General features: G+C 39.9%; 6 protein-coding genes and 1 long non-coding RNA gene across 17 annotated transcripts in view; 3 read left to right on the forward strand and 4 right to left on the reverse strand.

The window, feature by feature from the left end:
• Positions 1-367: 367 nt before the first annotated feature.
• On the reverse strand, positions 368-60,753 carry YPEL2 (yippee like 2). The gene is made up of 5 exons (XM_030881760.2): positions 60,569-60,753; positions 39,783-40,096; positions 7,654-7,697; positions 6,516-6,624; positions 368-2,531 (listed from the first exon to the last, which is right to left on the reverse strand). The coding sequence occupies exons 2-5, from the start codon at positions 39,897-39,899 to the stop codon at positions 2,442-2,444; spliced, it is 360 nt and encodes a 119-aa protein (XP_030737620.1). The 5' UTR covers positions 39,900-40,096; positions 60,569-60,753; the 3' UTR covers positions 368-2,441.
• On the forward strand, positions 59,796-138,270 carry LOC115866350 (uncharacterized). 2 transcript variants are annotated; one of them, XR_011377088.1, is made up of 3 exons: positions 59,796-59,851; positions 94,610-94,762; positions 137,917-138,270. It is a non-coding gene; the product is annotated as an uncharacterized lncRNA (long non-coding RNA). The 2 variants fall into 2 exon arrangements; XR_009560492.1 differs by lacking the exon at positions 137,917-138,270 and adding an exon at positions 119,242-120,333.
• On the reverse strand, positions 106,959-151,731 carry GDPD1 (glycerophosphodiester phosphodiesterase domain containing 1). Of its 2 annotated transcripts, none has more exons than XM_060291173.1 (10): positions 151,254-151,731; positions 138,550-138,592; positions 126,722-126,857; positions 124,911-124,971; positions 117,847-117,965; positions 117,249-117,338; positions 113,374-113,507; positions 110,445-110,504; positions 108,665-108,716; positions 106,959-108,258 (listed from the first exon to the last, which is right to left on the reverse strand). In XM_060291173.1, the coding sequence occupies exons 1-10, from the start codon at positions 151,729-151,731 to the stop codon at positions 108,136-108,138; spliced, it is 1,296 nt and encodes a 431-aa protein (XP_060147156.1). In that variant the 3' UTR covers positions 106,959-108,135. The 2 variants fall into 2 exon arrangements, with proteins under 2 accessions (XP_060147156.1, XP_060147157.1); XM_060291174.1 differs by having other exon boundaries at positions 106,963-108,258; positions 124,911-124,956; positions 151,254-151,531.
• Positions 151,732-154,853: 3,122 nt separating this feature from the next.
• Positions 154,854-163,995, reverse strand: SMG8 (SMG8 nonsense mediated mRNA decay factor). The gene is made up of 4 exons (XM_030881751.3): positions 162,214-163,995; positions 161,513-161,658; positions 160,370-161,242; positions 154,854-159,964 (listed from the first exon to the last, which is right to left on the reverse strand). Exons 1-4 carry the CDS (start codon positions 163,970-163,972, stop codon positions 159,767-159,769), a joined length of 2,976 nt encoding a protein of 991 aa, XP_030737611.1. The 5' UTR covers positions 163,973-163,995; the 3' UTR covers positions 154,854-159,766.
• Positions 163,996-169,005: 5,010 nt separating this feature from the next.
• Positions 169,006-195,428, reverse strand: PRR11 (proline rich 11). The gene is made up of 10 exons (XM_030881753.2): positions 195,293-195,428; positions 182,872-183,004; positions 181,280-181,430; positions 180,534-180,656; positions 178,009-178,278; positions 176,573-176,671; positions 176,097-176,209; positions 175,138-175,197; positions 174,952-175,048; positions 169,006-171,613 (listed from the first exon to the last, which is right to left on the reverse strand). Exons 2-10 carry the CDS (start codon positions 182,997-182,999, stop codon positions 171,530-171,532), a joined length of 1,125 nt encoding a protein of 374 aa, XP_030737613.1. The 5' UTR covers positions 183,000-183,004; positions 195,293-195,428; the 3' UTR covers positions 169,006-171,529.
• Positions 195,429-195,910: 482 nt separating this feature from the next.
• Positions 195,911-226,888, forward strand: LOC115866346 (SKA complex subunit 2). Its single transcript, XM_060290774.1, has 3 exons — positions 195,911-195,965; positions 218,535-218,711; positions 223,753-226,888. The coding sequence occupies exons 1-3, from the start codon at positions 195,933-195,935 to the stop codon at positions 223,819-223,821; spliced, it is 279 nt and encodes a 92-aa protein (XP_060146757.1). The 5' UTR covers positions 195,911-195,932; the 3' UTR covers positions 223,822-226,888.
• An 831-nt stretch (positions 226,889-227,719) lies between these two features.
• The window catches only part of TRIM37 (tripartite motif containing 37), a 116,171-nt gene continuing 55,532 nt past the window's right edge, over positions 227,720-288,358 (forward strand). For 8 of the 9 annotated variants that reach the window (XM_060291098.1, XM_060291102.1, XM_060291099.1 and 5 more), the window contains exons 1-12: positions 227,720-228,180; positions 229,966-230,067; positions 240,576-240,616; positions 242,416-242,532; positions 244,468-244,555; positions 245,575-245,697; positions 247,378-247,501; positions 248,365-248,432; positions 259,341-259,465; positions 265,075-265,125; positions 266,185-266,266; positions 272,947-273,023. In XM_060291098.1, the coding sequence (XP_060147081.1) occupies positions 228,160-228,180; positions 229,966-230,067; positions 240,576-240,616; positions 242,416-242,532; positions 244,468-244,555; positions 245,575-245,697; positions 247,378-247,501; positions 248,365-248,432; positions 259,341-259,465; positions 265,075-265,125; positions 266,185-266,266; positions 272,947-273,023 (1,019 nt within the window). In that variant the 5' untranslated portion in view covers positions 227,720-228,159. Of the gene's footprint in view, positions 228,181-229,067; positions 229,089-229,965; positions 230,068-240,575; positions 240,617-242,415; positions 242,533-244,467; positions 244,556-245,574; positions 245,698-247,377; positions 247,502-248,364; positions 248,433-259,340; positions 259,466-265,074; positions 265,126-266,184; positions 266,267-272,946; positions 273,024-288,358 lie in introns of those variants that run through there. The other variant, XM_060291101.1, reaches the window with a different exon arrangement.

Here is a 288,358-nt window from a genome sequence, read left to right on the forward strand (position 1 = left end):
CAACGGATAGTAATTGAAAAAAATACCAGAACCGGGGTCTAACTGGAGCCTGCTCTGATCTGTGTAAGAGTCAGAGGCCCCATCCCCACAGACACAGTGGCACATCAGTCTCCTCTGCCCCTTGAAAATTCTAGGGGACCTCATGTCCAGTTTCTATATCGCCACGCTCCGTTCTTACACACCTACCCATGTCCTCCCCAACCCCCCATACCGTCTTCTTTTTATGGAAAGGATTATCAATAGCCAGGACGTTTCCTGAGTCAAGAGGCTACTAAAAATACAGAAATGATTTTGTTATCCCTTCAGCAGGGATGGGGAGGGGAATCTATGATTTCTATGCTGGCAAGCCAGCTTAGGAATGTGAAAGTTGAATTTTTTTTTTTTTTAATTGAGATCTGGGGCCTGGGAGCCAGAGGAACTATTTCTCTGGGATCGGAAATGAAAAGACTTCTTCTGAACCTCAGTCTGCTTTTTAGTAACGTGGAGAGAACAACTTAATCTCCCAGGCTACTAAAAGCACCAAAAGATGTGGGCAAGAAGCCTTCGGGAACAAAATTCGATTTTTAAGAATCTTCTTTGTCTTACAGAAGCTGTCTGCTGCTAAACGTGTGGCTGGGCAGGACCACACCCATCTCAGCCCCTCGTTCCACAATCAGCACACAGAGACTCAAAAAGGCATTTCCACAACAGACTCACCCCCTCTGGGAATTTGGCTCAATTCTGAAAATGTCCTGGGTTGGCCGCTTTAATCTTCTTTAAGAATTTTACAGGTTCTCATCTCCATGAACTCACTCTTTTGTGACTTTTAAGGTGAATTTTCCTATAGGATCAGCCTACTTGGGGAATGAGATGCTGAGAATTACCTAACATAACCTACACATATCTTAGCAATAATAATATTTTCAGTCTAAGCAATGAAATTAACTCAGTTAAATGAGTTTCGGTCATGCACCGTGTACTGGCTAAATTGCTGTAGAACAGACTTCACAGTGTTGATTAAACGTAACAAACTCCTCTCTCTCTCAAGAGCCTTACAGGGATTTGTTCTCCACTTCCCTAATATAATGAACTTTGGATGGGGAGGCGGGGAGTGGGGTGTAATACTGGAATTTATAACTTGCCGTTTGACATCAAATCTGAGACCTTCCCATCGCTGGATCACATTGACAGATTTGTCTCCACACAACACACGCAAGTAAAAGAGAACAGCTAGGGGCATGAGGAATCTACCGGCCAGGTTATCACTAAGCTCGAAGCCTTGGGACTTTGTTTTCCAGGATCTACAATGATAGAACTGGAGAAAAACACCCAAAACTCTGCGTACAAAGAATTGCTGATCTCAGTGAAGCCACTGCATACCAAAGAAAATGCACTTAACCTGTTATGGTTCAAACCTAAACTATTCCCGGCACTGCCCCGCCCCACCCTCCCCTCCTTGCCACAATGCTCTTCTCTTACTAAGGTTCAGAAAAAAAGGTCAGTCAGAACTGCTAACTGGTTCTACTTTTTATTTTCTCTGGCCCAGTATCAGAGCCATTTCTGCAGGAGCACCTAAACTGCATCCCCCTTTGTTCCCTGTTACCCTCAATCACTGATTTTACTCGGTTGCTGGTCAAAGCCTTTGGGACGTTTGGATCTTGCACCCATTGCAAATGGCAGTCCCCTCTCCTGTCACCTACAGTGGCTGAAGAGGCAAAGATGATTACCCAGAGGAGCAGTGAGGCATCAGAGTCATCAAAACCATGTGGGCTTTTCCCGAGTCCCTCATTGCTGCCAGGACACCCCCCAGCTCGGCCCAGGGGAACCAGGCCGGCCCCTGCCCCGCCAGCTAGAATAAGGGCCACTTCTTGTGCTCATTTGCTAACCTGGCACATTTGGTGTCAGGAACAGAAGCTTCTGATCAGAGAGAATGCAGTCATGAGGTATTTTTTTTTCTCTTTGTCCTTTTAGACAAGTCGATTATTTCAAGCCTAAGTTCCCAGGTCTCCAGGAGCAGCACAAGTTTGTTCCTACCTCTACCCTCCCGTCCCCTACCCACCCGGGACCCTCCTGGTTCCCCTCTTCCTCACACCCCTGTGCTGTGCCACTGTTCTCCTGACAAGAGGCCATCAGGCAGCTCTTCAAGGGCCCTGGGCCCTTTATCAAAGTGGGCTGCCGCCATGCGGGCAGGCATCTGTTCCTTTTGTTGTTTTGCTTTCAGCCAACACTAGAACAGAGAGAGAAGCCAGGATCAACTCACAAACAGATACAAAGCAAAGAGACAGAGAGACAGCAATTTAGAGGCTGGTCACCAGAAAGATGGTGGCAGGGTGGGAGAATGCCCCAGATGGCAAGGCCCCTAAATGGATGGAACCAAGTGTTCAGTCACTCTCTCACGCTTGGGTAGAATGTTCGGTTGGATGGCATTCACGTGGACACTGGGTTGGGTAGATGCTCTCCAATCAGTCCCAGCCATTGTCCTTGATCATGTGTGCTAGCTCAATGATGTATTTGCCTTCTTTATATTTCTGGCTGCTTTCAAAGGCATGTTCCTAGGAAACACAAAGGAAGAGAAAAGACACTGAGTGACCAAAGACAAGCAGATGACTTTTGGGAGCATAGGAACCAAGGCGGGGCCAACGACAGGTATCAGGACCACTGAAGTCCGGCTCCGGCGTCACCCAGACTCACTGAGAATTCCTACCACTCAGCACACTATGTCCCCGTGGCTTAACTGCAGCACTGAGGCATCAGCAGGGCTTTCTCTATATTTACAATAGAATTTAAATATTTTTAAATTTAAATGTTCTGAATTTAAACATTCTAAATATTTTCTCAGTATTTGCAATAGCGTTTCTTCAGGATCTTTGCTCATTCAAGTCTCTGGCCAAACGTCACCATCTCAGTAAGGTCTTTACCAAAAATCACAACTTCCCAGGCAGCAATCCCTCCCCACCCCCCTCTTTTCCTGCTTTATTTTTCTCCACAGCACTTACCACATTCAAACATGCAGTATAACTTGCATATCTATTTTGTGTTTTGTCTGTCTCCCACTACCGCAAGATAAACTTCATGTTTTGTTCATTGATAGATCCATCTGTATGTGTGTGTGTGTGTGTGTGCGCGTGTGAGTGTGCGTGTGTGTGTGTGTATAAAATCTTAGGGGCACTTGGTTTCTGATGTTTACCAGAAATCTGCCCTATGGAGGTATCCATAAAGTTTCTGTGTCATTATTTTATTTTATTATTATTTTTTGGCCGGTCTGTGTGGCTTCTGGGATCTTAGTTCCCCGACCAGAGATTAAACTCGAGCCCTCGGCAGTGAAAGCCCGGAGTCCTAAACACTGGACTGCCAGGGAATTCCCACTGTGTCATTATTTTAAACTGTGCTTGTTAGGCTTAGAGAAAAGACATTCAGGGACAGAAACAAAATAGATTGTGAGGCCAAACAGGTCTCTCTTTTATTTCTTATCTTGCTATTTCCATGTCAGATGTGTTAAGTTTGTTTTTCCATCATTGCTTTTCTCCAGGGAAAAAGGAGCTGTATGAACTCCAGGCTGAACGACCTGGCAGCCCTTGAGCCCTACCCAGCTGCCAGGCCTCCAGAGAAGGGCAAACCCAATGCAAACCAGCTGGGAGGTTACCAGCTGAAACTTACAGCACTGCAGGCTCTCCCAGCTAATAAGCCCCACAGAAATAAGTCCTGCATAGGTGTAGGGTCAAGGTGACATTCTATTTGCAGACACAGATACAAAAAACCATCTTGGTATATCATCTGAAAAACACTGGGTATCAGGGTCATCAGATGGCAAAGCTCATTGTGCAGAGCAGTGGACATCAGCTCTCCCTCCCGAGTCCCTAAATTAGGAAGGAGTTAAATAAATCCTACTGTCAATAGATTCCGGGCAGCATTTGTATGGACTGTATCTTCTGTTCTAGAGCTCAGGGGCTCCGGGTCTCAGAACAAGAGTTCAGCCTCTTGTTGAGAGAGGAATCATTCCACATAGCGGAGAGGGGAGGGGCACCGAGAGAAAGTGCAAACACACCACACACATACAAGAGCTGTGGGCTCAGCAGTAATTTCCCTGACACCTCATTATTCCCCAGCTCCGTTTGTGTGTGTGTGTGTGTGTGTGTGTGTGTGATGTGTACACAACCAGAGGAATGTGGTTTGGGAATAGGACCTATTGTTCCACAGTAGTGTATTCAGGATAGAGAGGAGGAAAAAACAAAACTAGCAAAGTGACAGTGTGTCCCTATTAAACAAAAAAAAAAGAAAGAAAAAAGTCAACACCCCCCAAGCCACAGGGCACTTACAAAATGTCACAACTGGATTCCAGTAGACAGCACTAGATCTGGAATTGAAACAAACATCCCCCCTAAACCCCACGTCTACTGCTTCCTAGCATCAGAAGCATCATTTAAGCATCTGACTTCCTTTTACAATTTACAAAATTATAAACTTTCTGTTTACAAAATTGGGATAATTACAAGTACTTCACAGGGTCATTATAAGGGTCGGAAGGAATAATCGAATGAAAGGTTGGAGCACTGGGCCTGGCATGTGAGAGGTGATCAATGAATGTCTGGGGAGATGGATGTTCCTCTGCTGTCCTGTCCAGCTGTTGTAATTTCACCTGTGGTTTTCCCCCTTGGTATCATGACTATAAACACCCTGAGGGCAAGAACTAGATCTCATTCACTTTTGTATCCAGCACAAAGGTTCTTAATAAAGCTTTGTCAAAGGACTGAATCATTTTACCTGAAGAAAGGAGCAAAACCAACCAAGTCAGATTTATCTTCTGTATATAAATCCAGCACATGTTCAAGGAATAAGACAGCCAAGAAGCTGGGAAACAAAGAAGCAGCAGAACACTTTTGGATAATCAAAACCAGACCTGTGGCCCCCAGATCACTCAGAGGGGACCAGTGGCCATACAGGGGGAGAAGGGCCAAGGCCAGTTTCTCCCGTAGGAAGCTGTGGTTAAACCTTCTTGGCATCATGAAACACAGTGTCCAGGTTTTTTCATTCTCATTCTGAACGTTTCAAGGAAGACATGAAAAGATGGAATCTAAAGGCCATGCTGCTGCACTGCAGACTCCACCTGCAGCAGTTTTTTAGGTCTGCACTTTTTTTTTTTTTTTTGGCCAAGCCACGGAGCTTGTGGGATCTCAGTTCCCCACCCAGGGACTGAACCCGGGCCACAGCAGTGAAAGCCCGGAATCCTAACCACTAGGCCACCAGGTAACTCCCCAAGATCTGCACATTTTTGAACTTTATTTAAATGGAATCATACTTTCATGTCTGGCTTCTTTGGCTCAACATCTTTTTTCGCATACACTCATATTTTTAGAGCAGTTTTAGGTTCATCACAAAAAGGAGCACGAGGCACAGAGATTTCCCCTATGCTCCCTGCTCCCACGTGTGCACGAGCTCCCCCACTATCAAAGTCCTGCAGAGTGGGGCATTTACTGCAGTCAACAAACCTACACTGATGCAACCTCAACACGCTGTGGGCGGTTCTGACTACTCCTTCAGGCTCCTTCCCAAGCTAGCTAACGGCAGGTCCTATGAGCCAGCCCCACACTGATGCTCTGCAACGGACAGGACAGGGGATTTGAGGCATTTTACATGGAATAAATTGCCCTCCCAGAAACAGGAAGACTCATTTTTCAATATTCCCACAATGAGAGAGAGGGCAGAGAAAAGCACTGTGAAAAGATCTGCCAATAATAATAATAACAATAATACAGGTTGACTTTCACTGAACACATATACCTCCTCTCACCCTGGCAAGGGACTGCCTACTCTCCTAGGTACCAAGGAGATGTTAAAAATATCTATTGAGTTAAACAGTGCAGGAATAAATGTCCAGTTGGGCAAGTCCAGCCATGACTATATCTGACAGTGGACATTAATTAACACAATATTTGATGATGCCTAGCACAGGGTCTGGGACCTAAGAGATGTTTTGGGGACATTTACTGGAGCATCAAAGAACATGGGCTCTGCAGTCGGACCACCACCTGGACTCCTATCCTCGTTTGGCCATGTAATGGCTAGACAACACTGGACATACTATTAACCTCCCTAAGCCTCAGTTTCATCACCCATAAACTAGGGATTAAAATGGGTAAATCCTTATATTCTAAGGATTCTGTGAAGAGTAAATAAAATAATGTACGTCTGGAACACAGTAAGTTGTCAGGAAATGTTATGTGCCATTGTTATTATTACTATTATTATTAATTAGAGAGGGTGTGTGTGTGTGTGTGTGTGTGCGCGCGCGCGCGTGCACGTGTATCAGGAGCAGGTGAAGAAAGGAGTAGGAGGGGTGGACTGTCAGTGAAAAGGGGATGAGTGTGGCAAACAGAAGTGTGCCAGGAACTGCTCTTTGAGCTCAGTTTCCCATCCTGGTCAAAGATAATCCCACAAGGCCACGGGAGGCAGGTAGAAGAAAACATTCTTCTAATGTGCGGCTCTCAGCTAGTTCCTTCATGGCCCTCTCTCCACCAGTCAGACTCTTTGGTACTTACATATTTCCAGCCCAGAGTGGTTTTGCAGTTTTCACAGTAAATGTCTGCGACGGCGTGCAGTCCTGTTAGCAACACGCGCTCTTCTGCCGGCCCGCAGCCCACGTTAACTCTGTGCCAAGGGACAGAGAGAGAGAGTGGGGCGTCAGGCACGTGCTCACCATCAGTTGTTCAAGCTGGACTCCCAGCAAAAAATTAACTGAGTACAGCTGCCTGAAGGGAAGCCAACACTGAGAAGAGCATCGTCTCTAACTGAAACCAGGAATAACCTCCGAAAAGGTAGCCACATGCAAACGTCTCCGTTGAGATGCATTTCAGATCTGCAAGTTCTGATTCAATGAGTCTACTAAAAGAAGTCTTTATGGTTGAGACTTTGCTCAGGATTTTTCTAACAAATGCTTTTAGCCTTGTGATTTAAGGGGACAAACTGACAACCACACTGAAGTCCACAGCCATGAGCACAGGTCCTCAGAGCTTCCTGAGGACTGACTGCAGCCAGAGATGTCAATCATGACGGCACAGTCCTGTCCTGATCACAAGGATGGGTGAGCCCCATCTATCAAATACATAGACTCCTTCACAGAGCACCTATTATTTTAGACTGAACACGCTAGATCTCCATTTTCACAGTTCATCAGGCTTGCTTTCCTAGAGAAAGCTGTAAGCAATGCTGAGGGCTGTGGCAGACTGTGCATCTGTAGGAGGGGATGAAGGCTCTTCACTAACTCCACTTTATGAAGGCTCCTCCAACCTTAGTCCTCCAGCAGACCCTGGGTCCTCTGTTCACCCTCCTTCTCTTCCCCAGAGACACATCTCAGGTCTAGTTATGAGACCTCCCATGTTGAAGCTCTCAGAAGCACTTCAGCTTCTTCCCTAGGAGACTACAGCCCTCTGTACTTACTGGGGGTAGTGACTATATTACTTTTAGCCAAAGATGATGCCCCCCCCCCCCCCGCAAAGTCCCCAAGGATGACTGGCTACAGCTTGTGGTAAATAATGCTCCATGGGTGTGTGTGTGTGTGTGTGTGTGTGTGTGTGTCAGAGAGGACAGGTTCCATTGTTTAATTATCATTGAGCCTTGCTTTTCCCCACCCCTCAAAATTTGCACCGAACAATGGATGTACCATTCAGAGACACTCACACTGAGTTAAAGAGGTATGCTCGTCCTTGACTTCCTTGGAACGACTGAAATGCAAGAAGACAAATCGATAGTTAGAGATCCGTTTCACCCACCCATTCGGGAAACCAGCCCCAAAGCACAACAGTCATGACCTTGCAGGGCTGACACGGCTAACAGGGAGCAGTGAGCCAGTTAACCCTCCAGCTAGCAGATGGCATGGTGGGAGGAGGAGAAGGCAGAATAAACAGAGCTACAGAGCCCGGGACAGCCCACGCTCGGACTGTTTTCACCAGCCCAGGTAAGAAAATATCATGAATCCACACTGGCCTTTCCTGGACCCACTGGATTTCAGCCACCTGTACTGCCCACAGCTCTCAAGGTCGGCTAGGGCATGGAAACCAGCACAAGCACCTCTGCTTGCCCTCTTGGTTCGACCCTGCAGACAGCAAAGAATCCCCAAGGTAAGAATAAACCACCAAACCCACACTTCTCACTGGTCTTGCTTTCTTGGAGATCTTAACTGCTAGATGAGTTACCATCCTCCCAAACGGCAGCACGAAAGCTCTCCTTCTGAGGTGTAAGCAACGTCAGCTCTAGATCACAGGAATGCTCATTAAACAGTAATCCCACTTTCACTTCCAGCTTAAAGAGGAGCTTCTTTCTTCTGGCTGGAGGATGGCAGGGAACAGGAGAAACAGGAGCCAGAGCTTGCCGTGCGACTTGGCATCTACTTCCATTAACACAGGCCCTATCCGTGTTTTCCTCCTCTGGTTACACTGAAACGTCTGGCTGACATGAGCCGTCCATGTACTGCATTTCTGCCTGCATTTTTAATGTGGCCTGACAACTGTACCCTGAATTAAACATCCTGGTCTGCTCTAAGACCACTCTTAAAATAAATAAACAAACAAACAAATAAAGGACTCTCCCATGACCTCTGCTATTCAGTGGCTGGAGAAGTCTATGGGTGACTGGTTAACAGATGACCAAAGGGTAGGAGAGAACCAGACGGGACACAGATCACTGCCCATGAGACAGCTGTTGTCAGAAGCACAGGACTTTAGGGATCAGTGCTGCCAGCCGGAGAGAAAGGTAAAATTCTTGACTTGTGGAAAAACTGCCTTTGGGGAAGCTAGATTGTTGGTTGCCTCCAACATACAAATGTACCAGAAGCCTTGGCTCCCAGGTGCAGCTCTGAGGAGCAAGCAGATGTTCCCCAGCTGCTGCTCAGGCTGAAACCAGCTCTCTTTCCTTTGGGTCTTGAAACATCCCCGGGGAACATAAGAGCTCCAGGCTAGCACTGAGCATGAATAGGAGTGTCACAGCCTCGAAACCTGGAACCCGGAAGTCCATGCCAAGTGTTTGGATGAGACAATGTCCCAGCAACACAGACCCTATATTTGGCCAACCTGTTAGTTCAACTTTGGAGCACAAGACATCCAAGCAGCGCCAGGATAGCAAAAGCTTCACGATCTGGTCCCACCAACCTCTGCAGTCTCTTCTCTTGCTACTTCCCCACTGTGTCCTTTGCTCTAGTCAGGCCGAACCACGTGCAATTCCTGGAACTTGCATTTCACCAACTCTGACCACCATCTTCCCTGAGATGGGGAGTCTCCTCCACTTGACCAATCCTAAGCCTGAGCTCAGCTTCCTCTCTTTCGTAAGGCTTTCTCTGACCTCCCCAGGAAGAGGTACCCATTGGTACCCATGTACTGGATTCCTCTTGTTCCCTGCCTGTTCCTTTTTCTTAGCTCTTAGCATACTGGATTTAAATTGTCTCTCTGTCTAACTCACTTACTAGATTGTGAGCTCCCTGAAGGCATGAACCATGTCTTCAATCTCTCTCTGAACTCACAACACATAGCATGAATCTGGCCATCATTTATAAAATATTTATTGCATGAGTCAATTGCCTCTAATTTCCTTTTTTTTGTTCTTTAAATGGCTTTATTGGTATATATCTGACATACAATAATAAAGTGTGTATATTTAAAGTGTACTATTTGATGAGTTTTGATACCTGCATATACCTGTGAAATCATCACCACAACCAATATTATGGACTATCTGTCACACCCAAAAGTTTCCTCATGTCCCTCAATCCGGCCATCTCTTCTCTCCTCACTCTCTTCCCACTCATCCTCAGGCAGACACTGTCTACTGTCACTATAGCTTGTATTTTCCATAATTTTTAATAAATGAAATCATACAGCATGTAGTGTTTCTTGCCTGGCTTCTTTCACACAGCATAATTCTTTTAAGATTCATCTATGTTGCTGTATATATCAATAGTTCATTCTCTTTTCATTGCTGAGTCATATTCCAGTCTGTGAATTTACCAGAGTTAATTTATTTTTGGTTTGATTTTAATAAGGGATTTGGACTAGTTGACCTCCAAGTCTCCTTCCAGCTCCAAAATTATATTCTCATATAATTCTGTGGTCCTACATTATGGATAATTGGGAGTGCCACCCTCGAGGAAACTTTTATCAAGATCTTCAAGCTAGAGCTTAGAAGAACGTGGTTATGGGAAAACAAATTCTAGAAGAAAGCAGACTGGAAAACGACAACATGAAGTAACACAGCTTCACCATTTATGGCAGGAAAAGACATTCACTTCTCAAAGACTCACAGATCACCTGCTACCTGCTGGGCACAATGGGAATGCAGGGAGAGAGGCAGCACTGCAAAGCTTTTCAGGGCAGCAGTCTCCCCAGAAGGTACACCAGAAAATCCTTCAGGGTAGGGGGAAAATACTAGAAATTTTATCTATTTAAGTTTATCTTTAAAAAAAAAAGTTTCACTAAACAGTATTTAGCAATGCTTTCATTTTATATGATCTTTGGAGTTCAGAATTGATATGCCTGTACAAAAATTAAAATGGAGGATATTCAAAAGAAAATGCAGGAGAAAATCTTTGTGAGCTTGCGTTAGAAAACATTTCTTAGATACTACACCAGGAACACAATTTATAAAAGAAAAAACTGCTAAATTTCATCAAAATTTTAAACTTTTGCTCTGAAAAACACTTTTAAGAGAATGAAAAGATAAGTCATAGACTGGGAGAAAATATCTACAAATCACTTGTCTAACAAAGGACTTGTATCTAAAATATACAAAGAACTCTCAAAATTCAATAATAAAACAAGAAACCCAATTTTAAAATGGGCAGAGATTTGAACAGACTTCACCACATATAAACAGATGGGAAACAGGCCCATGCAAAGATGCTCAACATCACTAGTCATTAGGGGAATGCGAACTGAAAAACATAATTGAGATATCACTATACACACATTAAAATGGTCCAAAAATTTTTTTTAAACTGACAAAACTAAGTGCACTCAAGAATGTGTAGCAACTGAAATTCAGACATTGCAAAATGGCACAGCCATTTGGATAAGAGTTTGGCAGTTTCGATTACTCAAACGAAATGAAAACCTATGTTAATACACATAACATGGATGAATCTGAAATGCTTTAGCTAAGAAGATCATTGGTTGCCAAAGGTTATAGGTAAGGGGAAAGTGTGACTACACAGCGGTAACACAGGAGTTGGAATTTTCTTACCTTGATTTCAGTGGTGCATAAGTCTATGCATTTGTCAAAACTCATTGGATTTTTTAATTTTTAAATTTACATACAGTAAAATTCACTCTTGTTGGTGAAATCCAATAAAAATTTTAAAATAAGCCATCTCTAAACTCTCCTATATCTGAACACCGTACTCCTATATTTGTACAATTAGGAATTGTAAAAAATTTCCTGATCTATTTAAAAGTATTCCAAACAAAGAGCTTCAGAGGAGTTTGAAGTCTCGTTAAAAGGTACTTTTCTAAACTACCAAGTTCAGCAAAAACCTTTGTATAACTGGTGGGTGGGTTGGAAAATGGGGATCATGATTTTTGTAAGCTCAAGGATGCAAATGTTCCATTTGAATCTACCTTTGTAAGGAAGTTTTCATTACGGGCAACTGTTAAAATGAAGTATAGAAGTATACTTTCCTAGGGACACACCTCTGAATCACTGAATCACAAAGTGATAAACCAAGATTTTTTTTTTCCTAAAAAGAGGGCATATTCAATCATATATACCTTCAATAAAATAAGATTAAAAGCAAATTTACAATTGTTTTATTTTTTCTTCCATCCTTTTAAATTACAGAAATTATTAAAGTTTTCTAATATTTGTTTATAATGTAGGTATTACATAGTAACCCATGTATACCATTTATAAGTAAGTAGACATATTAGGAATACATGCTCAAACACTTTACTGGTAGGGGTATGTGATTTTAAAGGTTTGGAGGTCACTGTTCTGGGGGTTCCAATCTGTTTCAGGCAGGGCCTGAGAGTCACTTTCTCTGGCCTGACACAGATTCGAATTCCTAGAGAGTAGGGTGGGGGAGGGCACATGGCAGGGAAGAGAGTTGCCAGCCAGGCCCAGAGGCGCCTCACAAGGCCACCACGGTTCCTCCAGGCCTATTCTTCGAGAGAGAGTGCTGGCAGAGGTCCACACTCTGCAAAGGGTGCCGAACCCAATCAGGGCCGTCTCGGTGGCAATACCTACAGAGGTACCTCCCCAGCGACAGTATCTATGAGCCTGTCTCCTCAGCCTGGCACTCAGGACCAGCTGAATCTCTGGGGCAGGATTCTGGAAGCTTTTCCACCGTGGCTTCCACCCTGGGCCCCTGCCAAGCCAACATTTATGATGAGAAAAACATTCACAGAGAACAACAGGCATCTTGCAAAGAGACAGAGACAAGAATAGCCCGGCTGGGTCACTGTCTCCTGTGGGCCCCAGCCCAGCCTGGCACAAAGAGGCACGGTCTGGCGCTCCCTTGAGTGAGGGTGGTACCCAAGGTGGGGAGACTGAAAGGAAGTGAAGGAAGCAATTAGAATGAAGCAAACAGAATTTCAGACCAGGAGATCCCAAACAGACTGTCGGACACATTTGTTTGCTGTCATTACTGCCAGGCAACAAGGCAGCTCTCTTCCATGTTGTGTATCAATGAAGGCTGGTATTCAGGACTCCAGAAAAGGTTTTCTTGTTTTTGTTTTTTAAATTATACAAAACTTTTCTTCTGTCCTTTGAAGGAAGGTAATAGTTCCAGGCCCAGCCCTTCCAGCCAGCTCAAAGGAACGGAAAGGGCTTTGAGTTTCCTGTTTAGTAGCCCAAACCACTGATTTCTGGCCCCTTTGAAAGTCTGGAAGGCAGCAATTCCTTTTAAAAAGTAGGAGGACCATTGAAAAAAAATGAATACTTGTGGGGGGAAGGTGGCAACAGAGCAAACATGTGGGCTCCTCCTTCACTTGAACAGGCTCAGGCATGAAGTCCTCCTAGCATGAAGCAGAGCCTCTCAATCGCCTCTCTCTGGGAACGTCAACCATCATCAACCGAGTATGTGCCCCAGGAAGTGCCCAGAGATGAGGGAAGCAGATAGCCACCTGACTACTCAGCTGTAACATCTGGAAGCTAGACCAGCCCGTGCATATCTTCGTATGATAAGAGGATCTCACCTTGGCTCAGAAATTCAGGATAAAACCCTGGTTTTACAACTTCAACTTAATAGCTACTTGACCTTGGGAGAATTATTTAGCCTCTCTCGGCTGCCACATCTTTTACATCTGCAGATGGAAACCATGCCTATTTTCCAAGTTGTTGAGAACAAGAAGTAAAACAAGGTAAACAGAAGTGCAGAGTAGGGCTTCCCTGGTGGCGCAGTGGTTGAGAGTCCGCCTGCCGATGCAGGGGACGCGGGTTCGTGCCCCAGTCCGGGAAGATCCCACGTGCCGCGGAGCGGCTGGGCCCATGAGCCATGGCCGCTGAGCCTGCGCGTCCGGAGACTGTGCTCCGCAACAGGAGAGGCCACAACAGTGAGAGGCCCGCGTACCGCAAAAAAAAAAAAAAAAAAAGTGCAGAGTAAAAAGATCAGTTCCCTACCTTCCCTTTTTGGCCTTTTCAGGAGCCTGGAGAAGAGAGAAGAAAAGGTTGACTCTCATCTATTTGGTTCTTCAAAATTCTTTTCTTCAGTGACTTTGGTGTCCCCCTTTCTCTATATTATGGCATAAGGCCACTCTTCCACTCTTTGTAACTCAATATCCATAAAAATGTAGGGATGGAACTGAAGCTCCCCATGATCCTTTCCACTTGTAATAATATGAGTATTTTAAAGCACCTGGTGCTTACTTCTCCAACCTACCATCCATAGGTACAGCATTCATTACATGGGCTTTGAAGAGGCAGGACTGCCAGAGTTTGAGCCCCGCTTGGCCATATACTCACTGTGTTACTAACTTGATCAAGCCAATTAATTTCTCTGAGACTCAATTTTCTAATCTGTAAAATGGGCACAATAATATAGTATTCACACTCACACCAGATCTGTATAAGAAATAAATGAGATACTATATATGAAAGAGGTACTCCATAAACTTCAAGGTATGATAGGTAGATAGACAGATAGAACCTTACCATAAAAGTTACCTTTTTAAAAAAATAATTAATTTATTTATTTTGGCTGTGCTGGGTCTTCACTGCAGCACGCAGACTTCTCTAGTTGCGGCACGCGGGCTCTAGAGCACACAGGCTCAGTAGCTGTGGAGCGCAGGCTTAGTTGCGGTATGTGGGATCTTAGTTCCCTGACCAGGGATAAAACCCGGGCCCTCTGCATTGGGAGCTCAGAGTCTTAACCACTGGACCACCAGAGAAGTCCCAAAAGTCACCCTTAATGTATACAATTCAGGGGCTCTTGGTGTATTCACAAGATTGTGCAACCACACCACTATCTAATTGCAGAGCATTTTCACACCCCCAAAAGAAATCTTGCATCATTACCAGTCACCTTGCATTTCCCCTGTCCCTGGCAACCACAAACTTACTTTCTGTCTCTATGGATCTGCTCAAGGTACTATATGCTATACTATGTACCATCTCAGTGAGAAGGTAACAGAGGTATTAGATAGAGATACAATGGAGGATTTGTAAAACTCCTGCCTTGGGGTGTTGGCTAAATGTCGCACCTCAACATTTTGCTGGGGAAGGTCAGGGCAGTCCCTTTTCCTTTCTCATTCCTTTCTGCATCCATGGTAAAGCCTGGTAGAGTTTGCTATTCAGGGTCAAAGTAAACCACAGGTTCCATTCCAAAGAGCTGAAACCCAAGCAAAATAATACTGGATCTTGTTTGGATTTCACCCTTGAGGAAGCATATGGAGAAAGTGGGAAGGGTGGTAATAAAGAACAATGAAAATGATGAAAACTTCCACAATTAGAACCTGGTGCAGTTTAAAGAAAACTGAACAGTTAGCTAAGAGGAAAGAAGATTAAAGGGGATTTCTTCCATCTTCTCTGCAATAAGAACAAGAGGAAATAGAAGGAAATAAGAGAGACTTGGGTTAATTATAAGGGAAGAATTTCCTGACTCTGTATGACTTCCACACTAGGACACAGGTCACCAGGAAAGACTAGGAAAGAACAAAGCCATTTGTATGTGTTCATGGCTTACAAAAAGTTTTCACACATCTGTCTAGAAACTTCAAGATGGGGTAAAAAGCCATGTGTGTTGCCTAGGGGCAGAAGCATGGCTGCTTCCAGCCCTCTTTGGCTGGCTTCGAGCTTTGGTAGATCTCAACTGCTCTCCCATTCCTGAAACAGATGGAGGGAGGGGCAGGGAAGGGACTGGCTCTAAAGGAGGAAATATCTGCTGTGTGGAGTCATAAAATTCCAAGGGCATGGGAGCATACACGATGCAAACTATGCAAGGAACTGAATGGCAAAAACAAAAGGTGGTGTAGGGCCTGAGGCCTGGGGGCCACATTTAATTGCTGAAATGTGGAGATTTCGGGATCTAAGTCACTTAAATCATTTAACGATCAGACCTTTCAATTCAGCAGATGCCGTCAGCTCTCAACCTGCACTCCCTCCTGTTCTCCATAGAGAAGGCCTGGAAAACATGCATTCTCCACAGGGTTAAAGAGCAGGGGATTCGTATGATCAGACAAGCCCCATCTTCTACAGAAGAAAGGCTGACATGTCTGTTCCGGGAGACTGGCTTCCGAGTTAGAGAGTGAACAGGTGGAATCAGGATGTAATGGCAGCCAGTTGTTAATAGCTGGGTCCTTTGCAGTTCAAATATAAAACTAAAACTTTTAGGGGCTGAAATAATGGAGCGCAAATTTCTCTCAAAACCATCAGGCCGGGCTTCCCTGGTGGCGCAGTGGTTAAGAATCCGCCTGCCAATGCAGGGGACACGGGTTCGAGCCCTGGTCCAGGAAGATCCCACATGCCGCGGAGCGACTAAGCCCGTGCCCCACCACTACTGAGCCTTCACTCTACAGCCTGCGAGTCCCAACTACTGAAGCCCGTGTGCCACAACTACTGAAGCCCACGCGCCTAGAGCCTGTGCTCTGCAACAAGAGAAGCCACCGCAGTGAGAAGCCCGCGCACCACAACAAAGAGTAGTCCCCCCCTCAGCAACTAGAGAAAACCCACATGCAAGCGAAGACACAATGCAGCCAAAAAACAAAAAATTAAATTAAATGAATAAATAAATTTATTTTAAAAAAAAAAAAACACCAGGCCCTTCCACTTCCACCATCAGGTATATATTTGAAAAAACCAAAACACTAATTTGAAAAGATACCTGCACCCCAATGTTCACAGCAGCATTATCTGCAGTAGCCAAGGTATGGAAGCAACCTAAGTGTCCATCAACAGATGAATGGATAAAGAAGACGTGGGGGCTTCCCTGGTGGCGCAGTGGTTGAGAGTCCGTCTACTGATGCAGGGGACACGGGTTCGAGCCCTGGTCCGGGAGGATCCCACATGCCGCGGAGCGGCTAGGCCCGTGAGCCATGGCCGCTGAGCCTGTGCGTCCGGAGCCTGTGCTCCGCAACGGGAGGGGCCACAACAGTGAGAGGCCCGCGTACCGCAAAAAAAAAGCAAAAACAAACAAACAAAAAGAAGATGTGGTATACATATGGAATCTAAAAAAAGAAAAAAATGGTTCTGAAGAACCTAGGGGCAGGACAGGAATAAAGACACAGACATAGAGAATACACTTGAGGACATGGGGAGGGGGAAGGGTAAGCTGTGACAAAGTGAGAGATTGGCATGGACATATATACACTACCAAATGTAAAATACATAGCTATGGGAAGCAGCCGCATAGCACAGGGAGATCAGCTAGGTGGTTTGTGACCACCTAGAGGGGTGCGATAGGGAGGGTGAGAGGGAGACCCAAGAGGGAGGAGATATGGGGATATATGTATATGTATAGCTGATTCCCTTTGTTATAAAGCAGAAACTAACACACCATTGTAAAGTAATTATACTCCAATAAAGATGTTAAAAAAAAAAAAGAAGATGTGATATAGATACACAACGGAATACTAGTCAGATGTAAAAAAAGTGAAATTTTGCCATTTGCAGCAACATGGATGGACTTGGAGTGTATTATTCTAAGTGAAGGAAGTCAGACAGAAAAAGACAAATACTGTATTTCACTTATATGTGGAATCTTAAAAACACAACAAACTAGCAAATAAAACAAAAAAGAAGCAGACTCACAGATATAGAGAACACACTAGTGGTTACCAGTGGGGAGAGGAAGGGAGGAGGGGCAACATAGGGGTAGGATTTTTTTTAAAAGGGTTATTATGGGATTATATGAAATCATGTGTGTGAAACTTTTGAAAATCATCAGGCCTTTGAAAACAATTCACTATGAGCTGCTGAAGTTAAGAAGACAATGCAAGTTAATACACCTAGGAAGAACACAGTCAATTTCCTGGATTTATGTTTCAATCTACACCTCTGCTCCCAAAACCACCTGGGCATTGGCGAATGGAAATGTCCTGACACTACAGAGGATTGCTGGAAAGTCAGTGGGCAAAACCTACAGACTCTCAAGGCAAGTCTTCCCCTGTAACCAATCCAGGCAGAAAGGCCGGAAGAGGTTTTCCTCCAAGACTAAAGCCACATGCCGCGGAGGGGGTTGCTTTTTAAACGTTTTCTAACAAGCAATCACTACGGTGAAACTGGAGGCAGTTTACAGATGAGACTGAGGTGGCTCATTAAAATAAATTGGAAATGGTGAAATAACAACAGTCACAGCTCACAGTTATACAGTGCTTACTATATGCCAGACAGATTCAAACTGTTTTACATAAGCCAAGTAATTTAATCCTCTCAACAATCTGATGAGGGAGGTACTTTTATCGTTCCCATTTGACAGATGAGGAAAGCAAGGCAGAGGTTAAGACGTATGCCCAGCATCAAATACCAATACGTGACAGAGACCCAGGCAGTGTGGCTCCAAAATCTAGGGGAAAATGAAGATGGCATGACAAGGGTGTTGTCCAAGTGACTTCCTAAAAGAAAGGAGCTCAACAGAATTAGACTAATACTGACACGCTTACAGGACCTCAGAACGTACAAAGCACTTTCACATACATTAACTGATTAACCTTCAAACCAACAGAGGAGGAATCTGAGGTCCAGAGCTGTTGAGTGACTTACCCAGTTTCACAAAGCTTGTAAGTCAAGGTCAGAACTTAAACCAACAGCTTCTGACTCCAGGTCCCAAGATTTTTCTAGAATGTGTTCACTTGGAAAATCTGTCTCTTTGAAGAAGAAGGATGGATTAAGCTGTCAGAATTGATGAAAGTCTCTTAGGTTATTCACCTTCCTCTGCCCTGACTCCATATTTACTTAGCAACTGCCTAAATTTAATTCTCTCACTCAGTGGGTTTACCTTCAAGGAAGATAACACACAGTCCAAGCTTTCGGGATTATTTGCTCCACTGTAAATTAATTAGAATTCTGGTCTATCAGTTAGCTTCCTACGAGTTGTGTTAGGGTGAATCACTTCACCAGAGCTTGGTCACTCTTGGGTGAATGGATAAAATTTAATTTGTAAACTTACAATGCTTAAGGCTGACAGGACCACCAAGAGAATGTTCTCTGCAACCTAACCTGAAAACAGCCTTCCCAGCTAACTACTGAATGAATGATTCTCGTTTCAAAACTCGTGGGAAAAAATAATTAAGGTAAAGAAGCCCTTTAAAGTACCCCCCCCCGCTTTTTTTTTTTTTGGCACCTGGACTTCATGGCAAAGAATGAGCAGAGAACCCAGAAGAATGCTTTGGGGGGTTTTCAAAAAGAGAAATACTTAACTAATTGCAGTCTGCAGGAATCCCATGCAGTGGATTGTAGGTTGGGTAGAGTGGAGGATCTCAAAACAAAACAAAATATACTTATGACTTTATCCAGTTTTAATTTCATAGGTCACTGGAATTTGAGGAGCCCCAAAGTCAATTACACACCTGATGCAAAGCTCTTGTCCACATTTCTACCAAACCTCTGCTTAAATACTTCCAGGGATAGGGAATGCCTCCTCAGAAAGCCCATTCCACTGCCAGCAGTTCTGACAGTACCAGAACTCCTTCTACGAGCTCAACTCCTGAGAGCTCCCTGAATACTCCATCTTTACATCCTTTGGTGCCAAATAACTTTACAGCTTTGCCCATACCAAGGTCTCCTTCTGTGGGCTAAGCCTCTCCCAGTTCAGTAGATGAACTAGATTCAAATCCCAGTTCTGGCACTTTCTCTATTGTATGCTCTTAGGTACATTCACCTCTCTGTTCTCAAGTTCCTCACCTGTCAAATGGGCTAATAACACCCACCTCACAGACAGTAAAGTGCCTGGCATACGCCAGGCCCTCGAGAAGCGGTAGCATCCTTCCTTCTACCAGCTCCTTCAAATTTCCTGTACACAGCACGGTTTCACCCTCATTGAGTCTACCACTGTGTTTTTTGTTGTTGTTGTTTTGTTTTGTTTTATTTATTTATTTGGCTGCATTGGGTCTTAGTTGCAGCACGTGTTATCTTCGCTGCGGCATGTGGGATCCTCAGTTGCAGCATGGGAACTCTTAGTTGCAGCATGCGGGATCTAGTTCCCTGACCAGGGATCGAACCCGGGCCCCTTTCACTGGGGGAGTAAAAAACCACCGTGTTTTTAACCTGATTTTTCATTTCATACTAGGTATTCCCTAAACACTTTCAACACTCTCCTCTCCTGGAAATGCTAATCAAAACACAAGGCCTTACTTATACAGTCAGGCTTCAGGTTGTACATACAAACTGAAGTAGGCCAAGTACTGTGTTCTCCCCCACCCCTCATGGCAGATGTCCAGCACTAGACTTTCCACCTGTGGCGTATTAGCATATATCTACATTTAACCTCTGTATTCATATACCCCCAGGGACGGGGCTGAGTTAGGAGTAGAGAGTTATATGAAATAGTTACCAACGAAGAGACAATGTTATTTAAAAGGGCTTGAAGAAACCACAGCCAGAGAGCTCTTATGAAAGAGACTTGAGCATACAAATGTTAGAAAGATGTGAGCATAAAGGGCTTGCCAACGTGCAAAAGTTGGGCACTGGTGGTTCTCAGTATTCCTTCTAGAAACAGAACACGACTGGGTCAGAACAACGAGCTGACCCCCTCCCACCCCTGCCAGGCAAGGCTAGATCATCTGCCTCCGACCAGCATGACTTCCTTAGGCAGACCCCTGATCCTCTGAACTGGGAGTTGCATCATCTGTGAAATGAGGGGGTTGAGTGAGGTTCCTTACGAGGGCGAATATTCCATGAGGCCATATTCTCAAGAGAGCAGACGCCTTGCACATTAAATGAACATTTCTGAGTCAGAGTTAGACCTCTTTTCTTGTGTTTTTAAACTTCCTGTTTATCTGCATAAAAGGGCTTTTCTGCTCATCAGCTGGTCTATCTTATCTAAGTCCTGGCTAAGACTCATCCTCAAGACACAGAGACTTAAATCCCTTTCACCTATTCTGGTGCTCAACATTTTCCCCTGGCCAACAAAAAAGCCTGAGGTACATTGTGAAATATCAGGCACTAGAAAATCATCTCCCAGGCAAAAAGGTTTTGTCACACTAAAGCAGTCTATGATAGTTTTTAAATGGCGGGGGGCGGGGGGAAGGGGGGAGATCTAAATCAACAAATATTTAATGTCCCAGACCTTGCTCAGCCCCAGAGTGTGTAGTGAGCAGCTCTGCCCAGAAGATGCTTCAATTCCAGCAGAGGGCTCTCCTGGGAGACAAAGTAGGGTGAAGAAGATGGCGAGGACCTAGTATAGCCTCAGCACAGCCTGTCTATATGCCCATCTCTTTCCCAGGGGAGGATAATAACTCCATGAGAAGTCAGCAGTGGTCCCTAGATATTTGCTACATAATAAGAAAAACAGTGATATCTTTTATCTCCCATAGTTGGATACCAAGTCAGGGCATTGCCTCAGGTATTATCCCTGTTTTATAAGGCAGCTGATGGGGACAGAGTCACACCTGGAAGTTCAATCTCAAAAAGGCCCTGTCTCTCTTCTGGGCAGCTACTTCGTCTGGAAGTGTGTGTGAGCACTGTCCATTGTGTACACATCACTCCCCTCTCCACTGATCTTTCCTGTGGATGGGAGCGGACAGGGCGTGGGATCCTTAATAGCACTAGACAGCAAATTTGAAAGCAGACCTTGTTAGTTTTAAAACAAGGATCAGCCAGTTGGACCACAGAGTGGGTGTTCCCATGCAAATCCCAGCACTTTCAAGTTGCTCCCTGAACTGAGCCCAGCCAGGACAGCAAGCCGTGTTTTTTTGCAACCAGCACTTTGATTAGGTCTAGAGAGGGACTCAATTAGCATCATGGAAACACAGAGCAGATTTCAGAAAGGAAAGGTCAGCTGCAAGCCCCAGCATTTGCTATCAGCCATCTGCCAAGCAGGAAGTGCTACTCAGATCTATTTTTAATCGTCTTCCCTAGGCAAGGGTTCCTGGGAGAATTCAGAGGCCAGGCTTACTCCAAGAGAAACATTTAATTGCTACCTTTCTGTACACGTTTTTAAAATAGTCTCTGGATACTCTGGATATCATTTTAAATATATTCTGGACACCAACTTGTACACAGAGGCCCAGTTCTGTAATGGAGTGAGTGTACTAACTCCAGGGTTCATCTCCCAAACCAGTGAGACTGGCAAAGCTAACTGTGCAAGCTTCCTGGTCACTCTCATTTTTATTTTAAGTGCATCTATCACTTCAGAAAGGTAAACTAATACCAGTTCATCTGGCAGTAACTCATTTGTGACTCAAGATATGGACTGGCTAAAGAAAGGAGAAAGGCTTCATCTCTCCTCCCAGGGACCCAGCCTGTGCTGTGCTGGTCCACCCAGGCGCAGGAACGTTTTGTCCACTGGCTTCTTCCCCCTCCCAACTCGCAGCAGCACTCGTGTCTCAGTTCCATCCAGCCCGAGGAATGAAACATCTCTGCGAGGTCTGGACAGGGAGTCTGGCACGGCCATTGCAGATTATACAGAAACAGAGCCTGGCTCAGGAACCCCTGCATTCTCCCAGCCCACACACTGAACACCGAGTTTCCTTGTCTCTTGACACTTGCAAACGTTCAGCCTCCAACTTCTAGCCTAAGGTAAAGCTTAGCGTATGTACAAGTATGCCTTAGCCAAGTCAAGCTCCATTTGCCAGTAAAGGACAGGGGCCAGGCAGCTGGCCACCACCCAGGGCTTGCCCCGCCAAACACAAAGCTGGGGAGCTACAGGACCCGCTGCACCCCATGACAAAGGGACAAAGGGGTATGCCCCAGGTTTTACCCACCTCTCCACCCTCCCTCTTCCCTTCTCTTAGAAGCTTATCTGTCAGTGAGCAGCCGATGGGAAAGCTAAGCTGAAAGGGCACCTTGGCTGTGGGATCTTTGCCTGAGGATGTGAAATAAGAGACTGGGTATTTGGGGCAACTTAACACCAGTAGGAGCCCAGCCAGAGGGCCAGGGAGGAAGGGACTGAATAGGTAGACATGCGCCTCACAGGAGATCTAACCCCTCTGGGCTGGGGGGCTGGGAGTGTGGGGGAAGGGAGCAGGGCTGGAATCCCTCCCCTCAGTGGCATGGAACTCTGCTCTAGTGAGCTGTGGCATACAGGTCCCTGGGGGGGAGAAAAAAAAGGCCACTGCACAGGGTCACTCCCCCTGACCCAGTTGGACCACAAATCAATTGGGGCTTCTGAGCTCTGCTGAGTCTTGAGTTCCTCTTCTTTCTGGTTTCAGGAGCAAAGGGAGTTAATCAGTAAACAGCTTAAGAAAGAATAACTCTTCTTCTGCCCCTGCCAAAGATCACCTGTGCCCTTCCTCTGCCCCTTCCCCAGTTTGCCATGGCTGTACATGTCAGGAAACCCATTAACACAAACAAAAGGACACCCAAAGGAGAGCTGGGGTGTCATGTTTGGTCCAAGTGCTAAACCCCAGGTATAGGAAGTTACCTGGAGATTTCAGAGCCAGGCAGACTGCCTGGGAAGGACCAAGAGAGGGGGCTGGGCTAAGTTCCTTTGCTAATTCAGAGCAAGAAATAGGCCCTGTGGTAGAGCACTTAGGGGAGTGGCCTGGTGGGTCACACCTGAGTTCCAACTCTGGTTCTACCATTTCCTAGCGGAGTCCCCTTGATCAACTCAATTTGCCTAAGCCTCACTTTCTTCATCTGAAAATGGGAACAACAGGAGAAAAGGGAACCCTTCTATACTGTTGGTGGGAATGTAAATTGGTGCAGCCACTATGGAAAACAGTATGGAGGTTCCTCAAAAAACTAAAAATAGAGTTGCCAGAAGATCCAGCAATCCCACTCCTGGGCACATATATGGAGAAAATTCTAATGCAAAAAGATACATGCACCCCAATGTTCATAGCGACACTATTTACAATAGCCAAGACATGGAAGCAACCTAAATGTCCATGACAAATGAATGGATAAAGAAGATGTGGTACATATATACAACGGAATACTACTCAACAATAAAGAAATAATGAAATAACGCCATTTGCAGCAACATGGACGAACCTGGAGGCATTATGCTAAGTGAAGCAAGTCAGAGAAAGACAAATACCATATGATATCATTTACATGTGGAATCTAAAAACATGATACAAATGAACTTATTTACAAAACAGAAATAGACTCAGACAAAGAAAACAAACTTATGGTTACTTAAGGGGATGGGGGGTGGGGAGTGAGATGTTAGGAATTTGGGATTAACAGATACATACTACTACATATAAAACAGGTAAACAACAAGGACCTATTGTATAGCACAGGGAACTATACTCAATATCCTGTAATGACATATAATGGAGTGAGTGCCTCCTTAAATCTGGTGTCCTAGGTGACTTGTTTCTTTCCCCCATTAGGGGCTCTGATTCCCAGTCACATTCAGACCTACAGAATAGGAATTTCTGGAGGTGGGACCTTTGGATAAAAACCAGCCTTTTTATCCCAGCTTATTCTGATGTACTGTCAGATTCGGGAATCGCTGCCTAAGAATCCCCACTTTCCAATGCCGGTTTCAACTATTCTTAGGCCCTGAAAGCCATGCCTATTGCAGAAGCCACTTATTTTCCGCCTTCACTTTTCCCTGTCCTAAACTTCAAAACGACACCAAAGGCACCTGAATTCTGCAACTCAGTTCTCCCTTTAAAGTAACAGAAAAACTCAGACATGTGGGGTTGCAACGGCCAGCTTATGATGACTCAGTGAGTGAGCCTCAAGAAGCCAGGAGGGTCACATGAGAGGGAGTATCTTACCCAGAAAAGCAGGGAATCCAGGTCCTGGAGCACTCTGAAGGGCCCTCTTCTCAGTTATGGGTGCCTGGTGTTTGCCAATGATTTATCTGGTTGCTGTTTAGCTGAAGGCATCACCAGGAAGGGACTGACCCTGGTTATTAATTACAGCCACTGGCTTAATTATCGGTGCTTATTAACTTTATACAATATCAACATTCCTCTTCACACAAAGCTCACGGATATACAGTCTGTAGAAGTTAGAGAGAAGTCGAGTGCAGTATGAACCACATGCTATTACTCCCTTGCTTAAAAACTTTCCGTGGCTCCCCAGAGCATGCAGCATACACAATTGAGTCTAAACACCTTAGCTGGGCCTTCTGGGCGCTATGTGACCCATCCCTGCTGACCTCCTGCTTCCCTCTACATGCCCTCTCCATCTCTTACCTGTGGTCCCCAAGGCTGGATCTCCTCTAGAATGTTTCTATGCCTCTGCTCAGAATGGACTCCCCTTTCTTCTTCACTTAATAAACACTCATCTTGCTCTTTGCCCCCACAGCAGCCTGAATAATCACCTACTCAAAGCCTGTGTTTCACTACCTCATATAATAGTTCACCTATTTGTCTTCCCCACTAGATCATGAGCTACTTAAGGGCAAGAATTTTGTTGTGTCCATTTCTGTATCCCCAGTGCCTCATACAGTAGTACTCAGTATGTGCTAAATGGTCAGAGAGCGGTCATTATCCAATGCCACCCTCCACAGTTAGTGGCGGGATTTCCCTGGTGGTCCAGTGGTTAAGAATCCACCTTCCAATGAAGGGGACGTGACTTCGATCCCTGGTCAGGGAACTAAGATCCCACATGCCACGGGACAACTAAGCCCATGCGCCACAACTACTGAGCCCGTGCGCCGCAACTAGAGAGAAGTTCCCACGCGCCACAATGAAGAGCCCACGTGCCACAGTGAAAGACCCTGCACGCCACAACGAAGATCCCACGTGCCGCAACTAAGACCCGACGCAGCCAAATAAATAAATAAAAAAGTCAGTGGCAGAGCCAGGCCCTAGAGCAGAGGTGGCCTGACCCTTTATTCAGGGCTTTTAAGGTGGTGCCAATGACTTGCCATCCACAGGGCCCCATATTGTTTTCCCACATAAGTGATGAGATTGTATGAAATTGTGTGCTCTGTCTGGCTTGGTTACCCTGTAACCTTTGGTGGGAACCAGCGTGCTAGATGGCTGAGGTTGAAGTTTGGCCTGTGCAGTAGAATTCTCTGGTGTCAATCAGACCTTGCCATTGAGCATAGTGCATCAAGTCCTATACTATCCCTACCAAGTGAAGCCACTGTGTTGATTTGGGATGCCTCCTGAAATCACATAAACTCATTTCTCCAACACCCATTTCACAACTGTCATTCCAATCTTCTATTCAGGGGTCAGCAAACAATGCACTAGGGCCAAATGGGGCCTCTCACCTGTTTTGTAAGTAAAGTGTTACTAGAACAGAGTCAGGCTCATTTGTTTATGTATCCACTATGGCTGCAGAGTTGAAACCCTATGGCCATCAAAGCCTGAAATACTATTATCTGGCCTTTACAGGTAAAGTTTTGCTGACCCCTGATCGAGCTGAAGGGAATGAAGACTCCAAACAGCCCTTCCCTTCTACCAAGAGTCTGGCTGCTCCCACTCTGGAAGTTAGTGGACCAACTGGCTTTTGCATGATGTCATTTCTTTTTTTAGCACTGGTTACAGGCCTGGGATCCAGGAGGAGATTTTGCCTACCAGAGGCACACAGGAGCCTGGAACACCTAAGCACAGGACCTGGCATTTAATGGTGATCAAGAAATGTGTATTAAATAAACAAACAAACAAAGGCCTGGGAAGTCAGCTAGTCTGTGCCCTGAACAAAGTCCATCCTCCCTCCTGTCCGTTTCAAGGTGACTAGTCACACAGGTGCCTGGAGCAGCCTGGTGACCTAGATTTGTCAGACCTTATCTTATCAGCTTTCCTTCCTGGTGTACTTACCCAGCACCTGGCCCCATAGTGCCCAGGGCAGACTGGCCTGTTGTTCTTCTAGAGAAGGAGACAGACTGGGAGGAACTCTCCTCCCCCACCGATACACTTTGCTGTTTTTCTTTCTCCTGCTAAGGGGAGGATCAAGATATACGGCGACTTGGAGCTTAAAGGAGCTCCAAGAAGTCTATTTTTTCTCACTTCCTCTCTCCTTAGGTTTCCTGGGTGAATGTGTCTAGGATGAACCTTAAAGGTTCCTCAGAGCCTTACCTGTCATTTGGAACATTCAGCATGTAAAGGGGAGGGACCGGCTGTGGGTAAAGTAAGCAAACCAGCAAAGAGGCCTGGTCCTAAGAACAGACATTCCTCCAAAGACATATCAGAGGACAGCAGGTCTGATTCGCTGGCCACCTCAAGCTGCAAGAGCCCGGCTGGCAGCTTTACAGCTCGGGCTGACACTGCAGGGGAAGCAGGGGTAATCAGGGGGAAAGCTGTACATATTTGGGCATCTCATGAAAATCAGGCAAATTGGGTAGAAAACAACATGGAACGACATGCCGGCCTCTCAGCTGCTCCAGACAACCCTGGGTACCAGGCTCACGATGGATCTCCCCACTTGTACTGCTGCCAGGTGCTTCTTCAGACTGGAGTCTGGGTACAAGTTGGGTGAGGGCAAGTTATACATCTGTTTGCCACTGTATCTCTCGTATCTAACAGGTCAGAGGAGCTCACTGAAAGCAGAACTGGTTGGGCTTAGTGCAGTAGGCTTCACACCAGGATCTTTTGTTTCGGCAAGGGAATGCTCTTCCAGGCCCCTCATTTACCTGTTAGAGTTGAAGTTACAGGGAATGCTCTTGGTGGGACCAGTCCTGAAAGGGAAGAGAAGGAATTTCCTGCCACCCCTCCCCCCGCAAAGAGAGATAATTTTCCTTTTGACAACCATAAATTGTCCCTTCAAAGATCCAAAGGCATTAGGGGATAGGGGGAGGGGAGAGTCCATGCCACCTGCTCTGCCTCTTGACATCACTGTGCTCTGGAGGGGAGGGAGTTTATGGACTGATTAGATGTTGTTGTTTTTAGCAGCAGCTGGTGGAGCTGTCTCCTCCTCTCTTCCTCTCCTCCCTCCTCCTCTCCTGAGTCACTGTCCAGCCACCAGCAACAGGCAGGGAGGGGATGGAAGCAGAGAGCTAAGGTTCTCCTTGGCTAAGCAGCCCTGACCCCAGAGACGATACTCTGGGTCACCAGGTCAAACCCTCCCCTCAGGAGTTGGCTGAGTGCTTTGGAAACAAAGGCATCAGAGATTCTTTTTTGGGTTTGTTTTCAAAGATAAGAAAAATGGCAGGGACGTCCCTGGTGGTGCAGTGGTTAAGTATCCACCTGCCAATGCAGTGGACACGGGTTCAAGACCTGGTCCGGGAAGATCCCACATCCCGCGGAGCAACTAAGCCCGTGTGCCACAACTACTGAGCCTGCGCTCTAGAGCCTGCGAGCCACAACGAATGAGCCCAAGAACTACAACTTTTAAAGCCCGCGTACCTAGAGCCCGTGCTCCGCGACAAGAGAAGCCACTGCAAAGAGAAGCCTGGGCGCCTCAACAAAGAGTAGCTCCCGCTCACCTCAACCAGAGAAAAGCCTGCATGCAGCAACGAAGACCCAACACAGCCTAAATAAATAAATAATGAAAACCATCTTTCTGTAACAAAAAAAAAAAGGAAAGAAAGAAAAATGGCTTCATTCAAAAGAAACTCGCCCCAGCCCCCCACCGTGGAACGTCACAGGGTGAACCAAACTGAGAAGCAATTCTCAGCTACTGCTGCAACACTCAGGCCCAGAATTCTCTTCCAGCTGCCCGGGCTGCTGTTGTCATGGTAGTTTGAGGTTTCTGTAACTGGCTGATGTGTGGTTCACGGGCAAAATAACCACCTGGCAGACAGGAAGGGAAGGGGGGTAGGGGGCAGATTTTTCCATTTAAATTCTAGAGAGGCCTCCCAGCTACTTGCAGGTAAGGCCCCCCAAAAGCAGAATGGAAGCTGCTGCTGCTGCCATTCAATTACCTCCAGAAACGTGTTGGTCCCTTTGGAATTACTATAAAGAACCAGAGACTTATACGGGTCTCAGAAGACTACTGACAACACCGTATAGCTAAAGGGCAATACCTGAGACTCAAAAAATGGAAGGAGTGAATATGCCAGAACTGTTATGGGTGTCAGGACCTGATTATGTTTGAGTGCCACTTTCTGTTTTTTGCTTAACGATATTCATAGATAGAACATTTACTGAGCATTTACTATATGTCAGGCACTGTGAGAAGTACTTTATATTGATTGCCTCACTTAATTGCCACAAAAATCTTATAGGTATCTAACATTAATATGATTCCCCTTTTCCCAATGAGGGCACCAAGACACAGAGAGGTTACTTAACTTGCATAACTAATAGGCAAAGAAGCCAAGGTTTGAACCCAGGTAGCCTGACTCAGACGTTACACTGTTAACCACTAAGTTACGTTGCCTTGTATCATCTGCTGCTGCTATATTAGAATCAGAGGATGGGGGAGGTGGAAGGAACCTTTAATGACAGTCTAATCTAATGCCTCATTTGGATTGGGTGGATGAAGAAAAGGGAGAGCCTGAGAGAACAATCTTGCCCAAGACCTCACAGCTTGATACTTTCATTATCCCAGCTGCCAGCCCTCTCCTCCAGGGCTGCCTCTAGCATTTTCAAGCACCCCTTATGTGTAAGGCAGTAGGTGGCGTGTGTGGCAGGGAGGAGGTGGCAAAGTACAAAGTTAAGAGGCACTCGGTTTCCTAATCTGTAAAATGAGGAGTTGAACTAGAAAAACCCAGGGCCAAGGGCATTCGGAAAGTCTGTGACTCCAGGTTATTTAGAATCTTATTAGGAAACAAGACAATTACACATAAAAGTGCATGTAACCACAAAAACACAGACCGTATTATTACAAGAGTCATTACTAATTGCCAAATGAACAACCAGACAGTGAGTACTACAGATGTCCAGTGGAGGGAGAGAATCCTATAGTCCAGGAAGACATCCTAGAAAAAAATACTTAAGCTGGTCTTCAAGAATGGGTAGAAATTGAATAGAGAAAAAGAAGCATTCTCCAGGCAAGAGAAATGATAGGAGGGGAGAAGGGGTAGGATTTACCACCAATAGTACTGAGACCCAGAAAATAGTCAATGCCAAAAGGAGCTACCTAGGTCAAGCTATGAAAGAGGGTACAGACCTAGCTAGACCTGTATCCCATATGTTTTTGCTACCCCATGGCTTTAGGCAAGTCACTTAATCCCCACCTTGAAGGGATGTTGTAAAGTAAGGAGTCCCTAACACACAGTAGATCTTCAATAAATAATAGTTAATAGCAGCAATGTAGATTTTTCATCCTGTGTTTTTCATCCTGGCACCAGTACAACCTCATCTGTACCATTCTTCTGCCCTCCGTAGTGAGGCTTACATTCCCATGTACCCCAAAGATCACAGGCTCTCTGAGTGTAGGAATCCTGTTGGCTTCTCTCTATCCCTAGCACCCAGCCTAGGCCTGGCATGTTGTTTGAAACACAAAAAATATTATTGAACTCTATACAGCATCGCCACCAACAACCAAAAGCTGTAGCTACACATAACAAGATGAATAAATCTTTAAAATGTAATATTGAGCAAAGGAAGGAAGACATGAAAGATTTATACAGAGAAATTTTATTTATGTACATTTCAGAAACAGGCAAATCTAAATGTTCAAGTACTGAATATACACCTTGGTGGTTAAAATATGAAGAGAAAGGAGGAAATTCCTACACAAATCAGGATAATGGTAACATTCAAGGGGAAGGTTGAGAATAACTGTTGGCTTTTAGAGTTCTGTCAATGATCTACATTCACTTACTTGAACTGGGTAGTGGTTAGATAAGCAATTCTTTAAGCCATACATTTGTGTTCTATGCATCTTTTTCTGTATATTTCATAATAAAAATTTAATGTATATCCTTAAAATACTATATATATATATATATATATATATATATATATATATATATATATATATAATTGAACTGAACAATTAGTGTATAATGGTAGATTCCAGTCAGACCCCAAAATACAAACAGCCAAAGAAGCAATGGTGCAGCTTTACCATTCCAGAGACCTAGGGAGTGCTGGTGCTCAAATAAAAACACAGGGGCAGAGGTTCTGCATCTACTTCTTGCTTCCCAGGGAGAACACCCTGCTGAAAAGAGTCCAGGTTTTCACGAGAAACACAGGCTTGCAATCACCAGCGTCCTTGCTGAATGCTGAGGCACGAACATACAAACCAATCTTAGGACTGGAATCTTACAGGCATTTGCAAACCACAGAATTAATTTTCAGGGTATGCCTCATAGCTCAAGTCAACATTTCCTTTTGGTATTTAAAGCAACCACATAGAAAGGACCACATTTGAGCAGATTTGTGCTCCAGCTGCCTGCAGTCCACAGCAAAAAACACAGATGATTCACTTGACTTGGTCCCTAGCAGTTCCTTTGGTAATAAATTGGTGAACAATTCTACTTATGCCCACCCAGATCATCAATTTTCACAGACTGTAGGACAGGTCTGCCTCCCAACCAAAGAGTGTGACTTCCTGAACTCAATTCCTCTTGTTCATGGCTATAAATGATAGAGAGAATTTTTCTAAGCCCTAGAATGCTTGTAGTTCTTTCCCAAGTGGTGATCAACAAGTATGTACTGAATGACCACCATGTGCCTGGACCACCTGCAGACCACTGAGGTGCATATACACTCGTTTCCCCAATTCTAGTCTCTTCTTCAGCAGTTCACCTAGGATACCACGACACCTGCCATCTAAAAGCAAAGCTCTGGTCATGTCATTACTTGCTCAAAAGTCTTCAGTGATGGGACTTCCCTGATGGTGCAATGGTTAAGACTCCGCACTCCCAATGCAGGGGGCCCAGGTTCAATCCCTGGTCAGGGAATTAGATCCCAGATGCATGCCACAACTAAGAGTTTGCATGTCACAACTAAGGAGCTGGTGAGCCACAACTAAGGAGCCCGCCTGCTGCAACTAAGACACAGCGCAACCTAATTAAAAAAAAAAGAAGTCTTCAGTGGCGCCCAACTGCCAGCAAAATAAGGTCCGAACTTCTATTCTCCCAACAACCTGGCGTCAGCCTACTCTTTCAATCCGTTTTCGCACAGCTCTCCATGTTGCCCAAAAGAATGGCTCCTCCCCACACACTCCTGGCCTCTACTTCTTTGTTCGCGATGCTCCTTTTACCAGTCCCTCCCCATCCATTTCCACACGTCTAGGTTCTTGCCTCAAGGTACATCTCAGTGTCACTTCTACCAAGTCTTCCCAGAACTTCTGTTTCTAGACAGATGGATCTTAAGGGGGTTTTTTTGATCAACAATCCTTTGAGAACCTAATGAAAGCTATGGAACCCTCCCTAGAAAAATATACATACACATAGAATTAAACATACTTTACAGAAATCCCTTGAAGCCAGCCCATGGACCCCAGATTAAGAGCCCCTTATTCTGTCTCTATCTTAGAGAACTAACAGTTATTTGCTCAGATATTCACTGAAAATTTACCAGTCTTTAGGAGCTGTGCTGGGTGCTAGAGACACAAAGATGACATCACAATTATCTCCACAAGTAGTTCACAGACTAATGGGAGACATTCATCGTTATACTTTGATAAATGGTTTAAGATAAATATAAGGTGGGGAATTTCCTGGCCATCCAGTGGTTAGGACTCAGTGCTTTCATTGCCAGGGCCCGGGTTCAATCCCTGGTTGGGGACCTAAGATCCCACAAGCCGTGCAGTGTGGCAAAAAAAAAAAGAGACCACATAAAAAAACCATAAGGTGAAGGACAGTCATCCCACTGTGTCCACAGGGGACTGGTCCCAGAACCCACCTCAGATACTGAAATTCAAGGATGCTCAAGTCCCTTATATAAAATGACATGGTATTTGCATATAAACTACTATACTTTAAATCACCTCTAGGTTATTTATAACACCTAATACAATGTAAACGCTACGTAAATAGTTGCCAGCATGCATGTAGCAAATTCAAGTTTTGCTTTTTGGAACTTTCTGGAATTTTTTCCTGAATTTTTTTTTTTTTTTTTTTTGGTACTTGGGCCTCTCACTGTCGTGGCCTCTCCCGCTGCGGAGCACAGGCTCCGGACGCGCAGGCTCAGTGGCCATGGCTCACAGGCCCAGCCGCTCCACGGCATGTGGGATCTTCCTGGACGGGGGCACAAACCCACGTCCCCTGCATCGGCAGGCGGACTCTCAACCACTGCGCCACCAGGGAAGCCCCTGAATTATTTTTGATCCACTGTTGGTTGAATCCCCAGATGTGGAACTGTGGATACAGAGGGTTGACCATACAAACTTCAAGAAGGGACAACTTATGGGGGAGGGGCCAAGACAGTGGGGTAGGAAGACCCTGAGCTCACCTCCTCCCATGGGCACACCTAAATTACAACTATTTATAGAGCAGCTATAATGACCTGGGGAACGACCTGAAGACTAGCAGAAAGGATCTTCTACAACTAAACGTATAAAGAAGGAACCACAACCAGATGGGACTTGGAGAGCGCCCAGAAAACACCTTTACGGGTCCTTTATCAGAGGCCCTTAGCTGTGAGAACTCACACCATTCACTCTATGGAGACATGCTATGTGGATGGGCATCGTTTTTGCCTCTATCTAAAGATTCAAGTTGGAACCTACAATAAAGAGTTTGTACACGGAGGCTTTGGAAGAACCAGGCCGAACACTGACTCTGATTAATGTGACTGCAGACATTCCTGAGCTGGATGTTGTGTCTATAGAGGCTGACTGGCCCCCTGCTCTGGAGGACTAGCTTTCAAATTTGGAAACAAAGAGTAGGGTTTTGTGGCATGATGTGGACATCCATTCAGTATACACTATAAAATGGTTGTTGGGAGCTTCCCTGGTGGCGCAGTGGTTGAGAGTCCGCCTGCCAATGCAGGGGACACGGGTTCATGCCCCGGTCCGGGAAGATTCCACATGCCGCGGAGCGGCTGGGCCCGTGAGCCATGGCCGCTGAGCCTGCGTGTCCAGAGCCTGTGCTCCGCAACGGGAGAGGCCACAACAGTGAGAGGCCCACGTACTGAATAAAAAAAAAAAAAAAAAAAAAAATGGTTGTTGAACCACCATAATGGTGTCTTGGAAACGATTTGGATCATGTTGATCTACATATTTTAAATTTGTTGTAACATCTCAGGAGCTATACATGTGTATATTTTGTGTTAAATTGTTCTAAGGGAAAAAAAAGGGATGACTTATGAACCTTTTATCTCCCCAGACTAGAGTGAAAGTTCTTGAGGGTAAAATCCTCGAGGGTAGTATCATATCTAGTACAGTGCACCCCACCGCATTACATATTTTGTATTCGTGCAATAATAGAACAGAGCCAATGAGACAAAAGAGCAAGTTATAGGCACAGTCCCCACTGCCATCACCCACATGTACCAGAGGCCTCTGAGATCCAGTTAAGGTGGGCCCAACTTTGAACACTTATGCTGTACAAATTGTACCAGCCTAATTTATGATTTATCTCACCCTGACTTGATTCAATCTCTGCGCCCATGAGGAGAAGATATCATAAGATTTTCTATCTTACAAACTCTAAATAGTTTCTTTTCACCAAGAAACACTGTAATCTAACCACATTCCTTTGGAGATTTGCTGTAGACGGGGTTCACCTGTCACCCTTCCTGGGTGGTCGACAGATAGCTTATCTGTACCCCTCCAGAACTAACACTTCATTAGTAGGAGATTAGGGCTTTCAAAGATCAAATAGCTGAGGGAAAAAAGTAAGTAGTTTTAGGTTGGATACGTGATTTTCTTTACAAAAGCTAAATTGATTGAATGTGTTTTTAAACTGGGCTTATTGGTGTATGTTGGAACTCTTCCATAATTTATTAATTCTGCCTTTACTGCACCTCAGAAATGCTCTTTAGGAAACTGACAAACACATAACAGTGTCTTGCAAACATTGCAAAAGAAGCAAAGGTGCCTGCTATATGGTATGGGTCCTGCAACGGTGATTGTTCTCAACCTTTTGTTTCTTAAAACCTAACAATCACTCTGGCCCTGGGTTTCCACTACTTTGGAAACAAAAAAATGGGCACTTATAATGAGACAGACATTTATAGGTTTACATGCAATCTGGCTTTTTTCCCTCTCCTGCTAGAATAGAAAAACTAATTTTAATGAATTATGGTTTTTGTAAAAATAATTGTCATCCACTGGATACCAAAACCTCTCAATTAATAAAACTACAATATGACATATATTTTGCAAGATAGATAAGCTCACAGAATTATCTTCAAAAGCCGTATCTTATTGTATACGTTCTTTAGGAATTATGCCTTTTAATGGGACACAGAGGTCACTAACACAACTAATACAATCTGATGCTCACTGTAACATTTTCCAGGGCACCTAGAGGAAAAGAAATGAATAGATTTTTAGAAGTTCTGTTCCTGTATTTATTTTTTACATGAAGTTTTTTCAGGACACAAATAACTGCATTAATATTTTGGAAAGTTAGTTTTATTGCACATTAAAGACAAGCTGGTGGGTAGTGGGGATTAAGAGAAACAAATACCTGAAACGTAGAGTTGACAGGATGGGACGGTACTCCCTCTTTGCCCACAACCTCTAAGTCACTGTGTTGGGGTACAAGACTTTTTGAGAGTCACTGGTGTAGAACGCTAGTGCTCAGAAGCAGAGGTGGGAGGCCGAGGGCAGAGTGGGCCTCTCAGCAGCCACCAGATCAATACAAGTCTTCAGGCTTCACAGCATCTTCCTCCCTGACACTTTTCTCAAAGCTATGCTGCGGCTTATGTCTAGGCAGGAAGGAAAAACCAAAATGTCACCACTGTGAGCCCAATGGAACCCCACAGGGAACAAAAAGAACCTGCCTCCTAATTAGACTGCAGCCTCAGAAGGAGGCCCAGCTCCTCACACAGACAGCAGCTGAGGGGTGTGAGGCAGAGAAGCCCGGCCCTGAGGCTGTGTAACCCCAGGCTGTCACTGAGTTGCCCACTCCACAGCCTCCAACACCTTCCCTCTAAGGACCCAGGGCACTTAGTGCAACCTGTGTCTTGGAATGAAGCCACCGTCCCCAAAGTGGGTTCATGATAGATTAATCCAATTCACCATTCTTAAATGGCCTACTTGCAACACCACTGAAGGGCTAGCAGGAGGGAGGCAAGGGAAGGACTGACTACAGATAATTTTTATGCAAAGTCTTGCAAAGATCCAGGTTTCCATAATAGATAGTATCCACTGAAATGAGCATTAGATTGTTTTCACTGGGGGCAACTAACTGTTCCAATTGAAACTATTATTATTTTATAACCAAAGTATATTTTTATACTGTGACTTGCACCATTAAGTGAGAAACAACAGCGTGAGCAATTCCTCGTGCCAACTCAAAATACCTCTGCGTGCAAACACTTCAGCATTTAGACCACAGCACCCCCGAAGAAAGAAATTGTAGGAGGCCTCAGCACATTCCCTAGATAGTTCTGTCATCGATTCAAAAAGCACCCCCAACGCCCCGCACCCCCCAGCGTCCTACAGAGCAAATGCTCTTACCTTTCTGCCAACACACACAACTTGGCTGTCCTTCTCTTCCATTGCCTTATTCTCTCAAATCCAACTCCTGTGCTCCAGGTTCTAAAGTGAAACTATCTTGGCTAAAGTAAAGTTGCTTAGGCAGTAACAATCCCTCCACCCCACCTCCTTGCTTTGTTTTTGTTTTTGTTTTTTTTTGGACATCAAGGCCAAGTGAAGCAAAGGGACTACTTTACATTTGCATAGAGCTTTGTGATTTGCAAGCCACCCACACATCGATGATCTCATCCAGCCTCCTAACAACCCAATGAGGTAAGCCTACTCCCCCCACTCTCAAATAAGGTAGGGCTACCTCCTAGGACTGTTCCGGCCGTGGCACACAGTAAGCACACGAGTGCTAACTGCTAGCCATTAGACACAGCAAATATTATTTAACTCATTTTACTAGTGAGAAGCTGAGACTCAGAGGTTGGACAGCTGATTCCAGGCCTCTAGGAATCTGAAGCAAGCTGGGAAGACAGAAGGGCCTAGTGCGGGAGTCTTCCCACCACATCAGTGCAGACCCTAACTGTTTAAAACTTGACAACTACACACTTCCACGGCGGCTTAGCCGTGCTGATAAGACGGGAGCCCGAAGTCCTGATTCTGTTCCCAGCTCTCTGCTAGCCACGTGCTCTGAGCTTTAGTTCTCTGGACCTTTGTGTTGGCTTCTCCATAATGAAGGCAGACTCACTTCTTTTTAAAAAAAAAAACAACAAACAATGGAATGTCAAGCTTCCAGATGAAAGGCTCTGTTACAAGTACAAAGTATCATTTAATTACACTGCTGCTCCAGTTAGCTGCTTCCCAGCTCCTAACTCCCACTGGGTGGATTCTGAAACCGCATAGGAGATTATGTCAAGAGGGGAGAACAGGAGAAACATTCTCTCCCTGAACTTTCTTAAATGGAAGAGAGGAACAAAATGAAAGGCCCATTTTCCAAGGAGGGGGCTGGGGCAGTGATCTTTCCATTAAGTGGACCTGCATAAGAATCTATAGATTATTTAACGCCGGGGGTGGCTGTGGAATGAAATAAAGGAATCTTTGTGCAATGCCAGCCACAGTTCCCTCACTCTCTCCCCACCGTCAGGCATTTAACACAACTCTTTAATCATCAAGCTCTAATGCACCCCATCTGTACACGGGTTGTAGCCAATGAAACTGCAGCCTGTGCTGACTTTGGCCTGGACTTGTGAAGGAGCCTTTCTGCCCCAAAAGGGGTAGAAAGGAGGACATGAGGCCAACAGTCTTCTTTGCTCATCACTCATCTTCTCCCAAGGCTCAAGAGCCATCCATCTGTTTATCTGACCATTTATTGAGCTCTTGCTATGGGTCAGATTCTGACCCAGAGATACAAAGCTAATAGGACATGGCCCCAGGAGGAAAAGGATGTGTAAGAGCTCCTGTGAGAGAGGAAGGAGGTAACGAAAAACGGATGCTTTTGGCTGAAGCACAGAGGCCCGAAACACCCCTATCTTCATATCCAGAGAAATGTTGCTCAGTTCCAAGTGGTTGGAACATAAATCAAGGAAGCAGCAGGGACCCTAACTCAAAAGCTAGGCTCTGCCACATCATCCAAGGCCCTGTGTACCAGCCAAAGAGGTAAGACATCAACTCTGAAGGCCACTGTCATCCCCGCATACTCCCTTCTGACCATTTCACAAGGCCCAGCTCAAATACCACCTCTTCCAGAAATTTTTCTTGAACACGCTCAAAGTAATTGCTCTCTCTTCTTTGAGAACTCAAGACCTGAGTTCTTAGACAACTTGTATGAGTCTCAGCTTCTCCATCCATATAATATATGACTAACATCACCTACCTTAAAGGCTTCTTATGAGGGTTAAGTGAGATAATATTTATAAAGTGTTAAGTAGCAGTTTTTAGCACACAGAAGGTGCTTAAATACAGTTTACGGTTACCTCCACTTCTTACGATACACAGTACTTCTTTTTTTTTCTTTTAATAAATTTAGTTATTTATTTTTAGCTGCATTGGGTCTTCGTTGCTGTGTGCGGGCTTTCTCTCTAGTTGCGGCGAGCGGGGGCTACTCTTCATTGCAGTGCACGGGCTTCTCATTGTGGTGGCTTCTCTTGTTGTGCAGCATGGGCTCTAGATGCATGGGCTTCAGTAGTTGTGGCTCGTGGGCTCAGTAGCTGTGGCTCGTGGGCTCTAGAGTGCAGGCTCAGTAGTTGTGGCTCAAGGGCTTAGTTGCTCCGTGGCATGTGGGATCTTCCCGGACCAGGGCTCGAACCCGTGTCCCCTGCATTGGCAGGCAGATTCTTAACCACTGCACCACCAGGGAAGTCCCCACAGTACTTCTGGATATTAAAAAGATGTCTTGGCTTCTACTCCTCTGGAGATTTCCAGAAGTAGGACAACTCATATTTTCCCTCCAAGCTTCCAAAGTGAAGAGGACTGACTCCCCTCTCCTCTCACTGACATAGCCTCCCCACATCCAAACTTCCAGGCTCCAGGGGTTCCCCAAAGGTCCAAGAGGAATCTGAGACAAGATGAGTTAGCTGACAGAGAAGGAAGCTATAGGCTGGCTGGAACACAAATAGCATAGAGGAGAGTAATTAGCAGAAACCTAGAGAAGGGAAAGTGGGCCAGAGACCAGGACTCTGAGGGCTGCAGGGTTCAAGCCTTTTGGTAACCCTAGACCCTAGAAGAGGCCTAGAAGGAGGAGTTCTTCCATCTGCAGTCCTGATTTGAGAATCCCCACTAACAGACGTGGTTGTTCAAGCAGCTTCTCCACTTCCTGTCAGATCAGCCAGCTGGACAGGGCTGTTCTGTAACTGCTGATCCTTCCTCCGGCTCTGCCCGGGGCTACCGAGCCAGAGGCAGGGAAAGTGATGCCACCTTTTCTAGCAGTTCTTGTAAACAGATCAAGAACACTAAATTTTTTTGTTTTTAAACTTTGTCTGAGTCCGCATAAATGTTTTTTGTTTTGTTTTGTTTTACTTTAATGGCATGAAGTCCAGGTTCTGAAGAAGGATGCTTTTTAAAGCGAAAAGTCCCCCATGAGCTCTTTCTCCTTTTCCTGCAGCCTACTAAAGCTGTTTCTCCTCCCTTGGCAAGAAGCTTGGGGCCAGGAGGGAGCAGCTCCCCTCTGAATGCTGCCTGAAGGAGCCAGTGTCTGGACTGCTCAACGGGACATTAGGTTTACTTATTTGTTAATAATCCCCCCACCCCAACTTCAGGAAGCAGGTGCCAAGGCTCCTCAGGGAAAATGGGGTTCCACTCTTTCTTCTGATTGTGACCAAACGTCATGCCATTTCACCTCACGTAGAAGCCCGAAAGGTCCCGACAAGCCAGTGGGTCAGCTCTTCACCAAGCCACTTTTGGTCCTCCAAAGGCCACCCATTTTAGTAACTAAATCATCTGGTAACCTTCCCTAGGGGCTTAAAAAGCAACATTCCCCTCTCTCATTTCAGCCATTAACCTCTCCTACAAGAGACCACCTTTCTCAGAATTCCTTTCTAGGCAGGCAGCACCCTACACCGCATGCACCTGCCAATACAGCCCAGGCAGGCAGAGCGCAAGGCTCCAATCCCTTTAGCCCCTCTCCCCTCCGGCTCACGAGCCCCCGGCCCCCACAGACTCAACAGGGATGACATTTACTTTCCAAAGTTACAGATTAAACGAGTACACTCTCCCCCTAACTCCGAGTTATTTCTCAGCTGAGTGAGACAGCCATTTGGGTCAGCCCTCCCTGGACAAAAGAAGGAATACAAATGTTCCGGGCCCTTTGGCAGAGCTCATAAACGTCTGCAAACCTAGGAGCCAGAAGTGCCCTCCCCCAAGGTAGGCAAGGAAGGCCTGCAGGGAACATGTACCTTGGAAATAAGTTCATCATGATTGGCCAAGTGGGCTCTGCAGTGAATGCAGCTGTAGGTCCGGTGGCAAGAGGGCAGATATGCCTGGAAAGTCTTGGATCTTGTCATCTTCACCATTGGCGCTGCTGAGTGTGGGGTGAACTCTGGGGCGGCCCACGAGGCACTCCCACAGGATGGGTCGCACGGGAAACACCGGAAGACACAGGTAAAGGCCGTGGTTTGGCAGGGGGTGGGTGTGGGGCGGGCTCCACACACTGGTGATGTCTTCAGAGGAAGGACCCTCAAGCAGAGGTCTAGGGCTGGTTCTCAGCAGCCTGCAGTGCCAAGATAAGGAATATCATTAGCTGATGGGGCTGGGCTTCCTGCAAAGCCAGTACAGTAGAGTCCAACTGCCACCCAAGAGAGGGCAACATTTACAGGATAAAATGACCCCCCTCCTCTGTTCTTACACTGTGCCAAGATGCCCCATGAATAAGAAAGAAACCAATGGAGATCCCAACATTGCTGCAATTCTAGAGTCGGAGGTTCAGTATCAACTCAGGGCTCTCAGGAGTTACCCTACCAACATCTAGCAAACCGGCATGATCACCATTCCTAGGGAGCCCTAGAAAAGGCCAGGCTTAAAGATATGCTACCTCCAACCCCAGGGAGAGGACTCCTAAGGATCTCCTGATCCAACCAAGATAAATGGCTTGAAAAGTTTAGTCTCTAGAGATTTGCTACATCAACAGTCACAAGTGGATTTCTCACCCATTTCCAGATGCCAGGAGTCCTCCAGCACTTGCAACCACCATCTGAAGAGGCAACATCTTTTGCTTATGAGCCAACATCTTTTGCTTATGAACCAAGCATGGGATACAAAGGATCAAGTTCCCAGCCAGCAGGATCCCTCGCAGCTAGCCAGTACTTCTAGGAGAAGTGATTCTGTTTGTAATACCTTGCCCAAAAGTAGATGCTCAGCACATTTTTTTAAAGCAAGTAAATTAATGAAACTAACGGCATAATCGGGATCCTGCATCTGAAATTCACAACGACAGTGAATCTGACCAGAATTTCTCTTCAACTCTCAAATTTTCCATTACTCATCCCACAGTACCCAGCATTTTTCCTTCCACAGCCTCAGCTTTTTTATTCTAATGGGAAAGAAGGAAACTGAGAAAGAGGGGTGGCTCCTAGGGCCGCCTAGGGTACGTCCCAGTAAAGGTCTGAGGGCAAAACCCCGAGGTCTGAGATCCGCTCCGTTTCTCTGTGGCTCACGTACCTGAGGCTCCTGGACCTACCTATTCCCTGGGCTTCACTGACGGGGGTGGTGTTCTCACTTGCCTACCTCCCAGGAGAGCCAGAGTGTTAATGAACGCCTGCGTCATGCTTTGAAGATAAAATTATTTAGAGAGACAGGGGAGGAAGACAAACAGAATCAGATCTTCCTTGCTGGACTATGGCTGGGGCCCATCTGGATGTTTGGAGAAAGCCCACAGATCATAGTCCTTTTTTTCCTCTGAACCTCACTGGAACCGAATCTTCAGCAGGGAAGCTGCCCTCTTCCCCGACATCCTTCCCACCATAATGTCACCAAAGGCCACTATACCCCTGGGCCTCCACAGAGCTTCCTGAGTGGCCAACACCACCGGCCAGCACTAGGCTGCAGGACAGCAGGGGTCACTATCCTTTACCCTGCATGTCCCTTGAGGAGCTGAGCCAAGCAAGCTCCACACCCAGGGTGACCAATTACACAAGATGTCCAACTGTTGAAGGGATTCAGACCTACAGGAGCCCAGGCATAATGTCTCCCCTGCTCGGTCTCCCACCGCTAATTTTAAAGATGAGTAATCAGATTAAACTGAACATCACAGAAATACTTCAAGAATATGGGGGTGAGAATTAACCTCCCCAGCTTTGCCTCGGAGGTAGGCCTGGCCATAACAAGAGATAACACGACCCCTTGGATCAGAACCCCTGCGTCTCACCCAGGCATAGTGGAAGTGGAAGTGGAAGTGGAAGGTGAGTGGTCAAAACGAAAGCCCATGGTAGACCAATGTTGTTGGGTGTTGAAGTGGAAGAGGTGGTAGAAAGAGCTAAATACCCCACTTGGGGTTTCCTGAAATATCCTTGAACCTTCCAATACTCCTGTTCCACTCTCAGGAAGGATAGTATTTCCAGGAAAGTAAGGGGTGATAGGTCAGGGGGTAAGGAACAGGAAAGACGGAGGCAGGGGAAGCAAGCGGGAGGCTTGCCCCAGGCCAGCCGCTTCTGAAGTCCACAGCCTCAGCTGCCCGGTGGGGAGCTGGAGAGGCGCTGGCCCCATTCGCCTTATACAAACGCTGAAGGAAGGAAAGGAAACAATGAGCCCTGGCTGCCAGTCTGGGTTTACAGAGCAGCCACAGAGTCTGTTTTCTTACACATGCTGACGGCTTCTAAATTATGCCTTTCCCCAGAGTAGAATTATTTCTTTTCTCACTTCTCTTCTGTAGGAAACCCAAAAAAAGTTCACCGGCAGGGGTTTCTGCCGGTTTATGCTCAGCTTCAAATGTGAATCTCAAAACTTATTCATGGCTACCTTTGGAGAAATCAGCATTCACAGTCTGCATTAAATGTGAGTATGTCACATACAAACACATTCATTGCACACCACAGCTCAGAACTTAAAAAGAGACCATGCAAGCAACATCCCAGGCTGCCTGGTGCTGGAAAAGCCCCAGAGAGCCTAGGCTGCAGGCCTTGGACTTTGCCCTATGGTCATTCTGGTCCTCTCACTCTTTGCTGGGGATTGACAGGCACCCACAAAAGTGACTCCTTACCCAAGAAGGAAGAAAAGAAAAAGTGGCTTGCTGAAATATGAATCTTGGCCCACTGGTACAGGGAAATCAAGAAGGAATGAGAGGGCTTCCCTGGTGGCGCAGTGGTTGAGAGTCCGCCTGCCGATGCAGGGGACAGGGGTTCGTGCCCCGGTCCGGGAAGATCCCACATGCCGCGGAGCGGCTGGGCCTGTGAGCCATGGCCGCTGAGCCTGCGCGTCCGGAGCCTGTGCTCCGCAACAGGAGGGGCCACAACAGTGAGAGGCCTGCGTACCGCAAAAAAAAAAAAAAAAAAAAAAGAAGAAGGAATGAGAGAAGGAAAGTGGAAAGCAAAGTGAAGGAGAATCAAGAGGGGGTCCTCGTGCCTGAGAATAAAGGAAAGAACGGGATGAGTGAGAAAAAACGTGAGAGCTAGGGGCCAAAAAATAATCACCTATTACTGTCTTCTTCCCTCTTAAGGGAAAATATTAAAAGCTGCTTTAAAAAGAAGTCTGTTTTTAAAAAGGAAGTAAAAAAGAAGTCAGTTTTTAGGAAGGAAGATGAAACAGATGTTTGTTTGGGTTTTTTTTATGGAAGAAATTAAGGGTATGGGGCTGTAGAACTCACCACATTTTAATTTTTGTACTCTGGTACCTGTTAATGGGGCCACAGGCTCCATGGGGCTTCATGAGTCCAACCCGCTGAACATACTGTGGAGTCTAAACTGATTTCCAACAATAATCAAATGAGTTCGCTTTTTTAAAGCCTCAGGGCACGTGTACAAATTAAACACCATTTTAAATGAAGTAATAATCCATCACAGTGGAAATTAAAGGAAGATTTGCTACCACCTCCAGCTGGCTCCCACTGGGCAGCACGGAAAGCAAAGATGTGAACTATTATGATTAAAAACAAAGACCTTAGGTACACCACTCTGAGAGCCAAACGCATAGGGAGCGCACAGCAAACCTGGCCGTCCCACCTCACGGGCTGGCCTTTTCCACAAGGAGCCACAATTGCAGGTGGAACTCAAAACAGAACCTTCTGAGTGTCCCCAGGATGGAGGGGTAGGAGGTACGAATTCCTCAGATAAGTCGGGAAGGAACTGGAAAAATGATGTGGGAACAAGATTGTACCGCCACACACAGAGCCACAGAAACCGAGAAGGCAGAACTTGCCAGGGGAAGTGACACCTCCAGCCACAGGACAGGACCACCCCTAGATGTGCCTCAGCGTTGCTGTTTTTGTGGGGTGTACTGGAGGAGGGTAGGTAAAGACTGTCTGGAAAAGAAGTGGGCTCTGGAATCAGAAGCCAGCTCTACTCCGTTCTAAATGAGTGACTTTGGCAAGTTATTCAACCACTCTGACCCTCAGCTTCCCCAATTCTCAGAAGACCAACATACACAGGGTTATGAGGATTAAATGAGACTGATGTAAGTACATACACAGTGCTGGCACACAAAACACACCAAAATTGTAGCTATTATTATTTTTAGTGGTTAATGAATTTTTAAAAATATATGTTGCTACTTAAAAAGAGAAGAAAAAGGAGGCCAAAGAGTTCAGAGACATACATAGTTTTCCTGCCACTTCCATGAGGACTCTCTAGCTTGTCTTCAATGAGCAAGGTAGATGGTACTACTGGGATGACGTTTCTCTAAACCTAGAATTCTCTTCTCAAGGTAAGACAAGGTGATGATGACCCTGGAGGAACCATAGGAGTATCTCCCTAAGAGGCGGTTTCCCCAGTGGCCATGCTCCCAAAGGCCCTAAAAGCACTGCCAGGAACACAGCATCTCTGATTCACACAGCCCTGGCAGGCCCCTGAGCCTCCTTTCCCCCTTAAATCCACCCTCTGCATTTCAGCCGGTGTTATGCATTTAAAAAGCAGATCTCACAAACAATAAATGCTGGAGAGGGTGTGGAGAAAAGGGAAGCCTCATACACTGTTGGTGGAATGTAAATTGATACAGCCACTATGGAGAACAGTATGGAGGTTCCTTAAAAAACTAAAAATAGAATTACCATATGACCCAGTAATCCCACTACTGGGAATATACCCTAAGAAAACCATAATTCAAAAAGAGTCATGTACCACAATGTTCATTGCAGCTCTATTTACAATAGCCAGGACATGGAAGCAACCTAAATGCCCATCAACAGATGAATGGATAAAGAAGATGTGGCACATATATACAATGGATTATTACTCAGCCATAAAAAGAAATGAAATTGAGTTATTTGTAGTGAGGTGGATGCCCTAGAGTCTGTCATACAGAGTGAAGTAAGTCAGAAAGAGAAAAACAAATACTGTATGCTAACACATATATATGGAATCTAAAAAAAAAAGGAAAAAAAAATGGTTGTGAAGAACCTTGGGGCAGGACAGAATAAAGACGCAGACTGCATAGCACAGGGAGATCAGCTTGGTGTTTTGTGACCACCTAGAGGGGTGGGATAGGGAGGGTGGGAGGGAGATGCAAGAGGGAGGAGTTAGGGGGATATATGTATATGTATGGCTGATTCACTTTGTTATAAAGCAGAAACTAACACACCATTGTAAAGCAATTATACTCCAATAAAAACGTTAAAAAGAAAGAAAGAAAGAACTAGAGGAGGAGGAAAAGGAAAAAAAAAAGCAGATCTCACCATGTCATCACTTTCATGTCCTTCAGAAAGGCAATACGGGACAGTGGGTAAGCAGATGGGTTCTGGATATTTAACTAAAGAAAACAAAAACACTAATTCAAAAAGATCTATGCACCTCTATGTTCATTGCAACACTATTTACAATAGCCAAGACATGGAAGCAATGTAAGTGTCCATCGATAGATGAATAGGAATGCGGTGTATGTGTGTGTATATATATATATAAAATGGAATATTACTCAGCCATAGAAACAAATGAAATCTTGCCATCTGCAGCTACACGGTTGGACCTGGAGGGTATTGTGCAAGGTAAAATAAGTCAGAGAAAAACAAATACCATATGATTTCACTTACATGTCTAAAATACAAAGCAAATAAACCAACATAATTAAAACAGAGTCGTAGATACAGAGAACAAACTGGTGGTTGCCAGAGAGGAGAGGAGTGGGGGGGGGACAAATGAAATAGGTGAGGTACAAACTTCCAGCTATAAAATAAATGTCATGAGGATGAAATGTACACATAGGGAATATACTCAACAATACCGTAATTACTTTGTATGGTGACGGATGATGACGGCTGGTAACAGGTCTTATTGTGGTGATCATTTCATAATGTATAAACATATTGAATCACTATGTTGTACCCAGAAAATGAATATTATATTGTACGTTAATTATAACTCAATTTTTTTTAAAAGACAGGTTCTGAAATCAGACTCCGAGGGTTTCAAATCTCAGTTCTATAATTTTCTAGCCGTGTGACCTTGAACAACTTACTTAACCTCTCTGGACCTTGCTCTTCTCATCAAAACCTAGGAACACTAATATTGACCTCATAAGGCTCTTGTGAGAATTAACTAAGCTAATACACATACAGTACTCAGCATATGCACCTGGCATGTAGTAAGCACCCAGTAAATTCCAAGTGTGTATTATTGCTGACAACCATTGACATCCATGAATGGCGTCCATGAGAGACTCACCTCTCATACTCTGTATACTCCATCTTTTGAACTGATATTTAAGGGTCTATTGTGTGTCAGGAACAGTCTCCTAAGTGTTCAGATTTGCCAGCCAAACTCTCTGTAGTTCCCCCGAATACACCACACCTGCATTTCACCCTTCCGTGGTTTTGCTGATGCCATTCCCTCCATCTGACATATCCTTCCCACCTCCTCACCAGGCCCTTACTTGTCCATTAAGACTCAGCTCAAATATCCCCTCAGCATTGGACTTCTTGACCCATCCTCTGTGCTCACCTCCATCTTAACACTTACCCTGTTGAAACTGAAATTATTCTCTTCTGCCTCTGTATCCTCTGCTAGAGGTAAGTGCCAAGAGTAGGGACCACATTTTAGTTGTTTCTGTACCCCCTGAACTCGGCAGCACAGAGCACACAGTAGCGGCCACTGTTGGACTGAACTACCCCTGCTTCTCCTTGGGCTGCTGACTAGACCAGTCTACTCATCCATGTGGGTAGCACAAATGATTGAGGCTCCTCCCTTCCCCCTGCCAGTAATGAAGCAGGACGCAGAATGACTCTGGCCCCATGGAACCCTATTCTCCCCGATAGCCCCCCCTCAGATCCTGTGCTGAGATGCCCGTAACTACAGTTCTTCTAGGCAACAGAAGGTTTTTAAAGTCCTGGATGTTAATCAAAGGCCTGTCATTGGCATCCATGCCCATTTTTCACACTCACAGGGTCTAGGTTAAAATATACTATAGTAAATATTTATATATATAGATACACATACATACACATATATATATATATCTGTTGAGGTAACAGCTTAACCATTTCCCAGCTTTCTCCATCTCTTACTTATTGTAGGAACTCTTAGAAAGCCTGAAGAGGCTTTAAGGACAGGAGGGTAGGAGCATGACTGAGTAGTCTGTTCCAGGAGCAAAGAGAGAAGCCCTGATTGGAGGCAATAAATAGGTGACAGTGGAAGGGGGATAGGTAAGCCATTTCTGGGACTGGAGACAGAAAAAAACAAAGAGACAGAATGGCTGTGGAAAGCCCCTATCCCAAGAGGGTAGTCCTCCTTCCCCATTCCTAATCTCATCAGAATCCTGGACTCAGACCAGGGAGCATAGAGACCCAGTTTCCCTGGGCTGCCACAAAGAGAAGTGGGTGGTGGTGTCGTCCACTGGTGAGGAGGACAGCATTAGAGACAGATGGACTTGGATTCTGTTTTGGTTCTTCTCACTAGCTGCATCACCACTGGGCAAGTTGCCTGAAAGGGAATAACAGTGCCTACTTCATGGAGGAGACAAAAGCGTCAAATGACATAAGGCAAGTGAAGCATTCAGCATAGCACCTGGCACATCATTAGTACTCAATAACCTTGATTAGCTGTGATCATCCTTACCAGGAAGGGAGAAAAAGCGTGGGAACTGTTCCTGTTCACAAGACCCAAATGAGCAGTGCTCCTGTCTGCCCGGTTGACTCATGGTGGCTAGAGGGTTAGGCCTAAATTAATCCACTTAAAGGTATACTGTGGTTTTAGTAGGTTTTGGTGGCTTAGCTGGGAATCTGACATTATTGCAATATCATTCCAAACAATAGACCATTCCATCACCTACTTAGTGAAGTGGAAGTTACCTCTGCAGTCTGCACTGACTCTACTAATCCCAGGATGAGGCCACTACTGACAACTTTACTGAAACTCCGCTATCAAAACCGCCACGATCTGATGTGCAAGACGTACTGGGAAAGCAATGCTATCACTTCATAGTTAACAACTTTATAGCTCTGGACCCAGGTGGTACTTCAAATCCATCCAGCTGATAATAAAAACCAGTTTGGATAGTCAAGAAACCACTCTTGGGCTTCCCTGGTGACACAGTGGTTAAGAATCTGCCTGCCAGTGCAGGAGACATGGGTTTGAGCCGTGGTCCAGGAAGATCCCACATACCGCGAAGCGACTAAGCCTGTGCGCCACAACTACTGAGCCTGCACTCTAGAGCCCGGGAAGCCACCGCAATGAGAAGCCCGCGCACCGCAACAAAGAGTAGCCCCCGCTGCCGCACCTAGCAGCAACAAAGACCCAACACAGCCAAAAATAAATAAAATCAAATTTTTTTTTTTTAAAAAAAGAGAAGCCCGCACACCACAACGAAGAGTAGCCCCAGCTCGCCACAACTAGAGAAAGCCCGCGTGCAGCAACGAAGACCCAACGCAGCCAAAAATCAACAAATAAAAATAAATTAATTAATTAAAAAAAAAGAGAAACCACTCTCTTTCATAAACAAAACAAACCATTCATCTCTATGCTGGATACAGGGCCTAGTCTTGATTTCAGGAGCATTATCTGTCAGATGATAATCCTACATGATCTCTAGGGTTCCTTCACCTCCTGAAGTCCTGATTTCATGTTGTAATGATGTCTCTGCCAGCTGAACCCTGCCCCAGAACTGAGTACCCATCCACCCACCTTTATTCTGTCAAGACCTTGATTTCAGCGAGGTCACAGGACCTGCCAGTCTCGCAGAGTCCACTTGGATATGGCTGGACGGTGCTTTGCAACATCTGTTAGCAAAGCAATATATTTATCACATGGTCCTTAGTTCAGCACTCTGCCTGCGAGGCCCCCATGTGAGGCTTACATCTGTTAGAACATGGCACAGAGAAGAGGCACTTCCCCTTGAACATTCTGAAACCTGCATGTAATTTACTAGTTATTACATAGAAGTAGCTGTTGCTAGCTGGCTATGAAGAGATCAGATATCACTTTGGGTTGTTTCTACAATTTCAACCAAAAATGATGTGTCCGAAGATTTATTACCAAGGACGCTTGGCTAAAGTTCATCAATGGCTTTCTTCTTTTTCTTATACAACTCCAAGGTCCAAAAAGGATTTAAGGTGGCTTACAAAAACATAAACAATACTATACTATTAAAATAGATTAAGAAATTACGATAGGAGGAATAAAAGAACAAAAGGAGGGTTAGGACACAGAAATACATACTATTAAATTGCTTAATATTTACTGAATTTCAACTGCAAATTTGGCTTTGAGCTCCCCAGTAACCAAGGCAGGAAAGAAAATACCAGCAGTTATAAGGTTTATATTTCCTATGAAATAAAAGCATCTTGGTTGTTCAGGATACAGATTTTCTGAGAGACATTTATTTCTCCTGTGGGTGGTCACAGGAGACAATGAACAACCCAGCGCACAGAGCCCCAGCGCACATCAGCCCTCCCCACCATGGAACCCTCTTGCAAGACTTTCTTAGAGGCCCCTCCATGAACACGGCCAGCGTAATGAACACCAAAGAGCAATTCAGTAAAAGGGATTCTACATGGGGTCAAATCAGGGCAGCCCAAGGACGTGGCAGCCCAAGGACCCAGATCCTGATGGTCTGGCTGGATCCAGTGATATCAGCTCTCCAGAGGAATGGAAGAGCTACAGAGCCTTCTGGCAATGCTCCATGAATATCATTTATCACAACCAGGCTTTTGAGTAACAAAAATATGGGCAGCCTCCAACATGCCAAGTCCAAACACTAATACTTTTGAATGCTAACGCTATTTGGCCCTGGTGCTGCATTCAGCTCTCTCATGGGCTGTTTTTTCTCTGAAACTCTCCCTTATGGGCCTCATCTTGTCTCTCTGGGTTCTTCTGTGTCTCTGACTGAGCCTCAAACTCCCTGGCTGCTCTTCCACCATATGCCGAGGTGCTTCCCGCCCCAGCTTTCTCACCCATACCCAAGTCTTCTAAACACCTCTGTCCCCTGCTCCTGAACCCTGGATTCCTTTCTAAAGGGGGCCTCTTTCTGGCTCCTAGGAAGGCACTTCAAACTCCCAAAGCCAGCACCGTCTTTTCCCTTCCCCCTGATCCTATCCCCTTCACCCCCCTTCTGTCCCTTCCTCCTGAAGGTCCAGCTGCCCAAGCAGGAAACACCCTTTATTCTCTCTCTCTTCTATGTCACACTCCTTCTGTCCCCTAGACAGTGGGTTGTGCCTCTCAATCCCCCCTCCCGTTGCCATCCCCAGTCACAGCCAGCACATTGTGTGAGCCCCGTCCCCTCTCATCCTGAACCTCCTAAACTGGTCTCCCTGACTCAGCTCTTACCTCTCCAGCCCATTCTAGAATTCTATGTATACAGCACAATCTGATCACATCTCTCTCATGTTTCAAAGCCTCCAGTGGTTTCCTAGCAGCCTACAGGACAAGGTCCAACCCCTTAGGTGGCACGGAGAACCTGGGCCCAATTCTCCTTATCTTCTCATCACCTTCCCACCCCACTCCAAACCTGCTTCCCCAGCTGACCAAGCTCGTTCACCACCTTTTCTCAAGTTATTTCAGCCTCCTGCAAAGCCTTAACCTGTCTTCTCTGCCCGGGAAATGCCTGCTCATCCCTTAATATCCAGCTCAAATAAGACCCTAAGCAGAGCTGGGGACCCCCTTCTTCCAGCATGAAAAAAACTGTTCTCTGGAATGGCACTTTAACACACCACCGTTGTGTGTCTCCCAGACTGGAAAATTCCTGCAGTCAGAAGTCCAGTCTCTACCCGCCTTGGTTCCCCAGGACTCCTAGTATCCAGCACATTGGAGATCTTGATAAATGTTAACTAACTGAGTAAACTGAATGACCATCACTGGCACTGTGCTGCCCTGTAAAGCTGATATTTTTTAGTCTCCTTACTTGCCACTATCCAGTACAATTTAAAATACTGAATTCTGAGCATTACATGGGACTCACACGCCATTAATGCTCCACAAAGTTTGAAAACTAGCAAACTCTTATGATGTAAACTTACTTGGGCTGCAAGTCCTGAGACCTGAGTCTGCAACTCAGGACTGTGGAGCCATATCTCCGATGGGCCACACCACAAGAACCTCTGATGGTTTTACCCAGCTGCTGTCTGGCTGCAGAAATATTTCCCATGCTGTCTCACCTGGCCCTTCCCACCATTTCTGTGTGTCACCTAGGGCAGCTTCCCGAGGGACCCTCCCCAGGCTGGCAGCGGCTTCTGGACCCCTAGAGAAACCCTTCCAGGTTGATCCCCACAAACCCCCCACGGCAGTCTGAGCTGCTGTTCTAGGCAAGACTGAGACAGGGAAAACGCAGTGGTAGACTTGGTGCAGGCTAAGAGGGAAGGGGTCCCTCCGTCCTGCTCCACATTTCAGAGAAACCAGATCCACCCTTTTCTGCAGCTCCCAGAGACTGCCGCCCTCGGCGTCAGTCCTGCATTTTGTATTTGGCCATGGTCAGAGATGATAATCCTGGTCAAAACAAAGCGAATACTTTCTTCCCATGATCTGGGACCCAAAGAGAGATTGGGTCCACTCCTCTGTCCCCAGACAAGGCTACACTTGAACTGTAATGTAAAAACAGACATTTAGAAGATCTATCAAGAAAACAACGTCTTGAAAAGCAGAGTAAGAGATGGCCAGTCTTCAGGCTACTTCACCAGGGAACCCTCCCTTTAGCCTCCTCCAACACCCACTAAGTCAGGCCCCCGATTCCAGAGGCATAGCACTTTTCACAGTTGTAGTTTTATTGAGATGATTATTTGATTGTCATCTGTGTCCCACACACTCAAATATCCAATATTATTTACTGACTAAATGAATGTCTTTCGGAATATGGGCACTGTGTGACCTTGATTTCTCTTTAACTGCTGCTCCCCGAGGGCACAGCTGGGGCCTCAATTAATTACAAACCATCCATCCCAAATCTGCCAATACAATTCTATTGTTCAGCTGTCAGCATGCCTTTGGCTTTCTCACTTTAATCTCCCATTTCAAATAAATCCAAAACTCTAGACTCTCACATCTGTGGCTGGGCTCCCTGCCTTTCCACGACTGGAATTTGGAAATTGAACTTAAAACTCAAGAGAAAAAAAGGGCAGAGGCACTTTCAAAAGGATGCCTGTTGTATGTCCAAAGTCCCAGCCATCACCAACCCAAAGATGGATGCATTTTGTTCTAAGAATTAAACTGTCATCTAGCGTTGCCATTTATTGAAGCAGCGGAAAAGGAATAGGGTGGGGAAGACAGACTGATTCTAGAGCAAATTTCTGGATTTCTCCTATTATGGGAATGGGAGATAGATTTTAATAAGAAAGACAGCTTCCTTTCCTTTCAGGCCTGGCACACTAAGGGGAGCCATGCACATTGCCAGTGCAGCTTTTTCATATAATTTAGAAACCTCCACAAAGCTAGTAGTTTATGGGTCAATCTTCCCACTAGGCTGTGTGCTGTTCCTGACCACATCCAGAGACCATGTCTGGTTAATCACCCATCATAGCTAGCCCAAAGCCCCACTGGCACCAAGAGCTCAGAAAGTGTTGGTTGAAGGAGGGTGGGAAAGGAGGGGAGGAGATAGGGAGAGTCATCTGAGGCCCTTCAGCAACTGTCAGTAAGCCTCCAGGACTCTACAATTTATTAATTTCGTACTATGGGCCCATAAGGGGCCAAGTACTTGATATGCATTATCTCAGTCCTCACAACAACCCAGAGAGGCAGGCATTATGATGATTACTCCTATTTGAAAGATGAGGAAAAAGCTCAAGAGAAGTTAAGCAATTTGCCCAAGGTCACTCTACTAGAAAGTACCGTAACTGGGATCCTGGGAACAGCCCCCTCAACCTCCACCCCCCAGGGGATCCTTCAACCGAGACATGACAGAGGGGAGTCTGAAGATGTGCATCCTTGGTACTTGAGCCCTCTAAAACAAGCAGACTATCTCCCAGAGGGAGAGTCTAAGTCAATTAATCACAATGCAAAACAAAGATGTCAAGTTCTCTTAAAACATCTTCAGGCTGTCAGGGTTGGCTCAATGCATCAACTTTTAATTGCAGAAACCTGAGAAAACAAATAAGGGAAGGGAATAACCTGAACCAGAAGGTGGGACAACAGATTAGGCACAAGAAAAAGCTAGTTTTCAGTTCTTATCATCTCTTCATGCTAATGGGATATTTAGCTTTAAGGCTGCAGGCATGTGCGGGATACTTCTTCCCTCCAATCCTAAATAAAACAAATTAAGAATCATGTAAGCAAAACTAACCAAAAGCCCTATCTAATTTATATTTACATAATACACATGTTTATACCATTAGCACAGCAAATGCTGAAAGAGAATTCATTTCTACTTTATGGTCCATTTGGTGGTGGGTCACCTTAGGTAGGGACCCCCAACAGACAAAGACCAAAATGGTGATAAAAGAAGAGATAAAGGGAAAACAAACATAATGGATGACACACAGGAACATACAAACAAAAGAAGAAAAGGAAGAGGCAAAAATAGAAACTAAGGGAAAGGAGGCCAAAGGTTAAGGATGTTTAGTAGTTGGTATCTGCCAGGGAGAGCAACTACCTTAGTGATTTCCAGACCTCAGACGTGTGTGGGGTGGTCTGCATTAGGAAAACCTGGGAAATTGGGGTGGGGGAAGTGTAGGTATTAAATTCTGATTTTATAGCCTTTTGGCTGGGCCAGGAATTCTTAAGGCAACCAGGTTTGAGAATCCCTAGGGATAGTCTCACTTTTTTTTTTTTTGCGGTACGCAGGCCTCTCACTGCTGTGGCCTCTCCCGTTGCAGAGCACAGGCTCCGGACGCGCAGGCTCAGCAGCCATGGCTCATGCGCCCAGCTGCTCCGCGGCATGTGGGATCCTCCCGGACCGGGGCATGAACCCACGTCCCCTGCATCGGCAGGCGGACTCTCAACCACTGCGCCACCAGGGAAGCCCTAGTCTCACTTTTGAGGATGCCTATTATCTATATCAGCTAGCCTTCATCCTCCAGAGTTCTACTGCAAATGTAAGTCACGGTCCACATCTATGGAGCTCCTCTAAACTGTAGCAATGGTAGCCCAAGCAATATCTCCTTCCTGCATCTCATATGCCTCCTGAGCATTCCTCATACATTACCTGTCATGTCATTACCTCGGTGCCTTTGCACACACTGTTTCCCCTGGCGTGTTTCTGCATGTTTAAATCCTCTTCATTCTTCCCAGCCACATCTCCAAAATGCCTACCCTTCTTTCTGTATCTCTGTAATGAACTTAAACTCTTTCTACCTTGTACTCTGGTTATTGACATAGATGTCTTAATCACTCCTATTTGAGGATATGCTCTTAGGGGCAGGGGCCATATTATGACTTACCTTTTTCTCCCAAAGGTCTAATTATCTGTTGAATGATGAATACCCAGGAAAATAAAACAAAAATAAAACAAAATAAAAGATTGAGTTTCAGCCCCAGGCCAGAGGTTCCTCTTCTCTATCTCAAAATAGGAATCAAAATTTTCCTCAGGCAGGATATGTTCCAAGCCTATGCTCTCTTGCCCCAGGTACTCCCACCCAGAACACCATGGGAAAACAAAACAAATCATTAGGCAGGTCAATATTTCCTATAACTAAATTTCATATCAGATAGAATAAAACCACTTTCTTCTGCCCAACCAAACTCAACCACTGTTCACACCCAGCAGATCCTGTTTGAGCCTCAGTGGCATCCATATGCCATCTGGATATCAAGCCTTCCTTTCATGGCAAGAAATAGCCGAGGGAACTCCAGACACTAGAGGCTAATTTCATTCCGAGCAGGCAAGCTAATTTCACATAAAACCCACTAAGTCTGGACATACTACATTCTCAAGACCATGGGGGAGGGCTGACTGCCCTGCAACTCAGGAGACAGGAGAGCTCAGTGCTGCTGACCCAGCCAGGAAACAGGAATCAGAGTGGCAGTGCCACACCTCATTGGCAGATGTTGCTTTGTCCCATCACAGAGGGAAGGAAGGCTTTGCCTAGTATTGAGAATTATGGGTAATTTAGAGTTTAAGTCAGAAGTTTGTACTTTTCCAGAATGTACAGGAGTAGTAAGAGCCTTGGACCTGAGAAATAAAAGATATGATTTACAGTCTGTACTTTGCCCAAATTAGTTCTGTCCTAAGCAAGTCCTTTTTGCCTGTTTGGGCCTCAATGTCTATATCTCTAAAATGTAACACCTAAAGTGGATTTTAATACCCAATCCAGCATATATCTAATCAATAGAGTTATAAACCATTAACTTGAAAGCAAAGAAAATAAAATTATAGGGTTAACACTGGAAAAAATTGGGATGCAGGGCCCGACAGTTACTAAAGTCAAGCCACAAATTTGTTTCTCTGCTTCCTGGCAGCCAAAGCAAAAAAGAGAAACATGATCAGTTATATCCAATTGTCCACAAAGAAAAATCATGCCAGTTCCTTGGGAGAGGCAAAGCTTTTCCTAGCACTGGGTTCTGAAAGCAATTTCTCTGATTAACTTAACAGAGACATTAAGTGCAGTTGTAGCTTAAGTCTTCAACAATATAAATTCTTATAAGAAATGTAGTAGCAAGTTATATAAAGCTATTTTGGGCAGCGTCCCTCCATAAAGCAAAGGGCAGGACACCCAAGTTCATCTCAGTGAAAACAATTCTGGAGAGGCTGAGGTAACATGGCCCAAGTATGCAGCTTTCAGTTGGCCCGGCTTAATTCAAGGATAAAACTAAGACCAGGTAGACAACATATTCTTCCAAACACTTCTATAAATATTACTTCTTCCACATGGATGTTTATTAAGAGTTGGGTAGCAGTGTGCAATTAGATGACTTCTAAATTCCATTCCAGTTCTGATAAATCTAAGTGACATTTTTGGTCTTCATTTACTTACACTAATTTAAAATTTGGGAGTTTTCCCCCTCTTACTGCCCACTCCCAAATCAATGGATAGGGAATTCCTGCCAGTGAGAGAGGGAATCTAACTATTAATATTAGTCTTGTTATTAATAGCTAATACCAAGAGCTTATGTGCCAGGCTCCGTGTCTGGGTTCCCGTGCATTCTCTCATTGAATCTTCCCATCAATCCTGTATGATAGTAACTATTATTAGTCCCATTTTACAAATAAGGAACAGAGATGTAGAGAATTTTAGCAAATTGTCCTAGGTCACAGAGCTAATTATTCAGATCTTTCTGGTTCCAAAGCCAAGGCTCTTAGCTCTACTTATAGTGCCTAGTATTAATGAAATGTGATTACTGATAGAAATGCTTGTTTGTCAGGAGAACAGTGAAGCCTAGAATAAGGCTTGTAGGGGAGGCAAGAGTTATTAACAACAACAAAATAACAATGGAGCTTTTAGAGACTTTGGCAACCCATAAAAAAAATAAAAGGATGAAAAATATTGTGAAAAGCAGAAATCTCAAAAGAAAGTAATTCCAAGGAATTCCGAGGAAAAGAGAGAAAACTTCTTTTCCTCCTCTTCTCTTGATAATAAGTATTATTTCTTACTCTTAAAGACTCTAAACCTTGGCTCTCTTGGTCATTCATTCATTCCACCAACAATTAGATATTTATCCTGTGCTACTCCCTGCTAGGCACTGTCAGCAGTGAGCAAGACAGAGGGGCTTCCAATCCAGCCATCAAGTAGACAGTGCATTTCCAGATGGTATTAAAGTGCTTTGGGAAAAAAAAAAAATTAAGGGGATTAAGAAGGGCTGAGGGGCAGGGATGGAGGACTGTTCTAGATAACAGGTCAGGGAGGGGCTCTCTGAGACCCAAGTGTAGGAAGCCAATCATGCAAAAATTTGGAGACCAGTGACTACCAGTAGAAAGGCCCAAGGACAAAAACAAACTTTACTTGTTTTAGAAATCTCAGGAAGGCTAGTGCAGTTGGAGCTGGACTGAAGCAGAATGGACCAGGTGAGGGCTGGTAGGAGCTGGGGGGGCGGGGGGGGGGGAGAAGTTGGGATGGGATGGGGGAGAGGTCTGCAATGCCTACAGGGAAAGGGGGTGGATTATTTCTGAAGGGCAATGTGAAAGTTGTAAACATGGGAGTGGCATAATCCTATTTACTTTATAAACCTCCAGTGCTGTATTTACAGCTCCCAGGGAAATTCAGGCAGGTGCAGTATCACCTTTTGTTAGGGATAATATCACTAAACTCTTAACAGAATCCCTTTAGCCTGTAGGCCCTGGCTTTCCATCATTGGATGCTAAAATTCAAAAGGACACTTCCTTTTCCAGAGCTTTATACCCCCTCATCATGCTAAGGGAATGCAACTGTCAGAGCAACTAGTGGTTTGGTTGACAGACCCTAGGGAAATGCCAAGATAATTTACAAAGAAAATTGATCCAGACCTCAATTTGAATCCCACCTGCTTTTCCTATCCTAGGATATGCCATCCTTTTGTTGTTTCCTTTTTGTCCATAGGCTCAAAACTAAACGTTAATGTGAGCTGCTTGACCAAACTGAACATTATTAAAGTTAATTTCAACAATCCTACAGTTAGTGTTCCCATATAAGGCATACCCTTGGCAGGAAGGACCACAGTTGAATTTGAATTTGGATAATTTAGAGTTCTCTTTGAAGCTAAATTGTAGCTTTGATAAATTCAAGGAAATTTCTTTTACCAACATGTTTGGACACAATAAGAGGGAAACATACAACATGTGGAAGCATCAGGTGTGTGTATGTTTATGCTTGAAAGTAGAGACAGAGGTAACAGCATCAGAAACCAGAATACTAACAAGATCCACCTGCACACAAGAGCTGAGCTGTTACACAGGAAAGAACCAGGGCTGAGGCAGGCAAGGGGTTGGGGAAACTTGCACCTCTTCTTATTAACTGTTGACAGACAAGCCCCTGGCTCCCCTCCCCATGCCTAACAAAAATAAAATCACCAGTCTGCCCTTCTCCTAGATTACACAGCCTGGAATACACAGATATTAAAATCAACCTTTTCTGCTGCCCAAACTGTTCATGTCCCAGGCGCAATGACTGTGTCATTGACTCAAAACCATTAAAGTCATTAAAATAGTGAAAATTCACATAAATCTGTGAATAATACAGCAGGCTCAACAGCACTACTCATGACCCCAACCCCACACACCTAGAAACATCCAGTGGTACAGAACCATGAACAGCAGCCCTCAAGTGGGCTGGAGTGCAGGGATGTGGGGAGGGAAGGGGGGCTATCTCTTAGGGCCAATGCCTCATGACAGCTGAAATCAAACAACACTATACCCTTAGACTAGCCTGGGCTAGTGTGACAGATGAGGGATCCTGGGTTTGCATAGAGTATGGCTCACATATCTGACTAAGGCTTTGCATTCTTCTTATCTAAGTTAATGCCTTTCATTGTACATTGCCCCCAATTCCCACTAGTTCAGGGTTTCTTATCAACCACCTGTCTCACAACCTCATGGCCCATTTATTAAAAATGTGCCCCACTGAGAATAAACATCTCCGGACTGGACTTACATACTGCATTTTTAAACACTACCTGGGTCATCTTTATGCAGATTTAAGTTTGAGGACCTCTGCTCTACAGCAATGTTTCTTAAACTGTGGGCCGTGACCCGTTTGGTCAAGAAACCAAATAAATGAGTCATGACCAGCAGTTGATTTTTTTTTTTTAAGTAAGTAGGAAAAAATTATAAATAGAACACACTGCAGGTAGTCAGGGCAATTATTGTTTCTGGGAACTTATGCACTTGTGGACCTCTGTGCAGGGATGTAAAATGTATTCCTCACTGTGGATCCCACTCAGAGTTTGAAAACCACTATCCTAGAGGGAAAAAGGAAAACAATATTCTTGCACATGCGTTTATTTTCATTTTCCACCCCTAATTCCAAGCTTCTGGAGTTTAGTTCAAGCACAAGATATCAAGACAGAAAGGCTGTTATCAAATCCTAAACTGATAAGGCAAAGCCAAACTAAGGAGGGGGATGAGCCCAAGGCCCACACTCTGCTCCTGCCTGAGACCCTTATCATGGAGCTGGGGATAAGGAAAGGTGCCAAAGAGAAATTTGCACAACTCTCCTCAGGCTGGACCTGTTCCTTGGTAAAGAACCTGTAGCCACTCACTGTCACAGTTTAGAGGAATTAAAATGTTCCCCATGGGGGGGAATGGGGGGTCAGAGGAGGCTCAGTCTCAGTATAAGGGATAGACAGAAGTCAGGTTCAACCCATCTTTGCAGTCCTGTGGCAGTGACGAGGTCAAAGGAAAGTCAGGAAAGGGTGAATGGTCAAGTCTCACCCCAGCACCAGCGACATGAGTTGCCTTGGACAAGTCGCATAACCTCTCAGTCCCCTAGGTTCCATGCATGGCTAATGTTCTGGGAGCAAGTGGGGCACACGCAATCAGACAGCTTCCCTTCTTGCCCAATGCTCTAGGACAGGGAGTCCCATCTTGCACATCTTGCCTGACCAGAAGAGAGGAACATGGGATGAAGGGCAAGGGGGAAAAGATGGTAGCTAGCTGTGTTGTTAGCTTTCAGACTCACCAGAAGCAAGGACTTACTGAAAAGAGCCTCAAGACGCCAGGAGAGCAAACTGACAAGGAGGCCAGAGAGCAAAAAACCCAGCGAAGCCCAGGAGCATTTTCCCGTGCCATTCACAGCCGCGGGACTGCGGGAGGGTCAGCTACATAACAGAAATAAACGGAGGACACTCACTCACTTGGCTTTGTAAGCTCTCGTAAGCTGAGAGTGAAGTCAGAGGTGGCAGTCTCCTGGGCTGGGTCCAAAAGAACAGGTGGTTCCCCCCACCCGCCAACTAGAGAAAAGCCACCACTTGGGTAAAGACATCCAGAGGAAGTCAGCGGCCGAGGGTGAACTGGAAGCAGTGAGAGATCGGCGCTGCCCCTCAGCGCAAGTTCCCGAAAGGTACTCGCTGGAGAGGCCCCTTAATTCTGTCGGGCAGGAGTGAACTCGCGCCCACCCCTTTGGCAAGGGCACTGGGGAGGCGCCGGGAAGCGGCCAGGCAGGAACTCGGCTGCGGTTACCTCGGCCCAGGGCCGGCCAAGCGCTCCTCGGAGTCTTGAGGGCAGCCAGTCCCCCAAAGGCGGGGGCACCGAGGGCGGCGCCCCCGGACCCAGTGTCTCCAGCGGACACCCAGCGACACCGGGGACCGAAAACGCCCGAAGCTCCCACCCTGCCCCCCACAGACTCCGAACCCGCGGGAACTATGCTCAGGAAGAAGCAGCGACCAGGTCTCCAGGTCACCCCCCTACCGCCCCGCCAAACCGCGCGCGCCCTACTAGCCCCGCTCCTCGCACAGGTCCCGGGCCCCCGACCTGGGAACCCATGCCTTCTCGGCTCCTACCGCGGGCCGCCGCCAAGGCCCCGGCAGTGTTTGTAAACAAACCGGTCACGTGGCCCCGGCGGCCCGCTCCCCGCCCCCTGTGCCCGCGGCCCCCAGGGTGACCCCCCCACCGGACCCCGCCTCGGCCGCGCTGGGCAGAGGGTGCCGCGCGCTCCGGGGGAGCCGGGCCGCAGGGACCACGGGACCTGCGCCCAGTGATGGGGGGGTCGGGCGCCCGCGCTGACAGCGCGCCCCACGCCCACGCACGCCCGGCTCGCGCAGTGCTCGCGTCTGCTTACCGGGCAGCAGGCAGCCCGGTCCGGCCAGCTCTGAGCTTGGCTCCGCGGGGGTGCGCAGCAGCAAAGGACCGCCCGGCCGGATCCCGGGCTCTGGGCGCGCTCTTAAAGCCACAGTCTCCGCCACTGCCGCCGCCGCCACTCCGCATCCCTCCGGGTCGGGGCCGGGGGCTGCCTGGTGACGGACGCGCCCCCGCGCCTATCCCCTCGGCTCAGCACATAGCAACACGCCGCGGGTTGGCTGGGCCCGGCCGCAGCCCATCCGTCTTGAGCCAATCAGCGAAGGACGGAACTCCGCCCCCTGCTTCCCCTACCTCCCACCCCCCCACCTCTCGGCCCTGGCAGGGCTTGGGTGAGGGGAGTGTGGCGAGTGCCCGGCCAGGCCCTATGAGGCTCAGCCAGCGGAGCCTGGCCAAGCAGGGCAACTGGCCGGAGGAAGAGGGAGAAAGGGTGATGAGGATGGGTAGGCTCTCGGCGCTCGGGAGGAGGCCGTCTATTTGGGTTTGGAGTTTGTCCCCGCTTCAAGGCTGGAATTTCCAGAACCCGGGGTAGGGAGAGGGGAAGCTTTATAGTGCTTCTTCTACTCTCTAACTCCCTCCTCCCACCGTAGGTATCCCTAACTCAGAGGCTAAGTTACCTGAGGAAGCTCTTGGGAACCGGGGCAGTTGAATTAAATAAGACAGTGCCAGCCCGACGGGGCCCAGCCAGGACCTACTCAGAAGCAAGGCATTTCCCCTTTTCTCTCTGCTCTCTCAAATTTGGCGAATTAAAAGTAGGAACGAGGCATTACAGGAATTGGAAGGTACCTAGCCCCCAACTGCTGCTGATTTTCCAAGGCTTTTAAAGAGAAATGGTACGCCCCGGAGAGTAGGATGGTCAGTGATCATAGGGGAGGCGCCCACGTTCTGGATCAGTGGAGTGGTGCTTTTCAAGGAAGAGAAGGTTAAAAAAATAAGCCCAGGGCAGTCAGGAAATCTAGGGAGGCACCAGGTGGGTGGAGTGGGGCAGTCTCCCAGCAAGAAAAAGGTCAGTTTGAGAAAGAATGCTGCCAGGGATCAGGGGCAGAGAGCAACCCAGCCTTTTCAGTTGGCCACTGTTAGTTCTGCAGTTCCTCAGAGAGCAGTAGGAAATGCGATGTTTTATTGAGCTGCTGTCAGAATGCGAGATGCTTCTGGGGGTGCTGCTGACTTCAGCCCTCTTCCCCACTGGTTTGCACATAAATGGAGAATGGTACGGGGTAGATCCCCAGGTGGCTCAAACTTCACCGCAACGCCACCTGGCAGTCTTTAAAATATATTTGATTCAGGGACTTCCCAGACGGTCCAGGGGTTAAGACTGCGCTCCTAGTGCAGGGGGCATGGGTTTGATCCCTAGTCAGAGATAGATAAATAGATAGATATTTGATTCAGTTAATATATTTTGCATTCAAATTGTATTCAGTTAATATACCTTGCATGGTTGGATGTGAATCCAGTCCTAATGTTAATAAAACGATAGTAAAAGCAACAAAAAATACCTCAAAAAATCGGTATCATACACATGTATCAGTCTCAGTGTAAGCAGTTTCAGTGTAAGCAAGAACACCTTGTCACTGTTCACAGTTGACAAAGTTGGAAAGTTTAAAACAGATTTTTTTAAAATGCTTTTCAGGTGAGAAAGAATCATGAACAAGAAACGTTTAATACTTAATCTATGAAGAGGTGGTGGATTCTTTAGAGTTTGATTTCTGCGCTCATCTGCCTCTTGGGCAAATTTCTTTGTCTCTCTAGGCCTTGGTTTCCACAGTTTAAAACAAAGAAAATTGAAATAGGATGATCTCTAAAGTCCCTTACCTCTCCAAAATCTAATCAGGGCCAGAAAGTCAAACTCGTTACAATGTTTCAGCAATATTCTCCTAGTGAATATTCATGTTGCCAGATCACCACTCCCCAACAGTAAATGTTGCATTAGTTTAACACCCTAGGATATTGGTATGTTATGTAACAAGATTGGTGGCTACCGTTTTCTGTTTAAATAAAAGATAATGTGAGCTAAGGAGGACAAGCCTGGTGGGGTGGTTCAAGAGGGAGATGTGAGGACCCCTGCAGGCCTGCCGTGTGTATGCAGGGAACTGGAAGAGGCAGCGGGACTTGCAAGACCTGGAGACAATAGAACCAGCCGGCAACCAACCAAAAAAAGGGTGTACTAAGGCTGATGGTGCCTCCTCCCAGGCAGAAGAGCCAAGCACTGTGAGTTGTTAGGCCAGAAGGTAGAAGTGAAACAAAGTAGGAAAAGCAACTTCTCTTCCTCTCTGAAAGCACCTCGAATGGCCCCTCAGTACACATTTACTCAGTGCCTATTCTGTGCAGAACTTCCTGCTTGGCTTGGATGGTAGTTTTCTGAAGAATCTACCAAGAGGAGAGACCCTGAGGCCTAGGGAGAGTGTGTGAGAACTGACAGATATTTATCCCGTAGGGCAAAAATGAGGTGGAAAAAATATAGGGAGAGAAGAGAGTAAATTTGTTCAAATGTAGCCAGAGGGCTTTTTTTTTCCCCCTAGCAGTAAAAGTTTGAGAAGTTCCTAGCCTCGCAGACAGGATATCAGCTTGGCTTTGTCAGTGGCCCAGGACCCTTGTCTCCTCTGTGTGTGGCCAAATTCATTCATTGCCAAAGCCTTCCCAGCAATTATTTTCCAGCATCCCCTTTCTCCAATCCCACATTCCTACTGTTGCCACATTGACATCACTACTACCGTGAAAAGGTCACTTTTATGTGCTCATCTTAACTTCTCATAGCATTTGACATGATTCCATCCTCCTTTCCCTCAACCCCCACCACCAGTGCATCAGCAGGTCCTGTCAGCTCTACTTCAGAAATACATATTTGCTCTGAACACGTCTGTCTCTGCTGCTACCACCCTGGTCAGAGCCACCAACACCTCTTGCCTAGATGTTGCAACAGCCTGCCAACTCACCTCCCTGCTTCCAGTCTCTACACAGCAGCCAGATGGTAGTTCCTCAAAACAAACTCCTTACGATGGCCACAGGGCCCTACTAAGCCAACCTCTCTGGTCTTTCCCTGTTGCTCCTTTGCTCATGCTGCTCCAGTCAAGCTGGCCACCTTTCTGTTCCTCAAATACGCTGGGCCTGGTCTTGTTATAGTGTTTGTATTTGCTGTCCCATCCACCTAGAACACTGTCTCCAGAAGGCTGCCTCCTCACCGCTTGGTTTTCAGGTCAAACATTTCCTCCATAGAGGCCCCCCCGATACTTACATGCCCCCCAGGGTACCCTCTATTCTACCTACTCCCAACTTTTCTTTCTTTTTTCTTTTTAAATTTTATTTATTTATTTTTGGCTGCGTTGGGTCTTCGTTGCTGCGTGCGGGCTTTCTCTAGTTGTGGTGAGCTGGCTTCTCACTGCCATGGCTTCTCTTGTTGCGGAGCATGGGCTCTGGGGCGCCGGATTCAGTAGTTGTGGCTTGCAGTCTCAGTAGTTGTGGCGCACGGGCTTAGTTTGTCCGCGGCATGTGGGATCCTCCCAGACCAGGGCTCGAACCTGTGTCCCCTGCACTGGCAGACGGATTCTTAACCACTGCACTGCCAGGGAAGTCCCGCAACTTTGCATAACACATATCTCTCCCTGAAATTACTTTCTTCGTGTTTTTATTTGTTTTCTGTCTCACCCACCTCTGAAGTGTAAACTCCATGAGAGCGTCCGGGACTTTGTCTGTCTTGCTTCCTGTTGTATCCCCAGTGCCAGCAACAGTTTCTGGCACTCAACCAATACTTGTTGAATAAATAACTGAACAAATGAATGAATATGCGCATCACCTCCTACACCATCTCCTGCAGTTTCTTTCACTTTCCTATATCTCCTTTCCGTCTTTGCTCTTTCCTCATTCCATCTCAAAGCCTTTTGCTTGATGACTCAATCCAAAGATCAGATCAAGTGTCACTTTTCTGGAAGAGTTTCCCCTAACCTCTCTAGAAAAACTAATCTTTCTCTTCTCAATACCTTCCATAGCACTGTATTCACAACTCTATTACATCACTCAGCACTCTACACTCCTTAGTAAGAGTTCTCAGTTATCCATTCTCTCTGCCAGTTCCTCCTGGGCTGCAACCTTATCAGATCGTCTTTGTATGTTTAGCACCTGGCACATGGCAGGCCCTCCCTCCAGGTTTATATTTGATTTGAATCCAGTAGGGATCCAAGCAGGAATGGATAGGTTCTGTCCTCAGAGTCTACTGATTAACAGATAACAGTCTTACTTCATAGTATGAAAAGATTAACCTGAAACTTTAGGATATTCTATAATGAAAGGAGCTGCCTACATTTTAAAATGTTGTGGACAGAGCAGTTTCTATTCTATCTTGTTATATTTAATCCTCAAAGCAACCTGCAAGATAGGTATTTTCCCCCATTTTTTAAAGAAGCTGATCCTATGGAATTTGAACCCTAATCTATCTGGCTTCAAATCCCATTCATTCTCTTTCTTCTACACCATCAAAGAGGACAAATGCTTCTCTCCTCTCCTCTTCAAATATCCCAATCCCTTTTACAAGGAAACTCATCTGAACATCAGACTACCCAACAAAGCAAAATTCAAAGTGCCCAGAAACAAGAGGTGTAAGGGCTTAGCACTTCCATCCTGAAAACAACAATGGAAACTATAATATTTACGTGGTGTTTCCTGTGTTCTGGGAGCTGGTACAGACACTTTACATGCATTGCTTAATTTAATCCAACCTTCACAACAACCTTATGAGGAAGATACCAGTGGGTCTACATACCTTAACCACAGTTCCAAAATCCAAAAAGCTCTAAAAATTAAAAGTAAGCTTGACACAGCTCATATGGAACAATAACAAGTCAATAGTATTCAATAACTAAAATCTGGGGACTTCCCTGGTGGCGCAGTGGTTAAGAATCCGCCTGCCAATGCAGGGGACACGGGTTTGAGCCCTGGTCTCGGAAGATCCCACATGCCGCGAAACAACTAAGCCCGTGTGCCACAACTACTGAGCCTGAGTGATACAGTACTGAAGCCGGTGCGCCCATGCTCTGCAACAAGAGAAGCCACACAGTGAGAAGCCCCCGCACCGCAATGAAGACCCAACACAGCCAAAAATAAATAATAAATAATTTTATAAAAAATAAAATAGCTAAAATCTGTAGGGTAAAAAATATTTGGGAGGATACAGGAATTGTATTTTCCTTCTTTATTTTCACAAGCTACTAATAGTACTCTCATTGAGTATCTTTTAATTTCCAGTCCTTCCCATGTGGGCTAGTCTCAGTATTTGTCTAATCAATATGTTATATGTCATAATCAGTTACAGTACCATTGAGGATGTCTCTCTTCTGCACAATTAAAAAAAATTTTTTTTTATTTTTATTTTTGGCTGCATTGGGTCTTCGTTGCTGCGTGTGGGCTTTCTGTAGTCGTGGCGAGCGGGGGCTACTCTTCATTCCGGTGCGCGGGCTTCGCATTGCGGTGGCTTCTCTTGTTGCGGAGCACAGGCTCTAGGTGCGCAGGCTTCAGTAATTGTGGCGCTCGGGCTCAGTAGTTGTGGCTCACGGGCTCTAGAGCACAGGCTCAGTAGTTGTGGCACAGGGGCTTAGTTGCTTCCTGGCATGGGGGATCTTCCCGGGCCAGGGATCAAACCCGTGTCCCCTGCATTGGCAGGCGGATTCTTAACCACTCTGCCACCGGGGAAGTTCCCTGCACAATTTTTAAATTGATGTAATAAACCATAGAAGATTTTCTTATGCTCCACTTTCAAAAAACAAAAAATTTGACATAGCTCATTTGATGGCAAACTTCAGCTGACATGAGGTCATCCATAGGCTTTATTAATCTCATCTAGTATGTTCATATGTTTCTTAGAGGAATATTAATGTTCGGAAGAGCTCATACTCCCTAGTGTTTTATGTAATATGCAGTATATGCACTGAAAGTTTCTAGAATCTAAAACACATCTATGCCAGCGTTTCAAATATGGGATTGAGGACTACATTATTATCCCTACTTTACAGATAAGTAACTTAGGTTCAGAGAGGTTAAGTAACTTGCCCAAAGTGACACAGCTAGTAAATAGTAGTACTACAATTAGAAATATGTCTGAATCTGTGAAAAAAAATATTTGGAACACATGTGACAGACTAAGGGCTAATTCTTCTGAAGGCAAAAATAGGAAGTGACAATTCACAGTAGAGGAAAAAGAAATAACTTGTAAAGATGTGAAAAAATATTCAGCTATAGTTATAACAAGAAAAAAAGTAAATTAAAATTACAATGAGGTACTATTTTTATCTTATCAGATTGGAAAGTAGTAAAAAGCTCAATAACACTGTGTTGGAGAAGATGTGACAGAACAGCCACTCATATGTTGTTTGCAGTAAATGTAAATTGGGACAGTTTCTATGAAGGGCAATTTGACAACCTCTCTCAAAATATACTCAGAAATTTCACTTGTAGGAATTTGTCTTTAAGATAGACTCACGCATGTGCACAAAGATGATATTAAAAGATACTGTAATATTGTTAGTATTAGCAAAAACTCTGACTCTCTGGGAAATGTAACTTTGCAGTTGATTAAAGCCCAGAAATTTTTTTTTTTTTTTTTTTTTTTTTTGCAGTACACGGGCCTCTCACTGTTGTGGCCTCTCCCGTTGCGGAGCATAGGCTCCCGACGCGCAGGCTCAGCGGCCATGGCTCACGGGCCCAGCCGCTCCGCGGCATGTGGGATCTTTCCAGACCGGGGCACGAACCCGCGTCCCCTCCATCGGCAGGTGGACTCTCAACCACTGCGCCACCAGGGAAGCCCTAAAGCCCAGAAATTTTACAACGCTCTAAAACTGATAATGGGGGATGATTATTTTTTTCTGTTCAATAGAAGAGAACCTCAAATGTTATTATTTTCACCCTATAGGACATTAGCCAGTTATCTACCAAAATTAGCAAAGTTATTTCAGAATTTCTTTTTATCCACTGACTTTACGATTTTCAACTTGCATATTATGTTTTGAACTCACTTGTCATCCTGGTGGTTTCTTCATTAATGAGTTAAATAAAACTTTAATATACAGTTTCTGTGCATTTATATTGGAAGTATGATTTTCATCTTTTAAAACTAATGCTTTGAAATAACCTAAATCCATCCATAAAGGACTGGTTGAATACATTACAATGCCTCTGCATGAAGGAATACTCTGCAGCCTTTAAAAAGAGGCAGGTTTATACATAGCTACTCCATGGGGGCAAGTATCTTTGTTTGGTTCCCCAATGAACCTAAGCACCTAGAATAGTACCTGGGCACATAGGGTTCTCAGTTTGCTTCTGGCTGTGATAACAAACAATTCCAAAATATCAGTGGTTAACCCACACATACACACAAAACACATTTATTTTTTTCTCATGGATATGTCAGGTAGCTATGGTGGCACTGCTCCAGGCTGAGGGTCACAGGCTGGGTTGAGGTTGTCTTCTAGTGTCTTCTTGTTTAGGGACCACGGATGTATAAGTACATGGTAACATACAATGCCTCTTAAAGCCTCTACTTTGAGTGACACATTGTCACTTAGGCCTGCAATCCACTGGTCAAAGAAAATCATGTGGGCAAGGGCTTCCCTGGTGGCGCAGTGGTTGAGAGTCCGCCTGCCGGGTTCGTGCCCCGGTCCGGGAGGATCCCACATGCCACGGAGCGGCTGGGCCTGTGAGCCATGGCCGCTGAGCCTGCGCATCCGGAGGCTGTGCTCTGCAACGGGAGAGGCCACAACAGTGAGAGGCCCATGTACCGCAAAAAAAAAAGAAAATCATATGGCCAAGTCCAAAGTCAAGAGAGAAGAGAAGTATACTTCACCTTCTTTACAGAAAGAGCCTCAAAAGTCACACGGCAGAGAGCAGGATGTATAACCCTCTTATGAGGAGTGGAGAACAATATTTCAATCTAGCATAATGCTTAATAAATACGTTAAATAGATGAATTGAATGAACAAACTCCAAGAATTCAGGGGGAGAAAAAGGCATGGGGCAGAACTATGGTACAAAGTATGCCACCATTTATTTTTTTTAATATAAATATATAGAGAATGTATAGAAGTATGCTTGAATATGCCTTTACTATCTCTAGGAGAAAGCTCAAGAAGCTGGTACCTGTGGCTGCTGCTGGGAGAAGGACTGGGAGCCTGGGGGTGAGGAATGGGAGGGAGGCTTACCATTTAGTATCATGTGTATGTATTACCTATTAAAAAATAAAGTTAACTTCTCTACGGAGGACATAAAAAGAACAATCCAACGCAGTCTGACTGTAGAGTCCAAACACTAAAACCCTACGCTATGATAGCTTTGGGAGAAAGCCATGGATCAGAAGACTTCCTTTTGTTCTTAATTCATCGCAGACAAACCGTGCATGGCATCTCCTTTGTTTCAAGTTCCTGCAGACTCGCCTATAGCACCACACCAATTACAACAAAATTCCATCTCAGCCAATTTTTAAATGTTCCAGAACCATGATTTTCAAACCCAGTGGAAAGCTTCAGGAATGGAAGTCTCTGAAGAGAGAGGGGTGAAGCTAGTTCATCCTGATCCTTTCAACCAAATTAGTTCTGCTTTTAACTGTTTTGCTTCTGAGTTTAAATAAAACCCTTCTCCTAATAGTAAAATGAGATGATGACTATAGCTCTCTCATACTCACTTTGTGGTTCTGTGTGGAGCAGTACAGTCCTTAGGCGCCCTCAGAGCTTCAGGTAAAGTTCCCCTCCAGCAGTAACAATAAGGAGAATCAAAATGTGATGGAAGAGGGCTTCCCTGGTGGCGCAGTGGTTGAGAGTCCGCCTGCCGATGCAGGGGACGTGGGTTCGTGCCCCGGTCCGGGAGGATCCCACATGCCGCGGAGCGGCTGGGCCCGTGAGCCATGGCCGCTGAGCCTGCGCGTCCGGAGCCTGTGCTCAGCAACAGGAGAGGCCGCAACAGTGAGAGGCCCACGTACCGCAAAAAAAAAAAAAAAAAAAAAATGTGATGGAAGAGATTGGACATCTACACAAAAGACTCCCTTCGTCAGTAAATGAGTAGATAGAGATTTAGGAGTGTCCATATTCAATTAGGGATTAGGGCATAATTTCTAAGTAAGAACGATTGTATACGTATTGCTATTGTACCCAAAGCTGTAAAATATTCTAGTCTCTGAGTGAGTGCATTGTGTTATATATTGTCTGAAGAATAGCCTCCTTCATTACTGAGATATCCCAGCAAAGAATGGGAATTCCACGACTGGAGGGTTGACAGTGTCACCTCATTCAATGGTTTCCTCTCAGCAGAGCCTGGGGAAACTTGCAGTTTAATGTGCCCTGTTTAATGGATTTACAGATTGTATTATACTACGGTGTTCAGTTTTCACTAAGTTAACCCTCATAAAATGGACAAGAGCGTCCCGAGTTTCCTGCAAAGAAACAGCAAATTAAAGATAATGCTAATAATTAAAGCCCAAGCCAGCAAGAAAGTGGTGGGGTTGACATTTCTCTTACCCTTAATATAAGCTGTCAGCCACATTACTCAGTAAAAAGCAATAACCTTCTTGTCGGATCTGACAAGAAGATACCAAAAAAATTCAAAATTATCCACAGATGATTTGAAAAAATGGATTTATTTTTGTTGTTGTTGTTGCTGTTAGGAACGTATAACCAGAAATGTTTGGAGACCCCTGGTTTGAAAAAATGACCCCTGAAGAGCAAGAATTCGTCAGTGACTCTCCAATGTGATTCAGACAGAAGGTGCCCAGCCAGAATCTGGGATATTTTATTCTGCTAATGGGTCACCCCTACAGAGAGGCTGAATGAATCCAGCTACTGTAGCTTGATGATACCGTCTTGTAAGATCACCTAACTCATTTCTCAATTATATTCTTTTTATTTTTTTATTTTTTGGCCACACCAAGCGTCATGTGGGGTCTTAGTTCCCTGACCAGGGATCAAACCCACTCCCCCTGCATTGGAAGTGCGGAGTCTTAACCACCGAACCGCCAGGGAAGTCCCCTTAATTATATGCTTGATTTTCAAGTATAATTTATGGTTCTGATGTGGCTCCACATGTTGTCTTTCTTACAGATGTTTGAGAACGTACCATACAGTGTCAATGCCTGGTCATTGCGTTATTCCAATATTGGACTCTTGTGAGCTTGGTTAATGTGGGTCCAACCCCGAGAGGCTGCTCACCTCTAAGTGTTATGACAAAATGAATTCCTGGATTGGTCAGAGTGATGCCCAGACCCTAGAAGACAGGGACCCTCAGTTTCCCCAGATGACTTCATCTCAGTACTCTCTCCTGGCAATGCTATAACCTAAATTCTTTTACCGAAGACCCTGAAAAGTGATACACATAGGAACCTGGGCCTTGTTTCTAAAAGAAGGGAGTTTCTAGCTCTGAATTGTATTCATTCTGTAGCACATCTAATGCTCTTCTTGCCCAACAGCTTTTTCTTCTGTGCTCTCAGTTTTTGAACAGTGTTAATTCACTAACTTGAAAGCTGATTGTTGCTTTGGTCTGCCAGGCACCAAGGCCCAGGCTCCCAACAAAGGCTCTTCAGACAACACAATAGCCAAGATAAACTGACCCGCAGAGCTGAGTTTACATAGGCTCCAAACTGCCTCTCTGCTCTCCTGGCCTGCTGCTGCAGCAGACTGCTAGATGATTGCACAGCCGGCCTCCGAAGCATTCTCCCTCCCGGACTCTTCCTTCTTTGAATAAAACTGACATAGATCCATTTCCTTTACTCAAATGACAATATCATCAGCTGTCTCAGCAGCTTGGCTGACCAGACTTTTATTTTTGCCTCACTGCCTGATGGCAATATTCCAACTCCAGCAATTTCTAGGAGTGAAGAGCAGCCTATGCAGGAAAGGTAGGGTGGGCCCCATGGAACTGGGCTGACTTTAGATCAATTAGGACTGCCTGCGTTCTCAGCCTTGGTTGCATATTAGAGTCACCTGGAGAGCTTTTCAAACATAGCAATGCCTGTGCTGAACTCCTAGCAATTGTGATTTAATTAGTCTGGGGTGGAACCTGGGCATGGATGCCTTTAAAAGCCCCCAGGTGATAAGTGCAGTCAGTGGTGAAGACCACAGACTTGGGATCTTATCCTCCAAGGGAGGATTTGAGGCTGATACAATTCTTTTCTAAGCTAAAGCTAGAAAAAAAGCTTCTAGTCTAAAGCTCCCTCCATCATCTCCACAAATTCCATTCTGCAATTAGCTCACAGAGATATTTGCAAAAAGCTGCACAAGTAAACCTGTGTTAATGATACAATGCCACACTTCACAGGTTCCAAGACATTTTCTCATATATTCTTTCCTTTGACTCAAAATAACCCAGTGAGGTAAACAGGACAGGTATTATTATCCACAATTTTCTGGTAAGGAAATTGGTATCCTGAGCCAACTGAGGACACAGACTTCTGGTTTTTGTTCAGCCCTTTTTTTTTTATTTTTTTTGGCTGCATTGGGTCTTCGTTGCTGCACTCAGGCTTTCTCTAGTTGTGGCGAGCGGGGACTATTCGTCATTGCGGTGCGCGGCCTTCTAATTGTGGTGGCTTCTTTGTTGCAGAGCACGGGCTCTAGGCACACAGGCTTCAGTAGTTGTGGCACGCAGACTCAGTAGCTGTGGCGCATGGGCTTAGTTGCTCTGCAGCGTGTGGGATCTTCCCAGACCAGGGCTTAGAACCGTGTCCCCTGCATTGGCAGGCGGATTCTTAACCACTGCGCCACCAGGGAAGCCCCTGTTTAGCACTTTTTAAATTACGTAATATATACTCTACAGTGACATGCATAACCTCAGCTGTCACATATAGGGAGGAAATATTGCACAGGAGTTAAAAGCAAAGTTGTAAAATCAGATGTAAAAATTTGAGTTTTAGTTTTCTCACATATTAGTTTTATGATATTGGGCAGATATATAATCTCTCTGAGACTCAATTTTCCTCTACTGGATATTGTCCTGGAATACCACCTTCAAAGGGGGTATCAGTGAGATATAATTGTTGATATTCTCATTATATGATCATGACACATTTACCTACTTGTGCGGATAGAAATAATTTCCAAGAATTATTTAAAGTCGGGACTTCCCTGGTGGCGCAGTGGTTAAGAATCCTCCTGCCAATGCAGGGGACACGGGTTCAATCCCTGGTCCGGGAAGATCCCACATGCCATGGAGCAACTAAGCCCGTGAGCCACAACTACTGAGCCTGCACTCTAGAGCCCGTGAGCCACAACTACTGAGCCCACATGCCACAACTACTGAAGCCCACGTGCCTAGAGCCCATGCTCCACAGCAAGAGAAGCCACCGCAATGAGAAGTCCACACACCGCAGCAAAGAATAGCCCCTGCTTGCTGCAACTCTGAGAGCCCATGCGTGGCAACAAAGACCCAACGCAGCCAAAAATAAATAAATAAATAATTTTTTAAAAAAAGAATTATTTAAAGTAGTTGACCTCCTTTATTCAAAGTTCTCTGCAGTATCAATCTTTGGCTTTCTTACCTGATACTCTGCAGAAAATGAGGGGCTTGATTGGTACTTGATAGTGGTATTTCTCACTACAGTCATCAAATGATTCCTTTTAAATCGGAAATCAGAATTCTAGCAAATCCACCATTTAAAATTTTTCTTCGTTTATTTTACCAAGGCAGGGCTTGATCAGGTGCTTTTTAAAAAAATTTTTTTGGCCATACCACATGGCATGTGGGATCTTAATTCCCTGACCAGGGATTGAACCCGTGCCCCCTACAGTGGAAGCGCAGAGCCTTAACCACTGGACCCACTGGATCGCCAGGGGAGTCCCCAGGTGCTTTTAAAAAAATTTATAGACCTAATTTTTAGAGCAGTTTTAGATTTACAGAAAAATGAAGCAGAGGACAGAGTTCCCATATGATCCTTCCCCTGCACACAGTTTCCCCTATTATTAAAAATTTTTATTAGTATGGTACATTTGTTATAATTAATGAACCCATGTTGACACTTTATTATTAATTAAAGTTTGTAGTTATTCCGGTTTCCTTAATTTTTACCTAGTGCCCTTTTTCTGTTCCAGAATCTCATTCAGGTACCACCTTATCTTTAGTTGTCATGTCTCCGAGCTCCTCTTGGCTACAACAGTTTCTCAGACTTCCCTTATTTTTAATGACCTTGACAGTTTTGGGCAGTCCTGGTCAGGTATTTGTAGGATGCCCCTCTATTGGAATTTGTCTGATGTTTTTCTCATGATTAGACTGGGGTCATGAGGTTTGGGGAGGAGGATCACAGGGGTAAAGAGCCATTTTCATCACCCATGTCAAAGGTACATACTATCATTATGATTCATTGTTGTTGACCTCTGTCACCTGGCTGAGGTCGTGTTTGTCAGGTTTCTCCACTGCAGTTACTCCACACTCCCCTTTCTTTGGCAGCAAATTAGCATGTACAAACTACACTATGGGAATTAAGCTCCCCTCCTTTAGAGTGGCATATCTACGTGGTTTATTTGGAATTCTTCCGCACAGAAGATTGATCAAATGCTTTTGTTCATAAACCTCTTGCTGTCGTCACCCACCAAGTCATGACAATTAACCTACTTGGTAGTGGCCATAGCCCTGTGTGTTCCAGAATAGAACCATAATGGGGTCTAGGGAGACCTCTTGTGGCTAAATAAGGGCATAACCAGTCAGCTACAGGTTCTCACTATGCCACCAACATCCCTCCAGTTGTCCGGTGGTTCTCAATCAAGAGTGATTTTGGCCCCCAGCCCCAGGGAACATTTGGCAATATCTGGAGATGTCTTTGGTTGTCACACTTTTGGGGGGTGATGCTACTGACATCTAGTATGAAGAGGGCAGGGATTCTGCTAAGCATCCTACAATGCACAGGACACATACAACAAAGAATTATCTGAGCTGACATATCAATAATGCTGAGGTTGAGAAGCCCTGTGGCCAACAGCTGTATACAGGTGTATAAAGGTGACAGCTATGCTCAAAGGAATATTGTTATAACAGGGACGGGGGGAAGACCCTTTTTTGTGGGAAAAGTAAAGGAACAAATTCTTCAATAAAATATGCAGCTCAACACTACTGATCACAACAGAGATAGAAGAAATGGTGAAGTGACTTCTAGACATGTGCAGTTTCTTTTTTTTTCTTTTCTTTTCTTTTTTTTTGGAAATGTGCAGTTTCTTTTTGGGCCAATCTTGTGCACATGGACCTGAGTGGCAAGAGCTCGTGCTACAGAGCTCTACAGAAGCAAATGGAAACAGGGAGCTGTTCTGAGCAGAAGAGGTACAGGTAAGAAAGAAATTAGACTGGGGCCAGTGTTTTGAGAAGGGGATTATGTGATAAAATTGTTCATTTCAGATAATTGTTTTAAAACTAAGAACAGTCTTGAGGGAAAAAATTTTAGCCAGTCCAATTGAACAACCACAATCCACAAATACTTTCAACTGTATTTCCTATACATACATATTTTTATGCTGTGGCAACTGATGAATATGACCATGCATATTCTGCTTTTTTCACTGAGTATTTTATCTGAAAATTTTTTCATATTCCTAGAGTCTCTATTATCTTTTTTAATGTCTCTATGATATTCCATAACATAGTTGCAACATACTACAGCCATTCTTCTATTGTTAGACAATAACATTGTGTCAATTTTTCCCTTTTCTAACACTGCAACATAGTGTTTTTCTACAGTTAAGTGTTTCCTTAGGTTTCCTTTCTAGGAGTCAGATTCTAGGGTCAAAAAGTATGAACAGTATGGCAACGTAGCAGAGTGGATAGGAACACAGAATTTGAAATTACACAACCTGGGTACAAAATTCACTCCTGCCCATTACCACCTACATGACTTGAATGATTTGCTTAAAGCTCCCAGATCCTCTGGGGACTGATATGATCCTGTATCTTTTTCCATCCCCTCACTTTCAGTCTGTATGTGTCCCTAGGTCTGAAGTGGGTCTCTTGTAGACAGCATATATATGGGTCTTGTTTTTGTATCTATTCAGCGAGGCTGTGTCTTTTGGTTGGAGCGTTTAATCCATTCACATTTAAGGTAATTATCAATATGTATGTTCCTATTACCATTTTCTCTAATTGTTATGGGTTTGTTTTTGTAGGTCCTTTTCTTCTCTTGTGTTTCTCACTTAGAGAAGTTCCTTTAGCATTTGTTGTAGAGCTGGTTTGGTGGTCCTGAATTCTCTTAGCTTTTGCTTGTCTGTAAAGCTTTTGATTTCTCTGTGGAATCTGAATGAGATCCTTGCTGGGTAGAGTAATCATGCTTGTAGGTTCTTCCCTTTCATCACTTTAAATATATCATGCCACTCCCTTCTGGCTTGTAGAGTTTCTACTGAGAAATCAGCTGTTAACCTTATGGCAGTTCCCTTGTATGTTATTTGTTGTTTTTCCCTTGTTGCTTTCAATCATTTTTCTTTGTCTTTAATTTTTGTCAATTTGATTACTATGTGTCTCGGCATGTTTCTCATTGGGTTTATCCTGCCTGGAACTCTCTGTGATTCCTGGACTTGGGTGGCTATTTCCTTTCCCATGTTAGGGAAGTTTTCGACTATTATCTCTTCAAATATTTTCTCGGGTCCTTTCTCTCTCTCTCTCCTTCTGGGACCCCTATAATGTGAATGTTTTTGTGTTTAATGTTGTCCCAGAGGTCTCTTAGGCTGTCTTCATTTCTTTTCATTCTTGTTTCTTTTTCTGTTCCATGGCAGTGAATTCCATCATTCTGTCTTCCAGTTCACTTATGCGTTCTTCTGCCTCAGTTATTCTGCTATTGATTCCTTCTAGTGTATTTTTCATTTCAGTTATTTTATTGTTCATCTCTGTTTGTTCTTTAATTCTTCTAGATCTTTGTTAAACATTTCTTGCATCTTCTCAATCTTTGCCTCCATTCTTTTTCCGAGGTCCTGGATCATCTTCACTATCATTATTCTGAATTCTTTTTCTGGAAGGTTGCCTATCTCCATTTAGTTGTTTTTCTGGGGTTTTATCATGTTCCTTCATCTGGTACGTAGCCCTCTGCCTTTTCATCTTGTCTTTCTGTGAATGTGGTTTTTGGTCCACAGGCTGCAGGATTGTAGTTCTTCTTGCTTCTGCTGTCTGCCCTCTGATGGATGAGGCTATCTAAGAGGCTTGTGCAAGTTTCATGATGGGAGGGACTGGTGGTGGGTAGAGCTGGCTGTTGCTCTGGTGGGTAGAGCTCAGTAAAACTTTAACCTACTTGTCTGCTGATGGGTGGGGCTGGGTTCCCTCCCTGTTGGTTATTTGGCCTGAGGTGACCCAGCACTGGAGCCTACCCGGCTCTTTGGTGGGGTTAATGACGGACTCTGAGAGGGCTCACGCCAAGGAGTACTTCCCAGAACTTCTGCTGCCAGTGTCCTTGTCCCCATGGTGAGCCACAGCCACCCCCCACCTGTGCAGGAGACCCTCCAACACTAGCAGATAGGTCTAGTACAGTCTCCTATGGGGTCACTGCTCCTTCCCGTGGTTCCTGATGCACACACTACTTTTTGTGTGCCCTCCAAGAGTGAAGTCTCTGTTTCCCCCAGTCCTGTCAAAGTCCTGCAATCAAATCCTGCTAGCCTTCAAAGTCTGATTCTCTAGGAATTCTTCCTCCCATTGCCGGACCCCTAGGTTGGGAAGCCTGACGTGGGGCTCAGAACCTTCACTTCAGTGGGTGGACTTCTGTGGTATACGTGTTCTCCAGTTTGTGAGTCACTCGCCCAGCAGTTATGGGGTTTGATTTTTATTGTGATTGTGCCCCTCCTACCATCTCACTGCAGCTTCTCCTTTGTCTTTACATGTGGGGTATCTTTTTTGTGAGTTCCAGTGTCTTCCTGTCGATGATTGTTCAGCAGTTGTGATTCCAGTGCTCTTGTAAGAGGGAGTGATCACACCTCCATCTACTCTGCCATCTTGAACCAATCTCCTCTTTGCTTGGTTGGTAGTTCTATTTTTTATTTATTTTTATTTTTTTATTTTTGGCCTCAATGCATGGCTTGCGGGATCTTAGTTCCCTGACCAGAGATTGAACCCAGGCCCCAGCAGTGAAAGCACCAAGCCCCAACCCATGGACCACCAGGGAATTCCCATATTTTTAATTTTTTGAGGAATCTCCATACTGTTTTCCATAGTGGATGCATAAATTTTCATTCCCACCAACAGTGCGTGAGGGTCCTCTTTTCTTCACATCTGTTGCCAACACTTATTATTTGTTGTCTTTTTGATAATAGCCATTCTGACAGGTATGAGGTCATGTCTCATTGTGGTTTTGATTTGCATTTCCCTGACGATTAGTGACGTTGAGCAAAGAAGCTCATGCATCTGTTGGCTGTCTGTATGTCTTCTTTAGAAAAATAACTCTTCAGATCCTCTGCCCTTTTTTTTTTTTTTTGCGGTATGAGGGCCTCTCACTGTTGTGGCCTCTCCCGTTGCAGAGCACAGGCTCCGGACGCGCAGGCTCGGCAGCCATGGCTCACGGGCCCAGCCGCTCCGCGGCATGTGGGATCTTGCCGGACCGGGGCACGAACCCGTGTCCCCTGAATTGGCAGGCGGACCCTCAACCACTGCGCCACCAGGGAAGCCCTCTCTGCCCATTTTTTAATCAGGTTGTTTATTTTTTTGATATTGAGTTGTGTGAGTTCTTTGTATATTTTGGATCTTAACCCCTTATATAATTTGCAAATATCTTCTCACATTCAGTAGGTAGCATTTTTGTTTTGTTGATAGTTTCCTTTGCTGTGCAAAAGCTTTTTAGTTTGATGTCATCCCATTTGATTATTGTTGCTTTTGTTTCCCTTGCTTAAGGAGGCATATCCAAAATTTTTTTCCTAAGACTGATGTCAAAGAGCATACTGCCTATCTTTTCTTCTAGAAGTTTTATGGTTTCGGGTCTTGCATTTAAGGATTTAATCCTTTTCAAATTTATTTTTATACATGATGTGAGAGAAAGTTCAGTTTGATTCTTTTGCAGGTAGCTGTCATGTTTTCCCAACAACATTTATTGAAGAGGCTGTCTTTTCCCCATCTTTTCCCAATTCTTGCCTCCTTTGTCATATATTAATTGTCCGTTTAAGTGTGGGTTTATTTCTGAGCTCTCTATTCTGTTTCATTGATCTATGTGTCTGTTTTTGTGCCGATACCATACTGTTTTAATTACCGTAGCTTTGTAATATAGTTTGTAATCAGGGCATGTGATACTCCAGCTTTGTTCTTTCTCAAGATTGTTTTGGTTATTTGGGATCTTTTGTGTTTCCATAAAAATTTTAGAATTATTTGTTCTGGTTCTGTGAAAATGTCATTGGTATTTTGATAAGAATTTCACTGAATCTGTAGATTGTCTTGGGTAGTATGGTCATTTTAACAATATTAATTCTTCCAATCCATGAGCAGCGTATAACTTTTCATTTTTGTGTATGTGTTTTCTTCAATTTCTTTCATCAGTGTCTTACAGTTTTTTGAGTACAAGTCTTTTACCTCCTTAGTTAGATTTATTCCTAGGTATTTTATTCTTTTTGATGCAATTGTCAATGGGATTGTTTTAATTTCTCTTTCTGATAGCTTGTTGTTAGTGTATAGGAACACAACAGATTTGTCTATATTAATTTTGTATTCTGAGCTTTACCAATTGATGAGTTCTAGTAGTTGTTTGGTGACATCTTTAGGATTTTCTATGTATAGTATTACATCATCTGCAAACAGTGACAGTGTTACTTTGTCCTTTGAAATTTGGATTTCTTTTATTTCTTTTTCTTGTCTGATTGCTGTGGCTAGGACTGCCAATAGCATGTTAAATAAAAGTGGACATACTTATCTTATTCCTGATCTTAGAGAGAATGTTTTTTCAGCTTTTCACCACTGAGTATGATATTAGCTGTGGGCTTGTCACATATGGCCTTTATTATGTTGATGTATGTTAACTCTATACCCACATTTGTGGAGAGTTTTTATCATAAATGGAAGTTGAACTTTGTCAAAAGCTTGTTTCTGCATCTATTGACATGATCTTTTATTCTTCAGTTGTTAATGTTGTGTATTACATTGATTGATTTTCACATATTGAATCATCCTTGCATCCCGGGAATAAATCTCATTTGATCATGGTGTGGGATCCTTTTAATGTACTGTTGAATTTGTCTTGCTAATATTTTGTTGAGGATTTTTGCATCTTTGTTCATCAGTGATACTGGCCTGTAATTTTTGTGTGTGTGTGTGATATCTTTGTCTAGTTTGGGTAACAGGGTGATGCCGGCCTCATAGAATGTGGCAGTCTGATAGGTGTGGCTGCCCCCAGTCCAGTTGCTTGCCAGGCCCTGCCTTGTGCAGAGGCTGCCAGCTGCTGGTGGGTGGGGCCAGATCCCAGGGTCTTTGGCTGCAGAGCCCTGGAGGTCCTAGAGCTAGTATTGACCTGCTGGTAGGCAGGGCCAATTCTTGACATGGCTGGATGTGGGGTATGGGGTGTCCTGAAGCAGTATCTGCCTGCTGGTGGGTTGGGCTGGATTCCAGGGTCACTGGCTGAGGGGCCCAAAATGTCCCAGAGCTGGCATTGGCCAACTGGTAGGTGTGGTCAGGGCCCAGGGGGTCCTAGGGCTGATGCTGGCTTGCTGGTGGCCTGGGTTCTGACATGGCAGGCTGTGGGGCTGAGGTGGTCCTGGGGCTGTTGTCCATCTGCTGGTGGGCAGGGCTGGGGCCCAGGTGTTCCCAGAGCTATTGCTGGCCGCTGGAGGGCAAAGCCAGCTCCTGGCGTCTCTGGTGGATCAGGCTGGGTCCCGGGGCAGCAGGACACTCAAGGAGTCCTAAGGCAGTCGGCCCGCTGGTGGGTGTGGCTATGTCCCCACCTGGCTAGATGCTTGGCCTGAGGTGTCCCAGTTATGGTGCCAACAGGCTGGTGGGTGGGGCCAGGTCACAGCACTAATAAGCTAGAGGAAGACTCCAAAATGGGGCTTGTCAGCACCGTGGTAGAATGAGCTCCCAAAATGGTTGCCACCAGCATCTATGTCCCCAGGTTGAGCTCCAGTTGCTTCCTGCCCCTATAGGAGGCTCCAAGATCAGCAGGTGGGCCTGAATTGGGCTTCTTTCAAGTTACTGTTTCTGCCCTGGGTCTCAGAGCTTGTGAGACTTTGTGAGTGAGTTTTTGTTTGTTTGCTTGCGGTGCGCGGGCCTCTCACTGCTGTGGCCTCTCCCGTCGCGGAGCACAGGCTCCGGACGCGCAGGCTCAGCGGCCATGGCTCACGGGTCCCCCCGCTCCGCGGCACGTGGGATCCTCCCGGACCGGGGCACAAACCCGCGTCTCCCGCATCGGCAGGCGGACTCTCAACCACTGTACCACCAGGGAAGCCCCTGACTTAAGTTTTTAACTGGACCGCTTTGGCTGCTCTGTTGAGAAAAGACTGAAGAAGAGCAATGGAAGAAGCAGAGCAGGGAAGAAGCAGGGAAAGCTTTTGCAGTAATCCAGGAGAGGGATGGTTTGGCTTGGCTCAGAGTTGCGGCAATACAGGAAAAAGTCAGAAGGGATCTGATTTTGCATACATTTTGAAAGTAGATTTGACAGGGTTCTTTCATGGGATTGGGGTAGAAGAAAAAGAGAGTATCAAGCATGGTTCCAGATTTTTTGCACAAACTTTCTGGTATAATTGATCACACAGAGAACCCGGCAGGAGTCAATCCTTCAAACCTCAAAATAGTAACGTAAAGTTTAGGAACTATTCCATGTGAAAACTTTTCTGTAATCGCCTTGAACCTACTTACACCTGTAATCAAAAAAATCATTTCTACTGGAGGAATTTAAGCCAGTTTACAATTATAACTGACAAAGAGTGGCTTTGTTTACGTCTCCTCCAAGGGCTCTAAATGCTTCACAAATCCCCCATGGCCAGTTGCTTCACCTCAACTACAAAGCCATTTCAAAAACAGAGAATTAAGAGGTGTGAAAGAGGCATGAGAATCTAGGTCAGGAAAGCTAACGCTGTCTCGTAAGAAAATAGGGCAAAGCTATCTGCAATGCTTAGTTAAGGCAAATAGAACTCTGAGTCTTACAAAACTGTTCAAAAATGACCGAAACAAGAAACAGCAGTACTCCTCTTATTTCCTACTGCAAGAGCAAAATTAAGGGAATTGCTTAGGGCATTCACAGAATGAAATGATCCTGGTCAATAAAAAGTTCAAGATTAGTATTAAATATGCACAACACAGCTGTTGGGCTTTCTCAGAAAATTATCCAAAATGCTTATGAGCCAGTTTTCCTACATGACAACAGCAAACCCCCATGGATTTCTGTCTTTATTGCCTTAATAAGGGGGTAAGATAAGTGCACACTACAATTTGTGTCACCTACTCTGAAAAAGGGGAATTCAAAAACTTTCAAGTGACAGGAAAAGTGTGAATAATCATCAGCAAGGCACACTAGACATGAAAGCATGAGGAAATGGCATCTTTTGCTGGCTTGTCCCGGTGCCCACATCTTCAAGTCAGCAGCCAGAACTGAGGGTGGAATTTGAGATTGCTACAGGTTCACCAGTGCAAAGCTGGTTTGCTCATTCACATGAGGATTAAATCCACAGACTTGGCCTCATCATCAGGTCCTAATTAACTGAACTAACTAGTCCTTTATGTCAGGGATTAGCAAAGTATGACTCATAGGCTAAATATTGCTTGGGTTTTCTGGGGGTTTTCTTGGGTTTTTTTTTTTTTTTTTTTTTTGGCTAGCCCACAAGCTAAGAATGGTTTCTACATTTTTAGATGGTTGAAAAAATCAAAAGGAGAAGAATATTTTGTGAAATGGGAAAATTACATAAAATGCAAATTTCAGTGTTCATAAATAAATTTAAATTGGAACACAATCCTACTTATCCATCTAGGTAGGCTCTCTGGTTGCTTTTGCATTGTAACAGCAGAGCTGAGTAGTCATGACAGAGACCCTATAGCCTGCAAAGCCTAAAATATTTACTGACTAGTTCTTTACAGAACGTTTGCCAACTACCTACTCGATATCACACCGGTATATACAATGTAGAAATCACAGTTGAAGGAATTTATATTTCCAAAATGCAATTGAGGACACATCGTAGAAATGGAAAAGCACAGAAACAAAACTCTTTAATGTTGCATGTATATAGCTTTTACTTGCAGCACTTGGTGTTCATTCTTTCCAGGCAGTAGAAAGGAGAGTGATCACTTTTCCAAGTAAGGAAAGGGATACTAATCCATTTAATCAGCTAGAATCAGATACTATTCATGTTTTCTGCTCTCAGATTGTTCTTTTCCATGGTGAGTTAGTAAAAGACAAAAGGGTGCTTAGAGACAGAAATTAGACAATGATGATTCAGTCAACATGCACACAGGTGGATTAAAATTTTAGAATGGATTTTCAGAATAGAGACCTTGCCTGTCTTTTTTCACTATGGTACACTAGAACCTTTACATGTGAGCACTCCAATATTTGTCAAATACTGCACTCAAATATCTGCACATACTTAATGAAGAAAGTTGGCTACTGTATCTCATACTTTCTTCAAGCAACAAATGAGCCATTTGGTTCTTGGCCTCTGATGTTTTGGGGAAACTGAACCAGCAACACTTGAGACCTCTGCTCGGTTTCAGGATTAGAGTCCTCAGGAACCTAGTGGCCCCTTGTCTCCCTCTCTGTGCTCATGTCAAAGGGCAAGTATAGTTATTACTGAGTGAAGTCTCCACAGGAAGATTTATTTCTGGTTCCAACTTACTGGATTGGCCAACATCAGACAAGCCTTGGGCCAGTATAAACAGAGTCATGTTGACGACACTGCTCAACCTCTATACCTCCTCTTCCTGCAGTCAAAGCCCTTTCCTTCTTGAAGAGTTTTTCAAAGACCAAAACAAAACAAAACCCAAACCAGAATGCTCTTATTAACACACAGGAAGCCATTTTATCTTCAATAAATACGGAAAGAAATTCATAGATCCCTTACCTAATTTTTTTAATTGCAAATATGGGATTAGCTAAACTATCTGAAATATTAACCCTGAAGTATGTTGTTGTTGTTGTTGTCTACCCAAAATGAGAGTTTCCATAGTTCAGTTTCTCTTTCCTAACTCTCTTCAACTTGACGTTTTAACGAAGATCTATCATGTACCTCCTATGCGTTTTGCCGAGTTGGGAAAGAGGTAAATAGCAGAGGTGAATGAGATGAGTTTCCTGCATTCCAGAAGCTCAAGGCAATAAAAGCTGTTTCTTGTGTGTGGCTGTAACCCCAAGGGAAAGTGAAATATATGCCTTCGCCACACGTTGCAGACAAAAAGAAAAATGTAAGAAATCTCTACTCCACGGGACAGAATTTACTTTAGTTTTATGACGCCAACAAAAATTCCAACGAGAGCACTTTGGAGCGTTTATGCTATCATTGAAGACCTTTCAAAGATCGTTGTCTAAAGAGGTAAACAGCCAGAACACTGCTGGTTCTCCAAAATATTAAATACAAATGCACTACCAGCTAAGAATAAAAATTTTCCTTTCACCTACCATAACAAGACAGGAAATACAGAGAACGAAGTCAGATCTCCAGATTCTCTCCAAATTCAGATACTAAATCCTTCTTGTATATATCATGAGCTTTGCCTTTGAAAACCTCTGTGTGAATACTCTGTGATTTATTTCATCATCGACCTTGGGCAATTCTTGGCACTCTCTGAGCCTCTGTCTCTTCATGATTACCTCACAGGACTTCTGTGAGAATCAAGGAAGACAACGTATATAAAAATGCCTTATAAATTATAATTCCTCTCCAATTCCTTGAGAGTAAGAACTGCACCTTATTCCTTATCAAATCCCCAATGTCTAGGACAGTGCCTGGTATGTAGAAGACACTTAATTTTGACTGAAGGAATACTCTACTCTATAAGTATCAGTTATTATGTAGCAATTTTTACTATAGTTTGTGGATTAATAACAGGGTAGTAACCGAATATAAGATGCCAAGTTAGAAACTGTCCTTGGACCTTTAAGCTCTTCTTCTGAGTCTTTCTCTCTAAAAGATGATTTTCCTTAAACAACAAGGTCCTACTGTATAGCACAGGGAACTATATCTAATATCCTGGGATGAACCATAATGGAAAAGAATATAAAAAAGAATGTATATATGTGTATAACTGAGTCACTTTGCTATACAGCAGAAATTAGCACAACTTTGTAAATCAACTACACTTCAATTAAAAAATATTAAAGATACAGAAACCTAAATAAATAAATAAATAAAATATGATTTTCCTGAGGGTAGGGTCAGACACTCCACATATGTGTCACATTAGACACTCCACATATGTGTATTAAATTAAGGAAATTGAGGGAATTCCCTGGTGGTCCAGTGGTTAAGACTCCGTGTTTTCACTGCCGAAGGCTGAGAACTAAGATCCTGCAAGCTGCGTGCAGCGGGGGTGGGGGTGGGGGTGGGGGGGTGGGGGGGTGGGGTGGGGTGGTAATGTACTTCTCAACTCCTCCGTGAAGCACTTTTTAAAAAATTACTTCAGATTACAATGGTTCTTATTACAGTCAAGCGTCAATGCAGGGGCTACAGGTTCGATCCCTGGCTGGGGAAATAAGATCCTGCAAGCTGTGTGATGCAGCCAAAAAAAAAAAAATTAAATAAATAAATAAAGGAAATTGAATGTGCGCTTTTAAGGAAAAATGTCACTCCAAGGCTGATAGTACTGATGCCTATTATTTTGAAGATAATTTTATAACAATATCTGTTGGATATTGTGCTTAGAGCTTTCTCAGCAGTTTGCAGCGACCCAGACACATTTCTCTCAGATTTTCTGAGAATAATGGCACACACTTGTGATGCAGCTTGTCAGAGTTCAGTGATATGAAACAGTTCTTCTCCTCAAGAAGTGGCACATTCTGATGGGGCTCAAAGTCACACTGGCATCTCATTAACTCAGGTTCCAATTAATTAAACTAACCAGAGAGTAAAATGGCAGAGATATCAGGCAATTAAAAGATCAAGTAGGATTGGAGGCTCTGGGGATGAAAAGCACCATGGATAAATTCTAAAGATCAAATACCTTCAAAACTTTTTGTTTAAAACAAAAAATTTACTTTCAAAGTTTTTTGATTTTCTCTAACTTGTCTATTTATATCATTTGCTGCTATTTCTTTTGGATTTTTTTTTTCACCATTTGTATGAGCTCTGTGTACACTAAAGAACTTAATCCTTTAACTACCATATGTGCTGCAAATATTTTTCACAGTTTGACTTGAGGGTATTTTTGGACACAAAGGAAATTTAAATTTTTAATACTTCATTGGGATATAATTCATGTATCATACAATTCCAGAAGGTTTGATTTTTATATAGTCAAAAGTATCAATGTTCTTCTTTGCTTTTTGATTTTATTTATTTTCTTCCAGTTTTATTGAAGTATAATTTACATACAGCACTATATATGTTTAAGGTATACAGCAATGATTTGACTTATATACATCATGAAATGATTATCACAGTAAGTTTGGTGAACATTCATCATCTCACATAGATACAAATTTTTAAAAATAGAAGAAAAAATTTCCCTGTGATGAGAACTCTTAGGATTTACACTCTTAACAACTTTTATAGATAACATATAGCAGTGTTAGTTGTGTTTATCATGTGGTACATTACATCCCTAGTACTTATTTATCTTATAACTGGAAGTTTGTACCCCCGAACCCTCGCCATCTCAGGTAACCACAAATCTGATCTCCATTTTTTTCTTATTTATTTATTTTATTTTTGGCTGTATTGGGTCTTTGTTGCTGCGCGTGGGGTTTTCTCTAGTTGCGGTGAGCGGAAGCTACTCTTTGTTGCGGTGGCTTCTCTTGGTGCGGAGCGTGGGCTCTAGGTGCATGGGCTTCAGTAGTTGTGGCACGCAGGCTCAGTAGTTGTGGTGCACGGGCTTAGTTGCTCCATGGCATGTGGAATCTTCCCGGACCAGGGCTGGAACACCCGTGTCCCCTGCATTGACAGGCGGATTGTTAACCACTGCGCCACCAGTGAAGCCCTGATCTCCTTTTATATGAGTTTGTTTGTTTTTGAAGTATAATTGACCTACAACACTATGTTAGTTCCTGTTACACATGGTGATTTCATGTTTCTATATATTTCACAATTATTACCACAATAAGTCTAGTTACAATCTGTCACCATACAAAGATATTACATAGTTATAAACTATATTCTCAACACTGTACATTTCATACCCATGACTCATTTATTTTGCAACTAGAAATTTGTACCTTTAATCTTCCTCACATATTTCTTTCCTCCCCTCCCCTGCCACTGGCAACCACCTGTTTATTCTATGTATCTATGACTCTATTTCTGTTTTATGTTTGTTCATTTGTTTTACTTTTTAGATTTCACATATAAGTGAACTCATATAGTATTTGTCTGACTTATTTCTCTTAGCATAACACCCTCTAGGTCCATTCATGTTGTCACAAATGGCAAGACTTCATTCTTTTTTCATGGCTGAATAATATTCCATTGTATATATGTGCTATACACCTTTATCCATTCATCTATTGATGGGTACTTAGGTTGCTTCCACAACATGGCTATCGTAAATAATGCACAGTGAACATAGGGGCGCATATATCTGTTCTAATTAGTGTTTTCATTTTCTTCACATAAATATCCAGGAGTGAAATTATTGGATTATATGGTAGTTCTATTTTTAATTTTTTGAGGAATCTCCATACTGTTTCCCATAGTGGATGCACAAATTTTCATTCCCACCCAACAGTGCATGAGTGTTCTCTTTTCTTCACATCTGTTGCCAACATTTGTTATTTGTTGCCTTTTTGATAACAGCCTTCTGACAGTTATGAGGTGATATCTCATTGTGGTTTTGCATTTCCCTGATGATTAGTGATGTTGAGCAAGGATGCTCATGCATCTGTTGGCCATCTGTATGTCTTCTTTGGAAAAATATCTCTTCAGATCATCTGCCTATTTTTTAATCAGGTTGTTTATTTTTTTGATGTGAGTTTTATGAGTTCTGTGTATATTTTGGATATTAACTTCTTAGATATATTATCTGCAGATATCTTCTCCCATTAAAAAGTGGCCTTTTTGTTTTGTTGTAGTTTGCTGTGCAAAAGCTTTTTAGTTTGATGTCACCCCATTTGATTATTTTTGCTTTTGTTTCCCTTGCTTGAGGAGACATATCCAAAAAAAAAAAAAAATCACTAAGACCAATGTCAAAGAGCCTACTGCCTATGTTTTCTTCTAGAACTTTTATTGTTTCACATCTTACATTTAAGTCTTTAATCCATTTAAAATCTATTTTTGTGTACAGTGTGAGAAAATAGTTTAGTTTTATTCTTTTGCATGTAGCTGTCCAATTTTCCCAACACCATTCATTGAAGAGGTTTTCTTGTCCCCCCTGTATATTCTTGCCTCCTTTGTCATAGATTAATTGCTCATTCAAGTGGGCTCTCTACTCTGTTCCGTTTACCTATGTGTCTGTTTTTGTGCCAATACCAAACTGTTTTCATTACTGTAGCTTTGTAGTATAGTTCATAATCAGGGAGTGTGATACCTCCAGCTTTGTTCTTTCTCAAGATTGTTTTGGCTATTTGGGATCTTTTGTGTTTCCATACAAATTTTAGAATTATTTGTTCTGGTTTTGTGAGAAATGTCATTAGTATTTTGATAGGGATTGCATTGAATCTGTAGATTGCCTTGGGTAGTATGGTCATTTTAAAAATATTAATTCTTCCAATTCATAAGCAGGGTATATCTTTACATTTTTTGTGTGTCTTCTTCAATTCTTTCATCACTGTCACAGTTATTTGAGTATAGGTCTTTTACCTCCTTAGTTAGATTTAGTTCTAGGAATTTTATTCCTTTTTTTTTCTTTATTTTTGGCAGCATTTGGTCTTCGTTGCTGCATGCAGGCTTTCTCTAGTTGTGGTGAACGTGGGCTACTATTTGTTGTGGTGCACGAGCTTCTCATTGTGGTGGCTTCTCTTGTTGCGGAGCACAGGCTCTAGGTGTGCGGGCTTCAGTAGCTGTGGCACGCAGCCTCAGTAGCTGTGGCTCACGGGCTCTAGAGCACAGGCTCAGTAGTTGTGGTGCATGGGCTTAGTTGCTCCGCAGCATGTGGGATCTTCCCGGACCAGGGCTCGAACCCATGTCCCCTACATTGGTGGGCAGATTCTTAACCACTGAGTCACCAGGGAAGCCTGGAATTTTATCCTCTTTGATGCAATTGTCAATGGGATTGTTTTCCTAATTTCTCTTTCTGATAGTTAGTTATAAATGTATAGAGATACAACACATTTCTGTATATTAATTTTGTACCCTGCAACTTTACCGAATTTATTGAGGAGTTCTATAGTTTTTTGGTGGCATCTTTAGAATTTTCTATGTGTAGTGTCATGTCATCTGCAAATAGTGACAGGGTCCTATGGCAGCCAGCCTGCTGGTGGGTGTGGCTATGTCCCCACCTGGCTAGATGCCTGAGGTGTCCCAGTTATGGTGCCAACAGGCTGTTAGGTGGGGCCAGGTCACAGCACTAATAAGCTAGAGGAAGATCCCAGAATGGGGCTTGTCAGCACCAGTGATAGAGTGAGCTCCCAGAATGGCTGCCACCAGCATCTATGTCCCCAGGGTGAGCTCCAGTTGCCTCCTGCGTCTATAGGCGTCTCTCCAAGATCAGCAGGTGGATCTGACTTGGGCTTCTTTCAAGTTACTGCTTCTGTCCTGGGTTTCAGAGCATGTGAGACTTTGAGTGAGTTCTTTAAGAAGGGAATTTCTATTTCCTACAGCCCTCTGGTTCTCCCAAAAGTAAGCCGTACTGGCCTTCAAAGCCAAATGTTCTGGGGCTCATCTTCCCAGTGCAGGACCCCTGGGCTGGGGAGCCTGATGTGTGGCTCGGACCTCTCACTCCTTGCAGAGAACCTCTGCAACTGTAATTATCCTCCCATTTGTGGGTCATCACCCTACGGGTATGGGTCTTGACTATACAAATCTCTGCTCCTCTACCCACCTTGTTGTAGTGCCTTCTTTATATCTTTAGTTGTCGAAGATGTTTTCTGCCAATCTTGAGGTCTTTCTCACCAGTAGTTGCTCTGTAAATACTTATAACTTTGAAGTGCCCAAGGGAGGAGGTGAGCTCAGGGTCTTTCTACTCCACCTTCTTGGCCCAAGCCTCTGGATTTTATTTTTATTTTATTTATTTGTTTGTTTGTCTGTTTATTTATTTTGGCTGTGCTGGGTCTTAGTTGCGGCACACGGGATCCTCGCCAGGCATGAGGACTCTTAGTTGCAGCATGCGAACTCTTAGTTGCGGCATGCCTGCAGGATCTAGTTCCCCAACCAGGAATCAAACCTGGGTCCCCTGCATTGGAAGCGTGGAATCTTACCCACTGGACCACCAGGGACGTCCCCTGGATTTTATTTTTTTAAAAGACTTTTAAAATATGAGGTAGCATATAAATTTAGCCTATTTTTTTAAAAAAAGAATTCTTATGGTTTCATTTTATGACATTTAAAATAAATTTAGAATTTATTTTGTAATAAGATACGTGACAGGGATTCTTCTTTATTTTTTATTTCCCATGTAATTAGCAGATGTCACAATACCATAAATATAATATTCCACATTTTCTCACTGGTTTGAAATATTATCTTTATAATGAACTTAATTCACATTTATATTTTTTCTAGAACCTATAGTTATTTTATTTTTTAATAAAAAATAAGGTTTTACTATACAAAATCAGTTTATGAGCATTGTAGAAAATATAAAAACGTTATACTAACACAACCAAAGATTACCTTAGTGTATATTCTTTTTTTTTCTTTTGGCTGCACCATACAAACATGCAGAACTTCCCTGACCAGAGATTGAACCCACGGCCCCTGCAGTGGAAGCGTGGAGTCTTAACCACTGGACAACCAGGGAAGTCCTGTACATCCCATTGAGATATTTGTCTATGGAAAGATATATAGATATATGCATTTTTACCAAATGGGATTATATACATGTTGCTTTATGACCTTCAATTTATTAACCTCTACCTATTAATTTCAATAATTCTTCACCTCATTTAATACCCATATACAAATTTTACCAACCTCAAAATGGCCTTTACAGCTGGTTTATCAAAACCAGGATTTAGGGACTTCCCTGGTGGCACAGTGGTTGGGAATCCACCTGCTAATGCAGGGGACATGGGTTCAATCCCCGGTCTGGGAGGATCCCACATGCCGTGGAGCAACTAAGCCCATGAGCCACAACTATTGAGCCCGCAAGCCACAACTACTGAAGCCCACACGCCTAGAGCCCGTGCTCCGCAACAAGAGAAGCCACTGCAATGAGAAGCCTGTGCGCTGCAACAAAGAGTGGCCCCCACTCACCACAACTAGAGAAAGCCCTTGAGCAGCAACGAAGACCCAATACAGCCAATAAATAAATAAATAAATACCTACATACATTTATGTAAAAAACAAAAACAAACAAAAAACAGGATTTAATCCAGAACCACACATCTGGGTGTTATATCCCATAAGGGTCTTAAACTTGATGAAGTGGAAACACAGTGCAGATCTTTACTGGGGATCCTCCCCCAGTCCTTGAGAGTTTGTTCCAGGAGTACATAATGATGTTTCCACCTACAATTTGAATCATTATATGTCAGGAGTGTCACAGATGTTTCTACCAAGCCTGGCAGAATCTCTGACTTGACCCTAAAATAAATACCAGTTGCATACGAATGTAGACGTTAAGGAGCAAAATATGACCATTTCAAAGAGAATGTAGAGGAAGAACATGGAGCAAAGAAGTGATCCCTACCTGATCCCTCAGGAAGAAGCAATTAATATCCTCAGAAGAAAATAGGGTACTAGTGAGGCTACAGGATTTCTCTGTTGGTCAGGGATTTTTCAAGAATTGGTGCTAATAGTTTCAAGAACTCAGAAGAGGGACTTCCCCAGTGGCTTGGTGGTTAAGAATTCGGCTTCTAATGCAGGGGTCTTGGGTTCGATCCCTGGTCGGGGAACTAAGATCCCACATGTCACGGGACAACTAAGCCCACATACAGCAAATACTGAGCCTGTGTGCTCTAGAGCCTGAGCGCCACAGCTAGAGAGAAACCATGCGCCAGAACGAAGATCCTGCATGCTGCAACTAAGACCCAAGGCAGCCAAATAAATAAATAAATATGTTTTTAAAAAACAACTCAAAAGAAAGACACCAGAAATTCAGAATACAGTAAAACACATTAACTTTGATGGTTTCCTATAGGAGCTCTTCAAAAGCAATTTGACAGATTTTAAATTTGTTTTACCAGAGCTCAGGTTAGATATTATTCAAATCAGTTTTGTTTTGTGAGAAAATTTTCACATTTAAATAAAGAAGAGGTAAGACAGAGCAGTATCATGAAAATCCTTCCCAATGCATTGTTGTAGCCCACACTATGCTTTCACTAATGCCTCAAAATATCCCATGAATAGAATACGTTTGGATAATTAACACAGACTAGATTGCAAAATGAGAAAAGTAAGCCATAGAACAATATGAATAGTGTGATATGTGTGATAAAAATGGAATGATTTGTTTATACTTGAAAATATTCCAAACACATGACAAACAATTGTCATTTTTGGGATGTGGAGCTAGATAAAGAATGAGAGACCCATTTTTTTACTCTACGTGTGTCTGTAATTGTTGGATTTAAAAAACATAACATTTTTACCCTATTATGTTTCCTGAAGACCAAAACACATATGCTAAAATGTTATGTAAGTTAGAACACAGACCCTGAAAGCACATTCATTAATAAAGTGTAGTCATTTAGCTTTGTGATCCTTCCAAAGATGAGGATGAGTGGCTTCTGAGGCCATCTCCCACTCACCTCCCCATCTCCCCTAGGAGACTGTCATGAGACAGATTCTTTAAAAAAATAAAAATAAAATAAAGTGTAGTCATTTAAATGGTGGTATCAGGATAGAACAGACTCTAGTGCAACAAAATGATTTTCTTGTAGATTAGAGGTGGACAAAGCAGCAAAGCATAAGAAATTTGAGTTGCAAACCAAAGCGGACATCAAGGAGCTGAAATGGGTTGCTTCCCATAGTTATGAAAGCTCTCAATCACTGGAAGAACATGACTGGAGAGTAAATACTCTTCTATCAGGGATAGAAGTATTTCTGTTCGGGTAAGTTTAGAATAGATGATCAGTAAATGCTAATGTTCTAAAAGTATTAAAAATCTAAAATATTTCCATTTATTCCAATTTTGTTTAAGGACAGATGCAATGGGAATTTGCTGGTGATCCAGTGGTTAGGACTTGGTGCTTTCACTGCTGAGGGCCTGGGTTCAATCCCTGGCTGGGGAACTGAGATCCCGCAAGACATGTCCCCCCCATCCCCCCCCCAAAAAAAGACAGATGAAATAAACTTTTCTCTTCCCAAATTGTCAAGGTCTTATTAGGCCTACTAAATAACTTTAAAAATGGTTTTTAATTTTTAATTGTGATGAAATACACATGATATAAAATATGCTATCTTAATTTTTGTTTGTTTTGGATGGAGTTTTAATAAAATGTCAGTTGGCCAGTTACACACACATAAACTTTCACAGTTTGTTTTCAAATGATTGAGGTAGTATACGTTAGCAGAAATTACAGGCTCCCTTGTAACCTCTGGAGATGACTCTGTAGATGGAAAACCCTATTTATCCACCACCCAAAATTTACCAAATCTATTTTGAACTTATTTTCTAAAACCATGTTTTTATTTAATCCATCTTAACTATTTTTAAGTGTACAGTTCAGTGGCATTAAATCTATTCACATTGTTGTACACCCATCACTACCACCTATTTCCAGAACTTCTTTCATCTTACAAAACTGAAACTCTATCCATTAAACAAAAGCTCCTCATTCCTTTCTGCCCCAGTCCCTGGCAACCATCATTCTACTTTCTGTCTCCATGAATTTGATTACTCTAGGTACTTCACATTAAGTGGACTCATACAATATTTGTCTTTTTGTGACTGGCATATTTCACTTAACATAATGTCCTCAAGGTTCATCCATGTTGTAGCATATTGCAGAATTTCCTTCCTTTTTAAGGCTGAGTAATATTCCATTGTATGTACATACCACATTTTGTTTATCCATTCATCTCTTGATGGTCACTTGGGTTGCTTCCACCCCTTGACTAATGTGAATAATGCTCCTGTGAACATGGGTGTACAAATATCTTGACAAGTCCCTGCTTTCAATTCTTTTGTATATTTAGCCAGAAATGGAATTGTTGATCATAGGTAACACTAGTTATAATTTTTTGAGGAATTGCCCTATTCTTTTTCTATAGCAGTCACACTATTTTGTATTCCCAACAGGGCATGAGGGTTCCAATTTCTCCACAGCCTCTTCTCTACTTGTTATTTTCTTGATTTTCTTAAATAGTAGTCATTCTAATGATTATGAGGTGGTCCTGATAACTTTTTTAAAAAATAACTTTATTTATTTGTTTATTTATTTATGGCTGTGTTGGGTCTTCATTGCTGCATGCAGGCTTTCTCTAGCTGTGGCGAGGGGGGGCTACTCTCGGTTGCAGTGCGTGGGCTTCTCATTGTGGTGGCTTCTCTTGTTGCAGTGCACGGGCTCTAGAGCACAGGCTCAGTAGTTGTGGCACACGGGCTCAGTAGTTGTGGCGCATGGGCTTAGTTGCTCCATGGCATGTGGGATCTTCCCAGACCAGGGCTCGAACCCGTGTCTCCTGCATTGGCAGGCGGACTCTTATGATAACTTTTTAAAACAAATTGTTTGGGTGAAGTTATTTCAAAAACTGGTGAATTTGGAAAACAACAATTTTTTCTTGAGAAAAAATTTGCCATAGTTCTTCTCAACATTTCCCAATTGAGCCAAGAGGTATTTTTCTTCCAAGATGATATCATTTATCTAAGTTTTTGATAGATCACATTTGGATCGCTGTTAATGGTTAATAGGACAAAGTGTATCCTGTTACATTTTGTAAAACAGCCTAAATGTTTCTTATTTCAGAATCACGTGACCTAAAAGTGATGACTGCAGGAATATAACCAAGAAAAGGGGAAATAAATCAGCTACAGAGAAGGCACTGGGCAAAATTTGTAAAGAGTTATACAGCTCATCTGAACTTTTACTAAAGTACACAGAACTGTAGTTTCTTCATTGGTAAGTTTTAATATTTGACCTCAAAGATTTCAGAAAAGAGAAATGGTGAAATTCCTGAATTTTTTAAAACTCAAATTTCTTTATTTCATAATATGGTGAAAACGGTTAGAATGAGGAAATGAAAAAAAATCTCCTGTGTAACACCATACAACAGTTGGAAGAGGACCAGCACTGATGTATATCAAACATGAATTTGTTTAATCAAAAGTCTTGTTTGGAAAAGAAAGGAAAACAATTACATAAGAGCTAATTTAATTCTTTTTACCACACTCTTTCCATGGTCATATTTAAGAAATTAAGTGACCAAATTTATGAGGAAAGAACCCACCTTTTAACAGCAGTGTTGTGTGGTGAAACAGCTTTGAACCTGGTCTCTGAAGAAATAGGCTTGCATATCAATTTACCACCTCACTAGCTGTGCAATCTTTTATGAGTCACTTAACCCATCTGGGCTTCTGTTTCCTCATCTGTAAACCGGAGATAACATCACAGGACTATGATAAAGATTAAATAAGATGATAGGTATGATGGCACCTGGCATACAAAACATATTGGATAAATGTTAACTTCATTCCTTTTTCCACAGTAGGGTCGGAGTTGTCTAGTTATTTTGTAGAGCTTTAAGCATGCGTACTCGGGCTGTGGATAGTGTTTCTCAAAGAATGACTTGAATCAGAATTTTTCATATTCCCTCCAGAAATATGTTTCTTTCCAATCTCAGTAAAGGACTCCACCATTCAATGATTCACTTGTAGAAGTCAAATCTATCAGTCAGCCTAGAGTTTTTCCCATTTCTTCCTCCACCAAGTCCACTGGTTCTACCTCCAAAATACATCTCAAATCCAGCCAGTTCTCTCCATCTTCACTCTCACTGCCATATCTCTATTTCCATCTTTTTTTTTCTTTTTTGTTATATTCACTAGTTTAGTTTTTAGATTCTACATATAAATGATAACATTCAGTATCTTTCTCTGACTTATTTCACTAAACATAATGCCCTCCAAGTCCATCCATGTTGTTGTAAATGGCAAAATTTCCTTCTTTTTTTTATGGCTGAGAAGTATTTCATTGTATATATATATATATATATATATATATATATATATATATATATATATATATATATGCCACATCTTCTTTATCCATTCATCTGTTGATGGACACTTAGGTTGCTTCTATATCTTGGCTATTGTAAATAGTGCTGCTGTGAACATTGGGATGCATGTATCTTACCAAATTAGTGTTTTTGTTTGGATATATACCAAGGAGTGGAATTGCTGGATCATACTCTATTTTTATTTATTTATTTATTCAATATTTATTTATTTGGTTGCACCGACACCTTAGTCGTGGCAGGCGGGCTCCTTAGTTGTGGCTCATGGGCTCCTTGGTTGTGGCATGTGAACTCTTAGTTGTGACATGCATGTGTGATTTAGTTCCCTGACCAGGGATCGAACCCAGGCCCCCTGCATTGGGAGCACAGAGTCTTATCCACTACGCCCCCAGGGAAGTCCCAATCAGACTCTGTTTTTAGTTTTTTGAGGAACCTCCATACTAATTTCCACAGTGGCTGCACCAATTTACATTCCCACCAACCATGTAATACAAGGCTTCCTTTTTCTCCACAACCTCATCATCATTTGTTATTTGTGGTTCTACTTCCATCTTGTCCTTTTCCAATCGATTCCTACTCAGCAGCAAGAATAATCTTTAAACATATACAACCCTCCTCTGCTTAAAATACTTAATGGTTCCTCATTGCCCTTGGAACAAAATGCAAATTCTTTACCATGGCCTGCCCAGGAGGCCCTACACCATCTGATTCCTGCCTAGCTCTCCAGCCTTATGGTGCAGTTTACTTTGCTCCAAGCACACTGGTTTCCTTTCTACTCTTTGAAAACGCCAAGCACTCTCCCACCTTTTACACTTGTGGTTTCTTCTGCCTCAAATGCCCTTCCCTCAGGTTTTATCTCATGTTTCAGGCTGAAATGCCACCTCCACAGAGAGGCCTTCCCTGGTCACTGAATCTAAAGTTACCACCTGCTCCCTTAATCCTCTATCACATAATCATTAGCCATGATTAAGTTGCTTCCTTGTTGTGTGTCTCTTCTCTCAAAGGCAGGAACTGTGTCTCGTTACCTTTGTACCCATAACATCTTACCTGGTGCCAGGCACATGGGGCACTTAAAGAGCTGTTGAATGAATGAATAACTAAATGAATTAATGAAAAGAAAGGGGGCAAAGGCTTGAAAATCTGCATTTTGGCTAGCTTCCCCAGTGAATTGGTCAAGGAATAAATAGGAAGCAGATGCATACTCAAATTAGACTAGTTTGAGTATTATTTAATAAGACATAATCTACAACGGTATGGGAAAACCACAAGGATAATAAAATGTCCAAGGACTAGTAATAGTGCTCTTACCACCCATAGAATGGAGAAAGTTTGGGAGCTGTTACTGGAACCTGGAAGGAGAGTGTCCTGGAGACAGAGCCACCTTGAAATAATCTTGCCCTTCAGTTAAAGGACTCAGTCAGCCCAAACTGATTTTATAGAAAGGAACCTGGGAAAAGCAATACCATTCTCTCTCTCTTCTCTCTGTCTCAACTCGTACTAGGGCTCCCCACTGGACAAACCAGAAGGAGATTCTGACTGGGGTTAGGGATCAGATAGCATTTTACCTGTAAGGTTTTATTTCTTCTGTTAGAAAAAACTAAAGCCTATAAAATAAGATATAATGTCAATTCTGGGTGTTAGTTTCACAAATGTTTAATATTAGTTTTTGTTTTTATCTGAGATTTCTGAATTTCTCAGAAAAGTGGTGGTAGTTTTCCATTTACTTCCATGTTTAATGGTTTTGGTTAGTGATGGAATATCAACCATTGATTCCCATCTCCACAGTGCTGTCAACATTGTTTAAGTAACACTACCATATATATAAAAGATAACTAATAAGGATCTACTGTATAGCACAGGGAACTCTTCTCAATACTCTGTAATGACCTATATGGGAAAAGAATCTAAAAAAGAGTACATATATGTATATGTATAACTGATTCACTTTGTTGTACAGCAGAAACTAACACAACATTTTAAATCAACTATACTCCAATTTAAAAAAATTGTCATGTCAGAGAACAGAACATACATTTGACATGTGGGAATTTTCTCTTCTGTAGCTTTTATTTGGAAATTTTACTTTTCATAGGATCACATTATGACCTCCCCTTCTACCTGGTTTTCGATATTTCTCTCAGCACTGAATAGTGAATTGAAGACAAGTTAGAAAAATCAGAGTGAGTGTAAAAGTTAAGAAGACCCAAAATCACACCAATTCTAGCCTGGTGACCTTATAAATTCCCCCAATTTTAGTTTCATCTAAAAAACGGGGATGTGATAATATCAACTGCTCTACCAGGTTTTTGTGAGAAACACGTGAGAATGTATGTAAAAGTGAATAAAATCGAAATAGCTATATAAATGTAACATATTACCATTATTCAGCAATACCAAAACTTTTGAACCCACTGACACTTGAAGCTTAATTTGAATTTAAACGTTTGAAAAGGCGTTTGAGTTTTTTTTTTTCTCCTTCTCTAACAACCTATGGGCTTGTTTGGTATCATCTATCTACGTAAATCTCCAAGTAGGTATCCTAGGAAACTAAGAAATACACAGCAGCTCCTCTCCGACAACTCCAGGCCACACTAGATTTCCTATTTTAGCCCCTCCATGGTCAGCTACAAGTGCTTCCTGCTCCAGCTCTCTCAGATTTCCTCAATTTACCCATCCTATCTCCACCTCCCCCCACAGGTAACCAATCTCCAGCTCTTCCACTTTGACCCCCCCATCCCCCCCGTTATGGACTGAATTGTGTCCCCCCTCCAAGTTCCTATGTTGAGGCTCTAAACCTCAGTGTGGCTGCATTTGGAATTAGGGCCTTTAAGGAAGTAATTAAGATTAAATGAGGTCATAAGACTAGGGCCCTAATCTGATAGGACTGTTGCCTTATAGGAGAAAGAGACACCAGAGACCTCCCTGTGTGCATATAGAGAAAAGGCCATGTGGGGATATAGCAAGAAGGAGCCATCTGCAAGTCAGGAAGAAAGGTCTCACCAGACACCACCCCTCCTGGTACCGCGATCTTGGACTTCTAGCCTCCAGAACTGAGAAAATTAATTTCTGTCATTTAAGCCTCCCAATCTGTGGTATTTTGCTATGGCAGCCCGAGCAGACTAATACACTACCTTTAGTTCTTCTATTTTCTTTCAAGTGCAAAAACATGCCAGTGTTGTACACTCCCAGTCTACCCTGGAGTATAAGAAAGAAAGATACCTCTTCCTCCTCTTCTCTCAGCTCTCGATTACCTACTAACTAAGCCATACATACCAAGGAGGGCAAGAATTTTTCTGTATGGCTTACATACATCTGTAACCCAAGTACCTGGCTTGGCAGGCATTCATAAATATTTGTTGGATAAATTACAACCTATTCAGTCTTGAAAGGGATCTTTGCCCACGTTCTTCTCTCTCCAATATTTCCAGTCTCTCTCCACTAGCTCCTTCACCTTTTCACACATTCATAAGCCTCCCCATTTAGGACACAACTCACTTGATACTGCTGCCTTTTCAAACGTCTTTGTTCTCCAGTTTCTTAGAATAAGTGGCTGATTTTTACTAGCCTCACTTAATACCATTCAGTCCTCTTCCCCCTTGCAGTCTGGTATCAATTCCATCAACCATAGGGATAAATAAACCCCAGTTAAGGAGGCCTCCTTTTTTTTTTTTTTTTTACATCTTTATTAGAGTATAATTGCTTTACAATGGTGTGTTAGTTTCTGCTTTATAACAAAGTGAATCAGTTATACATATACATATGTTCCCATATCTCCTCCCTCTTGCGTCTCCCTCCCTCCCATCCTCCCTATCCCACCCCTCCAGGCGGTCACAAAGCACTGAGCTGATCTCCCTGTGCTATGCGGCTGCTTCCCACTAGCTATCTACCTTACGTTTGGTAGTGTATATATGTCCATGCCTCTCTCTCGCTTTGTCCCAGCTTACCCTTCCCCCTCCCCATATCCTCAAGTCCATTCTCTAGTAGGTCTGTGTCTTTATTCCTGTCTTACCCTTAGGTTCTTCATGACATTTTTTTCCCTTAAATTCCATATATATGTGTTAGCGTACGGTATTTGTCTTTCTCTTTCTGACTTACTTCACTCCGTATGACAGACTCTAGGTCTATCCACCTCATTACAAATAGCTCAATTTCGTTTCTTTTTATGGCTGAGTAATATTCCATTGTATATATGTGCCACATCTTCTTTATCCATTCATCCATTGATGGGCACTTAGGTTGTTTCCATCTCCAGGCTATTGTAAATAGAGCTGCAATCCTTTTAAACCAGATGCAGCCATCCTTTCCAGGCCTTGCCTTCCTTGACCTCAATGTCCTATTAGGGACACTGCTGATAACCACTTTCTTAAATTCTCTTCTTTCATGCGGTTGAGGACACTCTACTTCCCTACTTCTCAGGCCACACATTCTCTGTTTCCTTTGAGCATATTCTAAGGCTTAACTCTCTGCTCAGTCGTTTCCCCCACTCACTTTTTTCAAGAATTTTTTTACTCTCCTAATTCAAATTATCAACAGGTTTGACTCTTGATAAATCACAGCTGAATTCATTTCATTTTAAATGCAGAATCTCAAGCCTCCAATTAGCACTCAGAACATCCCAAGAATCCCACTATGTTTCTCTAACAGGAACACATTCCCATTTCCCAAGGTGACTATGACAGAAAGGCTCCTGTTTCCTCAAAACTTTTACACCCCTTTCTCCATTCCCAGTTTTAGCAAAGACCTTGTCTCACCTGTCATCGAGAAATTAGAAACCATTGGATGAAAACTCTAATCTTCCCACCAACAAAGAACAAAGCCCTGCTTTCATTTGTACCTTGATATTTTTCATTTACAATGGAGTAAGTGTCCTTCTTCCCATGAATAGCTAAGCTCTTCACTATGTCACATCCCACTCTTTTTTTTTAATTTTTATTTTTTGGCCGCCCCTGGCGGCATGTGGGATCCTAGTCCCCCAACCAGGGATCGAACCTGTACCCCCTGATTTGGAAGTGCCGAGTCTTAACCACTGGACCACCAGGAAAGCCCTGCCTCTTCTTTTTATTCTTAGTATCCACCAAGCTCTTTCCTGCCTCCGGCCCTTTGCATAAGCTCTTCCATCTGCTTAGAGTGCTCTTCCTCCTATTCTTTGGTTGGTTCATTCCTCTTGCTTTAGATCTCAGTATAAATGCCACCTCCTCAAAGAGACCTAACTTGACCATTTTACCTAGAATACGCTTGACTTTGTTCTTCCTTAGCTCAGTCCCTTGTTTATGTCCATAATATTTGCTTCAACTTGAAATTAACATTTGTTCACTTTTTTTGTTTGTATTCTCAAACTGAATATAAGATCCATGAGTCTATATACGATGTCTATCTGGCTTACCATTATACCTCCAGGTCTAATAAGTGACTGACCTACAGGAGGTGCTCAATAAATACCCACTGCATAAATATGTGATCATACTGATTTCCTACTTCCTCCAGAGAGGGAATTCAGTGATTGGAGGGTAGGAATGGGAAAGAGAAATTTCACCGTATATCCTTTTGTACTCTATGAACCAGTGAGTATATTACCTATTCAAAATAAATTACATTAAATTTAGAAAAAAGAAGGCAGTTGTATTGTTCCAGTCTATAGATGATGGTAGCTTGTACTAGGATGGTGGCAGTGGGGTTGAAAAGAAATATCAATAAATAGATTTGATATCTAGGATTTCATGACGGAGTATAAGGGGGTGAGGTATACATAAGAATGTTCATCACAGCATTATTTATAATAATGAATAATTGGAAACAAATTTCTAATGAAGGGAAATAGTTCAGTAAATCATGGCACATCTACTCGGTTAAATAGCATTCTACCTTTTTAAAAGAATTTATAACATGGGAAACTGTTCATGTAATATTAAGTGGAAAAAAACCCAAAATGTAAAAGTACATATAACAGTGTAATCATTACCATGTAGAAACCCCAAAAACTATGCACTGTAAAAAGATAGAAGAAAATAGAGCAAAAAATTAATAAAAAGTAAATGTCTTTGAGTTGTGGAGTTATGAATTTTTAAAAATTATTTTATTTATTTATTTTTGGTTGCATTGGGTCTTTGTTGCTGCATGCGGGCTTTCTCTAGTTGCGGCGAGCGGGAGCTACTCCAGATGTGGTGTGCAGGCTTCTTGTTGCAGTAGCTTCTCTTGTTGCAGAGCACGGGCTCTAGGCGCGCAGGCTTCAGTAGTTGTGGCATGCAAGCTCAGTAGTTGTGGCTCGCGGGCTCTAGAGTGCAGGCTCAGTAGTTGTGGCGCACGGGCTTAGTTGCTCCATGGCAGGTGGGATCTTCCTGGACCAGGGCTCAAACCCGTGTCCCCTGCATTGGCAGGTGGATTCTTAACCACTGCACCACCAGGGAAGTCACTGGAATTATGAACTTTTAAAAAATGTCCAGATAATTTCTGGATCATATCCAAAGCAAAGCCATAATCCCTCTTTCCTGATTTGTTGGAAAGAAGTGGTTACGCAGAAAAGCTGGATTCTTTGGTCAACTCCAAGTTGGCAGTTAAAGGTTTCTCTTCTCAAGAATTTGGAAAAAAGTCACCTGCTAAGGCCCTGGACACCTAACAAATCTGTGGTAGCTAGAAAGGATTTTATTTTTAAATTCTTTTAAAAATAATTGATCTCTATTAATTGTAGAAAAATTAGAAAACATAGACAAGTAAAAATAAGTCACTCATAATTCCATCATCACAAAAACCACAACTAACACTTTGGTAGCTATCATTCGCTTTTTAAATGAATATGTATAAATATTTTTTGATTATAGAGTATATGGTCTTATGGTTTAGTCTTTTTACTTAATAATATCTCACATCAGTACACACAGAACATTAATATTTTAATAATATCATTATTTGGATTTATCATAATTTATGTAACCAGTTCCTTCATGTTGCATACTTAGATTGTTTCTAACTTTTCACTATGCATATGTACCTTTGGGTACTTGTCTTGCTATTTTCTTAGGATATTATTCCTAGCACTGGAACTTCGGAGTGAAAGGATATATTTAAAAATACTGTCAAATTAATCCTCAAAGTGTTCTGCCAATTTATATTCCCACCAACAGTTCATGAGTGCCTGTGTCCCCATGCCTCTCACCAATGCTTTCACTCTTGCCCTTCTAAGTTAGAAATTGGTATCTCACTCAACGTTGTTTGAATTTATAGGTCTTTACTAGTGAGGTGAAACATTTTTTGATTGTTGACTTTTTATATTTGTGGATTACCTGTTCATATCTCCAACTCATTGTTCTTGAAAAGTTTTTGACCAGAAAGGACCATAAACCCTTGAGGAACTGACTGAATGAAAAAGGCTTAGAGTGAGTTAGGAAGGAAGGAAGAAAGAGCGGTTCTACTCGAGGCTGAAGGGGGAAAAGGTCTTAGATCAAAGATTACAGAAGCAAAGAAAAAATTTTTTTGCAGAAAACTCCTTTTCTAAGTCAAACTTTATGTGGAACTCACATATGAAACAGAAAAAAGTGAAGCAGCGCTTGTCGACTGGGAAGGGGTAACACCCAGCTATACCTGCTCAGCCCCCTCTTAGCATAACCATCCCAACTCACCCAGCAGAAGCTGCCTAGGCCCCGTCTTGGGGCTTCAAGGAACTAAAATTTACAACTAGTGGGCAATGGGGCTTCCCTGGTGGCGCAGTGGTTGGGAGTCCGCCTGCCGATGCAGGGGACACGGGTTCGTGCCCCGGTCCGGGAAGATCCCACATGCCTGGGCTCGTGAGCCATGGCCGCTGGGCCTGCGCGTCTGGAGCCTGTGTCCGCAACGCGAGAGGCCACAACAATGAGAGGCCTGCGTACTGCAAAAAAAAACCAAAAAACAAAAACTAGTGGGCAAACAAGACCAATGTATTTGTATTATTTTCATAAGCAATGAGTTAAAATTATGCCTTTTTATTATAGACTTCTCTACTTTTGAAAGAAGAGGGCATAAATGAGTGGGGAAAAATGTTATCATTCAGTCTCACTGTGGTATGAAGCATGCTATTCACAACGTAGGCATCTGGTGGCATAGCAACCTATTCAAATTGCAAGTAGAATACTGAGAAGGAACTAATATCACCTTTAAAGTGCTAGCTTTGGAACTTCCCTGGTGGCTCAGTGGTTAAGAATCCGCCTGCCAATGCAGCGGACATGGGTTTGATCCCTGGTCCGGGAAGATCCCACATGCCACAGAGTATCTAAGACCCTGTGCCACAACTACTGAGCCTGAGCTCTAGAGCCCGTGCTCCGCAACGGGAGAAGCCACCGCAATGAAAAGTCTGCTCACCACAACAAAGAGTAGCCCCCGCTCAACACAACTAGAGAAAGCCCACACGCAGCAACGAAGACCCAACACAACCAAAAATAAAATAAATACATAAAAAATAAATTAAAAACATAAACATTAAAAAGTAAATAAAAATAAAAACAGCTGAAATTTATGCTAAAAAATAAAGTGCTAGCTTCACAATACCTATAAAGTACACAAAATTCCTAAATCTATTCTTCCAGATCTATCCTTTCATCCTAGGGCTAATATACCTAAACTCGAACACCTTTCTGTCATTTCAAAGAGTACCCATATACATTATTTTTACCACCAAACTGGACCCCTCTCCAAGTTCCCCATTTCCTGCAGCTTTGGAGTTAGTAGTGAACTTTCTCTTCTCCTTTTAAGCTCATCTAGTCACTTATTAATTTTTCCGTTACAGAGACGCTTAGATTCATTGTTTCCCTACTTATATTGCCCCTGCTTTCATCTGGACACGTATTACTTCATTCCTGGATTGCTGCAAGAGTTTCCATCTTGTAGACTATTGCCAAATTAATTTTTATGCAATCTAATGTTAATTGGAACTGTATAGCCTTCTGACCTGGTTTCTGGACTATTCTCTGGTCTAGGCTTATATCCTTATTTCAGCTTATAGGATGATCCAACTTTCCAAACAATAGTTTGTCAGTGTTATACAAAAAAGGCAGAAAAAGATAAACATCACTAGTGGCTTTATGAATTATGTCGGTATGCTCCCAGCATTCTGATCTCTTTGACTCTTTGATCTGACCACTTTGGTCCTGATCTCGTTTTGGTGCCTGGTCTCTGACTGCTATTTACATCTTCCCTTTGGTACTGAAATGATTATGATATATTATTGTCTGGCAGTTTCAGTTCTTGTTTTTAACATCTCAAGTTTAGCCACCTACTTGACACATGACTTTTGATTCAGAACAAACTCTTCAACCTGGCATTCATGGCTTTCCTTAATTGGAAAGGAAACTTTTTTTTTTATCTATGGCAGATTCTCTCTTGATATATATTTTTTAAACCTTTTCAGGCCCACCATGTTGCACAACTCTAAGCAGAATCGTTCACATTGTATTTTGTGTCAATGATTTCCCATACTAGGACATACGATGATTTATGCTTTACGTTCTCTTTTCCTACCCCACTGCAGCCATTCTTTCTCCACAGTTGGGCTACTAGATGCCCACCTGTAGCCAGGGCCACACCCCAATTTCTAGAACAAGTCCTGGCCAGAAATGAGCGGTTGAACAGCTCTGGGACTCAGTGTCAACTTACTACTGTAATTAGTCCAGTGTTATCACTCTGTTTTTCGGTTCTATTAAATGAGCTTCTTTCCAAGATCTGGGTCCTAGTTCTTGTAACTTGTGTCTTGGTTTGCCTTGGTAACATGCCTCGGACCCTAGTCCTATAGAGAAACTCTTACTACTTCAAGTTAAAATTCACAAATTCCGGCAGGACTTCCCGGGTGGTCCAGTGGTTATGACTCCATGCTCCCAATGCAGGGGACACAGTTTCAATCCTGGGGAAGATCCCGCATGCCACGCAACGCGACCAGAAAAAAAAAAAAAGAAGATAGTAAGAAAATAAAATTCCCGGGCTTCCCTGGTGGCGCAGTGGTTGAGAGTTCACCTGCCGATGCAGGGAATACGGGTTCGTGCCCCGGTCCGGGAAGATTCCACATGCCGCGGAGCGGCTGGGCCCGTGAGCCATGGCCGCTGAGCCTGAGCGTCTGGAGACTGTGCTCCACAACGGGAGAGGCCACAGCAGTGAGAGGCCTGCGTACCACAAAAAAATAAAAAAAAAAAAGAAAAGAAAATTCCCTCATGCCAATTTCCTACTGAAATACCTACCTGTAACTGCTGTCCACTGCCATGTATTTGGGATTCTACTGGCATGCTGGACTATAGGTCTGTCAAATCTTTTTTTTTTTTTTAGGCCACACCTCATGGCTTGTGGGGATCTTAGTTCCCCACCCAGGGACTGAAGCCGTGACCCCTGCATTTTAGGAGTGCAGAGTCTTAACAACTGGACCACCAGGGAAGTCCCTGGGTCTGTCAAATCTAGTGCCAGCTTCATCCCAGGCAAAGGGTCTAATCCCATCTTTTGACCACTTCTCTAGCCTTCCCTACCACGCAATGCCTAGCAATATCTCTCAGAATGAAAGGGTATCTAACCTCTTTTAAAATGTGATGCCCCAATCAGAAAAGCAATATTCAGATGTTATCTGATAACTCTCCTGTTATAGATACTATACTTTTATTAAATGAATTGAAGTCACCTTGACTATAAAATCATCAAACTTTTAAAACATGACTTTCTAAACATCTTTACCATGCTGGGTACTTTATCTTCTACTGATTGACACAAAAGATATGCTTGCCCTATAATATGAACTGCATCATAACTGAATCATAACAAAGCAAAAGCTGGAAAGGGTAAATTGCAAAAAGAATTATATCAAAGATGATCAAAAAGATCTCTAGCAACTATAATCATAAATTACTATAAGCGAAAGTGAAAATGATGGATTTAATGGATTACCTGCCCAAGTTATTTACTCAAATACCAAGCGGCAATTTCTTTACCATAAAAGTGTTTCTATATTTTATTTTCCTTACACTAGAGAGAAGTCTCAGGTGTATTTAGTTACACTATCAATTTACCATCTCATTAAATTCTGAAAAATAGTTATAAAGCATATTTGGAATTATGACTGCAAAACAAAAACACCACCAATGAAGAACCCTTACTTTGTTTCTGAAAATTTTATTTCAGTTTAAACAAAAAAACCAAATGTCATTTATGTCATCCAGGTGGGAGAGTATGATCATCCTTTGTAGCTGTTAGCTGGCAAACTTCAAATGTTCCAGATTATACTTACCTCCCAGAGAGATAACGAAAGTAAGTCAAAAAGATTAGAAACAGATTTACATGAAGTCACGTCAGAAAATCTGAGAAAGTGATGCCTAATGCTTTGAGAAATTCTCTTTCCACTAATACTCAGAAGAATAGATTCTTAAAGATCAGGAGGAGGTGGCTTATACTATAAGTTTTAGACACAGTGATACGCACTTTCATTAGTTTCATATGATTGTTAGGATTCAAGATGTTATTTAAAATCTAGATGTAGGTCCAGACAGTTAGTCATTGCCAACAATGGAAAATGTACATTTCTTTAGAGGAGACAAAAATGTGATTATTTGCATCTTGCCTTAATTTACAATTAAGTCCAATTTTAATGTTTACAAAAAAAAAAAGACACAGTAGCTTTGTTACATACCTGAAAAAGATTCCAAATAGAATGTCCCTATTGACAACAGCAACCAAGAAATTCGAATTTAGTCTACAGATTTTATTTCTGATCATGTAATAAACTTTCAGTTATTTCTTTGAGTCTGCTTTCTGCTAACAATGTTCAACTTGTCAGATAATTACATCACTGATTTCCGAGCTCTCCTTTCACTGTATTTTTCCCCTTTAACTAAGATGTACCTAGAAATAAGAAGACAACTCGGATAGCTGTAATGGCCTTCAATAATTCTGTCTTACTAATTAGTTGATCTTATTCCAGTGAAGACTAATGTCAAATTTATCCAATAGTCTTTGATTTCAGAATTACTTATAATAGTAGAATACTGCATCATATACAGAAATCTTGATCGATAATCTTCTACTTACATCTCATAACCAGTTTTCTTTCTAAACAAACTATTTACAAATGTAAAATATGCAATATTGTTTAAAATAGATATACAATATATAGTTTCTACATTCTCAGACAGGCTTAAAAATGAGGTAATAAACACTTAACTGATTAAACCTTTTACCATTCCAGAAATGGCTTAGGGAAATAATAACAATTTTTTTTCTTAAGTCTTTTCATGTTTTCTTTGAATGCTTCTGAGTACCTCCTTTTCTATTCTGAAAAATTATGTAAAAAGTCCTTAAGTTTTGTTGGATAGTCTGTCATCACCCCAGTTGCTCCCAAATCAAAAGCTCTTTTGTATTCCTGCTCTTCATTTAATACCCAAATGTACACCTGAAAATTAGAAACATGAGAAATATGAGAAGAAATGTTAAAATAGAAAATTATTTTTATGGTAGCATTTATCCACTACAATCTCAGCACACTTAAAAATAACCTTTTAATAACCTGCAATTTTAAGAAATCGTTGAGCCCTTTAAACAAAGTCCACTTTGCTCATTAAATATGACCGTCCCACCTCTCGGCTTCAACTATTCTCACCAATACACAGGTGAATTCTGAAATGCCAATACTTTCTTGTTAACTGTAAGGCAGAGCTTAAGGTCTTCATATGAGAACCAGTAAAGCAGCAGAAGCAGAGTCAGGACCATAGTAAGTCAGTTAAAAGTTCCTGCCCCTTAAACTTGTGTTAAACTGCTAAACTACGCTGTTTCTAAAATGCATCATTCCAAAAGCTTACCTGAATGCCTCGGGCAGTGAGGTGGTCGAACAAAGCTTTTCTCATTAGTAGACTAGAAAAGAAAAGCACAACAGATTTAGGTACTCCTTAGCCCTAAAGGAGCACTAAAATTAGTCCTCAGTCCTAACTCAGTCAATTTAAAGTTTCTAATTCCTAGCTGAACTTAATCCCAACGTTTTGGCAATATAACCAACGGCCTCAAGCAATAATAGCTACTGTGGGTGCATTTGTATCTTAACTGCTGAAACTCCTTTCTACTCCTTGCTGCCACTAGATCCCCAGGAGATGTATTCTTATTGAAGCAGCTCAGTGCAGAAGGGGCTTCCTCACTTTCCTTGCTGGCATCATAATGAGAGTGAGAAATAACTGGGAAGTCGGTGTTCCTAACTTTCCAAGTTAAAATAAAGCAGTGAACTTGGGTCAAATTCTATAACATCACAGTCCATTTACAAAATGAATTAGTCTTTTGTGAGCTATCTTAGAAACTTAATGTCCAGGACTTCCCTGGTGGCGCAGTGGTTAAGAATCCGCCTGCCAATGCAGGGGACACGGGTTTGAGCCCTGGTCTGGGAAGATCCCACATGTCGCGGAGCAACTAAGCCCATGGGTCACAACTACTGAGCCTGCGTGCCACAACTACTGGAGCCTGCGTTCCTAGAGCCCGTGCTCCGCAACAAGAGAAGCCACCACAATGAGAAGCCCACCCACCACAACTAAGAGTAGCCCCCGCTCACCACAACTACAGAAAGCCCCCGTGCAGCAACAAAGACACAACACAGCCAAAATAAATAAATAAATAAATGTATATCAAAAAAAAGAAACCTGATGTCCATTAATTACACTATCCTTTATATAGGGAAAAAAAGCATTTTTTTTCAGTTCCAAATAACTAACTTAAAAATGAACTTTTAGAATACAAATCACTTGAGGAAGATGGGAACTTACTGTACTGAAAAGCTACACATACTGTTTCTATTCTGTTTATGTCCATTAGAATGATTAAGTAACAGAAACTAAAAATCATATGCATTTAACACCAATTAAAAATGCATCCTTAAAAACTAGAAATTAAATCAGGAATACAGCAGAAAAGAAGAAACCCTGTGGCACAGAGAAAAGATACAACTAGTTTTCCAACTCTATGAAAGAGGAGCTAGTGATAAAAGGTTGTGATTTATGACTATTACTTAAGCATTCAAGGTTCCACTTTAAAGCAAAGTATAGCACAATAACTTTGTGGGGTTTACCTAACATTAAACTCAACACGTCTTAGAATTTAACGCATTTTATCTAAAGTAGATGCCCACCATATAGACAGGGCTTCCTTTTTGCTGTTAAGTCTCGCTGCAGATTTTCCTGAGAGATGTGCCATTAGTCAATATATACTCTTACATATATTGCATTGCTATACACACTTCGTTTCACTGTATTTTTGACTGCAGGCTCGTGGAAACAGTGACTAAGTAGAGGGGATGGGTATATATCCCGGCTCTGCTACTAACCAGCTACATAACGCCAAGTACTGTAAATCATCTAACTTCGGGTAGGTGGGTGCTCAGTTTTCTCCTGAGTTTGATGAGATTATCTCTCAATTCTTCTTAAGGTTTTGTGACTAGCAATTAAGCTAGTTCTAAATGATTCATACATCATCCGTTTGTATAGTAGATGTTCAACACATCCCTGTTACAAATTACATGTAGAAAGCCTGCTCTAAACTATAAGCATCGTATTTAATAGAGTTAAAACAATAATTTGTATATCAAGAAACTAAAATTCTTACATATCAGAAAGCCAGATGAGAAACTTTTGACTTCTGGACATGGTGTGTGGTTCTTTTAGCCTGAGGCAAAATAAAATTTAAATCATAAATTAGAAACACAGGAATATATCAGTGTGATAAAATAAAACAAGTACAAAAATAAAAAGAGTGCCTTGTCTGCACTTAGTATATGTTTAAAAAATATTTGGAAAAGGGCAAAAATAAGTTCAAACAAAGCCCATTTGGGGTTTCTATTTTCATTGATTTCAAGCTAATTTTTTGCTACAATTCAAAGGTTAAAATTAATAAGTTATCTTTCCAGAGACCTTGGGTGCCCAGAACTCATGTCTCTTCTCTTTTCTGGTGAAGCCTCTTTCTTTTGCTTTGTCTGCTGTAATTTTGTTATGTAGTAGATTTAAACACACAACCAAACTTTACTATGGATTAAAAGATATTTGGGGTAAAAATGAGACTAAAAAAACCCTAAAGGCATTTTTTTTCTTTCACTTTCAATGTTTTAAGACCTAGGCCCTGTCCTTTTAAAATATCTCTCCTACTGAAAGAGTATACATGACTTTTAGACCTAAGCTGAGCTCCTTCTTCAGCCTCTTTGATGCCTAGAGCAGCACCTGTGTCATTAACTCTGGGTTGTGTCCAGAGACATCTCTGATTAGTCAGTCTCTCTACTATGAAGATTCCTCAGCTTCTTTCTAAGTTAAACAGCACAGAGTGATTTTTATTCTCCCCAGATCTTCATTTCTTATTTCCTTTCTAACTCCTCCTATCTACACTAAATTCATTTTTTAAAAAATAAATTTATTTATTTTTATTTTTGGCTGGGTTGGGTCTTCGTTGCTGCTCGCAGGCTTTCTCTAGTTGCGGCGAGCAGGGGCTACTCCTCGTTGCGGTGCGCGGCCTCTCGTTGTCATGGCTTCTCTTGTTGCAGAGCACAGGCTCTAGGCGCGCAGGCTTCAGTAGTTGTGGCACGTGGGCTTAATAGTTGTGGCTCACGGGCTCTAGAGCACAGGCTCAGCGGCTGTGGTGCACAGGCCTAGTTGCTCCGTGACATGTGGGATCTTCCTGGGCCAGGGATCGAACCCATGTCCCTTGCATTGGCAGGCAGACTCTCAACCACTGTGCCACCAGGGAAGTCCACTAAATTCATTTTTTGTCTTTTTCTCTGAATTCAGTTTTTATTTGAAGCTCTCTAAATAAACTCTTCTTTTCCCACTAACTCTAGCCCAGGTAGAAAGTCCTGATTGCAATTTCAGGAATCCCAAGAATTTAATAACTCAAAATACTAGTTATTGACAACAAATGATTATGTTGTCTTAGGAAGTACCGTCTTTCATTAAAAAAAATAATAAGGACTTCCCTGGTGGCGCAGTGGTTAAGAATCTGCCTGCCAATGCAGGGAACACGGGCTCTATCCCTGGTCCAGGAAGATCCCACATGCTGCAGAGCAACTAAGCCCGTGAACCACAACTACTGAGCCTGTGCTCTAGAGCCGCGAGCCACAACTACCGAGACCCCAAGCCACAACTACTGAAGCCCACGCACTCTAGGACTTGTGCTCCGCAACAAGAGAAGCCACTGCAATGAGAAGCCCGCACACTGCAACGAAGAGTAGCCCCCGCTTGCCGAAACTAGAGAAAGCCTGTGCGCAGCAACGAAGACCCAATGCAGCCAAAAATAAATTAAAAAAAAAATAATAAAATATACAAACACATAATATCCTACCAGTGTCTTAATCCATAATCATTTTTTAGAGAAAAAAATTAATTCTATGAAGTTTGTTCATATGTCTATTTTTTAATAATATTTGCTTCTAAAAGGAACACATGGAGATGATCTAGAGAGCACAACAGTACACTCTTGACCAGAGGAAAGCTAAGTACTTTAGGAATAAATGGTTAGGAATTATTTTAATCTAACAAACAAAAATGGTTTGTTTGTAGACAAGAATGATTTCTGCTGTTTCGTTTCAGAAACAGCTACAAACACTGCTAGTAAATGTAATTGGGAATAGATAAAATAAACATACTCATAACTAACAAACTCAAACTGGAAGACAAGCATGAAACATAGATGCTGAGTACAGGGGTACTGATCAACTTGTTTCTCTTAATGATATTTCCTAATGACTTATGCACTAATGTTCAGCTTGATTTTTTTTGAAGTTCTGTGGGGATGAAAAGAGTTTTCATGCAGGTGAAGTCACATTTAAATGATCTCCTCAGAAGCTCTGAATTCCTTTGTCATGGCTCGGTTATTATTAGAAATGTATAGCTAGGAATGACATTATAAGGGTAGGGGATTGTGAGATGAAGCTCTCTAATAATAATGATAAAGATAATTTAACAATAAAAGTTATCATTTATTGACTGCTTATTATTTGCCAGGCAATGCTAAGTGTTTTATATATTTTTATCTTTGTAGTAAATTAGTGTGTGAAAAGCAAGGCTTTATACCCAGCAGAGAAATTACATAAATATGGAATTACATAAATATGTTAGTTTTATAAAAACTAACTCTATCCTTTTCTTCCTCCCATCTCCAGAGGTTTTTCTGCATTGTTGTGGTGGTGGTGGTGGTGGTGATTTAATACTAGTGGTGAATTTGGAGCTTAATGGAATTTCAGCTGGGTATAGTTGTCAATCAAGCAGAAGGAAGTAAGGGAAGGTGGAGGGCAATTGCTATTAGATGTTTCAATGATTAAGCTCAATTCTTTTTACCTGACTTCTGAGTACACAGGCACTGAAAGTCATTGTTACCTGAAATGGGTCAGGTAAATACTTTAAAACCTTTATTATTCATTTTAGAGAATGAATCTTAATTATATCAAATATGGAAATAACTAGAGCAATCTATTCTTTATCACTGATATCAACAAGTCTTCATCTTAGGTTTCCTGTAATTGAGAATTGATGAAAACAGGGTAACCACTTACTTCAGTATGATAGAAGGCATTGGGATTTCAAAAAACTGTTCTCGAATGGGCACAAAGGGCAAGAGGCCAGTGAAGAACAGGCCAAGAATGAGCAGAACACGTTGTAAACTGAAGAGTATAGGAATTTCTGAATTCTAAAAGACACAAACAATATTGTTCAAATATTGTTCAAATAAAGGGGTTTATTTCACAACCTTCAAAATTTCCCAAGACTGTGTCTTGACATCTGTTAAAAGTACTCCCTGAATTATCAACATCCATTTCTAACACACCACACTTAGAAATGACTAGTCCTTGACAAATGGCTCAGGATCTATCTTGGAGGCCTATAGTATTAATTGATACTCAAGTTTCTCTATTCCCTACTCTCTGCTTTTGCAATACCATTTCTGTCTGTTACTGCTTGTCCTTATCAGTAGAGATTAAACATACCAAATTTAATTGGAACAAGATAAAGAAATAAAATATTCAGTAACCTTCTACATATTCAATAACCATATATATAATAAATTTTTAAACAGTATATGATACAGATATGAATATAGATATATATTAATGGTGTTGAAAATATGTCACCTTTCAGCTACATATACATATTTTCAAATGTAAATAGGACTTTGTAAACTAGTCTAAGAATCTAACCACCCTTCTAAGTTTCTATTACAAAATGTGTTCAAGATCCCCAAACCCTTCAACTGCAAGCTTCATATATATGTGAACTCTTTTCATCTTGCAAAACTGAAACTCTGTACCCAGTAAAGAGCTCCCCATACCCGCCTCCTCCAGCTCCTCCTATGTCTGTCTTTAAAACAAATAAACATTATAATAAATTTGAATATTTCTGAATAAAAGTAATATATTGAAAAAAATCATGCAAAAACATAATTTATTTTCAATATTAGCTCTAAATTACCTACTTCTTTATTTTTTAAAAATGGAGTAAATAAGTTTGAGGACTTCTTTTGCTCCTAAGTTCACATGCTGCTTTGTAATATTTTCAGTTTATTTATATACAGGTGTTCCAGCTGCAACACAGTATACAAGTCCCTGAAAAAACTTTGATTTATGCAAATTCATACACTAAGAATAACAGAGCTCATAGGAGGAAATAGGGCTAGGGGCTGACCCTCACAACTTATGCAACTTTGGAACCAGAGAACTAAAAACAGTAACTGGTACGTCTGGAGAGCCATGCAAGGTCACTGGTAGGAGAGGGCTAGGAGCGGTATGCTGGCATACTGCTGGCATAATAACTGGTTGTCCCTGTATTCAGTTAGAATATCTGGAATGGCACCCAGGCATTAGTATTTTTTGAAACAATTCCGGTAATTCCAATACACAGCCAAGGATAAAAACAACTGCATTAAGTATGAGCGAATAAAATGTCATTAGATGAGAATAAGTGCCACATATTTTTCCCAGCACCACTGTGTCCCCCACTTTCTTTTATTTTTATATTTTTAGTTTCTAGCATCTGGGAATTAAAGAGCTAATATGAAATTCTCATAAATCATACTTTAAGAATTGTAAAAGATACATGACTTAATTATATAGCATGTTCATAATACAAATGACAATTATTGTTGAGACATTCTTACTGCGGTGTTTGAAAATTGCTGCTGAAAATTTTGGAGTTTTTAAATTCTAAAATGACAGAAAGCCAGAGGCTTCTAGAAAAATATGTGAATCAAGGGAAAAGTTCTGTGATTCTGGACCAAAAGTGAACTTACTTTTAATTTTGAAATAATTATAGAGTCACAGGAAGTTATAAAAATACAGTAGAGGGCTTCCCTGGTGGCGCAGTGGTTGAGAGTCCGCCTGCCGATGCAGGGAACACGGGTTCGTGCCCCAGTCTGGGAGGATCCCACATGCCGCGGAGCGGCTGGGCCCCGTGAGCCATGGCCGCTGAGCCTGCGCATCCGGAGCCTGTGCTCCGCAACGGGAGAGGCCACAACAGTGAGAGGCCCGCATACCGCAAAAAAAAAAAAAAAATACAGTAGAGTCTTGTATATCCTTAACCCAGCTTCCCCAAATGGTAAAATTTGATGTAGCCAGTTGTATCAAAACCAGGAATTGACATTGATATATTACTGTTAGTTAGACTGTAGACCTTATTCGGTTTTCACCATTTTTAAAACCTGTGCTCATTTGTGCATGTGTATAGTTCGATGCAATTTTAACCCATGTATAGATTTGTGTAACCTCCACCACAATCAAGGTGCAGAACTGTTCCATCACCACACAGAAACTCCCTCCTGCTACTTCTTTGTATTTGCACCCACACCCAGTCCCTGTCCTCTGGGAGCCACGAATCTGCTCTTCATGTCTGTAGTCTTGAGAATGTTATATAAATGTAATCATATAACCATTTGAGGTTAATTTTTCTCACTAAGCAAAATGCCTTCTAGGACCATCCAGGTTGTTGCATGTGCCAGTAATTCATTCCCCGTTACTGCTGAATAGTATCACATTGTATGGATGTGTTAGTTTGTTCAGCCACGTACTCACTGAAGGGCATTTGGCTCATTTCTAGGATTTTGGTATTGTGAATAAATCTGCTATAAACATTCATGTATAGGTTTTTGTGTGCATAGTTTTCATTTTTCTGAGATAAATGCCCAAGAGTAAGATTGCTGGTTAATATGATAAGTGTATGCTTAGTTTTGTAAGTAACTACCCAACTAATTAAGAGAGTGGCTGTTCTATTTTACATTCCCACCAGCAACGCAGGTGAGATCCAGTTTGTCCTCTTCTTCTCTAGCATTTGCTATTATCACTATTTTTTAATTTGAAAAAATTTTTTGAATGATGTAAAAAGATCAGCCGGTCATGAAGCCTCCAGTATACTATCTCCCTTTTAATGACATGTGAAAATACTATCAGACAATGATTAGCTATGGAAGTCTCAGTCCTAAATTGTTGGAGACCTGAAGCTACTCAGCCCATTGATTATTCTGTTCTCTCCTTTTGTACACAGATACCTTGGGATCTCACAGAGCCTGCTGCACATAAATAAAACGTACTTGCCTTAATGAGAGCCTCATTACTTTTAATTGTACTTTTAATTGTAATGGTTCTTGAATCTATGCTTTTGCCTTCTTTGCTAGGAAGGAACACCTTCTCAAAAGAATTCTTTGTATTTTAGAATTACTACTTGTGTCATGGTATTCCCTCTGCACTATCACTTGTATTCTGAAAGAGAATCTTCAGTGTTTAAGGTTTTTTAACACTTTGAATTTCAAATCCTCTTAGCTGATTATACAGCTAAATTTGCTTATAGAGGCTTAGTGTACCATTTCAAACTATATCAACTTAATTTTTTATAGATATATTTTCTTCAAACAGAAAAATTTCAGTTGGTGGATGGCCCTACTTTTATATACTACCTGATAATCATGATCCTGGCTTAATTTGATTAATTCTATTTGGGAGGTATGGTAAAGAAAGCTTGAGCTATAGAGTTGAAGGATTAAATACTTTCCTTAATTCAAAATTACACAAAAAATTTTGATTAACTAACAAAAACTAGACACTAAAAAATAGAAATCATATTTTGTTTTATAATATACATAATAAAATTAATAAAATGTTGGCAAACAACTAATATTACCATGTGAAAATAATAATTCTGTGAGCCAGTCCAATTATATTGAACTTAAATTGCAAGGTCCACTATCTCTACTAAATCCATTATCTATAAATTCATCATCTTTATTCATAAATTTCTGGTTAGTTGCTTCCATCCAGTACCGTCTGCCTTTGCATCAAGGCTATGAAATAAAGATATTAAAAAAAATTATTACTGTATTTACTTAACATTAAAGATACACAACAGCAACAAAAATAGATCATTCTGTACCATTTATGAAGCTTACCTCTTTGTAGCACTTTTCTACAATTTCATAACTGGCATTACCCCACACTGTTATGTGTTCTCGTCTGTACTGCTTCACCAACTCTGAAACCTACATGTGAAAATTCAAAATTTTATGCATGTGCCTATTTGTAAATCCACTTACATGATTTCACTTAAACAATGGATTACAACTGACTATCTGCCAGTGCATACTATAAAATTTTGGAAGAACTGATACACAAATTCAGATTATTTTATAAAGTACAAGAAATTACATTTTACCATTATATGATTTATTTAATAGAAGACAACTGTTTAGTAATTTGCTATAAACTAAGTACAAGTGAAACTAGAAGAAGTTAATTAGGTAAATGCCAGAGCGATGTGTTCACAGAAGCTCACTTTTATCCATGCCTGCGACATGACAAGTCACTCTGAAACAGGCTTTCCTACAGTACAGTGATGTCTTCTACCAGGGCAGTATTTGAAACAATACTGATCCCTAGAGTATCACATTTCCTTGAACATTATCAATCTATGCAGGCACCTACTCTAGCCTTATTTAGTTTGGATGAAATCGGATGCAACACACTCAGAGGACACAATGCCTTAAGTACCTTCTTAATCAGCAAATTGTTGTTGACTTTGATATCGATGTTAATAGGAGTGTTAGGAAAGGCCTCAAAAACTTCCTTCAGTAATGGAATTCGGTTATCTTTTCCTTCACATTGGCATGCTGAGAAAGCAAGATTTTTAAATATATTTTTAAAAGATAACTTACAGTTTTTTGATGATTAGAAAAGTTATAGTATGTAGTCATAGTAGGACACTTACAAAATGATGAAAAATATAAAGAAGAAAAGAAAAATCATCTAAAAATCCAACAACTTAGATAAAACCACTGTGATCATTTGGTGTATTTTCTCTCCTCTTTTCTTCCTATGCATAATCTAATTAGTTATAATATAGGGTCCCTTCAGATTTTAAGCTGATTTTTTCACATAAGTAAAAATAAGTATTGCATGTTAATATGCTGTATTTATGATTATGATTAAAATTTTTTTCCATTAAATTTTTTGAGATAACTGTAGATTCACATGCAGTTGTAAGAAATAATACAGAGATCTGTGCAGGCTTTACCCAGATTCCCCAATGGTAACCTCTTGCAAAACTACAGTACAATATCATAACCATGATATTGACATTGATATAATCCACTGATCCTATTCTGTAATTATTATTTTAAAAGGTTTTAAAATACTCCACTGAGTAGCTATACAACAATTTAATTTTTAAAATTTAACCATTCCCTGGGGCTTCCCTGGTGGCGCAGTGGTTGAGAGTCCGCCTGCCGATGCAGGGGACACGGGTTCGTGCCCCGGTCTGGGAAGATCCCACATGCCGCGGAGCGGCTGGGCCCGTGAGCCATGGCCGCTGAGCCTGCGCGTCCGGAGCCTGGGCTCCACAACGGGAGAGGCCACAACAGTGAGAGGCCCGCGTACCGCAAAAAAAAAAAAAAAAATTTAACCATTCCCCTTGAAGGGGAACATAGTTTGCCCCTGCAAAATATGCCATTTTGGCATAAGGATTATTTTGAAGTGAATGCAATTGAGAGGCAGCAGATACAAGAAAAGCTCTCTGCCCTTCCCCTATCTGCCTAAAAATAAGACTTAAATTATACAAAAATTAATCAACAGCAACACTTGACCCTTGTCAGCACCAAAGGACTCTACATAACAAACTACTGACTAGCCTTTATCTTCCATTAATCCCCTATATATTTACCTTTCCACAATTTGCCACCCTGGACACTCAAAGTCCTTTTCCTTTGTCTTGTTACTTCTCTGAAAATTTATTGGTTTTTTTTGTTTGTTTTGTATATTTGTTTAAGATGCTATATAAACTCAAGTTCTAGCCATGCCTTTGAAAAACTTATCCCTGAGTTTCTCCTATGACACATACATATTAATAAACTTCTGTTTTTCTCTTGTTAATCTCTTTTTTTGTTACAGAGTCCAGCTGAGAACCTGAAAGGATAGAAGAAAAAAAATTTTTTTCATCCCCTTGACCCTACTAGTGGATACTGAGATTGTTTCTAAAGTTTTGCTGTGACATAATCATTGAATTTTTCAGAGATTGAGAATATGTTTAGGCAAGGGAAATACATGCTAATCAGTAATGGGTTGAAGAATTATATCAATGCAGTTATTCAAAGAAAACTGAGTCATGAAAAAATCAGAAGAGGATTTTAAACATTCTTTTTATTTCCTGAGGGTCATTTTCTTTATTCTTTCCCTAGTTCCTTTTGCCTCTAATCACTTATATAATATACTATACATATTATATAACGATTATAAAATTTCCCCTTCCACCTGAAACGTCAATTCCACTAATCTGTGAATAACAAAATGGTGAAAGATCCTTTATTTCATCTTCATTGTACGACAAATCAAAACAAAGAAGCATATCAAAAAAAAGTAAATTAAATCCATGTCAGAAAACTTTTTTTTAATAAAGACTCATGTGAAAAGCAGGATGTGAATGGGGGAAAAAAAAAGAAAAAATCTGTTACTGTTTTGTCTGTTCTGTATTCTATTCTTATTGCCTTTTTACTACCCCTTGTAATTCAGATAGGGCTCTGGGTCATTCTGATGGGACTGTCAATCATTTGGCTTTGCCTCCCTGGCCACAGAGAAAGCACATGACCTTTTAAGCATAACAATATGGACCACAGGTGATGTTGTCTGAAATCCTCAGCTGAACGGATCATGTACTTTTGATGTTATCAGAGGTCCATCTTTATGTGGAGAAGGTGTGCCTGAGAACAAAGCTAACATACATGAAAGTAGACCCAAGAAATGGAGATAAGAGAGACAAATTATTGCTTGAGCAACTGGAATCAGTTATGTTTGAAGGCATATAACCTCTACACTCTTTAGTTATGAGAAGAAATAAATTCTTTTTAATAAACTTTTCTTAAACTATCTTGAGGGCTTCCCTGGTGGAGCAGTGGTTAAGAATCCTCCTGCTAATGCAGGGTTACATGGTTCGATCCCTGGTCTGGGAAGATCTCACATGCAGCAGAACAACTAAGCCCATGCGCCACAACTACTGAGCCTGCGCTCTAGAGCCCACGAGCCACAACTACTGAGACCACATGCCACAACGACTGAAGCCCACACACCTAGAGCCCGTGCTCCACAACAAGAGAAGCCACCGCAATGAGGAGCCCACGTACCACAACTAGAGAAAGCCCACGAGCAGCAACGAAGGCCCAATGCAGCTAAAAATAAATAAATTTTTTTTAAAAATCCAGATTAGAATAATACAGCAAACTATCCTGAGATGGATTTCAAGTACTTAAAACTCAAAGAGTTTGGACTTAAACTACAGAATTGAACTATAAAAGTTAATTTAAAATTATTTATTTATTTATTTATTTATGTCTGCATTGGGTCTTCGTTGCTGCTCACAGGGTTTCTCTAGTTGCTGTGAGCGGGGCTACTCTTCGTTGCGGTGTGTGGGCTTCTCATTGCAGTGGCTTCTCTTGTTGTGAGGCATGGGTTCTAGGCGCACAGGCTTCAGTAGTTGTGGCATACGGGCTCAGTAGTTGTGGCTTGCAGGCTCTAGAGCACAGGCTCAGTAGTTGTAGCACAGGGCTTTAGCTGCTCCACGGCATATGGGATCTTCCCGGAGCAGGGATCGAAGCCGTGTCACCCTGCATAGGCAGGCGGATTCTTAACCACTGCGCCACCAGGGAAATCCCTGAACTATAAAAGTTAATTATTGTTAATATATAAAAATTTAGCTATTGGGACCTCCCTGGTGGTGCAGTGGTTAAGAATCCACCTGCGTTCAAACCCTGGTCTGGGAAGATCCCACATGCCGTGGAGCAACTAAGCCGTTGTGCCACAACTACTCAGGCTGCGCTCTAGATCCACGAGCCACAACTACTGAGCCCAAGTCCCACAACTACTGAAGCCAGCGCACCTAGAGCCTGTGATCCACAACAAGAGAAGCCACCACAATGAGAAGCCTGCACACTGCAATGAAGAGTAGCCCCCTCTCACCGAAACTTGAGAAAGCCCACGCACAGCAACGAAGACCCACGCAGCCAAAAGTAAATAAATAAATAAATGTATATATTAAAAAAAAATTAGCTATTGTTTTTACCTACGTAGCATCCTTCCTTCCCTTGGAAAACCTCCTTCATTCCAAATTGTTCTGGTTGGGCTGTCAAAAACATGACCCACTCCCCACTTACTCTCACAGTAGGCATATGACCTAGGTCTGGCCAATCATAATAGCCTATCTCTTTGTCCACAGTGAATAGTTCAAGATGGACACATGATCCAAGTTGGGCCAATCAGTGTCTTTCTCTAGAACTTTTCCTTTCCCTGGGGTCACAGTACAGGCAGGATGTGAATTTACAGTTATCAGTGATCATGTTCCTGCCACATGGCCCAAATCCATAAGACCCAAGAGAACCAGAACAATGGAATAAAGCCAGAAGAGTCCTTTTTTGTACCCAAAGATCCAAAAATGTTTCATATCAGATCCACCACATCTTAGAGAGTTAATGATAAAATAAATATCTTTTTTCCCCTTAAGCTAGTGTAAACTGGTTTCTGTTACTTATAACCTAAAAAGTCTGAACATGATGTTCTATCTGCACAGTCCAATAGGGTAGCCACTAGCCACATAGGGCTATTTAAATTAAAATGAAATAAAATTTAAAATTCAGTTACTCAGGTGCACTAGCCACATTTCAAGTGCTCAGCAGTCACGTGTGGCTATTGACTTTTGTATCAGACAGTGCAAGTGTAGAACATTTCTATCACTATAGAGAGCTCTATTCAGACGATGCGATTCTAGTTAAATAAAAATTTTGTTAGCTTATTAAGTGTGGAAAAATTAAATTTGCAGTCAAAAGAATTACCATGGGCAATAGCTATTCACACCCAAGTAAGATGTATGCAAGGATCAATTTAGAAAGAGATCAAACAGACAAAACTAACTTTGGAACAGCAAAATGACACATCACACAATAAGAATAATATTGCATCAAACAGTGGGGGAAACAAGGAAATAAAAAAGTGCTAAGAGAAAAATGTGTGCTAAAGTGATGTAAAGGTATTTAAATTAGATGATTTGGCCAGCAGAGAGTATAGAGAAAGAGTTGGAGGAAGAAGTTGTCCCAGTATTGTTTTGGGCAGAGAATAACCAGCTGGGAAATACTACCAAAAGGGAAAGAGGAAAATAACAGGAAAACAAGAGCTTTAGACTAGGAGTATGCCATAGGATGTGTTGGGTGATGGAACAAGTGAAGTAGCTCTGGAGCATGCTAGAACTTTAAAACTTATCACCATAGTCAACTCTGATTATCCAAATTATGTACTTTCCATGAAAAAGAGGTTGCTTTCAAGTAAGCAGGATAGATAATAATAAACCCTTTGGTTAACACATTTTTATGTTCCTTCTTTAAGTTTCCTTTTTAATGTAGCCTGTGGCACATCGAAGCATCTCCTCTCACTACCGCGGCCTCTCCCGCTGCGGAGCACAGGCTCCGGACGCGCACGCCCAGCGGCCATGGCTCACGGGCCCAGCCGCTACGCGGCACGTGGGATCCTCCCGGACCGGGGCACAAACCCGCGCCCCCGCCGCCGCATCGGCAGACCCGACCACTGCGCTACCAGGGAAGTCCCGAAGCATCTTTTAAACGAAAAAACTTAATTCTTCTCCAGTTAAGTTGTGAAGCACAAAGAAAGCAAGAGGCCTGAAATTTGTATTCCTCTGAGAGTTGACACACACACACACACACACACACACACACACACACACACACTCTCTCTCTCTCTCTCTCTCTCTCTCTCTTTCTCGCTCTCTCGCTCTCTCGCTCTCTCGCTCTCTCGCTCTCTCTCTGGCTCTCTCTTGCTCTCTCTCTCTTCTCCTCCTCCTCTCTCCAGTATTTAAAGAAAACAAGAGTTCCGAGCAGGGGAATAGAAGAGTAAAATAATGAACGACTTTCTGCCTAATCTGAGTCAAGTTTTTACAGTACTATATATTAGTCTGTTTCAGATGCAGTAAACTTCACATTGGAGGCATAGTCTTTAAGTTAATTATGATATGAGTTGAATACAATATGAACAAAAGTTAATTATTAAATTTGAGAGTATGTGGCACTGCCACTAATATGGGATTTGAAGAGATTCTGCAGATAGAAAGGCAGTATCGATAGCTGAACACTGGCCTGGTAAGAAGACCTAGTTTCAAATCCCAGCTCTGTCATTTATTTGTTTTACAACCTTAATCAAGTTCATTTACATCTTTAGGACTCTGTTTCCTTCCTGTAACAGGAGGAGACAGGATTAGATGGTTTCAAAGGTCTCTTCAAGTTCAAAACTTTTATGACTTTATGTGGTAGGTATAAAACCAGGAAAAAAATTAAAATATATTTTTTTCTCAAAGCATCTCATAATCTTTGTGAGGCTTTGGCTCTGCTCTCTACAAAGGGAAAACTAGGAAAAACTTCACTTATGAAATTTTCTTAACCTTCCCAAGTCCACAACTGACACCAATATTGAATAGCTTTGCAAGTATAATCCTACTAATTATAAGAATAAAAGGTCACACAATTGTAAAGCAATTATACCCCAATAAAGATGTTAAAAAAAAAAGAATAAAAGGTGTTTCCTCAAATCAATAAAAGCTTAATGATACTTATCTAGAAGGCAAAGTCCAACAAACATCAGATCTAAACGTCCCGTAGAGATAACTGATGCAAACGGTTTTCTGATTTTTATTTGGCTTTCTAAGGTTTCTCAATCAAGGAGAAATTATACCAGCCAATTTTAAATTTAGCTCACAGAGCAGTTACAGTTCTTTTGAAAATTAATATCAATATATCCTTGGCCTAACCAAGGTTTCAACTATATGCAAGCCATACCAAGGACCATAACATGAGCATTTTGCACTTTTCCTGAGTTACATGTAAATCATTCAAAACATGAGGCTGAATTGTGAAGGTGAGGTAGCTCAGCACCTGTATCTCGAGGTTGTGTATTTTCCATCCTAACATGTTCCATCCTAACATAACTAACACATTGGGCCAAGGGACATATCTCTTTGTGCGAAATGTTCCCTCAAAAGAAAAAAAAAAACTGCTATGCTGGTGATTAAAAAGTGAAGATGACTAAGAAATGGATGGTTTATTTGAGTAATGGAATACTCTTAATAATTTAAAATATGGAGTAGCTAAATAACACAGAATGAAAAAATTATAGAATCAGTAAGGATCTGAAAGGGGTCGCTTCAATTTCTTTTCATTTATTCTTCTTATTTATGTTGGATTATTTACTACAAGTTATAGTAATATTCTAGAATTTGAAGCTTTAGAAGTATACAAGCTTTAGAAGTATGGGTTTCTCGTAATTAATATTCAGGCTTAAATGAACTGTATATAAATTTAGATAGAATGAGTCAGTTAAATCTTTGGGCATCATAATCTCAGAGTCAGATGACCATCAAGATTTCAGATTTGTAGGCCTGAGCAAACAAGCTTTGAGGGTAATACTTTTAGTTGGAACTTCTTATCACAAGATAATGCAAATGTATTTCTAATTCTCAGCATAAATGAGTACACTTTAGTGTAAATGTTTAATCTGCAAATGTAAATTATTACCTTTTTGAAATGAGACATCCAGTTTTCCAAGGTAAGGTGGGAGTTCCTTTAAAAGATATGACTGAAAAAAGTTAGCTCTCAAAAAATAAAAGTATTTTAGTGTCTTACATTAAGACATAAAGATTTGCTTCTTGAAAAACACAAAAATGAAACACTACAAATGTTTATATAGAAAACTCATTAGTAGAACATCCCCAACAGCAAACTGACCATATAATTACTTACTTTCATGACCTACAAGAAATCTGTACTGTCTAATATGGACCATTTGTCAATAATAAATACACAAAGATCTCAGTAGACAAATGTCAGGAATAGACAATTCAAAGGGGAAAAAAATCATAAAGAAGAATCTTTAAACTCACTAATAAGCAAATGCTAATTAAAATTTAATCTAGCAAATTAGGAAATTCTTGGTATAATTATAATGTCCCTAAATGGTAAGGGTGTGGCAAACTTGGAATTCTTTTAATATCAGATATAAAAAATCTTTTAAACATTTTAAAAGAGCAAGCTGGCAATAGCAACTTTCAATATATATCAAGAAACTAAAATGTTCCTAATCTTTTACCCAATAATTTCCTTGCTGAGAGTTAATATAGGGAAATAATTTTAAACATAGAGAAAACTTTATTTTTACACGTATAGATGTTCAGTGCAGTGTTATTTATAATGGTGAAAACTGAGAACTAATTCAAATGCCCAACAAAAGAGGAATGGTTAAAGACAACTATATATCCACTCAATGGAATAACTTCAGTCATCTGAAATGTTTTTGAAAAATAAGCATAGAATCTGAAAAGGCTAAATACTGTGTGATTCCAACTATATGACATTTTGGAAAAAGCAAAACTATGGAGACAGTAAAAAGATTAGTGATTGTCAGGGGTTGGGGGCAGGAAGGATGAATAGGCAGAGTACAGAGGATTTTTAGGGCAGTGAAACTATGTTGTATGACATTATATTAGTGGATTCATGTCATTTTCATGAATGTCATGTCAAAACCCATAGAATGTACAACACCGAAAATAAATCCTAATGTAAGCTATGAATTTTGGGTGATGATGCTGTATCAGTGTACATTCACCAATTGTAACAAATGTACCACTCTGGTGCAGGATGTTGATAGTGGGGGGAGGCTGTACCTATGTGAGGTCAGAAAGTATGTGGGAAATCTCTATATTTTCTGATCAATTTTGTTGTGAATCTATAACTGTTCTAAAAAATAAAAGTCTATTAAAAAAAGAAAAAATGTATATCATGCCATGATGTTAGAGTGTTTAAAAATACAATATAAATAATATACAATGAGAACATAACTATGTAAAAAACGTTCAGGGTATACATACAGACAGTATCCTGTTAACATACTTTTTTTTAGGTAGTAAAATTAGGCATTATTTTTCCCTCCATTTATTAGTATTTACTATAATGAGCATGTAACTACTAAAATCAGATTTTTAAAGGGTTCTTTCCTATACCTGAAGACTAAAACTAATTCATATATTTAATCTGAATCAAATAAATTGTAGAATATGTCAAATAAGTTGAACTCCAGTAGATTTACATTTGAGGACTTTGGTAATTTTGTTGAAATAGTTATCAAAATAAGTCTCCACAGATGTACGCAATAAATACAAATCCTCACTGTAAGTCAGAATAGTTTTTTAACTTTCCTTTGACATCCATTATTTAAACACTATCTTTTTTTATTATTACTTATTGACGTGCTATCTGGCACTCACTGTTTATAAAAATCCTACAGGCCCTAATATCTACTAGTTATTAGTTTATCATGCATTTTCACTTACACAGTACTTGAGATCAGAGATGTTTACATTGACTCCAGTTGATCTCTTTAGGTTCTCATCATGTGACACTACAACTTCTTCATCTTTTGTGATATGGCAGTCCAATTCCAACATATCAGTTCCAACTGTAACTGCACTGAAGAAATACAAAGAAGAATAATGACATTCTGAAACATAAGTAAACATTTAGGTTACATACATTAGATGAAAAAGTTCAGAGTTACAAATCAAAATAGTAGAAAATCCCATAATACTAAAATTTCTCCTCAAGACTATTATCTATTATGAATAATTGATATAAAAATATTCTAACTGAACTTAGAATAAGAGACTCATGTTGCCTCTTTTCCATAACTAGTAATCCTTAATTCTGGCAACCCAGTATAAAGGAAAGAACACTGGACCAGAAGTTGAGATTTGGGCACCAGTTCCTGCTTTGCTATGAACTTGCTAGGTAACTTTGGGTGAGTAACTGCTCCTCTCTGAAGCCACATTTCCACATCTGTAAAATGAAAGCATAAAGAACAAGAAAAGGATGCCCACTTTTGCCACTTAAATTCTGCATAGGATTATAAGTTCTAGAAGGGCAAATGAATAAGAAAAAAAAAAAGCATCCAAGTTGGAAAAGAAGAAGTAAAATTATCTCTATTTGCAGATGACATAATCTTATATGTAGAAATAAAGGTTCCATATACACCACTGTCAGAACTAATAAACAAACTCAGTAAAGTTCTGGAATACAAAACAAACATACAAAAATCAGTTTTATTTCTATACAATAATAATGAAAATCTAAAAAGGAAATCATGAAGTAATTCCATTTACAATTGCATCAAAAAGAATACAAACTTAGGAATTAACTAAAGAGGTGAAAGACTTGTACAATGAAAACTACAAAACATTGTTGAAAGAAATTAAAGATATAAATAAATGGAAAGACACCCCATGTTCATGGATTGGAACACTTAATATTGTTAATATGTAAATACTACATTGATGTACAGGTTTAATGCAACTTGTATCAAAATCCCAATGATGTTTTTTACAGAAATAGAAAATCCATCCTAAAATTCATATGGAATCTCAAGGAACCTTGAATAGCTGAAATAATCCTGAAAAAGAGTAAGAAAGTTGGAAGACTCACACTTCCTAATTTCAAACTTACTACAAAGCTACAGTAATCAAAACAATGTGGTACTGGCCTAAAGACAACATATAGACCAATAGAAGAGAGAGTCCAGAAGTAAACCTTCACACATATGGCCAAATGATTTTTGACAAGGATGCAAAGACCATTCACTAGAGAAAGGGCAGTCCTTTCAACAAATGGTATTGGGAAAACTGGATATTCACATGTCAAAGAATGAATTTGAATTCTTACCTAAAACTATATCCAAAAATAAACTCAAAATGGATCAAAGATCTAACTGTAAGAACTCAAATGAAAAAATCTCAGAAGAAAACATACAGAAAAAGCTTCATGACATTGGATTTGGCAATGATTTCTTGGATATGACAGCAAAAGCACAGACTAAAAAGGCAACCCATAGAATGGGAAAATGTATTTGCAAATCACCTATCTGATAAAGAATTAACATCCACAATACCTAAAGAATTCCTAAAATGCAACGACAACAAGACAATCAGACTAAAAAATGAATAGACATTTTGCAAAGAAGATGTGCAGCACACATGAAAAGATGCTCAACATCATTAATCATTAGAGAAATGTAATCAAAACCACAACGAGGGGCTTCCCTGGTGGCTCAGTGGTTGACAGTCCGCCTGCTGATGCACGGGTTCGTGCCCCGGTCCAGGAGGATCCCACATGCCGCGGAGCGGCTAGGCCTGTGAGCCATGGCCACTGAGCCTGCGCGTCCGGAGCCTGTGCTCCACGGTGGGAGAGGCCACAGCAGTGAGAGGCCCACGTACCACAAAAAAAAAAAAAAAAAAACCCACAATGAGATACTTCACTCTCATTCAAATGGCTATTAGAAAAAAGAAAGAAAGAAAAGAGGGAAGGGAGGAAAAGAAAAACAAAAAAACAAGTATTGGGATTTCCCTGGTGTTCCAGTGGTTAAAAATCCGCCTTCCAATGCAGGGGACGCGGGTTCGATCCCTGGTCGGGGAACTAAGATCCCACATGCTGCAGGGCATCTAAGCCCACGTACTGCAACTACTGAGCGCACGAGCTCTGGAGCCCACGCGCCACAACTACTGAGCCCGTGTGCCACAACTACAGAGAAGCTCACGTGCCACAAGGAAGAGACCATGCACCGCAACGAAAGATCCCATCTGCCACAACTAAGACCCAATGCAGCCAAAAATAAATAAATAAATAAATATTAAAAAAACAAAAACAAGTATTGGCCAAGATGTGAGGAAACTGGAACCCTTACACATTGTTGGTGGGAATGTAAAATGGTGCTGCCACTATGGAAACCAGTATGGCAGTTCCTAAAAAAACTGAACATAGGTTAACCATATGATACAGTAATTCCACTCTGGTTATATATAGAAAAGAATTGAAAGCAGGAACTTGAAGAGATATTGTTATACCCATGTTCATAGAAGCGTTATTCATAATAGCCAAAAGTAGAAACAACCCAATGTCCATCAACTGATGAATGGATACACAAAATGTGGCATATACATACAATGAAATAGTATTCAGTCTTTAAAAAGAAAGGAAATTCTGATATATACGACAATATGAATGAACCTTGTAGACATTATGGTAGGTGAAAACAAAAACAAAAATACCAGTATTTATGATTCTACTTATACAAGGTACCTAGAACAGTTTAATTAACAGAGACAAAGTATAATGGTGGTTACCAGGGCTGTGGGACAGGGAGCTTGGGTAGTTATTATTTAATGGGTACAGAGTTTTAGTATGAGATGACTAAAAAGTTCTGGAGATGAAAGGTACAAACTTCTAGTTATAAGATAAATAAGTGCTAAGGATGTAATGTACAACATGATGACTATAGCTAACTATTGTTATGATACATAGGAAAATTGTTAAGAGAATAAATCCTAAGAGTTCTTTTCACAGGAGAATTTTTTTCCTTTATTTTTTTTTATTGTATCCTTATGAGGGGATGGATGTTAGCTGAACCTACTGTGGTAGTCATTTCACAATATATGTAAATTAAACCATCATGCTGTATGCCTTACTCTTATACAGTGATGTATGTCAATTATTTCTCAATAAAACTGAAAAAAATAAAAGGTGAAAAAAAAGTTGTAGAGATGTATAGTAGTGATGGCTGCATAACAATGTGATATACATAATGCCACTGTACTGCACACTTACAAATGGTTAAAATGTCAAATTTTATGTTATGCAAACTTTACCATGATAAAACTAAAATTTTAAACTTAACAATTTAAAAATTGTTTAAAAAAAAGAAAAACATTGGAAAGATAATCTCTAAGGTTCCTTTCACCGCTAAGATCTTTCGACTTTTAGAGAGGGTATACCACAGTGGTTAAGAGCACAAACACTGAAAAAAAAAGGTAAATATGTGAGGTGAGGGATGTGTATTCACAATGTATACACACATTATCATTTTCACATTGTACACTTTAAATACATTATAATGTTGTCAATTATACCTCAATAAAGCTGAAAAAAAAAGCAGCACAGACATTGGAGCCTGCATTCAAATCCTGGCTCTGCCACTTACTTGGGCAAGTTCTTTACGTTTGTTTTCTTATTTGCAAAACAGTGATGATAATATTACTTCTCTTCACCTCCTCCCCACCTTGCACCTACACTCCAAGCAGCCCCATGCTCTCTAAATACTTCCTCTGTCTGAAATGTCTTTCACAGAAAAACAATATAATTGTTTTCTCACTTCACAAATGAGAATTTCCAAGTGTTGAATAAACGTATGAACAGAAATTCAACATCAAAATTCAACAGGGAGGAAGGACTTCCTTGGTGGTGCAGTGGTTAAGAATCCACCTGCCAATGCAGTGGGCATGGGTTCGAGCCCTGGTCCAGGAAGATCCCATATGCCTCGGAGCAACTAAGCCCGTGTGCCACAACTACTGAGCCTGTGCTCTAGAGCCTATGAGCCACAACTTCTGAAGCCCAGACGCCCTAGAGCCCATGCTCTGCAACAAGAGAAGCCACCACAATGAGAAACCCACACACCGCAACGAAGAGTAGCCCCCACTCATCCTAACTAGAGAAAGCCCGCGCGCAGCAACGAAGACACAACGCAGCCAAAAAAAAAAAAAAAAAAAAAAATTCAACAGGGAAATGGATATTAAAACTACGAGACAGCACTATACACCATCAGAATGCCTAAAATTAAAAGGACTGACAGTAAGTTAGCAAGACAGTGGAGCAAATGGAACTCATATATTGCTGGTGGAGTGTAAGTTGGTACAATCCTTTGAAAAGTATAAATATCCACCTACCCTATGACATAGCAATTCAACTTCTGCTAAGTATATACCTGAGAGAGATGAATGCATTTGACCATTAAAAAACATGTACGAGATTATTTCACACATCATGGATGAATTTACAGATATAAATTGAAAGAAAGAAAAGCCAGAGACAAAAGTGTAAATACGGTATGATGATATTTATGTTATCAGGAACAGAAAAAATCAATCTACTGTTATAGAAACTAAAATAATGGTTACCTAGGGGAAAGGAGTACAGGTTGGGAAAGGTCACAAGGGTGCCTTCAGGTGTGCTAGAAATGTTCTATAATTTTATCTGGGTGGTGGTCACAAAGGTGTATACACATATTAAAATTTTTTGGGCTGTGCACTTAAGATTTGTGCATATTACTGAATGTATATTATACATACTACAACAGCAGTTTTTTAAAAAGTCTTTCTTCTTCCCCTTATCTGCTAACTCTTATTCATCTTTCAGGTGTAAGCTTAAAAACTACCACTTCAGGATACCTTCCCTAATCCCCTGACCCCAGACTGGATTTTGTAGCCTATCTACCAGTTATCTGTCAAATTGCCAGGACTTCCTGTAGCACCTGCGTTTACTGTGTCAGAGTACTTACCACACTGTTTTGAATACATCTATTTATCTTCCCCTACTTGCCCAATTAGACAGGTGCTCTCTGACGAAAGGGTTTGTGAACTATGGCTTGTTTACTATTGTAAACAAGTGCCTACGCATGGGGATGGGCACAGCAGGTACTCCATACGTATTTTTTTTTTACTTTTTAAAATATTTTTTTAATTATTATTTTTAGCTGTGTCAGGTCTTCGCTGAGGCATGTGGGATCTTTTTTTTTTTTTTTTTTTTTTTTTGCAGTGCACGGGCTCTTCATTGCAGCACGTGGGCTTCTCTCTAGTTGTGGCATGCGGGTTTTCTCTCTGGTTGTCGTGCACGGGCTCCAGAGCACGTGGGCTCTGTAGTTTGTGGCATGTGGGCTCTCTAGTTGAGGCACTCAGGCTCAGTAGTTGTGGCGCGAGGGCTTACTTGCCCCGCGGCATGTGGGATCTTAGTTCCCCAACCAGGGATCAAACTCACGTCCCCTGCATTGGGAGGTGGATTTCTTAACCACTGTTCCACCAGGGAAGTCTCATGTATTTGTTAAATATTGAATTAATGAATGAAAAGAGATAGCTCTCTGTATATATAAAATGCCTACACAGCACTTTATGTTTGTTTTTTTGTTGTTGTTTTTGTTTTTTGGCTGCGCAGCATGCAGGATCTTAGTTCCCTGACCAGGGATCAAACCCGTGACCCCTGCAGTGGAAGAGCAGAGTCTTAACCATTGGACCTCCAGGGAAGTCCCTTGTTTGTTTGTTTTTGTAAGCACTTTATGTATCAATTACCACCAGTGACATTTCAAGATGAAAAAAAAAAAGTAAACATGGGTGCAGCAGGGAGAGAGTTTTAGAAAGAAACTTTTACTTTTTTAAAATTCAGGAATGGAAAGAATAAGGGCTGGGGTGAGCAGAGTGAGAAAGCAGGAATGAGAAAACGTAAAAGTAGATAAATTACAGTTTATGTAATATATTCCTATACATTCAAATTGTTTTTTATAAGATGGAAACAATTTGAAATGGAAATGACTTCATATAAGGTCATGTCTCTACAACTAGATACTAAATTCCTAGTGAGGAAGGTATCTGTCTGTTCCGTACTTTCCAACGTTCACGATGTTGGGCATATTGCAGGTATTCACACATTTCTAAATGAGCAGAGGGACTTCCCTGGTGGCGCAGTGGTTAAGAATCCGCCTGCCAGTGCAGGGGACACGGGTTCGAGCCCTGGTCCAGGAACTAAGATCCCACATGCCGCGGAGCAACTAAGCCCGTGCGCCACAACTACTGAGCCTGCGCTCTAGAGCCCACAAGCCACGACTACTGAAGCCTGTGCACCTAGAGCCCGTGCTCCGCAACAAGAGAAGCCACTGCAGTGAGAAGCCCTCACACCACAACGAAGAGTAGCCCCTGCTCGCCGCAACTAGAGAAAGCCCGCATGCAGCAAAGAAGACCCAATGCAGCCAAAATTAAATTAATTAATTAAAAAAAAATAAAAATAAATGAGCAGAATGAATATTTTGGTTATCAATGGTTATCAAAGCCATATCAAAGCCATATCAAAGCCATATTTTGGTTATCAAAATGTCTATGAACATTTTAAATTTTAATTAATTATCATCCAGCTAGCACCTAAATGTTCATCAATGATAAGCCATAGCCATAGTAAGTACCACACTTCAAAGAATCAAGTATTCACTTTATTCAATGAAGTTTTTATTCCAACAATGGAATGTCATTGTTGAATCTAAATGAAAAAAAAAAGTAGGTATGGTATGATCCCATTGATAAAGTGTGTGTGTGTGTGTGTGTGTGTGTGTGTGTGTATATATATATATATATATATATATATATCTGACAAAATTTACCTTTGGAGCCAACCACTTCGGAATTTTCTCATACTTGGTCTCTTCTGATGATCCAAGCCCATCAGAATCCCACTCCAGAAGACCCAATGACCACTTGCTGCTTTGTGCCAAAGTCTCATACCGCTCCTCTACTTCTCCTTAAATAATCTTCCCTTTCATTGTTCTGATTATCACCAGTTGTTAGAGGAAAACAAACAAACTTGGCTCCTTAATGTAATTCTTACTAAGATGTAAATAATTGTTAATTGTACATGTCCTCTTCTAAAGGACATCCACCTTTAAAAGAGATTATTTGCCAGTTGTGTGTTTGCTAGAACCACAAATGTGTAAAAATAAAATCGAAAAGTAGGCAAATAAGGACTTCCCTGGTGGCCCAGTGGGTAAGACTCCGTGCTCCCAATGCAAGGGGCCCGGGTTCGGGCTTCCCTGGTGGCACAGTGGTTGAGAGTCCGCCTGCTGATGCAGGGGACACGGGTTCGTGCCCCGGTCCAGGAAGATCCCACAGGCTGCGGAGCGGCTAGGCCCGTGAGCCATGGCCGCTGAGCCTGTGCTCTGCAACGGGAGAGGCCACAACAGTGAGAGGCCCGCGTGCCACAAAAAAAAAAAAAAAAAAAAAAAGGGGGCCCGGCTTCGATCCCTGGTCAGGGAATTAGATCCCACGTCAGGGAATTAGATCCCACATGCCTGCCGCAACTAAGAGTCTGCATGCCGCAACTAAGACCCAGCACAGCCAAAATAAATAATAAATAAATATTAAATGTTAAAAAAACCACACAAATAGGCAAATAAAAACAGGTTTTAGGTTGATAGAATTATTTTTCTGTATTTTAAAATTTCCTTGAATATTGTTAAACTATGTTTAGTTTTTTTAAAAAAAGAATAAAAAATGTAGACACTGTAAGTGACATATAGAGCCAGCAAACAGGTTTAAAATAAAATTCCAAGATTCTTTATATAGCTAAAAAAAAAAAATTGGTACTGTTGGTACTGCTGATTTTTGGTCACATACATGTCTTTCTTTTATTTTTGTTTTGGTTTTGTATGAGTGTGTAAAGGAGGGTAAGAGCAGGGGTTATCTATATTTTCCTGTATTTAAAAAATATTATACATATTACCTAAAATCTTTCTAAGTATGAAGTTTGCCTTTAGCTGAAATGTTGGATATTTTTAGAAATGTTTAGGAATTATAAAAAAATTTTTCTATTTATTGTATGTTTATCTCTTATTAACAGCTAATAAGTAAAAATTTAGAACAATAGTAAGTGTATCTAGGGCAATTTGTAAATTATTCTAATAAAATTATCTCAAATTTGATACACAAACAGCTAGAACAGAGCAAGAAAACTTTTTTTTTAATCACTTTGGCTTTCAAATTTTTCCATAAATAACAATATGCATCTACTTCAATTGAAACACCAAACATTGTATAGTTGCATTTCTGATAAGCTGATGACAAACACAGAAAAAAGCTAGGGAAGCCAAGGCTTCAACATTTCCAGAAAAAGAAATAAAAACTCTAGCTCTAAAAGAAGTGAAATTACTTCAAACTTCACAAAAACAATGCATCATAACTTAAAACTGACTCTATGTTAAAGAATTTATTTGAATCTCATTTATTCCTCAAAACATTGAGGTTGTATTATTATTCCCATTTCAGAGATGAGATAATTAGTATTGTATTAATTAGACATTCTAAAGAATTTTATCATGAGAATCAGGTCACTGATTAATTACTCTGTCTGCCAACTTATCCTTGCAGCTATTGCCAATACAATTTGTTTCTTTCTCTAAGCGTTCGTGGTAATATCACAGGGATCGAATTGTCCTATGGGTATTTACAAAAGCAGCCTGGTTTAATAACCTAGTTTTATTAGCTCTTAAGAACCAGATTTTACATACTCAGGGGCTTAGTGACTCTGTGTGTGTGTGTATCTTTGTAGTACAATTCCTTAGTTTTTGGTTACATATTTATTATGAATGGGATTCTGTCTCTGTCTTCTGTTAAAATTCTGCTTTTTTTTTTATTGGAGTTTACTTGCTTCACAATATTGTGTTAGTTTATACTGTAAAGCAGAGTGAATCAGCTATACGTATACATATGGCCCCTCTTTTTTGGATTTGCTTCTCATTTAGGTCACCACAGAGCATTGAGTAGAGTTCCCTGTGCTATACAGTAGGTTCTCATTAGTTATCTATTTTATACATAGTATCAATAGTGTATATATGTCAATCCCAATCTTCCAATTTATCCTACCACCCAATATTCTCCTTTGTTCTTGAGTGCCGCATTCCATGTATCATTCAGTAAGTGATTAGTGAGAACCTATTAGCACCAGAGCTAAATGTTAGGGATTGAGAAATCAATAAGGATTCTGGCTCCCAAGGAATCCCAGAAGAACCACATTCATAACTTAAGGTGTCTGTTAAATTATTTTATAAAGCACATTAAAGAACTTTTATAAATTGTGAGATGTAACTATTTCTCTGTGTCAGTACTAATTAGTTCTTTAGCCCTACTATAATGTAATGAACATATAATGAATTAATTTTCCATGCATTCTTAAGGTCCTTTCAATTTTCTAGATGTATCTTGTCCACATACCATCACATCTTAACCTCAAACATTTCACATTTTTAAAATAGCTTCTTCCTCTCCACCAAATGATAGCTCTCCTAATCCTGGTATCTTTTCAATTTTCTGGTTAATCTTAACTAGGCTTCCCACACCAACTATTTATATTTTCTCTAATATCATCTTCACCTCCATGTCATAATATACATGCTTTGTGAAGTATATGTCTAACCGTATATATAAATAAGATCTAAGTTTTAGCTGCTCATTGTATTTTTTACTATCTCTCCTTCAACTATATATCCTTTCAAGCATATACCATAATTAAGCACAGTGTCTGTCTTTCGTCAATTATGTATTATAACTCTTTATCTTTTTAGTATATAGTATCTTAAAAATAGTACGCTTAAACAATTTTTTTCTTGTTGTTCATGAAGTAGGCATATTAAAAAAAAAACTTTCTAAGTGTCCTAGCAGTTAAATAGAATATTTATAAATGAAAACAAAGTACAATTTAAAAAACTACTTATTGAAAGTAAGAGCACTGATGCATAAGACAAAACAAAACAAAAAACAAAATCATCACCACCAACAACAACAAAAATTAAGTTTAAAATTAAAGCCTATTTGATTTAGGTTTTCTATAAATTTCAAAGTCAATTAGCAAACAGCCTTACAAATAAATATATCTAATAAACACTAATAATAACATACGGAAGAGTTGCTTTCTTCTTTTAAAGTACCAGAAAAACCTCCAAAAAACTAAAGTTATAGAAAGCTACCACATGATAGACTGTAGTACTCTTCAATAGTTACTGCTTGAACAAAACAATATAAAAACAAACCGCTTGAAGACTGGAAATGAAATTTTGTATCTAGCAAGTAAAAACCATCTAAATTATTCTTTGAATATCAAAAAATTTTTCAGAGGATCAAAGTCTTCAAAGATAAAAAACATTTAGATACCATCCTTAGAAATAATGTATTATACAAATGTACCATCCTTAGAAATAGTTTAATTTCATAAATAAGGGTGTTGCGTAAAGATTTAGCAAAAAAAAATATGGAGAAAAACTTACAAAATAATATACTTTTACATAAAGGAATGCTAAAAACCACTCAAAGTTATGAGCAGTTTTTCCCCAGGTAATATATATTACTACAACACAGGCAACAAATATTGGATAAATGATAGTGAATGAGGGTGTGCGTGGGTATGCATATGTGTGTGTATATCACAGTGAAAATTGTTCACATAAAATTAAATATATTTTGCTATAGGAGCTAGCTACATAATCTCAGTAGAGAAGATAACAAAGTAATTTAAATTAAATTATTCTGTTTCACAGTCAGTGACAGGAGGAAAGATTTTGCATTTTAGAGCTGTAAGAGACTTGAGATTACAGTCAAAAGCATCACATTATAGAACAAAAAGAGTAAGCAATGACAAATACAGGAGGATAGGATTTAGACGAAACTAGACTATGGAAAAGCAGTACCTTGGGACCTGGTAACAGGAAAAGTAATCTCTAAAGTGTCTTTGAATGATGAGAAGCAGAACAAAAACTTAAGCCAAATTATCCTGATTTATTGGCCCCAATTATACACATAAAAATGGCTCAAAAATTACATAAGAAAATATTTTTCTTACTAAATATGGATAGTAATGTTTTTCATGGGAGTTAACTTATCACATTCCCCATCTTATTTTTCAGGGGACAGAAAACTGTTCGCACCATTACCACAGACTGATGATAATCATTCACTCTAAGACAAAGAACAAGGTATCAATCAGCTTTCATTCCTGTGTCTCCGGCTGCTTCTCTGTGAGGTGCTCTAAAAGACATCTATATGAAATATGAATAATCTAAAAATTGAAAAAAAATTTACCTGATTTTAAAAAATAAGATCAACACTCCTAAGCCTTCAAAGAAGAAAGACCAGATGACAGCTTGACCTGACCTGTGGAAGAATTACTGAGTAGACACATAATCCTACTCATAAATAACAGCCAATGTAACAGTGTTTTCATTTTCTCCTTTTCTCTTTCTCTCTGAGGCTAATTAGCATTACACACAGTATGTGCCTTGTTACAAATGTCTTCTTTCAGCTTTGGAACTATAGTATCTTTTGATTACCCAAAACTCTGATCTAGTTTTTCAGTTATGCAGAAGCCAAACACTCTTTGTAACACTTCAGACTAACTAAAAAAAAAAAAAAAAGCCATTTTAATAAAATAGAAACAACTACCACAAGTGGATGCTACACGTGTACTATCCTCACTTGGTGAATCATCATCACTTTAAAGATAAACTGTAAAAGAAAAGAATACCTTTTTATATACTTACTGCTGAAAGGCTGCCATTGTATTCTCCAAATTTTCTCCAGCACCTGTGAAAACATTAAATTGAAGCTAATTTGAACATTTTATTTTGCCAGAAATTCACCTAAAAAAGATACATCAAATGAATCATGATGTTTGTATATTATGTAGACATTACAAGTGTTTTAAAGAATGTAGGGGTATTTTGAATTGCTTTTAGCTGCACCAAGAAGAATCAAAGATCAAAGCACAGCCACAGCAACGCAGGAGGGTTACAAGAACCTAAACATGCATTTAAAGCTATAATAGAAAAGACAGAGGAGGACTTGCACATATACACCTCCTCAGAGTTAAAGTGTCTCTCCTCTGGGTCCCCAAGGTCTCTCACGCATCTTTCTACTAAGGCATTTATCATATTTATAGCATAAAGTGTTTACCCATCTCTTTTCTCCCTTTCCCATTAATTACTTAAGAGAAGTGACTGTTTTAATCATCTTGGCTGAGGGTAATATAGTGTAGTAGTTGAGGGTGGGGCTCTGGAGTTAGGATCTCTGCTCTCAAGTCTGTTTGATACTTGTGTGACCTTGGGAAAATTACCTCACCTTTCTATGGCTGAGCTTCCCTATCTATAAGGATGAGAAGGGACTTCCCTGGTGGTCCAGTGGCTAAGACTCCATACTCTCAATGCAGGGGGCCTGGGTTCAATCCCTGGTCAGGGAAGTAGATCCCACATGCATGTCACAACTAAGAGCTAACATGATGCAACTAAGACCTGGAGCAGCCTAAATAAATATTTTTTAAAAAAACAACAGAGAAGAAAAACCCAAACGAACTTTTTAGCCACCCAATAATTAATGGAATGCACAGGAAAAATACTTTGGAAATACTTTTCTAAATACTTGGAAAAACAATTTCTTTTTTTTTTTAAATAAATTTATGTATTCATTTATTTATTTATTTTTGGCAGTGTTGGGTCTTCGTTTCTGTACCCAGGCTTTCTCCAGTTGCGGTGAGCGGGGGCTACTTTTCATCGCGGTGCACGGGCTTCTCATTGTCATGGCTTCTCTTGTTATGGAGCACAGGCTCTAGATGCGCAGGCTCAGTAGTTGTGGCTCACGGGCTTAGTTGCTCCATGGCATGTGGGATCCTCCCAGACCAGGGCTCGAACCCGTGTCCCCTGCATTGGCAGGCAGACTCTCAGCCACTGCACCACCAGGGAAGCCCGACAATTTCTTCTTAACAAAAGAGACAATTCAAGTTTAAGGTGCTGTTCAAATAATAGAATTAAAATGTCTTACATACAATAACATCTGAACATATTTGTGAGAGTATTAGAGTTTTCTTCTTTTATATTGTTAGATTGTATTTTTATGGCAACCTAATTAATAATCAATAGAAACACAAGGTATGAAGAAATGAATATATTAACCTAATGTTCTAAAAGTTCCATCAGTTTAGCAGAGAGAATGGGGTACCTATGTGAAACAAGCTACTTTGGGGACTTCCCTGGTGGTCCAGTGGGTAAAACTCCACACTCCCAATGCAGAGGGCCCAGGTTTGATCCCTGGTCAGGGAACTAGATCTCACATGCATGCTACAACTAAGAGTCCACATGCTGCAACTATGAAGTCCGTGTGCCACAACTAAGAAGTTTGTATGCTGCAACTAAAGATCCCATGTGCCGCAACTAAGAGCCGGTGGAGCCAAAATAAATAAATATATATATATATATATATATTTTTTTTTAAAAGCTACTACTTTGACTTTAGGTTCACTTTAATTACTAGAGTTAAAGCACAATAGAAAACAGATGAAGCAAATATGGAGATTAAAGTTTTTTCAAAAGTAAGTGCTCTTTTGACATTAAATGACTTTTAAAAGTCCAGTCAGTGCTTGTTTTAGTCAAAAACTAAGGAAATATGTTATAAACAGATCATCAATATTCAAGAACAAAGCACTCTAGAATGCTACCTAAAAGAAAAGAGTGCTAAAATGGTTACTTGAAGATTAGGTTAAACTGCTGCCTGTTGTACCAAAAAGCAAGGAAGTTAACAGGACACAGAAGCCAGTTTGAAGAAGCTCTCACTGGCCAAACCTGAGACAATGTTAGCATCAAAATAATGATAGTAACAAACTTTAAACCATTAAACAAAATAGGATATTCTGAATCCACTTTAATAACTGGACCAAAAGTTTGATAAGGAATGGAGTGTTTATGTGGTTTCAAAGTACTTTCCTACAAAAATACTTACTAACTACAAAGAGAAAAAGTAACTTCACAATGGAAAAGTCTGGCAGACACCACTTTCACCAAGTAATCAAAGTCAACATCATTAGCTCCTTCAAGCTGACTTCTGTGTCCTTTTAATTTCCTTGCTTTTTGGTACAATAAACAATCCGTTTGGGAATTCCCTGGCAGTCCAGTGGTTAAGACTCCGTGTTTTCACTGCTGAGGGCACGGAACTAAGATCGTGCAAGCCGCGTGGAGTGGGGGGGAAATATTCACTTCTCAACTCCTCTGTGAAGCACTTTATAAAAAAATTACTTCAGATTACAATGATTCTTATTACAGTCAAGAGTTAATGCCTTAAACTAGCAGGTCCTAACCATTTTGGTCTCAGGACCAAAATGAGCTTTTTTTTTAAGCATTTTTTAAAAATTAATTAACTAATTTATTTATTTTTGGCTGCGTTGGGTCTTCGTTGCTGCACAAGGGCTTTCTCTAGATGTGGCGAGCAGGGGCTACTCTTCGTTGCGATGTGCAGGCTTCTCATTGCGGTGGCTTGTCTTGTGGCGGAGCATGGGCTCTAGGCGCATGGGCTTCGGTAGTTGTGGCATGCAGGCTCAGTAGTTGTGGCGCAGGGACTTAGTTGCTCTGCGGCATGTGGGATCTTCCCGGGCCAGGGCTCAAACCCGTGTCCCCAGCACTGGCAGGAGGATTCTTAACCACTGCGCCACCAGGGAAGTCCCTCAAAGAGCTTTTGATTATGTGGGTTATATCCATTAATAATTACATATTAGAAATTGACTTCTAAATTTTAAAACTTTGAAAATAACAATAATAAATCCATTACATGTTAACATAACATTTTATGAAAAATAACGATCTGACAAAAATATTTAACACTAAGAGTGGCATTTGTTTACACTTTTGCAAATCTCTTTAATGTCTGGCTTAATAGAAGGCAGCCAGATTCTCGTATCTGCTTCATACGTACATATCAACCTTCACACAGATAGTGGGAAAAGAAAGATTCTTCTGTGATACTGCAGCAAAATTCAACAAATGGCAGATTCTTAAAAGTTAGTTGTAATGTGGAATCTGAACCGTATTAATGACCTCTTCATACTCTATTACATGAAAATCGATTAGCCCATCTTGAACTTTGAATGGATCTTTCACCCATGCATGGTTTTTTGGAAAATACTGATTCACTGAATTATGCTGATCTTCTAAATACTGACACATTTCATTACACAATATTTTTTAAAAATCACATTTGTTAATACCTGATACCATCAGGAAAATCTTTAAAAATTGGAAAGCTACCAAGCTCACAGTGGATGATATAAGTTTTTCAGAAGTCTAATTTTTGCTTGAAAGCTCAAATTTAATCATTGGCATTGCTTTAATAGAAGGCAGCTAGATTATTTTTATTCTAATGACAGACTCACTTTATTAATTTTCAAGAACATATCTGCTGAATACTCAAGGCTGAATAACCAGTTCATCAGTCAGTTTTTAAAGTGAAAATGGGGTTCTGTGACCCTCTTGCACTGTTGGTGGGAATGTAAATTGATACAGCCACTGTGGAGAACAGTGTGGAGGTTCCTTAAAAAAACTACAAATAGAACTACCATATGACCCAGCAATCCCACTACTGGGCATATACCCTGAGAAAACCATAATTCAAAAAGAGTCATGGAGCTTCCCTGGTGGCGCAGTGGTTGAGAGTCCGCCTGCCGATGCAGGGGACACGGGTTCGTGCCCCAGTCTGGGAAGATCCCACATGCCGCAGAGCGGCTAGGCCCATGAGCCATGGCCGCTGAGCCTGCGCGTCCGGAGCCTGTGCTCCGCAATGGGAGAGGCCACAACAGTGAGAGGCCGGTGTGCTGCAAAAAAAAAAAAAGAGTCATGTACCAAAATGTTCATTGCAGCTCTATTTACAATAGCCCGGAAATGGAAACAACATAAGTGTCCATCATCAGATGAATGGATAAAGAAGATGTGGCACATATATACAATGGAATATTACTCAGCCATAAAAGAAATGAAATTGAGCTATTTGTAATGAGGTGGATAGACCTAGAGTCTGTCATACAGAGTGAAGTAAGTCAGAAAGAGGAAGACAAATACAGTATGCTAACACATATATATGGAATTTAAGGGAAAAAAAATGTCATGAAGAACCTAGGGGTAAGACAGGAATAAAGACACAGACCTACTAGAGAATGGACTTGAGGATATGGGGAGGGGGAATGGTAAGCTGTGACAAAGAGAGAGAGAGGCATGGACATATATACACTACCAAACGTAAGGTAGATAGCTAGTGGGAAGCAGCCGCATAGCACAGGAGATCAGCTTGGTGCTTTGTGACCGCCTGGAGGGGTGGGATAGGGAGGGTGGGAGGGAGGGAGACGTAAGAGGGAAGAGGTATGGGAACATGTGTATATGTATAACTGATTCACTTTGTTATAAAGCAGAAACTAACACACCATTGTAAAGCAATTATACTCCAATAAAGATGTAAAAAAAAAAAATGATGTTCTGTGGAAAACAATAAAGGCTAATTCAGCTCAGAATTCAAGCAATTGCACAAGTACTTTTCCTCAAGACAATCATCTTCCTACTTTGGTATGCAGCAAAAGTGATTTTTGTGTACTTCCAATTTTGTCACACAGAATATTAAAACTTATGTGTACTCAAGGATTGAAATTTAATAAAATTAATAATTTTTCTAATACATCAAAGATATTCTTAAATGAAACTGCCTTTTTAAAAAAAAATGTGAGTGCATGATGGTGAGGAATACAATGGCTACTAGTACATTTGGTACCAGTATTTTCATTTGTGCTAAAGCAACAGCAGTTTTACCGACTACTGCTTTTGCACCATCAGTACAAATGTCAACAAGGTGAAAAAGGTAAGTAATGTCTTATGAAAATAATTTTGACCTTGTAGACCCATGAAAGGTCTTGGGGACTCCCAGGAGTCCACAGACCACACTTTGAAAACCACTGTCTTAAATAATCAAGGATCAGGGCTTCCCTGGTGGTGCAGTGGTTAACAATCCACCTGCCAATGCAGGGGACATGGGTTCGAGCCCTGGTCCGGGAAGATCCCACATGCTGCGGAGCAACTGAGCCCGTGTACCACAACTACTGAGCTTGTGCTCTAGAGCCTTCGGGCCGCAACTACTGAAGCCCGTGCGCCTAGAGCCCGTGCTCCGCAACAAGAGAAGCCACTGCAATGAGAAGCCCGGGCACCACAAGGAAGAGTAGCCCCCACTCACCGCAACTAGAGAAAGCCTGCGCACAGCAACCAAGACCCAACGCAGCCAAAAATAAAATAAATTTTTTAAAAATTCAATGATCAGAAAAGTCAGAGGAGTGGTCACCTCTGGGGATGGAGAAGGATAGACTGGGAAGGGAACCAAGGGAATCTTATGGGATTCTAGAAATGTTCTATATCTTGATCTGAGTAAATGGCTACCTGGATGTACACATATATTAAAAAAGATATTAAGCTGTACACTTAAGGTTAGTGCTACCACATGTATGCTATGCCTAAATGTTTGTTCAAAAAGCCTTTATTTCTAAGTCCTATGTTTTTTATATTCTGGTACACCACTTAAACCCTGAGGCGGCTTTTTTTTTTTTTTTTTTTTTGCGGTACGCGGGCCTCTCACTGTTGTGGCTTCTCCCGTTGCGGAGCACAGGCTCCGGACGCGCAGGCTCAGCGGTCATGGCTCACGGGCCCAGCCGCTCCGCGGCATGTGGGATCTTCCCGGACTGGGGCACGAACCCGTGTCCCCTGCATCGGCAGGCGGACTCTCAACCACTGCGCCACCAGGGAAGCCCTAGAAGGCTTTTTGAAGGCAAGTATTGAGAGGAACATCTATCCCCAGCTACCTGTTCCCACCTAGTGAAGGAAAATTCCACTCTAGTCCGCAAGGAGGGAAAAGAATGGAAGGAACACTTTTAACCCTTCTTTATTCCCTCATATACTCCTCCCCATGGGAGCAGAAGCCACGTAGGAGAAAGAGCTGTCCGTCCATCTGTGACTCAGCCCTTCATAGTCCCCTTAATTTGGAGTGGCCCACCCTCAGAAGGAACAAAATTTCTGCTCAGCGCAGCATGCAGGATCTTAGTTCCCTGAGTCCCTTGCAGTGGAAGCACAGAGTCTTAACCACTGGACTGCCAGGGAAGTCCCATACCTCTATCTTTCTGTTGCATGCATTTTATTTCTAAGTTGATTCCAAAGTTGGGATGGGAAAGTAAGCCTTCTCAAATTTCAATAGCAAGGGCTTTGTAATACACATGTGTAAGAATATTCCGCAAAACAGTGTTCAACAAATATTTATTAAGTTTGAAACGATATGATATTTGTTTCAAAATAGTACAGGTGAGAAGAATGGGCAGGGATACAGATGAAACAACATTGGGCATGAGTTGATAATTAGTTGTATCTGAGTGATAGAGTCTTACTACTTTTGTATATGATCAAAATGTTCCATAATAAAAAGTTCAAAAGATACTTATAGTTGGCTCTTTTTGTTTTGAGGAAAAGGAGTTAGGAAAAATATAAAATAGAGATTCAGAAATCTGAAATAAATTTCCCCACAGTTAATATAATTTTTACTACTAATATTTACATTCAAAGTCTACCTGTTTGTCTTTTATGTCTCCTTTCCATATTAATTTATTTGTAATTCATTTAAACCTAAGAGCTTAAGCATGCAAGCATTATTAAGATCTTTGATCTACTTTATAAAATTAATAGCCAGTACTAAATAAAATAAAATATTGAAAAGGTGGTCAAGATATTAATAATTAATAGAAGCTAGATACTGTGCTTAGCACTCTATATATTATTTCATTAAAATGCCCACAACCATGGCAAGATTTCTGGCATCTCCGGAAATAAAATTGGTAAGATCACATAGCCAACAAGGGGAACTGAATTTCGAGCATAAGCAGTATGACTTCAGATCCCACCCTTTTTACCACTAACTATGCTGCAGTTTCTATGCTTCCATTCATATTTCTCCTTATTTCAGTTTTACAGATAAGTTACTCGTATTGGTCCTTATTTCCATATTCTTACACTTGTTTGTAAAGCTTGAAGATAAATCCTACAATGATAATACCCACAAATTACTTGTTAAGATTCATATGGTGAAAGCCCCGAGAGTAACTAAGGGACTAATTTAAAAGTAGACTAATTTAAAAGTATGCCATTCCTCTCCAAAGAATTATTTGGTGATAGCTCTTCTCTCACGAAATGGTTTGAATTCCTTCTCCTTTCAATTATCATCATATCATTCATAGAGCACACCTGCCGTTAATTTTTCTTTTTCCTCAATAAGCAGCTTAATGCCTGGCTTTGCAAATAACCAGTCAACATGTAAACAAAAGTTTGTTAATTAGTTATGAAGTTAATTATGAAATGTGGATGAGGATGAGTATCATAGATTTGACATGCTGTCCTACTATAATTTGTTCATAATTTCTCTGCTTATGTCCCCCTGCCTCCCTCTCCGCCAGTTCTCATTTTTCACTTCTTTGAGAAAGCTTCACTTCCTAATACTATACAAAGCTATATTTCCCAATTTTTCATTCTATGTTAACTTTCCTCTCTTAATAGTACCTCATAATTACTTTGTGACTGGTTAATTTCTGTTAGGATAGGAAAAGTAAAGGAAACATTCTCTTTTGTATCTTTAATTAGATTTAAATGCTGTAAAGGAAAGAAATGTCTGGTCAGTTTCCTTTTTACCTCCCAAATGTTTTACATACCAATAAACATTCAACAAACATTGTACATTTGTTTTACAGTTATCCTCCAATGACCACTATCATTAACATCTTTTGTATGCATGCTATATGTGTGTGTGTGTGTGATGTTTATAAAACTAATGACAAATATGACAATATGCACCAGCCACAAAAGAACAACTTCCAAATTAAAATTTTTCTGATATTGGAAAAGATAGCTTAGTGCAAATAAAACATATTTTAATGTTTGAAGACATAACCTTATATCAACTTAAAATGGAGTTGTTATTCAGTAAATCAAGCAACAAAGTAAGTTCCTTCTCCACTTCTAAATTCACTTGTTCATTCAACATTTATAGTGCACTTTGGAAACTATATATATTTCCATAAGAGCATGAAGAGCTTGTAAGGACTACAGATGGTATATACAAAAGAGCATTTCTCAATATGCGATCCCTGGAACACTGCGGAATTGTTTCTATATTTCAAGGGGAAAATATTAGTGAAATATATATTTGCAGATATAAGAAAAAAATTAAACACATCAATAGCATAGAAGGATGATATTCAAAGTGTATATCGATACAGCGGCAGCATTTACCAACTAACCACCATATGTGTGCTCTTTTCAATAAGTGGTTTTTGCTATCTTGTCATACGTTCAACTTTTTCTATAACGATATTTAATTTTTCTAAGTTTGTAATATGTATAATTTTTTTAATACAGGGAAATATAGATAACACCTGCTTTTACCCTCCCTTTACACACTCATACAAAACCAAAACCAAAATACTTCCAGTGACACTTTGAGACTCAAACTGATGCCTCACTTTCCTCCTTGAGCAAACAAAGTTTAGGACTCAGAAGCAGCCAGTGTCCATGAGCAATATTTACCCTCAAACTTATCACCTCTGAAATCAATCTGGCAAAATGCCCAGATTGTGGCAGTACTTTGCCTTGCAACCAAGGGTGAAAGATTAAAAGGTAAGGTGAGGAATTTATCAGTTGATTTTTTTTTTAATTCTTTGGCCACCGAACCCTAATAAATGAATCTCTTTTTTAAAAGCCTGTTGCTTAATTCAATTGGCCCATAGAGATAGCTTAGGGAGTATGAAAAAGTTATTTCCCTGCTATCCTAACTCTAGTTAACTCAGTGGGCATTTGAAATATATGTATATATGGTATGATTCCAAATGTAGTAAAATACGTACTTAAAGGATACACTTCAGGGGACTGCCCTAGTGGTCCAGTAGCTAAGACTCCACGCTCCCAGTGCAGTGCGCCCAGGTTCAGTCCCTGGTCAGGGAACTAGATCCCCCATGCCACAACTAAGAGTTCGCATGCCACATCTAAAAGATCCCACACACGGCAACGAAGATCCCACGTACGGCAGCTAAGACCTGACAGCCAAATAAATAAATAAAAATAAATATTAAAAAAAAAAGACATACTTCAAAATGTTAACAGAGATTATGTCTGGATGGTGAGTTTTAGGAACTATTTTTTCTTTTTTAATTTCTATATTTCCCAAGTTTTCTACAGTGAATATGAGTTACTTATGCAATTGTAAAAATATTAATAAAATTCATAATTTCATAGAGAAATTATAAAAATAGACTTTGAGAGTATGACTTGCTCTCGATTTAACCCAAAGGGTACATCTTTGGTCCTATTGGTATTTCATCAATACACCGTAGTTACAAAAAGTGTTCTTTGGTCAAATAGATAAGGAAAGACATGGAAAGTATCTAGCACACAATAGATAATTAGCAGACAGCAAGCTATTATTTTAAGTGTATGTTAGGATCTGTACTAGAGGCTAGAGACCCAAGCATTAGTAAAATCTAAAATCTGCCCTTGAGGAACTCATAGTCTAATAAGGGAAGCAGGTATTACAATATAATGTAATACAATGTATGCTTTAATGAGGTAAGAACAAAGCAGGCCTACACCACTTAATTTTTAAAACATTAGAGTATTTTCTACTTTCAAGGACAATCAATCAGTAAAAGGCAAAAGTGTTCATTAAAACTAAGACATTAAGTATAGGGTGATCTCATTTTCTCTCACTCAACTCAAAGTCCTATTGCAAAATACAAATGTGACCCCTTGTATCCATGCTTATATTTCTAAACAATTTTACTGTGTTTAAAGTGCTTTCTGTACACCTAATCCTCATAACAACCCAAAGAGAAGCAAGGTTATATTGCTTCTATAATAACCAAGGCTTATTCCCAAGGTTAACTAGTGATAGGTCCAGAATCTGACTCAGGTGATAGTGCTTTCATAGCAGACATAATATAGTACACATTAAGAGTTTTAAGTTAAAGCAATTCAGATGTATATACTTTATACATATATAATGATCAATGTTTCAATCTTGGAATGATCATACATCTGGTTTTCATGAAATATCAGGTATTTGCAGTTAGGGCAATAGAGAATTAGCCCAAATGTTCGTGACATGCATGGAAAAGTTTGCACAGATAACACTGATTGCTGTTATCAGTGTCCAAGACAAAAATAAAAAGCAAGCAGAAGCTGACTGCTTCCTAGTCTATTATTTTCCAGAAACTTAGTATCTTGAGTTACAAAGTGTTTTTTAGTAAATATATCCGCTATCACCCTGGATTCAACTGTATTATTTGACATACATACTCAACAAAAGCATATTAAGCACTAACACACAGGAATTTACTACAGTGATTTAGGACTGTAAACGTATTTCAAGCCTACAGAGTTAAGATTATTTCTTCTAAAATAAAATCTAGATCACCCATAACGACCGTTTAGATAGCTTTTTAGAGGACCTAGTTTTGTTTTGGGTTTTTAGTAAGCACACTTTTCTTTTTTTTAAATCAGTAAACACAACTGGCAGAAGGTACTGACTATCTCCCGAGTAGGACTACTACCATCGAAAATACTTCTATGGCAACAACTCAAACACTAAAAGTTGTTTTTTTGGCTGTAGTGGTTGAAGGCACGTTAGTAGTCATATGTCATCCTACAATTTAACTTTGTATCCATTAAAATACAGGTAAACCAAATAAGAAATAACTTGGCATTTAGCTGGTGATAGATCCCTTAAAACCTTTCACACTTTTCATGAGTAGGAGACTAGCATAACCACTGAAGTCACTCTTTAGTACTATGTGTAACTGATTAAATTATACAGATTTTACAGGAGCATGCTAATGTACTTCTGTGATATTTAAAAACTTATTCCTGGGACTTCCCTGGTGGCGCAGTGGTTAAGAATCCGTCTGCTAATGAAGGGGATACGGGTTCGAGCCCTGGTCCGGGAAGATCCCACATGCTGCGGAGCAACTAAGCCTGTGTGCCACAACTACTGAGCCTGCGCTCTAGAGCTCGTGTGCCACAACTACTGAGCCCACATGCCACAACTACTGAAGCCCGCGCACCTAGAGCCCGTGGTCCACAACAAGAGAAGCCACTGCAATGAGAAGGCTGCGCACCGCGATGAAGCGTAGCTCCCCGCTTGCCGCAACTAGAGAAAGCCCACGGGCAGCAACAAAGACCCAATGCAGCCAATAAATAAATTCATTAAATTAAAAAAACCCCAAAACACAAAAAACCCCTTATTCCTGGCCAATTCTTGTTAGCAAAGGAGTCATGGTACTAAATCAAATTTTAGACTGTAAACTAGAATTTTACCATTTCAAGTATTAGACTGTAAATTCCAAGCAATTTTAACCTAGTTTAACATTCATCTCTAAAGAACAAGCTAAAATTGATTGAAATAATCCAATCTCACAACATTTTATACATCATGCCTGAAATGAAATAAAGACATTATTGCACAATAATGAAGAGGCAAAGATTTGGCCTGCTGTCTGGGAAATGAGAGGGTTCATCTACATTCCTTTTGGCAAGACGCTGTTCCAAAAGAAACTTCTTTGTTTTCGTCAAACAATACAGTCCTGTCATTAACTAAATCATCTTTTTGTCTTTGGAAATCCACCGGTCACTGCTGGGGTGCAAGGTGGGGTTGGAAAAAAAAAAAAAACAGGTGCGAGGTTTGCAGCTTTGGGAACCAGGACGCTCCAGTTTCTGTCCCAGTCCAGCCCAAGCTATAACCGTGACCTTGGGACGTGTCCCCGGCTCAGGGACTCGGTTTCCCCCTCTTCTCAATTATCATGCTTAGAATGGGGGGATGGAGGGGTGAATTGGGACCGGCCCCCAGGGACTGCAGATGCCCAGGCTGCACCACGCTCCAGGTTCACGCAGTTCCTCAGCCCTGGAAGCAGTTCGCCCCATCTTCCCACAAGCTCAGCCACTGGCTGTCTCGGAACAAGTCTGTTCCCGGTTCCCCACTGCGGGGTACCCCCGGCTCGGCCCGGTGCTCCCCACTTGTGCCTCACTGCTAGGAAGGTAGCTTGCCATCATCCTTCCCTCCTCCGAGAAACCTCCATCTACCTTTCATTCTCACCCTGGTCCTTCCTCCTTCTGAGAACCCCTGACATCGCCGCACTCGAGAGGTCCCCACCTTGGCTCTGTCTCAAGACCCCTTTCCTTCCTTCAGGCGACCTCCCCTCCACACTGCCTTCACCTCCGGGGGAGCCCTCTATCCACACACGCCCATCCTTCCTCAAACTCTCACGTATTTCCACCCGCCTGCCTTTTGCGGAGGACCCTCAGCTCTAGTCGTGCTGGGGCAAGGTGGGGGGCCTCCCCCACCTCCGCCACCTGGTTCTGGGGACCCCTCTCACCTCCGCGGTGAGAGATGTGTTTACTGAGGAATCGTTGCTTCTTTCTCTGGTGCAGCAAGGTCGGGTATTTGAGCAACAAGAAGGAAGTCACCAAGTACCCTCCCAGGGTGGAGAGAAGGTAAAAAGCCGCGGTGGACGACATCTCAGCCACCCTGTGGGAAGTCTCCCACCGCCTGGCCCTCTGAACTCCGCTGAGACGGTCGCAACGGCTGCAGCGGCGGCGGCAGCTGCTGAAGAGGTCTGTTCGCCCCCAGCCGGTGCCAGCGGTGCAGCGCACTTGCCGGCGCCGGCCCAACACGCAGGCGCAGCCGGACTCTGGCAGCCAAGCAACAAAGGGGCTCCGACACGCAGGCGCGCTCAGGCTGCAGGGTATGAGCCGGCGAAGGTCCCAGAGCCCGCTTTTGTCACCTAGCTTTGTGGTCCGACTCGCAGCGCAAGTTGAGTCGAATGCTTGGAAACCCGCCAGTGCCTTCGCCATCACTCGGACCGAAAAGGCTATTCAAGGATAGCCTTCAGGAAGGCCTGACATAATGAGAAAGTTCACATCAAAAAGGGATGATTCCAGGGCGCGTCTTTAGCCCTAGTCGAAGAAGTGCAAAGAACTCTTACCGATGGAGGAGTTAAAGCTTACTGAAAACAAATAATAAACACACTCATTTGTCCAGCCAAGGGAGAATTTTCCCTTTTGTCACACATACCATCAAAGGTACTAGTTTATCAGTCAAGTATTTGAGGGATGGTTCCTCTCCTCTCGCATTTTACTGTTAAAATGCAAACCTCATGCCTTGTACGCGATAGGCAGTCAAATGTTTGTTGACTTACAAGTCCGTTTAAAATAAGGAAACGTTGACAAGGTTATAGGTTATAACTTAAAAGTCTTGGGAAGACTGGAAACTAAATTTCCTTTCATCCCACACAAACTACTAATTCTAAAAGCCACATTTAAGTGCAAAAGAATTAACCCAGGGCTGAGGGAGAAATTTTGGCCAGAAAAACAGGTCTCTCACAGAAGTAGAATGCAGAGTGATTATTTAAAATCATGTGATTCTTGACTCTGGCCTTAAGCAAATTTCTTTCTTCTGTTTTCTTATCTGTAAAATGAGGAATTTTTTTACTAAATGATAACTTCCAACTCACACATTCTGTTAATAATGACTTCCCAAAGATTTTACCTTCCTTTAAGAAGAGTAAATAAAATTTGGAGGATTCTTGAAAACAAGGGCCTTCATTAGATTTTAAAAAGTTGCAGAGAAAGACTTTTGCATCCGTTTACCAACACAGTAGTCTTATTTCTTGGTCTAACACCAATATACGCAAAGAAATGATAAAGCCTTTGTAGAAGAGAACTAAGTATAAAAATTTCCACATACAACCAAACTTAAAATTAACAACATTTAAAGGGAACTCACAAGTTGAAAAATACTGCCTTGTTAGGAATTAAGGAAAGTATCTGTTTAGGGCTGTCAAATTATATCCTATAGAGTAGCTGTGCTCATGGTTCTGTTTCCCTTTTCCAAAATCTCTCTTGACAGCAACTTTAAATTTGATGACTACTTTACGATTAGTATAGATATATGTATATGATAAATATTACCAGGAAAAAAAATGTAACTAAGAATATTTAACCTTCAACTATAGAGGCACCAGTGGCGTAGCAGACAGAGCTCTAAATGTAGAACCCATAGATTGATTTATTTATTTACTTTTTGGCCACACTGCACAGCATGTGGGATCTTTGTTCCCCAAACAGGGATGGAACCCACACCTCCCGCACTGAAAGCACGGAGTCTTAAGCACTGGGCTGCCAGGGAAGTCCCTAGAACCCATAGATATAGCTATGCTATTTATAAACTGAGTGACTCTGGGCATATCACTTAGTTTAAGCCTCAGTTTCACATCTGTAAAATGGGGGATAATAATATCTAACCTCAGAGCAGTATTTTGAGGATCTAAGGAAGTAAAATGAAAGCACTGAAAGTATCCTAGGGAATTCCCTGGTGGCCTAGTGGTTAGGATTCAGCAACAAAGTTGGGGAAAGTATACAGAATTATTCAAAATAAGTAACCAAGCAGGAGCACACATGCCTTAGTGCAGGCCCAAGAAAATTAACACCAATGAAAGAACAAGTGAAAGTATAATAGTAGAAAAGCATCTTTTAAAAAATTGCACTTATATGATGAGAGATATCTTCCAAGATGAAGGCCATATTTTGCGGGAAATTTATGAGACTCCAAAGTTAATAAGACATTATTTAAGCCAAGAAAGGCAATTAGCACAGGCAATCAATTATCATAGGGGGAAAATGTTGGAAAAGAAAGAGTATCAGAAATCACTGGCCTGGGACTTCCCTGATAGTCCAGGGGTTAAGACTCTGGGCTTCCACTGCATGGGGCATGGGTTCCATCCCTGGTCAGGAAACTAAGATCCTGCATGCTGTGCAGCATGGCCAAAAAAATGTTAAAAATAAGGAAAAATAAAAACTTAAAAAAAAAAGAAATCGGGCTTCCCTGGTGGCACAGTGGTTGAGAGTCCGCCTGCCAATGCAGGGGATACGGGTTCGTGCCCCAGTCGGGGAAGATCCCACATGCCGCAGAGCGGCTGGGCCCGTGAGCCATGGCCGCTGAGCCTGCGTGTCCAGAGCCTGTGCTCCGCAACGGGAGAAGCCACAACAGTGAGAGGCCCGCGTACCGCAAAAAAAAAAAAAAGAAAAAAAAAAAAAAGAAATCACTGGCCTGTTTCATTGAGAAGAGAAAACTGATATCTGGAGAGGTTAAGTAGTTTGCCCAAGACTATACAGCTAGTGGCTGATATAACAACAAGGTCATCAATCTTAACTCAGTTCAAGGGGTTGGAGAAGATAGTACTGATCTTACGAAAAATAAAAGATTTGAAAAATAATCTTGCTCTTCATAGAAGATAGCATTAAGGAAATTCCCACTTAAAAAGTGTCCTTGGAAGCATATCAGAGGTAGCAGATCCAGGATGCGGTATAGTGAAAAGAACATTCATGCTAGTCAAATGTTTCCTTAACCTGTCATTTCAACCCCATCTACAACTGTATTGCCCAAATTATTAGGGTTCTAGATAGCAGATGCAATTGACTAGGAACATAGATCATTGGAACCAGAAGGCATTTACCCAAGAGTTCTAAAGGAACCCATAAATTACAGTGTGATACTATGCTAAATAAGAAAACTGCTGCAATAAACAGCTAGTGTGCAGACAGACTGGCAGACTGCCATTAGGATTCTCAACTCTAACAGTGGGAATCTGATACTAGGTTAGAGCATGGTTCAACTTTCTTCAGGGCAATTTAGCAAAATATATCAAAACGTAAAATGTGTATATCCCTTGACCCATCAATCCCAGGCCTAACAGTTTATTCTGCAAAGAAAATTTCACAAGTATTAATAAAAGATGTATGCACCCTGGTATTCCATCGTTCATAGAAGCCCTAAATTTAAAAGAACCTAAATATCAAACAATAAAGGACAGATTATATAATTCATGATAAGGGAAAACAATGCAGCTATTAATAATACATTCATTTATTGACAGGAAAAATGTCTACCATATACTGTAGAGTGAAAAAAAGCAGATTACAGAACAAGACGTATTCTATGATTGCAGTTATGTAAAATTGAATACATATCCACATGTGACTGTCTGCATGAGATGTTTAGAAGGATATTCACTAAAATGTTGCCACTGGTTAGCAGAGAGCATTTAGCAAAGCAGTGGAACTTCAGGTAACTTATTCTTATCTTTGTTTAAAAAAAACCTATGAAACAATAACAGATACAATGACTACATATTCATTTTACAAAAACAACAAAGGTATGTTCAAAACCAAAAATTGTTTTACATGGGATTGTAAACTAAGGAGTCTTGCTTTTATATTGAGAAAATAGCCAGGATAATATAAAGGATAAAAGTCACTCAATACTCGAGACTTCCCTGGTGGTCGAGTGGCTAAGACTCCACGCTCCCAATGCAGGGGGCCCGGGTTCGATCCCTGGTCAGGGAACTAGATCCCACATGCAGCAACTAAGAGTTTGCATGCCTCAACAAAGATCCCACGTGCCGCAACTAAGACCCGGCAGCCAAATAAATAAGTCACTTGATCCTCAAGTACATGTAACTTTGTAGGAGAAAGGAAGTAATAAGCAACTGTGGTCATATAGTCCTCTAAGAGTGTCTACCATATCTCATTTTTCTGACATTAAAAACTCACCCAGGGAACTTCCCTGGTGGTCCAGTGGTAAAGAATCTGCCTTACAATGCAGGGGACGTGGGTTTGATCCCTGGTCAGGGAACTAAGATCCCACGCGGGGCAGCTAAGCCCACGTGCCACAACTACTGAGTTCATGTGCCTCAACTAGAGCCCACGTACCGCAAACTACAGAGCCCATGGGCTCTGGAACGCACGCACCACAACTACAGAGAGAGAAAAAACCCACACGCCGCAACAAAAGATCCCACATGCCTCAACGAAGATCCCGCATGCCACAACTAAGATCCAACACAGCCAAAAAAAATAATAAAGTAAACAAATAATAAATCTTAAAAAAAAAACCCAAAACTCACCTATTCACAAGTCTTAAGACCAGAATCAAAATATTCAGCTGGAGAAACTGACACGCAGGTTTTATTTTTATATTTTCTAAGAAGGCAGAACATAGGAAGAGTACAGCTTTGAAGTCAGAGTCCTCAATTTAAATTCTGACTTTGTTACTTCCTAGCTATGTGACCTGGGACAAATTATTTAATCACCTCAAGCTTTAATTTCCTGATAAAATGGATGATATCTATCTTGCAGTGCTCTGAGAATTAGAGGCAATGTATACAAAATGCTTACTAAATTACCTAACAAGAGGATATTCAAGAAATAGCTATTATTATTGTGTGCCATTCAGTACACAGTAGCTATTGTTATTTTTATAAATCAGGCTTCTCTAGTTCCATTTTTCTAATTTTTTTCCTGTTCCTTTAAAGTCTTTTTAAATTTTTAATTTAAACTAAGAAACAAAACTCACTGTTTAAGTAGTGCAGGGGAGTCTTAATTTTAAGTAAACCAACGTATGAAACCATTTAAAAAATTAGATTAATGTAATTTACTTTATAAGGTTTATCATAGTAGTCCTTTAAATAGTTAGCACTCTTGAATAAAATATGATTTACTTCCTAAAAATTTTAATTCTATACAACTCTTCAAGGACACATCAAAAGACTTACCAATAAGCCAAAGAATGCCCTTCTGTCCTAGTGATTGTTAAGAAAGAATCAATTTGAAACATTTGCTTATATTTCAAAAAAAAAATCTACTAAGCAAAGGACAATGCAAATGCTGCTACAGAAGAAATATAATTTCTTTAAAAAAACCATCACGTTTGAAGTTTGCTGAAATAAGGTTTGTAGGACTAAAGAGAAAGGTAGTAAGCAATACAGACCTGCATAGTCCACATTTCTCTAATGTGACACCCTGTAAACTTATTTATGGATAAAAACAAGCATGAAGAAGTGCTGCAATTGTATCTTAAGCAAGTTATAAGTACAAATAGCATAAAAATTTTGTATTTACTAAGTGAAGTAAGTCAGAAGGAGAAAGACAAATACCATATGATATCTTACATGTAAAATCCAACATATGACACAAATGAACTTATTTACAAAACAGAAACAGACTCACAGACATAGAAAACAAACTTATGGCTAACAAAGGGGAAAGGGGGTGGGGGAGGAATAAATTAGGAATTTGGTATTAGCAGGTACAAATTATTGTATATAAAATGATAGGGACTTCCTTGGCAGTCCAGTGGATAGGACTCTGTGCTTTCACTGCTGAGGGCCCAGGTTCCACCCCTAGTTGGGGAACTAAGTAAGATCCCACAAGCTGCATGGCATGGCCAATTAAAAAAAAAGATAAACAAGGTCCTACTGTATAGCACCGGGAACTATATTCAATATCCTGTAATAAACCATAATGGAAAAGAACGTGAAAAAGAATATGCATATATAGGGACTTTCCTGGTGGTCCAGTGGTTAAGAAGCTGCCTTCCAATGCAGGGGACGCAGATCTGACCCCGGTCCGGGAACTAAGATCCCGCATGTCGCTGGGCAACTAAGTCTGTGCACCGCAACTACTGAGCCCGTGCACTCTGGAGCCCGCGCACCGCAACACAGCCCAGCACAGCCAAATAATAAACAAACAAACAAACAAACAGATGGAACAAAATATTATGCACAAAATGAATAAGCTACAAGGGTATATTAAAATAAAAAGAATATGTATATATATACATATAACTGAATCACTGTGCTGTGTGCCAGGAACTAACACAACACTGTAAATACTTAAACAAAAAAAGTTTTGTATTTAAAAATGCTATAGAAATTCAAATTAAGGTGGCTTCTGTAACCAAATATAATCAAGGAAAATTACTTACTAATTTAAGCAGTAATGTAAAGTTGTTCCATGTAGAATGATATCAAAAAGGAAATAAAGAAAAAAAGACACAGGTTTGCTCTTCTGAAATCTATCTGTTCTCATAAACTACTTTCTTATAGTTCCTCTGACCTACAAGCTTACACAACCTGTTAGTCAAGTCTTAGAGGCTATTAAAAAACAATACAACTATTAGTATATGTCCTACAGAACAGTCTAGCTATATTTCCCAAATGCAACTACTAACGACTATGCTTAATACAAAAGTAATTGTGATTTTTAAAACTGATATAAAAAGAGTGAAAGATACAAAGGAAAAGGATGAAAAATAAGGCTGAGATGAAAGAAGAATATAGACTAATTTTCATATTGGCTCAGATTCTCTTCCTAATTAAACTACAGTAAAATAGACATAAAAATACACCTAATTAAATTACAGTTTTAAATTGGCTGCCAGTTATGTGTTTCTCTATATAGATTTAAAAATCAAAACCTAAGTAAGTAACTGTTTTAAGCTGGTAGCAAGATGTGTTAAACAAATACTACATTTCATGGGACTTCCCTGGTGGCACGGTGGTTAAGAATCCACCTGCCAATGCAGGGGACACAGGTTCGAGCCCTGGTCCAGCAAGATCCTACATGCCGTGGAGCAACTAAGCCAGTGCGCCACAACTACTGAGCCCACGTGCCTAGAGCCCGTGCTCCAAACAAGAGAAGCCATCACAATGAGAAGCCCACGCATCACAATGAAGAGTAGCCCCCGCTCGCCGCAACTAGAGAAAGCCTGCGTGCAGCAACGAAGACCCAACACAGCCATAAATAAATAAATAAATAAAAACAAATACTACATTTCATATATATTGCAACTAAAATCTCCAATTCTATTTGCTCAGCATTTCAAAATCAATGTGCCCAGGAAAATATAATCAGTTACATTAGAATTCTGGCATATTAACTTATTTTGCACACTTAGCTAATTAGTGATATATCAGTGTCATCATGTTGATGCTGGTGAACCTTAACATCGATATGAATTGATAAAATTTGTATCACTTAGCAAATTGTTTCATAGTATGTACTAATATCCTGGATAAATAAGTTTTAGTTCAGAGAGCATTCATTTAAAATACGGTATCTCATCAGTCCAAGAATAAAATGGTGAGAACAAAACAATGTAATTCAGGTACCAGAATGGTAAGCCAAACAGTAGGACATATTTTTGCAATTAAGTCCTCATACAATTACCAGATAACCTACTGGATCATCTCGTTTTTTTTTTTTAAAGATACTGTGGTTTCTGCCTCTCTCTCTCTCTCTCCCCCTTTTCTTTTCTTAAAATTTATTTATTTTTTGGCTGCGTTGGGCCTTCGTTGCTGTGTACGGGCTTTCTCTAGTTGCGGTGAGCAGGGGCTACTCTTCATTGTGGTGCATGGGCTTCTCATTGCGGTGGCTTCTCTTGTTGCAGAGCACAAGCTCTAGGCACGCGGGTTTCAGCAGTTGTGGCTTGCGAGCTCTAGAGCTCAGGCTCAGTAGTTGTGGCGCCTGGGCTTAGTTGCTCTGCAGCATGTGGGATCTTTCTGGACCAGGGCTCAAAACTGTGTCCCCTGTATTGGCAGGTGGATTCTTAACCACTGCGCCACCAGGGAAGCCCTGGATCATCTTGATTTGAAGATAATTTCAGGAGCAGCATTTTAAGGAAAATCCCAGCTAAAACATTTTAGCAATAACAAAGCTTTGGCTCAACCTGATAATGCAACATTCAGTTATAATAGAAATATGTTTTATTACGGACAGTGAAACAGAAACAAAGAGAGAGTAGAGGTATCAACCATGTATTTCAGGTCCTTTTCTAGAATAAACAATGTTTATTAGGAAGCTGTACCCCCATTTACAATAAGTATCAACAATATCATGAAACAGTGGAACAATTACTGTCCAAATACTGAACTCCTGTAACCAAAACACATTTTATGTTCAAGAAAACACAGTATCACACACCAAAAATCACCCCATACACACCAAAACCAAAAATCAGCTCCAGTTTAGGACTGTACTGGCTGGAAAACACTTATTGTGTTACTGCTTTAAGAACCCCACGGAGCACCTTGTAACTCATCAACTGCACATTTTCCTTCGTAGGGAAACAAGGTCCTCTCTCAGTCACGTAGGCATATGGAAATCTCAAAACCCAGAGGCCATCAGGTGGGAGAGTTATTTCTTGTTTTTCTGGGTAGAATACTGGACATGGTGGTGGGCCTGGCTGAACCTGAAAAACACAGGTTATATGATTAATATATTTCAATAAGAAACACCTGAAAGATAAGTGCCTAAACAAAGGATAAGTTCACAGAGCACATAAGATTAAGCAGGTAATGTGTACATTCTTAACTCCAATCATATCTGATATTACATTAAATAATCTCAAATACTATCCTGCTTTTCTACAGATTTTTAACTTCAAGTTCTGCCTCTAACCAGATGACGTGAATTGATGGGTGAACTGATTAACACACCTACAATCTATTTTTCAAGAAACACAATGTTAGGTATAAGAGATATTTAAAATTAAGACCTGTTTAATTAGTTTGATACCCTGTACTTTTTTCATATAATCAAAACAAGCATCGGCATTTTTTGTTTGTCTGAGGACAAAAAGGGTTATATTTCTTACCTGAGGCATTAGTATTATCTGCAAAGGAGCATCAGGAACCACAACGAAAAGCCTCATAAGTTGAGCATAATGTGGTTTTAGCCCTCTACCCTGAGATGATGACAGAATATATAAGGGCATATCACTATTCAGGGCTTTTAAAGCTGATTCCTTGGGCCCACTTCCCATTACTTTCATTACTTTGTCAGGTCCTGAGCACATAAATCTTCGTCCTCGAGAGTCTTCATATTCAAAGCCCACAAATGCTCGCGCTATGTCATCTCGCCGTCTTCCTCTTCCCATTACAACTGCACTTCTCTTTCCAGGAACAGCTTTATTTGGAGCAGGCCAAGAATTTGTGTCTAAGTCTCCTTCATCTTCAGCCCTAGTCCTGATGACAATGTCCCAAGGCATAAGATAGTTTGTTCCTGGAATGAAGCCCTGTTGGTCCAAACCAGTATGAAAGTTATAAGACTTAGCAGGGCCTAGTTTAATCAAAGACCAGCTGGAGAATTTAGGTAGGAGACCTTTGGGGCAATTTGAGTGTAGCATGCCCGGGAGATATTCAACCGTGGATGCCTGCCGATCAACCAAGTTTGGTCTCTTCTCAGTTTTTACTTCTCCTTGACCATGAACTTCTGGATTATCTCCTCCTGCTTGTGGGTCAGCTGGATAGGTACCTAAACTATCTGTGGATTGGCCTAAGCTCAAAGCTAAACTCAGGCTTGTGCTCTCTCCTTGGGTTTGAGGTTCTTTTTCTTTAAGTTTATCAGCATCTGCATCTGGAGGGGCAGGAGATGATTCGTTTTTGGCAGGAGCAGGATCTGGAGTACTTGGTTCAAATACTGGGAAATTGATGTGATCCAATTTTCCACAACATTTTTCTTCCAGAAGCTATGGAGGAAGGAAAAAAACAAACAAACTAATCCTGTGAACCTTTCACTGAAAACAACACATGCTTCACATTAAAAAGCAAGATCAACAGTTAATGGGTAAGCAAATAAGTACATATAAAGAAATTTCCCTTGTTAGATATCACACTGCAAGTCACATTTACTTATCTAGATATTTTGCTCCTGAAAAAGTATATTTTTACTCAGATGGTCGTTAGCAAAAAAAAAAAAAAAAGAGAGAGAGAAGAGGAGGAAAAAATGTAGAGTCTACCTGATAAAAGTCATAGTTAGCTGCCTTGATATCAAAGGGATCATCTCGAGGTGCCTGTTTCCTTCCACAGTTACAGGCACCAGTGGATCGAGCTCGGCTATTGTGATACAGCACAGGAGGATTTCTATCAGGCTCTGGTTTTTCTCCTGGAAAATATAAGTCACTATTAATTTTACACACAAGGCAGACCCAAATTTATTTTGCATTCAATTGCACCTTAACCCCCAAATTTCTCCAACCAGTTCTTTGGAAATGAGAAGTAAAAAACCACCCAAAACACAAAAACTTGACTAAACACATCTAACAGAAGCAAGTGAAAATACATGACATAATATGTATTTTTAATCTAAACTTTTAGGGTCTCTAAGTAAATTTTATCATCATCATAGTGCCCATACATTTCACTATATTCATTTCAGTTAAACAAAAGGTAAAAATGTTAATATGAAATTCCTGAAACTTTGTATTATTTAATAGTTCTCATTTACTAATCCCCTAGGGTTCATTCTTTAAATACAAGAACATAATTAGTAGTCATAGCTGATTTTTCTTTTTACAGCAGGAGAAAAAACTTAAATCTGATGTACGTAAATTTCTGCAGGGCCCTCTTTTTAAAGACATAATGAACAAACTCTCTTAAAACAAGAATAAAAACACAGCTCAAAGTTTTGATTTCAAAATACTGAGAAAATTTTGGCCACCTGATTTAGGTAAGGAGTGAAATTTATGTACACAGTGTTGATCAGTTAAACTCCTCTCCTCACAGAGCTGATGGCCATTGCTCCAAAACTTGTAGCAGTCCTCGTGTAACTGCATGGCATATTTGTGAAAGGCTGGACCCCTAGCATGTTGACTGTATACTCGAAGAGCCTGGGCAAGCTGATTCTTATGGACAGTCATTGTGTAATTATGAGGCAAATTTGACTGGTAGGCACTATGGGCCATGGGTAAAGCTTTCTGGCACCGGTTCTCTGAGAATTTTGTGTCAATATCCAAAAACCCTTCCAAGACTTTAATACTGCTTAAAATCTTAGATGTTAGCTCCCCAGTGGGAGAGCCCGGGTCCTCCTCTTTCCCATCGATAGCTACTTCGTACAGTTTTGAAGCTGCTGAGATCCACTTCTGATAAGTAGGAAGTTCAAAATGGGAAGGCTGTGGGTTCCTGCCCACACTGTCATCAAAACCTTTCTTGCTTAGTACTAGCTCTACATGCTGCCATAGGAATTCCCGAAGAGTGAAATCCACTAGCTGCCCAGAAGAACTGGAACTGCTAGTGTCAGTGTGGAAAGAAAGCTGCTGTCGGCTGTGCTGCCTCATCACCTGGTATCGCCTGGACCCAGAAAGGGGTGCAGGGACCAGCAAAGATTCAGGGTCTTTCACAGTACAATGACTCCTAAGTTGGTCCAGCAACATGCCTACTGGGTCCTCCTCCTGGCTTCCAGGAACTATGTACACAAACGCCTGATTGGCCGGCACAGTAAAGAGGCAGTTGATACTCTGATTAGTCAAGACACGACTCTTCCGGAAGATTCTATAAATCTGGTCTTCCAGGGCATGCTGCAGTCTCCTTTTGGGAGAATGCTTCTTGGGCTTCTCTGGATGAGCTGGGTCTTGATTCCGAGGGGGTTCCACCTTGAGTGCTCCATTGAGTTGAAAGAGGAAAAGGAGTCTAGGTGGGCAAGGTCTGCAGTTTAGCTTCCAGTCTTTGCCAACTGGACAATCCTTAATGGCTGTTTTGAGGAGGGGCAGTACTTTCTGTCTCAGTCCATCCAGGGCTCTGAATACTCGATCATAAGTGATGTCAAAGGAACAAGTGGGATGGACCAGAAGCAAGATGTGACAGACGGAGAAAAGGTAAAGGAGACTGAGGCACTGCAGTTTCTCTTGATGCTTCCAGAACTCGTGCGCTTCCGCATGAGGTAAAGGGAGGCCACCTCCAGCTTCCCCGCTCTGAAGGGCCCGACAAGCCCGGAGAAGCTGGGAATTGTCACAGATGGAAGTTAAAAGAAGATACAGAACTTTGCTTTCCTGGTTGTAATAGGCTTGCAGAAGGCTGTAGTCCTGGGAACCTGGCTCAGTTCGGTTCCCTTCCGCGACAGCTACACCTCCCCGAACTGGATCACCGGACCCGGCGCCAGGGACCCCGGCTCCACCAGCCTCCCCGACGACCCCAGCCTCGGTCCTGATTCCAGGCCCCGAGTCTCCAGGATCTTGGCGGCGAAATAGGGGGAAAACCTGTCGGTCGCACACGGTGTTCACAAGTGAAAACTTCTCGGAATTCAGGCGCAGAGCCGTCTTGCCGAAGATTCCCACCACGCAGATCTCATCCTCCCGCCAAGGAGGCTCCGGTCCGCCAGCCGCGCTCCCACCACCCTCTGTAGGGGACCCCTCGGGACTTTCAGAGCCTGTCCAAGCTGAAGCGCCCATTAAAAGCTCTCTCAAACTGACAGGACCCGCCATGGTGCGGAGACTACTCTAGCGTTCTTCCGGTCCCTCCGGTAAACAGAACCGGCTCTCGTCCAAGTTTGAAATCCCTCCTCCGCTTCTTCAGTTCCTGCTTTCCTCTCACTTTAGGTTCCGCCTCTCGCTTCTCCTGTCATAGTTTTTCACCAAGGTTTTACCTAATCCTACAGCCCAGCTGATTTAAGATTTTCCTTAACCGGAGACTGTAGGAATTGAAATATCAGAAAGACATTTAGAAGCAGTTAGGGTTTTTTTTGTTTGTTCTTCTTGATAGACAAAACGTTTAATGAATGTTAAAAGTTACAAAATCATTTTAGTGAAAAGGAGAGCTGTGTTTGTGACAATCTAAAATGACATTACATGCAAGATAAAGGCAGAAGTAAGTAGTTTTGAAAAGGAATTATATTCACACTATGCTAGATTTAATTCTTGTCAAATATTTATAGAGCATCTACAACAGGTTTATTGTCCTCACCACATTAACCTCTTAATCCTTTCTACATCGTATTTTCTTTCTGACAAACAACTACTCACCCACCCACTCATCTCACCTCCAACTTTTTTTTCACTACCAGTAGTGATTTTATTTTATTTTTATTGAAGTATAGTTGATTTACAATGTTGTGTTAGTTTCAGGTGTACATCAAAGTGATTCAGTTATACATATTTTTTCCTGATGCTTTTCCATGATAGATTATTACAAGATATTGAGTATAGTTCTCTGTGCTATACAGTAAATCCTTGTTATTTATCTATCTTATATATATTGCTGTGTATCTCTTAATCCCATACTCCTAATTTACCCCCCCTCCTTTTTCCCCTTTGGTAACCATAAGTTTGTTGTCTATGTCTGAGACTCTATTTCTGTTTTGTAAATAAGTTCATTTGTGGTTTTTTTTGGATTCCACATATAAGTGATATAATATTTGTCTTTCTCTATCTGGCTTACTTCACTCAGTATGATAATCTCTAGGTCCATCCATGTTGCTGCAAATGGCAATATTTTATTCTTTTTTATAGCCAAGTAATATTCCATTATGTGTGTGTGTATGTCATATATATGTCACATATATATGATATTATATATGCCTCATCTTCTTTATTCATTCATCTGTTGATGGACACTTAGGTTGCTTTCATGTCCTGGCTATTGTAAATAGTGCAATTGGGGTGCATGTATCTTTTCAAATTAGAGTTTTCATCTTTTCCCGGGTATGTGCCGAGGAGTGGGATTGCTGGATCATATGGTAACTCTATTTTTAGTTTTTTTTAAGGAACCTCCATACTATTTTCCATAATGGCTGCACCAATTTACATTTCGACCAACAGTGTAGGAGTGTTTCCTTTTCCCCACATCCTCTGTAGCATTTATTATTTGTAGACTTTTTGATGATGGCCGTTCTGACCGGTGAGAGGTGATAACCTCATTGTAGTTTTGGGTTTGCATTTCTCTAATAATTAGCAATGTCGAGCATCTTGGAAGCAGTTAGTTTGCAGTTCAAGGAATAAAAAAATTCCACAAAAAAGAGTGTCAAATCACTCTTCTAAAAGTAGGAAACTGTTTCACTTTAAGCTCCAGAACCTTGCTGTAGAAGAATTAGTCTGCAGCCCAAAGAAGGAGCTTGTTAGAAATGCAGAATCTTAGTCCCCACCCCAGACCTACTAATCAGAACATGAATTTCAATAAATCCTAATGATTTGTACACACTTTATAGTTTGAGAAGCACCACTTTAAAAACATCTTTCAAAGCAAGGTGAACAGATTTCTTTCTTGACTCGTATCAATGGAAAAAAAAAGGCAGGGATTTTGAAAGGTTTATGGAATACAACAACAATAAAATATTATCAAACTCAGAAGAATATATACCAAAATGTTTAAAACGTGTTAGGATTTGTTTAATTTTTTTTCTTTACTCCTTTTTTCCCTGCTTTTTAAAAAAATGGATTTTTTTTTAGAGCAGTTTTAGGGTCATAGTGAGATTGAGCACAAAGTACAGAGTTCCCATATACCCTTTGCCCCTACACAGTCATAGGTCCCTTTACTGTCAACACTGGGCTGCAGAGTGGTACATTTGTTACAATCTCTGAAACTACTTTGACAAATGATTATCACTCCCAAATTCATAGTTTCCATTAGGGTTTATTCTTGGTGCTGTGCATTCTGGGTTTGGATATGTATCCACCATTAACGTGTCATATAGAATAGTTTCACTGCCCTAAAAATCCTATGCATTCTACCTATTCATTTCTCCCTTCCCCCAAACTCCTGGCTACCACTGATCTTTTACTGTCTCCACAGTTTTGTCTTTACCAGAACGTCATATAGTTGGAATCATACATACAGTGCATAGCCTTTTCAGATCGGCTCCCTTCACTTAGTAATATGCATTTAAGTTTCTTCCGTGTATTTTATGATTTGCTAGCTCATTTCTTTTTTGTGCTGAATAATATTCCATTATCTGGATGTACCACAGTTTATTTACCTATTCACCTACTGAAAGACATCTTAATTGCTTCCAAGTTTTGGAAATTATGAATAAAGCTCCTATAAACGTCTGTAGGCAGGTTTTTGGGTGGACATACTCTTATTTTTATATCTCTATTTTCTAATTTTTCTACAATGAACACTTTCTTCAATGTGTAATATTAAAAAAATTCTTCCTTGAAGAAATGTGGAAAGCCTTAATTCAATGTTTGATTTAGCTGGCTGGAAGTTCAAATAGTTAAGATTTATTACTTTAAGAAAAATACTCTGGCTTTAAAGTAGAGATGAGATTAATTTGTGTTTAATGAGCTCTTACTTGGATGTCAAAAAATGATCACAATAAAAATCAAACAGATTAGTTACTCTGTGTATGGCTCTGTGCTAAGTCCTTACCAAGAATTATCTCATTTATGCATGATCTCACTTATCTGTGGAATCTAAAAAAAAAAAACCTAACAGAAACAGAGAACAAAGTGGTGGTTGTCAGATGAGGAGGTGGGTGGGGTAGTGGGGTGGATGATGGGTAGGAGGGGAATGGATGAAGGTGGTCAAAAAGTACATACTTCCAGTTATAAGGTAAATAAGTTCTGGGGATGTGATGTACTTCGTGGTGACTCTACACAGTTAACAATATTGTATATTTGAAAGTTGCTAAGAGATACATGTTAAAAGTTCTCACCACAGGAAAAATATTATAACTATATAAGGTGACCAAGGTTAACTAAATTTATTGTGGAAATCAGTTTGCAATAGATACATATATCAAACCATTATGTTGTATACCTTAAACAAATACATTATATGTCAATTATATCACAAGAAAAGTGGTTAGGGGGAAGAATTATCATTTAATTCTCAAAGGAAGGGAGGGGTCCTAAGTCCTGGTGATGGTATTTTTAATATATTAAGCTGTGTTGGGCTTCCATAAATTCTTCTCAATCAACACTTATTTACTAACAAGAATTTAGAAAGGAGTAGAGGTGGGCTTTCAAATGTATTTTTAAAAATTTTGTTTGTCTATTTGGTTTTTACTTGTTCGCTTCTCTATTTCTATATGTCCAGATTCTATCTCTCTTCTAAAAGCCAACTAAGATAAGAAATTGTACATGTTTATCCACATAAATTATATTGTGATCCTCATCATGTAGATTATTTGCTATGTTTAGTATGTGACTTTGCTACTATAATTTTAACAATTCTTTGACTTACAAATCCAGGAAAAAGTGTATATTAACCACATCCATTTGTATAGATTTCCCAAGTAAACAAAATGTTGAGAAACCAAATTGAAAAGACTCTCTATGCAGCTGCTTCCCACTAGCTATCTATTTTACATTTGGTAGTGTATATATGTCAATGCTACTCTCTCACTTCGTCCCAGCTTACCCCTCCCCCCTCCCCGTATCCTCAAGTCCATTCTGTAGTAGGTCTGTGTCTCCAATAGATGTTAAAAAAAAAAAAAAAAAAAAATCTCTAGAAGAAAACAAGAGTAACAACTCTCATACTTTGCTGAAGGGACCATAGATTGATTGGTACAACCACTTGGAAAACCAGTTTGACAGTATCTAGAAAATAGGCATGCTTTATAACCTAGCAGTTCCACTCCTAGATATACACACTAAAGTAACACTTGCATAAATGTACATGTTCAAGAATGTTCAAAATGGCATGCATAGCTCATGATAGCCAAAAACTAGAAACAACCTTAATGTCCATTGACAACAAAATCAATTAATATACATCAAAAATAAATTATCTATAGCATTGCACAATAATATGGTTGAATCTTAAATGTAGATTGAAAGAAGCCAAAAACAAAAGAATATATAATGTATGATTCTATTTATAGAGTTCAAAAGTGAGCAAAATAAACCATAGCATTTAGGGGTGCATACTTAGAGGGCAAAGCAAAAAAAAAAGCAAGCAGATCAGTAGTTACTGGGTTTTTGTTTGTTTGTTTGTTTTTTAATTAATTATTTAATTTTTGGCCGCGTTGGGTCTTCATTGCTGCTTACGGGCTTTCTCTAGTTGCGGCGAGCGGAGGCTACTCTTCCTTGCCGTACACAGGCTTCTCATTGTGGTGGGCTCTAGGCGTGTGGGCTTCAGTAGTTGTGAGCTCAGTAGTTGTGGCTCGCGGGCTCTAGAGCACAGGCTCAGTAGTTGTGGCACACAAGCTTAGTTGCTCCACAGCATGTGAGATCTTCCCAGGTCAGGGCTTGAACCCATGTGCCCTGAGTTGACGGGTGGATTCTTAACCACTGCGCCACCAGGGAAGTCCTTCATAGTTACTTCTTAAGGAAAGGTATTAAGATAAGGGAGGGACACAGGCAGGATTTCTAGGCACTTAAATGTCCCTTTTTTTGGTGTTTATATGAGTGTTTTATGATTTAATTTATATATTTATATTTTATGTACTTTTCTGTATGTGTAATATTTCTAGTAAAAAAATGTTAAAGAAGAGAAAGACCAAAGGCTCAGTCTCAAAATAAACACTGGAAGCATATGATCAGCAACAATTTAATGAGGCCATAGCAGTTACAGGATTCTCAAATGGGTACAGTATAAAACCTGTCATAAAATTAGTAAGAGATGTAAGACAGAACACACTTCAATACTGGTACAACGGTAATAGCAGCTTTACAAATGTTTATCTATAGGATTTCTATAGTTTTTTTAAAAAATGAACCTTTATCTCACAAGAATGATCAAATCATTTAAAATAAATTGATACAGTACACAGTGGTTTATTAATATTATAAACATTATAAATGTCCCAGAAAATATTTACAAATACTCACTGGCTTTATTCTCAGTGATTATTCCCTTTAATTTCACTTAATATAAACATAGTAGCAGGTTTAAAAAAATTATTAGAAACAGACATATTTCTTTTTTTATATATAAATTTACTTATTTTTGGCTGCATTGGGTCTTCGTTGCTGTGCACAGGCTTTCTCTAGTTGTGGCGAGTGGGGGCTACTCTTCATTGCACTGCGTGGCTTCTCGCTGCAGAGCACGGGCTCTAGGCACGCGGGCTTCAGTAGTTGTGGCTCGCGGGCTCTAGAGCGCAGGCTCAGTAGTTGTGGCACATGGGCTTAGTTGCTCCGTGGCATGTGGGATCTTCCCGGACCAGGGCTCGAACCCGTGACCCTTGCATTGGCAGGCGGATTCTTAACCACTGAGCCACCAGGGAATCCCAGAAACAGATATATTTCTTAACTTCCATTATCTGTTTAATTTGCATCCATAAATGTAAATATAAATGTGGGTCTCATGAAAAAAAGAACACTGTCCCCACGTCTGCCTTCCAGTTTGGTGACTTTCCACAACACTGTATTTGGCATCTCAAAGCTATATTTATCTGAGGAAATATAGGCATTTTGGGGAATTTGCTAAAATATCTTTCTAGCCTGAGATAACCAGGGGATATTTCAGAGATATCATCTTATGTAGCTGTTTCCTGTCGGGCTAGAAAGTTCAGTGAAAAACTGCCACTCCTTGTTTCCCCTCCACGAGGAGATGCTATCCTTATTCTTGGAACTGCAGCGGAAGTTATCACATCAAAGCTAATCCTGTGCCTTCAGAGTCACACCCTAATGAGAGTTCCTCTTCTTCCATATTTATCGCATTAGTGATTAGGGGTCCTGGCTGAAGCTAGAGTAGTGTCTACTGCTAAGTAGACATGTCTGACGAACTGGGGGCTCCCAGATATTGGCAACTTTGTAGAAGACTGACTGATAGGGTTGCCAAATAAAATATAGGATGTTCAGTTGAATTTGAATTTCAGATAAACAACGAATAATATTTTAGTATAAATATGTCCCATGCAATATTGGGGACATATTTAAACTTCAAAAAATTATTCATTGTTTAATGGGACATATTTATACTTACAAGTTATTTGTTGTTTATCTGAAATTAGACTTTGATGGAGTGTCATGTGTTTATATTTGCTAAACCTGTCAACCTGTACTGTCAGGAAAAAGCAAAATCCAGTGAGGTGTGCGTGATCACTGTTATTGAATCAATAGGTGGCTGAGGACAGGGAATCAGATCTCACAGTGAACCTGCCATGGACTTCAGAGAATCCTTGGTGGGGCACTGTGGAAAACACAAGGTTCCTGTTGAGGTCTTCATGAAATTTATATTTAGCGTCATGAATGTGGATAGCAGATATCAAAGTGAGGAATATCTCAGACTTCAGTAAGCCAAATATAACTACCTACCTAAGATGCTAGAAATGATATTCTAATTTTTTTAAAAACCATTTATTTATTGTTTTGGTTACGCCGGGTCTTAGTTGCAGCAGGCAGGCTCCTTAGCTGTGGCTCCAGGGCTCCTTAGTCGCAGCTTGCCAGCTCCTTAGTTACAGCATGTAGGCTCCTTAGTTGCAGTATGCGAACTCTCAGTTGCAGCATGTATGCAGGATCTAGTTCCCTGACCAGGGATTGAACCCAGGCCCCCTGCATTGGGAGAGCGGAGTCCCATCCACTGCACCACCAGGGAAGTCCCATGATATTCTAATTTTTAAGGTCACATTGGAGTTTTTGTTTCAAATTCTTTTGGAACAGTTAGGTTTGAATGGGGGATGGTTTTACTTCTTAATTGATTATAGGGAACAGAAATAAAATCTAGAGGGTCTGTTTTTTATGGTTAAGTTTGTAGCACTTAATGAATGCATGAACTTTACAGGCTGAAATACTTTGCTTTTCAATTACCTGAGACTACCCAAGATGAATGGGCACCAGGTTATTTTCTTAATGTCATAACTGCACCTATAGAGTAAAAATTAGAGTTATCCAGTTAAACTTGAATAACCTCCCCAACCTAAATTTGGTAATTGCAGGATAAACATCACTTTGGGGATTGCATTTTCCCATCTGTTCTATTATTGATCATGTAAACTAGAAAATATCCTAATACTTGCTTTATACTATAGTATGTATGGGCTCCATACATATTTTAATTCTTCGAATGAATTATATATTAATATAATTCTTTATACATACTACATTAAAAAAAGGATTGGGATAATATTATCTGTATATTTTATGGATCATCGTATGGAGTCAGGCAGAGGTGGCATCATTTTGTTCATCAAAGCTGCTTGTAGAAAGTGGCAGAGTTTGAGTTGGGCTTCTAGGGTGAGCCAGCTATGAAAGAAACAAAGGTCCCAAGTATAATATGAATGATGTTCTTGTGGCCAGCACAGCTCTTCTTCTTCCTCACTAACAAAACCCAGATTTTATGCAAGGCAGCAATGCATCTGGTTTCTAAAAACCACTTTTCCCCAGCTTCCCTGATATTATCAGAAGTTCCTGGATATCCCCTGTTTAAAGAGATGAAGGGCAGCTTAGTTAGCACACCCTTTTGCCCTTTGCCCTTCTTATCTTGCCTACAATGTGGACGTGAGGCTTCAGGAAGTGTTGATATTCTGCACCGTAAGGATGAAAGCCACATATTAAGGATGGAAGAGAGGTGATTACATGGTCAAGCTGCTGTACCCATTACGCACTGCCTATTTCCCAAGGCAATATGCAGAAAAGAAAAATAAGGCCTTATTTGGTTAAGTTACTATAGTCAGATTTCTATTACGAGTAGGCAAATGCAAAGCCTCACTAATACAGTTGCTTCAGAATTAAACGAAAAAGGAAGTCTAAGGAGTGGGAAAAGTCATTCCATGTCTAACAACAGTTTTTACTAGATATCTTCTAGTAAGTGGATTTTGAGGAGCACAACATATGGCATAGGTCTTATGTGTGATTTTTGATGTCATTGCTCAATATATGGGTTTATCGTTCATTATATTTTTAATTGTTTCCACATTACGCAACCCACTATAGTAGTTATGGGGTAGGGCAGGGACAAAAAGGATCCTAGAGCTAAACAAAGAAAGGAAGTGAGGGTTCTTCCCTCTGCCCATCACAATTTGTGGTATTACCAAGGATCTGGGGGTGGACTCCTATTGGATGCTCCAAAAGGAGGAAAGAGGAATCCAGTCACACCTCCAAAGAAGGTCATATAGTGCCCAGGAGGACCAAGTTGATCGGCAAGAGGGAAACAAAGCTGTCCTGCAAAAGGCACTGATTCTCTCTTTTTTAAACGGTAGTTGATTTACAATGTTGTATTAGTTTCAGGTGTACAGCTTCAGATTCTTTTCCACTATAGGTTATTACAAGATAGTGAATATAGTTCCCTGCACTATACAGTAAATCCTTGTTGTTTATCTATTTTATATATAGTAGTGTGTATCTGTTAATCCCATGTTCCCAATTTATCCCTCCCCCCACCCCCCGCCTTTGGTAACTGTAAGTTTATTTTCTATGTCTGTGAGTCTATTTCAGTTTTGTAAATAAGTTCATTTGCATTATTTTTTTTAGATTCCATATAAGTGATATATAATATTTGTCTTTCTCTGCCTAACTTCACTTAGTATGACAATCTCTAGGTCCATCTGTGTTGCTGCAAATGGCAGTATTTCATTCTTTCTTATGACTGAGTACTATTCCATTGTGTATGTGTGTTTGCGTGTGTGTTTGCGCGTGTGTGTGTGTACCACATCTTCTTTATCCATTCATCTGCTGATGGACATTTAGGTTGCTTCCATGTCTTGGCTATTTATAAGTAGTCCTGCTATGAACATTGGTGTACATGTATCTCTTTTAATTAGAGTTTTTGTCTTTTCTGGATATATGCCCAGTAGTGGGATTGCTGGATCATATGGTAACTCTATTTTTAGTTTTTTAAGTAATCTCCATCCTGTTTTCCATAGTGGCTACACCAATTTACATTTCCACCGACAGTGTAGGAGTGTTCCCTTTTACCCACACCCTCTCTAGCATTTATTATTTGTAGACTTTTTGATGATGGCCATTCTGACCAGTGCATTTCTCCAATAATTAGCAATGTGGAGCATCTTTTCATGTTCCTGTTGCCCATCTGTATGTCTTCTTTGGAGAAATGTCTATTTAGGTCTTCTGCCCATTTTTTTGGATTGGGTTGTTTGTTTTTCTTGTTATTGAGTTGCATGAGCTGTCTGTATATTTTGGAAATTAAGCCCTTGTCAGTCACATTGTTTGCAAATATTTTCTCCCAGTCTGTATGTTGCCTTTTTTTTTTTTTTTTTTTTAAATTCAGGTTGTATTCTGCTGTCTTTTTTGTTTTTTTAAGATTTTTTTGATGTGGACCATTTTTAAAGTCTTTATTGAATTTGTTACATTATTGCTTCTGTTTTATGTTTTGGTTTTTTGGTCTAGAGGCATGTGGGATCTTAGCTCCCTGACCAGGAATTGAACCCACACCCCCTGCATTGGTAGGTGAAGTCTTAACCACTGTACTGCCAGGGAAGTCCCTGTAGGCTGTCTTTTTGTTTTGTTTATGGTTTCCTTTGCTGTGTATAAGCTTACAAGTTTGATTAGTTGTCATTTGTTTATTTTTGCATTTATTTCTTTTGCAAAAGGCACTGATTCTTAACAAGGGAATGAAGGAAGGGAGGACAGTGCTGGGGTGGGAAGAGTGTCTGCAGTGGAGTTTGTGGTGTGTCTCTTGGCCCAGAGGGAGATGGAAATATAAGCTTCATAGCCAAAGAGGCCAGCAGCCCTGTGCCCCAGCACTCTAGCAGGGGTGGTGGAAGGATGGCTCCTTCTCACAGATCTGATGATAGAGGTGATCAGGGAGATGAGACAAATAGGGTTTGGAAGAAATCACACAAGGGCCAGCTGATGCACTGGATTTTGGTGTATGGGTCATACATGTAGGTGACAAAGAAGAAAGCTGCCAAGACCTTTTCTTATCAGCTCTGCATGATCTGACTCCTATCCCCGTCTCTATTCCTATCTTTCTGTTACAGCCACACCGGCCACTTTTCAATTCCTCAGATAGACTGTGATCCCTCCCACAATGAGACCCTTGCACCTGCTGTTCTTTTTCCCTAGAGCTCTCCTCCCTGACATCCAAGGTGGGCTCACTCCACAGGTACCCTCTCCAGTTAATGCCTATTCATCTTTCAAGTCTTACCTCATCCCTTCCTAAGGGAATCTTTCCTAGATCATCCAGGCTAGATCAAGTTCCCCCCAACAGAATCTTGTTCCTTTCCTTCACAGAAGTTACTTCAGTGCAAAATTATACAAATTGTGATTATATGATTAATATCTACTTTCCCCACTAGACCGAAAGATCCAAGACAGCAGATCTGTGTCTGTTTTTGCTTACCACTATACCCCTGGTACTCCAGCACAGTGCCTGGCATATAGGAAGTGCTTAATAAATACTTATTAATGAAATTAATAAAGCCAGACATTCATTGCTAAAGTGGAGATGATAATCCTAGCTATCTCATAGAATTTCTTGAAGCCTAAATATGAAAGTGCTTTATAAAGCATAAGGAACTGTTTTAAAATTACTATTATTAAGAAAGATGCTTTAGATTATGATTCTAAATAAATACGTTTGAAGAAAAGGATCCAAAGTCTTTTTTTCCCTAAAGGCTTACCTGAAACTTTCTCTTCAAGGCCTGGGTCATTACTGGGGTCAGCCCAGTTCCTGTTTCCATATTTTCTTTATTGGTAAGTGGGGTTCCACCTGGGCTCCTGCAAAGGTATTGAAAATATTAGGAGCTGTGTTTTATGCTGAATTTTCAAATGAATTTAGAAAGCATAAAGATAGGAGAGTGGATTACCTCTCTACATCGACTTTTCTGAGTAGTTTTCGCAGATCTAACTGGCTTTTACCAGGAGTACTGATAAAATACAGAAACAAAAGTTAGAGCTTGCCAGATTTTATAATTTTTCCAAAGCAAAGCAGTCATTTCTATAGGCAACATCCTAGAAAGTAGTTTGTTGCATTTGTTACTATTTATTACATTTAAAAATAGCAGTAGATGCAGATAGGAGCATAAAGTGATATAGTGATTCTAATAAGTAATAGTTTTTGACTCAGTAATTACACATGTAAGAATCCATCTTAGGGCAAAACTCAGCTATGCATACAGATGATGGACAAGGATGTTTACTGAAGAGTTATAGAAAAAAAAAAATCACAAACAACCTAAATGTCTCAAAACAGGATTTTTATCTATGAAATTCACATATTAAAAAACTGCATCTATTGAAGAAGTCAAAATGATGGTTTAAACTAATTTTTAATGAGATATGGGAAAGTTCATGACATATTAATGGGAAAATCCATATCTGTATGTATAATGATTATACACAGGTACACACATAAACATATCATATTTCATTGATTCCAAAACATAAACATATCATGTTTCATTAATTCCAAGAAAACTAGTTTTCTTATTTTATTATTTCTGAAATTGTGCTGCTTTGAAAATTCCTGATAATATTTCCCCCCCAATCTGTTATTAAATCAATGGTGTATTTTGTAATAAACAGCATCATGAAATGGAAATAATAGAGTATATGTCCAGAGAAAGACTAGAATGATAAACAACAGTATGTTAACAGTATGTGGCTATCTCCAATGATAGGATTATTTGCATGATTTTTGTTTTCTTCTTGAAACGTTTCTGTAGATTTCAATTTTCAATGATCACATGTAACTTTTAAAGTTAGAAATAAGCAAAAAATCATTATTTTAAGTAGCAGTAGAGTGTAGTACTGTGTATTTCCTTACATTAAGACATTTGTAACTCGAGTTGATAACACTTTGGACTTCGGTTTCAGGGAAACGCACCGCAGGTCGGAGACAGTAACTAGTGGATTCTGTGCCTTTGGTGATGGTACAAGCTTTAATCACAAAATGAGACACTATTAAAAACACATTTAAAAATAGTATTCAAAATGTAAACATACTAAAACAATAAATATTTGAGTGCTGAATATGTGTAAGATATATCTATTCAATTTTTATTCCAAAGCTTCAAAGTATATCTCTGCCTCTTCAAACTAATGGTTGGTAGATAAAACTGCCTAATTAAATAATTTGGAGATTTACCTATTTTGTTGAGGAGATCCAAAATTACTCAAGAAAAAAAAAATCAAATACTTACCTCAGAATGGTTTCTATATTTAAGACTTATGCTTATTTTCCATTAAGGGACAACCAGGTTAAAAGCCGAAAGACCACATGTTTGGTCAATGACATCTTACCTTCCTCCTTTCATCAAAACTCTGTGTCTTCTTTAATTTCACAGTCAGTAGATCTTTAACTGTTATATGCATGGGTACATTTTTTTTTAATGGTCCAGCCTTAAAATACATGGAGAGGTTAGAATTCAAATTGGAACCAGGACATCTAGTCAAATGCAAATCCAAATCTAATTTTTAAAGACTCTTTAAAAATTAACTTAAAAATTAACTCTTATTTCCCCTAGGAGCCTATCAAATTCTTTCCATTCAACCAAGAACAATTCTGTTTTCAGTATCCATGGATGCTAAGGCTATTGAAAAGTATTCACCAAAATGTAAGGCTTTGATAGTAAGAGATGGGCTAGTTCCTTGTAACTATGCATCTTCCTTAGGAGTCATTGTAATAGGACAGGAGATGAAGGAGTTCCTTAAATCAAAGTGAAATTTTGGGGACTTCCCTGGTGGCTCAGTGGTTAAGAATCCACCTGCCAATGCAGGGGACATGGGTTCGAGCCCTGGTTCGGGAAGATCTCACATGCCATGGAGCAACGAAACCCGTGCGCCACAACTTCTGAGCCTGCGCTCTAGAGCCCGCGAGCCACAACTACTAAACCCGTGCGCCACAACTACTGAAGCCCGCGCGCCTAGAGCCCGTGCTGCGCAACAAGAGAAGCCACTGCAATGAGAAGCCCGTGCACCGCAACAAAGAGTAGCCCCCGCTCGCCACAACTAGAGGGAGCCCGCGCGCGGTAACGAAGACCCAACGTAACCAAAAATAAAAATAAGTTAATTAATTTAAAAAAATTTTTTAAAGAGCAAGTTAAAAAAAAAAAACAAAGTGAAGTTTTGCCTGATCTCCCTAAAAGGATGACTCAGTTCCCATAGAGGAAGGACGTATATTCAAAGAGGTATATATTAGGGCAAATATAACAATAGGCTCTGCATTTAATTCAGCCATTTTCAACCAAATATATCTGTAGTGAAAATTCAGCAGATTTTTAAATAGGGCCAGGCCTATCTTAGTGATTCACAAATACTCTGGTCCCCTTGGAAGATAAGTAACTCTAATGGAGACTGGTTCTCCAGCCTAATGGCATTATACTTTAGGATCCACAAATTCTTTTTATTCTGACTTCACTCACTAAGCTATCTTTGTTTTTAATTTGGTTTCCCAGAGAGATTTCCATTTTTGTAAAGAATCCAACAGGAATCTCCCACCTTGCTGGATTTCATTCATTTATCCTTGAAAAAAAATCACTTTCATTTCCAAATCCCACTTTCGTGATCTCTCAGAGGACTGTGTCTTTAAAAACAATAATTGACATAATTAAGATATGGAAACAGAACAAAATGCAGCCCTTCCTGTCAAAGCCCTTAGCCCAGCCTTAAAAGGACACCTGGCTGTACTCCTTCATTACACACTGACCAAAACACACCTTTACTAGATTGTTTTTTACCTGATGTGCCTTAGTGAGATCAGATTTTCTGAGCAGCAAAGGTGCTGTCAGTGGTGGAGGCAGAGGGAGCGGGGGCGGAGGGGGAGGGGGAGGGGGCGGGGGCGGGGGCGGGGGCGGAGGATGACGACTGGCTGGCTGTGGCAGTGAGGTGGGCAGTACAGCCTCGGAGTCTCCAGGGGTGGTTAGAGCACATGCAGGCACATTTGTAAGTTTACCACGCATGTGACACATCTGACCACAGCTTGGACAGGAAGAATTTTCTGAGATGGCCTGGAAGAAAACGTTACAGTTGGCAACTGAAGAACAGATTTATTTGGTTCTTATGGTTGAGAGTCATCAAAACCATACCTACCACGTATTGAATGCTTTCTCAGTATACCATATGCTCCGTAATATTTTCTCATTTATCACAAGCTCATTCATTCATTCATATATTTGTTCTGTGTGTGCTATATGCCAGGCACTGTGGGTACAATATGAGCCCTGTCTGTCACCTCATCGAGCTGACAGTCCGGCGAGGAAGACAAGACATTAAACATACACAAAACACATTCAAAACAAACCAAAATGATACTTCAATAAGAGCCATGAAGTGTGCTGTGAGCATGAATAGTCAGAGGTCTGGGGAGTGATATTTAGCCATGATCTCAAAGATGAATTTAGCTTTAGCAGGTGAAGAAGGGAGAGAAAAACTGGGGGAAGAGTTCCTGGCAGAGGGAAAAACAATGCAACCAAGAATATAGTATGTTCAAGGAGCTGATAAAAAAGTTCAAGGGCCTGGAACATGACTGTTATGGGCTGAATTGTCCTCCCCCATTACAACTCATATATTGAACCCTCAACCCCCAGTACCTCAGAATGTGATTGTATTTGGAGATAGGGCCTTTAAAAAAGTGATTAAATTAAAAGGAGCCATTAGGGTGGGCTCTAATCCAATGTGACTGGTGTCCTTATATAAAGACGAAACTTGAACAAACAGGAGACACCAGGGATGCATGTGCACAGAGAAAAGACAATCTGAGGACATAGAAGGCAAGTCGAGGAGAAAGTCATTAGAAGAAGCCAACCCTACCAACACCTTGAGCCTAGACTTCTGGCCTCCAAAATTGTGAGAAAATAAATTTTTATGGTATAAGTCACCCAGTCTGTGCTACTTTGTCATGGCAGCCCTAGCAGATGAATACAACAACCCTAAGAAGTACGGGGGCATACTACAGGCTGCTGCAACAAAGTATCACAAACTTGGTGGCTTAAAACAAAATTCATTCTCTCACAGTCCTGGAGGTTAGAAGACTGAAATCAAGGTGCCAGTAGGACTGCACTCCCTATGAAGGCTCCAGGGAAGAATCTGTTTCTTGTCTCTTCCAGCTTCTGGAATCTACTGGCATCCTTTGGTTTGAGGCCCCATGACTCCACTCTCTGCCTCTGTGGTCCCACTGCTTCTCCTCTTCTCTGTATGTTCTACTCTGCGTGTCTTTTATAAGGACACTTGTCACTGGATTGAGGGTCCACCCAGATAATAAAGTATGATCTCCTCACCTCAAAATCCTTAACTCAATTATATATCTGCAAAGACCCTTTTCCCAAAAAAGGTAATATTTACAGGTTCCAGGGATTAGGACTTGGACATGTCTTTTGGGGGGCCATCATTCAGCTCACTACAGATGGCATCTTCCCACTTTATAGATGAAGAAACTGAGGTCCAGGTTGTGAAGTCCAGGTAATGAGGTGATTTGCCTTTCCTCCTCTGGTTAGCTCATCTTGAGGCACAAATTCTGGAAGTAGGGGTGTAATCCCAGAAGTGTCTCTCCAAACCAATGAGCACAATGTTTATTCTTTAGGTTTTAGACACTGAGAATAGGGGTCCTGCTTAGGGGAGTTCGGAGAGAGTGGATATTTATAGTTTTTTCCTGCCTACATCAGTCAAGAAAATAGAAACCACCCTGAGTATTTAGAAGAGGGGACATGTAATATAGTGAGTTGGTTATACTGCTGATGGAAGAGCTGAGAAGCACGCAGGGGACAGTGAGGCATCCCAGAGATTAGCAACGGCATAAAGCCATGAACACCCTGACACTGCATGGCCAAAGAGAAGGACAGTATAACCAGATCTCTGGAGCTGGGTTAACCCAGAGAATCTAGAAACATGGTTGACTTACCTAGTGGGAGCTGGAGTTAGGGAGGCAACAACAACAATTGCTGGAGAAATTGCCCAACACAGAGAACAAAGGGGAAAAATACCCCATCCTCTCTCTCCTTCTAATCTCTCATCAGTGTCTCCCATTAGTCCAGCACACCAGGAGCCAGATGACATGGAGCTTGGGAAATGTAGCCTGCAGGGGTCAGCCCCCCTCCAGCAGAGCCTCTGAAGTTTAAGGACTAGACCTGAGAGCAGACATGCCCAGAACTAGCACTAGCCTGTAGCCACTCCTCCTTCTAGTAAAAGCACACTGGGGTTCCAATGGGGGACAACCCCTTCCCTCCTTACCTAATTCTGGATTTGTTTTTCATTTGATAATACTAACCTTCAATGCTTCCTGGAGCTTGTGTAATTCACTTTCCAAAATGCGAAACCGTTGTTTTAGACTATGAAGTTCTTGGTGGCAGAAACGGGATGGAAAGATGGTGTCTTTCAATACTTCCAAACTCTGAAATTAAAAATAATCAAGCCTGAATCCAATGAGCAATATGATAAGGACAAGAAAGTGGTTTGATGTATGTTTTATAGAAGTGAAGGCAATAACAAGGACCTACTGTATAGCACAGGAAACTATATTCAATATCTTATAATAATTTATAATGGAAAATACTATGAAAATATGTGTGTATGTGTGTGTGTAACTGAATCACTTTGCAGTATACCTGAAACTAACACATTGTAAATCAACTATATTTCAATTAAAAAAATTTTTTTTATTGAAAAAAAAATTGGGCTTCCCTGGTGGCACAGTGGTTGAGAGTCTGCCTGCCGATGCAGGGGACACGGGTTCGTGCCCCGGTCCGGGAAGATCCCACATGTCGCGGAGCGGCTGGGCCCGTGAGCCATGACCGCTGAGCCTGCGCTCCGCAATGGGAGAGGCCACAACAGTGAGAGGCCTGCGTACAGCCAAAAAAAAAAAAAAAAAAAATTGAGGGCAGACATGACCACAAAATTTCATCTCATCTGAGTTTAGCCTGAGTGTCTGCTGACCTGAGCACACACACATATGAACACACACACCCAGTATGCAGAAAAACCGAAATGCTGAAAATATGTATGTCAAACCCATACCCAGGCCATGCAGTTCTGAAACCAGTTGTATATAGACCATACTCTATTTGTCCAAAGCTTTACTGCATCTTTAAAATTGGGAAATTTGAAGTTCCAGGACGGTCTTAGCCATCTTCTGCTAAGGGGTGTATCTGTTGAAGGAATAACCACTCTGTAGGAAAAACAAAACCAAACAAAGCAAAAACTCCTAAGTTGGAATTAGAATTAACTCCTAAGTCTAATTAAATAACAAGCTAGTTTTATAGTATGACTCAGGAGCAGAGACTATCTAAAGCCAAATTCTTCATTTACTTCTAGAATTCCCAGATTAACTTATGCAACAAATATTTATTGAGTAAATAAATAGTAATAAATAAAACAACATAGTAAACAAATAGGTATCTGAGATTTAGTAATGAACAAAATAGATAAAAATCCTGCCCTCATAGAATTTACAGTTTCATGGAAGAAAGGTAAAAATAACTAAATGAATAATATATGTGGGTTGTTAGGTAGTGAACAAATGCTAAGGAGCAAAAGATAAAGCAAGAGAGGGAATGTGAAACGTCGGGTGGAGGTGAAAATTTAGATAGGGTAGCCAGGGAATGTCTCACCGAAAAGGTGACTTTTGAGAACAAACGTCAAGGAAGTGAAGAAACTAGCAGAGCAAATATTTGGGATAAGAGCATTCCTGGCAAGAGCAATAGTAAGTGCAAAGGCCCTGAGGTGGGAGTTTGTCTGAGGTGTTTGAGGAATAGCAAGGAGGCCAGATGACTAGGGTGGAAAGATTGAAGGAAGAGGATTAACAGATAATGTGAATCAGACCATAAAGGTCTTGTTGGTCATACAAAGGATTTTCATTTTTACTCTGATAGAGGAAGACCTTGGAGAATTTCAGCAGAGGAGCAATACGAAATGATTTTAATAGGCTCACTTTGGCTGCTATGTTGAAATACACTGCAGAGGCAGCAAGGGCAGAGCAGGAAGACCAGTTAGAAGGCTTTTGCAACATTCGGGAGAGAGAGGAGTCAAGGATGGTATCATGGTTACTGCTTTTTGAGGGTCTGTTTGTTTTAAAATTTTTTCTGTAAAGAGACCTTTAACAAAAAATGTATAAATATGTTATTGTGAAACCTACTGCCTTAGAGTTCTTAGATTTTAGAGTCTCTTTTAATAACACATTTAAGCCCTGAGTCCCAGAGAATAAATGATCAAACTTTACCAAAATAAAGATTTAAGTTTTAGTCATATACACCTCTTTCATCACTAAGTTACCAGGTTTATACAATTAAATCGACTAGGAAAGTAGAAAATAGTTACTGTGCACCTCAAACACAATTCCTTGTGATTTTTACTTCATTTGAACTCTTAAGCTATGATCGCTACATAAAATCAGGACGCTCAGTTAAAATTTAATTTCAGATAAAGGGTGAATAACTTTTTAGTATAAGTATGTTAGAAATGTTGCATGGGACAATACAAAAAACTCATTCATTGTTCATCTGAAATTCGAATTTAACTGGGTGTTCTGTATCTTTATTTGCTAAATCTGGTAACTTGTTCCTAAAATGATCAGACTTTTAATATTTTCTCTGTTCCATATTACGCCTTACCTTTCTGGTGAGGGTGGTGGAGCGGGAGGTGTAACTAGCTTAGACTGAAAGTGAGAGGCCTCTTTTCTTTTGAAAAATCTTTTCGCTTTGGCTTTTAGCTTTCTTCTTCGTTGCTTGAACTTGGGCATGGTTTCTGTAGAGAAAATTTGTTTTTACGTTTTTTATTGAGGAATAATACATATACATAGAAAATACACAAGTTTTAACTACAGTTCAATAAATTATCACAAAGTGAACACATTCTTGTAACCGCCACCTTGGTTACGAAATAGGTCACCACCAGCAACCCAGAGTCCCCTTGAGGCAGGAGATAGATGGGCCCCAGGCTGAGCAGCTGGAATCTGTCCCCTGTAGACAGATATTTCAAGATGAAGATAATGGCAGGAGCAAGAAGGAGCTGAGTTCTGTTTGGATAAAAAGCTAAAGAGACCACATATTTCTCATTCTTGAGGTCAAGGAGACCCCCAAGCGACACATGTGCAAAAAGGATCCTTGGGGAGGGGGAGCCAGACCATAATATGTTCTGCTAACTCCTCAGAGACCAAAGATGGAATCCATCTCGGCTAAAAGATGTGCATGCACACAGGGGAGGGCCCTGTGCCAGACCAAACATGGACTCAAAGTCAGACAAAGCAAGATGATTGGCCAGAGGTAACCCAGAACTGCCCCCATATAAGTAACATAATCCACCCCAAAAGTGTGTGCCACTCTCTCTCTCTTGCTCTCTGAGTTCACCCGTGCTTTCTCTGCATGTATCTTCTCTCCTAATAAGCATGTTACTTGCCTCACTACTTTTTGTCTCTTTGCCGAATTCTTTCTTCAAAGCAGACAAGCGCCAGGGCAGTGCTGTGGTCAGGGTCCAATCCCTGGTCAGGGAACTGAGGTCCCACTTCAAGCCACCGCAGGCTGGAGCCACCTCACAGCCACCCAAGATCACCCTAAACTGGAGGAAAATTTAAACCCAGATTTAAACTATCTCTAGAGATACCTTGGCTTTGGCATTATATTACTCTCTAATTTTGTTTTTGTTTTGCTTGTTTTGCTTTTCTTCATTAAGTCAAGTGAATTTCCCTTTCTTTATAATGAAATCAAGCAGGACCTTTCAGGGCCTTCCCAGTACAAAAGCCCTTTTTGTTCCCTTTCTCTTGTTTGTAGAAAAAAGACTTCAGTCTCCTAAGCCTTCCTCAAGTTCCAAAGAGCAGACTCAAGCAGTTACTAATTAGAGAAGTGAGGGAATGCAGAAACAATGATAGGTTAAACAATAGTTCAGAGATAAAACAGAGTCACAGGACTCCTAGTTCCTCCTCAAGGGATATATATAATGATCTGATGCATATCTTTGTGTTGTCCTGCAGAATCTAAGACCACACCCCCCAGGTAAAAGATGGTTACCACATGCTGACCACCAGCACTTAGACCCCAGACTGGTTAGAACCATAAATGTTGATGATTAAGATTCCCCAGATATCACCCTGTTACCTTACCACCAACCAAAAAGTTGAAAGTCCGCCAGCTGATCAGGCATCCTATTACCCTCACCCCTAATGCTGCCTTTAAAAATCCTTGCCTGGGCTTCCCTGGTGGCTCAGTGGTTAAGAGTCCATGCTTCCACTGCAGGGGGTGTGGGTTCGATCCCTGTTCTGGGAACTCCCGCATGCTGTGTGATGCAGCCAAAAAAAATCCTTGCCTGAAAGTCATCGAGGACTTTGGCGCTTTTCAGCACCAGCTGCCCTTTCTCCTTGTTTGGTGCCCTGCAATAAACACTGTACTTTCCTTCACCACAACCTGGTGTCAGTTGATCAGCTTTGCTCTGAGTTGGGTAAGTGGACCTGAGTTTGATTCGGTAGCAATAACAGAGAAGATGGCTACAGTTGGGTTATGTCAGTTATTAAAAGGAAGTAAATTTCTTTGCTGGTAACATTTACTGAGATTACAATGTACAAAGTTGAGTTGGTAGTGAAAGAAAAACAAAACTAACCATTTATATAATGCCCATTTACTTTTAGACACCTTCACATACATTTTTTCAGTGAATCTTCATTACCGTGCAAGGTATTTTTCCTGAGGAAGAGGATTTTTATTCCCATTTTTACATAAGAATAAATTGAGGCTTAGAAAGATGAGATGATTTATCCAATGTAATGCAATAAAGCATTAAGTCCAGATTCATAAGTCTCCAAAGACCACTTTCTTCCTAATACACTGTGATGCAATAGTAGAATAGGTGATATACAACAAAATAACAATTACCCCAAATCTAAGACATGGGTGTTTCAAAACATTTATTTTAAAGCACTTTTAAACACTAACTAGTATATTTAGATTTTAACCCAGAATCCTTTTCTGAAGAAAATTAAGTCAGAGCTGGTGTGATGTGAAAAAGTGCTTTGCCGGTTTCAGTTTTTGCTACCTGAGGAACAAAGATGTCCTTATTCAAGTAGCAGAACTAAAAATGGTCTCAAAGGCTGGGCCTCCTTCTCTTCAAACTTACATTTGAATAGGAACAATTGGTCTTTAAAATACACATTCATTCCACTTTTGTTCACCCTGTAACCCTCCAGCACTTGGTATGTAGCTCTATGCTTGCTCAGCTCTCAGATTCCAAGGGCTGGAGAACCTCCCCCAGCTCCAATGTGGATAGTAAAAACTAAGAAATGTTTTAGTTCCAAGAGCACTGGACTCGCAGAGGGCACCCTCCATGGCAATGGGTGATAGAACGTATGTCAACAACTGGTCTAGGAGTAAAGTTTCTTGATAGCATCTTATTTAACAAATTGCCAGACCTCAGATTAACAGCGTATTTCTTAACTGTTCTTACAGCCTTGGGAGACATACCCCAAGACACCTGATTTCACCTTTATTGCATCACTTTTCCTTTCTACTGAAATAATGAATAAAGGCTAAGTGGGGATTTTTAAACACAAGGGATATCTACAGGATTAAAAAAAAACCCACAAAACAAAAATACTATGAATGAAGATATTTAGGAAAGCCTCAGGAAGCAACAAAAAACTTATGGTTGCTTGGAAAAGAAATTAAACCTCATCAAATCCATGGCCAAGACTACCTGTCAAGAAATGTCACTGGAAACCTCTATCCAAGGCCCAGAGTTCACTGGTTGGGATCCCCAGAATCTGAGATTTCCCCAGTAACCTCCCCTTCCTGTCTTCCATCTGCCCCTTCACAGCCCTCCCCCATTCTGTTCCTGTTCCCTCTCTCACCTGCCTTGATGTCTTTTGTTAGAGAGCAAACTGACACAGAGAACTGGCCTCCGGCCTCCCTTTTTCCTACATTCACCAATCAATCCCTCAGTTATGAAAACAGACTTTAGAAAGGAGCTGGATGTTCTGGTTAAACTCAGTGGATTGACTCTATACCTTAACCTCCACTCCAGTGGTGTGTAGGGATTAGCCCTGACTTTTACATTTTTAGGAAGTCTGTGAGCCAGTTGTTAAACAAATCTACCATTTAAATTAAGTTATATAAACTTACAATTAGGTAATTTATATTTTAAAAGATAATCAATACACAAAACTTACCACTCCCTAATGATCTTAATATTATGTATGCTCTTGAGGTTTTTTTTTTTTTTTTTTTACCTGATTGTATCTATACAGTGAAAATGCTTTAGAATGGTGTATTATTGCTCATTTTTTCCCAACTGCACATTCAGTGACTTCATATTGGAAACTTGAAATTGCCCATGATGGGAGAATTTACACCATGGCTATTATAAAACACTACAAATTAAGGCTTGGTTTATTATTTTGTTGATTGTTAAGAAAGTGATGAAAAGAATGTTAATAGTGCAGATTAAACTTAAAAGTGTATCTTGTCTGTAGTTACATTGTGAATAGCACAAAAAAATTGAGGAGTATTATTCCAGTATTTGAAAATGATTATCTGATTCATCAGAGGTTGCTTACTGAAGTGAAGTTCCAAAATAAATCTTTGTGTTTTGCTTTTGTCTTACTTCACAGAGTAAATGAAAATATAAACCAACATTCATATCGGGACTAAGCTTGTTCATAGATTGCAACCACAGGTTGGTTACAAATAAAAGAAGTCTATAAAAATCAATAATAGCATTTTGTGAGAATCAATTGGCTATGAAATTTATGAGTATTATATATTTTATCATTGCTTATAATAATTATGTTATATATCATAACAGTATATAATATCAGTAATTTATAATAAAATTATGTATATATATTTATAAATATTTATTAGCACACTACTGGTGGAGCATCATGAAAACATCATGAAAAAGGCAATAAAGGAATAAAAAAGGCATAAACCCACAGGACGAAGAATGGGAGTAGACCCTATAATAGATGATAGATGTGAACTACATCATCTACAAGTAGTAGTAACTGACTTGGCAAAGCAGAGGAAAGCTGAGGCTTGCCTGCCTGGTAGGGAAGCCAAAAGGAAGCAAGACCATTCCCAGAACTCTGAGAAGATTCGGGACTTGAAAGCACCTAGCTCCTTTGAAGGTTTGGGGTAGGGCTTAAATTGGATTGATTAAAAGTCTTTATAAGAATTGGATAGGCCTTTGACTTCTGCCCTCCCATCCTTACAGCCAGGCAGTGTCCTGGCTTTCATTTTATGGACAGGTTTATTCTCTGGAGAAGTTGAACCTAGAGGTGAATTTGGGTCACCAAGCATAGCAGGGTCATGTCTCTGTCACTATACAGAAGATGGGGGATGATCCTAACTGAAAAGTGAGACTTTCAATCCCCTTCCTCAGCTCCGCTCCCAAAATACAGGTCACCAAGTTTTTTTTGTTTTTTTGTTTTTGGGCTGCGTTGGGTCTTCGTTGCTGCGCGCGGGCTTTCTCTAGTTGTGGCGAGTGGGGGCTACTCTTTGTTGTGGTGCGCGGACTTCTTATTACAGTGGCTTCTCTTTGTTGTGGAGCACAGGCTCTAGCCGTGCAGGCTTCAGTAGTTGTGGCACATGGGCTTCAGTAGTTGTGGCTCACAGGCTCTAGGGCACAGGCTCAGTAGTTGTGGCGCAGGGGCTTAGTTGCTCCGCGGCATGTGGGATCCTACCAGACCAGGGTTTGAACCCGTGTCCCCTGCATTGGCAGGTGGATTCTTAACGACTGCGCCACCAGGGAAGTCCTACAGGCCACCAAGCTTAATTCTCAGCCTCAAACCCCCACATCTCTCATTCCTCCTGGAGGAGACTAGAAGATTCTTCTCCAGGGAAATTGGCCCAAGAAAAAAGACCTACAGATATTGACATTTGGGGTTCTAGCCAAAGTGGCCAAGTCCTTGATGATCAATTACCCACTGTGGTGCCCACAGGTTGACAATATCCACCTCCACTACTTTGAGCTGCCAATCAATTATCTTTTTTGTGTATTCCTTTGATAAATAACAGCCAAGGATCATCAATCATTTTAGGAAAAGTCTTTACCATGAAGAGCAGAGACCAAAATAAACAGGAAGAGAAAAAAAAAAAGAAACGGATAAATTACCTAGTGTGTTTGATCATTCTGAGCAGAATTTGCTGTTTTTCTGTAAAGTTAGGGCCAAGTTACTGATAAGAGCTTGAAAAAGTAAGCATATTAAAAATGTCTGGGAGGGGGTGGGACTTCCCTGGTGGTCCAGTGGTGAAGAATCCATCTTCCAATGCAGGGGATGCGGGTTCGATCCCTGGTCAGGGAACTAAGATCCCACATGCCGCGGGGCAACTAAGCCCACGCACCACTAGAGAGCCTGCCTGTTGCAACTACTGAGCCCACGCCACAACTAGAGAGAAGCCTGTGTGCTGCAATGAAAGATACTGTGCGGCGCAACTGAGACCCAATGCAGACAAATAAATATTTTAAAAAAATTTGTGTTTAAAAATAATTAAATAAAAAAATAAAATATTAAGAAAAAAAGTCTAGGAGGGGGAATTGCCTGGAGGTCCAGTGGTTAGGACCCTGGTGCTTTCACTGCCATAGCCTGGGTTTGATCCCTGGCTGGGGAACTAAGAGTCCACAAGCTGCAGGGCGTGGCAAAAAAAAAAAAAAGTCTAGGAAAAAAGTTCTAGGAGAAAAGAAGTGAAATCATAGTAATACTGTATGTTCAGCTGTTACACAATATTTTATAAAATATTTTATAAATATTTTATAGTATAAACACTGAATGTTTATTTAACTAAAAATTATGATATATTGGGAAGACAGAAGGAAAGAAGGAAAGAAAGTGGAAATCAGCAGTTGTCTAAATTTATATAATGTTTAACCCATTGGGGGGAAGAAAAAAGGAAGAGTATTATAAACATGTTACTTAGAAACATGGAGGTAAACACCAGAAACAGTTACAAAAGTGGATAGGGTTGCCTTTGGCAAGTGGGAGTCAGGATTATAGAGAGATGATTAAAAGGACTATCGTTTCTTGTTTGTTTCTTTCTAAATATAAAAAGCCTTACGGTAGTATTGGACAGTTAACCTTTGGTATGTACTATTAGCTGGAAAAATAAGAGTACCACCATTCTGAAACTGGGCCATCATTTTCTAGCCCTTTCCTGGTGGTTGTTCCAGTGCCCATGCCTTCAAATTTCTAAAGAGTTCTACATAAGCCAATGTATGTCATTTTGGAAATTATTATTATTATTATCATCATTATTTTTTTGGCTGCCCTGGGTCTTCATTGCTCTGTGCGGGCTTTTTCTTTTCTTTTCTTAATAAATTTATTTATAAATTTTTATTTTTTGGCTGTGTTGGGTCTTCGTTGCTGCATGCGGGCTTTCTCTAGTTGTGACGAGCGGGGCTACTCTTCATTGCAGTGCGTGGGCTTCTCATCGAGGTGGTTTTTCTCTTGTTTTGGAGCTTGGGCTCTAGGCACGTGGACTTCAGTAGTTGTGGCGTGTGGGCTCAGTAGTTGTGGTGCATAGGCTTAGATGCCCCGTGGCATGTGGGATCTTCCTGGACCAGGGATCGAACCCATGTCCCATGCACTGGCAGGCGGGTTCTTAACCATTGGACCACTAGGGAAGTCCAGAAATTATTTTTTAAATGAAAAAAAATCTGGGAACTAAATCATATTTTCTCCTCTCTCTTCTCTGTGTGTGTGTGTGTGTGGGGATGTCCTGGGCCCTGGGTCATTATTACTATTTAATAATTTTCTAATTCAATACAGTAATTGACACATGCAGAGAATTAAGAGAATATGTCAAATCTGTCAGGATAGAAAGATGCAGTCTGAGATAATTCCTAGATTAACGTTATATTAAAAAATAATCATAGCTCTTCCAAAAGTGAAAGATAATGAATTCCTACCTCAAACAGGACAGAGGACACAGCAAGCTAAGGTTTGTTTTATTATCACTGCTTTACTAAAAGCTTTAGATACTCTGCAGAGGATAACTGTCCAATTATAAAAAGAGTACAGAGCAATCTTTATCTAGGTGAGACATGTAAAGTCCCATTTCCAAAAGAGTAATGAGACATACAAATTCTTTTTGCTAGATTAGGTGGGATTCCAATTGCTAACACTAGACAGAAGCTCATTCTTTCATGATTACTCAAAGCATTTTTCCTATCTCTTAAATTGAAAAATATACTTCCTTTCTTTTTACTTGCCTTGTTTTGAAAAGAATCTAAGGCCAATTAAAAACAAAAACAAACCTGTACCACAACATTAAAAAAAAAAAAAAAGAAAAAGTGGGGAAATTAGAATACTCCATTATAGAATAGGCTATACGGGCTTCCCTGGTGGTGCAGTGGTTGAGAATCTGCCTGCCAATGCAGGGGACACAGGTTCGAGCCCTGGTCGGGGAAGATTCCACATGCCACAGAGCAACTAGGCCCGTGAGCCACAACTACTGAGTCTGCACATCTGGAACATGTGCTCCGTAACAGGAGAGGCCGCAATAGTGAGAGGCTCGCGCACCATGATGAAGAGTGGCCCCTGCTTGCTGCAACTAGAGAAAGCCCTTGCACAGAAACAAAGACCCAACACAGCCAAAAATAAATAAATAAATTAGAATAGACTATATTAAAATTATATATTATTCATAAACATGAATCAGAAATAATTCTCTGATTAATTCATCCTGTCCCTTCTCCCTACCATCCCTCCCCTTTCTGTCTTGTATCTTCAGTTGCCTTCACCATCTTTCCCTGGGCTCTCCCTAGTTTTCCATCTTTTTTTAATTTTAATTTTTTAATTTTTTAAATTTTTGGCCGTGTTGGGTCTTCATTGCTGTGCATGGGCTTTTTCTAGTTGCAGTGAGCGGGGGCTATTCTTCCTTGTGGTGCACGGGCTTCTCATTGCAGTGGCTTCTCTTGTTGCAGAGCACAGGCTCTGAGCACACAGGCTTCAGTAGTTGTGGCATGTGGGCTCAGTAGTTGTGACCTGCGGGCTCTAGAGCGCAGGCTCAGTAGTTGTGGCACATGGGCTTAGTTGCTCTGCGGCATGTGGGATTTGGACCAGGGCTCGAACTTGTGTCCCTTGCATCAGCAGGCGGATTCTTAACCACTGTGCCACCAGGGAAGCCCTGTCTTTTGATATAGTCTATTTTCCCCTACTCTTTTAATTTTGAAAAATTTCAAACCTTGAGAAAATTTATAAGAATAGTATAATTAACACTCATATATCATTTGCCTAGATTCACCAACTGTTATCTGTTAATTATCTCTCTTCATAGGGGTATATATATATGTGTGTGCAATGTACAATATATATTATACATGATAATGTATAAAATATATAACCACGTGTCTATGTAATTTATATAATTTTTACATATCATATTACACAGACACACCCCTATACAGAAAGATAACAGTTGGTGAATCTAGGTGCATGATATATGACTATTTATTATACTATTCCTGTAAATTTTCTCAAGGTTTGAAACTTTTCAAAGTAAAAAATATAATATATAATAAACGTACATAAATATAAAAAATACTTACACATGCATAAAAGTTTTTAGTTTTTGACTGAGCAGAGTTAGCTGCAGACATCATACTTCACTCCGAGATACTTTAGCTTCAGTTTCCTTACATGAACATGGACATTATTCTACAAAACCACAATCAGGAAATTTTACTTTTGAATATAGTCCATATTCAATTACTATTCAATAGTCTGAACAATATCCTTTACAGCTGCTTCCTTTCCCTCTCCACATAGCATTTATTTATTTATTTGTTTTTAAAGATTTAATTTTATTTATTTTTGGCTGCATTGGGTCTTCGTTGCTGCACGCGGGCTTTCTCTACTTGTGGTGAGCAGGGGGCTACTCTTCGTTGCACTGTGTGGACTTCTCCTTGTGGTGGTGTCTCTTGTTGCGGTGCACTGGCTCTAGCATGCAGGCTTCAGTAGCTGTGGCTCATGTGCTCTAGAGCACAGGCACAGTAGTTGTGGCACAGGGGCTTAGTTGCTCTGCAGCATGTGGGATCTTCCTGGACCAGGAATCAAATCCATGTCCCCCGCACTGGCATGTGGATTTTTATCTACCACTCCACCAGGGAAGTCCCTCTCCACATTGCATTTAACTGTAGTATCTCTTCAGTCTCCTTTAATTTATAACAGTTCCTCAGCCTTTTTATATAAGTATTTGCCTTTCTTCATGTTTATATTCTTGAAGAATTCCAGCTAGTTGTTTTGGAAAATGTTCCTCAGTTTGGATTTGAGTGTTCCTCCAGTGATCTTCCTACCTCAGTCCTTCTCCTTGCCAGTTTATTTTCTACAGTGTTCTGGAGTTAGTCTTTTTTTTTTAAAAAATTATTTTTTAAATTGATGTATAGTTGATTTACAATGTTGTGTTAATCTCTGCTGTACGGCACAGTGATTCAGTTATACACATTCTTTTTCTTTTTAATATTCTTTTTCATTATGGTTTATCACAGGATATTGAATATAGTTCCCTGTGCTATACATTAGGATCTTGTTGTTTATCCATTCTAAATGTAATAGTTTGCATCTACCAACCCCAAACTCCCAGTCCATCACCCCCCCACCCCGACTCCCGCTCCACCACCCTTGGCAACCACAACTCTGTTCTCTATGTCTTTGAGTCTTGTTTCTGTTTTGTAGATAGGTTCATGTGTGCCATATTTTAGATTCCACATATAAGTGATATCATATGGTATTTGTCTTTCTCTTTCCGACTTACTTCACTTAGTATGATAATCTCTAGTTGCATCTGGAGTTAGTCTTTTAAAACAAAAATATGACCCTGATATTCCCTGTTTAAAAGCATTTGAAGGATACTTATCACCCACTGGATAAACCAAATTCCTTAGCATACCTTTCAAAGCTTTTCACAATTCAGCTCTAACAGCCCTTTGCAGGCTCATCTCTTCTAATGATTAACAGTTTGTACTTCAGGCAAACCAAACACCAGATACTTTCTATAGTGTTATCAGTCTTTCCCCCTGCTTGGGATATCCTCCTTCAGGTCAATTTATGTAGCCTTCCAGATTCAGTTACTTTTTTTTTTGCCACGCCTTGCGACATGCAGGATCTTAGTCCCCCAGCCAGGGAGTGAACCAGTGCCCTCGGCAAAGGAAGGGCAGAGTCTTAACCACTGGACTGCCAGGGAGGTCTCTCTTTGTCTTTTTGGTGAGTGCTTATAATCCTCCAGGTACTATGGTAGGTGCTAGGATACAATATAGTCTCTGTCCTTATGGAATGTTTACTGGCTGATACGTCATCTCTTTTGTGCTTCTATAGCACTTTATACACACTCTTATTGTGACATTTATTATATTGCATTGTAATTTTTGTTTGCATGTTTGTCACCCCACTGGATTTGAGTTTTTCAAGGGTAGGATAAATTTTATTCATCTGTTTCCCCAGGACCTAGAGTATAGCAGGCATTAAATACCATTTCATTCAATAAATGAATGAAAGAATAGCAAGTGTTCTCTATTTTGATTAAGGAATATGCTTTAATACCATTCCAGAAAACCTCTTGGTGAGGGAGATTTTTAATTCTTCAAATCATACTGCACCTTCATATGGTTAAAGGATGGGTCCAAAACTATTTCCAGTAGGAAGATGCAATAAATAATAGAGTAAGAATTACACTCCTCTGCATGAGTTGGCACTGCTGCTTCTATTAAAACTCCACCCTGTGATACAAAAAAATGCTTTTGGTCAGGGGGTACTTACAAAGCTGTGGCAGCAACAGAAATTGAAACCAAGTCCTATGTCTAATTTATAATGAAAACTAGTGCCCGGGTTTTTGTTCTTTTCCTTCTTCCTCTTTTGTTCCCTTTTGGCCTAGCCCATACCTGTTGGATCACGTTTGCATAATCAACAATAAGTAATGAAAGTCAGGTGCCTTAAGGCACAACTTTCAGATAAACACCACTGTTTATCTGCTGTTCTGAATTATCTTCCAGGGTAAGATGACCTTTATAGATTATGTTGACATAGATCCCGGGGGCCACAGACCACTGGACTAAAGACAGGGTAGACCGCAGATGACTAAGATGATTAACCTCAGCTCCTTTGTTCTTCCCCTTTAAAAACCCCTAACTCAGAGACCAGTTGGAGTGACTTGTCTCCCACTTCCTCGCCTGGCTCCCTGCAATAAAATCTTTGCTGCAAGCTCCCGCTGTCAGTTTGGCTTTCTGCACTGCGGGCACAGGAGCCCTTTGTTCGGTTTAAAAACGACAATTGGATTTCTTTAATATTGTCCTAAAACACATTTTTATGGAAAAACTGTGTTTACACTCCCACAAACAGCTTTCTGTCAATTAATCACTTTCCATTACCAGTTCAACTGATTCCTCTTGAACATCCATAGGGCTATTGCTGGTACTTGCTTATATCTAAATTACATTTTATGTTGTGCAGCATTATTTTGTTAGCTCCTGTCTTGTTTCTCTAGAGATTGCGGTTCCCTAAAGCTTAGTCCAGCACAGTACTAGTCACATAGAAAAAAGGACACACTTTTTAAACTGATACTCTCCCAGAAAGTCGGACGATATTAAGACTATATTAAGGAACATAGTACTACTCCCTATCAAAAAGTGTATGTTCTCAAACTTAAAGTGCATAAGAATCACGGGGCGGGGGGAGGTCTTGTTAAAATGCATATTCTGATTCAGTAGGTCTGGGTGGAGCCAGATAATCTGTATTTTAAACAAGCAGCCAAGTGATGCCGATGCTGTTGGCCCGCGAACCACGTTTGGAACAGCAAATATGTAAAGGACTGTGCAAAAGGAAGGCGACTTTGCTCCAAAACATATTTTTGAAGAGCGTTAATTAAATAAAAGTATGATTAAAGTGGAGCCAGGCGGAGCACTTCTTACCCAGCCTTAAACCTCCTCTTTTCCGATCCGTCTCCCCTCCGAGTCCAGCGAAACTTCCCACCTCTGTAAACCGTAAGACCACAAGCAGCAACAGGCCCAGCTACGGAAGATGCGAGCCCAGGTAACGTAGAAAGATACCCCTGCACTTACTAGGCTAAGAGTCCGGGGATTCGATGGGGTCCCGGCAGTGGCCTCTCCCTCGCCATAAAGAAAAATTCAAAATTAAAACCTTATCGTGTAGGGACCAATCGTAGCCTTGGTCTTTCCACAATTCGCTCTGCGTGTAGTGTAGGATCACAGCTTGGCTTGTGATTGGCTGAGGTAGAGCCACACTCCGACCAATCAGAGCCGAGGCGCTTCTTGTATGAATATGGAGGAAGGCGGGAGCGAAGTGGAGGGGAAGCTGGAGAGGAAAGGTGTGTCACGTCTTCTTTGCTGTTTCTGGAAGCTTTTGTGTAATTGGTTGGCTCTTCTTCCGATTACACCAATCGCAAGCTCTTCTCTGCTGAATTCTAACTGTGAAATTGAAAGTAGAGATGAGGGTGCAGCCAATGGGAAAAAAAAAGGGTACAGGAGCCAATCCTCCTGCGGCGTTTTGTGTCCTTGCCCAACAGGAAAAGGTGTTTCATGCGGAGGGGCGTTTCCCAGTCGCCAATGGGCGGGCGCCGGTGAAGCGGCGGAACCAATGAGCGCGAGACGTTGAATGACAGCTGTCCAATAGGGACCCTCAGTGCTAGTACGGTTTGCGGCTTAAGCGCCGCCGCGGTCTGAGGAATGTCAACTATTCAACATGGAGGCGGAGGTCGATAAGCTGGAACTGATGGTGAGTGTAAAATGAAGGAGATCTACTGGGTAGTTTATTCTTCCCCGATGGCCTCCAATGTGGAACGCAATTTGGAGTCGCCGGAAACCCTGGGCGGAGGAGGCTGGACTAGACTCGAGCTCCTCCTCCTGCACCAAAGGGAGTCGCCGCCGCCTGGTCTCTTAACCGCCGCGGGGGGAAGGGGTTACATCCGGGAAACTCGTGAAGGAAATGGCGGGAGATGCTGGGGGTCCGGGGCCTTTGGAATTCCTTGTTCCTCGCCCTCACCTTTCGCCTCTCAAGGAACTGTGGCTGGTGCAAACAGCGTTCTGTGTATTTCCACCAAAAAGACCTGACTGTAATGGTCTCTAAACGCCCCAAGAAGGGGAGAGGTTTTTCACAGTCCGAGAAAGGGGGATGGAGGGTGGGGAATAAACAGAGAAGGGGGGAGAGAAATCCCTTTAGGGCTGAAGCGTTCATATTCAGCCCAGGGCAGGCTGAGAAAGGATGCGAGAGTTGCGTGCACAACTTCCTAGCGGCCAAGGAAGCCCCTAGACCAGTTTGGCCCATCGGTGGGGGAGACGTGTGAGCCTTTGGAATCTCAACCACGAGCTTCTTTTCCTGGAGCGCGGGCGGGACCTGGGACGTGGGAGGCTCCGCTGCTCTGGAGTTGCCTAGTTTCATTCATTGTGAAAGTAGGGGGCGGGGGCGAATAATTGGGAAGGACTCCCGCGGCTGCTTGGCCTGCTCTAGGGCGCCAAACTGGAGGGCCGTACTAGTTTTTTCTTTGGATTCTTCCCTCACTTGTCCTCTTTATTCTCTCCCTCCCATCCCTAGACTACCGGCTGGATCGCCCGCGCTTTTTTCTTAGTTCCCTTGTTTTATCTTCAGTCCCTTTACCCCCAACGCATTACGAGTGTTTGGATTGGGCTGGCTTCCTTTAGAGTGGGGAAGTTGGAGAACGCACCCATCATCGAACTCCTGTCCGTTTTTTTGTTAAAGAAAAACAACAAGATTAAGTAAAAAAGCCAAAATCTCCATCACAATCCTCTCCTCCCTGCCATTCCTTGGCGTTACTCCTTAAGTACCATTTGTGCCTGTGCTACTCTTCTCCAAGCGGAACCTTGGGTCTCTTTAATATCTGCAACGTGTAGTGATCTTGGAAGACCCTCACCCCCAAGACCTTGCGAGACCTTGATATATCTTATTACTGTTTTCTTCTGATGTATTAATGAATTGTAGTGGCTCTCATATACAAAATTGACTTTCATTTGCTTCTAACGTTTTGAATTTTGATTTTCTTTGTGGGGTGTGTGTGTGGGAATTGGGAAGGTGAGAAATGGCAGCAAAGAAGGAAGAATTTCCTGCAGCTTTCCAAACCCTAAATAATGAACTTCTAGTTCAAAGTTTTGTTATTCTTATCATTAACTGTCTTTCAAAAAACAAAACAAAAAAACAGTATTAAGTATTGTAATTTGATTCTACCAACAGGCACAGATATTAACATTGTCTTGCCCATCTCCTCCATCATGAATTCCTCCCTCCAGATGGATATTTCTGCCTAATTGTAAGATGCTAAATGATACTAATTCTGCTTTTAACAGTTTTTTTTTTTCCCCTCTCAAGTTGGCTTTTAATTTTGAGGTACCAATGAAGCCTTTTTTGAAGTTTGCATTAGAGTCAATAGTCTCACAGGACATGTTTAAGATTGAACACATTTTATTTTAAGGGGAAAGCAATTACGTGTACATCTTGAAAAAAAAGTAGGTTTTAGAAAATTATGAGGTAGCCAGACTCGAACTTTTAGGTGTTTGAATGATGGGGTAGTTTTTAAAAATTCTTTTTATGAGAGGAAGAGAAGAAAACAGATCTTCTTAAATTCCTTTTAACTAACTTAGTCATAACTTTTTTTTTTCCTGTTCAAATTATTAGTTTCTTTCCATAATCATTAGGGTTTAAAAATTGTATTTGAACAATTACACTTTTATTATTACTGCTTTGTACTGGCTGGGTAGTATAAGACCATACATCTCACCTTTAGATTTGCCATGTGCTTTTAGAAAAAAATGTTATATCTGTGAACTGGTTTATTTTCTAAGATTCCAAAGGTAAATGATTTCCTGTACAATCCTCTGAGTTTTGGGTTTATATTACCTGAATAAAGGATTTGTTGAGGAACCAATGTTGAATATTTAATAAGTGAAATAGAATACTTATTATCTAACTTTGAAAAGAAAGTACTTATCTTAATTTTTTAAGATATCAGACAAATATCCTGATCCTCTTAAGTTTAAAATTTTCATATATTTTTCTAGTTTTAACCTGATTCAGAAAATTAAACATTTGTTTTTTAAAATTTTATTTATTTTTTTCTTATTGCTTATCTGTTTTATACATATTAGTGTATACATGTCAATCCCAATCTGCCAATTTATCCCACCCCCCATTTCCCCCCTTGGTGTCCATATGTTTGTTCTCTACATGTGTCTCTATTTCTGCCTTGCAAACAGGTTCATCTGTACCATTTTTCTCGATTCCACATATATGCTTTAATGTATGATATTTTAAACAATGGAAAGTGTTTTTGCATCAGTCAACATTATTAATGGAGGAATAAACTCATTGTAGGGTAATCTTTGTTCTATAACTTTTTTCCCTTCACTTATTGACTGAGTGGTATTTGGCTAGTGTCTTTCTTTTGTGATACAGGTAGAGATTGTACACAAAAGGTAGTGCAATGTGATACTATGATACTATTTCTATTTCTGTGTTGACATCTGACTTCACAATGGTTTCTTACCAGTTAAAAGGTTAGAATGTTAATTGGCTTGAATCCAAGGAAACCTCTTAAATCTCAGAGCCGTCTCCTCCTCCCATTATTATTTTCTCTTTGATTTTTCTGCGCTTGAAGGAAATGGAGATGTTCCTCTTATATTTAAGATGTTTTAGGGGTTATCTGAAATTTTAAAATCCCCTTTCATAGCATTCAGTTAAGTAGCTCTAATGGTATCCTGTTTACGAGACATTGATTCCCTGGAAGTCTGTGAACTCTTGATATAAGATGGTAAGTGCTTTTTATATTGTAGTTTAGATTCGAGAGAGATAGGGTTTATAGAAATTGGGAAATATTATTTCACTTTTCATTTATTTTCTTTGGTAATCTTACTCAAAAGGCTAGTTTTATATGGCAGTTAATCGGTCAATTGCTATGGAGGAGCTAACCAACACATCTCATGACAGAAATATTTTCACAACTTTGCCTTAAGTAGTAATTATAACCTGTTAATACCAGTCCTGAGGTATTAACAATACCCATGTGAATAACTTATACAGCTTATAACATATTTACAAAATTCCTTTCTACATCTATGCATGTTTTCAGTTTGCATATTAATCATAGGTTAGTCGTCAAAAACCAATACCACTTTGATATTTAAATCCTAGTCTTCTTTTTTTTTTCTTTAACATTGATATAAATGTTCTTAGGTTTTGGATGTCTTCTGTCCAAAGAGGCAACCCTTCTTTGTATTCTTTTCACTCTGAAGCTTCAACTGATGCAAGATGCTCTTGTGTGTCTTTCCTACCTATTACTGCTGACGAATGCTCTGACTTTATTGCACTACTGTACTTTACAGCTAGCAGTGCAATAGTATTGTCAAAGCATCTGAAAGCAGAATGTACACCAGAATTTTGGTTCTTGCCTTACATCTTTCTTCAGTGTCTGTGAGTAATTTACCACAACCTTTGTTGCTGAAAACTATATAATTTTATTACAAAGTATATGTTTTAGAAAGTTATAATTTGAAAAAAAATGTTTTCAACTAATTAAAAATTCACCACTGTAATGCATTATGAAACACATTGAGAGGATACATTTTATAGCTAAAGTTGTTATGGCTTGTCTAAACAAGTAGTACTTTGTCATTTGCTTTCTGTTACAGATTTGGATAGGTTCTGACAAATCTCAGGTTTTCTTTAATTGAGTTTGAAGATGAATTAGTATGTGATGAATACAATCTTTGCTGTATATTTCCTGTGGTAACCTGCCTCAAATCTTAAGTGGTGTTAATTTTGTGTATTGTATAGTAAATGCTTGAGTTTAAAACTTTAGAATGCATGTCTTAATGTTCTTTTTGTAATTATGAGATATAATAAAATGTGACTCCATCACTTGTTTTTTTGTAATCAGTTTGAGATAATTTGCATAGAGTAAAACTCAACAGTTTTAGTTGTACAATTTCATGAGTTTTGATAAATGTGTACAGTCATGTAACCACCACCACCAGTCATGATATAGAACATTTCCCTCACCATAAAAAGTTCCCTTATGACCCTTTGCAGTAAACCTCCCAAACTCCCTGGCAGCCACAGACCTCTAGTTTTGCCTTTCCTAGAAGTTCGTAAAAATGAAATCATATACACAAACCTTCTAGCCTTTCGTGTCTGGCTTCTTGCACTTAGCATAATGCTTTTAAGATTTACCCATGTTGTTGCATGTATTAGGAGTTGGACCATTTTTATTGACGAGTAGTATTCCATTGTCTAGAATGTCACAAATTGTTTATCCTTTCACCAGATTATGGAATCGTTAATTGAAGATTTTGCCTATTATGAATAGTTGTTCTAAACATTATAATACAAGTCTTTATGTGGACATAATGTTTTCATTTCTCTTGGGCAGCATGATAAAAGTATGATTGATCTTAAAAGAAACTGCTAAAATCTTTTTCAAAGCTCTGTATTAGGGTTCCAGTTTCTCTAAGTCCTCACCAACACTTGGTACTATTGTCAGTCTTCTTCATTTTAGCCATTCTAGTAGGTGTGTAGTGGTATCTCATTATAGTTTCAATTTGCATTTCCTTAATGGCTAATGGTATTGAACATCTTTTCATGTGCTTATTTGAAGTTGGTATATCTTCTTTAGTGAATATCTGTTAAAATCTTTTGCCTATTTTCAAATTGAGTTGTCTGTCTTTTTATTATTACAAGAGTCCTTTGATTTTATCTATTTGCCTTCTCCCTTAAAATTTTTTGATGGAGTCCAGTTTATACATTTTATTCTTCTATGGTTTATGCCTTCTGTGTTCTATCTAAGAATTCTTTGCTTAACTCGAGGTCACAAATGTTTTCTTCTAGAAGATTTATAGTTTTAGTTTTTACATTTAGATCTCAGTCCATTTTGAGTTAACTTTTGTTAGGAAGCCTTGAAATCATCTAGTATAAGGCTTCACCCATTGCTCTTGTTTTCTAAAACTTTTAAATTAATTTACATTTCCACATAATTTTTCTGTCAATTTCTATAAAAAAAAAGAGGTGTACTGGGATTATGTTGAATCTAAAGAACAATTTGGGGAGAATCGCTATCTTAACAATATTGAGCCTTCTGATACGTGAACATTATCTCTCCATTAATTAGGTCTTTTAAAATTTCTCTCAACAGTGTTTTGCAGTTTTCAGTTTATAGGTCTTACTTACTTTTTTTTATAACCTGCTTAGTGTGATTTTTTTAAATTAATTAATTAATTTTTGGCTGTGTTGGGTCTTCGTTGCTGCATGCGGGCTTTCTCTAGTTGCAGCAAGCTGGGGCTACTCTTCATTGTGGTGCACAGGCTTCTCATTGCAGTGGCTTCTCTTGTTGTGGAGCACGGGCTCTGGGGGCACGGGCTTCAGTAGTTGTTGTTCCCTGGCTCAGTAGTTGTGGCACACGGGCTTAGTTGCTCCGTGGTATGTGGGATCTTCCTGGACCAGGGCTTGAACCTGTGTCCCCTGCATTGGCAGGCGGATTCTTAACCACTGCACCACCAGGGAAGTCCTAAATAAGTCAATTCTTGGTTCTTTAATTCATTGTTTTTGTTCTCATTTTATAAATGAGGAAATAATCTCAGTTTTCACTTAAGATTTTCATGTAGTGATTAGTGACTGTAAAATAAATTTAGCTTTTCAGAACAATTTATTTTTGTTAGGAGATGTGAGAGTTGTAGTAGTTCTTATTAATTCCTCCTCTCCTCTCTGTAATTTCTCCAATTTTAGATGATAGTACTTCATACTTTCTTTTGGTAAGTGTTACTAGGGCAGGCTGGTACCAGAGGCTAGAGATATTAAGGAACTTATCTGGGAGACATGGCTAAATACATTGAGACAGATGCCATGATGGGATAAGTAAATGTCAGTTGTTGTGGGGGCACATTGGAAAGAGGCACCTAACCTGGGGAAGGATTCTTGTTAGAGGTGAGAGGTAATCTGAGACTGGAAGGATGAGTAGGGATTAGCCAGTGAAGGAAACAGAAAACTTTCCAGGCAAAGGAAACAGTGCATGTGAAAGTACAGAGGTGTTGCACAAGTGGGGGAAACCGCAAGTTGTCAGTACAGTTTTGAGATGGGGGGCAGGGGGGTTGAGATGAAGAACTAGTAAAATCAATTCTAGCTATTAAGTTGAAAACCTCCACCACACTTCCTTTATTACATTCTAAACATTTAAAATTATTGTAAATATTCATGTTCTGTAGTAATTATGAACCTATGTTCCTTAATTAAAAAAAAAATCTTATAAACACCCAGTTAAGGTTTTGGATAAAATATAGGGAAATTTAATGACTTCTGATAAAATTATATATTGATTTCTGTGTTCAGAATATAAACACCCAGTTAAGGTTTTGGATAAAATATAAACATATTACATATAAACACCCAGTTAAGGTTTTGGATAAAATATAGGGAAATTTAATGCCTTCTGATAAAATTATATATTGATTTCTGTGTTCTACACTCTTTATTGCTCTATTTATAAGGCATAGGATACCATAAATAACAGAGAAGTCTTTAAAAAAAAAAATAATGAAAAGGAGGACTTCCCTGGTGGCACAGTGGTTAAGAATCCACCTGCCAACGCAGGAGACAAAGAGTTCGATCCCTGGTCCGGGAAGATCCCACATGCCATGGAGCAACTAAGCCTGTGTGCCACAACTACAGAGCCTGCGCTCTAGAGCCCGCAAGCCACAACTACTGAGCCCACGTGCCACAACTACTGAAGCCTGCACGCCTAGAGCCCGTGCTCCGCAACAAGAGAAGCCACTGCAATGAGAAGCCTGTGCACTGCAATGAAGAGAAGCCCCCACTCAGCAACACAGCCCCAACGATGAAGACCCAAAGCAGCCCAAAATAAAATTTTTAATTAATTAAAAAAAAAAGACTATGTTGTATAGTCTAGATTCTTTTTTTAAAAATGTATTTATTATTTATTTATTTAGTTTTGGCTGCGTTGGGTCTATGTTGATGCGTGTGGGCTTTCTCTAGTTGTGGCAAGCGGGGGCTACTCTTCGTTGCGGTGCGCGGGCTTCTCGTGGCGGTTGCTTCTCTTGTGGAGCACGGGCTCTAGGTGTGTGGGCTTCAGTAGTTGTGGCACACGGGCTCAGTAGTTGTGGCTCGTGGGCTCTAGAGAGCAGGCTCAGTAGTTGTGGCGCACGGGCTTAGTTGCTCTGCAGCATGTGGGATCTTCCTGGACCAGGGATCGAACCCTTTGTCCCCTGTGTTGGCAGGTGGATTCTTAACCACTGTGCCACCAGGGAAGTCCCTATTCTAGATTCTTTTGTAGGTATATTTTTATTTTTTCTAAACCAGGTTCATTCTATATATTATGAAAATCAAAATCTATCCCTGTAGTCTATTATGTGTCCATAGCACAGTTAACATAAATAACCTAAGATCCTGAAAGCTTAAAAAAAGTTAAGTAGACTACTTTAACTGATAAAGTCAGGCTCATGTGTACTACTCTCTTAATTGTTACATAAAAGTCTGCAGATTAGGAAGTGATGAACCTGAAACTTCACACTTTCTTCTGCTTTGATGTTGTTATTTGCCTGAAATAACATGTCTGTAACTGGGTGCTTGTGCATATTGCTGCTTATCTGTTTCAGACAAGCATAGACATGTGTTTGTTCTCTCTGGAAGAGAGTGGATAATAGTCAACTCTCTGGCAGAAATATACAAAAAACCAATTTTGACTGTGTAGACATTAGAGGTGGCGCTCAACTGGTTAAGAGCTTGAAATATTTATTAAAACAGGCTTTAGAATGTTGTTGGATTCCCAGGCTGTTCTTTCAAATGAATAAATGTTCTTTAATCTATTCCCTTTTTTCACTGCATATTAAAAACCAGGGATATAGAAGTGAAAAGACAAGTCTCTTGCCAGCAAGAAACTTGAAATCAAATGGTGACACTACCATGCAAACAAATGATTGTAATATAAGACATGACTTGGTAAACTTTATCCATGAAAAAAATAAAATGAGAATAGATAAAGGTGTTTCTAAACCTGTATTGGAGAGATGGGAATGTAAGGAAAGGGGTGCTTTAAGTAGTTTCTTTGGTTGATAATACAGCTAACCTAGATCTAGGAGTGTTAAGATACCTAATTTGCCGTTAAAACAATGTTTCTATGGAAAATGTATTTCTAAGCCTAGCCACTGAGTCCAGAACATACCTCTACCAACTCCTCTCATCAGAGGCAAGGCTGCCGTATTTTCCCCCTTCATTTCCCTGTGTTTTGATGTTGAGACAGGCTGTCTCAGAAGACGATGTGTTTGGAGCTGGTCCTTTTGAAAGGGAGCATTTTTGTGGCAGTGGGAATCTATGGGTTTTTGTAAAGAGGAAATGTTTTTTTAAACTGTACTGCAATTATGTTCTTTTCTCCTTGCTGCCAAATACTTGAGTGGTATGTCATACAGTGTGCCTTTTATCTAAAGCCTTAAGCTTATCATAATAAAAACTAGTATGACGGAATGTTGTGTTTGTGAAATATGTGGCATGCTCTCTAAAACTCTAAATTATTTCCTGAAGTATTTTTTTCCCATTTGTACAGTATCATCCTTACAATCCCAGTCTTCTTCCAAGGATGTCCAATTGGCAGAATGTAATTTGGTGGTCTTTGGGGCTTTAACATTGATTTCCATGGACTTTCCCCAGCTAAATTGCATATTTCATTTACCACTCTTAGGATTGATATAAAACTTTTCCCATTTATTTTTATTACTGATTTAGAGAAAAACTGTGAATATGAAATATGAATGTCTTGGGCTTTAAAAAATTCACTAGTTTTATTTTAAATATTCTAATATGCCTAAAAATAAGACAGGTAGCTAAAACTAATTAAACAGCAACCTCATTGTTTACAAGGCTTCCAATGTGAATGAAGTTTAGCAATATCATTTTGTTCCATTAATCAGACACTAATGAGTTTTGGAGACTGTCATAATTGGTCAGTAAATTTCCTACCGTGTAACTAGAAATTTTCCTGTTTATCACCAGATCCTAGAACCCTATCGATATTGTCTCTGCTGTGTAAATAGTTCTGAGTAGTGCAATATTGCTTATAGGGTTTTGGTGTTTGGGAAGAACAATGGGCAGGTTGCAGAAATGATGCAGCTGAAACTGAAGCAACAGTCATCTTTGTTTAGGAAGAAAACAAATAGTAGAAGCTACTTTTCAATACATACATTAAAATCTGAAACTCAAAGGTCAAATTTTTTTTTTTTTATTTATTTTTGGCTGCATTGGGTCTTCGTTGCTGTGCGCGGGCTTTCTCTAGCTGCGGCCAGTGGGGGCTAGCTACTCTTTGTTGTGGTGCACAGGCTTCTCATTGCGGTGGCTTCTCTTGTTGCAGAGCACGGGCTCGAGGCACGCAGCTTCAGTAGTTGTGGCATGCGGGCTTCAGTAGTTGTGGCATGCGGGCTTCAGTAGTTGTGGCTCGCAGGCTCTAGAGTGCAGGCTCAGTAGTTGTGGCGCACGGGCTTAGTTGCTCTGAGGCATGTGAGATCTTCCCAGACCAGGCCTCCAACCTGTGTCCCCTGGATTGGCAGGCGGATTCTTAACCACTGCACCACCAGGGAAGCCCCAAGTTTTTATATATTAGGAAAAAGAAACACTTTCATTAATTTTAACATTTTAACAAATTAAACTTTGGTTTATTTGTGGTATAATGATATAATAGAAGTTTAGTGTTGAAAGGGACTAGATTTCCATCTCTCTCATTTAATAGGAGAGACTCAGAGGGAAGGTACTGGAGGCCACATAGCTGGTTAGTGAGACCAGAACTAGAACTTCTGCCACATATCTCAATCCTCTTATTTTCTTTTCTTCTGTACCAGACTACCAGGTTATATTCAGAGAGAATTTTTTAATGGACTAACTGCAGAGATATTAGATTTAAAACTTAAAAAAAACTGTTTAAATTTAATATTAGGTAAAGTCTTTACATTTTTCCCCCATCTATGTGATTCTTATTGGATTTAATGTCATGTATAACTTTGGTCTAACTACATAAAAACAGAGTAATGAAAATAGAACTAGAGGGAAGTCACTTAGACTATTTCTTCATTTATAAAATGAGGGGTTCAGATCAGAGAATCTTCATTGTTTTTCTCTTTCTCAACATTGCATTGGCACCCTTTTTCCTTTTTTGTCCCCTGCTTAATCCACAGCCCACTGACTTCGCTAATAAGTAAATACTTCCCCTAGGTTTTATCACAAAATGTTCTGTTCAGTTCTTCAAGGAGGATAACATTCTACTCTCAAACTGTTTTTCCTCTTTTAAAAAAGTTTTAAAATTGTGGTTAAATACACATAAAATTTACCATTTTAGGCATTTAAAATGTAAAGAACTCAGCAGTGTTAAGTACATTCTCATCATTGTGCAACCATCACCACCATCCATCCCCAGAACTTCATCTTTCCAAACTGAAACTCCACATGTTAAACAATAACTCCCTATTCCCTGTACCCCCTGTCTTTTAAAATCTGTTTAAAATTCTATTTGTTCTCTGAAATATTTTCCAAATAGAAGTGTGGGTATATTACTTAAAGGGGGGATGGAAATTTTTTTAAAAACCTTTTGAAAGCAGTGGTATACATATAAGTGCAGCTGTGGTGGGAAAGTGGGAAGTCCTGAATTTTAGCATTTGCCAGTTTCCCTGGTGTATGTATTTCCATCCTAGCCGAGTTTAAGCTATCAGCATGATGTCACTGAAAATGGAGTTGGAAAGACATGCAATAGTAGCATGTGATATATTTCTACTGTATAGATATGATAGACCTCAAGAGCATAGATAAGAGTAAAATATAGTAAAATAACTAGGAAGTTATGGTTTTTGTGTATATATTTGTTTTTAATTATTTAGTTGTAAATTTAATAATTTAATTTTTAGTGATGGCTGTGTTTAACAATTGGCTTGCAAAAATTCCTAAAAATTTAGCCGGCTCCATCATGCCATTGATTGGAAGCACACTCTTTGGTATCATTTATTTATTCATTCATTCATTCATTCATTCATTTAGCTGTGCTGGGTCTTAGTTGCAGAACGCGGGATTTTAGTTGTGGCATGTGGGATCTTGTAGTTGTGCAATGTGGGATCTAGTTCCCTGACCAGGGATTGAACATGGGCCCCCTGCACTGGGAGCGCCGAGTGATAACCACTGGACCACCAGGGAAGCCCCTGGTATCTTATTAAAATATAAAAACTTAAGGGAAGGAACCACTTCTTTTTGGTACTATTGGTGATTTTAGTACGTTGTGGACCCCCAGGTATTACGTGAAGCCATAGCTGAAACCACTCCCTTGAAGAGAAGACATTGTTAAATGGACTGTGGGATTATACTAGATAAATTTAAGCAGAACTAAAATATCAAGTTAAAAAACATTGGGCTTCCCTGGTGGCGCAGTGGTTGAGAGTCCGCCTGCCGATGCAGGGGACACGGGTTCGTTCCCTGGTCAGGAGGATCCCACATGCCGCGGAGCGGCTGGGTCTGTGAGCCAGGGCCGCTGAGCCTGTGTGTCCGGAGCCTGTGCTCCGCAACGGGAGAGGCCACAACAGTGAGAGGCCCGCATACCGCAAACAAACAAACAAACAAAAATATATAGGCTTGGGCCTTCCCTGGTGGCACAGTGTTAAGAATCCGCCTGCCAATGCAGGGGACATGGGTTCGAGCCCTGGTCCTGGAAGATCCCACATGCCGCAGAGCAACTAAGCCCGTGTGCCACAACTACTGAGCCTGCGCTCTAGAGCTCGTGAGGCACAACTACTTAGCCTGTGTGCCACAACTACTGAAGCCTGCTGCGCCTAGAGCCGGTGCTCCAAAACAGGAGAAGCCACCGCAATGAGACACCCGCGCACCACAACGAAGAGTAGCCCCCGCTCACCGCAGCTAGAGAAAGCCCACGCGCAACGAAGACCCAACACAGCCAAAAATAAATAAATTAATTAAAAAACACAAAAACATAGGCTTAAGAATATCTGTTCCATAAACAAGGACTCCTAGAATAGAGATTCTATTTTAAGGTAACTCTGGAGCAACAAATCCCATAATCCTAAGAATTTTGTGGTAACTTAGTAAGTTTTAAAAACTTTTATTTAAAATTATGCTTTAGCATGGTATACAGGCCTTGAATTATACATAAAGCTACAGAATTGTGGTCTACTTCAATAATTAAAACAAATCAGGTCTTCAATGTGTAGAGCCTTTGCTTTATTTGATTTGTTCTACCCCATCCCCTCCCCCTACTTTCCATCCACATGTCATACAGGTTAGTGTACTTTTTTATATAAAGGAAAAGACAATTCTTGAGCATATTTTAATGTGGGAATTATGCCAACAGGAATTTCTTTATATATACACACATACATATATAGTAATTACTAATATGCTTCAAGAAGTCTAATTATTGATAGATTTAATCATGGCAGCTAATAGAACAAGTATATATGACAAATGAAATGCCTCCGTTTTTGGAAAACATTATAAACACTTTTTAAATAGAGAACTTCTAGATTTGTTTTTCTGGCTCATAGCAACTCCTTGTCGTTAGAGATGCAAATCAGATACTGATTATTGGAAAATTTTTAAAAACAAAGACTGACTCTTTTCAATTTCTACTCTAGAAGTTTTTGGTTATAAAGATAGAATTTTATTAATTGCAAAGTTTTCCAATCAAATTTAGGCCAATGATGAGAAATTATTAGTGATGGAAGCTTTAGTTTATCTCTTTCTGAAATTCTGTTCAATAGTGACAGCTTCTGACTTCAGAAGCATTTTAACTTCTGAGAGCCATTTTTTCTTCCTCACTCTACCTTCCAAAGTAGAATCCTTGGTTTACTTTTTGTATAATAAAAATATCTGTATACTGCTTCTCATTGGATCTGAGAACTACTTTTAACAGTTTTTGTTGGTTTATACTTTTTCCATTAAGGCTCCAAATTTTCAAGAAGCAATCTTTATTCCAGAGCTTAAGTTGACAGAAAGGTCAGAAAATCTTCTCAGCTGTGGGCTATGAACAGGAGACCTTCCCTGAGGAAATCATGTTTTGCCTTTCACAGTAAACTCAAAGGATGGTGGTTGTTTCCCTGACAAATTCAAGGCAGTACATGCTTTAAGATCTAGTAAAAGATGTAGAATTCCCCCAAATTAAGAATAATTTGTAGATTATATCACATTCAGAAATAAACCACTTTTAACACCCTGATCTATATCCTTCCCAACGTTTCTCTGTGTACGCACAAGTATTTTACAGCCTATGGCAGTTTTCTGCTTTTTCTCTCTTAGAAGTTTACTGCAGATCAAGGTCTCACGCTAGGACCCAGGTTAAATAAATTGGAGTTATTCGGACTGCTACTCCTGTATTAATGTAGCTTTTTTTGTGTAATTTATGACTCTTTAAGCCTTCCAATTTTGGTCTGTGTGGCACATATTTGTAGTTCTTTGGTTAATGGGGTTGCAAATTATGTTAACAGCCGGAGTATCCCTGAAAATAAATTTGTTCAGTGTTTTAATTTGAAACCACATATCCTACCAGAGAGTGTTATTTGATGAGAGTGTTAGTAACCTTAGGGAATTCTTGAAGCCATTGCTAGTTCTTAATAGAGCATGGGTATTCTAGATCAGGGGTCCCCAACCCCCTGTTAGGAACCAGGCTGCACAGTAGGTGAGCACAGTAGGAGGTGTGCGGTGGGCGAGCGAAGCTTCATCTGCGGATCCCTTGCATTACAGCCTGAACCATCTCCTATCCCCACCCCCGCCCACTCCCCCATTCCGTGGAAAAATCATCTTCCACAAAACCGGTCCCTGTGTCAAAAAGGTTGGGGACCAATGTTCTAGATGATGGAGGTTCTGTATACTTTTCTATTTCCATATTTTCAAAATCAGTGTATATCATATTAAAATATGTGAAAATATAAAGAAAAAAGAATACAGTATCATGTTTAGTAATACATCTTCTAGTTCATGAAATAATTATTTCTGCTGATCTTTAGTTCCAGAAGGCTGACTCTGATCTGGATTACATTCAGTACAGGCTGGAATATGAAATCAAGACTAATTATCCTGATTCAGCAGGCAAGGTAATCTGAAAAAGAAATGTTTTTTTAACAGAATATTTTATTAAAAGATTTTCTGATAGTATTTCTAATAGTAGTAGATTATAACAATTACATTATTAAATTTATAGACTCTTTTTTGTGTTGGAAACTTGGTCACAGAATATTGGAGAGATTATACCCATAGTCAAGGAAATTTGTGGCTCCTCTTTTTTTTTTTAACCCATAAATAAGAATTATTGAGTCCAGAGGTGTAAACCACTATGGAAGCCTCTGAAATTCTGAGAGAATATAGATACCTCTAGGGCAGTGGTTAAATAAGAGGGGAGAAATCCTAGCAGTGATGATATTCTCTGAGGAAGATGATGATATACTATTAAATTCGTTACATGAACTGTGATTTTTGCATAAAATTATGTACTTAGTTATTTCTAAGTTTAGGTTGATTAGAAATATTATCTGTTTATATGCCATAAATTATAACTACATGTATACACGCCTATCTATAGAGATAAAGCAGACAATTTTTAAGCATTGTCTGCTAAAATTAATTTAGCACTTAAAATATTAATTTACCACTTAAATCATTAATGTTTATCTTTTATAGCATTTGCTAGCAGACAAGAAATATCATATTTTCCTGTTTCTCAAAAAATTTATACAATTAAAATTTGGGAGGAATTGAGTGGAAGTGCAAATTAAAATAACGTTTTATATAAAATTGGGAAAGCATTGTGAATGTTCAGTTTTTACTGCTTTACATGAAATAATGGAATGCCAGGATTCTATGGGAGTACAGTTTTAACTGTTCTACCTCCTTAACTGACTTGACTTTTTCTTTGTCTTTTCCTCTTTTCTCTTTTACTGAAGAACAACCAACCAATTCTGGTCCAGTGGTACCACCTAATTGACTGGCCAAAGCACTCATCTGAGTCAGTATCTTTCGAGTACCATGTGGAAAACATTTCATGTGGGGCTTCCCCTTTTCTTCCACCTTCCATCTCTCATTTTAGTTACACTTCCAGTTGTTTTTCTCTTCTACAACTTTTTTTTTTTAAACAGCTTTATTGACCTATGATTCACATACCATGAAATTCACCCTTTTAAAGTATACAGTTCAGTGGTTTTTAGTATATTTAGTTCATTGGAATTTTTAGTAATTTAGTATACTGTACAGCCATCATCACAATAAATAGTTGAATATTTTCATCACCTCAAAAAGAAACCCATACCCATTAGCTGTTTCTCCCCATTAACAACCACTTCTCCTGCCCCTGGCCAGCTCCCAACAACTACTAATCCACTTTCTGTCTCTGAAAACTCTACAGATTTGCTGTCTGAACATTTCATATAAATGGAATCATACAATATGTGGCCTTTTATGTCTGGTTTCTTTCACTTAGCATGTTTTTTTTTTTTTAATTGACATATAGTTGATTTACAGTGTTTCAGGTGTACAGCAAAGTGATTCAGTTTTACATACACACATATATATATATATTCTTTTTCAGATTCTTTTCCATTATAGGTTATTACAAGATATTGAGTATAGTTCCCTGTGCTATACAGTAGGTCGTTGTTATCTATTTTATATACAGCAGTATATATCCGTTAATCCCAAATTTCCAATTTATCCCTCCCCTGCCTCTTCCCCTTTGGTAACCGTAAGTTTGTTTCCCATGACTGTGAGTCTGTTTCTGTTTTGTAAATAAGTTCATTTGTATCATTTTTTTTTAGATTCCACATATAACTGGTATCATGATATGTCTTTCTCTTTCTGACTTCACTTAGTATGATAATCTCTAGATCCATCCATGTTGCTGCAAATGGCATTATTTCATTCTATTTTATGGATGAGTAGTATTCCATTGTATACATATACCACATCTTCTTTATCCATTCATCTGTCGATGGACATTTAGGTAGCTTTCATGTCGTGGCTATTGTAAATAGTCCTGCTATGAACATTGGGGTCCATGTATCTTATTTTTATTTTTTGGGGTTCGCGGGCCTCTCACTGCCGTGGCCTCTCCCGTTGCGGAGCACAGGCTCCTGACGCGCAGGCTCAGCGGCCATGGCTCACGGGCCCAGCAGCTCCACGGCATGTGGGATCTTCCCGGACCGGGGCACGAACCCGTGTCCCCTGCATTGGCAGGCGGACTCTCAACCACTGCGCCACCAGGGAAGCCCTTTTTTTTTTTTTTAAAGAAGATGTTGGGGGGAGGAGTTTATTAATTAATTAATTAATTATTGCTATGTTGGGTCTTCGTTTCTGTGCGAGGGCTTTCTCGAGTTGTGGCAAGTGGGGGCCACTCTTCATCGCGGTTCGTGGGCCTCTTACTATCACGGCCTCTCTTGTTGCGGAGCACAAGGCTCCAGACATGCAGGCTCAGTAGTTGTGACTCACGGGCCTAGTTGCTGGACCAGGGCACGAACCCGTGTCCCCTGCATCGGCAGGCGGACTCTCAACCACTGCGCCACCAGGGAAGCCCTCTTTTTTTTTTTTTTTTAAATTAATTAATTTATTTTTGGCTGCATTGGGTCTTTGTTGCTGCACGCAGGCTTTCTCTAGTTGTGGCGAGCAGGGGCTACTCTTTGTTGCAGTGCGCGGGCTTCTCGTTGCAGTGGCTTCTCTTGTTGCAGAGGGAGCATGGGCTCTAGGCGTGTGGGCTTCAGTAGTTGTGGCACGTGGGCTTAGTAGTTGTGGCACACGGGCTTATTGGCTCTGCGGCATGTGGGATCTTCCTGGACCAGGGCTCGAACCCGTGTCCCCCGCATTGGCAGGCGGATTCTTAACCACTGTGCCACCAGGGAAGTCCTGTAGGTTCTTTTAAATTTAGTAACACAACTAATGGCATGTTTCCTTTTGTTTCTTTCAAAATACTTAGTTTTTTGCTCACATGTTGGCTTTTCTTCTTCCTCATCACTAGCACTGTCATAACCAGAACACTTCTTGTATATTTTTGTGAGCTACCAAAAGTGATCACCCACTTATAATAAATAAAACCCTAAAACGAACTGAAATGTTATAGGCACAAAATTAAATAAAGTGCAGAATAGTTTGCAAACACTAATAAAAGAACACGGTGGCTCCCAAGAAGCCAGTCACTCAAAACAGGCTGTGTGCACAATAATGTTTTCCTCTGTGGTGTGGTGCTAAGTCCTAAAATCACGTTTCCTGAGTTAATCATTGCCATCTCAATTTTACTAGACCCAGTTACTGTCACAAAACACGTAGTATGGGTAATTGACTAACTACCCTACGTTAACTCTTAGCTCTATGGCTGTTTATTCCTTACACCTTATTCACCAATTCCTTCTTTTTTCCTAGTTTGGGAGATCATCAGGATTAGTTCTTAACACATTTTTTTCCCCTATAAATTTGTATCAATATTTGGGGAATTCGTTATTCTTATGGTTTATATGTATAGTGATCAATTCACTACTGAGCTCCATTCTAAAGATCATTTATAATTGCCTGATCCCCTGCCATCTCACAGTTGATGTCCTCTACCCTCAAATCAATTTTCCTCCCAACCTGAAACTTTTATTTTTGTCAAATTAATTTTTATAAATAATTAGAAAAGTCACAGAAGTACATAGTTACAAATAGTAATTCCTTGTTTCACACTTATATTTCAGCATCTTCTTGTATTTACCTCTATATTTCTAAGTAGTATGCTTGTATTGCTATTTTTCCTCTGATCTGAAAAATCTACTGATTTCCTGGATACAAACTATTCTAGTTCAAATCCCAGCTCTGCATTGTGATCTTAGGCAAGTCACTTAACCTCTCTGTACTTAGTTTCCTCATCTATAAAATGGTTTATTACTGCCCACTTTGTAGGTTAAGAGAGAATAAAATTATATATATACATAATGTGTTTAGAACTGTTTGGTCCAGAATATGCGATATATTTTAGCTGTTATTATTAATAACTTCCTGTTATTGACGATAAAGATTAAATACTTTACTATCCATAAGTATCCTCATCTTCACAATTTCTGGATATATCATTCAGTATTTGTTTATATTATTATGTCTTAGTCTGTTTTGGGGGCTGCTGTAACAAAATAGTAGACTGGGTACTTTTTTTTTTTTTTTTTGCGGTACGCGGGCCTCTCACTGTTGTGGCCTCCCCCGTTGCGGAGCACAGGCTCCGGACGCGCAGGCCCAGCGGCCATGGCTCACGGGCCCAGCCGCTCCGCGGCACGCGGGATCCTCCCAGACCGGGGCACGAACCCGTATCCCCTGCATCGGCAGGCGGACTCTCTACCACTGCGCCACCAGGGAAGCCCTGGGGCCTTCTTTTGGGTTGCAGACTTTTGGTTGTATCCTTAAATGGCAGAAGGGGAAGATCTCTCTAAGGCCTCTTCTATCAGAGCACTAATCCCATTCGTGATGGCTGTACCCTCATAACATAATCACCTCTCAAAGATCCCACCTCTTAATTCCATCACCTTGGGGGTTAGGTTTCAACAAACGAATTTTGCAGGGACACATTCAGATCACAGTAATTATGGCTCTGCAAATATTGCTTTTATCCAAGTTGCGCAATATACTATGTTTGCTTTTCCTTTCTTACACAACTTGTTTTTCAGGAGCTAATAATTGCTTTCTTTTTTTCCCCTTCAATTTTCTTAGTTTTTCTATGCATTTATCATTAATTCAGCCTCAGACTTTTCTACCAGAACTGTTAAACTCCTGTCAACATTGTCAGACACATCACATGATCCCTAAGTTTCATTTTCTTCCACATCCCTTGTGTGCTGTCTGTCCTCTTGCTCCAATCTAACCTTCGGCTCTACAGGCTTCCTGCATGGCTGGGAATTTCTTTACCATAATTTTGGTAATTCCCTTTGTTTTACTCCCTTTAGTTTGGATCATATATTTCACTCTTTGAGATGTCAGATGTTTGAAAATGTATTTACTTAACCCTTATTTAATCCTTTAGTTGATGGATGGTTTGGTTGAGTATGGAATTCTAGGTTAGAGATTATTTTCTCTTAATTTTAAAATCATGGTTTTGTGGTTTCCTAGCTTCCAGTGTTCTTGTTGAGAAATAGATGCCATTCTAATTCCTGATCAGTTGTATTTGTCTTCCTTCTTACTTTATACCTTCCATCCCCCCCCACCCCGCCCCCAAATCCTGCAGCACACCTATCTGTCTTGGAACTTTAAGAATATTTTATCTATGTGAAATTTTATAATTATTTTATGATTATGATATAGGTCTTTTCATTAACTGTGCTGTCACTTGGTGGGGCTCTTTAAATATGAAACACGTGAATCTAAAGTCATATCACTTTTCTTACCCATATATTCATAAGAAAAGAAATCCTCTTTTGTGGCCTTTCCCATTACTGAAATATTGGACTTCCTGAATCTATCCTCTATTTTTCTTATCTTTCAATTTTGTCTATTTCCCCCCTCCTTTTTAGGATATTTTTTTGACTGTATTTTCCAGTTTTTCTACTGGCAATCTCTTAGAATGTCTAGATACATTATGAGAAATGAAGGGTTAGGGTACAGGTCTCAGTGTCATTGGGGTGTTTACTGAGTAGATATCCCAAAAGGCATCTTAATATACAGTATTTGCCAGACTATACATTTGGTGTCATCTATATTTCTTTGCCCATATCAAACATACTACAAGTTTTCTTAACTTTTTTATGGTGTCTCTTTTGTCCTTTTCCTGCTTCTACTCTTCATGCCATAGGTCTTGGTCACTCTCTGCAGAGTTATTTTAACAGTCTTTAAGTTAGATTTTCTGTTCTTATTCATTCCTGTTAGAATCATCTTTATTTATCAGTCTCCAAAGAAGAGGGGAGTAGAGGGCCATGAACTGAGCCTCTGACTATAGCCATGAGGTAGGGTCCACAAAGGAGATACTTGAAGAGTGGGAAGATAAGCAAGATACTATAGTTTTGTGGAAATCAAGAGTTCATTTTAAGAAGATTAGAATAGGAAAGAAATAAGGAGAGGCAAAAAGAGGGATATCAAAATTATAGAGCAAGTCTGACTTTTTGATTGTTTAAAATAATTTGGCAAAGGACTCTGGTCTATGGGGTCTTCTGTTATTATTATTTATTTATTTATTTTTGGCTGCTTTGGGTCTTTGTTGCTGTGCGCAGAGCTTTCTCTAGTTGCGGCGAGCGGGGGCTACTCTTGGTTGCGGTGCGCAGGCTTCTCATTGCTGTGGCCTCTCGTTGCGAGGCACGGGCTCTAGGGGCACGGGCTTCAGTAGTTGCAGCACACAGGCTCAGTAGTTGTGGCTCGCAGGCTCTAGAGCGCAGGCTCAGTAATTGTGGCGCACAGGCTTAGCTGCTCCACGGCATGTGGGATCTTCCCGGACAAGGGCTTGAACCCGTGTCTCCTGCATTGGCAGGTGGATTCTTAACCACTGTGCCACCAGGGAAGTCCCAGGGCTATTTATTATTAAAAGGCCTAGGAAATGTATTATTATAGGACCTAGAAGTTTGGTGGCAAATGGAGTAAGAAAAAGGAAACTGGTTTTGAATTGCAACAGAGTCAAGAGAAGAGTTAATTTTCCCCTCAGTATAGGGAAAATTTATATATATTTGAGGTCTGTATAGAGGGAGGTATGAAAAGATTATTGAAATATAGGAAATTTAAGGTTCTGGAGGATATGGGGAGGACACAACAATAATAGTGGTAGTGGGACTTCCCTGGTGGCACAGTGGTTGAGAATCCACCTGCCAATGCAGGGTACACGGGTTCAAGCCCTTGTCCGGGAAGATCCCACATGCCGTGGAACAACTAGGCGCATGCGCCACAATTACTGAGCCTGCGCTCTAGAGCCCGAGAGCCACAACTACTGAGCCTGCGTGCTGCAACTACTGAAGCCCGTGTCCCTACAGCCTGTGCCTCGCAACAAGAGAAGCCACGGCAATAAGAAGCCTGCACACCGCAACCAAGAGTAGCCCCCGCTTGCTGCACCTAGAGAAAGCTCGCGTGCAGCAAAGAAGACCGAATGCAGCCAAAAATAAATAAATAAACTAATTTATTAAAAAAAAATAGTGGTAGTGTTAGGGGCTAAGTAAGGATCAGAATGTCCATAGTGTTTTCATTTTCAGTGAAAACGCAGTAGTAGAAACTCCTAGATGGTTTCTGTCTTCTCAGTAAAGTAGTTGGGGTGAGGTCTTTTGCCAAGAAGGGGTGGATGGGAACTGGAGGGAGTGGAGAAAGTTTGGAATAGCTAGTATTGGAGGGTTTGCCAAGAAACCACTAGGGAATGAAAAGAATAACCAAGTGGCAGAAAGCACCCAGTTGAAATGTCTTTTATGGAATAGTGGTTTATATTCCAAAATGAATTTGAAAAACTAATGTAATTTATAAATATAGTTGCTTGAGTTGGCATGCATTTTGTATAGTGAGGTCAGTGAATTGGTGCTCATACATACTTTGGCCCCATGACAGTGTATTTAAGAATTTCAGGACTTCCCTGGTGGCGCAGTAGTTAAGAATCTGCCTGCCAATGCAGGGGACACGGGTTCCAGCCCTGGTCCGGGAAGTTCCCACATGCCACGAAGCAAATAAGCCCGTGAGCCACAAATACTGAGCCTGCACTCTAGAGACCGTGAGCCACAACTACTGAACCAGCGCGCCTAGAGCCTGTGCTCTGCAACAAGAGAAGCCACACAATGAGAAACCCGCTTACGGCAACGAAGAGTAGCCCCGCTCTCCTCAACTAGAGAAAGCATGTGTGCAGCAATGAAGACCCAATGCAGCCAAAAATAAATAAATTAATTAAAAAAGAATTTCATCCTAAGTGGTTTCAAGTTGTCTTATTCAACAAATCAAAATAGTTCCTTAAATCACCTTCTTTATAATAACATTTAGAACTGTATTTTAGAAGTATGGTGTAATTAATTATTGTGAGCTATACATCAAATATTACATATCTAATGTGACCTTATTTGCTGTTTAATATTGCTGTTTTGTGTGTGTGTGTGTGTGTGTGTGTGTGTGTGTGTGTGCAGGGGAGGGGTTATTTCTGTGCCTAGGCTTTAAATTCCTTGAGAATAGGATGTAGGTCTTATACTTCTCTCTTTTTTCCTTCCTCCCATCCTCTGTCCCATAGTTGCGTATTAAATACAGTGTTCTATTAAATGGATGGTAGAATGTGCTGTATATATTTTAATTCTTAAAAGAAGCTTAATTTTTCCTTTCCAGGTTTAATATATATTAATTTTTTTCCTGATGTAGAAAAATCCTGTTACACTCTTAAAGGAATTGTCAGCAATAAAGTCTCGATATCAAACTTTGCATGCACGCTTTAAACCAATTGCTGTCGAGCATAAAGAGACTAAGAGCCGCATTTGTGCTACTTTCAATAAGACTATGACCTTGATACAAGAACTACAAAAGCAAACAGACCTGAAGGTAATGCTTTCAATTGACCAGTTGGATTTGTAGAATTTTAATTCTGAATTTCTCTTTGAAAGATAAATCCCCAGTAACTCTCATTTTGAAATTCAGCAGTTGGAACTGTTGATAGAAATGAGATTTTCCTGATTCCCTGAAGTATAATAGCGCTCATCTTCTTTATTTTATAAATTTAATTTATTTTTGGCTGTGTTGGGTCTTCTTTGCTGTGCGCGGGCTTTCTCTAGATGCGGTGAGCAGGGCTACTCTTCGTTGTGGTGCGCAGGCTTATTGCAGTGGCTTCTCTTGTTGCAGAGCACGGGCTCTAGGCACCTGGGCTTCAGTAGTTATGGCACGTGGGCTTAGTTGCTCTGCAGCATGTGGGAATCTTCCCGGACCAGGGATCGAACCCGTGTCCCCTGCATTGGCAGGTGGATTCTTAGCCACTGCACCACCAGGGAAGTCTCCCTCCTTTTATTTTAAAATGAGCAGGTGGACTTGACATGGTTAATGAAGAGGTATGCTGTCTTGGATTATGTAGCCATGGCAGAAGAGAAATCTTCCTAATACTTATTAAATCTACCAGTTCTGCTGGTTCCTGTAAGAACTAGTGAGACTGAGAAATCTAGAAAGCATCTATACCAGTGACTTTTTTTTAGTTCTCCTTTTCTTCAGTTGGGTTGGTGGACTTGGGTAAGCCTGACCTTCATCCTCTTCCTCCATTCTGCACCCCCTTCTCATTTACTGTAAGAATCTCATTTAGTGTAATCCTCTATCACTGATGTGTAAAACTCTTTAGATATGTTGGAGTAGGAAAAAGAATATGAACTGCTGACCTAGGCACTGAGATCTCGAACAGCCAGTTGAAGAGTTTGCTCGCATTTTCATTTACAATGCAAAGGTGAGGGCTTTTGAAAGAAAAGATAGCCTAATGTAGATGGAATCATAGAGTTGAATTTAATTATCTGGACAAAAGATGTCCAATAGGTTTTAATTTCTGGTGCTAACTCCAATCAGTTAACTGGTAACACCTGCTTAGAATGCTGTATTAAGGAGCTGTGTCTGGGCATGGCAAAAAAGCTATCTGCTGTGGCATGCTGCTAGGGGCAGCATACATGGTATTTATTTGCCAAGTCTGAACTAAATTATGGCTTAAGTTACTTGAATTATAGGCTTGCAGCAAGAGTAGATCTCAAAGGTTGATTACCCAGGTTAATTTGATCAAGAATTCTTTATGTTACCAATGGAGGAAAAGAGAACAGTGCCTGGGTAAAAATCATAAAATGACACCTTAAATGCATGTCATGGAGAAATGAATAGTGGAAGAGGGGAGGGCAATTAAAAAGGGCACAGAGGGAATAGGGAGCAGGAATTTAAACAGTATGGGTGGCGTCACCTGCTAATAAATAAAATGCAAAAAAGATGTAATAACCTTTATAAATAAAATCAAGTCACATATTCTTCATTGTACATGTGATCAGAGCCTGACAACAGAAGCACATAAACTTGTTCTAAGGAAACAAATCTTGAAGGAGACTAAGAGTAGTTCTGGATGTATATATCAACATATATGTATAGAAATCCATGAATTTATTGAAGCACAATAAATTTGGGTGAGTAAAGAGAAAAATGAAAGAGAAAAATGATTTTTTGAATATTTACTAAAAATTGTCTCCATTAGATACAATAAATAAATGGCATATTTCTGAGATTAAAAAAGTGGTACAGAAAAGTAGTTATGATAGTGATAGGGGATGTCAAATCATTTAAATATCTATAAAAGTCTTCATTTAGTTAAAAGAAGTATCTGAAATGAGGAATAATTATATCAAAGGTAGGAAGCTAAGGGTTTTCTCTTTGGATCAGATGATGACAAATAAGGAGAAATGACTGAAAGGCAGGTTATAAACCTTGAAAAAGGAGATCATATTTTAGAATCAATGATAGCCAAGTTGGGAAGTGTTGAATATAGTGGGTCTTATACCCACTAGTTTAAAAATGAGATAGTAGTAGAAAATTAAGGGAATTTTTTTTTTTTTTTTTTTTTTGCAGTACGCGGGCCTCTCACTGCTGTGGCCTCTCCCGTTGCGGAGCACAGGCTCCGGACGCGCAGGCCCACCGGCCTTGGCTCACGGGGCCCAGCCGCTCCGCGGCACGTGGGATCCTCCCGGACCGGGGCACGAACCCGCGTCCCCCGCATCGGCAGGCGGACTCTCAACCACTGCACCACCAGCGAAGCCCAAGAGAAAATTTTTATGATCAAAATGTGGAAGAAAAGGGAATGGCATCTATAGAGAGTTATATAACCAAAAATAGTTGTATGAGCCCAGAGCGTAAAGGACGTATAAAGGAATTTCAAGTATAAAAAGAGGTATATTAGACATATGGTCAGAACTGTGAGAATAGTTAAGAAAGCCAAAGGCTAGATTGAGCTGAGGATTCTGAAAACTTCTAAAATAACCAAAAGGGCTTTTAAAATTATTTTGGGAACATGAAGAACAAGAAAGGGATCTCTACTTAGGGCAAATGGTCCTTTGTTCATAAACAAAAGAAAGCAAACAAAGTAAAACGGTTCAGTTATTATCTTGCTATGATTTTTATCAAGTTGAGTGGTTTTTCATTTGGAAGGACAGAAAATGTATATTTGAATTAAAAAAACTTGAATTGGTAATAGTAAAAAATAAATAGGGAGGTAAGAACAGAAAAGGAGGTGGAAGGAAGGGAATACATATTAATTTCCTGATCTTTTTAGTTGCTGTTAAGACACTGAGGTTTAAATATAGTTAATTGTAAAGGTGACCATCAAAAGAAAAAAAAGGACTAAACTTGTTCCAAATAGAAGATAGCAAAACAACCCCTCCCAAACAAAAGTATAGCAATAAACAGAAAATTAAAAAGGCATTAAAGATAGAATGTACGGTATTCCATCGATGCTCTGAAACATTTGTATTAAAGAAGAAAAATTTCTACACATTTTAGACTAGTTAACTCCTGGAAAACCTCTTTGAAGTTTTATTTTATAAACAGATGGTCTGAAATCTCTCTGAATTTCAGAGATCACAATGAGAAACATGGATTCATGGAGAACAAAGTCTTGCCAGAATAATGCCTTTTCCTGTTTTTGAGACAGAAGAGGGAAATTCTCTTACTATTTGGGCTGCAGTAAGGCCTATGATTGTTTTTCATTTTATCCATGTGAACATTTTGGGCAAATGATGGCTTGATAAACGAAACCAGGTGGGGTGTCCAATGGCCTCATGTGGCTATATAAATTAAAATTAAAAGTAATTAAATAAAATTAAAAATTCAGTCCTTCATCTACTGATTGGACCGTGCAGATACAGAATATTTCCAGCATCACAGCAAGTTCTATTGGACAGCATTGCCCTAGAGCTTCTGATTCTGTAGGTACGAGGTGTTCCAGATTTGGCAGTCTCTCTAGAGATGACCTATATAGTTAAGCAGATTTGTAACTATTTGAGTGATTCTTCAGGTCCTACCTCCTATTATTTCCTCATTAACCCTATGTTTCAGCTAGCCTGTTTGTTGGTGCTCCGTGAAAGCCCCTTACAACTTGCCTTCGGCTTTTCTTTGTTTTTTAATATATAAATTTATATACTTATTTATTTTTGGCTGCGTTGGGTCTTCGTTGCTGAGCGTGGGCTTTCTCTAGTTGCGGCGAGCAGGGGCTACTCTTCGTTGCGGTGCGCAGACTTCTCATTGCTGTGGCTTCTCTTGTTGCAGAGGGTGGGCTTCAGTAGTTGTGGCTCGTGGGCTTTAGGCGCAGGCTCAGTAGTTGTGGCGCATGGGCTTAGTTGCTCTGCGGCATGTGAAAATCTTCCCAGACCAGGGCTTGAACCCATGTCCCCTGAATTGGCAGGCAGATTTTTAACCACTGCGCCACCAGGGAAGTCCCCTTCCCTTTTGCTATTTAGTAGTCCTTCTACCTGCTTTTGTGAATTCTGTTTGCTGGTTGTTTTCTCAGCATCTGTTCTCTCTTCCTGCCTAAAAGATAACTGACTCTCTTGAGATGTGTGCCATTCCTCAGACTCAGGCCTGAGGTAGTTGCTGCTATCCTCAGCTTCAGGGGTGTGCCTGATTTGCAAGGGGAATGGATTTTCCTTTAACTAACATTGGTTCAGGAATAGGTTTGTAACGCAAATGACATATGAGGAGGGAAAGTCTGAAAGTAGGAAATTAGGAAGAGTTTCCCCACTGCTGAGAGAACTCTGGGAAGAGAAAGCTTTACTTCTTCTAAACATTGTGTACAGATGTGACACCTAGCACCGCTAGAGCCATTTTCCTGTCAGCTTGAGGATAAAGCCACCATCAAGGATATCAGAGCTGTTAGATGGAAAAAACTGAGTCCTTACATTGTTGAGCATAAACCAGCCCTGAAACCTGCCCTTCTGTATTTATTGTGCAATGATAATACATTTTCTTATTTATCCATTTTCAAATGTGTCTCTGTTACTTGCAGATAAAAGCATCTTAATTATCCTTCAAAATTTAACCCAAATCTCTACTTCTGAAGAAACTTCCAGACTATTTTTGTTCCCACTTCTTTTTCAAAGTGCTTTTAGAATATGCTGTTCAAATGTGACTTCCTTGGTTCTGTTAAATTACTGTCCTTAAATTGTTTGATTTCTTGGTCTTGTTTCTTCAATTTAATTGCAAGTTCTTTGGAAACTCAAACATCAAAGTAGCTTGTATATAGATAGCCAATATGTATTTTTTCCTTGCCTTCCTAAATTTGTGATTACATACATAGTATGAACTTATGGAAACATTTATTGGTGTAACAAAGCAGAAATTAATTCAGCAGTGTTTAAAGATTTTTTTAATTAAAAAAAATTTTATTGAAGTATAGTTGATTTACAATATGTTAATTTCTGCTATTCAGCATAGTGATTCAGTTATATACATATATACATTCTTTTTCATATTCTTTTCCATCCTGATTTATCACAGGATATTGAATATAGTTCCCTGTGGTATACAGTAGGACCTTGTTGTTTTAAGGGATTTTGAAATAAAGATTTTGTCATTTGTTTTGTAGCTGTTACCACTGACTGAAGAAGAGAAAACTGCGGCAGAGCAATTAAGAGCTCACATGTCAGACTTATGATGAAGAAATGGACTTGCAAAAGGGAACTCTAATGGGGAAGAGATCAATTCCAGAGAGATTTAGGAAGCTGTCTTGTTAGCATTTGATGACTGTTGGTGGGGGGATGACAAAGGAGATTTGGCTTGGGTTACTGGATAGTGATGCCTTCCACGAGACAGGGGAATACAAGAAGAAGAGCAGATATTGTACTCATAATGTTCAGCCAAAGGGATGGAATGGAAATAAAGAGATTTAAACATACATATGCGTATACACTTAGTCTTGTAATTTCAGGCAAGTCTCAACACCATTTTGTATCTGTTTTTGTATAATCAGGATAACACAGATGTCCTGGCCTATTGTAAAAGAAAATTATGTACCACCAGTCAGTCAAATGTGAATGAACATGCTTTGGAAATTAAAGGATAGAAAAAAAATTTGTATTATGTTATATATATGTATATAATTTTATTATTGAAAATTCTGATTGCAGATGTGGTCACATTATTGGTGAGACTGCTAATGTGTGACTTAACAGTCTCCCATAAAACCTAACTTAGTAATAAGCTGGCTTTTCTGTGACAGCCTCACTTTTATTTTTGTCCTATTCCTTCTTCCTGCTAATGTTGAGCAGCATGAGCTCTGCTTTCAAATGCTGTTTTAGATTGTCCCTGTTATACTTCAATACTACCTTTGTTCTCCTCTGGTCTATATTACTGTAATTGTTCATTCTACTGTATATGAAAGCTAAGAAACTGAAATGAGAGGATCACTGGCAACCGCTACTTGCCAGTTTGTTTTGTGTGTGCGCGCGTGCGTCAACTTCCCTATTTAAAAAAAGAAAAAAACTAATGGCAAGTAAATATGAAAGTAAATCATGGTATATCTATACAACAGAAGGTCAGGTTGCCAGTAAATTATTACTGTTAATGTTCTGGAAAATGTTAAAGCTATGCTAAATAGGTAAGAGGAGAAGCAGATATTGTAGCTTTGTCGTCAAGATTGGGCTTTGGACTCATACCGGATATGTAAACACAGGTTTTAAATTCTAGCTGTACGACCCTGAGCAAACCACTTGACTTGTGTGTGTCAGGATGGCTGGAAGCACAATAAGATGGTAAAGTATTAGGGTTTGATATTTAGTAGTCCTTCAGTAAATATTTCTATATATGTCATAAAAACAAGGCATTGAAAGATTAGGAAAAGTGTATCAAATGTTAGTTTTACAGGTTATAGAATTATACTTTAATGTAATTTTAGAAGAATTTTTTCTGTTATGTTATTAACAAACTTATAATAGCTGACAGACAGGGTTGGAAGAGTAGCTTCAGTTAAAATTGTCTTGTCTCTTCTGAATATCTGGAGAACAGAAAGTAACCCCCCCCCTTTTAAATTACAGATAAATAAGTCACACCTTAGTAACAGATAATATTTTTCTTCAGTACTCAGGCAATGAATATTGAGGAAGTTCCTGTCATGGTATGGCTCTGGGATGTGATGGTGATGGTGATATTGAAAAATGGTGGTTATCATGAAGAGGTCTTAACAAGTTACTGGTGTTAAAGGGTTTTGCTTTCAATCAGAAAAAAATCTAGATTGTACTGTTTTTCCTGTATGACTTCCTTCACAAGTTACCTTCTAAATGTTGGTTCTTCCCCTCATCCCTCTTAAAATTGCTCTTGTTTATATATTCATTTATTTCCCAAGGTTCATTTATTGCCCTTTTGGGGAATGATTCCCAAGTATAACTTATTTCACTAGACCTAGATCCAAATTTCCAATAAAAACCTCTACCTGAATATTCAAATTGAACATGTCCAGAATACTTAACAGATTTTCTTATTTTGTTAACAGCAACTATTCTGTTAGCTGGCATTAAAGTTTGCATCCCTTTATCTTCTTAGTTAATAAAATCTATAATTCTATAATCTATAATTCTTTGAAATCTATAATTCTTTGAAATGTTTGTTGTATCCAACCTTCACTTTACCTTCACTCTTACTACCTAATTTAGACCTTTTTTATTTCTCATCTGGATAATTGTTTTCTCCTATGTGACTACTAGTGTTTTTATGTCTTAAGTTGTGATACAAATTAATTTTAATTAGGTTGTATTTTAAACACTTTAATTTTAAGAAATTAAAAAAATATAAGTATGCTTATTCTCCCAAATAACTGCAACTTTTTCAGATGTTTCTACATGTATACAAATTAAAAAACATTTTAAACAAAAATAGGCTGATACTATATACTGTACTGCAGCTGCACCCTTTTTTTATCTTAAAAATAATTTTGGTATCTTCATATCATTCTTTTGAACAGCTGTATATATAAATTTACCATAATTTTTACCAGTTCCCCTTTAGGCGTTTAAGCTGTATAATACACAAGTTAGGAGATTTGGAGGGTGGGTAAAGGAGGATGGCAAGGTCAGCCTTTCCTTAAGGAATTTTAATAGAGCACATGACAGGTTTCTCAACGACACACAGCAGTTTAGCATCCTGCCAACTAAATTCCTTTTTTGCTTAGTAGCCAGAATCTGACTTAGTGCTTGCAAGCAATGACCCCTAATTAGTTGTACGGGTTTTCTAATTTTCCACTGTTATGAACTATGGCAATAAATCTTTAAACATTTTGGGGCTCTTGGGCAAATATATCTATTAGTACAAGAACCTATTTTAATATTTATCATACATTGTAATTTTACCTATTTGCTTTCTGCTATGCTGGGTTGCAAAGACCACTTCTCATTACCCTTTGAGTCCCAAGTAGTATAGTACCGTGTTTCCCAAGTAACTTTTTAAATTGGGGTAAAATTCACATACCATAAAATTAACCATTTGCCATTATTAAAATGTACAACTGAGGGCATTTTAGTATAAAAGATGTGCAACTGTCACCTCTATGTAGTTCCAAGACCATAAATGATTTTTGCTGAAAGAATTTTTTCAGGCACAATATTCCTAAATTATATCTTTGTACATGGCTCATGGAGTTAAAAAAAATTGTTATGCCCACTACTTATAAGAAAGTCCAAATGCTTTGATATTTAAGAAATTCTTCCTAGATAATTGTTGATTCTTTTCAGGTGCATTCACTTTCCGTTAAGTGTAACAGTTGTTTGCAATAAACTGGAAAGGAAAAATTAAACTCAAGAATTTGATGTACATCCTTTGCCTCACACCTTCAATTTCTGCAATCTTTAAACATTTCTTACGCTAGAAAACTGTAGAAAGCAGACGCCAATATGGGAAAGCTGAATACAGCTGATACTCTTGCACTTTCCACAGTCTCAGGGCGATAGCTCACCTCGAGCCCCAAGCAATGCAGGGCGAGTGTGGTTGGGTGTGGGTCTGACGTCTACACCGTCCGTGGTCCCGTCCTCCCACTCCCGACTCTGAAATTACCGCTCTAAGCTTCACAATCTGGAGCTTTGCTTCCGTACGTGGGGCGGAAGTCTTAAAAACCTTAGAATCTGGGCTTGCTCCCCGAGAAAGCAGCACTAGCCACGAATCCTCTGCACCACAGTTTCTCAAGGTGCGGACCACAAGCCACCTGCAGCCAAATCACCGAGAGAATTTGTTGAAAACGATTTCGTGGAGCCCCACCCTAGAATCACGGAGTCCGAATACCTAGGGGTGTGGCTCCGGAGTCTGCATTTCCCACAAACCCTCCAGGTGGCTCCAGCCTTTGGCGCGCGAAAGTTTGAGACGGGTAGAGCGCCGCCCCTCCCCTGAGGGAGACGGGGCGCGGTCAAGCGCCGCGCCCTCCTCCGCCTGCGCTAACACGGGCCGAAGGCACGCAACTCTGCAGCAGCCAGCGGCCAAATCTCGTGTGCTCCCCTGCACCGCGGGAACTAGGCGCCCGCCGCTGGTCCGCTCCCTTAGCGCTGCGGCCTGCGCGCATGCGTGCACGCGGGCCGCGCCTTTTCTCACACCGCACCTTCCGCTACCGTGGTTACCGTTGGTGTTTGCGAATTCCCAGCGGCAACTGAGTCGCGGAAGACCAGCGCCGCCGGGTTTCAGCTGCGGTTTGATAGGCGCGCGCCCGCGTCACGTGGGCAAGGCTCCTGCTCGGTCGCTGGCGGGCCGCTCAGCCGGGAGGAAAGAAGCTTGTGGCTACCGCTCACCCTCCCACTGCGCCCTAGGGCTGGTGCGCGGATAAAAATGGCGAAGTGTGGGTAGCTGGCGCCGAGCCCGAAGCGATGGGGCACGCAGGTGGGGCGGTGGTCGGAGACCCCTGATGTAGTCGCCCGGCTGTTCTCCGCGGCGATTTGACTTGGTGACCTCAGGCCGGCGCCTAACAGGTCAGACCACGGACTCCGCGGGTCGCCGAGCGCCCCGCCGAGAGCCGGAGGCAATGGATGAACAGAGTGTGGAGGTGAGGGGGCTTGAGGAAGGTGGTGCTTAGTCTCCCTCGCCACCCGCTGAGCGTTCTTTATTCGAGGCGCTTTGCCCTAGTCCACCCTCTCGTAGGACGCCTTGCCCTAGTCCCCCCACCCCGCCGCTGCCTTTGTGGAGGGGGCTGGCCCAGTGCAGAGGACGCCGTGCTCGTTCTGCAGCCCTCCGGCTGCCCTGTGCTCTGACCCGCAGTCAGGTGGTGCGTATCCTGGCGTTTTCAGGATGTTTTGGCACGGGTACTCATCCCCACAGGGTTTCTGCAAACTACAGCCTGTGCAGAGCAGAACTGCAGATTCTTCAGACGGACGTGCGCTGCGACTCGCCACCAGTTCTTACGAGTTTTTGCGCGGATCCAAATCTCCCTCCGAATGGATAATCATTCCCTCCCAGCGGTACATTTTGTAGACATCTGCCCTTCCTAGATTGATTGAGGATATAATTTTACTATCCTGTTTGACTGTAGTTTTCCAGAGCAACCTATTCTTTTTATATATGACTCTTGTAAACGATGATTTCAAACGTTTGGGGTATTTACGTTAATGCTAGGAACTTAAAAAAGATTGCTTATTGGACATAATTGTATAATAATAATAATTGTCAAGACTTGAACCTTGCAATTACTAAAATACTAAATCGTTGATAAGGAACAGCTATATTACCTGGGCACTCCACTTGAAACTAGTTCATCCAATGGTCGTATTTTCCCCCGCCGTACCCCCCATCCCCCAACGTCTGCATCTCACAGATTCTTTCTGGTCCTGCAGAGTCATGGTTAGACTCGTGAGTAATTTTCTCCTTAATTCCTCATGTAAAAGTATTATAAAAGTTTTGTAACCTTACCTTGGTTTTAGAAGAGTTTAATTCCTCTGGAATGGAGTAAAAATAAATGTGAGTACTGTAAAAATAAACTTAAAATATATAATAACCTACATTTAATTATATCTGTTTTCTTGTCAGATACTGCCTAAATGGATTCATCTGAGGCTGGCAAAGATAATACTGCTTCTTCTGTTTACGTATTTTTTTTCTTCCCAAAGCCTTCATAGAGCTACCACCAAAATTCTCCATACGGACAGAATTTCAGGCTCAAATAAGTAGCTAGTTGGTTGCAGCAGCATGGCAGAAATTCAGAGCAGAAATTCAGATTTCTGGATTCTGAATTACATTGTTTCTCTCTTGATCAAAGTATGCTGCCATTAATGTATCTTTTTATACTTAAATTATAAAAGCAGTGCATCCCCCTTGGGGAAATTGCAGAAAAAGTCACAAGTTCATAGTGTTCATACAGTCACAGTTTGCCTTTTTTTTCCTTACTGTCACACATCATAAGGGTTTTTTTTTTTTTTTTTTTAACATAAGGGTTTTTTTTTGATCATTAAACAATTCAAAAATATTTCTATGACTATCATAGTCTATGTTAACTCCTGTAACTTAATATTTTGACGTTTGGGCTATAGCCAGATTCTTGCCATTATAATTGATGTTTCCGTGAAAATATTTGTGCATGTCTGTGTTTGCATTCCATATTCTTTTCTTAGACTAGAACCACTGTGAAGCTTAGAAAAAAGGAAGCATTTTTTTCCCAGGAGATGTTCTGAGGTACCCTGGACCTTGACTAACCAAGTCCTGATATGGAATATAGTTAAAACTGGGATGTTATCAACCCAAAATAAATGTAATTGTCAGGTGAATTATTGCAAGCATGCCTTTTACTCATGATTCAGTAGCGTAATCTGGTGAACCTTATATCTTTTATTATTTTCAGAGCATTGCTGATGTTTTCCGATGTTTCATTTGTATGGAGAAATTGCGGGATGCACGCCTGTGTCCTCATTGCTCCAAGCTTTGTTGTTTCAGCTGTATCAGGGTAAGTTGTATCTCTTTTTACATACATTTAGTATATATAGGGTGTATTGTAAAAACCATTTTCTTTATCTTGTTTTAATTTTACATTTTATGTCCTTTTAAAAATGTCTTAAATGATTGTTTCTTAATAGGGAGACCATCAATGTGTATTGTTTAGTACTATGGAGATGAATAATCATCAAGTCATAATTGCCATGAAGTGTCTGGAAACCAAAGCCCAGTGTAATTTTAGTATATTTACATTATTAAATCACTGTACATTTAACAAGTACTTACTAAGTGCTTACCTGCGTTGTGTTTGGGGTTGAGGATACTAAGATAAGTGATGGAAGTGCCTGCCCTGCAGAAGCTTAAATCTAATTGAGAGAATGGTCTTTGTGTGTATATTGAAGAATGTGCAGTGTCCTAAAGAGGCCCTCACAAAGTGCTGTGAGACTCAGGAGGGAGAGTTTATACTTGTTTGATGGGTAAGATAGAGAAAAAGCTAGTAATGGGTTAAAAGGCACATAATAAAATCATATAATCTTATAGTTAAAAGAGACCTTAAAGATGAATATAATCCATTGGCTTTAAAAATTGAATGTAGGTGAACCCCAGAAACAAAATTATTAGGAAGCTTAAGATATAAAGCAGAAGAGCTTATTTTGGTTGTGTGTGGGGATTCAGTCACACATCTGCAGGCCATAGTTGAAAACTGCCTGGCCCACATGACTCTTAGTAGATTATTTCCTTTATTGAGAAAGTCAAAGTCATCTAACACGCTCATCATCTCAAAATTTCTCTGTGGTTCCTTATTCCTGCCTGAGGAAGATAAATATCCCTTTGTCAAGAGTAATATCTGTAACACTTAAATCATTTGCTTCCAGTCACACATTTAGCAAATGATGGAGCTGGATTTGAACCCAGGAAGCCTGGGTCAAGAGTCTGTGTTCTTTGACACTACACATCTACAGAGGGCCTAAGTTACATACCATGCTGGTTCTCCCGCTCATAAACTGAGAGACTTGATCTTAGCATTGTTTTCTCAAACAATAGAATGTGGATAACAAGATCTGTCTCACAGGATGGTTGTGGCGTTAAATGAGATAAGCTAAAAGGTAATTTAGAAACTAAAATGTAGTTAAGACTTCACCTTCCAATGCAGGGGGTGGGAGGTTCGATTCCTGGTTGGGGAGCTAAGATCCCACATGCCTCTCCACCAAAAAACCAAAACAGAAAACAGAAGTAATATTGTAACAAATTCAATAAAGACTTTAAAAATGGCCCACATCGGGACTTTACTGGTGGCGCAGTGGTTAGGAATCCGCCTGCCAGTGCAGGGGACACGGGTTCGAGCCCTGGTCCAGGATGATCCCACATGCCATGGAGCAATGAAGCCCTTGCGCCACAGATACTGAGCCTGTGCTCTAGAGCCCGCGAGCCACAACTACTGAAGCCTGCACGCTTGGAGCCCGTGTTCTGCAACGGGAGAGGCCACTGCAGTGAGAAGCCTGCGCACCGTAGCGAAGAGTGGCCCCTACCCCCTGCAACTAGGGGGGGCACGTGTGCAGCAATGAAGACCCAACGCAGCCAAAAATAAAAATTAAAAAAAAAAAAAGGTCCACAACAACAAAAAAAGAAAAAGGCTGATGGTGGACACTTGTTTAAAAAAAAAACTAAAATGTACTCTCCATTTGTAAAGTGTTGTATTATTCTATTGTAAAAATAGCAACTCATACATATCATTATGTTTTATAAATGGTAAAGCTGAATGAAGCTAGAGAAATTAAGTAATTGGCCTCTATCACTGTAGTTAATTTATTGGTAGAGTAGATCTGGACTCAGCTCTTTTGATGAAGGTTCAGCATACATATGATCTATGATCTCTGGTTATTACCTTATACCTCACTGATTCTTTTTTTTGTTAAGTTTTTTTTTTTTTATGTGGACCATTTTTAAAGTCTTTATTGAATTTGTTACAATATTGCTTCTGTTTTATGTGTTTTGGTTTTTTGGCCCTGAGGCATGTGGGATCTTAACTCCTGGACCAGGGATCAAACCCACACCCCCTGCATTGGAAGGCGAAGTCTTAACCACTGGACTGCCAGGGAAGTCCACTCATTGATTCTTCATTTCTTCACTTTTCCTCTTCCTCTTCCTGTTCCTTACAAGTATTTATTTCTTAAATATTGCGCTGGCATTCTCTATTATGAAGTTTCTGGGAAATTTTTATCTACTTTGAGAAATTTGATTTACTGTTGCAGGTTTAACTATCATCTGTGTGCATGGCTCCTAAATCTACTCCTTCAGCATTGACCTATAAATGTCTTATCTGATTGTCCTTCCAGCATCTTGAACTTTGTTCTAGATCAAATTCTTCCTATTATTTTCTCAAATTGACTCTTCTTGAATTCTTTTTTTGTTTGTTTGTTCTTTTCTACTAATCAAACTTGAAACCTCTGACACCAATAATTTTTGTCTTGTCAGTTATCTCCTAGTGTCATTTATATCTGTCCTACCTTTCTGTTCTTATTATTACCATCCTAATAGAGAAATACAGACATCTATTACCTCATGCTTAGATAATTATAGTTACTATCTAACTGATCTCTCTGTCTTGAGTCTTTTCTTCTCTCGTCCATTTTGTATCCTGCTGCTATATTGATATTTTCCAGTAATGTCATTCTTTTTCCCTCCCAGAAGCCTCAGAGATTTATTGCCTGAAGGATGAAGTCCAAGAACATTAGCCTTATATTCAGACTCTCTGAATAATATGGTTCTAACCTTCCTTTTTCAGAGTTGTTCTGGTTCCTGAATTCACCATTCATTTGTTCATTCATTGAACAAATATTAATCGTGGACTTGGAGTTAGGCACTGACTTCTCAAGGAATTGACTTGTTTTCTAGTTGGGATATAGGCAAAAAAGTAAATGGCTATATGTTAGATATTCTTCATAGCATAAAGAAAAATGAAACTGGTTGAGGGTATAGAGTAGGGACTTCGAGAGGTAACTGGCAGGTTGGTAGCTATTTTAGTTAGAGTAATCTGGGAAGGTCTCTCTGAGTAGATGGCATTTGAGCAGAGACCAGGATGAGAGTGATGGGAATATGTAGGGAAAGAAAGTCCCAGGCACAGAAATCAAAAGGGGCAAACACCGTGAGAAAGAAATATGTTTAGTGTGTTGAGAAATGCCAAAGAAGCAGTGTGTTTAGAGCAAAGTGGACAGAGGGAGAGAGGGAAAGGAAATGAGTTTGAAGATGTAGCTAGAGGCCTTGGTCAAGACCTTGGATTTTATTTTAAGTGTGCTGCTAGATATTGAAAGCTTTTGAGTGATTTGAAGTAATTAATGTTTTGAAAGCTATCACTCTGGCTACTGTGTGGAAAGTGGACTGTAGGCAGATGGGGAGAGAGTGAAGAGAGCAATTAGGATGTGCTTTATTAGTGAAAGATGAATGGTAGTTTAGACCAGAATGGTAACAGTGAAGGTGGTGAAAAATAGGGCAATTCTGGGTATGTTTTGAAGGTAGAATCAATGGATTTTCATACAGATGGGATGTGAGGAAAGTTTTTTACAGCATCTGGGTGAATTAATGGTTTCCCATTCTGAAATAGAAAAAACTGAGGGAAGAACAGATTTGGGTAGGTTATAGATGTAAAAGTGTTTCTTTTTTTTACTTTTAAATTACATTTTACTTAGTAACTACACAAAACCATTGTTTTTGCTAGTGAGAGCAATATGATTTTTTATTATTAATTTATTATTGGCTGCATTGGGTCTTCGTTGCTGCACGTGGGCTTTCTTTAGTTGTGGTGATTGGGGGCTACTCTTTGTTGTGGCGCGCTGGCTTCTCATTGCGGTGACTTCTCTTGTTGCGGAGTACGGGCTGTAGGCACGAGGGCTTCAGTAGTGGCTTGCGGGCTCGGTAGTTTTGGCACATGGGTTTAGTTGCTCCGCAGCATGTTGGATCTTCCTGGACCAGGGCTCAAACCCACGTCCCCTGCATTGGCAGGCTGATTCTTAACCACTGTGCCACCAGGGAAGCCCGCGGTATGATTAAATATAGTTCTTTCTTTAAAAAAAAAAAAAGAAACAAAAAACCAATTTGTGACTCTGTGATACTCCAGTTCAAAATTTTGGACTAGTTCACTTTATTACAATACTTGTAATTTTTAAAATCTTAAAAAAATTTAGATATAATTCACATAACATAAAATTCACCCTTTTAATGTATAAAGTTTTTTTGTTTTAATATGTAAAGTTTGAGATGTTTATTATACATCTAATTGGAGAGGTTGACAGTTGGAAATATGAACCTGGATTTGAGGAAGGGGAATGAACCTGGATTTGAGGAAGGGGACGTTAGAGAGATTGAATAATTAGCATATAGATAGTATTTAAAGGCAGGGGACTAGATGAGACCACCAGATTACCTCCTGTGGGAAGAGATTTTTAGGTCTGAACTCTGGGTCACTCAGTGTTTAGATGTTAGGAGAAGGATTCAGCAGGATAATAAGAAGGAGCCAGGAGTAGTGAGGCATCACAGAATTCAACTGAAAAACATGTTTCAAAAAGGAGTAGTTTAGGGCTTCCCTGGTGGCATAGTGGTTAAGAATCTGCCTGCCTATGCAGGGGACACGGGTTCGATCCCTGGCCCAGGAAGATCCCACATGCCGTGGAGCAACTAAGCCTGTGTGCCACAACTACTGAGCCTGTGCTCTAGAGCCTGCGAGCCACAACTGCTGAGCCTGTGTGCCACAACTACTGAAGCCTGCGTGCCTAGAGTCCTCAACAAGAGAAGCCACCACAATGAGAAGCTCGTGCACCACAACAAAGAGTAGCCTCCGCTTGCTGCAGCTAGAGAAAGCCCACACACAGCAACGAAGACCCAACACAGCCAAAAATAAATAAATAAATAAAATAAAAAACTAAAAAAAAAGAGAGTAGTTTAGCTGTGTCATATGGTTCTAGCCTGGGAATTGACCATTGGATCTGATTTTTTCTTTCTTTTTTTTTTTTTTTGGCTGCACTGCGCAGCATGCGGGATCTTAGTTCCCAGACCAGGAAGTGCAGTGTCTTAACTACTGGACCACCAGGGAAATCCCTTGGATTTGAGAATATGTAGGTTATTGGTGACCCCGATAAGTAGTTTCAGTGGAACAGTGGGGGCAAAAACTTGATGTCAGTGGGAGGAGAATGAGACAGCAAGTATAAAAACTGTCACAGAATCTCGTTGTAAAGGGGAGAAACAAGGTAATGGGTTGAAGGGGGATGTTGAGAGTCATCTTTTAGGAGAAGGTTTATACCTTCCTGGGACTGAACCAGTCGAGAATAATTGGAGAGAGGAGGGGTAATTACAGGAGCAAAGTCCTTGAGACGCTGAGCACTCCACACAATCATATTGTAATATTGTTTATTTGAATGCTTTTCCTTCTCTTCCATCTCATCTCTGTTCATTTGTCCACAGAAATTGAACTATCTTTGGCAGTCCAGATACTTGTGTCATTTTAACAAACTAAGGCCCAGACGCATGAATAGACTTGTCCAAAGTTACGTAGTAGTTGGTGACAGACCAAGACTAAACTTATCCCCAGGCCAGCACTCTACCCACGACTCCCTGATGCCTCTACAGGCATACCCCAAAGCAGGAACACTGGCTGTGTTTTCAGGCCAGGTCTTCATTTATCTAGCTGTACTCAGTTGATTTTCTCTCAATACCTGTTGCTCTTTTGTATTTTTTCCCGTTATTTTGCCACATCTTTCTCATCCAGTTTTTTCTTACCCCCTCTTGATTTTTAACATTGGTAGCAATTTGCCAGTAATTATTGACTTTGTTCTTAATTTTTCAGCCTTTTAAAATTAGGTATATTTGACATACAATAAACTGCACGTATTTAAAGTACACAGTTTGATAAGTTTTGACAAATGTATACACTTGAAAAACCATCCCTACAGTCAAGATAATGAACATATCTCTAATCCACAGAAGTTTCTTTGTGCCTCTTGGTAGTCCCTGCCTCCTCTTGTGTTGTTCTCAAGCAACCAGTGATCTGCTTTCTATCACTATAAATAAGTTTGCATTTTCTAGAATTTTATACAAATGGAATCTTATAGTATGTACTCTTAAGGGTCTGGCTTTTTTCTCTCAGCAAAATTATTTTGAGATTCATCTATGTTGTTGTATCAATAGTATTCCTTTTTAAAATGGTACAGATGAACCGGTTTGCAGGGCAGAAATAGAGATACAGACATAGAGAACAAATGTATGGACGCCAGGGGGGGAAAGTGGCAGGGGGAGGTGGTGGTGGTGATGGGATAAATTGGGAGATTGGGATTGACGTACATATACCAATATGTATAAAATAGATAACTAGTAAGAACCTGCTATATAAAAAAATAAATTAAAATTAAAAAAATAGTATTTCTTTTTATTGCTGCATAGTAGCATTCCGTTGTATGCATATGCCGTAATTTGTTTATCCATTCACTTGCTGATGGACATACAGGTTGCTTCTAGTTTTGGGCATTTACAAAGAAAACTGCTATGAATGTTTGTATACAAGTCTTTCAGTGGACTTAAGCTTTCATTTCTCTTGGGTAAATAGGAGTGGAATGGCTATATCATATCGTAGGTGTATGTTTAACTGTTTAACAAATTGTCAAACTGTTTTCTAAAATAATTGTATCATTTTACATTCTCAACAGCAGTGTATGAGAGTTTCCATTCTTCCATGTTAATGCCAACACTTGGTATTGGTATGTTCAGTCTTGAATTTTAGCCATTCTTATAGGTATGTAGTAGTACATACTTGCCCCTTAAGATCAGGAAAAAGCCAAGGATGTGTAGTTTTATTACTTTGGTCCATTACCCTCCCCCAACCCCTGGTAACCACTGTTCCTTCTTGATGAATTTGACTACCTCATATAAATGGAATCATAGAATATTTGTCCCTTTCTGTTTATTTCTGGGCTCTCTATTCTATTTCATTGTCCTTATGCCAGTACCAAACTTTTAATTTACTGTAGCTTTGTAGTAAACTTTGAAATCAGGAAATATGAGTCCTCTAACTTTGTGACAAGTTTCCAGTCTTTCACCATTGAGTATGATGTTTGCTGTGGGTTTTTTATGTATGAACTTTTATCAAGTTGAGGAAGTTCCCTTCTTTTCCTGTTTCTTGAGTGTTTCTTTGTTTGTTTATTTTTTTTGTGGTACACGGGCCTCTCATTGTTGTGGCCTCTCCCGTTGTGGAGCACAGGCTCCGGACTCGCAGGCTCAGCGGCCATGGCTCACGGGCCTAGCCGCTCTGCGGCATGTGGGATCTTCCCGGACAGGGGCACGAACCCGTGCCCCCTGCATCAGTGGGCGGACTCTCAACCACTGCGCCACCAGGGAAGTCTGAGTGTTTTTATTATGAAAGGATATTAGATTTTGTCAGATGCCTTTTCTGTATCCGTTGAGATGATCATGTGGGTTTTTCCTTCATTTTCTTAATGTGATTATTATATTGATATATTATAATTGATGTATTATATATATCATATATATAATTATATATATGATATATATAGATATATTATAATTGATATATATATAATTGATATATATATTGATATATCAATTTAATTGATATATATATCAATATATATTGATATATATAATTGATATATCAATTATATTATATATAATATAATTGATATAATTGATATATTATATTGATATAGTTGATATATAATTGATATATTGATATAATTGATATATTATATATAATATATATAATTATATATAATTATATATAATATATAGATATAGATAATTATATATATATCTATATATATTTATATTATAATTGATATATATTATATATATAATTGATATGATTGATATATTGATATATATAATTGATATATTATATCAATTTAATTGATATATGTCTATATATATTGATATATCAATTATATATAATATATATAATTGATCTAATTGATATATTGATATATTATAATTGATATATATATAATTGATATAATTGATATATTGATATAATTGATATATTGATATATTAATATATTATAATATATTATTGTATTTCTTAATGTGATGTATTATATTGAATGATTTTTGTAGGTTGAACTATCCTTGTATCCCAGGAATAAATCCCACCTGGTCAACGTGTATACACTTTTTGAATTTGGTTTGCTAGGTTTTTGTTGAGGATTTCCCTTAAACAGCTTTGCAGAGTAGGAATGCTGATTCTCTTGTTGCATATGAGGAAACTTGAGATCAGTCACATGTCTGGTGTCGCATAGTAAGTGCCAGAGCTAGGAATACGACTCAGGTTTGAATAATGTCTCAAGCTTGTGATTCTTCCATTTAATGAAGGAGAGAAATTAATTCTTGTTTTTTAAATTTTATTTATTTATTTATTTTTGGCTGTGTTGGGTCTTCTTTGCTGCGTGCAGGCTTTCTCTAGTTGCAGCGAGCGGGGGCTACTCTTTGTTGCTGTGCGTGGGCTTCTCACTGCAGTGGCTTCTCTTGTTGCGGAGCACGGGCTCTAGGTGCGCGGGCTCTAGAGTGCAGGCTCAGTAGTTGTGGCGCATGGGCTTAGTTGCCCCGCAGCATGTGGGATCTTCCCAGACCAGGGCTAGAACCTGTGTCCCCTGCACTGGCAGGCAGATTCTTAACCACTGCGCCACCAGGGAAGCCCGAGAAATTAATTCTTAAATTGAATGTGAGGGAATTGCTACAAAGGTGTTTCTTTAATATTATTTGAGTACTAATATTGTATCACTGGTTCTTACCTTTGGTTTTGGTTTGGTAGAAACATTGTTTTTCCTCAAAGTATTAAAATTGCCATATTTGTTTTGTGATTAAATTAGATTATAGAATACAAGGTAAAAATGCTACAAATAATAAGAGAAGGGAAAGATCACTAGCCTGGGATAGGCAGGAAAGTATTATGGACATAATCAGTGGACATTCCCATGGGACAGCATGTGGATAGAGGGACAGTATAAGCAAATACACAAATAGGATGCCAAGAGTGGTATATATTATAGCAATAAGCCTGTTTTGGCTGGAAGGGAGGGGCATAATAAAAAATATAGACTGTGTCATTCCTTACCATGGTCCCAACCTTTATAGGGCTTTTACTTTAGTAGGCCAGGGGAGACAAACAAGTCAGTATACCAAGTGTTATAGGTACAATGAAAGGGGAAGTATAGGTTACTGTGGTAAAGCATGACAGTGGTATTTAAATAGTCTATAGACAGGGAGTTTTCTGGAGGAAGTGACATGTAATCTGAAATCTAAAGGATGAGCCGGAATAATCTAGTTAAAGAGAATTGTTGAATATCCTGGGCAGAGAGGGGAAACATATTTAAAGACTTAATCTTGCTGGATCCCCTAGGGTGAGGTAGAAGATGAGGCTAGAGAGGTGTGGGCTGAGACCAGTTCTTGAGGAGTGCTATGACTTTAGCAGAGCATTGTTTGAGGGAAAGAAACCTGACCTAAATCTTGTTTTGCTCAGGGACCAAAGAAATGATGTTCAGGGTTGTTAATGGAATCCTTTCCCATCTATTTTTTTTCTTACAGCTTTATTTTCTGTGGTATGAAGTACACTTCCCCCTATTTAATCTTCTATTGTTCTTTAAGGATTCCTTGGGAATTTTATTTCTGAGTTAATTATTTGACTTTAGGTAAAAGCTTAGGTTCTTTCATAGAAATAGGAAGGGATAAACAGAAATAACAGATATTGAGAGTACATAGCTATTGGATTATATATTTATTTACCTCAAAACCTGTTTACCAGACAATTAAAACAAAATATTTAACCATGGAGCTATTGTTTTTGGAAAGGTATTAGCATCTCCTTTGTATATGGTGTAAAACTGCTCCCTATCCAATAATAACTAAAATGGTTAAATTAATAGAATTTGAGGTTTAGTAGAGATATTATTCTCTTGTAAAACTTTTTATAATTACGAGGAAACCAGGTTATATAGATGTTTAAATGACTGAACTGTAGAACTCTTTTAAGACAAAGTTTTGCTGTATTGCTTATTTATGTTTTTCTGTCTAATTTATATAGCCATAATGTATATACCTTACAATTAGATTGCTTTTCAAAAAGGAATTTAGTAGTACCTTAAAATTCCTCAGAGATTTTATGGTGGTGGGTTAGTTAGAAGAAAATCATCATAGTGGCTTATTTTGGGGGCGGGTAGTAACAATATCATTATTATTTTTGTGAAGATTATTCACACCTTCCCTGTGAGATCCAGAGTCCTAGGATCACTTTCTTCCCTGTGAGAGAATAGCTTCTTAGTAATTATTTTGGAATGAGTTCTGTGCCTTTGAAAATTTATTCCTGTCGCGATGATAATGAGACAGATTGCCTGCTATTCTATATATATCTCTATAATTAATGCAGGCACTAGAGAGTTAAACTCATTAAATTTGGTATGTAAGGTTCAGTATGTACAAATTAATGGTGTTATCTGCAATCAAAATCTAATTTTTTTGCCTCCTTAGCGCTGGCTGACAGAGCAGAGAGCTCAATGTCCTCATTGCCGGTAAGTGTTTTACTATGATTATTTGTGAATTTGGAAAGTAGTAAGGTGATGGGGTCAGCGTGTGTCCTAATACTCATAACATTCTTTCTGCAACCTGCCACATTTCTACTCCTTGCAAATACAGTTGAAAAGAAAATAAGCAATCAATCTCGATAAAGAAATGCAGACTGATTTACCTGACTTAGAATTATGTAGAACACATTACATTGTTTACTTTCTTTTGGAAAATCATTGTGTAACTTCTTAACTTACCTTTTATAACTAAAAAAAAAAATAAAGTTTCTGTTAAAAAAAAATCCAGATAGTAATAAAAAGGTTTCTGATTCTGATACCTGACTTGATTTTTTCATGATTTAACTTTCAGAAGAAATTGTTAGTGTTAGGTTTCTATACCTGTTCTTCTAGACATTTTTCTATATATGTACTGATGTATACATATAAATGTTTTCTTAAAAAGTACAAATGATATAATATTATTTTGCTTTGCTTTTTTTTCCATGTAAAATATGGTGATGCCTTTATTGATCATATGTACATATATGTCATTTAAAATCAGTGTTTGAATAATAATCCACTGTAAGATTATACATCGATTTTTTTTTTTTTATGCTTATATTGAGACACATATAGGTTGTTTCCATTTTCGGTTATTTCAAATGATGCCAGATTGCATTGAAGGGAAAGGTCTTTTTACCATTTTATGTTCCTAATAATAGATACTGAAAATGCTTCTTCCTCACATTCTTGCCAACACTGGGTATTACCAGTCATTTATTTTTTTGTCATTCTGCTAAGTGAAAAATGGTATCTCGTTTTTAATCTGCTTTTTAAAAAAATGATTGAAACTGAGCATCTATTAAAACATTTTTAGCCATTTATAATTTCTTTTTTTCTTAAACTACTTCATATCTTTTGCCCATTTTTCTTCATGTACTGTTCACTTTTTTCATACTAACTTTTAAGAAGATCAGCAGTATCAAATAGAACTTTCTGTATGATGGAAATGTTCTATAGCCTTGCTGTCAACTGTGGCAGTAGAGCACTTGAAGTAAGCCTAGTGTAACTGTGTAAAGAAATTTTCTTTTTTTTTTAACTAATTTGAATTTTTAATTTAAATAGTCACATATGAGTAGTGGCTGTCATTTTGGAGAGTATAGCTTTAGACTAAGGAATTAAGAATTCAGTTTGGGGCTTCCCTTGTGGCACAGTGGTTGAGAGTCCGCCTGCCGATGTAGGGGACACGGGTTCGTGCCCCGGTCTGGGAAGATCCCACATGCCGCGGAGCGGCTGGGCCCGTGAGCCATGGCTGCTGAGCCTGCATGTCCGGAGCCTGTGCTCTGCAACGGGAGAAGCCACAGCAGTGAGAGGCCCGCGTACTGGGGGGGAAAAAAAAAAAGAATTCAGTTTGTAATCTGAATTGCTAATTTTTTTATTCATTTTTTTTGTAAATGATACATTATTGTAAAAATAAGTTACAAACCATACTTTTCATTGTGTTTTTGTTACTATTTTGATAGTAATATGGTATGAATATGATTGTGAGCCCTATTTTGAGGAGTGTTTATTTTTTCTTGATTTATAATTTCCTTTTTTTTTCCAGCTTTGTTGAGGTATAATTGACAAAATTGTAAGGTATTTAAAGTATAAAATGTGATTGTTTGATACACATATACATTGTGAAAGGATTCCCCCCATTGAGTTAACACATTTGTCACCTCAGTATTTACCTTTGAAATGTGTTTTAGAAAATGATCTCAAATTCCTGACTGAGAGTACATGTATGTATATTTTCTCTCCAGTGCTCCACTCCAGCTACGAGAACTAGTCAACTGTCGTTGGGCAGAAGAAGTAACACAGCAGCTTGATACTCTTCAACTCTGCAGTCTCACCAAACATGAAGAAAATGAAAAGGACAAGTATGTCCTTAGTTTCTTTGTTCAAGTGTTTCATAGATTGTGCCACATGGTATTTTAATGACATTATTGAAAGTTTAAGCTTCCTAGGTGAACACTAAGACAATTTTCTTCTGGCATGGTGTGGGTGTCTCTATTTGGAAAGACCCTTCTAACTCTGACTTCTTTTATTAAAACCTCTCATAAAGGATTAGAACTGCCACAATTTGCTAATTACTGATCTTTCTTCTTTGCTTCTTGATGCCTACTGGCCCCCCCTTGGGTTTGCTAAAGGTGCCTATATATAAGCCATTGATTAATAATGGTTCTGATAAATTTCCTATATTGTAAAAGCTATATTCTAAATTCGGTAGTGTGGAAATCATGCTAAATGAGATAGTATCTAATATGCTGTTTCTTCATGCTTTTATTAATTTCCTATTGGATATTCAGATTACTTATAAATGAGAAATACAAATTGTCGACCTATTTAGGTATTTTCTGTAAGCTCAGTGTGATTTATCAGTGAAAAGCTTTTTAAAATTGCAACAGTGTGTCCCCTTTATAGGCAAGAGAAACAATTTTTTAAATTGCGGCAAAAGAAACAACATAATATTTACTGTCTTAACCATTTTTAAGTATATAGTTCATAGTGTTAAGTGTATGCACGTTGTTGTACAGCAAATCTCCAGAATTTTTTCATTTTGCAAATCTGAAGCTCTCAATTCATTAAACAATAATTTCCTATTTCCCACCATTTTACTTTCTGTTCCTATTTTCTCCCATTCCATAGATTGCCCTTTTTCTCTGTTTATTGTGTCTTTTAATGTACAGAAGTTGTTAATTTTGATATAGTCCAATTTATCTATTTTTACTTTTGTTGTGTGTGCTTTTGGTGTCATACCCAAGAAATCATTGCCAAATCCTGTATCATGAAGCTTTTCTCCTGTGTTTTCTTTTAAGAGTTTTATCATTTTAGGTCTTATGTTCAGGTCTTTGATCTATTTTAAGTTACTTTTTTAATATGGTATAAGTTAAAGGTATTTAACTTAAAGGTATTTAACTACTAGGGCTGCCATAACAGAATACCACAGACTGGGTGGCTTAAACAACAAAATTTATTTTCTCATGGTTTCAGAGGCTGGTAGTCCAAGGTCAAGGTATTGTCAGGGTTGGTATCTGGTGAGGCCTCTCTCCTTGACTAGGATATAGCTACTTCTCACTCCATCCTCACGTGGGGTTTTCTCTGTGAGTGCACACTCCTGCTGTCTCATTCTCTTCTTGTAAGGACACCAGTCCTGTTGGGTAGGCCTCCACCCCTGTGATTTCATTTAACCTTCATTACCTCCTTAAAGGCCCTAACTCCCAATACAATTACATTAGGGCTTCAGTGTAGGAATTTGGGGGCACACAATTCAATTAATAACCATGTCCAACTTTATTCTTTTGCTTGTGGTTATTCAGTTTAAGGGAAAACTTTTTTAAATTGAATTGTTCATTTCTAATGAGGATCTGGTATTGTGCAATTAATCACCTGTGTCTTGGTTATTGTTGACTTTGGTCACATGTAGAAAAAGTGTGCATGCATACATGCTCATGTAGGCATGGACACATAATCTGATTTGCCCAAAATGTAGTAATAGGATAGAATTTATCGTCTATACAGTTTCTCAGAAATGATGTTATCTTTGTACTTTAAATAGAAACTAGTCTGCATTTTTCATGTAATTTTAAAGTCCTTATAGATGGATGAAAACAATACTTAAAAAAAATTGTCTCTACATGTAATTGTTCGGCTTAATTCACAGAAGCCATGGAGTACATTTTATATTTCCTGAGATATAGTCATTTAAAATTGACTGACCTGTTTGCCCAAACTTAGGAATTTGTTGCAGTAACTATGTTCCAGTTTTTAAATTTATTTAATTTATAACTGTACTTTTTTTTCATAATGTATAGATGTGAAAATCACCATGAAAAACTTAGTGTATTTTGCTGGACTTGTAAGAAGTGTATCTGCCATCAGTGTGCACTTTGGGGAGGAATGGTAAGCGGAACAAATTCAGCATATTATTTAGAGTGTAGAAAGCACTGAAATATTTGTTTGTTTTAGATAGAAAGTAATATCATTTTACTCTGTTTATAGAATGAAAGTTAAATGTATCTGCTTTATAGCGGAAGGTATTGTACCTTCTCTTATTCCAGAGAAACTTCTTTTGTTGGGAGATTTTGATGTATGATGTGCAACCCTTACATAAATATTTTATTTTAATTAAAAACCTGTAAAATGTCTACTCATATCAGTTGATCTGATATCCTGGCTGTGATTTCCAATTTTAGTTTCTTTAAAATGGAACAAAAACTTTATAGACATTTGTGAAACAATATGAATGCAGACATCTAGTTCTTATGATTTTTTTTTAATCTTTCTTCCTCAAGTACCTTTCTAATTTATTCATTTGTGCTAGAGACTAGGGGTTCAGAGATGAACACGGCAGATATCAAACAACTAGTTCTGTACTTAATTACTGTTGTGATAAATATTAGGAATAAGTATACAGTGCTGATGAGAGTGAATAACCATGGGACCTGACCCTGAGTTAAGCTCCAAAGGATTGAGTAGGAGTTAAGTGGGTGGAGAATTTGGACAGGGTGGATGAAAGAGAATTATTTTTGAATAAGACGTTTCTTTTGCAATGGGCTGTGGGAAGAGGTTTGAGGTCATGGAAGAAGGCTAGTACTGACCAAAAGAAGAGTGACAAATAAGGTTGTGTCAGGTGGTTTGGGCCATTGTTAAGGATTTTGCTTCTTTCTAATGAGTGAAAACTTCTAGATAAGTAAACATTTTGCTAAAGTCCATTATCTAAAATCTTGAAGGATTTCCTATATGGGCCAAGTGATTTTAAGCAAACTCTGGCCTGTTTTAACAAAGTGAAGGCAGCCAAAAGATAAAATTCATTTGAAATTATTTACCAGTTTATTAGTATCCATAGAGTGTTAAGGAAGGAATGTAAATGCAGATGAGATATATGGAAATGTTCAAAAACTACTCATTACTTTAAATAGCATGGTGGACATACCTTTAAACCTTTGGCGGAAATTTATGAGCAGCATGTTACTAAAGTGAATGAAGAGGTAGCCAAACTTCGTCGGCGTCTCATGGAACTGATCAGCTTAGTTCAAGAAGTGGTAAGACTACTACTGAAAGATCATTATCCCTTTTATAGTCTATAATATATATTTTTCATAATATAAACCAATCAGATGTTGAACTCAAGATTTGAAATTTTGATAAGATATACTTATAGTTCTCACCAACTTCAAACTAGCTGAGGAATTTGCATCCAAACCCCTTGCCTGTTCTGAAGTTGGAGCCAGAGAATTGCCTCCTCTTATGCAGAAATAGCGAATCAGTGAATGAATTAAATAAACCTGTTTGTTACATAGTCAATAATTGACTCCTAAACAGAATCAGTATTGACTTTTACAGTCATTAAGTCATTCATTCTTTGGGAGAGTTTCTGCTACCAGGGAATGAACTATTTCTGATGTCCTGAATTAAAACTGAAGAATTCAAAGAGTAATATGTAACACTACTCTTTAGATACTGAATGGGTCAAAGAGCTCTGGTGAGCTATTTACCATTTGTAATATTTCTATGGGAAAATGTAATAAGCATCAAACATTTAAGTACTAAATATACTTTTGGAATATATTTTGTTTAAAGTTACCAGAATGACAGTTATTCCTGAGGTTTGCAGACCATTCCTAACTCAAGATGTTGTCTTTATTGTACTCATGTAGGAATCAAGATCGAGATCATCATTTATAACATTCTTTATACAGAAAATAATGTTTTTGAGTTACATGTATGCTACACAAAGTCATTTTGGAATATAAACAAGTTGGATGGCTTCTATTTGGCCTTTGTTTAGTTACTTTTTTTTCTATTATTTTCTCTTGACAGCATTTTAATTTGGGCATTAGGGAGGTTGTTCTAGTTTGAGATTTTCACTGCTTGTGCTTATAATAATACTAAGTATAGGAAAGATTGCTTTTTATTTTTGGTAGTATGCTATTAAAAAAACTATGTGCTCTGCAATCTTTAAAAACCCTATTTTTTTCTTTGTTTGTTTCGTTCTGAAAAAAATTTAAAACTTTGTAAATTGGAGTAGATGTGGTTTTTCAAATTTTTCATTTGTTTTAGAGTTTTGTGTGATGTGAACTGGCTTTAGTATAATTTTTTGGTTTTGAACAGTGGTTTCCTATATGATTGGGGCTTTGAGTATGTGTTTTGTATGTGTTACCCAAAGCAGTTTTTTTTGTAATTACATATCTTTCTGTTTAACTGTTAAAATATTGTGTACTTTGTTATGCTTTAATTGTTTAAGAATTTTTTTCTGAGTTTCAGGAATTCAGCTGACTTTAAGAATAATTGCAGTGATTGCATTAATGTCTGTTTACTTCTATTTAAAAAAATTCTTCAATTAAAATTTTTTTATAAATTTATTTATTTATTTTTGGCTGCGTTGGGTCTTTGTTGCTGTGCACGGGCCGTCTCGAGTTGTGGCGAGCGGATGCTCTTCGTTGCGGTGTGCGGGCTTCTCATTGCAGTGGCTTCTCTTGTTGTGGAGCATGGGCTCTATGTGCACGAGCTTCACTAGTTGTGGCACGAAGGCTCAGTAGTTGTGGCTCGCGGGCTCTAGAGCACAGGCTCAGTAGTTGTGGCGCACAGGCTTAGTTGCTCCGTGGCATGTGGGATCTTCCCGGATTAGGGATCGAACCCGTGTCCCCTGCATTGGCAGGTGGATTCATAATCACTGCGCCACCAGAGGAGTCCTAAAATTTTTTTACCTGCTTATCTTCTAGGAAAGAAATGTCGAAGCTGTCAGAAGTGCAAAAGATGAGCGTGTTCGGGAAATTAGAAATGCGGTGGAGATGATGATTGCACGGTTAGACACACAGCTGAAGAATAAGCTTATAACACTGATGGGTGAGTTTTTCTATGCTGCTTGTGTACATGGTGCTTTGAACCTCCTTGAGGTTCAGTGGTTGGTGAGTTATTATAGGCTAGGAAAAGATTGCTTTAAAAAATAGAAGTTCTACCTGTTAATTGTTCCTCTGTATCAATTAACATTACACCAAATTGATACAACTTCTGCTAACTTCATGGGATATGCTTCCAGCTCTTCAGACTTTGTGATTTACAAAGTAGGTGGTCTGATTTGGCAAGCGTGCCTATCTTTTTTTTGTTTTGTTTTGTTTTTGTGTCATGTAAAGCAGTTTCTTTCTTGCTTCTCTATAATAATAATTTCTGTAACAATAATTCCTTTATCCTTCTGTGTTTCCAGCTTCTTTGAGACTGTTTTCCTCTCTGGACATTCTTTTTTACAGGTTCCTATTATGTTCAAAGCACATACCTCTTGCTGACATTTAATATAAACAAATGGCCCACTTAACTACATTCATCTTTTTAGGCTGCATTTAAATTTGGGGGGAGGAATTATTTTAGAATAGTTGATTGATTAAAAATGTTAGTTTTCTATAGCTTTATATTCCTTTAGAAGAAGCAATAATGTTAATTTCATTACAAAGTATACTGTCACTGTATATTTCTTAGAAGTATTTAATAGACCCTGCATTGTCCTTTGTAACTGTAGTTAGGGTTGGTTCTGAAATCCTCTTGTCAAAGCTACTATAATTAAAACTCTGGAAAAAATTTTTAGGGTAGCTGTAATGAAGAAGTTTTGCTTACTTGAGATTGATTCCTTGTTATTGAACATGTTCAATGAAATTTAACTTTATTCTTGAACCATAAGAAGCCTGAGTGTTGGTCTTCTCCTGTTTTTTAAATAGGTCAGAAGACATCTCTGACACAAGAAACAGAACTGTTGGAATCCTTACTTCAGGAAGTAGAGCACCAGGTGATGAAATATTAAATGAAATGAGATAAAGTCTTTATCCTTTTTCTGTTCATGTACTTTAAAAGTTTTTTGACAGATTATGTAAGATCAAAAGATCTGGGGATCTGTGTGCTATAGTAGGGATTTTTATGAAATAGGAATCAGCTGATTCAAGGTTTCTCCATCATGTATGGGAACTAGATAAAATAATACTAATTTTGTTTTTGAAAAAAACAGAATTATTTTTACTGGGAATAATAGCCAATAGGAATCTTTAAAACATTAAAATCTTCTGACATTGTGACTTAAGTGGTGACTTCGAGATAGAATATTATTGCCAATTACTTACACATAATGATTCTTAGGGTAAAATTAGCATTTTTATTTATTAAGGAAATTTTTATTACATACCAAATAGATAGCAGGCATTGCTTTAGGTGCTTTGGAACACAACAGTGGACACAATGGCAAAATAATCCTCAGAGAGTTTATAATTTAGATTCGGGGTAGGTGGGGATAAAGTACATAGTGAATGAATAAATAAAATGTATAGTGTCACATAAATATTTGATAATTTTATCTGTCTTGAATTTGGTTTTTGGAATTCTCGAATTCCTCTCTATGCCTGATACACAGCTGTCTCATGCAGTTGTTCTCTTAATTATCATCCTGGGGATCCCCTTCATTTCTTTCTTGGGATTCAACCCAAGAATCCTGATTCCTGATTTTCATGGCTTCCATGCTCTTGATTTACACGTTTGTTTTGGTATCACATTTCCTCTGTGGCTTTCATGAAAGGGTAATCAGAATAAATTTTTTGAGACTGCATGTCTGAAAATATTTTTATTCAATCTTTACATTTGGTTGATAGTTTGGCTGGTAGAGTTCAGTACATAAGTATTTATATATTGTTTTTCTCTTCAGTATTTTTTTTGACCGTGCTGCACGGCTTGCGGAATCTCATTTCCCCAACCAGAGCCCTCGGTGGTGAAAGCTCGGAGTCCTAACCACTGGACTGCCAGGGAATTCCCCAGTATTCCCATTCTTAATTGTGCATGTTGTTCTCCTAGTCCAGAGATTTTATTTTATCCCTTCCAGAGAATAAACTAGCAGCCTTCTGCTGGAGTGATAGGACAAATTTAAACCAGCTATAAGTGGAGTAGGGGTGGGATCTGGGGATCTGTGCACTTTTTTTTTTCTTTTAACAGCTTTATTGAAGGATAATTGACAAAAAATAAGCTGCATGTATTTAAAGTGTATAATTTGATAAGGTTTGACAAATGTATACACCTGCGAAACTATCACCATAGTCAAAGTAGTAACTTTTTTCCTCCAGAATTTTTTGTGCCTCTGTATAAATTCTCTTGCTTCTCCCAACACTTCCCTCTCCAGGCAACCCCCTATCTCCTTTCTGTCATTATAGATAATTTTGCCTTTTCTAGCATTTTATGTAATTAGAATCATACACATTATATACTTGTTTTATGTCTGACTTCCTTTACTTAGCAGAATTATTTTGCAGTTCATTCATATATCAATAGTTGTTTCCTTTTTAATTGCTGAGTAGTATTCCATTGTATGTATATACCACAATTTGTTTTTCCATTCAACTGTTTATGGTCATTTGGTTTGCTTTCTGGTTTTGGGTTTTACAAATAAAGTGGCAGTGAACATTCATTTACAAATCTATAGATGGACATATATTTCCTTTTCTCCTGGGTCCTCCTAAGATAGAGTGGTAGATACATGATTAGGTTTTTAATAAATGCTGTCTGTTTTCCCAAAGAGATTGTACCATTTATATTTCCATCAGTAGTCTTTGAGAGTGCCAGTTCCTCCACATCCTTGCTAACACATGATATAGTCAATCTTTAATTTTAGCTGTTCTCATAGGAGTGTAATAATATTTCATTATGGTTTTAATTTGCATTTGCCTTATACCTAATGATGCTAAGCATCCTTTCTTGAACTTATTTGCCATCCATATAGCTTCTTTGTTGAGGTGTCTGTTCAGATCTTCTTTGTTGTTTGAAGTTCAGATCTTTTGCCCATCATTTTATTGACTTGTTTGTTTTCTTACTGAGTTTTGAGAGTTCTTTATAAAAAAACTGGATAGAAGTCCTTTATTAGATATGTACTTTGCAAAGATTTTCTTCAAGTCTATGGCTTGTCTTTTCATTCTCTTGAAAGTGTCTTTTAAAGGGAAGTTTTAAAATTTTGATGAAGTGTAAGTTACCGATTTGTTCTTTTGCTGTCATAGCTAAGAAATCTTTACCTAACCCAAGGTGACAAAGATTTTCTCCTGTGTTTTCTTCTAGAAGTTTTGTAGTGTTAGGTTTTATATTTAGGCATATCCATTTTGATCTGTTTTTTTAAAAATTTTATTTATTTAGCTGCACCAGGTCTTAGTTGCAGTATTCAGGATATTTTAGTTGTGGCATGAAGGATCTAGTTCCCTGACCAGGGATCGAACCCAGGCTCCCTGCATTGGGAGCGTGGAGTCTTAACCACTGGACCACCAGGGAAGTCCCTGGTCCATATTTGTATGTGAGGTATGGATCCAAGGTAGTCTTTTTGTTTTTGTTTTTTATATATGGCTATCCAGTTTTTCCAGCACTATTTGTTGAAGACTAGCCTTTTTTCACTGAATTGCCTTTGCATCTTTTTCAAAACTTAGTCCATATACACATTGTCTATTGATTTATTTTATGTCACTACTGCACTGTTTTGATCATTGTTGCTTTATAATAAAAGGCAGTGTTAGCTCTCCAACTTTGCTCTTCCTTTTTTTTTTAGAGTTGTTTTTTGTTATTCCAGATCCTTTGCATCTTTATCTGAACTTTAGAATCAGCTTATTAATTTCTGCCAAAAAAAGTTTTGGGGTTTTGATTAGAATTACATTGTATCTATAGATCAATTTAGGGAGATGTGATATTTTAGCAATACTGAGTCTTCATTTCATGAAGACTTTATTTCAGCAGTGTTTTGTAGCTTTCAAGGTACAAGTTTTTCACATCTTTCGTCAGATTTATTCAGTATTTCAGAATTTTTGATATGATAAAGGATGTCTTTTAAAAATTCCAATTTCTGACTTGTATCTATACAATTGATTTTTGTATATTGATCTTGTATCCTGTGATTTTGCTAAATTCATTTATTAGTTCTAGTGGCTATCTTGTAGATTCATTGGATCGCCTGCAGATAGTCATGTAATCTCTGAATAAAGACAGATTTCCTTCCTTCCTTCCTTCCTTCCTTCCTTCATTCCTTCCTCCCTCCCTCCCTCCCTCCCTCCCTCCCTCCCTCTTTCCCTACCTCTCCCTTTCCCCCCTTCCCCCTTCCTTTCCTGTCTTTCTGTGTTTCTATTTATTTATTTACTTGGCTGCTAGGTCTTAGTTGCGGCACATGGGATCTTCAGTTGCAGCATGTGAACTCTTAGTTGCGGCATATGGGATTTAGTTCCCTGCCCAGGGATTGAACCCGGGCCGCCTGCATTTGGAGCGCAGAGTCTTAGCCAGTGGACCACCATGGAAGTCCAAGACAGATTTTTTTCTGATCTGGCTGCCTTTTATTTCTTGTTAGGTGTTACTGCCCGGAACTTCTCGTATAATGTTGATTCAAGTATGATGTTAGCTGTGGGTTTATTGTAGATGTCCTTCATCAGGTTTAGGAATTCGTTTCTATTCCGTTTGATGAGAATTTTCATTAGGATTGAATGTTGGATTTTGTCAAATTCTTTTTCTGCATATATTGAGATGATCATATGGTTTTTCTTTTTAGTTCTTAAAATAGATGAACATTTAAGAAAAATATCAAACCAACTTTTATCCTGGGATAAAAACCCTAAGTTGATTGATGTATTGTCGTTTTAATATATTACTGGATTTGATTAACTAAAATTTTGTTTAAGATTTTTGCACTTCTGTGCATGAAGGATATTAGACTGTAGTTTTCTTTTCTTAAAGAATTGTTGTCTGGCTTTGTTATCAAAGTAATGCTGGCCTTAAAGAATGAGCTTTAAATTATGCCCTCTTCAGTATTTTGGAAGAAGTTGTGTAGAACTGATAATGTTTCTTCCTTAGTTGTTTGATAGAATACACCAATGAAGCCATTTGGGCCTTGTTTTCTTTGTGGAAAGAAAAAAGGAAAACAAAAAGTTTTCAGTTTCTTTAATAGATACAGGGCAGTTCTTGGGACTTCCCTGTTAGTCCAGTGGTTAAGACTCTGTGCTTCCTCTGCAGAGGGCACAGGTTCATTCCCTGATCAGGGAACTGAGATCTTATATGCTGCGCAGTGCAACCAAAAAAAAAAAAAAATTTAGATATAGGGCAGTTCATATTGCCTACTACTTCTTTTTTTCATTCATTCATTCATTCATTCATTTATTTTTGGCTGCATTGGGTCTTCGTTGCTGCGTGCGGGCTTTCTCTAGTTGTGGCGAGCAGGGGCTACTCTTTGTTGTGGTGGAGGGCTTCTCATTGCGGTGCCTTCTCTTGTTGCGGAGCATGGGCTCTAGGCACACGAGCTTCAGTAGATGTGGCTCTCGGGCTGTAGAGTCCAGGCTCAGTAGTTGTGGCACAGGAGCTTAGTTGCTCCGCGGCATGTGGGATCTTCCTGGACCAGGGCTCGAACCCGTGTCCTCTGCATTGGCAGGCAGATTCTTAACCACTGTGCCACCCGGGACGTCCCTGCCTACTTCTTCTTGAGTGAGCTTTGGTAGTTTGTGTCTTTCAAGTAATTATTCCATTTTATTTGAATTTGCTAAATTTATTGGCATAAAATTAATAATATTCCCTTATTATCCTTTTAACATTTGTAGAATGAAATGTCACTTCTCTCTTGACATTGGTAATTTGTATCTTCTATCTTTTTTCCCTGCTCAGTCTGGCTAGAGGATATTGATTTTTGTTGATCTTCTCAACTAGGTTTTGGTTTTCGTTTTGGTTTTTTTCTGTTGTTTTTCTTTCTTTTTTATTGAGTTTTATTTTGATTTAACTATTTTCTTTCTTTTGCTTAACTTGAGTTTCATTTGCTCTTTTTTTCCTAAAATCTTAGGGTGGAAGCTGGGGTTATTGATTTGAGACCTTTCTGTTTGAAATACATTCTTATATCCCCTGTGACTTCTTTGACTCAAGTAGTTTCCAAATATTTGGGGATTTTTCTGATAGTCTATAATGTCAGGTCAAGTTGGTTGATGATGATATTCAAGTCTACTATATCCTTGCGAATTTTCTGTCTCCTTGTTTTATCAATTATTGAGAGAGGGGTATTGAAATTTTTAGCAATAATTATGGATTTGTCTGTTTCTTGCAGTTCTTTCGGTTTTTGCTTCATATATTTTGGGTTTTGTTTGTTTGGTTTTTGTTTTTTAAAAAATATTTATTTATTTATTTGGCTGAGCCAGGTCTTAGTTGTGGCACATGGGATCTTTTAGTTGCAGCATGCGGGATCTAGTTCCCTGACCAGGCATCAAATCCAGGCCCCCTGCATTGGGAGTGTGGAGTCTTAACCACTGAACCACCCGGGAAGTCCCCAATTTCATAAATTTTGAAGCCATACTAGTAGGGGCATAAACATCTAGGACTGTTATATTCTTTTTTTTTAACTTTCTTTTTTAAAATTTATTTATTTTACTTATTTTTGGCTGCATTGGATCGTTGTTGCACGTGGGCTTTCTCTTCTTGTGGCGCGTGGGGGCTACTCTTCGTTGCGGTGGGCGTGCTTCTCATTGCGTTGGCTTCTCTTGTTGTGGAGCATGGGCTCTAGGCGTGCGGGCTTCAGTAGTTGTGGCACGAGGGTTCAGTAGTTGTGGCACACGGGCTTAGTTGCTCCACAGTATGTGGGATCTTCCCTGACCAGGGCTGAAACCCATGTCCCCTGCATTGGCAAGCAGATTCTTTTTTTTTTTTTCCCCCCGGTACGCGGGCCTCCCACTGTTGTGGCCTCCCCTGTTACGGAGCACAGGATCCGGACGTGCAGGCTCAGCGGCCATGGCTCACGGGCCCAGCTGCTCTGCGGCATGTGGGATCTTCCCGGACCGGGGCACGAACCCGTGTCCCCTGCATTGGCAGGCGGACTCTCAACCACTGCGCCACCAGGGAAGCCCGCAAGCAGATTCTTAACCACTGTGCTACCAGGGAAGTCCAAGGACTATTATATTCTCTTGATGAATTGTTTCCGTTATCAGTGTGAAAGACCTGTTTGCTTTGAAATCTAGTTTATTTGATGTCAAAAAGCCATTTTAGCTTTCTTTTAACTAGTATTACTATGTCATATCTTACTCTGTCATTTTATTTTTAATGTATTTTTTCCTAAATATTTAAAGTGTGTGTGTCTTGTAGGCAGCATACAATTGGCTCTAGTTTTTTTAATTCATTCTGACAGTCTTTGACTTTTAACTGGGATGTTTAGTGTGCTCACTTATAGGGTGAAGTTTGAGTCTAATATCTTGCTGTTTGTTCCACCTGCTCTTTGTTCCTTTTTTTTTTTTTTGGTTATTTTTAGGTTAAGTATTTTTTTGGATTTTGTGTATTGTCATTAGTGGATGACACTGACATCAGTAATAAAAATAAATGTAAATGGATTAAGTCGAAGTTTTAAAAATCCCATGGTGAACTTCTTAAGACAGATCTAGAGAATGATGAGAAATTTAAAGTGAAAATATTACGAGTGATAAAAAGAGAACAATCTACCTTAGGAAGATAGGACAGTTATGATTTTGTGTTCCCAAAACATAAATTCATTATATATAATGCAGATGCTGACAGAATTATAAGATTTTCATAAAATTACTATCTGTAGTGAGTGATTAAAAATAAATTATTTTATTTTATTTAAATCTGATAAACTAATGGTTCCAACTAACAAAAGATTGTAAGAATAGAAGATCTTTGAAAAAGAAAATTGAGAGCTTTATTTAAAAGGTATATGTGGAATTCTGAATCCCAAACTGAAGAATATATATTCTTTTTAAGTCCACATGGAACAGTTTCAACATTTTGTCACATACTAAGGTATATAGAATTCTGAAGAAATTTAATAAATTTATATAAACAACATGTTCTGTGACCACAGTATAATTAAGATAGATATCAAAAACACAGTTTAAAAATTTACATATATGTATGTAAGTACGCATTTAAATATATGTTAAATATCTCCATAGTTCTTAAGTGAAGGAGGACATTGCCATTGGAATGATAAATTATTAAAATAGATGTAGCTACAGGATATTTAGAAGGAAACTTTTAGTCTAAAATGAAGTTTAAGAAATTATGAATAAGTGAAAAAAGACAGAAAAAAGAACAATGGTATAGAAGCATAAAATGGAAGGAAATCACAGAGGCAGTGATGAAATAACAAGAGAGTGCCATGAAATAGTTGAGAGGATCAACATACCCAGTATTGGATCTTTGACTAAATTAATTTAATGGAAGATACTCTAATAAGGTTGATTAGGAAAAATGAAGAAAATGTCCAACAGTATATTGGGAAGAAAAATGGGACGTGACTACAAATATAGTAGAAATTTAAATAATAAAAATATTTTACAAAGTAATTATGGATATAGCATTTACTATATACCAGGCACTATTCTATGTGCTTTACACAAATGAGCAACTTTATTCAGGTAGAATCTACATGAAGAAGATAGTTTTCCAGGAAATTGTAATTACCAAAAATGACCTAAGAAAGAATATAATTTAAAGTAAGAAACATTACGTAAATTATATTGGAAGTATATAGTCAAAAGACATCAAAAAACATCAGATCCAGACTAATGGAAAATTTTTACCAGATCTTTAAATATCTGTTATCTATCATAAGCACTTTTTTTTCCTAAAAGAATACAAAATGTACCAAAGCTAACATCTCAGTCTTTGAGATTGATGTAATGTTAATAACGAGTCAGCATAAGAACACTGTAAGAAAACAAAATTAAAGCCCAACTCTATTATAAACATAAATACCATAATGTTAAAATACTGACAAATCAAAATTAGTAGGATACTTACTAAAACAAAACAAGAAAGCAAGACTTGGTAGGGTTAATGAAAGGAATGAAAGGAATGTTTCATTATCAGAAAAATCTCTTGATTGTAACTCAAAGAGTTTAAAGGGCAAAACCACATGAACATATAAGTAGAAATGAATAGAATAATATTAATTTTTAAAATAACATTCAATTATATTCGATCCTCATTCATGGCCAAATTATTCAGCAAACTAAGAGTAAAAGGAACTACCTTAACTTTATTAAAGGTATCTATTTAAAAGTCTACCTTTGGAGGAAATAAGGTCAAGGAAGGATACACATAGTATGCATTCAATAAATATTTGAATGAAAGCTATAAATTTTGGTATTTATCATATGATACCAGTTATGTTATATCGTTATTCTTGGTGAGCTGTAAGCAACTATCTTCTAAAAGACATAAACCCAGTTGTCGTGGGTTTTTGAATATCATTTGAATGGCACTTGATAGTGTATTAGTTTGTTAGGGCTTCCGTAACAAAACACCACAGACTAAGAGGCTTAAACAACAGAGATTTATTTTCTCAGTGTTCTGGAGGCTGGTAGTCCAAGATCAAGGTATTGGCAGTTTGGTTTTCCCTGAGACCTCTCTCTCCGGCTTGCAGATGGCTGCCTTCTCGTTTTGTCCTCTGAAGGGCTTATCTCCAAATATAGTTACACTATGAGGTACTGGTGGTTGGGACTGGAACAAATGAGTTTGGGGTGGGGACACGATTCAGCCCATAGCAGTTTACAAAGCTGTCTCACATACAGCTTCATGCTTGATCTAACAAACCAGCACAGCAAGCAGCGGTAGATATTATTCCAGTTTTACACATTAACAGACTCTGAGCCACATAATTGGTATGTGGCAGGACTAGGACTTCAAACTGGTTGTCTTGAGTACAAAATCAGTAGTCTTTTAACTACCATGCTTATTTTGCTAAAGTTGGATTTCTCACTTTTTACCTTTGGTATAACTTAATGTTTCCTAGATTGATAGAGGTTAAGACTTTTTTCTGTGTGTTAGGTCGTAACATTTCTCTGTTCCCTGGAGTGCAATTTGAGAAATCCTTGTTTGAAGGTCGTTGACTTTTAGGGGTTTGTTCATTTATATACATAATGGCTTCACTGTACCAGTCTAAAATACATTTGTAGTTGCTTAGAATTGGATTTATGCTAATATACAATGAGAGAAAAATACATTAAAATCAAATACATTTACTCAATAACTTTACTGTTATAATGGAAATTAATAAACCTAGATTCTTAACTTTCAAACCCACTTTGAAAGAAGCTATTGTGTTGGCCAAAAAGTGCCTTCGGTTTTTAAGTAAAAATAAAAGACACATTTTTCATTTTCACCTAGAACTTTATTGAACAACGTATTCACCCTTTTGTTCCACTACCTTCTGCCATATTTCAGACAACTTCATAATTCCGTCTTCTGAAAACTTTTTATCTTTTTGAGCAAAGAACTGTTCCAGGTGCCTTTTGCAGTTTTCCAGGGAATTGAAATTTTTTCCATTAAAAGAATTTTGTAAAGACCTAAATACATGGAAATCTGAAGGTACAGTGTCTGTTGAATACAGCAGATGAATCAGAATGTCCCAGCCAAGCTGTAACAGTTTTTGCCTGGTCATCAAAAAAACATGCGGACTTGCGTTGTCCTGATGGAATATTATGCGTTTTCTGTTGACGCTTTTTGTTGAGTGCTGCTTTCAGTTGGTCTGATTGGGAGCAGTACTTGTTGGAATTAATTGTTTGGTTTTCCGGAAGGAGCTCATAATAGAGGACTCCCTGCCAGTCCCACCATATACACAGCATCACCTTCTTTGGATGAAGACCGGCCTTTGGTGTGGTTGGTAGTGGTTCATTTTGCTCGCCCCATGATCTGTTCTGTTCCACATTATTGTTCAGTATCCACTTTTCATCGCCTGTCATAACTTTTTTTTTTTTTTTTTTTTGCGGTACACGGGCCTCTCACTGTTGTGGCCTCTCCCGTTGCGGAGCACAGGCTCCGGACGCACAGGCTCAGCGGCCATGGCTCACGGGCCCAGCCGCTCCGCGGCATGTGGGATCTTCCCGGACCGGGGCACGAACCCGTGTCCCCTGCATCGGCAGGCGGACTCAACCACTGCGCCACCAGGGAAGCCCTGTCATAACTTGTTTTAAAAACGGAATATTTTCATTACGTTTAAGTAGAGAATCGCATGTGGAAATATGGTCAAGAAGGTTTTTTTCACTTATGTGGAACCCAAACATCAAAGCAATGAACATAACCAAGCCGTTGCAAAGGATTTTCACCACTTGATTTGGATATTTTGAGTATGTCGGCTATCTCCCGCATGGTATAACGTCAATTGTTCTCAATTAATGTCTCAATTTGACCGCTCTCAACTTCAACTTGTCTGCCCGACTGTGGAGCATTGTCCAGCGAGAAATCTCTAGCACGAAACTTTGCAAAACACTTTTGACATGTTCAGTCAGTCACAACACCTTCTCCATTCGCTGCACAAATCTTTTTTTTTCATTTTGGTTGCGTTTTTATCTTTCTTGAAATAATAAAGCATAATATGCCGAAAATGTTGCTTTTTTTGTTCCATCTTCAGTGTTAAAATGGCTACACAAAAATTCACCAATTTTGAGAAGTCTTTCTTTAAATGCACCCTGATATGACAGCTGTCACATACAATCTAACAAAACTTTTGAATGAAGTTAAAGACAACTAAGTGCTACTACAGCCAGCTTACAGAAAAAACCGAACAAAACTTTTAGCCAACCCAATATTTTTCTTTATCTCAGTTTTTTCAGTATATAACCAGAATAATTTCCATTTTCCTTCTTTATTAAGGATTTTGGGGGTGCCAATGCATAGTAATTTTTTTATTCAGACAGTTCTTTTCCTCAAACAGTTGCGATCTTGTAGTAAGAGTGAGTTGATATCTAAGAGCTCAGAGATCCTCATGATGTTTCAGCAAGTTCATCGAAAGCCCATGGCGTCCTTTGTTACCACTCCTGTTCCACCAGACTTTACCAGGTACGACACATTTTTTTTTACTTTATTTTCTTTTGAAGTTTATGTGCAAATGCATATACTTGTTTCAAAATAAAGCTGTTGCTAACAACTAGAACTCAGGTAGTTCTCCCTGACCAATAAGGTAAGTCTTCATTTCTTTGTGAACTAACAAGCCAGATAAAATATTTATATCTTATTCAAGCACTGAATATTAATAAAAGGGCTGGGTATTTGCTCTTGTTAAATAGATTTGAGTCAACCAGGGATATTCATTAATATTCCAAGGCTGCCTCTTTGATAGTGTGGTCAGCCATTTCAGTTTTGAAGATACCTTTTCTGAATTACTCTATCCGTCATCAGTGGAATGAAACGAGTTTTGATATAAATACCATATATGAAGATAAGGGTTTTACAATTCAGAATAGGGTACATGGATCTCCTGTATCAGAGTCAGGAGTGTTGTTCCAAAATGAAAATTCTCAGGCCTGTTCCCTGACAGTCTTTGGAGATGGTATCTAGAAAATGAATCTTGAGCACCTCAAGTAACTCTGCAGTAAAGTTTGGGTACCATTGATAGAGGTAAACTCCTATACTGATACTACTTGCAACAGGTTATCAGGCAAGCAACTCTGCTTGACTTCTTTTTTTTAAAAAAATATTTATTTATTTATTTGACTGCGCCAGGTCTTAGTTGCCACACGTGGGATCTTCGTTGTGGCATGTGGGATCTTCAGTTGCGGCATGTGGGGGTCTAGTTCCCTGACCAGGGAACAAACCTGGACACCCTGCATTGGGAGTGAGGAGTCTTAGCCATTGGACCACCAGGGAAGTCCCTCTGCTTGACTTCTTGAGTGTCAGTTTCTGTCACATCCAGTGATTATTTTGATTTTTTTTTTAAAATTTATTTATTTATTATTATTTTTTTTGGCTGTGTTGGGTCTTCGTTGCTGTGTGCGGGCTTTCTCTAATTGCGGCGAGCAGGGACTACTCTTCGTTGCAGTGCGTGGACTTCTCATTGTGGTAGCTTCTCTTGTGGAGCTTGGGCTCTAGGTGTGCGGGCTTCAGTTGTCATGGCACGTGGGCTCAGTTGTTGTGGCTCATGGGCTGTAGAACACAGGCTCAGTAGTTGTGGTGCACGGGCTTAGTTGCTCCACGGCATGTGGGATCTTCCCAGACCAGGGCTCGAATCATGTCCCCTGCATTGGCAGGCCGATTCTTAACCACTGCTACCAGGGAAGTCCCTATTTTGATTTCTTTTTCCTTTCTAATTGCACAAGGGACTCAGAACCCCAATAATACCTTCCTTTCACTATCTTCTTTTTTGGGTATAGATGGAAGGGACTGAAACTGGGGTTGGGATGGGGGAGGTAGGAGGCACATCAATAAAGAAAAAAACCACCAAAAAGTAAAAAATAAAACTCTGATAATTAAGGAGATTTCCCTGGGAAAAGGTCACCTTAGGGCCCTCTCCCTCTCTAGTAAACCTTACTGTCTTACTGGAAAACTTGCCTTATAACTTAACTGTAATTTTTATTAGAAACTTAGTTTATGATTTGCAGTATAGAGGAAGCAGGTGTTCCATCTGTTGATTAATTGATCAGCAAAGAAAAGAAGGCCAAATAAGAAAGGCTAGGGGCTTCCCTGGTGGTGCAGTGGTTAAGAATCTGCCTGCCAGTGCAGGGGACACGGGTTCGAGCCCTGGTCTGGGAAGATCCCACGTGCCGCGGAGCAACTAAGCCCGTGCGCCACAACTACTGAGCTTGGGAGCCACAACTACTGAAGCCCGTGCACCTAGAGCCCACGCTCCACAACAGGAGAAGCCACTGCAATGAGAAGCCCATGCACCGCAATGAAGAGTAGCCCCTGCTTGTGGCAACTAGAGAAAGCCTGCGTGAAGTAAGGAAGACCCAACGCAGTCTTTTTTTATTTATTATTAAATAAATAAAAACATACATACATACATATGTAAAAAGAAGAAAGAAAGGCTAGCATTTATGGACATTAAGTTACAGACCAAAGTTTAGATGTTCAAAGCAGCGGTGATTGTTTCTAAGCTTTGAGATCATGGAACTGAGTACCTTATATTCCATCGGTTGATGATTTGTGATAGAGCCACAATGGCGAATAAAAGGTCATTAAACAAAGTAATGTTATTTATTAAAGGTCATCTATGTGCTCAGCACTGTTGTAAGTCCTGCATAGGAGCCATGGAAGAGGAAGTAATCTTACTGGATATATATTCCACATGAAATGGTAGAGAATTGTATATTAAAATTGAATATTTGTTACTTAGTTACATCAGAAATTCTGAGAAGTCAGGGTAGACTGCTGTGGTAAAGATGACTTCATAGCCTAGAAAGGAATTGTGGAAGACCTTGAAAGATACTTAGAATTTCATTAGGCAGATGAGAATAGGATATGTATACATGAACAAAAATATGGGGATGTGATAAGAGCTGCTATATTTGGAAGTCAGCAGAGAAATCATTTCAACCAGAATTTGAAGGGCTGTATTGTTGGGGCATTTAAGTCTCTCAGGGAGGACTTAAATAGCAGAAAAGTACAGTTCTCAGTCCATAAAGAGTTTTGGTTTCTGGGAGAATGGTCAAGTTGGGATGGAAAACCAGTTTTTATGTAGCTGACCAGTCTGTTTTCTCAAGGGAACAATGGATACTTATCCTATTTTTCTTCCGTTCATCCCTTAAGTCATGATGAAGTCTCTGGTCTAAAGATTTGCAAATCAGTATTTTTCAGAATACTGGGCTAGAGATGTTTTGAGGCTAGCCTCTCCGTATTCCGTGAAGCTTCACGGACACCATCGTGAGATGAGTCCAGTCATCATAAAGACCAGAGTAGAAGAGGTATAGAAATAAAAGTTTGAGAACATAAAGCTGTGCCTTATTTGCAGACAGAGTGGTAACACCAGTATGATTATAGATAACCTCTGAACAAGTGAGCATAATGTGGAGATGTTAATAAATACTTAAGGATGGTAGAATTGATAGAATTAGGTGGCTTAGCGGTCGTTGTGGCTTTGTGTATATATGTAAAGAATGCAAAAGAAATTTTGAGTAAATACTTCTACCAAATTACAAGAATTTTCCAGCAAATATTTGTAAATATCCATTCATTCAGTGAATATTTGAATGCCAGCTATGTTCCAGGCATGTGCCAGATACAAGTAGAGAGCACAATAGAGAGTTCTTGTTTCCTCATAATGTGATTTAGTGAAAAAGATAGGTGATTGAAGCAGTAATAAAATAAAATGTGATGACTGGTGATAGGGGAAGTATATGTATCCTGTTTTAATGCTTCCCCATAGCACTAATTTATTATAATGTTATTTGTGTCTGAAAAGTTTTGGCTAAAAAATTATACATATGTAGGAGTATGTCATAGTAGGATTGATAATTGTTTTCTGTGCTCTGAATGTTAACATTTATTCTCAGCAAGTGAGAGCCATACTGTACCCTCTTGGTTAGTAAGCTTTAGCTACCTGTATGCATTAACTTGTAAGCTTTCTATCTCGCTGTTCTAAGTTAAACATGTCCTCTTCATCTTCTGTTTATTTTGTGTCTTGGTGAGCTCTTTGACCCTCAAGAGCTGATTAAAAATAGGACAATGATATTCTGGTCTTAGAACAAAAACAACAACAAAGGAAATATATCACACCGAGTATTAAGGACATGGTGGAAGAAACAGTATGAAGATCAGCAGGCAACTGGGGATTGCCTGCATAATGTCTGTAGACGTTTTGAAAGATGTTTAGTGGGAGAACTAAACAACGTTTGTGCGGTTGGAAGTTGCACAAAATTATAGCCAAAAGCATATTATAACTTGACCAAATTTGAAGACTATCCTGGAGAGATTCCTTGGAGCTCTGATTAGGTTTTTGGTTCCAGGAAGGCTTCCCAGGCATTAATTGCATTGGTTCTGATAATTGGAGTTTTGTGTATATTGAATGCTAAGAGAGCATATCGTGGGGAGAAGTTAGAGCAGACCTCCAAAGGTATGTGACTTCTAATTTGTTATCTGAAGGAATTGTAAGGATTAACCAGACAAAAGGATCTAGGAATGAGGAATGTGAGAAAAGGTAACTACTGACTAGGGCTGTGGTTAGGGATGCTTGACAATTGGATAATAGCTCTACAGTTAATAGTTGCAAGGCAAACCGCATCTACTTGTGAAAAAGATGTGAGCTGTTTAGCTACATATACTTAACCATAAAATAAGACTGATGTATTTTTAATAATGTATACTATATTTTCACTGGCAAACCACTAATTTCTTCAGGTACTGTCACAGTGTGAAAATGCTTTAGATGCATTTTATGTCTTATTTTGGTAATAACACATTTTCATGAATTGAACTTTAGAAAATATAGCTGAATATGTGGTGAAATGGCTTGCAGTTTATCTTTTTGGTAAATTTATAATTTTATATATTAAATATATTACACTGCATTACAACACCATGTATGATAGTGTCTTTATCATAAATGTTTTACTATCTCTGACTTTTGAGGTGTTCTAATGACAGTGCTAGAGACTATTAGCGTGCTGTGGGTGTAGTTTAGTTCTCTTTGAAGATGTAGTTTAGCTCTATGGATGTAGTTTAGTTCTCTTTGGAGAAGACTGTATGGAACTAAAGTTCCCTAGGTAATCTTGCCTTGCCATGAAACTGTTAATGTGCTTATCCTGCTTGACCCCTATGTGATTATGTATTCTTATCCTATAAAATTGTATAGATTTATTTGCTAGTAAATAGTCTCAAAGTATTTAGGGTCTGTCAATATTCCTCATAATTTGTTCCGAAGAAGGAAGTTTGGGGATTTATTGTAATATTTTATCCTTTTGTTGTTTCTTTTGATTTTTTAAAATAGTTTATATGTTTTCTATTTCAGGTGTCCAGCCTAAGTACCTAACTTTTTTCTTTTCCTATTTCCATATTAGTTTTTAAATATCTCTTATAGTTATTTTAATACTTAATCATATATTGCCTTTTTTTAAAAAAGCTTTATTATAAAGTATTTGTTGAGTCTCCAATTTAATTGCAAACCTTTGATGTCAGCTTTTGATGGTTTTATGAATTCATTTGATTTAATGTTGTTTAATAAAGTTTTAAAAATATTTCTTAAGGCCTTATTTTAGTTTAATAAAATTTGTAAGATGTTACTGAGAGACTTAACTTCGTTTCTTTTTTTTATTAAGATTTATTTATTTTGGGGGGCTGCGTTGGGTCTTCATTGCTGAATGAGGGCTTTCTCTAGTTGTGGCAAGTGGGGGCTACTCTTCGTTGCGGTACGCGGGCTTCTTGTTGCGGAGCATGGGCTCTAGGAGCGCGGGCTTCAGTAGTTGCAGCACGCGGGCTTCAGTAGTTGCGGCGCGTGGGCTCAGTAGTTGCTGCGCAGGCTCTAGGGCACGCGGGCTTCAGTAGTTGTGTCTCATAGGCTTAGTTGCTCCCTGGCATGTGGGATCTTCCCCGACCAGGGATCGAACCCGTGTCTCTTGCATTGGGAGGCAGATTGTTAACCACTGCACCACCAGGGAAGTCTGACTTTGTTTCTTAATTAAATGAAATGTTAAACTTGTATAAGCCAAATAATTTTTTTCTCTTTTGTTTCTTTTTAGTGAGTTGGTACCATCTTATGATTCAGCTACTTTTGTTTTAGAGAATTTCAGGTAAGAGTTTTTGACAACTTTAGTGTTTTTTTGTATGTGTACGTAAGTAAGAGCTAGGTAGGTGTCCTTCCTGGGTAGCATACAGACCTAATGAACTTTGTCACTCAGTGTGTAGTCTTCGAAGAAACAAGTTTTGTATTAGATACATAGAGGTCATTTGTCTGGATTGTTTTATATCTTCTAGATGGATTGCTCCTGTAGGGTGGGAAATGGAACTTTTTTTTTTTTTTTTAAAGAAGAGGGTCTACTTAGCCTTTGCTAGTAAGGTAAGGTGAATGGGATGATAGAGATCAATGAGCCCTCCTACCCATCCTCAGAAATAAGAGTGGTGGGAAGTATGGGATGGGAGGGTATTATTGTAAGAAATTTGTAAGCTTTGTAACTTGCATGCTAAGTTTGTTAGCTTTTACAGCTTTTTCTCTGAGATTAGAAGCCAAGATATTAAAACACAAAGGTCCTAAGGGACTTGTCTTAAAGGGCAGCATGGAAGTGGGGAATGAAGAATATAAAAGGTCTTGCCTTGGGAAGAGAAAATCCCAAGAGGTGATACCATCAAACTAAGGCCAAACTGAGAACTTATACCACTCCCCATTTAATTTGTTTTTTCTTATGCGATAATTCTGTGGCTAAGATATAAACTGAGGATTACCCCACATTTTTTTTCCATATTAGAAAAGGATAATTATACTGTGGGGATGTGAGGAAGAAACTTTTTTTTTTTCCTTTAACGGTGGAAGACTGTTTGTTGAAGTGGTAATTAGATTCAAGGCACTTAGTTATATTTTTCTTTTCCCTTAAATGACAAAATTTTGAGGGTTTTTTTTTAACCTGAAACTTAAAAGATACTGCTGAATATTTCTGTATCATTAAAGTTTCTTTTATTTCAGAATGTTAGTATATATAAATTTATACAGTGGAATCTTGACTTCTTCAGTCACCTTCATTTACTGGTCCAGGACTTCAAATAAGTAACATGAAGTGGTTGGGTTTTGTTTTTGCCTGTTTGCTATTTCCCAACAGTTTTGATCTTGGGATTCAGTTGGTTTTCTTTTACTTTAGTACTTTGCGTCAGAGAGCAGATCCTGTTTACAGTCCACCTCTTCAAGTTTCAGGACTTTGTTGGAGGTTAAAAGTTTACCCAGTAAGTTTTTCATTATTTCTAATAAATTTTGAAACCAAGATCTTTCTTTTAGGGTTCTATAGTACACTGGTTCACTTTTTTAGTGGAGAAAGGAATTAAAGTAATGACAGTTTTGTTTCTTTATAGGATATGTTGCTAAACCTGTGAAAAAAATGAGTTAAATATAAACAGTGTAAACACTGGCATATTACTGAACCTTATTTCACTAACATTTAGAAGAAATGTTTAAAATTCTTATTTTAAAAATCATTAAAAAAAATACATTTACAGATGGTCATCAGAAACACATGTGTGTTGACTGCATACTCATGGTGCATTCCAGTATGTTTCTTTGACCTGTAGATTTGCTGCATATTGGCAGCTGGACCCAGTGGTATGATGAGCTGCATAGTCAATTCCTATGGCAAGAATATAAGCAGTAGTGTGTGCTTTTATCACATCATATCTAGTTGCATATCTTTTTGTCATATTGATGCACATTGCCTACATCTGTTAATTCACTGGAAGTTGCAGAGTAGTGATTCTCATTTTGTTTCTTTTTTGCTTATTACGTGTAATGCTTTTATAAAGAGATGCTTACCTTTACCTATTGTTTGGTTATCCAGTATTACAGTTCATATAGAATAGGCAAGAATCTTTCCTGTTATTTAGTGATTTTCCTTATTCTCTGAAAGTAATTAACTAGGTTTTTAAAAAAAATATCATTATGAACTCATGGATTTATACATATTTAGTCTCTTTAAGTTGGCTTCTGTGTCACTTTGCTCTGACCCTAATAGTCTAGTAGTGACGCTAGTAGTTAGCTTTCTTGTCCTCTTCTGTGGCAAGATGTTCTAGTCTCATCTTGTACATTTCCTACTCTGTACCTGAAATTGGTCATTTTATCCAAAAAGCCCTGATTTCTTTTAGTGGGAAAATTGTATTTCAAGACCAAACTGGGCGTTAAGGGTGCTCATTTCTACCAGGTTAGTCACTGTTTCTAGGCTTTCTTCATGAGCAGAATTAGGGAATTACATAGGCAAATGTATGTGGGGGTTTGGGAAGGGGGAGGGATTAATATGTATGTATGTATGTATTTAAAAATTTATCTAATAGACTCTATTTTTTAGAGCAGTTTTAGGTTAACAGCAAAATTGAGTGGAAAGTAGAGAACTCTATTCGCACCCACTGCCCCCACACATGCACAGCCTCTGCCACTATCAATATGCCCTGTGCCAGAGTGGTACATTTTTTGCACTTGATGAATTTACATTGACACATTATCACCCAAAGTCCTAGTTCATTCTTGGTGTTATACATTTTAGAAGTTTTATTTGTTTGTTTTTAGCCCAAAGACCATACTTTGAGAAAAACTGGGTAGGAGTGTGCTTAAAATTGAAGTGGGAAAAACTCCAGTGATCTTAATAGAGAAAAAATATTTATGAACACTTTACAATTGCTATATAATTGTAGAATATCAGGGTGTCACATGTATGTATGTATTTTTTAGAGATAAAATAACTCCTGAGTTAATGCTCATGTTTACAATTCAAATTAAGGATTATAGAGTTTTTTAAACATAGTCTCTTTACATTACACCTGTATCTCCTTCTATTCTAGGAATCCTACTTTTTGAAGCCATAGGAAGTGATAGAATTATAATCTCATAATCAATCACTTATTTGCCTTATTTCACCTTACAAACACAAAAATCTCAGAAGGGGAACTCTAATTCCATCATTGATTTGATTACTGAGAAATGTTTAAAATTTTATTTGGAAATATACTCTCCACATTTCACTATGCCATGTCTGGACAACAGTTAGGGTGTTCAAAGCTTGTTCTCTAGTAAATTCTACTGGAAGGGCTAATGAAAGCAATATTTCCTGAATTTTTGTGTGTTGAAAATAGTTTGTATCCTTTATAAGCTAAAGCCAGTATTGCTGGATGCAAAATTCTTGGCTCATGTTTTCTTTCACTGGGTATCTTAAATATTCAATTCCATTTTCTTTTGGTAAAGTCTGATGATAAACTGATCCTTAAAAGGCATTTGCTAATATTGTCTAGGTGCCCAAATAATCTAATTCTTTTTAAGTCCAGTAATTTACTGCTGTATGTTTTGGTTGTTCTTGGTCAGTATTCTCAGTTACATGCTGGGCTCTTTCAATATGTAGTTTTAGACTTTTTAAAGAAAACGTTTCCTGAATTATAGTTTTAAATATTTACTTTGTTTCTGTCTTTGGTTTTCTCTCTTGGGACTTGTATTATCTTCATTTTACATCTTCCTTGCCTGTCTTCAATATTTACCACTTTCTCTCTGAACTTTTCAGCTTTTTCTTCATTTCTTTTTAATTTTTAAAATTTTCTTTTGTTCACTTATTTTTTGAAAGATATAAACTGTTGTGCTTATTTGCTCTTGTGTTCCTTTTAGTTCAGTCTTTATTTCTTAAATAACTTTTCCTTTTATTTCTCTTTCCTTAGTCCTATTACCTGATTTCTGAGTTTTTCTAATACTGATTTGTGTTATTCTTTCATATCATATTATTTTCTTATTTTTTCTTTTCTTCCTGTGGGCCGTCATATTATTTTCTTAGTGTCTATTAGGTTCTTTTGAAATGGTTACAATATTGATCTTTGAGTATGTTTTTCTAGGGTGCTTTCATTGTCTGTAGGGATGTTATTCTCTTTATTTCCTCTTTTTTTAATCTTGGTAAGTGATGCATAACATAAAATTTACCATTTTTATCATTTCTAAGTGTACATTTAGTATTGTTAAGTATATTTACATTGTTTTGTAACCAACTTCCAGAACTCTTTCTACTTGCAAAACTGAAGCTTTCTGCCCGTTAAACAGTAATTCCCCATTTCCCCCTCTTCTCAACCCCTGGCAACCACCATTCTACTTTCTCTATGAATTTGACTACTCTAGGTACTTCATGTATGTGGAATCGTAACACAGTAACATCTTCTTGTTACTGCTTCTTTTACTTAGCATAATGTTTGTAAGGTTCCTCCACTTTGTAGCATGTGTCAGAATTTCCTTCCTTTTTAAGACTGAATAATATTCCATTGTATGTATATACCACATTTTGTTTATTCGTTCATCTGTCAGTGGACCCTTGGGTTGTTTCTACCTGTTGGCTATAGTGACTAATGCTGCTGTGAACATGGGTGTGCAAATATCTCTTCAATATCCTGCTTTTGATTCTTTCAGATATATGCCCAGAAATACTATTGCTGGATCATACGGTAATTCTGTTTTTAGTTTTTTGAGGAACCATATTGTTATCTACAATGGTTGCACCATTTTACATTCCCACCAACAATGCACAAGGGTTCCAGTTTTTCCATATCTTTGTCAATACTTTTTGTTTTCTGTTTCTTTGATAGTAGCCATCCTGATGGGTGTGAGGTAATTCATTGTGGTTTTGATTTGCACTTCCCTAATGATTAATGTTGTTGAGCATCTTTTTATGTGCTTATTCATGGCCATTTGTATATCCTGTTTAGAGAAATGTGTATTCAAGTCCTTTGCCCATTTTTTAATCAAGTTTTTTGTTGTGTTGTAGGAGTTTATATATTCTGGATATTGACCCCCCTTATTAGATACCTGATTTACATGTATTTTCTCCTATTCTGTAAGGTTTCTTTTTACTCTGTTGATTGTGTCCTTTGATGCACAGAAGTTCTTAATTTTGTTGTTGTCCAGTTTGTCTATTTTTGCTTTTGGTTTCATATCCAGGAAATCCTTACCAACTCCAATGTCATGGAGCTTTTCCCCTATGTTTTCTTCTAAGGTTTTATAGTTTTAGGACTTATATTTAGATCTTTGATCTATTTTGAATTAATTTTTTTATGATGTAGGGGTCCAACATCATTCTTTTGCATGTGGATAGCCAGCCAGTGTGATAACAATCAGAAATCTGGTGCCTTGCTTTCTGAGAGATTTCCTCGTTCTTCTCCCCTTCTCATCTGGACCTTTTCCTTCCTTTGTTTGTATTATTTCTATGCTGTTTATCTTTTATTTTCCTCCTAGCATTTCCTTTGCAGTCTTTGGACCTGTCCTAAAAGGCCGTACTTATTCGTTTTGAAGAGTTTAGAGTGACTAGACTGCATTTAGTTTTCAGACTTTTTAATATTAGGCCCCCTTATACTCAGTTGGTATTATATTGAGCAACTCTTCAGTTTCAGCTGTCATATGTGGCTTGTGATGCTTTTCAGTGACTAACTTTTGTCCATTTTGTGGTTTTCCTTCTTTCGGGTCCATTAGATGTCCCATTGCTTCTCTTTCCTTTCTCCCACACTGTTGATATCATGCAGATCTTTGTGGTTATAATTGGTATATCTTTACCTGCTTATGTTTTGGGGGTTGTGGAGGTAACCTGTCATTTAATTTTGTTATAAATGTTGTTTGTGAGCTTTTGGTTTTGTTGTTCAGTTGTTTTGTTTTGTTTTATGTTTGGATTTAGAGAGTTGTAAAAACTATGCTGCCATTTTGGCAGTCTTTCCAGAATCCTCTGCCTATTGAAATTCTTAAAGCTAGGGACTTCCTTGGTGGTGCAGTGGTTAAGAATCCACCTGCCAATGCAGGGGACATGGGTTCAAGCCCTCGTCCGGGAAGATCCCACATGCCGTGGAGCAACTAAGCCCGTGTGCCATAACTACTGAGCCTGTGCTCCAGAGCCCATGCACCACAACTACTGAGCCCGCGTGCCACAGCTACTGAAACCCGTGTGCCTAGAGCCCGTGCTCCACAGCAAGAGAAGCCACCACAATGAGAAGCCCTCACACTGCAACAAAGAGTAGCCTCCGCCCGCCGCAACTAGAGAAAGCCCACATGCAGCAACGAGGACCCAATGCAGCCAAAAATAAATAAATAAAGAAAAGAAAAGAAAATTCTTAAAGCTAGTATTTTGTTAGAGGTACAGATGGCATGTCAATAAAAGTAGTAAAAATTTTGTTCCTTAAGATTATGATAGGGCTTCCCTGATGGCGCAGTGGTTAAGAATCTGCTTGACAGTGCAGGGGACATGGGTTTGAGCCCTGGTCCGGGAAGATCCCACATGCCACGGAGCAACTAAGCCCGTGTGCCACAACTACTGAGGCCCTCGTGCCACAAATACTAGCCCATGCGCCTAGAGCCCATGCTCTGCAACGAGAAGCCACTGCAATGAGAAGCCTGTGCACCGCAATGAAGAGTGGCCCCCACTCGCCGCAACTAGAGAAAGCCTGCGCGCAGCAACGCAGACCCAACGTAGCCGAAAATAAATAAATAAATAAATTTATTTTAAAAATAAAAAGATTATGATAAAAATTAAGTCAAAGAAATTTCTAATCTTATTATCTGTTAAAATTAGGAGTGAAAAATGTTCATTATCTTTTATTAATTGATTTCATTCCAGGGAAATCGTTTTAGGAGCATAATTTAAAAGAAGAAAAAAACCCCAGCTATTTGAACAAGGATATTGGTTGATTTTTAACAATCAGTGTAATTTGCTATATAATTTATGTTCAGTAATATTCACTAATTTTAGCAAGTTTTCACAAATATATATAGTTGTATAATCATTGTCACAATCATGACTTTTATCACCCTCAGAAGTTATGTAATTTATCCTTTTCACATAATCCTTTTTTCTCCTTTCCTGGCCTCTCTGCAACCACTGATCTGTTTTTGTTACTATAGTTTTGCTTTTTCAGAATTTCATATAGTAGGATTATACAACATATAAGCTTTTGTGTCCAGCTTTTTTCACTTAAGTGATGATTGATTTATTCGTAATATTTATTGAGTGATTACCATGTCAAACCCTGAAAGCTGCCTCAGGACCTTTTGGAGCAAAGTAGCCTAGAAATGAAGGGGTTAAGAAGTACATGTACCCCTCTATAGACATATTCCTGCCCTCAGCCCTCGCAGTCTAGTTGGGGAAACAGATCTTTTTACACATAGTTATAACAAATATAATCTTCTCACACAGTACTGGAGAAATACAGAGGGGAATAATTGTACTCATAAAAATCTCTGTAACAGAAATTTAAACAGCTTTTCAATCTCCAGACAGAATCTTATGTGAAATCCTAACATATAAAACATAGAAATTGTGGGTTCGTGCCCCGGTCTGGGAAGATCCCACATGCCGCGGAGCGGCTGGTCCCATGAGACATGGCCGCTGAGCCTGCGCGTCCAGAGCCCGTGCTCCGCAACGGGAGAGGCCGTAGCAGTGAGAGGCCCACATACTGCAAAAAAAAAACATAGAAATTATATTTAATTACTTTCAACATCAATCAAGTGTTACCTTTTTCTGTTTTACTCTCTTTTGATCTTATATATCTTTTTTTTTTTTTTGTCTCATTCCTAGTGAAATTGAGGCTTTTCTTTTTTTGGCGTTTTTCTTTGGGGTTTTGATTTTTCTTGGAGGCTCATTATTAAGAGTTCTGTATGTGTTAAAACTCTTAACTCTTTTCATAGTAGTTGATATTTTCTTTAGTTTGTATGCTTTAATATTTTTTTTTAATTGCAAAAGTTTTAAATTGTTATAGATTCAGACCTCTTGGTCTTTTTATTATCTCTTATTGTTTTTAAGCTTAAAACTACTTTGGCATCCAGATATCTGTATTTTGTTTGTTTCATTGTGGCTTAAATTTTTACATTTAAATTGATCTGGAGTTTGTATAACATCTTTTTCTGTTTTTTTTTTAAGGATGGAAATGGAGTTGTTCGTGGTTACTACTTATCTGTGTTTCTGGAACTCTCAGCTGGCTTGCCAGAAACTTCCAAGTAAGACATGCAATTAAGTAACAAACTTTAGTGTGTATTTACATACCTTCTTAGCATTTTTTATTAACTACTTTTGTTAATTACTACATTATGTCTGTTAAGATGTATACTAGTATGGAATCCCTGGCATAGTATGATGGCATAGACTGACAGTTCTCAAATTATATGGCCTCAGGACTCTTTATACTCTTATTAAATTTTACTGGGAATCCCAAAGAGTGTTTCTTTATGTGGGTTTTATCTATTGATATTTTCTGAATTAGAAATTGAAACAAAAAATTTTAAGTTTTTATTAATTCAGTTTAAAGTAATAATAAACCTATTACATATTAACATAAATAACATTTTCTTGAATAACTGTTTTTCTAAAGCAAAATAATACTTGGTGAGAAAACTTATTGTTTTGTGTTTTTAAAAAAATCTCTTAATGTATGGCTTTTCAATTTACTGTAATAAGTTGTTCTGGTTGACGTATATGTATAAAATCTGGCCTCAGGGATTTTGGATTTCATATGTAGTTGGGAAAAGTTTTTTTTATATGAGATACAATTCACATACCATAAAATTCACCTTATAAATAAGTGTACAATTCAGTAGATTTTAGTATATTCACTGAATTCTACAGCTATCACCAATATCTAATTTCAGAACATTTCATCACCCCACAAAGCAACCCTGTACTCATTAGCAGTCACTTCCCTTTCCCCTCCCCACACAGTCCCTGACAACCATTAATCTTTTTGTTAGGGAGGAACACTTTAAAAAGCAGTTTTAGATAACTGTGAATTATCTTTGATTTTACCCCCAAATTGAACAAGTGGTTGTTTCTTAAATGTAATTTGCAATATGAAATCTGGAACCACATCAGTGAATTTATTTCACTCTGTTACATTAAAATCTGTTGGTTTGGTATGAGATGTCTGCTTCCAGTTATGATGGAGTAATGGAAGTAACCATTTCTTCTGCAACAACTGAAAAGTAAAATAACATTTCCTAGACACTGGACATGAGACAACAAATGAAAACAATCCCTAGAGACAATAAATAAATAAATCAGATCTATGATTGCCTCGCTTAACCTTGAGAAAGTTTTCAGGCTGTAACACGTGGAGGCACACTGCAAGAGTCTGGCTGACTCCTTGAGTTGAGGAAACAGTGCTGAGTGTCTAGGAAGACCAGCGCACCTAGAGTGCAGTGGACAGAACACCAGAGGAGAGAGCTGCACAAAGAACTCCAGAGACTTGCAGAGAGTTCTCTTCAAATATCAGCAGAGTACAGAGTAGGGCATGCACGTGAAGAAACCTACCTGAGGTTGGCAGAATAACCATTTGAAAGGATTAGAGGGAGTGGTGCCTGGTGCTAGTAACTGTGTCAGTTCCTACCGCTATAGTGGAGAAACTTGTAATCCATGGGACACTGGGTGAAGTACTCAGGAAATTTTTGCCTCACTAGTGGGGAACAGTTAGTCCTAGACTGGACACTGCTCCAGACCCATCTAACAAAGGCAAGACCTGAAAGGATCAAATTGTTTCCAAGTAACCTAACTGCATCCCAGAGCAGAGCGCAAGAAAATTTATAAGATTACAAAAATATCCAGCACCCAACAAAGTTAAGTTTACAATGTCTGTTGTTCAGTCAAAGATTAATTGGCGCGCAAAGGGGCAGGAAGATATAACCAATACTGAGGAGAGTAATCAGTTAATTTAAATTGATAAAGAACTGTTTTTTTGTTTGTTTTTTTTTAATGTGGGTTATATCTATTGGTATTTTCTGAATTAGAAATTGAAACAAATTTTAAAAATTAATTCACTTATAATAACCTATTGTATATTAACATAAATAACATTTCAATGAATAGTAACTTTCTCTAAAGCAAAATAATATTTGATGAGAAAACTTGTACTGTTTGTGTTTTTGGAAATCTTTGTATGGCTTAAAATAAGACAACTGGATTCTCATGTGAGAATTACGAGAGAATATTTAAGACAGTTTTTATAACCACTCCATTTGTTCAGAAGTTAAATAGAGATATGGAAGATATAAAAGACCCAAATTGAACTTCTTGAGAATGAACTATATTTGAAATGAAAAATACACTGGATGGCATGAACAACAGATTAAACATTGCAGAAGAAAAGATTAATGAACTTGAAGGCATTAGCAGTAGAAACTATTCAAAATATGAACATAGAAAAATGAATTCCTAAACTGAAAAACAGCTTGAAGTAGCTTAATGTACAGATATCTGGAGTCCTCAAAGGAGGGGATGGGAAGAAAAATGTAAATACTTTCTGAACTTGATGAAAGCATTAAATCCACGGATTGAGGAAGTTCAGTGAACTACAAGCACATGAAACATGAAGAAAACACCAAAGCACATAATAATCAAATTGCTCAAAGCCAGTGATAAAAAAATCTTAAACTGGCAGTGAAAAAAAAGATGTTATATTTAGAGGCACAAAGATAAGGGTGAAATCAGGTTTCTCACTGGAAACAATACAAGTGAAATGATAATACAGCAACACTTTTAAAGGATTGAAAGAAAGAAATATTAACCTAGAATTCTATAATCAGCAAAAATATATCTTAAAAAATATAGAGAAACTAAGACATTTTCAGGCCTGGACTATAAGAAATGTTAAAGTGCATGCTACAGATAGAAAGGAAATAATACCAGTTGGACCTCTGAATCTAAACAAAGAAATGAAGAGCATCAGAAATGGAAATTGCCTGGTTAAATAAAATTTTTTTTCTGTTACCAAAGTAATTTTAAATGATAATTGTTTAATAAAAAATGATAACATTGTATTTTGGGATTTTTAACCTATGTAGAAGCAAAATACATGATAACAACAGCTGTATAAAGGCCAAAAGAGTAGAGCATGGAAGTATAATGTAAGATTCTGACAGTATATGTGAAGTGTTATAATAACAATTAAAGCTAGACTGTGATAAGTTAAAGATATGTACTATCCTATTTCTGTTGCCTGCTATAACAAATTACCACAAGTTTGGCAGCTTAAAACAATAGGAAAAATTTCCCTCACAGTTTTGGAGGCCAGAAATCCAAAAACTATTGCTAGGGCAAAATCGAGGTTTCAGCAGGGTTGTACTAGCTCCAGAGACACTAAGGGAGATCCATTTCTTGCCTCCTTCAGCTTCTGCTCGCTGCCAGCATTTCTGGGCTTGTGACCATGTCACTCCTGTCTCTGCCTTTGGTCACATGGCCTTATCTTTTTTTCTGTCTGTCAAATCTTCGTCTTCTTTTCTCTTACAGTGACACTCATGGTTACATTCTGGGTCCACATGGATGTTCCAGGATAGTCCCCTCATCTCAGGATCCTTGGCTTAATCACAACTGTATATTCCCATTCACACGTTCCAGAGATTAGGATATTGATATCTTGGGGACACTGTTCAGCCTCCCACAACTATAAACTATAAAGCCACTGCTAAAATGACAAAGACATTTAGTTTATAAAGCAACAAAGGGGATAAAATTGAAACAAATCCTAATCTTAAGGAAGGCAGGAAAAGATAACAGGTAACAAAAACAGATGGGACAGATACCAAGACGTGGTACTATAAATGGTCTACACACCCCAGTTAAAAGGCAGAGATTGTCAGATTGCCTAAAAAAGCAAAACTCAAGTGTATGCTAACCCCAAGAAACATACTTTAAATGTAAAGATATACCATACTAGTACTAATCAAAACCAAGTTGAAACTGTTGTTTTAATATCAAAGTAGATTTCAAAGGAAAGCATATTACCAGAGATAAAGAACTTTATTTCATAGTGATAAAAGGATCAGTTAATGAAGAGGACATATAACGACTATAAACATTTCTGTTTATACCCTGATAACAGATCTTCAAAATACATGAAACAAAAACTAATAGAAGTATAAGGAGAAATAGACAAAAACTAATCTCTCAGTTGATATAACAGGTAGGCAGAAATCATCAAGGTTATAGTACATTTGAATAGCACTGTCAACCAACCTGACCTGATTGACATTTATAGACCATGTGATCCAACAGTAGCAGAATACGAATTATTCTTACGTGTGCACAGAATATTTACCAAGAAAGACCATATTCTGGAACATAGAACATGTCTCAATAAATTCATAAGTATTCAAATCATTCAGATTGTTTTTTTACCATAATGGAATTAATTTAGATGTTAGTAACAGATATTTTGAAAATCTGACGTATTTTAAAGTTAAATAACACACTTCTAAATAACCCCTGGATCAAAGAGGAGATTATAAGAGTTTCTTTTTAAGTGTTTTAAACTGAATTAAAATGAAAACACAACATACCAGAATTTGTAGAATGCTGCTAAAGCAGTAGGTAGGGGGAAATTTATAGCACTAAATGCCTACGTAAGTGAAAAGCAGAAAGGCCTTAAATCAGTGATGTCAATGTCTACTTTAATAAACTAGAAAGAAGAAGTTAAATGGAAAGTAAACAGAAGAAAGGACATAACAAAGATCAAAGAGTGCAGTGAAATAAACAAATGCTGTAGAGAAAATCATTGAAATCAAAAGGACAACAAAATTTGAGGGCTAATACTATATGACTAAGATTTATAATAAGGCCACAGCATCAGCATGATACAACATAGTATTAGCATAAGAATAGACAGATGAAGAATGGAATATACAGATTTCTTCCACTGTCCAAAAGGAGAGCGGTCCTATGAAACCTTTTGTAGGCTGAAATGGCATAAAGTGAAGGAACAATTACCTTAGGACATATCTTGCTAATGGATGCACAGAATATATCAGGACGAAGCATAGATACTCACAGACACAGTTCAAAGCTATGGCGGCTTGATACTGAGATGCTGGGTATGATTCCCAGGGAAGGAGCTTGGCGGTGCCGCTCTTGCTGCTTGGAGCATGCCTCTATAATGACTTTCTACAAAATAAGCACTGAATGCTGTTTTCACTTTTCAGCTTTTTTTGTAAAAACAAAATTTCTCTTCAGATTTCTTTTGGTTAGCAAAAACAGGTACTAGTGTAGGTTCTTTTGTAAAAGTTAAGTGGCATAAAGAGAATGTTCAAAAATGGGGGATACCTGTACTATGATTCTAGAAATAAACACACTTTCATTAGGAAACTATTTTTTGACAAAGACGCAAAGACAGTGCTATGGGGAAAGTGTAGTCTTTTCAACAAGTTGTGCTTGAACATTTGGCTATACATATGCAAAAAAATTGAACTTGGATCCATACCTCACACTATATACTTAAACTTACTGAAAATTGATCATAGACCTAGATTTAAGTCCTAAAACAATAAAACTTACTGGACACAACATAGGAGAAAATTTTCCTTTGGGTTGGGCAATGATAGTTCAGTTACAATGGAAAAACACAATCCATAAAGAAACACATTTGTAAATTAGGCATCTTGAGAATTGTAAAGTTCTCTTCTTCAAATTATGTGGATTTGTATCAAGAATATATAAGGAATTTGAAATTCAACAATAAAAAAATAAACAAGGTCTCTTTTCCGTAAGGGCAAATAGTTTGTCAGACACCCCACTAAAGAAGATTTATGGATGGCAAAATAATCCTGTGTAAGATGTTTAATAGTATAAGTCATTAGGGAAACAAATTTATCTACAGAACTTCCCTGGTGGCGCAGTAGTTAAGAATCTGCCTGCCAATGCACGGGTCATGGGTTCGATCCCTGGTTCAGGAGGATCCCACATGCCACGGAGCATCCAAGCCCGTGCACCATAACTACTGAGCCTGCACTCTAGAGCCCGCGAGCCACAGCTACTGAAGCCCACGCTCCTAGAGCCCGTGCACCGCAAGGAAGAGTAGCCCCCGCTCTCCACAACTAGAGAAGGCCTACACGCAGCAATGAAGACCCAACGCAGCCAAAAACAAATAAATAAAATAAAGAAATTTTTTAAAAAATAGTAAATTAAAAAAAAAGAGAAATTTATCTACAATACCACTGTGTCCTATTAGAGTGGCTCTAATTACAGAGATCATACCACGTGTTGGCAAGAATATAGAGAAATTTGAAGTCTTATACGTTTCTGGTGGGAATGTAAAATGATACAACCACTTTTGTAAACCATTTGGTGATTTGTTAAAAAGTTAGACATATGGGCTTCCCTGGTGGCGCAGTGGTTGAGAGTCCACCTGCCGATTCAGGGGACACGGGTTCGTGCCCCGGTCCGGGAAGGTCCCACATGCTGCCGAGCGGCTGGGCCCGTGAGCCATGGCCACTGAGCCTGCGCGTCCGGAGCCTGTGCTCCGCAACGGGAGAGGCCACAACAGTGAGAGGCCCGCATACCGCGCAAAAAAAAAAAAAAAAAAAAAGTTAAACATACACTTACTGTGTGACTCAGCTAAACGACTCCTAGATATTCACCCCAGAGAAAAGGAACTAGATGTCCATTCAGAGACTTCCAGAAATGTTCATGGTAACTTTATTTGGAATAGCCAAATAAAATCAACCCTAACTGCCACCAACAGATGACTAGATAAGCAAATTTTTTTATGTCTATACAGTGGAATAACACTCAGCAATAAAAAGTAATGAACGGTTGATACGTGCAACAATGAGAATGACTTATTTTTTTATTTCTTTTAATATTTACTTATTTATTTTGGCTGTGCCAGGTCTTAGTTATAGGATCTTTTAGTCGTAGCATGCAGACTCTTAGTTGCGGCATGCCTGTGGGATCTAGTTCCCCGACCAGGGATCGAACCCAGGCCCCCTGCGTTGGAAGCATGCAGTCTTACCCACCACCAGGGAAGTCCCTAGGAATGACTTTTAAATTAATTATTCTTAGTGAAAGCAGCCAGATAAAAAAGAGATATATATGATTCCACTTATATAAACCTCTAGAAAAATGCAAACTAATCTATAGTGACAGAATGCAGGTGTGCGGTTGCTTAGAGATCAGACAGGCTGGGCTAAGGTTGTGTGGAAGGTGGAGGGAGAAGGTAAGAGGGAAGAATTACAAAAGGCAGAGGAAACTTTGGGGATGATGGATATGTTTAGTATCTTGATTGTCATAATGGGGTTGGTTTTATGGGTATATATAAATATGTGTGAAACTTACCAAATTATACATTTCAGTTACACTTCTTTAAAGCTGTTTTACTCATTGGTAAAATGTCATTGGTCTGTCTTATACTTTGCATGGATCTTTTACTCATGCGTGATTTTGTAACAACATGGAATAATCATTTGGAAAATAACAACTTACTAAGTAGTGTTGACACATTTCATTATGCAGTATCAGTCACATTCATGGATATCACCGTTTTCACAACGAAAGTCTTGAAGTATTGGAAAGCTTTTAAGCTCATGTGGTACATACAAATTTTCCAGGATTATGTTTTTTCACTTGAAAGTGTGTTTTATCATTGGCAACAAACACTGACAGTTCTTTTCCTTAGTTGTTTTGGCACAGAAAATGTCTGCTGGGTATCCACAACCAAATAACCATTGTTTGTCAGTTCTCTGAATTTGAGGTTTCACAAAAAAAGTGACTGATGATATTGGAACTCAGCTGAACAAAGTGATTTTTCCAAGGCAACCATTGCATATCACAATGCAGCATAAGTACTTTATGTATATTTCCCATTTGTGACACCAAGCATTAAGGTTTAATAACATTTATCATTTTTACTACTTCTTCAAAGACATTCTTTTTCTAAAAAACTTTATTTTATTTATTTATTTTTGGCTATGTTGGGTCTTCATTGCCGCGCATGGGCTTTCTCTAGTTGAGGCGAGCAGGGCTGCTCTTTGTTGAGGTGCGTGGGCTTCTCATTGTGGTGGCTTCTCTTGTTGCGGAGCACGGGCTCTAGGCGTGCGAGTTTCAGTAGTTGTGGCACACGGGCTCAGTAGTTGTGGCTCACGGGCTCTAGAGCGCAGGCTCAGTAGTTGCGGGGCATGGGCTTAGTTGCTCCACGTCATGTGAGATCTTCCCGGACCAGGGCTCGAACCTGTGTCCCCTGCATTGGCAGGCGGATTCTTTTTTTTTTTTTTTTTTTTGTGGTATGCGGGCCTCTCACTGTTGTGGCCTCTCCCGTTGCGGAGTGCAGGCTCAGCGGCCATGGCTCACGGGCCCAGCCACTCTGCGGCATGTGGGATCCTCCCGGACCGGGGCACGAACACGTGGCCCCTGCATCGGCAGGCGGACTCTCAACCACTGCGCCACCAGGGAAGCCCAAAGACATTCTTGAGAGACATTGAAAATTTTTTTTCCCATCTGAAAGTGTGTAGCAGTGAATATAATGATTACTGGTACATTTTAACTACCGTTGCTTTTGCACCGTTAGTGCAAACGTCAAACACTGCGAAAAAGGCAAATAACATCTTAGCGTTATCATGAAGATAGTTTTGACTTTTTGGATCACTGAAAGGATCGTGGGAACTGACCCCCAGTGACACAACTTCTGACATAGACTAACCTTAGTGCAGAATATTCTTGCCATGACTGGTGAGTCAAACTACGAATAATGCTAGTAATATGGAAAGGATTCTGGCCTCTGAGTTGAAAGTGTGTTTTAGTCATAGCTCTGTTCCAAATCTCCTGTGTGATCTGAAACAGTGGACTTACCTGTATTGTTATTGTAACAGCTCACGTCTGCTGAATATATACTTTGTGCTATGCACTGTGCCTTGTATAACTCATTTTGCTTTACTACCACCTCGTGAGCTGTTAAATGCTATTTATCACTCCCATTTCACAGGTGAAATCAGCCTTTGTGATTGGGAAGGTGGTTGATCTTAGGCAGAATTGTAAAAAGTTTAGTGATTATAGGATTTTGTTCATAACCCTGTTGCTACCATTAATCTTGGTTCTCTTCTTGTCTCTTGATTAATTTATTTCCTATATACAGGCATACTTCAAGATATTGCAGGTTTGGTTCCAGACCACCACAATAAAGCAAGTTACATGAATATTTTGCTTTTTTGGTGCATATAAAAGTTATGTTTAAACTATACTACAGTCTAGTAAGTGTGCACTAGCTGTATGTCTGAAAAAAAATGTACATACCTTAATTTAAAAATACTTCATTGCTCTAAAATGCTAACCACCACTGAGTCATAATCTTTTTGCAGGTGGAGGGTCTTGCCTCAGTGTTTGATGGCTGCTGACTGATCAGGGTGGTTGTTGCTGAAGTCTGGGGTGGGTGTAGCAATTTCTTTAAACAAGACAACAGTAAAGTTTGCTGCATTGATTGACTCGTCCTTTCATGAATGATTTCTCTGTAGCATGCAATGCTGTTTGATAGTATTTTAGCCACAGTAGAACTTCTTTCAGATTTGGATTCAATCCTCTCAAACCCTGACTCTGCTTTATCAACTAAGTTGATGTAATATTCTAAATCCTTTGCTGTCATTTCAACAATCTTTACAGCATCTTAACCTGGAAGTAGATTCCATCTCAAGAAACCCTGTTGTTTTGTTTTGTTTTTTTTTTCCTTATCCATAAAAAGCAACTCCTCATCCATTGAAGTTTTATCATGAGATTGTAGCAATTCAGTCACATCTTCAGGCTCTACTTCTGATTCTTATTCTCTTGCTATTTTTACGATATCTGCAGTTACTTCCTCCACTGAATTCTTGAACTACTCAAAGTCATCTGTGAGGTTTGGAATCAAGTTCTTTCAAAGTCTCCTTAATGTTGATATTTTGACCTCTTCCCACAAATCATGAATGATCTTAATGGCACCTAGAATGGTGAATACTTTCCAGAAGGTTTTCAATTTACTTTGCCCAGATCCCTCAGAGCAATCACTGTCTACGGCAGCTATCGCCTTATGAAATATATTTCTTAAATACTAAGACTTGAAAGTCAGAATTACTCCTTGATCTGTGGGCTGCAGAATGGATGTGTGTTAGCAGGCATGAAAACAGCGTTAACCTTGTACGTCTCCATCAGAGTGCTAGGGTGACTAGGTGCATTGTCAATGAGCAGTAATATTTTGCAAAAAATCTTTCTTTCTAGAGCGGTAAATCTCAAGTGGGTTTAAAATATTCAGTTAACCATATGTAAAGAGATGGGCTGTCATCAGGCTTTGTTGTTCTCTTTATAGAGCACAGGCAGAGTAAATTTAACATAATTGTTAAGGGCCTTAGGATTTTCAGAATGGTAAATGAGCATTAGCTTCAACTTTTAAGTCACCAGCTTACATTAGCTCCTGACAAGAGAGTCAACCTGCCCTTGGACGCTTCAGATCCAGGCATTTACTTCTCCTGGATAACTTGCTGCAGCTTCTGTATCAGCACTTCTATGTTATGGAGACAGCTTCTTTCCTTCAACCTTATGAACCACCTCTGCTAGCTTCAGACGTTTCTTCTACTGCTTCCTTGCCTCTCCCAGCCTTCGTAGAATTGAGAGTTAGGGCCTTACTGTGGACTAAGCTTTTGGCTTGAGGGAGTGTTGTAGCTGGTTTGGTCTTCTATCTAGACCACTAAAACTTTCTTCATGTCAGCAATAACTGTTTAGCTTTCTTAATCATGTTTTCACTGGAGTAGCACTTTTTAATTTGCTTTTAAGAATTTTTCCTTTTCATTCACAACTTGGCTAATTGTTTGGCACAAGAGGCCTAGCTTTCGGCCTGTCTTGGCTTTCAACATGTCTTCCTCACTAGCCTTAATGATTTCTAGCTTTTAATTTAAAGTAAGACATGTGACCTTTTTCTTTCACTTGAACACTTAGAGGCCATTGTAGGGTTATTAATTGGCCTAATTTCAATATTGTTGTGTCTCAGGGAATAGGAAGGCCCAAGAAGAGGGAAAGAGATGGGCGGGGAGGAGGGACAGATGGCTGATAGGTGAAGCAATCAGAACACACGTAACATTGATCAGTTAAGTTTGTCGTCTTATATGGATGTGGTTTGTGGCGCTCCAAAACAATTCCATCGAAGGTCACTGGTCAGAGATCATGACAACAGATGTAACAGTAATAATGTAAAAGTTTGAAATATTGTGAGAATTACCAAAATGACACAGACATGAAGTGACCAAATGCTGTTGGAAAAGTGGAGCCAATAGACTTGTTTGATGTAAGGTTGCCACAAACCTTCAATGTGTAAAAATGTAATATCTGTGAAGTACAATAAAGCAAAAACACAATAAAACAAGATGTGTCTGTACCTGTTTCTTGCCTTGGGAAGATTCTCCTTCTCTTACTGGTATGTAGATTTTTTGACATTTCTATTGTTTTTGGTACAGGTTTCATCTTGGGTACTTTTATTGTTGACATATATACTTCAGGAACTTAGTTTACATTGTCTTATAAGCAGTAATAACATTATCAGTGGTAATGAAATATTATCATTCAGGATACTAAGCTTGAAAGAGATTAGAATTTGTGTATTTGTTAGATATTATCTGAATACCTTAATAAGAATGTTCTATTTGGATAAAAACAGACATCTTATCCTCTTTTTTTTTTTTTTTCTGGCCATGCCATGCAGCTTGTGGGATATTAGTTCCCTGACTAGGGATTGAACCCGCACCCTTGGCAGTGAAAGCGCAGAGTCCTAACCACTGGACCGCCAGGGAATTCCCTTATTACCTGTTAATTCTCTTAACACTTCGGCAAGCCTAGAGAAGAGTCTTGAATACCTTCTTATTAATTACTGAAATGTCATTCAATTATGAAATTGAGAGTTTAACAGTGAGGTAGTTTTACTGTCAAAGTATGAAATAAAAATGTAAATCATTGTATTATCTAGTAGATTTTAATAACACTTGGGACCCTGCACAAGTACTTTCATAATTTCATTATACTTAAATATCTTTCTCACTGTGTGTGTTATAATACACCTATGTAGGCTTTCTGAGGAAATTTGTGCATGAGTGACATCCTTGAATTGACTCTTAACAGTATTTACTAATCTGACTTTTGTTTTAGAGAAGGAAATTTCTTTGAGTTGCTTAAGCAAAGAGTAGAACTTTCCCTTGGGGAGTAATATTAATGAGACTAAAATTTTAAGTTAATAATTGTTAAAATTCATTCAGACTTTCAGTTTGATAAAAGAAGGGAATTTAAGTTGGAATATTCAAATTTGAGGTTTTAGTTTTATCTAAGATTAGGGTTGAGATGCTCTATAAATAATTTAACTTGGATTAATTGCTGTATTTAATAGAAACATAGGTATATCTCTGTCATGATTTTAAAGAACTAATGCAGATGAAACAATGATCTTTTTTCAAACATTATATGCTTTTTCATATAAAAAACTGATTTTTAAAAAAGTGTTCTATATTGATTTTAAACTTTTACCTGTCTTGATCCTGGATGTATTTAACCATCTGCATTAATGTCTTTCTCCTTAGATTTTCAATATTCTTGGTTGTTTCTCTGAATTTTGAATTTTTTTACTACTCATTTTTAAAATAAAAATTTTTTTGAGGTGAGATTCATATAATATGTAATTAACCATTTAAAAATACACAATTTAAGAACTTCCTGGTGGCGCAGTGGTTAACAATCCGCCTGCCAACGCAGGGGACACGGGTTTGAGCCCTGGTCCGGGAAGATCCCACATGCCACGGAGCAACTAAGCCCATGCGCCACAACTACTAAAGCCCGTGCGCCTGGAGCCTTTGCTCTGCAACAAGAGAAGCCACCACAATGAGAAGCCCACGCACCGCAATGAAGAGTAGCCCCCGCTCGCCTCAACTAGAGAAAAGCCTGCGCGCAATGAAGACCCAACGCAGCCAAAAATAAATAAATAAAAAATACACAATTCAGTGGGACTTAGTGCATTTCCAGTGTTGTACAGTCACCACCTCTCTCTAGTTTCAGAATGTTTTCATCATCCTAGAACACCTCGTACCCATCCCTTCCTTCCCCCAATCCTAGACAACTATTCTTCTCTGTGTATTTGCCTATTCTGGATATTTCACATAGAAGTTCATACAATTTGGGATCGTTTATGTTTGGCTTCTGTTTACCTAGCATAGTGTTTTCAGGGTTCACCAAATGTTGAAGCATATATCAAAACTTCATTCCTTTATATGGCTGAACAATATTCCATTGTATGTATGGACCTCAATTTGTTTATCAGTTCATCTATTGATTGACATATGGGTTGCTTCCATCTTTTGGCTATTACGAATAATCTTGCTATAAATATTCATGTATGAGTTTCTATATGGGCATATGTTAATTCTGTGTTTTTAACGTTTTGAGAAATTACCAAACTGTTCTCCACAGTGGCTGCACCATTCTCTGTTCCTACCATTTTAAGATTACATTTTATAGCCATCCTAGTGAATATGGAGTGGTATCTCATTGTGGTTTTGACTTGCATTTCCTTAATGACCAGTGAAATTGAACATCTTTTCATTTGTTTTTCTGGCCATTTGTATATCTTCTTTGGAGAAATGTCTGAAATTCAAGTCTATTTTCCATTTTTAAATTAGGTTGCTTGTCTTTTAATTGTTGAGTTCTGAGAATTCTCTCTGCATTTTGTATACTAAACCCTTATCAGACATATGATTTGAAAACTTTCTCCCATTCTGTGGGTTGTATTTTTGCTTTCTTGATAATGTCCTCTGATACACAAAAATTTTAAATTTTTGCGAAGTCCAAATTACCTATTTTTTCTTTACTTGTTCATACTATTGGAGTCAAATCTACGAATCCATTGCCAAATTCGAATTCATGAATATTTACCCCTGTGTTTTCTTCTAAGAGTTTTATAGTTTTAGCCCTTACATTTAGGTCATTGATCCATTTTGAGTTAATTTTTGTATATGAAATTAGAAAGTTGTATATGAAATATACATATGAAATTTGTATGTGAAATTTGCACGTAGCAATCAGATTTTCTCAGCACCATTTGGGTTTTTTGTTGTTTTTTTTTTTTTTTTTTGTACGCGGGCCTCTCACTGTTGTGGCCTCTCGCGTTGCGGAGCACAGGCTCTGGACGCACAGGCTCAGCGGCCATGGCTCACGGGCCCAGCTGCTCCGCGGCATGTGGGATCTTACTGGACCGGGGCACGAACCCGTATCCCCTGCATCGGCAGGCGGACTCTCAACCACTGCGCCACCAGGGAAGCCCTTTGTTGTTGTTTTGATTTATTTTGTTTTGGTGGGATCCCAGTTGCTTGACTAGGGATTGAACATTTCACTGCAGTGAAAGCAGAGTGTCCCAGCTACTGGGACACCAGGGAATTCCCTCAGCACTGTTTGTTGAAGAAACTTTTTTCCCTGTTGAGTCAGAACCCTTGTCAAAAACCAATTGCACACTGATATTGGGGTTTATTTCTGGACATTTAATGGCACCCTTTGCCTTACAACTGCCATAATAATTAGGCAGACAAAATATCACAGCTTTTGTATTAGTTTGTGCCATCAATCTGTATAATGCACTGTGAGAGATACTAATATAAAAATCATTTGACAGTACTTAAATACGGTTGACCTTTGAACAACGCAGGGCTTAGGGACGCCAACCCTCCACACAGTCAAAAATCTGCATGTCACTTACAATTGGCCCTCCCTATCCTGGGTTCCTCTGTATCCATGATTCTACATCCTTGGATTCAAACAACTGCAGATTGTGTAGTACTGTAATATTTACTATATAAAAAAAAATTCACAGTTAAGTGGACCATTGCAATTCGAACTTAGGTTGTTTAAGGGTCGCCTGTACACGTTTATTTGTAGATAAAGAGCTGTAATTTTTTCTTTTGCCTTTGCAAGTAGAAATAGCAGACTGAGGTATTGGGTTTTTCTTTTAAAAGTTTATCTCTGCTAAAAAAGAAGCTTTATGGCTACTGTTGGATGTTCCTTCTGATGATCTTTATTTTTTCACTTCTCTTTCTTGCGATAGCAGTACTTTCTCAGTAAAAATGACTTCGAAGACTTGAGAGTTTTATACTATATAAGATACGGAAATCTAAATTTACTGGCTTTCCCATTTATACTTATTTTCTATTAGAAAATTTTATAGGCTTGAATTGCTGAATACACAGTTGATTTATGATAACTTGAATTGGAAAAATATAGTAGAGTATTCAAAATTTATTATTTATTTACCTCAAAGAAAATGGCAGAACATTGTGAGGAAACATAGGTAATGAATATATGGAAAAATACATAGTGTTGCTAAAATGTGTAACTTTGAAAATACTATTTTATACAAAATTTATTCATTATTTGAGGTGGTATTTTATACCTGCTATATTGGTAAACATTTTTAAAGGGGAAGAAGGACCTAGTGCCAATCATATTGTGGTAGCCCATTTATATTACTGTTGTGACAGTCCTTTCTGAAAGACATGTAGCTGTGTATATCATTAAGTTTCTTCTTAGGTACTTA

Source organism: Globicephala melas, chromosome 20 (assembly GCF_963455315.2).
Source record: "Globicephala melas chromosome 20, mGloMel1.2, whole genome shotgun sequence".
Lineage (NCBI taxonomy): Eukaryota > Metazoa > Chordata > Mammalia > Artiodactyla > Delphinidae > Globicephala > Globicephala melas.

Bases quoted from the DNA above. Each gene is read 5' to 3' on its own strand.
- PRR11 (XM_030881753.2), bottom strand. From the start codon at position 182,999: ATGCCCAAGTTCAAGCAACGAAGAAGAAAGCTAAAAGCCAAAGCGAAA. The intron at 180,657-181,279 runs GTATGGGTTTGA...TTTTAATTTCAG, and splicing joins TTCAGAACTGCATGGCCTGG to AGTTTGGAAGTATTGAAAGA. The intron at 175,198-176,096 runs GTAAGGAAATAC...GTATTTTATCAG, and splicing joins CGAGTTACAAATGTCTTAAT to TACTCCTGGTAAAAGCCAGT.
- GDPD1 (XM_060291173.1), bottom strand. From the start codon at position 151,731: ATGGCGAAGGCACTGGCGGGTTTCCAAGCATTCGACTCAACTTGCGCT. The intron at 117,339-117,846 runs GTACTTAAGGCA...TTTCACATGTAG, and splicing joins ACAATTTGCTGATTAAGAAG to GTTTCAGAGTTGGTGAAGCA. The intron at 108,717-110,444 runs GTAAGAATTTTA...TTTCTTTTCTAG, and splicing joins CTCATCTGGCTTTCTGATAT to TCTACTAATGAGAAAAGCTT.
- YPEL2 (XM_030881760.2), bottom strand. From the start codon at position 39,899: ATGGTGAAGATGACAAGATCCAAGACTTTCCAGGCATATCTGCCCTCT. The intron at 6,625-7,653 runs GTGAGTGTCTCT...CCCTTGGCACAG, and splicing joins GCATACCTCTTTAACTCAGT to AGTTAACGTGGGCTGCGGGC. The intron at 2,532-6,515 runs GTAAGTACCAAA...TGTGTTTCCTAG, and splicing joins CCACTCTGGGCTGGAAATAT to GAACATGCCTTTGAAAGCAG.
- SMG8 (XM_030881751.3), bottom strand. From the start codon at position 163,972: ATGGCGGGTCCTGTCAGTTTGAGAGAGCTTTTAATGGGCGCTTCAGCT. The intron at 161,243-161,512 runs GTAGACTCTACA...CTTCCTCCATAG, and splicing joins CTAACTATGACTTTTATCAG to CTTCTGGAAGAAAAATGTTG. The intron at 159,965-160,369 runs GTAAGAAATATA...TGTGTTTTTCAG, and splicing joins AGATAATACTAATGCCTCAG to GTTCAGCCAGGCCCACCACC.
- LOC115866346 (XM_060290774.1), top strand. From the start codon at position 195,933: ATGGAGGCGGAGGTCGATAAGCTGGAACTGATG. The intron at 195,966-218,534 runs GTGAGTGTAAAA...TTCCTGATGTAG, and splicing joins TCGATAAGCTGGAACTGATG to AAAAATCCTGTTACACTCTT. The intron at 218,712-223,752 runs GTAATGCTTTCA...TTTGTTTTGTAG, and splicing joins AAAAGCAAACAGACCTGAAG to CTGTTACCACTGACTGAAGA.